This window comes from Sipha flava, unplaced genomic scaffold (genome assembly GCF_003268045.1).
Source record: "Sipha flava isolate LNK unplaced genomic scaffold, YSA_version1 39_pilon_pilon, whole genome shotgun sequence".
Taxonomy (NCBI): Eukaryota; Metazoa; Arthropoda; class Insecta; order Hemiptera; family Aphididae; genus Sipha; species Sipha flava.
In genome coordinates this window covers 1745137-2006242 of record NW_020273107.1, presented here as the reverse complement: position 1 = coordinate 2006242, position 261106 = coordinate 1745137, and the positions used below count along the sequence as shown (strand labels likewise).

The 261106-nt window shown below is 27.1% G+C and overlaps 12 protein-coding genes across 27 annotated transcripts; 6 read left to right on the top strand and 6 right to left on the bottom strand.

Annotated features, from left to right (window-relative positions):
* Positions 1-755: 755 nt before the first annotated feature.
* On the top strand, positions 756-45598 carry LOC112688573. 3 transcript variants are annotated; one of them, XM_025561834.1, is made up of 3 exons: positions 756-784; positions 32599-33136; positions 45365-45598. In XM_025561834.1, exons 2-3 carry the CDS (start codon positions 32800-32802, stop codon positions 45397-45399), a joined length of 372 nt encoding a protein of 123 aa, XP_025417619.1. In that variant the 5' UTR covers positions 756-784; positions 32599-32799; the 3' UTR covers positions 45400-45598. The 3 variants fall into 3 exon arrangements, 1 of the variants encoding a protein (XP_025417619.1); XR_003149069.1 differs by lacking the exons at positions 756-784; positions 32599-33136 and adding exons at positions 36968-37043; positions 39949-40205; XR_003149070.1 differs by lacking the exons at positions 756-784; positions 32599-33136 and adding an exon at positions 36957-37043.
* Positions 4629-15925, bottom strand: LOC112688572 (peptide transporter family 2-like). Of its 3 annotated transcripts, XM_025561832.1 has the most exons (16): positions 15562-15923; positions 13370-13442; positions 13155-13296; positions 12546-12641; positions 11733-12010; positions 11570-11652; positions 11339-11506; positions 8482-8733; positions 8169-8417; positions 7774-7880; positions 7582-7701; positions 7395-7494; positions 7161-7289; positions 5542-5646; positions 5335-5478; positions 4629-5239 (listed from the first exon to the last, which is right to left on the bottom strand). In XM_025561832.1, exons 1-15 carry the CDS (start codon positions 15778-15780, stop codon positions 5377-5379), a joined length of 2223 nt encoding a protein of 740 aa, XP_025417617.1. In that variant the 5' UTR covers positions 15781-15923; the 3' UTR covers positions 4629-5239; positions 5335-5376. The 3 variants fall into 3 exon arrangements, with proteins under 3 accessions (XP_025417617.1, XP_025417616.1, XP_025417618.1); XM_025561831.1 differs by lacking the exon at positions 4629-5239 and having other exon boundaries at positions 5287-5478; XM_025561833.1 differs by lacking the exons at positions 4629-5239; positions 5335-5478; positions 5542-5646 and having other exon boundaries at positions 7220-7289; positions 7354-7494; positions 15562-15925.
* A 9736-nt stretch (positions 45599-55334) lies between the features above and the next one.
* On the bottom strand, positions 55335-147910 carry LOC112688523 (calcium-dependent protein kinase C). Of its 6 annotated transcripts, XM_025561771.1 has the most exons (17): positions 147641-147910; positions 147531-147557; positions 141524-141719; positions 128587-128618; positions 108860-108942; positions 100698-100809; positions 99971-100099; positions 76899-77052; positions 67265-67493; positions 66818-66844; positions 62032-62160; positions 61799-61972; positions 57930-58021; positions 57670-57871; positions 55953-56141; positions 55740-55880; positions 55524-55676 (listed from the first exon to the last, which is right to left on the bottom strand). In XM_025561771.1, exons 3-17 carry the CDS (start codon positions 141709-141711, stop codon positions 55524-55526), a joined length of 2034 nt encoding a protein of 677 aa, XP_025417556.1. In that variant the 5' UTR covers positions 141712-141719; positions 147531-147557; positions 147641-147910. The 6 variants fall into 6 exon arrangements, with proteins under 6 accessions (XP_025417557.1, XP_025417556.1, XP_025417560.1 ...); XM_025561775.1 differs by lacking the exon at positions 141524-141719; XM_025561772.1 differs by lacking the exons at positions 147531-147557; positions 147641-147910 and having other exon boundaries at positions 55335-55676; positions 141524-141711.
* On the top strand, positions 142108-144947 carry LOC112688526 (mediator of RNA polymerase II transcription subunit 29-like). Its single transcript, XM_025561778.1, has 2 exons — positions 142108-142703; positions 144691-144947. The coding sequence occupies exons 1-2, from the start codon at positions 142346-142348 to the stop codon at positions 144873-144875; spliced, it is 543 nt and encodes a 180-aa protein (XP_025417563.1). The 5' UTR covers positions 142108-142345; the 3' UTR covers positions 144876-144947.
* Positions 144959-147274, bottom strand: LOC112688525 (coatomer subunit delta). The gene is made up of 3 exons (XM_025561777.1): positions 146675-147274; positions 146269-146584; positions 144959-146198 (listed from the first exon to the last, which is right to left on the bottom strand). The coding sequence occupies exons 2-3, from the start codon at positions 146559-146561 to the stop codon at positions 144992-144994; spliced, it is 1500 nt and encodes a 499-aa protein (XP_025417562.1). The 5' UTR covers positions 146562-146584; positions 146675-147274; the 3' UTR covers positions 144959-144991.
* Positions 147911-148179: 269 nt separating the features above from the next.
* Positions 148180-165580, top strand: LOC112688522 (glutamyl aminopeptidase-like). 3 transcript variants are annotated; one of them, XM_025561768.1, is made up of 17 exons: positions 148180-148197; positions 149225-149281; positions 157145-157358; positions 161728-162255; positions 162326-162587; positions 162647-162817; positions 162981-163078; positions 163145-163279; positions 163359-163520; positions 163632-163854; positions 163915-164039; positions 164102-164305; positions 164368-164587; positions 164785-164914; positions 164973-165086; positions 165174-165282; positions 165397-165580. In XM_025561768.1, exons 3-17 carry the CDS (start codon positions 157206-157208, stop codon positions 165541-165543), a joined length of 2781 nt encoding a protein of 926 aa, XP_025417553.1. In that variant the 5' UTR covers positions 148180-148197; positions 149225-149281; positions 157145-157205; the 3' UTR covers positions 165544-165580. The 3 variants fall into 3 exon arrangements, with proteins under 3 accessions (XP_025417553.1, XP_025417552.1, XP_025417554.1); XM_025561767.1 differs by lacking the exons at positions 148180-148197; positions 149225-149281 and adding an exon at positions 156285-156430; XM_025561769.1 differs by lacking the exons at positions 148180-148197; positions 149225-149281; positions 157145-157358 and adding an exon at positions 161583-161615.
* A 1543-nt stretch (positions 165581-167123) lies between these two features.
* LOC112688498 (acyl-CoA dehydrogenase family member 9, mitochondrial-like) lies at positions 167124-168857 on the bottom strand. Its single transcript, XM_025561730.1, has one exon. The coding sequence runs from the start codon at positions 168809-168811 to the stop codon at positions 167150-167152; it is 1662 nt and encodes a 553-aa protein (XP_025417515.1). The 5' UTR covers positions 168812-168857; the 3' UTR covers positions 167124-167149.
* Positions 168858-169236: 379 nt separating this feature from the next.
* On the top strand, positions 169237-179096 carry LOC112688496 (general transcription factor 3C polypeptide 1). Of its 3 annotated transcripts, none has more exons than XM_025561725.1 (32): positions 169237-169642; positions 169701-169897; positions 169961-170097; positions 170157-170403; positions 170470-170709; positions 170782-170941; positions 171115-171331; positions 171401-171695; positions 171863-171951; positions 172033-172132; positions 172207-172387; positions 172680-172822; positions 172885-173122; positions 173376-173577; positions 173659-173749; positions 173826-174000; positions 174067-174244; positions 174574-174738; positions 174804-174939; positions 175896-176030; positions 176107-176457; positions 176545-176756; positions 176877-177069; positions 177129-177196; positions 177423-177522; positions 177593-177666; positions 177746-177863; positions 177933-178141; positions 178229-178294; positions 178372-178573; positions 178634-178736; positions 178948-179096. In XM_025561725.1, the coding sequence occupies exons 1-32, from the start codon at positions 169561-169563 to the stop codon at positions 179055-179057; spliced, it is 5214 nt and encodes a 1737-aa protein (XP_025417510.1). In that variant the 5' UTR covers positions 169237-169560; the 3' UTR covers positions 179058-179096. The 3 variants fall into 3 exon arrangements, with proteins under 3 accessions (XP_025417510.1, XP_025417509.1, XP_025417511.1); XM_025561726.1 differs by having other exon boundaries at positions 169238-169642; positions 172701-172822; XM_025561724.1 differs by having other exon boundaries at positions 172701-172822; positions 178372-178736.
* Positions 179097-179502: 406 nt separating this feature from the next.
* On the bottom strand, positions 179503-192589 carry LOC112688497 (pre-mRNA-processing factor 39-like). 3 transcript variants are annotated; one of them, XM_025561728.1, is made up of 18 exons: positions 192564-192589; positions 192105-192347; positions 190927-191004; positions 190615-190812; positions 190182-190308; positions 188264-188385; positions 188077-188196; positions 187876-188001; positions 184087-184235; positions 183904-184029; positions 183662-183836; positions 183485-183592; positions 183261-183425; positions 183052-183196; positions 182783-182991; positions 182658-182717; positions 182351-182544; positions 179617-179719 (listed from the first exon to the last, which is right to left on the bottom strand). In XM_025561728.1, the coding sequence occupies exons 2-18, from the start codon at positions 192213-192215 to the stop codon at positions 179617-179619; spliced, it is 2316 nt and encodes a 771-aa protein (XP_025417513.1). In that variant the 5' UTR covers positions 192216-192347; positions 192564-192589. The 3 variants fall into 3 exon arrangements, with proteins under 3 accessions (XP_025417514.1, XP_025417513.1, XP_025417512.1); XM_025561727.1 differs by having other exon boundaries at positions 192435-192579; XM_025561729.1 differs by having other exon boundaries at positions 179503-179719; positions 192105-192579.
* LOC112688499 (fumarylacetoacetase) lies at positions 180002-181905 on the bottom strand. Its single transcript, XM_025561731.1, has one exon. The coding sequence runs from the start codon at positions 181797-181799 to the stop codon at positions 180576-180578; it is 1224 nt and encodes a 407-aa protein (XP_025417516.1). The 5' UTR covers positions 181800-181905; the 3' UTR covers positions 180002-180575.
* Positions 192590-197897: 5308 nt separating the features above from the next.
* LOC112688517 (E3 ubiquitin-protein ligase TRIM23-like) lies at positions 197898-200816 on the top strand. The gene is made up of 8 exons (XM_025561760.1): positions 197898-198097; positions 198525-198821; positions 198885-199169; positions 199252-199360; positions 199461-199876; positions 199933-200172; positions 200256-200381; positions 200453-200816. Exons 1-8 carry the CDS (start codon positions 198026-198028, stop codon positions 200630-200632), a joined length of 1725 nt encoding a protein of 574 aa, XP_025417545.1. The 5' UTR covers positions 197898-198025; the 3' UTR covers positions 200633-200816.
* Positions 200817-203237: 2421 nt separating this feature from the next.
* LOC112688559 (UPF0193 protein EVG1-like) lies at positions 203238-228340 on the top strand. The gene is made up of 4 exons (XM_025561813.1): positions 203238-203467; positions 209978-210208; positions 212072-212215; positions 227716-228340. The coding sequence occupies exons 1-4, from the start codon at positions 203374-203376 to the stop codon at positions 227952-227954; spliced, it is 708 nt and encodes a 235-aa protein (XP_025417598.1). The 5' UTR covers positions 203238-203373; the 3' UTR covers positions 227955-228340.
* The last annotated feature ends 32766 nt before the right edge of the window (positions 228341-261106 follow it).

Genomic DNA, 261106 nt, shown 5'->3' with positions numbered 1-261106 from the left:
GAAAAATAAAATCCGCACATTTTGATAAAATCAATAAATACTTCACTTAGATTAAAAAGTAAATGTATTTTTACAAAATAGCATTTCAATTAAATACCTTTGCTGAAGTCTCAATGTAACTTCTCATCACTATTGTGTATTATATTCACTTATAACATTTCGATAACTATGAATACAACTTAATCCACATACACTGACGATACATCTATCCTAGCTTTCAGTGAAGCTCTCCTTATTGCAACCTATTGTATTAATTAATATATTAACCAATATTTGAACAATAATTTAATTTCGTTGTGTAATATAAAATCGAAAATTAAATTAAATTAATTAAAGTAAACTTAACGCTAAATAAAAAAGAACACCCTCGACTGGTTTTCAATCATAACTTCAAACCAAATTTAAATTAATTTAGTACTTTGGCGTAACTGTTGTAATTAAAAGACTGACAAAGAATGATTGAACCAAGAGAATAATGAAACTCGTGATTTCACATCTCATTCGACTTATTTTAAAATTCAAACTTAATCTAAAAAACAAACTGTTGATATACAAAATGATTGTGAACATTGTTTGGTCGTATAGCATCCAAGGATGGATAACTTGGAGTTGTATCACAAATTTCAAAAATAGTATGGATTGGATCCAGAAATAATTTATCGCGTACATGTGTTGGATCTTAATATTTTTTTTTCGAGTACATGCATATTGCTACTGATGAGTTGGGTTTAGTCTATTAGCGTTACTCTGAAAACCACAAATGAAGGTTGGCCGTTATATAAAGGTAACGATTTGAATATTATTAAAATATTTAAACTACTATTTGATTAGAATTTTTTTATTTATATGTATAAAATTATTATTAAATTAGCTTGATTTTAGCTTCAAATGTTTTCTTTTTTCTTTTATCGTCAATAATTTATTTATAATACAGTTTAAATTAAGGATGAAATTTAAAACACAAATATTTCACAAGAGTTAACAGAATCAGTTCTCCACTGATAAAGCAAACGATATTTTCTCTTAAAGTTGTTTTTTGCTTGGCTGTATTGTAAATGTATATTAATAATGTGAATTTCACTCTGAATTTTAAGTTAATTTTTTAATAACACAAAAATGTTGGAGTGAGCTGTACCAAAACTGGCATTTAATTATGCATGAAAACTTTCATAACTATTTGTGGTTGCTGTAAACTCAGTCCAAATATTAGAAGGAAATACTCTATCTTGCTCAATATATGTTTATAAAAAATAATCGTATTTATCGACAGTTTAATTTACTTTTTTAATGATTATTAAATCATCAATAAAATAATCAAATATTTCCTCTGGTTTTAAAAACGGTAAACTAAAAACACACTTAAAAATAGTCACTTATATCATTAACGGAACATTTATTACATTTATACACCTTTAATAACCCAAGCTAAAAATTTTTTTTGGATCCAACGAATTTTGTAGGTTGTGTAGAAAAATGAAGTGTAAAAAAATTTTCTTGTTCTTTTTTCTTAGCCGAGTTACACAATTTTCGTCAATCGAAATCTTGCGATCACATTTTTTGTAATAATGCTCATATTTACATTCCTCTATTATGTATAAAGTGGAAAATAGTGTAAAAAAATACTTACACATATTTAAAAAACACTTCCAACATTATATATAATCGACCAACATTTTGTGGAAATGAAATTTAAATTCGTTCTCAATGATAATTTTTTTCTCTTTTTCGCTTGACATGAAATCCATACTTTATGTTTTATACAATATTAACACTAAAAATAACACTAAAAGGCCACTATAATTATTTTATTTTATATTTTATTCAACGGACACTTCTAGTTTTGACATGTACCGTTCTACTGAGTAATAGCAAGTTATAATATGTTATCCGGTGACAACTGTCCGGATTCGTCGTTATGGGAAAACTTGAGTTGGGTAATTAAGAGAACATTAAGATAAAATATCACCGAGGACCCAAATCAAGCATTATTGAATAATAACATGGACCCAACTCGTGTTTATTTTAATCAATCAAATATCTCGGATTCAACTCAAGTTTACCCCTAGGGACGTCAAAACAATTTCTGGACCGCGAGGGCGGATCAAACCATGACAAAATAATAATTATTTTATATTATTTCGTTGGGGACATGTCGTCATTTTATCTAAGGGAAAGGGAAGGTAAATAAAGTTTATACGCTTTATATATAGGTATATATATATATAATTTATATTTTTATTTATATGTATGTGATAGAAAAACAACTTTTCTTAATTTTTTTTTAATTATTTGTTTCTATATGTTTTATAAATGTTCACTGTTTTTAATATTTTCATTTTTAAGATAATATTTATAAATAATAATAATTGTAAGTTCATAAGAAATTAAACTTCTCAAAATACATTTTATTTCTGTAGTACGACACACGAGTTCTTTTAAAATTTCATCTAAAGAGACTTCATACATATCTGTATCATAATGTGTATATGTTAGTTACAGTTAAATTCCAAAATTCTTCAAAACTAGTTTTAACTAGCCAATACTAATTTTCACAAATGATTTCATCAAAACTGATTTTGACTAGTTAAAACTATAATTAACCAGGACTTCAATGTTGATAATAATTTTAAAATACAATTTTGTAACAAAAGTCAATCAGAGACAAACATTTTTTTTATTATTTGAGTTATATGGCATTTATCGTGGCATAATTTATGAAAATAAATTAAGATAATTTCGACCGGCCGGCGTCAAATATCGACTATTATATAATATACCTAACAATGGTTAAAATAATAACAATGAAATTTTATCTCAGTAGACCTATAACAGTACCCTTTAGCATAGACGCAGTTAGATGGGAACAAAGAGAGCTTAGTTTTCCAAAATATTTTTCTAGTCCACAAATATTTATTGATCTTCCACGTAATAGGTACAGATATAAATTAAAAAATGATTCTCATTTACCAAAATTATAAAAAAAATTAGCCACCCAAATTAAAACCGTAGTTGCATATATAATCTTTAATACTTCTGTTTATTTTTGCTGCACTAATTTTAGTGATCTAGAGTTAATTATTTATACAATATATTATTATGAATTATATATGTTTATTGTTTATTCAATCTGTGGCAGCCTGGGCCATTAGATATTCCCTGTTTTTTGGTGCGGTAATTAAGTGTTGGTTTACTCGTATTATGTAAAACACGTTGGAGGTTTTTTCGGCCGATCTTCCTGTTCAGATTATGAAATTGGCGGTGATCGGTTTCGAGTCAGTGACTTGCGTTCAAACTCAACCGTCTCATTTCGTTTGACTACGACGCTCGTTATATTATGTTATATTCAAAAGTAAATCATTGTCTCGAATCAGGGGCGGCCTAGAAATATTTTACGAGGGAGGGGATTCAATATTTTTTACCTACATGTATTTCGAATTTATTTATTTCACAAGATAATAATTTTGGTGATAATTAATTTTATAGTACTCGATAGATCGACAATAGATTGTATAAATAACCCTGGCAAATATTTATAATATTAAACTTAAATTATATAAAAATATTAAGCAATAAGTTTTTTTTAAATTTGTTAACATTTCTGGGGGAAGGAGTTAAATACCCAAAATCCCACTAAGCACGCCTCTGATCTCGAGTAAGTCTAGTATTGCTGTAACATGATTCCCCAGTGCGTTGTTGGTTTTCAAAACTAAAAATGGTCATCGCTCAAAGAATAAAATACAAATATTGGTATATAAAAGCATGATAAAACAACATTATTTTTGTTACTATAATTAATTATAATTAAATTATTATAACATTATTTGTTTAAATTATTATACTACAAGTTATCAAACAGTATCACTATATGTATACAATGATATGGTCCAAAAATTTTACCTTTTGGAAAATATTCATCATATATAATTATAATATATTATATAATAATAGTATTATGTACTATAATTATAATATTAAAAAATATATAGACCAAAAAGATTTTATCAAACCTTTTATTTATTTTGATTTTTGATGTGAAAACATTTTATACGGCATTCTAATATTTCCGCTTGGACCGTGAAAATGGTCAAACGTTACCTTTTTCACGTAAAGCGCAGCGCCCACCAAAGTAACATGACGCGTGATCTGACGAGTGATATGACAAGTAACGTGTTAGTGACGTGTCATTCGTAAAATTTTATTTATAGTTATAACGGAAAATCACTTAATCGCGCTCACTAATTTGACATGTCAGATCATGTGTAATATTGTTGTTACTTGTCGCGCAAAATAATAGAGCTTGTACTACTTTTTGTTATTTGTCACGTGGAGAATTTCATAGACGTCGATAGGTTGACAACGTGTGCTACAAAGTAAAAAAGTCTTTTTTCTAAATTTCTGGTCCAACTAATCTAACCAACTCTTCAAATGTCGATTTTTCTATTCTATAAAGACTTTTAAAACGATCAGGATCGTCTAACTCTTTGAATACGGAGAATACACCACAGGAATAGCAATTTTTACGCCAAAATGGATAGACCCAGTATTTGCGCACAATAAAACTTTGATTGTAATTTAAATAATTTACTAAATTTATTGCAGTAAGAACGTCTTCATCTTCAGACGACATTATGGCAACTGAAAAAAAACATAGAAATGACTTGTCATTAGAAAATCATGTGATTTTGGTGCGAGTCACACAAATCATTTGTTATTTATTGGTCATATCATTCGTCAGATCACGCGTCATGTTACTTTGGTGGGTGCAGCACCTTATGCATACCTATTCATTAATTATTAATTATTACGTAACTCAATACCTATTATATTAAGAGAATATTATAGAAAGAGAGACGATTTTGATGACAGTTATATTTGAATATTCTACTGATTTTTTTTTTTAAAGTGAGTACTTTGTGTGCATATAAGTCATCTAATGAGAAAACTTCAATAATTTAATTAATTAAATAGTTATTGGAAGTATTCAATTTTCCACGTATACGTTTTGGTTCGGTATCAAGACTGCAGTGTGGCACAGCGGTACGAAACAGTGACTAGGATGGGGATGTTTTTACGGCCACAAATTACCGTCTGGCCACCACCGACCACTGCTGTATCCCGAATCTTACCAATCGTATGATAGCCGCTCTTCACATAACTCGACTAGACTAAGATAGAACGGTGGCATAGAATGCGTTCTTTCTTTGAACAAATATAATTTTTAAAAATGTTCAATCCTATCCTACAAATAATATAAAAAAACGTGTTTTAAATTAAAAATATTTACTTCGAATTCTACATAATAAATCTATATATTTAAGCCATATATGCTTTTACATCTTCTGACTGTCACATGTGACACTTTCCGGTTTTTTTTTTTTAATAATGTGTTTTATTGCCGCTTCGGTAAACAATACTGAAATAAGCGATTAACATCGTGTCGGCGCACATGAGACCAGAGTACAACAAATACTCGTAAGCCTACACGATACACAATTACGATATCATTAAAATGTTTAAATAGTATATCCGAAAAAATATTACTTGGTTTTCAATTGATAAAGCTGATATGATAACGACCAACAAGTTTCCGAATGCTGCGGTCAACAAATTGAATGCTGATATTAACGATTTAAAATTTAACGGGGCCTATGGAAAATAAACAAAAACAATAAATCATTGATGGATTCATGCGACCAGTTAGTTTTCCAAAGATAGTTATGATCAAAGGTGGACAAGTTAATGAAAATGATTAACTCGAGTTAAATTAAGTTGAGAGAACAAAAAATGATTAAGAAGTTAAAAGTTAACAGCTAACAATTCATAAATTTAACTTGATAAGTTAAAAGATAATAAAGAAAAAAATATTAACTTAACTCAGTTTAAAAAAAGTAAATCTATTTTTTCAAATAGTATTTAGATAACATAAAAAGTGACTGCGTTCTTTAGAAAGATCTAATTTCCTAAATTATAATAAACAATTTCATTGAATTTTTATCATAATGTACAGCAGTGGCGTCGAAGTGTTTGAAAAATACTATGATATTGTACATCAAGGGACCACTTACTGGGTGGTACTCCTTTCACCCAAAAATTACCTTTCTCTTTTTGCCCACGTCCTCTTTTCGACCAAAAATGAAAAAACAGTTTCCTCTTTTCGCCTAAAAATAATTGTATTCTTTTCGCCCATGGTTTCACGTTTTACATTTTGGAAACCACTGTCTCAAAATTAATAATTTTTAAAAAAATCATATAATAATCAAATAAAAAAATAAAAAAATATATAATTATTAATAATAATTAATAATAATTTAATAAGTGTTAAAAATAAGTATTTAAAATAGTGTTATCGAAGTAAAATAACTAATAAGTTATTTGATCAGGTTACTACTTAAATAGTTTGTTTTGTTGTTGTAAAATAATACAAATATTCATATTAATCATGACTTTTAAATAATTATAACGTTTATTAAAGTGTTTTTAACTATATATTTTAATAGAATAGTCGGCACCTTTATACGCTTTTCTCGACTGAATATATTAATAACAATCAAATACGTGATTTTATCGAATATCAAATATGATTTTTTAAAAATTATTAATTTTGAGAAAGTGGTTTCCAAAATGTAAAACGTGAAACCATGGACGAAAAGAATACAATTATTTTTGGGCGAAAAGAGTTCCGCCCCACTCACTACATCGTATTTATTTATCTTAATAGTTAAAATTCTTTATACATAATATTCTGGATCCACGGCCAGCACCCAATACCAAAAGATGTGTCCCCAATCAACAAAATCTAATGTGACACCTGATGTACAGTGTATACGACCATTTTATTTTACATGATTATTTGATTTTTATATTAATATTTACGCATAAACGAAAAATTTCAAAATCTTTTAACTTGATAGATCATTTTTAAATCAATTGTGAAAAGCTAAGTAATTTAAACTACCATTTAATCTAGTTAAGTTAAAAATAAAAAAAAATAAACTTTTTAACTTAACTAGGGTTAACTTTTTAATTAGTTAATGCCCACTTTTGATTATGTTGTCATAGTATGTATGACAAATAAAATCAATTACCTAGATATTAATGTTGGCCTTCAGAAACTCTGTTAAAGTTTAAATTATATTTCTTATTAAAAATTAAATAATTACCTCAGTCATTGAAAATTCCAAACAGCTAACCATAAAAATGACACCAGCTACGGTCATGCAAAAATACTGCGGGAGCTGCCAAAGTAAATGAACACGGTTGCTTTCATATTTTGCAAATAGTTTAGTGTCCTGTAAATATAATATTGTATAGTCAACTTGTTGTACTTATATTGAATTTCTTTATTGTACAAACAATATAAACTACCAAATATCAGTTACTTAATATAAATTTACTATTTTTTGGTCATTTTTCTGTAAAATGAGCGTATAAAATGTAGCTGGAAATAACTCAATATACATGGGAAACACTATTCCATTCCAACACAAACTATACCTACAGAATAAACGTAACACACAAATAGAATATAAAAATAATGTTATTTGTGATTATTGTAATCACGCAGAAGCAAACAGTACTCACTTGCCAATTTTCATTGGGATGAAATCCATTCCACGAAATGATGGAAATCGATGTACGTTTTTGTCTCCATTTTCCAATGAAATATTGTCTTCAAAGTCTAAAGAATAGTCCATCAAAACTCTAAAAAAAAGGAATATTCTCTGAATTTAATTTATACTGTAGTATAAACAATAGTTATTGTATTTTATACACCTCAAAATCGGGTTTCCATGTTTGTTTTTCGTTAAATTGTCATAAATACCAATGCGGGTTAGTTCAATCGTGGTTAAGTTTGAACGTGTCAAGTAATAAGAAATCTCCTGGGGAAAAAATAGTAAGTTGTGAGAAGCTGTTAAAGAATAATGTTTCAAAGAGTCGTTTAAATATAATATGATTGATATTCATTTAAAATGCTGTTAAATAATGTAGGTATTCGGAATTACAATACCATATACTTTATTATCGATATTGTCTAATTATTCAAGTCAAATTGAGTAGATAGACCAATATAATTTAGTTTATTTTTACAAGATTTACTTTTAAGTGGCTGAACACAATATTCAAGATGAATTTTCTTTATGTAAATGTATTTTGACGAAAATATTTACTTTTCCCTCGGCGACAGTCACAGTAGTGTTAAGTGTAACATTTTCAGGAACGAAAGTGCACGCAGCATCGAACTGTAATTTGATTTCAACGATTTCTTCTTGTGAAATTGGCATGTAGTTAACATTAATCATTTCAAGAGCGCCTAATTTATCCACGTGTAACGTAGGTGAATGCAATATGACGTTACAATCGAACCCATTGTAAATATTAAGACGACCCTCTTTTGGTGGTATTACCGGATCGTCTCCCTGTAATGAAGCGTATGAGCGCTTGTTATTTATCAAGCACGAATGATGTAACGGACAGTCTTACGTTGATTTCGAATTGGAGAAGAGCCGCAAAAATAAAACCTATAACGGCTAGACAACTGCTCAACGTAATATTTTGTAATGGTTTTCGAACACCGAGCTTTTTTAACAATGGGTATAACGTATAGTTGAATAGGAAAAGAAATACCAATCCAAAAATTGATGTTATCATTTGCATTTGATCCGCTTTGATTGACCAGTCCAAATATTCCAAACGGCCGTCCATCAGCGTGGCCTGTAACGTCCACCGAGAACTCTGCGGAATAAAATGAACACTTGTTTAACTGTCGTGGAGATCCGTTTCAATTAAATTCACTATTATACTTGGTGGACAGTGGGGAATTTAAGAAAAAATTCTCTGAGGATATAAGTTACAAAAAATTCAAAAATTATTATTTTGTTACGAACGGATTAGTGGGGAAATTCGTTCTCACACCTCCTACTAGTAACCACATAATGTATTAGTTGTACTCGTATATAAACATACAACTAGATAATTTGGAAATATTACGAGAGAAATAAAGATACAATTAAATGCATTATACGCTATTACGTTTATAATTACTTACGGAGCAGAAACATGTAGTAACCGGAAGAAAATAAACTTGGAGAAAAAAAATCCTTAGAATAATCCAGTAAAAGTCAAGGAATACTGCTGAATTGAGGATAAGAAAAAAATAGAGAATTAGAGGTAATCTTCCAGAAATGAAACATGTAAAATTAATCCAGAACAAAAGATTACAGTGGTCAGTATGGTGATTACACATGGCAATGACAAAGAACCCAAAGGGAATAAACTTTTTGGTATGAGATTAGAAGAGGCGAAAAGAGACGTATAGTCATTAAATGGAGGTCAAAGTTAGAATTTAAGAGCGGTCGACTGGGAGAATTTAAGGGTTAGTTGTATGACGGGATGGACATAGAACTAAGACTTAGTACCGTAAATACCCAAAAATAAAGAAAAAATAAAATATTATAGTAAAAATAAAATAATAATCATAAGTTTTTGCAAACATAAATCTGATTTAATCAAATGTATTTATCGAGAGGTTTTACGTTATTTTTCATATTTCACGATATATACATTTCTAAAAAAAAAAAATTGAAAAATTATAAGGGTCAAAAAAAAAAAAATTATAACATTGAATTTAATAATAAAAAGATCAAATAAAATGTCAATGAAAATCAACAACGTTAATAAAATAATTTTTAGCCTGCTCTTACTCTATAAAATTTTAAAAATTCATATAATCATTGTTTTATTGTTATATTTTGTCTTAAATAATCTTCTTTTTTATATACCATCATCCGTCTGTTTTTAATTACATGAATACTTCATTGTTTAATACAAGTTTCTTTTTGTATGTTTTTTAAAACATTTATAAATTGGATTATATTTGGGTGTGCTGAGTAAAACATACTGTTAAACTTGAGTGAAAGGCTTCACAACTATTCGTAGTTCGAATTATAGAGACTGAATTCATTGCCCACGCAGAAAACAGAAAGTTACGAACAGGTTTTATGTATGTATTTAATATATAATCAGAAAATTGCTGTACTTTTTCATCTTCGGGTTAAATTGATACAATATCTCCGTAAAACAATCCTCCACTTGGTTTTAAAAATGGAAGACCAAAAAAATATTTTAAGAAAATACTGATATCTGAATTTTTTTTGTATTCTTGACTTAAATCAACCGTTTGAATTTTCCTCCACCAACTTTGACCTAAATGAAACCTGCATCCTTTCATTTGAATTAGCGGCCAAACTAAAATTATTATATGCTTTAAAGCATGTTTATCGTACATATATTCGTTTAAACAAACCCGGACGCAATTCATGTAGTAGATTAGATAAGGCCGGACACAATTCGTGTACTCGCTTATCAAATATTTTGTCGGAATGCAATTCGTGTGTAGCCATTAATTATTAGTTTCAAATTGTTCATGTTTGTAGTATTGATTTCCTATTATTATTTCAGCATTTTATTTTATTCATTTTGTAAATGATAATTTTAATTATGTATTCCATTTAATTTTATTTTAATTTTATTTCATTAATTTTGTTAAAAAGAGTTATAAATGTACAATGAAAATTAAAACTGTGCACTAAAGTTCTGATTTTTGTTTTTAATTGATTGAATTGTGAAATTTTGTTTTGACGTAATTTCCCAACTTCCCCCCCCCTCAAAAAAATCCAAACACTCCCTTGCAAGGGTGTCAGTTTTTTTACGAACACGTTGCGGTAATATTATGCAACGAAAAATATGAGATTTCCTAGTTTACGGAAGTAAATAATAATAAAAGTAATTAAAGAAGTATAAAATTCAACAATTTTTTTTTAAATTTTAGTACTTCTATTTTAAAACTAACTAGTTATTTTCAATGTAAGTAAATTTCTTTGTATCAAACAGTTGAGTATTTAAGTGAACTTTTTAAAGAAAAGTTATTGAGGATGTTTTTTTTTTAGTTTGGTGTCTCGATCCATCGTTCTTACATCTTCCCCCTCCCCCTCACACTTGAAGCCCTCTCAATCACCGTTTCTTCCTCGTTAAATCCATTACTTGCATTACTGCTGTCAGATCCATGTGGGTCCATGCGATCTTTAACCCTTCCTTGCACCATGATTTTTCAGCGCCATTCCATAAATTATAATCGTTTTTGATGAAAACGTAAATGACATATTCTTCATTTTAAAAGCAATTAATAATAAAAAGTATTTTATCGTAAACGGATGGAAACTGAATCAAAAATGATTTATTATTGTGAAATGTTCTAATTTAGGGTGGAGAAAATCAAATTTTTTTGTATTCTATAAATGAAATTCTGTCTACGTGCCTTACTGCTAGTTTGTGTACTTACTTGTTCGTACAGCGCCCAATACATTGGATATGCCGTGAACACAGTGATCACGTTTAGAAATGTCTTCATTTCCGAAATTTCGGTTTCAGTGTACTCGTCCTTAGCGTTGTCAAGCCAGTGATTATTGCGCGGGGAACGCGAGGAGATGCACTTTGCGCGCAGCCCGTACTTGAAACAACAAATAACGAAATAAATTTTTGTCGCAAACGGTACGAACGAAACACAACTTACAAACATACAACCAATCGTTCTGAAAACGGCGTGATTGTCTGGCTTCATCTTCGTGCATACGTTTCTGCCGGAAGCTAATACGACTAAGTGTAACAATTTCATTAGATTCTAGTTTGGTGTTTTCGTCGGTTATTACTTAAGGCTTGTCACAATTGCGCTTTACCTGTGGCGATCAACATCAACGCAGCCGGCACTCCAAACGCCAGAGGATAAATATTATTTTTTCTAAAACGATGTAGTACGCTCTCTCGTAATTCGAGCGTCGCGAACGACGTCGCCAACGCACCGATACTTACCGCGATCATGAATTTTACAATAAAACGCTGGAACTGTTTCACGTGTTGGGGTAACTGGAATTGATCGCTCCCAAAGGCAAAAACGCACGGTTTTATTCCACCCGCTCCAACCGAAATGACCAACAACCCGAGAAGAGCAATAACTCTAAAAAGTAAAAAAAAAAAAAAAACACAAGATGTAATCACGACTTCCAACGTGATAAATATTTACCATAGGCGTAACTTCGAATTAAGTGTAGGTCTTGGATTCCGGACCCTTCCTGCATTAACTCTTGTTTGTATGCTCAGAGAGTGACTATACACATCGAGAGTTTTTGACAATTTTATGTCTTTTTATTTAACCGATAACTATAAAATATAATATCCTTATAGTCCAACTACTATTATGTAGGGATGGGGAAGATAACTACTATTAGCTGGTTGATAAAAATATTAAGATACCGTAAAACTTGTTTAACTTCCTAGTCCCTAGTTTTAGGTCCTTACTATTAATGATCCCATTAATGTTAATTTACTGTTCCGTTTTCATACTAAAACTCTAATTTAAATACGGAGCTGTTACCCATCAGCTCAACTAAATATCAAATCCAAGCGATTCTACATGATCCCTTATAATTTACAGTTGCGCCACTGATATTTATTTATAACGAAATATTTTTAGCATAACATTGTCTATTCACTTTTGAATGTTGAGACTGAACACGTTTGTTGACATCGATGCGCTGGTGAGTATCATACTTCCCAAAACATTCACTGCTGATAGTCTTATTATTGTTCTAAAAAAACACGTCGACTTAAAATATAAGACAATACGTCAATACCTAATGATATTTCTTTGGATATTTTATGTGGGATATTTTTTTTTGCTCATTCTAACTCTAGAGTATGTCTAGATAATCAATCGAAACCTATTTCAAACAATAAACTTCTGGGAACACTCTAAAAATGTAGTCATGGAAACGAATTATTCAACAAAATCTGAAGTTGTAGGTAGGTGCTCATTAGCGTTTACAGCTTTGTGTGTTTTATACAATTTTTCGGGTTGTTTCTTTACTTACTAAAAAATATAATAATTTATTTTCATTGGTATTGGGGTTAAAACAAATAATTTATGATATTTTAGGAATATTATTAATTTTATGATGATATACAGCCTTATACATTTCGGCAATATTTATATATATTCAATATTTTCGATTGTATTATCTCCTTTGAAAAAAAATATAGCAAAACCAATTATATTACAAATTATCACAAAATTATATTTGAAAAAAAAAAATATTATGTACTTGAATTTTCCCCAATACGTATCGGCCAAAATTGCACCAACAAATGACATAAAGTAAGATAGAAATACACAACTGTGATGTATTATTGTCGATATGTCTTCATTAAAATATAATACTCTCGTTAGATACAAGACTAAGACAGCTGAAAATCGGTTATTCGGAAAATTAGAACAATAAATTGAATTAATGTTAAATAATTTAGATCATTAACTTACTTCTGAATACGTAATAACTAAATTGTTCGCATAACTCAACGAGTAAAATTATCCATACAGACTTTGGGGTTTTCTATAACACAAAATAATGTTATGATTTCTAGAGTTATTAAAAACACAAATAATTATTGCAGCTGCGCTCTTAAAATTTCCCGCGTATATTTATAATAATATAGTATAGTATAGCATAAATATACTTTCTAAACTGTACCCCTTGGACCATAATCCTGTAATATAACGTGTAATAAAATTAAAATAAAATAAAAGTGTTCTTATGTATGCTGATAACGACCAATTAGCTGTCAAAAATTGTGCATACAGAGCATAAAAAGACATTCGCAACCAAAACCAATAAAGTATGTTTAACTTTAATCATTACAATTATATTTGATATAACATGTTTCGAGCAATAATATTATAAACGGTTTGCAATAAAGGAGTAAAAAATTATCAATTACTAATAAAGTACCGTACTTTAAGTGGGTGTAATATATCATTTTTTTCTTTTCTGGATTAGTGTTTACGGTATAACTAACTTTTTTAATTTATCAGTATACGACGTATCAAAAGTAAAACGTATTCCACTTTCCTTAGAATATTTACTGTGCACTATGTTATAATATCGAATAAATACGCTTTGTACAATATATATCAAATAGTATCAATCCTATAAGCACATCAGTACTGACAATACTAGAAATGAATCGGTAAAAACACAATGAACTACATTTAAATAAATACACAACTTGTTATATTTTCTTCTTTTAAACTAATGATTTGTGTATAATTTTACCGTAAAAATGTATCAGGAACGTCATGATGGTTGTTAAACGTGATATACGATTTTGTAATGAAATTATTGTATTACATTAGTGTAATGATTTTAATAAATGTCTATCGATAACGTAGTGTATTTGTGTGGATTTAAAATTATTCTACCAAAAAAAAAAAATAATAGATTGACAGTTGATCATTTTTCAACTCAGGTATAGAATGTAATAGTCGTAACTTTAGTTTGTTTAATACTTATAGAACAATAATAATTCAACTATAACAAAACCTTAATAACATTTTTGTATAACTTTATCTGACACTTTCTAATCACTTAAACGTGAAGACTATGATTATTGCAGACTTTTCTTCGATTACCGATGGATAAATGCTCCAGAAATCTCGGGATACGAAATGCAGTCGGTTGTATTCACCAACGAAAGATAAACATAATTATGTTATTGTTAAATATTTGTATCTTATTAAATTATCTTGTACATTATAATCTTGTAATAACTCAGTCGTTTTTAAACCACCGTTAAACATACCACTATGAAATTTAACGTAAAATATGAATGTGATTGAACATATTATAATTGTATATGACGAAAATTCATTTCTTGCAATCCCATTTGAAATTTTTGTAAGTTGTATTTATTATTGTAAATACAGCAGAACTCCAATTATCCAAACGCCAATTTATCGGACGTCCAATTATCCGGATAAGAAAAAAAAGGTTTATTTATTTTAATAACTCGTTAATCGTAATCGTATTTCGATAATGTGTAGGCTAAGTCCACGTATTAGGGAATTGCGACGTAGATAATTGTAGGATATTGTTGATACGAACACAAATTGGTAGTTGTTTATGGACAAAAATATTGATATAGGATACAACATACTTTCAGATGATGAAATAGTTCATAGCTTAGCTGGAAAAAGTGATAATGAAGGAGAGAAAAATAAACTGCGGTTTATTTTCCTTTCCTTCATTGTAATGATGACAGTTTGATTGAAAGTAAATATAGGCAATCTTATTCTGAGGCTTATTATCCGGAAATTTATTTATCCGGACCACCCTTAACAATAATTAGTCCGGATAATCAGTCTTCTAATTTAGTACTTATTAATTTATAAAATTTTAAAAACATAAAGTCAGGTCTCTTTCATTATTTATAACAGTTATATTTATAACACGTGAATCATAAAGAATCCTATATTAATAAAGGGAAAGCGACGAAAGAAAAAAAAAATGAATTTATAAAATTAAATAACGTTTGCGACATAAAAGTTAAATAATACAACGCATCATGTGAAATTGAAATTATTCGTTAATTATTAAAAATAACAGTTTATAACACGATATATAGTTATGGATTTTGGAATCTTATGTGAAAATTTATTGTGCACGTTCTACTTACCAATGTCTTATTTTGATCGTAGCACATCAAACCCATAGTAAAATAATTTACTTGGAAAAATATCGATTTATTTTTAAAACACTTTACAATAATATGGTTCTGAACAGAAATGTTTGTTACCGATTGAAATAAACGTGTCTGAATTCTTATACATATGAATCCAATTAAACACGAACAACCACCACGAATGTGATAACTGCGGTTCTCAAACATTTCCATGGACCCCGCGAAACCCCGCCCAATTCACGCATAATTTCGTATACAAGCAGTGGGTAAATATCAAGTTGACAAATTACAATTTTAAAACAATGGCGTTGATGTTAATCGCAGTGTAGATACGATATTAAATTGATTTTAAGATAAAAAAAAAAAAAAAATGAATATTATAATAACTAATTAGGTATTTGCTGCTATTGTCGGTGCTGCACATAAATTTCCTGGCGCCGGGCGTAATTCACACAACCGCTTTGGTTGAGAACCATTGAATACTGATTAAACATATTTCACAACGCGGTTAGTGTTCATAATTTTTTAATATTTTTTTTTTTTTTACACAACTATTATATTTCGTTTAGTCGCGCGTGTTGTCGCGATTAATTTTAGGCGGTCAAGCGCGTAATGTTTCAGATAAGTGTTGACAACGGAGAACGCATTCCAAGTGTACTATTACCGCCGCATCGGCGGGTGATACCTCATCGGTGCAGCGCTGCGTAATCGTAACCAATTCGAAACCATCCGATTGTCCGGAACAAACGAGCTCGCTCCGAGCGAACCGTAATGCCTTGTTTACACGTGACGAGTACTCGGCCGAGAGAGTCAACTCGACCGAGCACTGTCCTGCGTGAACTTAAGGAACTAGTACTCGGCCTAGTACTCGGCCCAGTAAAATGATCGAGCGAGTGAATAGAAACCGTTTCTATTCACTCGGCCGAGCGGCTACAGCTACTACCAAAATTAACTGTACTCGGTGTGCATAAACCGCCAACCGAGTAGATCTTGTAGTGAACTTATGTGTCACTCGGCCAAGCAAATAAAATATGTGTAAATGCTGACTCGGTCAATTTCGGTATTGGACCGAGCAACATAACGAGTGACACGGCCGAGTACTCGTCACGTGTAAACAAGGCATAACCCTGCAATGTATTTTCGATACGTCGACAACAACAGCCGCTGCTGCCGAAGCCACTCGGTGCGGTGCGCGCATCGCAATCGAAACCTTCGAACGAAACGTTCTGTTGCGGCCAGGGGAAAGGTGCCGAGATAAAGTATACTGGCCTACCGTGTACCGCGTGCAAACAACGGCGGAAAACCGTCCCGTACACGGATTACCCGGTCCCTCTGCACGACGTTTTGTGCGGTCGTCTTTACGGTTGAAAGTCCTCGGACTGCGTTCGCATCATTCGACGGGCCTTTCGCCCGTCTACAAACGCACTGCGCAAGCTGAACCGAATCCATATCGTGTGCTATGGAAATAAATATTAACGACGATTTCGTGTGTTATAAAACGCGACGGTTGAATTGAAACCGAATCATTAACCAACGGAATTCGTACACTGATATTTGTTTAAAAAATAAAATTGATAATAAATAATAAATGAATAAATAGAAATGTTCTATTTATTTTGAAAACTAATTATTGACCGTTTATGATCCTGCCGTTGAAGCGCCAGCCTGGAAAATGTATTTTCTACAATATATTTACTATTAGATCTCGACATTACGTGTTTTGGCCACAACAAGTGTATTGTTTTAGATTAATATAATTAGTAGTAAGACCCTAATGTACTGCAAAGTGTATTTGAATATAGAGCTCTTAAAAAATAAAATAAATATTTAAACCATCACACGTGGTTTTTTTTTTTTCAGTCGACAAAAATTCCTGTGTCTGACGTTGAATACACATGTACTTATAGTTTGTAAATATAATTCAAGTATCAACATACAAATAACAAAGTATTATAAGAAATAGTTTATAATACTTTATTATTTGTATAATGATACTTGAATTATATTTATAAACTATAAATACTCGTGTATTCAACATAGAATCCGAGAATCTTAATTGACTGAGAAAAAAAAATTACTGTTCATGAGTATTCTTAAACTATTTGAACTTAAAGAATTTAATTTAATGACATAACCAAATTGTTGATGATCCAATGATAACATAAACTTTGATACATTAATATTATTACATTTTATGCATATCTAAAGATTCATATTTTACAATACTTAACAACATGTTTAACGTCGAAATGTAGATTTACAATATTTTAGATTCTGATACACCGAAATGTCCATTATTACGCAACTGTTTGCATTTTAAAGTATTCCCTTTTCAAATGACTTGGCGTCAAAAATCGAGTCCTCTAAGTATAGTAAAAATAGTGTAAATACCAAACCTTGTCTAAACAAGTATAAAATTACTTTCAGATTTTAAGGAGTTTAATGTAGTTAACAGTTCATACATTCATGTATGAAATTCGGGTATGGGCGGTTTTCACCAAAAGTACGTATATACCTTTTCTTTTACGCCGAATGGTAAATTGGATGATTCTTTTTTCTCCGGAATGAAAAGAGCTAGTTTAGTATTTGGACAAAATATTGAACTATTGTATCTACATTTCGAATTAACTCAAAAAATACACCTATATAGGTAAATAAAAATTAAACAATTCAAGATTTCAATAATATTTTTTTATTTTACATAGGTTAATGTCAGTTTATTATTCATAAATCAAATTAAAACGGTGAAAATTAAGATACATTAGATATATCTCATAAAGGAAAAATAATTAACATTTGACGAATTTCGTGTAAGTTTGAACTTATATAGTAATAAGAAAAGTGATTGTATATTTTATTATGTGTATGAGATTGAAGTAAAAATAAATATTATAACTTTTAAGTATTAACAACTATTTTTTTTGTTACTACCATAATTGCCACCATCTCGTTCGTTTTTTCACTTTGGGCTACTTTTATAATCATATATAACATATTCACATAATTTTCGAAATTAATTGTATACAGTGGAGCGTCGATTATTCGCACGTCAATTATCCGGACCCGTCAATTATTTGCACTACAAAATTTTTGAGTACAAATTTATTTTTAGTTTTATCATTCGTTATGTTATATCGTGTACTATAATGTTATATTATATATAAATATAATATATATATATATATATATATATATATATATATATATATGTTTTTTTTTATATTATGTATGAATATTATATTTAGTATTATATCTAGTAAATTAGTTTTTAACTTTATATTACAATTTTCAATGGTTGTTTCATTATCCGCACAAATCGATTATTCGCATCCCCTTCGGTCCCAATTAGTACGGATAATCGACGCTCCACTGTACTTAGAAAATTTCAATAAAAAAAAAAATATTACCTTGTATTGAATTTACGGTATTTTTTACTCATGAATAAAATCGTACAAAAATAGAATAAAACAATTTTTTGATTTTTAATTAGTTTATTTATCTAATTAATAATTGTAATAAATAAAAGCATCCCATAATATTTAGATACTAGAATAACTTTTTTCATTTGGCAGTAAAGTGAATTGACAGAAAAGGGAATTGACCAGTTTACGAATTGGCGGAAAAGGAAATGGTATTGTTTTGACAAAAACGGGTATCCCCAATAAAATTCTTTTTGTGTCATTCTAATTTTAAAAACTGAGTTAAATTCGTTGTTGCTTTAATGATAAATATATTGCATGAAATCGAATTGAATCGCTTATTTCAGAAACCCCTTAAGTACAGAAATTTAAACTTTCGAGAAATTAATAAAAACTTCGCATTTTTCTAAAAAATTTTTTTTTTCATTTCTGGAAGTAGAGGAAGGTTCTATAGATAACATCGAACATACTCATATAATCATATGCTCACCAAAATTAAAGAGAAGGGGTAAATTTAAACCCTTTCCCTTTGCAATTATGGTGTTTCTGCAATAAAATACATTTTCAACAATAATTTTCGAGTTTTAAGGTAATAATAAGTTTAATTTGAGGAAAAATTAACAAAGTAGACTTTTGACAAACTATTAAAAATTAAATTATTACAAATAGATGTTAAAAGTATCAAAAAAATATATTTTATGCAAATTAAAATGTTTTAATTTATTATTACTGTTCTTCATATTCTGATTCGTCCATTTCTTCCTCCTGAGCTAATGTTGGCCAGCTCAAAATAATGTTATAGAAATCTGAATAGTCTGTAGTATATTCCGAGAGCTTTTCAAGTCTTCAATTTTTTTTTTTGTTTATTGGAACTTTTCCAGTAGGGTAGGCTTTGGTAGTTGATAAATCAGGAGATTGATTGGTTTTTTAAAAGTAAACGTAGATGAAGAGATACCATTAATGAAGGTCTTGACTTCTACTTTTCCAGGTAAGCGATGTCTAAAAATAAATTGTTTGTATGAAGATACTTTGAATATAATTCGGTCGTCCTTATGAATTCCTCTTCTTGAAGTTTCGTCTGATTTTACTGTTTTCTTGTATGAAGATGGCCACCAGATTTAAAACTCAAAATTTCGTTTGTTTGCACTTCGTGAACGAAAAAACGACTGCACCTGCTAGCCTCTATGATAAGTTGAGCGTATTGCTGTGGTATATAGATACGATCTGTTTTTCTTAAGTCTTTTTATGGAACCAAAATCCCTATCACATGGCAAAAACGAGTGGCCGCGAACTGGAAAAAAATAAGTGATGGCCTGAAACTTTCCTCAATCGCACAAATTCATAAGAAATCTCACCACTGTATGGTTTTTGTTCTGCCCAGCTGCACCATCACTAAATAGAATAATATTCTATGTGTTGTTGGGGATACAGTTTTCAAAATAATGTAGTAGAAAAGAACAAACCTCATTCGGAGACTTACTAGCTTCTCCTTCATGGTACATATACATTTTTGCCTGATTTGTTTTTACGTCATGTATACAAAAAATATTTACCCATAACTGACGCATATAAAACACCTCTTGAACAGGTTTGTTCGGTAAGGGTAAGTTTGACATATAGTTAAAACATTAAACGACTGTGTTATCATCTTTATTTTCTTTGGCAGTATTTAACTCGGTATAAAATTTTTTGGCTCTTCTTTTGTGTAATATAAGCTCACCAGCTGCACCCTGTTTAGCACTCTCACTTAAAGCTGGATCTCTTATTTTCGTGTTTAAACTTTCGCACTGTCTACACACATCTACTTGTGGTCGACCAAAGGTAAAATCAAAATTTTCTTTGAAATATTTATAATATAAATTGTATTTCACTTTGACTGCTAAATCTGGGTAATCTTTCACAAACATTTGATGCATTTTTACGATGTTCAATCGTGCATCTAAATACTTTTTAGGTTTTCCTCCATAATGGGTATTTTTAACACTGAACCGATTGATGTGTTGATGAATTTTAACACAAATGTCACCGGGTATAGCGTTTCCACTAATATTTTTTTCACGTTTGTCTTCTGGCATTTTATTATTTGAAAGAAGAAAAATAAGTCTACGAACTCGATCTGCTGTGATACCATGTGTAGCGATAAAAACATTCTTACAAACCGTGAAAAACTCACCATTGACTCGAAGTTTATAAACATAAGAGTTCTGTCGTTTAAAATTATTTTTCTGAAAGTTCTGATCACCACACTCCAACTCCTCGTCGTCTATCTCATCTACGATTATATTGTTTGTGTCATTACGATTTTCTGTAGTTGGTATTAACATTTTACATTTTGTACGACGTTTAATTTTCTTTTTTTCTATCAACGATTGTAAATAAGTGTCCTGACTATTTTTATTTTCCATTGAGTAAAATTTTATCCAAATATCACTCAACACTTCCTTTGTGATAAACTTAAAACATTTAGCAGGGCATTTGCATTTTATTTCATGAGGAGTTTTTTGACAAATTTTCTTACCTTTATAATTTATATATTCCTTTCCGTGATTTCGGGATTCCTTAATGATGTTTCGTTTGTAAGTTTGTGGACGGACAACACCTTTACTTCTTTTATTCGGAATATCTTCATTAGATTCAGATTCACTCGACATTTTAAGACACAGCAAATGAAAAAAAAAGAATAACCGAAAATCAACAAACTAAACAGCTAAATTAATATATGTCATTCAAATATTGTGTGCGTATCGTCTAAATATTACTACAGTAATGCATAACAGGAAGGGCGCAATATTGTGTTGCCTCTATCGTAAATGAAAATAACTGAGTATTATAAGTGCACGTGCTTAAAAACCTGTTTACAACTACAAATGCATTAAATTTATAAATAAATTGTATTTGAAGAAAAACAATAATATGATTATTTTAGTGCAGAATGTCATGCGATGTCACTTGTAGGGTTTCTGCTCTAAACATATTATTCCAAAGACGCGATTAGGCGCATAAATAAGACGCACATATGAGATTTCTGCACAAATCGATACGTCTACTAATAGAATACAAGAAAATAAAAAATTAAGTTGTTTTAAAATTTTTGTCATTTATGGGGTTTCTGTAATAAGCGATTCAATTATTAATGTGTGTTGTTTTATTTTTTTTAGTACTTTTGTAATTAACTATCAGCATATTTCGAAGTACAGATGGTACAATGGTGGTCAAATCTATCTAAACATTACTTTATGATTGACATTAAAGGATTTTATATTTTATATTATTGTACGAACAGTTTTTACTTTCGCAGACTGTTCGTTGTTTAGACATAATATTTGGTCTATTTAAAGTATTATAAAATTGAAACGTGTTTATCTTTTGCTAGCATAATGTTTTTATGCTTTTAAGTGATTATTTTATAAAGTGTAGTTAAATTGTATTAAATATTTTTTATTAGGTATTGTTTAGATATTGCACATAATGCAATTTAAATTATTATTAGTTCACTTTTCTTTTTATTACAATTTAATTTTATGTATTTTAATTAATAAATGCTACGCATGCCTAATTATTTCGGAAATGCTACATCGAGAGGTCTAAAACGCATAAATCTATACAGGTAAAAACCTCAACGGAGTTAGAAATTCATAAAGACTTTTCAAATGCATTTAATATTTTTGATTTATGGAGTGAATCAAGGGAGCTATTAGTTTTACCATTGATTTTATATTATAAAATCAATGGTTTTACATAAACATACGTGTTTTGTAATACAAATAATGTATTACAATACAAACATACGGTATGTAAACGCGTTTATTTATGTTTTTTTTTTTTTTACGAAAAAAATATGTATTTTATTTTTAAATCTAAACTTTTCATATGGCATATAATATCGATTGGCAGTTAAACTGATATCGTAGTTTAGACGGGTAGTTTTTTTTTTCAAAATTCCTAGTAGTTTGAGAAAACGGTGGAAATACGCAGAAAGAAATGTAAACACGCTTGTTTTCATAACAAACTTCGTGGTTCGTATGTGAACCGAGTTCCATTCATGATAGGTGATTGGTTTTACGATCGATCAGTATTTTCGATTTCAGGACGAATCCCATCAACGGTTTTGGTCGAGACAAGTGAAGTGTTTAGAGTGTCGTGGTGTTTGTTTCCGTGCGAACACACCCGTGGGTATATTTAAATGTACATACATATATCTATTTAATATTGCTCGAAACAGAACAAATCTCGTATTAATCGTTTTCGATTAGAAATCGCTCTGCACAACTGGAATGCGAACGAATGCGTCGTAAACTTATACGAATCACGACGTAGTAGCTAGAATCAACGGATCTCGAGTTTCGTAATTCAAAACTGTTCAGCGTTCATTCGAAACGAGCTACATATAGCAACAGCCTACACGGTTTACCTTGCTGTAACGTCAACCCGTGCGGGCCCGAAACCGTTAACGGGTGCGTGCCTGGCCACCGCAAGAAACATGTTGATTCCAAACGCAACCGGATGACAGGGTTTATCACTCACCGAGGAATGGGCTAATGGAAGTTCAAGAATTTAGTTAGTTATTTTTTAAATCTATATAAAATTTTAAAATAACGGAATATGTTTTTGAGTCCCTTATAAGTAGGTAAGTTAATTTTTTCACGATAGTGACAAATTTTATATAGTAACATTATTGGTATCGATTTTAATCTGAAAGTATTTTAAAAATATAGGTATACACATATACCATGGTAATTAACAACAAAAATGAGCTATTTACCATATTTATAAAGAAATATATAAAATAGGTACCATATTCATCAATGACGATTGACGATATTTTATAAAAATTATTAGTATATCAATATATCATAATACTTGGCTTTGTAAAATTATTAGCTTAGTTCCATGGAAAGGGCTAATGTTCCTTTGTCACTCCCTTAAAGCCGCCCCTGCCAAATGATCCCGCGGTTTTTGTGGACTCGCGCCTGGTCTTCGCGACCCCGGAGACGACGACACCGATCTGGTGAACCCCAAATTATCTCGTACGCCGGTCACAGGGACCGGCCGGAACCGGTGATAACGTATATTATAATTTAAGTACATGCGTACATAACGTTATGTATATGTAAATTGATTCCAACCGGCACCGACAAAGCATTCTTTGCTCGAATGTTTTGCCGTTTCGTTTTACGGAGCTTGCCGGATTAGTGTGATTTATGGTAGAATGTTTCGTCGTGTGAGCGTGAATCGGGCTTCACGCGTCGGTACGGTTTGAGGAACGTATATTATGCGCACGTTTACCGTTTTCACGATTCGTCTGAGCGCAAATCAACTGATTGAATTTGTTTGCAAATGTTTCGCGATACGTAAGCAGCATGCCGTATCTGCTAACGATTCATGGCGCGCAGAGAAGGGCTAGAGCCCTGGCGGGGCTCTGAAAGCGCCCGTCGTCTCAGTTTTTTACATACGAACAAATCTTATTCGCCGTAGTATAAGATTCCAATTTGAATATTTTTACCGTACTGAAGTGTGCACACAAGTAGTATGTATGTTTCGGCCCGAACAGTTGAAGTAAAGGGAGCTTGGAACCGATCGGCCCTGGGGCCCTCAAAAGTTCTCGCCGGTGCTGGTGGCGCGAATTCGAACGCGCCGCATTACGAACCGCCCCCCCCCAACATAATACATAACCAACATTTATATCATACCGTTGCTATGTTCACGATGCCGAAAAAAAAAAAAAAATGTAACGGTTTTCGTTTATATTTTTGCACCGTTGTACTCGATCGAATCGAAACGTAAAGCGTCAAGCGTTTGTTCGCCCGTGGATATTAGCGAACGCGTTCAACGCGGAACGATGTCATTAGCTGCGGGCACTTTTGATCGGAAACGACGTGTGACGCGGGGGCGCTTTGGAATTCAGCTCGACCACTCCGCAGCACACCCCCGTAACCGGGCCGCCGGCGATCGTTGCGTACGATCGCGCACCGGTTGCCCCCGCGGCGTCGTCGGAATTGCGAAACGGACCCCCGTGCGCTGTGTGCGCACCGCGTCGACGTACGAGCCGCTGAGCACGAAAACGTTGTTTTTGGACGTTTTACCGTAACGTTTTTATTTTTGTTCGTTTTTGTTTTTTTTTAGTTTTTTTTTTTAAACGTCCGGCCGAACGGCCCCCTCGTTTCGGGTCGCGCGCGACAACCAATGATAACGCAACGGCATACGCACGCGCGTCCGTGCGCGTATTATTATAATATCGATCGGCGGTCGTTGTTCGATGGCAGCCCGAAAACAACGTCGTCGTCCGCGCGGTGCCGTCTTGCCGCGCAGGACGTTCCGCCGAACACGTCGCTCGCAACGCGCGCCTGTCATTATTGCGCCACCTGTTCGTAAACGCTCGGCCGCCCGGCCGCCCATCCCGTCCAACGGAAATCCGACCGACCGTCGCGAATTCAATCCGGCTTCCGGGAATCCGGGTCCCGAGTTCTTACCATCACGACGAGCGTCACGGTCGATTTTCGTGTTCGGGATGATTTTACGCGACACGCGCGCCTAATAATTATTACACCGTTACATTGTTAATTCGAACCGCATGATAGCCAGCGAAAAGGACAACATTTGGTCGTTTATCAGTAACGAGTAATTAATGATAGACCTCGCGGTTCAGCCTTTCCCCGCCAACGTTTTAAAAGTTACATTAGCGCCCCCCCCATGCGTTTTCCTACGCGATTCCGTGTCCGGCATCCGAGGAAAACACCGGGTCGATAGTCATACGCACATACGTAATGCGCTACACGTTTTCAAGTAAACGTAAGCGTTCGAAAAACTGTTTGTTTTTTGTCAAGTCCATCGCTTGATGGATATTTTTCTCCGCGTTACCCACAAATCGACCCTAATAAATGTTTTTTTTTTCGCGCAGTTACGCGGAGGGGGACAGGGAAAAAAGAAAAAAATTAAACATTGACTGATGGTTTCGACTATCTATAAATAACAAAGCGTAATGACGATCAGGCGACAGGTGACCGTGGTTATGGAAATAAATTTATCAAACGCACGCCGAGTTGATGGAGAGAATCAATGATAAACGATTTAGTGAACGGCACGACCATTATCCATATTTCCCCCCGCGTGCGCTACCGTAATATATCTACGGAGTCGTAATAATCGTAATGCAACGGTGTTATGGTGATAATTCGTGTACGGATTTTGAAGGCATTTGCTTTTTTTTTCTTTCTATTGTTCTAAAACAAAGCCATGTCAGCTACAAATTCAATTTATACTACTCGCACGACATTTTATTTTGCTTTCTTCTGCTTTTAAATTACATTTTTTCAAAATATGTTCCAAATAAACGTATTTGAAATTTTTATATTAAATAGTATTCCAAATCTTGTTCAATCATTTCTTGACAACCTTTCCCCGTGTGTTCAGTTAGTCACGCACCGTATGGTATATAGCAGATTAATTTATCTTGAACGACAACAAAGACAAAAATATACTCTTGCTCTGGAAATTATATACTTAGAATTACAGTTTAGTTTTTGTTATAACACGTTGTATAGTCATTTACAAAATACAGAAGTTTATTAATTTTTTTTTTTTTTTTTTTTAAAACCCACTTTTAATGCTTTTTTAGGCTTTTTTGAAAGATTTATATAGCTTGATTATATATATATATATATATTTAGTTATTTTCTTTAGTATTTTATTCCTTTAAATTCTGTACTGTAGTAAAAATACACGCATATTGTCGCGGCATGTGTGAACCGTGTAGCTGCTGCGGTGAATTTAAATAATACAATTTGTCAATCGAAGTGTATGTACGCCTTTGGAAATCGGTCCGTCTTATTGAAACACAATATAATATTGTAATAATAGACCGTGAGCCTGCTCGAGTAGTGTCACCAAACGCAGGACCAGATTTAGGCGAGGGCTATTTGGGTTGCAGCCCAGGGGCCCTTGCAAATTCGGGGTCTCCACAATTTTGTGATATTTAAATAACGATACAGAAAAAATATTTTATTTTTATTTGCACATATTTAATTAGATAGTATTGAACAGTTGGACATTTAAAATTTAATTTTTATCGAATTAATAATATATGTATTTGCGTTTAATGATATTGATTGGTGTTTTAGAATCTAGATAAAATTTCCATTCAATTAATTTTAATTACTTGACATTATTATTTTTATACTTTATTATTTAATTACTTTTACTATACAATTTAAACGATTCGTATTTTTATAATGCAATTATAATATTATGATGATATTATTCAAATTCGATTTAATTGTTTTTATGATTATTTATTTTTAAGTAAGTGATTAATTGTTAGGTACTACGGCTAAATATGATAATAAATATTATTTAATAAATAAAAAAATATATTTTTTTGTTTATGTATAAAATATATTGTAGGGGCCAATACATTTCACTCAGGGGCACCGCATACCTAAATCTGTTTAGTAAATTGTTATGTGGTCTAAGAATTGTAGAGATGGCAGAACACAGCGATATCGGCGGCGGAAAATGAGCATTGTTTTTTTTTGTTTTTATTAATTTTTTAATTGTTGTAATCCTATAAATGCGGATCAGTTTCTTTTCATATTTAACTGTGTACAATATAACCCTGTCAAAACTGATGACGGTAAAATGGATCGGTTTACGTCAGGTATACTTATTATTTAATAATACGAGTATATACTTAATTAGCCGATCGTTGTGCGATAAACTTGAAAATATTATCGAACACACTCGTACGTGACAATGTTTAAATTTTATTGTGGTGATAGGGAAAATTGAGTTGAATTTCTAAACACACATGTTACAACCGTCAATTTTTATAACTTGTTATTCGTTAATTGACAAAATATTATCGCATTAAATAATTTAACAGATTTGTTGATAGTTTTCAGAATATATAACTGAACACCTGTTTACGTATAAGCTCTCTAGGTAGTTTGTTAAAACAGCAGCTGAGAATAGATGGAAGAACCAAAAACATTACCAACAAATGATATAGACATAAATATTGTTAAAAACAAAGTCGGGGAAAAGTATATTTTTTATTTTTTTGTTTGTGTTTTTTTTTTCATATTATTACTACAATTTATACCTTAAGCTTTACAAACAATTTCTTCTTCTCCTTCTTCATTGACATCACAACTTTTCAATAGCTTTTGCCACCACTGACACCTCCTTCTACTTTTCTCAATTTTATACTTTTTTTTCCCAATCCGGTATACCTAGTTTTTCTAAGTCCTGCTTTATTCCATATATCCATCGCTTCTTTGGACGTCTTTACAAACAATTGCTAAGATATAAATATAATAACGTGAGATAGTAATTCGTTAAAAACTATGTTTCGGCCAAGATCATTCCGTGCGACGTCGGGTATATTCAGATAGTATGTGTCTACATTTAAATCAACGATTGAGTATTAGTGAAAATGTAAATAACTCACTAGGTATAATAATGTCAAACCTCTTTTCTATCATGTCCTTCATGTTTAATTAAACGTGTAATCTTGTTTGCTGAATATACTTATAGTATTATTTTATATTCATCTGAATGGTAGTTTTAAGAATCATAATATTTTACCTGTACATCTAGCTAACATCTTATGGGAATAAGAATTCCGACAGAATATATTTATATAGTTTTTGCAATTCTTTGTGTTGATCGTTTTTCGTGCGATATATTTCACTTTCTGATCGCAATGTCGGTTGTCACTCACTTCAATTGTCAATGTACCAGATAAATATATACGGGTCATACGCTTACTCGACTATTTCCCCTATGATGACTGTAAGAATTTATCATACCCAGTACGCCCAGTGTCTCCTTGAACTTTGTGGTGCTTATTGAGTTGACTCGGTTTTTTATAATTTTAACAGATAGTTAATGTAGAATTCAATCCGAATGTGATCGTTATAATTTTTTATTAACAGAAACATTAACTGAAAATGAATGTGACTTGATAAATCGTATAACTTTTTTCTTGGTTTGCCGTTTAAAATAAAAATATTACTCGTAGCTACGGGCTTTATCTAAAACATTCTAATTTTCAAGCTCAAAACGAAATAGAAATACAATTTCTCACATATTATAGAAATATTTATTTGATATTTAAAAAAATTATAATATTTGACAAATGTTCAATATCCATTCGCTATACATTTTCAAACAATGAATTAAGTATTAGATATTTAAAGCATTTTAAATGTTCATTATTTTTGAATATTTGTTATCGAAGTTAATAAATTCTTATTGCATGTTTCAGGTTCAACATAAAAAATACAAAATATATTGTAAAAAGTTTTTATTTTAAATATTTAAATTCCAATTAAATATAAATATTGTTTCAATCGTCATGATTAACAAATGCTGTGTGGGTTATTTATTATACATCTGTGTAATGGTTACACTTCCGTCTTACTCCTTTAAATATTATCATTGAGTTCTATATGCTCTTAATACTACCGAATCAATATGTGGTGAAGTAAATTTAATTTTATTATTGTCTTTATTTATTTTTATAGATCACTTTGCATTAAAAAAGAAAAAAAATTGATTATAAAATGTTCTCAAATTCACAGGCTTTTAGTTTTTTTTTTTCAACTAAATGTCCGATTATCATTTCTTTCATAATTTTTTTCATCAGATTGGTCAAAAGACCATTTTTTATTTAGGCTTGATTGATTTATATATTGTTCATTATTAAACTTAAGCATTGCTATGTTAGTAAGAAATTGTATTATTCTGTCATAATTAAGTTGAAATTTAAGTTTGAAAATTTCGAACTTTTTTTTTAAAAAAAAGAAATATCTATAATTTAGAAAAATCAAAAATTTCAAGTACCTAAAACAGCTCAAAAGGTATTAAAATATTTCGAAACCATGAAATACTTGAAATTTTTGAATTTTTCTAAATTGTAGATGTTTCTTTTTTTTTTTTTAAAAAAAGTTCGAAATTTTCAAACTTAAATTTCAACTTAATTATGACATAGAATTATACAATTATTTACTAACGTAATATTATTATCTCTATTTTATTTCCTACATCATTAAGGACTTGAATACTTAAAATAATACTTAGATTAAAATTATCGTTGTTTTATAAAACACCTATTTATTTTATACATACGGCATTAATAGTTACATGCAAACACTCGTACAAGTATTTATTTAATTTTCAGATTTGAATGTTCAACATGTACACGCGGTTACGGTTGTATTTATGGTTACTATGGATCCAAATATTTAATTTTAATTTTCGTATAGGTTTAGATCATTCACATATTGTTTAATTAATAAATATTTATATTTTGTTTATATTAAATTAACCACTTATATAAATTAAACTGACTATTGTTAATTTAGTCAATTCTAAATCATACATTTATAATAATGTGAAAAATCTAGTAAAATAAAAATAATATTCATTCGTATCTGTAGTCGAGGTGTGAAAAAAAAACTTTATGGGGTCGTGTTGGACTACGATTGTTGGGGAAGGGGTGGTTAGTTGATGTGTATTCGAGAGACGAGTGTTATTATTCGCGATAACAAATCGGTATTCGCTAGTACAGATCGTGTGTGGCGAAAATGATCGACGAATATGGACCCGAAGAGAGAATGCGTATATTTATATATATATAAGGTGTAGCCATCGCGGTGAACAATGAACATTATACTATTATTGTATACTGACAATGTCGTAAGAAAAATCGTTAACAATCACGTTTTTTCCTCTGTTATATGTTATACTGTACGTTGATAAATCTATACCGTTTGCGGGTAGAAACAATCGCCTCACAGCACCAATCAACGGTGGAACGTGACTTATATACATGCCCGTGTAAGTTTGACAATGGTAAATTATTATTATTATTATTATTATGATATTAAACGGTTATTAATATTTTCCGACCGTTCCTCATGCTCTGCGGTTCTGTTCACGTCATTACACAACGGATGTGGATCGTGGTATTTATCGGTTATGATTTTCTAGGACTCAGAAGGTTTCAGCAGTGGAAAATCGTAATCAATTCTTATACATGAGAAGTGTTTACTTTTCTTTAATCGTAATTCCTTAATGCTACGAGCATGTTTCGTTTTTTGGTACTTATACTTTGTGCAAACAATAATTACTATGCGTACTCGTACTTAAACTGATAAAGCGTTTGGCTGATTTGAGATTTATGGTTTACAAACAAAAGGACAAGAATAATCTCTTCGAGGGCTTAAAATAATTATAGATTATTGCCGGTTGAACGTAAAAAGTTAGGTAAAAGTTTTACTACGAGAAACGTGGAGAAATATTTTAATTGCGAAAAAAATAAAACAGTACCTATTTGGTGAACGATTACAAAATATAACATAAACGAAACAGAAACAATGAGTTAAATTACAAAAAGTATACGTATTTTCACCGATATCATCCTTCACGTGCATAACACTACGACTAACGAGTTGGAGTCCAACGAGACGTTCTCGATATCGTTATGAATTTATAATTGATTTAGTTTCTCGGGTCGAACGCGCGTGGAATATAGATTAGTCGATTATCATTTAAAAGCATGAATTCGACGTGTGTCCGATGATTATGATGGAAGGATCGTATTAGTGATATAATAAGCTAAGTATGATGCATAGTTTTATGGTACGCATACACTCCTCTGCCGCTTTTTCGTCGGTTGTACATTATATTATTGTGATGAGCAAAGACTCTGATTAATCGTCAAATTATTGTCAGACTTGACTACATGAACATATAAACAATTAATTATTTCATATTGTAAATTGTAAAAAATTCACTATTTTTCAAAATAATAATATTTATTAAAGATTAATAATATGAATAATTAGGATTAACGCTAATTTGATGGGTGAATATTCGTACCGAAAAAAATTAAAAAAAAAAATCAAGATGTTCGGTTACAGGCAAAAAAGTTTGAAGTCACGATAATAGGTGAACCAATGAAAAGTGGCTTAAGATCAGCGCCATATTTATGTGACATAAGAATAAGACACGACTGTTGTCATAGTACCTTGTTTATTATATCATACGGTGTTCGTAACGTATTGAGTACGACCGCAGATGTTTGACAAACAGGGCCATCGTATTTAAGATTTTTTCGACCAGGGGCGTCAACATTTTGTTTCTCCTCCTCGCTAAAGTGTAAAACCGAAAATAATTGTCCTTAAATATTCATTAAAAAGCCGCTCGAAATTCATTTCCCCTTTCTCAGTACACTTTTATACAATATTTGTGTATAATTTATAATTAATATCAGATCCAAAATAGTAACCGAATAATTATAATTACAAATACATAAATTTATAGAACATTGTATTTTATAAAACTGATGACCCTTAAATAGTTTACTACCTTTCGGTCTGAATGTCCCATCCCCATACAAACCAACATTAAACCAATACCTATATTTTAATAAAATACTCTAAAATAGATATAAGCTAAATATTAGAAATGATTTTATAACGTAACGTTCATTTTTTATATAATTTTATTTATTCTTAAATAATTTCCACTGATAAAGCGAAAAAATCGATTTAGTTTTATTTTGAAGAACCACCGTAAAAATTTAATTGCCTCCTCTTAAATATTTCAGGTGGACTATAGGTTCCCAGAAGCACTCTTTAAATACGGCACTGTTGACGGATGACTCGCAGACGGTCGTGGGCGGTGCGTAGTGGTTAGTTAGCTGTAGTGGACTTGAGACGGCCATAAATAACGATGTACGCGTTCGACAGAAACGATCGGAACGAGTTCACGAGAGGAGTAGGAGGAGGACGAGGATGGATCGGCTAAAATGATCGCTGTCATAATCGTAGGATTGTCGACGATGGTAAACGCCGTTAGGAAGACTAATGAGGAACAACGTACACGTAGCAAATGCCGTTGTCGTGATTCATCGGCTTACCCAGTAATAATCCACCCCCTGTACGTGTCCTGTCGCATTTCAGTCGCACGGCGGCTAATACACATCCTGTTCCGGCCGGGCCGTGGCTCGACGATATTATTCGCGAAACGCGACCGAACTCGAGAGCTAACGTCGTCGCACGCGAAAACTCGAAGGTCGAAACCTCAGAACACCTCGGAACACCGGACGCCGTCAGGGTCGCTGAAATCTTTTCCGCGGTTCAGAGGTAGAGATAGTATTTTTATTGAATTGAAATATAAATTACAACGATTTTATTTTTACATCTATTGAACGAATACATCTTAAAAATTAACATTTATGAAAAGAATACGTTCGAATTGGCACCGTAACACAACTAAAAATAATGATGCGACAACGCATTAGATGTCGACGCGCGATAATATTTCAACGAATGGATGGATTGGATAAGATGTATTGTGCTGCATAACAATTTATGTAATCAAATGTAATTCAATAATGTAGACTTATTTCCGCAATTATTCTTAATTTACGGTAAAAATGATCAATTTCAAAAATCGAAATGTCATAAAAACGTGCGTTGTTTATAGTGCTCCATATTTAGAGGTTATAGATTTATAATAACCCTAAGTTATAGGTTATAAATGTTCCTCTAGGAAAATAGTGAAAATGTCCCATTCCCGAAAAACGTCCGTTATTCAGAGGGGTCCATTAAGAGAAGTTTCACTGTACTATACTAATAGGGACGATGAGAGTAATATAGTGCGAATGTTATGTCGGTAATCGTAAGATAACCATCAGGTGCTGGTCCGATCGAGACGTTATTTCGATTCGTGGATCTATCGGTTTCCCGCATCTTGGGCGGAGTGATTAAAATAACGGATGGCTGAAATGTTGTTATGGTCCACGCAGACTACCAATACTCAAGGCCGTAACTGGAAAAAAATTTCAGGGGGGGTCTAACATTATTATTTAATACAATTTATAGTTAATAAACTATATTCACCGCTAAAATATTTCTACTTTTGAAAATTTCGGGGGGAGGGGTCCGGACCCCTGGACCCCCCCCTCCAATTATGACCTTGCCGATATTGATTAGATCGCGATCGCAGAAATATTTCGCATATCGTTTTATAAGTTTACGGATGTTCCAGATTAAGTTCTATGAGTAATAAATATAGTACAGCAAAAATAGTTTATAATGTGACCTTAAATCGGAGGAATTTATAATATAATACAATATAATATTGTATCGGTTCTAATGACGTTTATGAATTATTATACGGATATCTTATGGCGGTTGTATTTCATGTCCTAGAAGAATTTGGTATCTTTAACGACGACTCGTTTCGAGTAATATCCGATGTTTCGTATCATTCGCGAAAATGTACAAATCGACTACATCATTTATGCGATGTCGAACCGGCGTACCGTGTTCGCAAATCGTCTGGGAGATGGATCGATATGGTTCGGGGTTGTTAATAAAAATAAAAACCCTAAAATGGCCGTATACACTCTCGTTATATAAGACTCGAGAAATTACCTGATCGAGTCGAATATTTTTTTAACAACTTTTACCATTTTTAATTGATTTTTTTCGTCATAACGGCTAAACATATTCGGATATGCTGTGCGTGTGTACGTTAATAGTCATGTACATACGCTATTGAGTATCCGAGTAATAATGAGAAAAAAAAATACGTGATACGCGTTCGAGGAGGGTACGGCGCGCGCATTTGATCTGCCGCCGTCGCCCGAAATCGCGGACGAAAGACAAAAGAGAAAAAATTGAACATTCTAAGTAATAAGATCGTGTCTGAAAAGCTTAGTGCGTATTGCAATCAATATAAAATAATTTCTTCTCCCAGGAAATTTGTTCATCTTTGATCTAACAAAATATTGTTTTCACATTGACATCCGTTTAGAACGAACGTTTTTTGGAGTACCCTCGTTTACACGATTTCGACTGAAACTGACGGGATTTTGTGGAAATCATGAAAATGAAATGCATAAAAAAAAAAAAAAATTAAAAATTAAACCATAATAATCGAGCGTTTTATTTGCGACGCGATTCCTTGATTATTATTTTTTAAAAACTTACATTGATACGGTTTACGGAACATCTACGATGATATTTTTGTATCAGTCAACTGAATATTATATCGTTGAATATATTCAGTCGTCATTGCAGTACGATATAGTCACCGAAAGATGAAGGGAAGAAGGGTAGAGGCAGCGAAATATCTGCAATGCGATATTCAACATCAAACAATACTCGCTTTTCACTTGTTTTCGACAACAACTTGTAGACGGCCCGCTATCACTTGAACACCAAACATTTCGGTTGTTACGAACCGAACGTATTACGTTCAAAAGGTGTTTTGTCGGATTTAATAGAATTTATAGTTGAATGGACTAAATTATTTTGTTTTTCGATACGTTTATTAATTTCAGACAGAAAGTGCTACCAAAGCGTTACTAACACGATTATCTTTTTGGGATAATTCATAAACAAACAGCCGTTGTGTTTTGTACATACGATAAATCAAATATTTGTGTAACGTTCTACGTAGAGATTGTGTGTCTGAAATGTCTGAGAGCCACGTAACGTATTTATCGTTCTCCGATCAACAGTGCAACGCGTGTACTAGTTTGATATTTTCAATATTTCCTGGTTCACGTGTTAGAGTTTTTTTTGTCAACCACACGTGAGAAACAAAAAAAAAAAATTCTGTAGCGGTTCTGTCAGCGTTTATCGCGATATTCCCTTACGTTCAAACGATTCGTAATCAACAAATATAATACAATACAGCACATTTATCGCCAAGCACCTGTGAAATCTAAGTTTTCTCAATCACAAGTTGTTTAGGTTATTTTTAAAATTATTTAATAACCGTTTTTTACTATTGGGGGTCCGCCCTGTAAATTATATTATTTGAGTAGGCACAACGTCATACGTTTATCATACCGCCCGAGTGACATATTTAAAATTATAAGCGATTTGAGATAGTACATGTGTGTGTGTGCGTGTGGGAAATTTAACATCGTTATGTCGTTTAAAATAAAAATGAAAACTGTTTCATGCATCGATTTTCGTTTTTACGATTCTATATTGCATTCGCATGAACATATAATAAACGTATTTTTAAATTTTGTATAGTATAACAAACTATAGTATTATATACATAATCGGTTGGACGCATATTTATGTATACACATGGTATTATATTTCGAACGTAAACATTGATATATACATATATATTGTACTGCAGTAAACGTCGTACACACGACACTCCGCTTTAATATTATTAACAATAACCGGGGTAAACTTTTTTCGCGTGACGTTTTTATTCCACATCGATACGTTTTAATGGTATTAATTTTGAATCCAAAAAATTAAGTTATGATCCGCATACATGCGCACGCGCGCGCGCGCGCGCACATACACACACACACTCACACACATACACACACACACACACATCGAAAAATCTTGAATACCTTTATTTTTTCAAATAAGTCAATCAATATCATGGTCGGAGTGTGTAAGTGTGTGTGTGTGTGCGTGACTGTTTCGATTGTATGATGCAGAAGACCTCTATTTGGCGTGTTTTTTTCGCCATCTCTAACTTATACTATTTGAAAATTGTACGAAAATTCAAAACCTACCAGGTCGATATCAGTGAATACTATTTAAAGGTTTTCCAATAACATATAATATTACTTGACAATACTACGCCAACTGAAAAGCGAAATCCGGGTCGAAATCAAAATATTTACGTTCGCCCGTTAAGGATGATACTTTACGCAATCCGTGTGCCGCAATTATATTTTTATACATTAGATATACGCACAGTGGGCGAAATATCGATTATAGGTGGACAAAAATAAAATTTTCATTTATCGTATAATTGCTTAATAAATTTATATTTTGTTTATAAGGTTACTATAGACAAGATGTTATAAAAATTATCAGTAATATTCAAGAGATAATGCTATTTAACGAGCTTCAAGTTGTAAACAATTTTTGCAATAAGTAAATAATTGGCCTGTTGTACAATATTTTACGTTATTTGCGTTTGACTTTTCGAGTGGTAAGAGTCATTAGATTGAAATATTGTGTATTTTATTTACTATGGAGGATACTAAAGAAGGTATGTTTAAGTCAATTTCTTGTACTAATAAATTTAACTACCCATTTGATAGTATTATAAATGACCAATACAACATTTTACGTTTAATTTTAAAAATTTTAATTTTAATGGTAGTTTAAAAAAAATGGTCAATTCTGACCTCTGCAAATACTATGCTAGATCATTCTTAAGTTCATAAAATTTAACTGTACATATATTTTATTTGCTTTTATCTGCGTCTATTAAAATAATAATTATTTTTGTTAGGTGTTATGCGTAGAGAATTATTTAAATTTTTAAGAAAAAATGAAAATATTAGACCACTGAAAGTCCAATCTCGAAAAATCATTATTGAATATATAGAAAATAAGCTAAATATACACAATAATGAAACTAACATTTCTTTGGTTATTTTTACCTTTTTATCAAGCCTTCAAAAAAAATGGAAAGAGTGTGGTCGTAATGCAAATAAATTGTATTCAAAATATTCTCCTTGGCTTGATACTAAATTAATATTTTCTTTTAATAAAAACGTGACAAATAATACTATAACTAAAAGCCATGGTCGTCCAAAAAAAAATTTTGAAGAAAGCTGTGATAAAACTAAAAAAAAAAGGGTTCAACATTTGTTAGATTCACATAGTTCTCAAGAACTAGCATTTGCTTCTCGTCTAAGCTTACGGTCTTCTGGTAAAAGGCACGCATCAATAGTTATCGGAGAAGTGACCGAAACAACTCCAACTCGAGCTTATAAATTTAAAAAAGCATATAAAATATTTACACAAAATTTTAGTATTAATAAAATGTTTACCCCTGAAGAAGCTCTGGCTATTCTTGTAGATTTAAACTTGACCAAGCAACAATACATGACATTGCGCCAACGACTAAAAGAGAAAGAAGTTAATGTTTTTCCATCTTACGATGTTATAAAAAATATAAAAAAAAAAATGTTATCCGCCTGACCACAGTATTCTCATTACCGAGTCATCAGCGGAAATTAAAATGCAGGCCATATTAGATACTACAACTTCCCGAATCGTCAAATTACAAGAAACAGTTCTTCAGCAAAGCATAAATGATATACAACTAGATTCGGTAGAATGTATTTATAAATGGGGTTTTGACGGTAGCTCTGGTCAAAAAGAATACAAACAGAAATTTACTGATGATAATGTTTGTGATTCAAATCTTTTAATGACATCTCTTGTACCAATTCAGTTATATGGAATTCAAAAAAACAATGATGAAAAAATAATAATATGGAAAAATCCATGTCCGTCATCTACTGGGTTCTGTAGACCAGTTCGATTTTTGTTTGAAAAAGAAACACAAGATACTATTAAGAATAAAATTTGTACATAGAAAATCAAATAAACAACCTCGAACCTACAGAAGTGGTTATTGACTCAATAAATTTAAAAATCAACAACAAATTGTTACTTACCATGGTTGATGGAAAAGTTTGCAACGCGATTACCGAAACAAGTTCCCAGGTTTGCTATATTTGTGGAGTGTCTCCAAAAAATATTAATAACATAGATTTCATTAAAAATAGAACTAATAATATATCGACATATTCGTTTGGTTTGTCTACACTTCATGCACGTATACGTTTTTTTTGAGTGTCTAATGCATATTTCGTACAGATTAGAAGTGAAGAAATGGCAAATGAGGAGTAAAGAAGAAAAACAATCATTTCAAGCTAGAAAAACGTATATTATTAATCTTTTTCGAAAAGAAGTTGGTATAATTATCTCTCAACCTAAGCAAGGTAGCGGGTCCAGCAATGATGGTAATACCGCTCGGTGGTTTTTTGAAAATCCTATGTTATCAGCAGAAATTACCGGATTAAATATAGAATTAATATCTAGATTTGGAGTAATACTCACAACAATTTCATGTGGTTTTCATACAAATATTTTGGCATTTGAAAAGTATGCTATGGACACGGCAAAACTTTACATAGAACATTATAACTGGTACTATATGCCGGCTAGTGTTCATAAAATCTTATTTCATGGTGCTGATGTAATAAAACATTGCTTACTATCAATTGGACAATTATCTGAGGAAGCTTCGGCTATTTGTTAAAGCTATTTGTATTGATACAAATATTGATCTTCTTCATCGTTTAATTGTTATATCTGACCTGGTCATATCATCAATACGGCCATATCCTTCTAAAAAAATGGTACCATTATCCTCGGAAGTATTAACTTTATTAACTTGTTCGGATCCAATTACACCCGAAAAAAACGTTGTTATTACCGACCTAGATTCTGAATAAAATAATGTATTTGATGTTAAATTTGTTTAATATATAGCTAATAAGTTATAAAAAAATGTTAAATTTGATTCAAGTCTAGTACTTTAACGTTATGTAAACATTAAAACTTGTAAAATAGGTATATTACATATTTGTTATTTTTTTCAAAATTCCGCCCACTGTGATACGTAGCGAAAATTAAACCAATATGGACTTACGGAATACAACTGCGGGATTGTGCTAGTAAGTTCAATATTGAGATTATTCAACGCTGCCGAAACATTGCTCTACGTACTATTGTCACAACAGCTTACTGGTACGACTGAAACGACATTATCCACCGAGATTTAATGATGACCTCCGTCCAGAATGAACTTACTAAGTTTGTCCGCAAACATGAGATAAATTTGAACTAATACACTGATCCAGCAGCAAATCAACTATTCAAAAACACTCAAGACACAAGATGTCTCAAACACCAAAGAACATATAACTTAGTATAAGATATTAAATTAAGACCGATGCCTCTACATTGGGATAGACAACCTAAACATGCAATGCACATATTTATCAAAATATTATCATTAATATTTGTGTACACTTTTTAAATGTATTGCTAAATATCATCGATAGTCATAATAAGCTTTTTATTCGTTATAGCCTCCACCATTTGGTTTAAGGCCTGAAGCTGACGCTCCGCCGTGTCCAACAGCCTCATTACTGCGTCCGTGCCAGTTAGCAATTGTACCTCATCAGGTCCCAGCAATATGTTCTCCCAATGTATTGTTTTAAATTAACCTCTGCAGTACTTCCAGTGGGTCAGTCCATTGAAGGCAGAAAAACACTATATGTTCCGTAGTGTCATTAATCCAACCCACTGTGTGAACATCCGGGATGATGGTTTTCCTCTTAAACAGGTAGCTCTGAAAACACCCGTAATCTGTGAGCGCTTATGACGTGTGGAATTTCACCTCCTTCTGCATGAAGGACATAATTTGTTGTCAGGTTAATCTAACTAACTAACCTTTTCCATCCACTGGACCTTGTTTGTTTCAATCCACAACTCCTGTGCCATTTGTCCAGTGTAACTTTGCGTTCTTGTCTCTTGATAATGATTTTTTTGCCATCATTTTTGCTCTCACTGACTCGTACTTGTTCCACGACCAGTAGATGAGTCCGAGGTATTATCGTCACGACTGAGGCTGCCATATCAGAGAGACCGTTCTATAACAACTAAACACACGCAAGGCTGCACGCCACTGCATCTGAGTGTAGGTGTTGCGGCTTATTCCCCATCACCGTTGTCCTCACTGGCGCTTTATGCAGCAGTTTGCTGTTGACGACTGACATTAAAAGTTGACTTTTGGCATACGACAGACCACCAATGTTGGCCATCAATCTGCCACCACCACCGCATCTTTTGAATGCTCACTGATGACTTCTTCAAATGCTTCCGGAACGAACTTACTTATTCAGGTTTTTATGAATAACAAATATTTGTTTTGAAGAGACAGAAAGAAAACGCATGTTATGGGCTCTTCACAATCTGCAGTAGACGAACGTCACCCGACTTTCCTCATATGCTACTTTACGACAGCCCCCATGGGTCATTGTCGACAGCCTCGCACAGCTTAAGTTATTCATTTTTTATTCATTTTATTTATTTATATTTTTAATCTAGGCTGTCTTAGTTTGGTCGTGGTAGCTCGATGGATTGGCGGTTAAGAAGCAGGATAGCTTTGGTAGGGTTTAATTTTTTAACTGCCAAGCCTTGAAAATAAGATCTATTGTATGATTAAGGAGATTGAGGAAAGAGGAGTTGATATCTATTTTCTAAGTATAACAAGGCTAAGCCTTTAGACAAAAAGAAGAAGTATATTTCCTAAGCTGTATTTATTTATGTGAATAAATTATTATTATTAAAAACTATCATACCATTTTTAGTATACTTATAATGGTAAGTATTCACTTTCAATTTTTTTTCTACCTCTTATAAATAAAGATCAGTGAAGAGTGAATTTTGGAGAGACTTGAGCACAACAAGCGCTCTAAGCGGATTTGCGTTTACAAGCGGGAAGTGATTTCGTTCGTTTTTTCGATTCTTACAAAGCAACAACAGTCGCAGTGTACTTGTCTTGTTAGTGTAGAAATATACATGGAATACGATAATATTGTTTTCCTCTTGGGACGGTTTCGCAAAATCGCACACCGCGCACTGATCTGTTATGTACCCAGTCTGCCGGTACTAGATCCCTCGTTTCAATCTGAATATAAATAATAATACTATGTTAATACAGGTGCGTTGCGATGTGTATATTTATTATGTATTGTATGTACCTTATCCATTTAAGATTCTGAGTGAAATGAGGTATGTATAGATTTTACCGTGATGCATGTGTGTTATTTTTATTTTATTTTGTATCTGTGTATACAATTTAAGCTGTCTTTCAATAATGTCGATAAAATAATTTTGGTTTAGCAAAAAGTCTAAAAATAAAAATTTAGCTTATTAAAAAAAAATATATATATATATATACGAGCATTTGAGTATAAAATGTTGACAAAAGAATTAAAAATATTTTTAAAGATATTACAAGCAGTCTGGAATTAAGAATGAATGATATAGTAGCAAATATGGTAGTGCTTGATTAAGAAAAAAGTATGTTTTCAATATTAAAAGGATGTATTATAGAATCAAAAAGGGCAAAGAACTGTAATCGCCCCGAAGATAAAATTATGCAGTTAAAAATATTGTTAATGTCCCGTATAGTAAGAGTATGAGTGCAAAGAACAGGGTCGTTGAGAGATAATTTGAATGGTTGTGAAGGAAAAAAGAGTGCCCGAAACGGTACCATTTGTTGGAACCCCATTTATTTTATAAAAGTTATTGAATAATTACAATGCTGACTTTTCTTTCAAATATATCATCATAAATAAAATTTATAAAAAAAATTCATAGTTTTTAATCAACTAGGTTTTTTTTTTTTTTTATTCTAATTAGATTTTATATTGATTTAAGATTTTTTTTTCAAATTATATATTTATTTGAAATAATGAAATAGAACTTGGCTTTTGATTCTAATTAGATTTTTTAAACATGGCTTTTTATTCATATTAGACTTTTTTATTGATATAACAGTTTTTATTTAGTATTTTTAAAAATAAAAAATATTTCAGAACCCGTCTTTGAGGACTCCGAATACCTATATCATTAATATGCACGCTTAACGTTAATTAATTAGCATTTTAAACCAACCTATTAATATAGTTTTTCAGCAATGATTCTTTCGCGATGTTTTGAATAAAATGTTTGTTTATTACGGTTTACAGTAACTTTATAATAATTATAATTATAATTATTATTATAACTGAAAATCGTTAGTTAATTTTTTTTTTTTTAATTACTTTGTTTTTTATTTAATTTAATATTTATTAGATAATTCTAAAATAGAACATGTACAGTAGTTAGTTAGTATAACATATTATTATGTGGTAGGTACATGTTACATATCTATTTATTTATTCTAGCCAATAGTGTCACCAACGCAGTGTCACCGAACACATACTTTTATGGGGCAGTTCGCCTTTTCATTTAACTATGGTGGTGGGTTGTATGGATAAATTTACACTCTAGTTAGTAAATCTTAGGAATGTACAAATTAAGTGACAGTCGATCTATAGATGGTAGGATACTATAATGCGATAGAGCAATTTACCTATCAATGCATATCTTTATATTATATTAAGTATAAAGACGTACATTGACATTTATATCTATTTCGTACACATGATGAAGCTAAACGCCTCTCGATAGTCAGTGTTTAAAAGTGATTATACAGCATGCAAATACATCTTTTAAACATTTTACGATAGTTACTTAAATTCCAATAACCCCGTGAAACATTGGCGTATACAAGGGGGGTGTTTGGTAGATATGAAACCCCCCTTGAGCCGTATCATATATTACATTATTATAGGAAAATAGGTAAATCGATAATACAATATGAAATATAAAATAATGCACAATACTAATTACATATATACAGGTTAACATTATCGCGATTGCGACAATACGTGATGAAAATTATTCGTTTACGTTTTCGTGCAACACAAAACGTTTAATAATAATAGGTATTATAGCATCGAATACTGACATTCGAATAATTTATGGTAAAGCTATCCGAATTCGAATATACATTACATCTATATTACAGACATTGTGTATACATATTAATTAATTAAAATAAAAGTTTTAGTTTGTGCGTATTATATATAATATTTAATAATTATAATTAACACCCCCCTTTAGAAAATCCTAGCTACGCCACTGCCGTGAAACATTTTTAAAATATCTTTTTTTTTAATTACAATAGTTTAAAAATTAAATAAACAGTTTTTTGTTTTACATTTCTTTAATTTTAATAACGCATTTAATATTTAAATAATTAAACCTATATTTATATACGTTTCAAATTGATATTAAGTGTTTTTTTTCTAAAACCAATATGAAATAGATAAGCAATAAGTAAGGTAAATAGGTAATAATTAATAACTAATTTATAATTATAATTTTCAGTCTGTACGATTATTGATTTATGATAAAATATGTGGCATTTTACTCGATCATAATTTATATTATTATTTTTAAGTGCTGTTTTAAGCGGCACATTTAACAATAAATACAATCGTATTCTAAAATAGACTTAATAGTGCGGGCTGTCGGTTATAACCCCCTATCCCCCCTGGATACGCCACTTCTGAATATTTCCTATCTAATAGATGAAATTGGAGTGATAAATTGCGTGCGAAGCGAGTGACTTTATGATGGTTAAATTTACAATATAATCGTTCAATCATGTAACCTGTCATTATTTGTTCTAACTTTTTGGGTGATGGTATTAACAAATGTTTATACTTTGCCACACCAAATAAAATACAAGTCGGCACTACTGCACCAACGTTAAATTGGTATCTAATCAATATGTTTTATAAAAAAGTTGCATTTGATACGAAAACTTTTTTTAAATAAATACAAAAAAAAAGTAGATCACTCAGTTTTTTATTTTTAACTTGGTGTCTTATAATGTTTGCCTTATATGCCCTTTAACCCAAACGCTAAAATATATACTTTGTCGTACTGCACACTTAAGGATTTTGTCATACTCACCTTTCAAACGTTAACAGTTATGAGTAACACAGTTATAATAGTCGGTATTTTAGATTTTGCATATGATACATCTAGGAATTTAAAAAATATATAAAATTATAAACAAATGCCATAGTATAGGGAATAGAACTACAATACACTTTTAAATTTCGTACTACACACTTAAAATTTTGTATTACACAAAGTGTGTCGTACTGCACGCAATTTTAGTCTCTGTCTCAACCCTCCATGTAGAGTACAGGGCAATGCAATATCTACTAAAACATTTGTATACAAAATTAACCCTGTGTCTAAATTAGAATATTATTATTATTATAACATTACAACTTAAATCTACCAATAGTAATTTTATTTTTATCGATTGTTCTTAGTTCTAAATATAGAATACAGAATCCATTGCGTAGTTTTTGAAATAGAAAAATTTATATTTTATATTTTAATAATAATAATTTATAATTTGCTGTTTCGCATTTGCTCGTAAACGTTCATTATTGTGTTCTGTATAAAACACATTGTTTTTCAACAAACAGAAAAATGTATTAATATAATATTGTACGGTTTATATATTATGATAAAACTCATTTATTTAAATGATGGGTCGAAAGTCAAATGTAAACCCTACAGAATGTGTCGCCGTTGTAATGACTTTTAAAGAACGAGTTATGACCGAAAATGAAATGAAAAAAAGTGAATACTCGTAATTTTTTTTATGATTTATTATATTGTTACAAGGGGTCAGATTTATGTAATTTTACCATAAATTTCGTATGTATTATTTTGATGTTAATAGAATGATAATATAAAATATATTTATAAATGTTTAATGTATAGGTATTTTAATAGTTAGTATATAAGATTATAGATTTTTTTTATAATTATGATTATACCATAGTTTTTTGATTTTTGCAGAGGTGGAAGTTGAGCAGAAATTCCGGAAGTGGTGACAGGAATCGGCAGGAAAAGAGCATTAAATAGGAAAAAGTTTTAAAATGAAAATGGGTGGGGGTGGGGACATGTACGTGAGGTATTGGTGTTACTACTATAGTATCCTTTATTGCCGTGCAATAGGTTTTATCATTATTATTAAGATACGAGCATTATTGTTTTACATTATAAATAAGACATATTATTATTTGCATATGTTGTGTTCGTCAAAAAAAATTTATTTTTAAATTAAAAATGTGTTATTCCTTTTAACGTAATTTATAATTATTGGATTTTTTTTTTTTTATCGAAGAATTGTTAATTTCGAGATGTTCAACTGTTCATTCCGTTTTTCAGTATTATATATTTACAAAACTGATAGCATGTCGTGGGTTTTACAGTCGCGTCTAATCGGAAACAAAAATTGTACGTTTTTGTAAATTAAATTTTTTCACATAAATATGTAGATCCAGCACATGCTCGCTCGTATAAAAATATATATAAATGAAGGGTTTGAATTTTTGTAAAATAGGTACGTGTCAGAAACATTATTTCGTTACGAGTATCTATATTTTAATATCCGGAGCTGTACTACTCACGGCCATATTTATAATTATATAAAACACAACAGTAATTATTATTATTATTATTATTTAGTGTTTACCTGATAACGCTATTAGCGTTTGTTTTTATTTTTATTTCCCCAGCGAGTACAACATAATATTATATACGGTTTTCTGTTGTACGTTTCGACCGTTCGTACATAATTGAATACACAAATAATTATGAAACTCGATTTACTAAATACATCTATATTCAGTGGAACGGTTAAAATACTTTTAAAATGTTTAGATAATTTTTTACAATCGCGTCCACTACACACCTTTCCACTACACAGAGGCCATTAGTTATAGTGTAACATTACAATATTAGGTTACACTTGAATTAATTGGATTTCGTTCCGTTGTTTAAATTTAATTACAACGGCCAAATCGCATTGTATACATTGTTTATAAACATGTACATAATTTTTCGGCGCGTACTACACGCCCATATAATATATACCGCGTCTGTGTTTATTCGGTCATGCCAAAGTTTGATCGTTAATGAATTTACGGCATTCTTCAAGTGGAGGACACGTTGTATCGTACGATATTCTATCACCCCCCGCGTAGGTTTCAGTGACGATGGTGGTGGTTTATTCTTAGCTTTCGGCATATTCTGTGGCTGCGTACTCGTGAGCAGATTGTTGACGAAGAAATTCCGAATTATTCCTATGCTTGTCAATAGCAACGGATGATCCATTGTACTATGTATTACAATAATGTAATTATTATTTCATTTTTATCGTATCCGGCGCACCTAACTTTTAGAGTAAATGCGGTTTTAAAAATCCAGATTTTAAAATTAGAATCGATATCAACGCCGTAAAACGAATAATTGTATCCAAATGAAATTTGCACTCGTGAACATGATCTTCGAATAACTTATCGGTCGCAAGAAATCTTCATTTGATAACGGGTCAAAAAATAGAGCACACGTGATATCACGAAATGGTTTAAAACAAATAGTATGCATGGATATCACGGAATAACGTAATGTCTATGCATTAGCAAACTGTTTATCAATTGGACGATTTATAACGAATTCGTTTAGTGACGATGAGATAAGTAAACAACAAACTTTGAACTCAGTCAATAGGAGTTGTTTGAAGTCATTTAACCGCAATAATATATACAATATGGCCCTGCATTCCGTGGTATGCAATATTATTACACAGACAATTGAAATGTAGTTGTCTGAAACCTTGCCGTACGTGTACGTTGAATCGAAAATTGTCAATTTATCAATCGTAATCGCAAACAATTAAGTATAATATTGTACCGTGAACGGTTTACGGTTCAACAGGTGGAGATTCGTGAGCAAAAAGTTTGGAAAAATAATTCATAGTTTCCAAATGCGATAATCTAAAAATACAGCGCGGTTGAAGGGAACCCTTGCGGAAACCTATCAGCAGACGTTTTACATTTCAATACAAACGGCGGGCGAAACATAAAAATAATTGGATCACGCACGTTAAAATCGAGTGCATATAAAATAGAAGGGGGAGGTTGGAGGGGAGGAAGTTAAGTGTAGGACGTGTGCACGCAAATGTTTTCCGGCGAACAAATTGGATATATTCAAAAGTGCCGTTGGACCATCGGAGAACGATCACGTCGTAGTAATAACGGTCGACGTCAATGATTTGGACTCGCCCAACGAGCACACGTTTTTATGGGTTACGTGTTTACAGATGCCCATGCACGTGTTATAATCTAATACACGTTTATAGCAGTGGAGTACTGCAGCGGTGGTCGCAGAAGTAAGGTAATATAGTTCCTTCTACGTATTACACAGATATAACCAGGGTCGAATTAAGGTCCAATGTCACCACGGATCAAACATTTTTTGCCGCTCCTCCGCCCTTCAAGATGAGCTCTAGAAATATTAACGCTAATTTTAACTTATAACATTTAAAAATAATATTAACTTATCGAACTATTTTTAGTTTTATGACACTATTGACGATACAATGGTTTTGATTATCTTATGGCAGGGGAGGAAGCGGTGTACCTAGGATTGTCTAAGACAATTTACATTTTTGGTTAGGGTGCCCTATATTATATATAACTTTAGGGCCTGCAGGTGTCTAGTTTCACCTTTGTGTCAAATTTTCATGATAGCAGGTAATTTTCGTCCGAACATTTTAGTTGCCTATCGTATATTTGAGGACGGCCATGTAAGCCTTTGCATCCTGATCGATAATTTAATAACTCCGTATCCAAACGACCGTATCAATGTGATCTGACAACTTGATATATAAAGGCGCGTAAACTTAGGGTAACAAAGCGCAAAACTGTTCAACTAAATATTCGATGAAATGTTTGACGAACTGTTCGCGTGTTTTCCGTAAAATGATAAATAATCAACTTCATAGTTGTTCTGTCAGTCGCTGGGTGTAGTATCTATGTCACTACAAATAGAGATTTGAGTTAAAATGCATTGGTATAGTTTGGTTGTATTATTGTACCTTGCATTATTTTTCAAGATTTATTAAAATAGTTTTTATTTTTTGGATCTCATATTATTTCATTATTTTTATAGCATTCAATAAACTTGAGGGTATTTTTTTTCATTCAATTCTGTCATAATTAAAAATATGAGAAAGATAATTATTAAAGTTAAATATTCTGACGAGAAAATGTATGACTAATATTCAAGGGCTGTGGGCAGTCGACTAATTTATTGAAGTATATATTATAAGCTAGTAACTACAAAAATAAAAATAATCAATAATATTTAAGTTTTGTGTATTTATGTGTTTTGTGTTCGCGCGATATCTATTAATGTTACGTCGAAATACCGACAGTTTACGGATTGCCGATTTGTTATGCACGAACACATGTTCACCGTTTTATTACGCTAGTGTGCATAGGCGTGGGCACCGGCCTCCCTAGCGACGTTCTTGGCCTCTTGGCTTATAATGGAGAAACCACGAATATATAATATCTATATCCGTGGCTGAAACAGTAACAGTAGGTGATTTTAAGTAGAAGATGAATTTAAATTTTAAATTTATTGAATTTTATTATTTGTAATATTTTAATAAATTACTTGTTTAACCAAACTGATAAATAACTGTTTATTATGTAATAACTGTAATAAGATGGGTATAGAAGGTTGATGTATAGTTGATAAAATATTTACAAAAAATAAATAAGTAGCGCATTAGTTAATAGGCCTTATTTATTAGTTCATAGTTGTAATAGCATAGGAAACCAATTTTCAGATCAAGAAAATCTTTAATTTGACGGGGTGAAAAAATTCCAGGTGCTATATAATTTCCATACAACAAAAATAAGTCGCAAATATAGATACAAATTATAGATCATTGTAGTAAGTAAGATTTAAATTTTATAATTGGCGTCCCCAGCCATGGAGGTCTGGACACGCATATGCTAGTGTGTAAGCGCTCTAAGAAAAAAAAATATATATTGGTAGGATTCATTGCCTTATTTATAAAAAGAATAGTTTTGTGTAATACAGTCGATACAGCTTATGCCGTATATAACGATAATCTAGCTAAAACGATTTCCAACAATATAGGATATTATTGGATTATCATCTTTATATATGATCGTATATGACGATAATCCGGATACAAGGAAGTAATTTGAAATTTAATTTGGTTTTATATTCGCTTGTATAACAATAATATCAGCCAAATACCAAAACTCAAATAAAAAACTTGATTTTGTATAATATTAATATAATATTAAGCTATTCATTTCTTGATTAAGAATTGTATGGTATTTTAACTTATTAGATTCTAGATATCAAATTATAATATCTGACACAGTAATCGTGATACTTAACCGTCATTAGAGATCAGTGTTGAACTTATTTTTGGTGAAGAGCAAAAAATGTATCCAAGGCACCCACCGACCCAACATCTTCATCCTAAAGGCATTCAATGGTTACAATTAAATATACCCTTTGTGGTTGCTAGGGGAGGTGATAAGGGCATCCGCTTTCTCCGTTGACCCGTATTATATTAAATATAGTGGTAATATGTTACATTTTTTTCTTATTTTTTTTTCTTGTTCTTATTGTTGGGTCTTGATGTCATTTTTTATATTTGTTGTAACGTTTTTTAATTTGTATAAAATATCGTTGGTAGTGGGAACACCAAGGATTCTGTATTATATTATTCTGCGATTATAAGCAATAGTGGTAGTTGAACGAATTTCTAGAACCAACCAACTTATCTATGTTTTCCTTATAAAAGCATTTAAACTGACCAACAATGGCCGTTTGCATCGATAGACTGGTGTTTTCAACGCACAACTAAATTGTTGAACTATAATTAATATCATAGGTTTTATGATTTAGTGTGTAGAACATAGGTCACATTAGTAAGATACTCGTACATATATTTTTTACGTACCTAGTATATTTATATTTTCTATGATATCCTTAGGTGGCTGGATCGAGGTAGGGGGACCATCTATCCACCAACGATTTTGGAGGAGCAATTGCTTCAAAATAATACTTTCGTCACGCCACAGATAGATATGCAAATTATCTATCGTTATATTAGAAATTATAATTATAATTTTTTTTGACATTCAAACAATATTATCATAATGCCGACGTTTGTTATTACCACGAATTTAACTAATTCATCTGAGATAGCGAATGAGTGACTTCATGTTTATGTTTGCCATTGAAACGCATTCCATTATACATTTATAATTCCTATGAATAATTTCTGCACAAACGAGATTTTCTGCGAGTTCACTTTAGGTTTTAACGTAACCCGGAGCAATTGAAAATATTACTATTATTATTGTTAATCCGGAGATGAAAACGATAGGGAATTAAAGCACTTGTTTTTAAACTAAAATCGGACGACCATAAGTAGATTATATTATTTTAGATTATTAGTCTGAATGTGTAAAATTGTAGTTCATTTCCCTTAATTAATTGTTTAATTTAAATGCCATGCCCCATTGCGAACACTCAAACGCACGCATAAAATTAAAACTTTCGGTCAAAACACATTTTATTTCTACCCGTTAGGGGGGGAGGGAAGGATTTGATTTAGTCACAATAAATAAAACCATTGCTACTATCATACGTTACGTTTTTTTTAAATGGAAAAAAACGAGTTTATTTCTTGAATTTTATTTTTTCCCGCAGTTAATTTTAAGTAAAAAATCATGCTGCAAAAAATGCAGTAATTTTCTTTACTTTTTATTAGCACAGTGCATCGTTTATACTGTAGTACACGACTGTGGCGTTGTTTCGAAGACGAAAAAAAACCATGCAAAACAAAACGAGTGTATAGTGATAGTGATCATTATCTTTCAGTATGTTTAAAATGGTTGTTTAAATCTTGCTTTTAATTTAAAAAAAAGTCGCTCCCTTTTATTATTCAAGATGGTATGAAACGTAAACATAGAAAATATAACGTCGAAACAGACGCTGCTGCAAAAAAAACAGTGTCAACTAAAAGAATATGTGTGTATAAATATGATTCATACACTAATGAAACCTATTTAAAACGAAACAAAAAACTAAGAAATTAATTAAATAAATTAATTACCCGATTTTAGTTTGGAAATTTTCGACGACAAAGTGTACTGAACGTAATTTTTTGACTCTAAATTTGAATGGTTTAAAATGTTTATTGAGATTTTAGTTTTTTTTTTTTTTTTAATACTACTATTTTCGAACAAATCAAGTTATTCCAAGTTTTAAAACGGGACGTATCCTAACTCAATAAATATTAATGGTGGGCCTTAATCACCTATGTACCGTCCGCATGTTTTTTTTTTTTTTATCGCCTCGTTGATGTATGTTATCGTTTAATTTAATTGTTGAGAAGATCGAAAATCTGAGAAAAAGATTATAGAATATATATATGTACCTAAATAGACAAATCTTAAAAGGGGAGGATATGTGAACTTGTCGTAGAAAAGTTCACGAGTCGGAAGGCTAAGACGATGACGATGACAGTATCTAATCGTTTTATTTACGGAAAGCGTTTATCGAAAAGATTCATCGCGTGACAGGAAACACTTAATCACGATGCCGTCGATGGAAAAAAGAAACGTAATTGACGTAATTATATGGAAACGGGTGACTTTAGATGTTCCGAAGTTAAATAATGGACTACCGTTGCCACGTAACGAAGGGTAAGAGAAGGAATAAACCCTCCTCGCGAAAATCCCTCGGTATATATATATATATTCGGCCCTCATAAGTACTTTGAATCGGGCATCAAAAATCTGAAGTCATAAAAACTTCGTGTTGTATACAATGTATACAACAACCTTGGTAAGCAGAGGAGCAATTTCAAGAAGAAAAAAATTGAACGTCGAATCTGATGAATAATTGTTTGTTGAATAAAGTGTGTATACACACACCTGGACGTATATATAGGGTTAGGTATTAAGGTTAAGTATTTAGGTGCACTCTGACCACATCATCTGATACGATTATAATATGTAAATGTAAAAACATCGTGAGAGAGAGAGAAAGAAAGAGAGGGAAATATATTTGATACCTATAACAATGCGCACAGTTATTTACAAAGGCGATGTGTGTATGCGTGTCCGTTTGGTTAAACAGACAAAAGGATAATATAAGAACTTGCGGTAAAATTGTTAGTCTGTTGTCTCATAATATAATAATAAATCGTCGGCTAAGCTCGAATTCACCTCTCTAATACGTGTGTGTGTGGGTATGTTTATTGATATTATATACTGAGAAATATCCAAACCATCAGAAACTGTTGGCTAGAACATTAATAAAATTAAGTAATTGTTAATGGGAGATTGTTATGAGGGATTATCGGTAATGAGCTAGCATAAACAATTCTATGTACATACGCTGCGATTGCCGAATAAAGGGTCGGGGATCTATTTATCAATTTTCTGCATTAGTGATCATATTAACTTGGGATTAGCTCGATACCCATTGTGCACAATAATACGAACGCGTACATCCGTGAGAAATAACCTGCAAGCGCGATTTCCCATGACTGAAAAATCGTTCCTTCAACGTATTCGAATAACAAATGATTATCATAATATCATTGTTACAGTTTTGTACGTTAAGTACGATTATTGGATGAGGACAGAGAAGATTATACGTCGTCGTAGGAAAAACTACTAGATTTTTTTATAAAGATAAAGAATAAAACAACCAGGAAATTTAATATGAGTATAATAAACTTTAATTGAAAAAAAAAACAAATAAAATATATTTTATTACATTGGAAAACTATTAATCATAATATGTATATATATATATATATATATATATTGTAAAACAAATTAAATTCTATTCCATACGATTTTTAAAATCCTAATATTGGGTGTATAATTTTAATTAATTACCAATATAATTAAAAATTCAACAACACCGAGAGAAATGTTGGCACATTCATAAAAATGTATGAAAGAAGAAGGTATTACAATACATTATTGTGACAAAATTTACTATAGAGTGATATTTGATTGTCAGTATGATAAACAATTATTATTCATTATTATTTTCAAATGATGTGTTGATATAGTTATTATGTTCAACACGATTTTAATATGTTAATACTAACTCGGGTTTAAAATTATTTCAAATCTATTAAAGTGTAATAAAATATCAATTATGTATAGAAAACTCGGTCACATTAAAATACCTAGAAACTATGTTCTAAATATTCAAAAAATAAACAAAAAACCGTAGTCGGTATGACTACTAATCAATTATAATAGGAAAGAAGTACATGAACATAAATTCTCTATAGCTGTATCATAATAATTATGATTTCATGACTGACTAATAGTAACATTTTTAATGCGAAAAAAAATGAAATAAAATACGAACGAAAGTAATCAAACAATAATAATATAGTAAAGTGCGCAATAGTAAGTTACAATATTAAAATATTTGAAAATTATCAATAATAAATGCGAATAAAATTCACCTTAACTTTCATTAATAGATACATATGTAATTATTTTTTAACAAAATTGAAGTATAATATAAGACTTTTTTTCAACAAAAGGCTATTACATAAATATAATGATAAACGCATAGTTAGGTACATAATTTATGTACAAACTATATAATTTTATGAATAGGTACTAACCGCATGTTAATAAACATAATTTTGATCGTTGAATCCTTTTTTCGCAAATTATTCCAGACTCTACCAATAATTTAAATTACATACAAAGTTGTGAGCAAGTTAAAGATTAGCTAGAAGTAAATAAAAAATATCCTACCAATTTTATTTATTATAATATAATTTCATAAAATATCACTTAACGTTTAGTTAATCCAAAATCACCTAATTATAACATATTTAAAAATAAGAAAACACAATCATGTAATATAGATCGTTTGTTTTATACTTATATTGCATTTTCAAAAGAAGAAAAAGTTTAAGTACTTTACTTATTATTATCATGGTGTTTATAAATTATATATTATAATTATTTGAATAATTTTATCTCAAACGATCTAAATAAATGTTATTACGAATAATAAACATTATAACGTTTTATAAGTGAATTTTCAAAATTTTAGATCGAAGTTTGATTAATTCATACTTATTATAACTTATCGAAATAATTATATAAATAATAACGTATTAATTGTAAGCAACGATAATTATATATGAATAAAGGAATTCACTAAAATTAATTTTGAACAAGAATAAAAATATTTAGACACAACCTATCGTTTCTATATAGAAAACACTTTTGTTCATATTTATATCGCCAAGGGAATAAACGGGAATGAGGTAACTATGTTTGTTTAGGATACTCGAACGTCGGATATTATATAAACAAAAGACATATAATTTAAACATAAAAGATATTATGAGTGTATTGCACTTCGTTAGATCACAGATAGAACTTGTATTCATGCTTATAGAATGTTTTATATTTTTATTTACTACTTCACTTTGGTTCAAAAGCTATGGAAAACAATTATAGCCACAAAGCACATATCAATACGCAATATGGTCCCAATAGTATCCTACTTGTGGATTAATGTTCTTACTCCATACGACCTTGATAAAATCGTCGCTAACGGAACGTTCTTAAAGTTTAATAAATTAACGTTAGTCGACTATTCGCTGTCCATCAACACTATACATATATATACGAAATATATATTAAAACTCTAAACTTAAGTAAGAATACTGTTTGGTATGATGAGAAATATTAGACATTTAGACAACATTCCTGAAAAATGTCAAATACTACACTTATGAACTAACCCAAGAATAAAAATGTAAATTAGGAATTAGTTTAAAAGGGTCGTTTGAAAAGGTTATAAAAAATAGTATAATACTGGGCAGTAAACAGAAAAAAAGTGCTTGTTTTTTGTTTGACAATGTAATCAGGGGATAATGGTTAAAAAGTGTATCAGTTAAAAAAACTGAAGAAATTCGATGGGTATAGTGAAATGTCCAATTGACTAGTGAATTCGGAATCGGTAGACAAAGACGGGATAGGATAATAGCGAAGGAGAGTAAAGGAAAACCCTGTAATGAAATTGAAAAAGAATAGTTAAGATAAATAAATTATACATGTTGAATAAACTCTGGATTAAGAAATGAGAAGCCCATAAATTCTGTTTGGTCTAGATTCATCATGAACAGTTTATCAGTAGGAGTCAGGTCAGTTTTTTCACCAGTGAACTGCTTATCGAAATTGCTGACGTCCTTACGATGTTTCTACAACACAAATATATTATCGTATTTACGGATTCCTAACATTGCAATGAAAACATTACTCACGATTTTTGGTTTAAACGGTGGTTGTACTTCACGATTTTCAATTTTCGCCCAGTCAATGCGCCTGAAAAAAACATGACCTCGAATATCTTCTTCACCCCTGGGACCTCCTCCCAATCTTTTCATCGGGTTTTTAGTCAAAAACTGCAGTTTTAAAAATAAAAATATTATATATGTATTTTGTATTTAGTCATATTCAAATTGCAGTTATTTTACCCCTTTGCATATTTCTTTAGCTTCTTTAGACATTCCTTTAGGATAACTAACGCTGTGATCGGTAATGGCCGCAAAAAGTTCTTCCTCGTCTTCTCCGTCAAACGGTGGCTGTCCGACTAACATTTCATACAAAAGAACGCCATAAGCCCACCAATCAACGGACTTGCCGTAAGGTTGATATAAAATGATCTGAAATGTAACTAAGATTGTTGCTTGTTTCTCTGTACTAATAATGCTGTTAGTTTTCTCAAATAAAAAATAAATTTAAATAAAATAAAAATTATACTAAATTCTAAAAACCATTTCTCTGCAATAAAAACTTAATAGGTTCGAAAACAATGTTCTTTTTGAAGTATATGTTATATGTATAAAACATGTATATAATTATTATAAAAATATTATAATATAGGTAGATAATTAGTTATTAACTTTAACTGTCTATTATTTCTGTTATATAAAAGATTATGAAAGATAATAAAAACAAATCAAGTTAGGTGTATGATTATAGATTGATGATTGGTATTATTAATAAAAAATAAAATCTATTTGTGTAATAAATATTATGTATGTAATAATTTAAATAGGTTTCTGTGCAAATATAATAAAAACTAAATAGTTAGTTACTTAGCTGAAGTATGTTATATGTAACACAATTTCTATGATTATTAAATTATTCTTAATATTTACATAGATTCATATTTAACTATAAGAATTTCTTACATAGTTTTATCAATAACTAATTATTAAATGTATGTTTTTAATTTTTAAAGAATAAGAAATAGTTAAATTTCCAATACTATCTAGTTACAAACAACACAATAATTAACGAAATATAAAAAAATTGTTTTAATATTGTAAGTATTTTATGCATATTACGAGTAAGTTTTTAATACTGATATTTTATTCAATTTTCATTTAGATTTTGACACATAATTTCAACAATTTTTAATAACTAAAGTTTGTTCAGATAATAATAGCTGACATTTTTTAAAGATTTCTTAGTTTAAAAATATAAGTATTTTTTGTAATTTATTTCAAATTATATTTATTTTTCGTTACTCTCATATTCTCTCCCATCTATATTAGATCGGCCACCCACATCCCTAATATCTCCTCTATAATTTTTTAAACTACTTAAAATACATATGTATTACATACTTTTCCTCCAATTCACATTAGTCCCTTCAAACATTCACCTAAGAGTTCTCATTTATAAGCTTGTATTCCGTTTTATTATATTATCTATAGTCCAATATTCATTTTTTTACAAAATCAAAGGATTCACTAATGTCATTACAAAACTGACAATTTAATATTATTGGCATCATATCTTAACATACAACTCTATTTACGTTCTTCAGTAGTTTATCCATCAACAATACTAGTTATTGAATAAAAAACATTAAAATGAAAAAATATACAAAAGTTTATTTACTTACTGAAAATTAATATCATAAACTAATATTATTAAGTCATTAATATATTTAATTATATTTAAAGGACTTTAAAGTAAATAACGATTTTGTATTTTAAAAATAGCAGAACGACTTTCAATACGTTACACGTAAGTTTAATAAAGAAATATAGGTAGGTACTCTATTTTTGCGGTGCATAAAAAAAAAAAAAAATCAAAGAAGCAAGCGATCGAAATAAGAAAATCTAATATTAAAATAATAAAGCAATCACATATTGTCGATCAACTAAATAAATTTTTTACCTCTGGAGCAATATAATCCGGTGTCCCACAGAATGTTTTTGTAGTCTTATCACCCATTATACCTTCTTTGCACATACCGAAATCAGCGATTTTTATGTGACCGTCTTGATCCAATAGCACGTTATCCAATTTCAAGTCTCTGTAAATTATACCACTGAGATGCAAATAAAAAAGTCCAATTGCTATTTCTGCAGAATAAAATCTGGAAAAAAAAATTTTATTGAGTCACTTAACATAATTCAAGAAAAAAATCAACGTACACGGCAACTGGTTCCTTAAATTTCCCACATTGTTGAATTTGAAACATTAAATCTCCGCCATTTATATACTCCATCACAAAATATAAACGATCCTAAAAAAAATAATTTCTGTCCATCAATTTGATTGGATAATATTTCAGCGAAATTTTATATCTTTGATATGACATTCTATGTACTTCTATAACATTACTCTATTTTGACGGAAAATTCGATAGAAGTGGAAAGTCAAATACAATATAAAATGTATAGAACCCCATAAAAAGGAAAAACTCCATCAAAGATTTTCATTGGTTGTATAAAGTATAAGGTAATAACACTCTGAAGATTTTAAAAAAAAATCATTAAATTCAACCAAGATTTTTTCTCGATGTCTTAAAAAACCATTAAAAATTATTTATTTTCATTACTATAAACAAAAACATGACATTTCATGCCCGTCAAGACTTGTCCGGATTTAGTCGAGACCTGTCCGAGTTTAGTCTAACCCTTCCCCTCATCAATAAAATCTAACACGAAGACACATCTCAATCTCATTAAACTTTCTACGGAAAATATATTCATTGATGAGAAATATTTTATCATTTATACTCAAAAAACCCACAAAATATAACCGGAATATATTTTTGGAAACCGATTGTACACGAGTCTCCAGTATGGTATATCGAGGGGAGAACGTGTTGGTGATAGAAAAAACAAACCAAGACGGCTGCCATGTATTGCTTAACCGCGTAAACTTTACAATACTTGGAATGGGCTATATTTGAACTAATGGTACGAAAATCATTCTATACAATTTTATGCTTAATGCAATATATTTTGAATTAAATCAAAAAAAAATTAAAACATCTCTGTTTAACAATACACAACCCTCTTGTAGCATGTAAAGGAGTTGAATTAATCTTCATTAAATTTAACTCACATACTTTTTTTATAATAATAAAAAAAAATAGAGAAGTGATGAATTAAGAATATTTAACTTTCCCCTATAGCTAAGACTATCTATATTATATTATTATTGAAACTGTTGAGTATTACATTCTCGTATTAACTTTAAATATATTTAATAACCTTATGTTTACCCGTCTTGCTTAAAACAATTTAATCTAATGCAATTTATATTTAACAACTTTTTTTTAGAAAATTTTATTTCCTATTATTCTTACGAGAGATATTTTTTCGTATCATCAACCGTTATTTCAATATACTTAAAAACCGGAAAAAAGCCAATTTTTAAAATAAATGAAATATTCGATATTTTATAATTTTTCATTTAAAATAATAGATGTATGAAAAATTGTATATATATATATATATATATATATATGTTTTTCATTAAAAATATAAATATCTATAATTTAAGTTATGTATATTTTTACGGAAGTTCAATAGTTTATTGATTACATTCAAAAAACGGTAAACCAATCATATTTTGTAATTTTTCAACCCCCAGGTGGCACGTGAAAGGGATTAGTAACCATGACCAAATTTAACTAAAATTTCTTTTTTATAATAATGAATAAAACGAAAGGGTGAGATATCAAAAATATTAATTTTTTTCATCAGCTATAACTAAGGATTACCCTATTAATAATAGGCTATTATATATTATATATATTATAACTCTATATTAAAAAAAAAAAAAAAAAAAAAAATTAAAAAATAACAATAATGAAATATTAAATTGAACTTTAATGTTACTTTATTCATAGTTTGTTATTTATTATAATTAAAAAATAATAAAACTGTATTTAACGTACACTAACCACGTTTTATTATTGTAGATATTAATTTTTTAAGCATGTATATATTTAATACCTACTGAATTTCATTCAGTAAACATTCAGTAAAATTAATATTGAACCTTAAAATATTAAGTAATACTAAATAAAACCTCTACAAAAAAAAGAAACATTTAACTGTATAAAAATAAAGAGATCTTAATAAAATTAAATTAAACTAAGAAAATAATAAAAATAAATATAAATTTTCGAGTTTTGGAATTTTATAAATCTAGAAATTTAAAAAAAAGTAATATAAAAAAAATATTGAAAGGTATTAATTTAAGACTAGGTTTTTTGTTCTAAAAAAAATTAATTGAGAATTTAATGTTAATTAAATTTAAGATAGTTAGGAATAGTTTTCTATCAGTTTTTCCAGAAAAACAATACATTATATTCTCATACTACATCATTAAGAAAAATTTGAAAAAAAAACGTGAATTAATAATATACTATCTAAGTGTAGTTAAAGACAAAATATTAATTAATAGGTAGATTAAAAAACTGAATCATTTAACTGAGAATACTAAATATTACAAAAAAAAAAAAACTAAAAATTTGTATTTCTGTAATATTTTTCCACGAGAACTTACATGATTCCATATACATATTATATTGTTACGTGAAAAGAGAAAAATACCTAACATTACAATGATAAGTAGCTCCCAGATTCCTTAAAGGAAAAAGTGTATTTTTTAGTATAGTTTCAAAACATACATAGAGATATGTTGATCTCAGGAAAAATAAAATGAATCCTCTTAAATTCTTGGTATTCAAATTATTCATAGTGCAAGTGTAGTTTTATTTAATTTAAATGTAGATGTATAAGTTTAGTGTTGACATTTTTATATTTTTTTTCGAAATAAATATAAATGGGAAGGAGATATCGAATGAGATACAGGGTCGGGTGACTGATTTGTGAATTGTTCTAATACATTCGAAATCAATGTATTATTGATTTCGAAAAACAATATGTATATAATATTATATAGGTTAACCTTATAGTTTCGAAATCCGGTTGGTTAAACCAACTTTTACAACAAAATAAATATATAGTATAACTTTAGATTTTTGTTTAATTTTATAACAGTCAAAAATATTATTATAGTATGTATATAATGTAAATATAAATAAGTATATATCTAGTTTAATTTTTAATTTTTTAAGACAAAAATATTACTAATACTGTTTAATTTATTTTCGTATTTGGATAATTCAATAAAATTCGTCAAAATTACATTTTCTACCATTTATACAATTTTTTGACAGTTAAAGAATCACATATTGGTAAAATCAATACATTCCTCCGTCGTTCTGAATCTAAAATAAGACTTTTACGCCAGTATAGAAGACGAAAGTGATTTATTAAAATGTTTGTAATACAATACATTTTGTTTAATTCTAATACAAATAATATGATATACTATTTTTGTTTATTTAGATTCTATTTATTATAATTTCAATGATTTTCTGAATATCGTGGATTATAAATACTAAACAAAATATGAAATGATATTGGAGTAATTGATATCTCTTTTAAGAGAAAATAATTCTTTAAAAATTGATATACATACTTCATCATCATATTTTATTTATTAAATATACGCATAAGATATATCATCAAAATAATAACTTTAAATCTCAGACAGAAGAAAAATTAAGATGATATTATATTGTTATAATGTCTTATACACCGGAAATTTTAATTACTATCAGTTTTTAATTTTTCGTCAGTAATTTTCAAACAAATCAACTAAACAAAATAATGATATTACTCGTTTATGTTTTTATATCAATGAAATTCGTTTACAATTTTTTTATTTTCGTTTACAATTTGTATTTTTTTTATGAAAATTGAAAATTTAAAGAAGATAATATTAGGTTAAACATTATTTTTACTTCTTGGACTATTTACTACCTATTTAAAACCGTTATATTAATTATATCTTAAGCGGAAGAATCAGAAAACTATTATAAATATATTACTGTACAATAACTTGAATATTATAAAATTGTAGTATATAAACATTATTATTAAGAGTATTTATTTTAATATTTTCAAAAATATATATAAACCAAATATGCACTTACCATAGTTTGGAAACAAGAATGAAGTTGAACTAAAAACGGTGGTTTACTAGATAAGGCTAGTACTCGTTTTTCCACCATCGTACATTCGACATCATCATCTTGAATAATTATATCTTTTTTCAAAATTTTGATAGCGTACAACTCGTCAGTACCTTTACGTTCAGCCAACATTACCTTACAAGTTTATAAATACATAAATAATCAATATAAATAACAATAAAATGAGTTCTTACTTTTCCGAAACTTCCTTTGCCGAGTACTTGTAAAAAGTTGAAATCAGACGCACGAATAACATCTTTTTTCCCCATATTGTGAGGTACATCTTTGTCAGGTACCATTGGTCGTCTAGTTATTGAAGTTTTCTGAATTTTTAATATTAATCAATTATGTCAGTTAATACTTCCAAACAATTTTATGTATCATATTAATAAACTTCTAAAACACTAACTAATAGAATAAAACAAGCACATGCAACTAAGTTATTATAGTTTTTTAAATACTTAAGCTAAAGTCATGCTTCATTAAAATTAACTTAATATCGGTTGAAATTAACTATTTTAACACTCTATAATAATAAATGCATTTGAATCTTTAAGTAATGAACAATATTTATTCAAAATTTGTCATTAATGTATATATTTATTGACTAAAAATTATACAGATTCAGATAAATACAGATCTAGTTGTATATTATAAAAAATTGTAACCGTAAGAACTTTTAAATGCAATTAGTTCATTTTCTAGCAAATTTTTTTAAAAATTAATGAACTAACAAATTGTGCATTGACACTCCACGAATATACTGTGAATATTTTCATAAATATATAACTTAATAAATACAATAAACTAATTTAACAGCAATATTTTAAATTATCACAAAATTGAATTTGTATATAAAATATTGTATCGTAAATAAATTATACATCGATTTGTTTTAGATAATTTTGCACGATATGTTTTCACTGCAGTTAACATTTCAGCATGCATACAATGTTGAAAACTACATAAAAAGCAGTATACATGGTTGACATCGAAAAATCGTTCGAAAAAAAAATAAACCCGGGATTTATTTGAAATTAAAATAATTTTCTCTTCTATTTATAAATTCAAATTATACTTACATAGTAATTTAAAAATTGAAATATTTGTGTTATGTATGGAAAATACGTAAAGAATATCGAGTACAAACATTTTTTTTTTAGAATTTTTAGACACATTTTTATAAAAATATTATTATAAAGAGTTATATAAATGAATGCATTTCATTATATATATATACATTAAATAATCGTATAAGCTTTTCATGGAAAGGGTTTTGTTACTTTCAAGATTTATACACGTCAAGTAACGAAACATAAGTTCATTAAGTTCATTATAAAAGATTAGAAAGCATTCCAAACTTAATTTAGTTATGAAACAGTAAAATAAAAATATCCTCAAATTACAGTAATTTAAAACTGAATTTATATTTTTAACACTAATTTTAATTCAAAGCACACAATTAAAATGAGAAAATATTTTAGAAATTTAGAATATTATAAAAAATACTTTGTATTGTTTAGAAAAATAAGATTTAGAAAATATAATTTTAACAGAAATCTAAGCAATGAAAATTCTTGATTAACAGAATTATAAATAGTGAGATTTTGTTATAGAATCACATATAAAACAAATAATAATAAATTATATCTTTTTTATAATTTAATTATTGATATTGCTCATAGTATATTTTTTATTTTGTTGAAAAAGTAAAATAGCATAGCTAAAATTTAGTGTATATTTTACTTGAATATGTATTTGTACATAATACGGTCAGATATCAAAAACGTAAATAATAAACGGGGCTTATAAGAACTACAAACATTTCATTAATTAGTGAGTAAATCACAAGTATTAAAATCTTAAAATAAAACAATAAAATTTTAAAATCTTTTGTGATGATTCAAAAAACTATAAGTATTTATACATATTAGTCAAGATTGAATATACGAGAGTTTATACAAGATTAAATAAGTTGCAATGAAAAAAAAAACAAAACCTACTGGAACATACAAATTGAAAAGAAAAAAATTGATAACATATGAAATAAACAGTGTAATGAAAATAATTACACTAAATATCCAAGAAAATAATTAATAAATTAAACCAAAAATTCTTGACTTTTTTTTATTGATTTTAATGTACGTAAAATGGTTTAATATTTTTTTTAATAACTAAATATTAAGTAGATTATTAACTTTTAAAATAAGTTTAGATTAAAAATGTTTGAAGAGTTAAAAACTACATTTAAAATTAAATGAAAAAAAAACACAAGTGGTTTTGATTGACGGTTAAGTGAGTTGATGAATAATTTATAATAGAGTTTGCTTCGAAGTGTACTTTTTTCATTTCAATGAAGATTTTAAAACTATAACCAAAAACCAATTTAACATATGTTAGTGGCCTACTTTTATTTATTTCGACTGATAAATAATAATAAAATAAATAATACAAATATTTGAATAGCATAATTGTACAGGGTAAAATGTCCATCCTCCTACATTTTCATATTTTAATTATAAATTATGTAAGGTTATTTACATATGTATAATAGTACTGTATATGGAACATAATTTAAATTTAAAAGTGTTATGCAAGTTCGGCGTTGTACTAAAAGTGATAATTAAATGTTCAAAGTGTAATAATTTCATTTCTATACATATGTAATTCCATAGCAAATGAAATATTAATGTAACAGTATCAACAGTTTTTAAAATACTTTTTTAGTACTATATTATATTAGTTATTTTGTAGGCCATGTAAATAAAAGGTTAAAAAGTTGGTATTTTAATGTAATATTGAAAAGTATAAAAATAAATATATTTTATGTACCTAATATTAATTTATTAGTTATATATAGTCCCCATAGCCTATTTGTATAATGTTATTTTGTAAACTTATATTACATTGCTTAGTATATTATAATACTTATTTGAAAATGAGAAAAGTTTTATATCTATGTTGATATGTTTATTATAAATATAATTTTTATTTTAGTTATCGTTGTGCGAAAGTAGAACTTAATTGACTATGAAACAAAATGTATGAAAAAAAAGAATATGTCTAAAACATTCGATTAATATTGTAGTTCTGTTTATTTTTTAATAATCCAAATTATGTTTTGATTAAATTAATAAGAATTATGGTAAAATAATTTATAATATTATTATTTATTACAATTTAACAAACCTGTCACCTTGTTAATCTTACATAAGCCTTGTAATCCTACTTTGACTTAAAATAAACCATCTAACATTTAAGATACCATACAATAGAAGCACCAATAATAAAATAACATCAAAATCAGAAAATAAGCAAGATCCATAAATCCTGAAGTAACTTAAATGTTTGAAGCAATTATAAACTGATAAAGATTAAGAGTGGCATAAGAGAAAAGGAGAAACGGCTGTTCCTAATGCATATAATCATTTAAATAAATGCAATAATATAATAACTATAAGTAACTGTACTGAACTATAGTCATTAAGGCAGGCTTAGAAATGGCAGTTTTGTTTAGAACTATATTATAAAAAGTAATTCCTCCAAGATTTCTCTTATACATCGAAGTATGGGTTTTGAGAGATATATAACATAAAATCTTCAGAGTTATGGATTACTTATCTTCTAAGGTATATGGTTACGTATATTGATATAGAAATATATAAAGATGTATTACAATTATAACAAAAAATATTATTTCATTACAAATTATAATTAGTAGGGAATTATAAAGCTAATAATAATAAGTGAAAGAGGTGGTCGAAACAACGATCATATTATAATTATGAGTAGATATAGGATGTTAATGACTTTTGCATTTTTTTCCTTTGATTCTATACAATGCTATCATAGCTAAAAATTTGTGTCACGCTCTCTTGTTGCAGAATATTCTAATTTTATTTTTCATTTTTTTTTTTTTTTGCATATTTGACATTTTTAGCTATAAAAACATTTTTTTTTTGTTTTTTAACGTAATTTTTCAATATTTTTACGTAATTTTTTTTATATTTTAGGCCATTTTTGTAGTGCTTGTATAATGTGGGTTTTTTCTCAGATTTTAGATTTAAAAGAAAATTTGTGTAATATTCATATAAAAATCATTTTAATATTATTATTGTAGGATTTTTGTTGTGATTAAATTTTGTACCGATATTAAAATTCATATTTTAAATTACTTTAACACCTATTATCACACACAAATCTCTAATAAAAATTATTATTAATAATATATTTTTTCACTTATTTAATTAGATTTTTTAGATAAATTTTAAATTCATTTTTTAAAGTTTTTAGGGTATTTTTGCATTTTTCAGAACATTATTTGTGTGATTTTTTGGGTTATCAATATTATAACTCTACTCATGAGTATGTAAATTCAATAACCAAAACGTTAAGTAAATATCCAATACACAATGCTACCAGAGATTATGAAATTACTCTATGGTAATATCCTTCACCTCCTATTTAAGACTTTGTTTACGTTCTAACTATTGAATTCAACAATTAACTATTTTGGATTATAATCTAGAGTCAGCAATTATACACCACAATAATAACACTAAACGTGCTAAATTCATACATTTTAAGATTAAACTATTTTTTTTAATATAATACGTCAAATGTAAAGAACCATTCAATTTATGTATGACATTTAAATATAACTGTGAATTAATTATTTTAAGATAATAAGCGGTAAAATCGAATTCATTGTGACATTATTTGTTATTTTGAATCAAGATATTAATATATTTAATTTTTTTTTTTTTTTTGTGTAGGACACTAAAAATACAGAGAAGTATAAGAATGTTTTACTAATATAATAATGTACCATACGTATACGGATGAAGTTTGATAAAAATTAAGTGTAGCTCACTAACTCGAATGAAATTACATTGTAAAAATATTAAATACACTAAAATATGCACATGCTAAATAAATACAAATAAAACTACATAATATTTTACTGAAGTTGAAACGAACCGAATTTCGACTTTGAGTTTTTGAGCCCTGCGTTAAGAGATAGAAATGTTAAAATTAATTAATGTGCAATGCTTACATAAACGTGAATACAATTTGTTAATTGACAAACACACGAAAATTAAAGTGATTAAAATTGAAATTTTTATTTTGCAAAAGTAGGAAGATAAGAGAAGAAAATAAAAGTAAAACCATTTCACCATGCTGTTTGAATTAGAACATTTTTTATTTCAAATTATTTTTGATATTGTACTATAAGTTCAATTGAATTTGAACAAACAGTTTTATATAAATATACTTATAAAAATTCCCAAAAATGTTCTCAATATTAAATTACAAACATACAAATACAGACACAAACGAAGACGCGTTACACGCGCAGATATAATGAAATAAAGAAGGTTAAATTATATTATAACAGAGCATAAAAATATTACTTGTGATGCTTACCCGCATTTGATTTTTCAATGCAGCCAAATCGGCACCTTCTTCGGGCACAGGCACATTATAAAATTCACCTTCTTCTTGAGTCAATAGCTTAAACCATCCTTCAACTGGTGACTTGATCAATTCCGATATTCCAAATGACAAAGATCCCATAAAATCATTTCTAGATGTCCTATCCCAATCCCATACCTCAATCAATAGTCTGCGATCTTTATCTTCAGGCTTCAGCTCACTGCACAAATCAATACCATAGTTTTATCATCTGGGTGACGTTTTCGTCACACAATGCAAATTAAGTAATTGAGATTGAATTTCAAGTTCTAAAGTTTCGCCATGTCAACCATGATGTAGAGTCGAAATAGGGAAAAATTATAAATCGATTTTTTTTAGCAATCTTTTTGAACTTATTCAAATAATTCAAGTAATTCTACCTCAATATATTGTCTTTCTTAAAACTACTGATTTCTCTATTTAAAAAAAAAAAACAATCAATTAAATCAATTAAATAAAAAAGTGAATGTTTAAAAAATTATTCCTAGAAATGTTGCCAATATTAAGAAGGTATAACTGAATAGAATCATTATTACAAAAAAAAAAAAAATTACAAATAAAATATTTGTCAAAATTAACGAAAATCAAAAAAATTCGCTTACTATTATCAAACAAACTTATTTTTATTACCAATGATTTAATGAGAAAATCGTTGTTGATAACTTTATTTTATCTAGAAAATAATAAAATAGGAAATTGTTTGGAAATATAATGTAAGAAGACCTTAGAAAAAACAAATTTAAAAAATTTTATTTGTATTTAAAAATATAAAACAAGTGATTTTAGAACAGCAAAAATGTAATATTCAGTTATAAAGCAAATTTAGTTATAAATATTATAGTTAAAATATATTTCTCTTGTAAAAAATAATTGATTAAATTAAAAATAAACATTAAATTAAATACTAAAAAAAATTATTTTCCCTTTTATTATTATTGAGAATTCTGAAACTCTGAGTAAATAAACAGCATAGTGCAAATCAATACAATTTCAAGAGATAATTTATAAAAAAAAACAGAAATTAAAATTATTACGAAATATTTTGTCAATTGTTTTAACAAATAATTTGATTTAACATTATATATATATATATATTGTAATTTTACAATACCACAATAAAATTATAGTTATTTTTTATGTTTTGAAGTTTTTACTAAACTCTTCGTATACAAATAACACAATAATAATTAAGTAAAAATCATGTACCGAGAATATTTTCACAGATAATTTTTAAGCCGGAATACATTTTAGAATTATAATAAATTTTGTTACTATTTTCAAAAACAAAAATGTTATATTATAATTGTTCAAAAAATGTTTGAGTTCATCCCTCATTTAATAAACTATAAATTAGATAGCTCACGATGTATTCCTAATACAATTGCCATAACAATATTTTTTAATTACGTTAAAGTAAATAAATTACGTTAAGTTAAAGTAAGAAAAAATAAATATAATTTGTTTTGAGTATATATGAACAAACTGAGAGCTTTTGAGGGTATCATTAAATATACTGTAACAAATTAATATAGCACAACATTTTAATACGTTGTGGTAAATAATGTTCTTTAACAATAGAAACATAGTTGACAGAAGCTCAATTAAATGTTAATTGGATTAGATATTTTAAACTATAGAAAAATGGTACCTTAGATTTTGTATGAAAAAATAATTGATATGATGTGATACATGTGAGATATTTGTAACAATGATTTGGATAAAAAGTGCAACACATGTTAAATATAAAATGAGTTGCAACATAATTGTGGAGATATTTGAGTTTCTGTACATCTAATTTAGTGTTAATATTATGTATGATCGATATGAAAGACTATAGGAGTAGTTTTTCGAAGAATTCGTTTTGATAATTTGTTTGTTATGTGTTACAATTATTGAGATCTTCCATAGGATTAAATATTCAACATAGGTAATAAAACAAATATTACAGTAACTTAATTAAAATGTTGTGAATAGCAGTAGGGTTTAACTACTTTTAAATTTTCCGGTATAAAATAAAACTAAACGATTGACTGTCGAATCAGTAAATAATTATTTTAAAATTAGTCAGTAGAACAGAGGTTCTTTATAACTGATATAACACAATTAAGAGTAAATTAAATAAAATGATAAAAAGTCAAACGATGTTTTATCCATGTTTTTTTTTTCTGGGAGATAGATTATTAAGGAAAACTTGGTTGAATATCATAATTGATCACTTGGCAAGAGAAAAGCGTTTGGCAGAAAAGTGTTATCACATTATGAATTTACTTTAAAAAATGGAGGCGTGCAGTACGGATTAATATTTGAAGGTTCGAGTAAAACCATAACCCTAAATTATTAATAAATATTGATGTTTAAGTATAACCAGTTGGTTATTTAAAATAAATTATTCCTATTTTGTTATAAATTGAACAACATTTAGCAACAATAAATAGTGTAGTCTAAAATCGATGGAACTGATCAATAAGCCTTGTCTTGAAATATTTATATATATAATATGAACAAATGTTTTTTGTACTTTCATAAATGAAAAATAATCTTTTAAAATTAGATGTTTAATTTAATAGAAATTTAAGATCTCGTTACAAAAAAAAGGAATTGATTTTAACGGTTTATATTTTTTCGGGAAATATACATAAATATAATATTGATGGGTATCACTGAACGCACGTACAATTTAATAAATTTGTTGATGACTGATTAAAGACTGTAACGATGTGTTTTTAATATTAATAGGTTCTCTGAAATAATGCATTTAAGTTTAAAAGAAAAATAAATTTGGAGCGCACCTACATTTGTAATACAAGCTTTAATTATATTAAACATTTACAAAATTATGTTTATGGAGTTTTAGAACTTACAACGAAGGATATATTGCATTACTTTGTACGTTTTATTACATTTAATAAAAATTACCTTTTTTTTCAAACCATAAAATATGAATGTTTCTATTGAAAAATGTATTGTAGTGTAACATAAATTCTTAAAAATGATAAGTGTATTTTGGATTTTAACAGGATGTTAAATTTAATATATTCTTTAATATTCTACCAAAAAAATCTAGAACAGCATTATTTCTATATCTGTAAAAAGTTGATATAAGTACATAGTTTTATAATTTTAAAGAAAAATATATATTATAAAATATATTTTAGTATTAATTTAACCTTAAATAATTAATATAATAAAAATTAAAAACAGTAAATTCTATAAACATTTTTTAATTACTAACGTACAGTTTAGTTAACAATATATAGTATCTAATATAAATATATGTCCAGTTAAACAAAATATTTGATTATAATTAGTGATAATAATTATTATTGATACTAAATAATATCACCAAGTATTCAAATTTTACTATAGTAATGTGGTAAAACATTTAATGAAGGTTAGTCTAAGTTATATTGTTTACATCAAATGTTTAGACCAAACTTCAAAATTCATATTGACATTTCATAAGAAATTATGAAAATACACACAAAACTAACATAAGAAATAACAGTAAAGACAAGTGTGGTAAAATTCGAAACCAATAATGACTGCAAAACAACTTAAAATAGTTGAGCTCAGTGTAATCCAATTTTACATTATTGATTTAATGTTAATTTTGTTCAAATGACCAAAGATTATATATACCTACTATGGGAAATAAGGAATACAATTTGGTCTTGCCAGGGAAATTTAAACCGCGAATAGAAATAAATAATTGTTATAGTTATATTAACAACTGTACAATATTTTATAAATAATGTATTATAATTTTATTATGATACAGAATAAAGTATTAAATATCAGTATAATATTTTTTTCTTACTATTTATATTCTTCTATCTTATAACAATTTTTTTCCCACATAGCCATATCAGATTGTTAAAAGTAATAGCTATGTCGATAAAATCAGGCAATATATGAACAATAATTTATATTTACAATTAACCAGTAGAGTTTTTGTGATATTATGACGTGATGACAGTACAAGGAGATAAAAAATTAAGTTTGTCAATAACTGTAAAAGGTAATTGTGTAAAATATTATTCTTATAATTTATTATAATTTTATTATTAATTACTTCATATTTTATATTTTATTCTATATTATAATAAAAATATAATAAATTATGGATAAAATATTTTATTATTATTATTATTATTATTATTATTATAAGTAAATCAATTATTTATTTCTATTCGAGATTTAAATTGTCCGAGTCATGTGTACATTACCCGTCTATAGAATAATATATAATAGTATTATTTATCATTTTAATATATACTGTATCCTGTAACATATTCATAAAAAAATCAGAAATATTTTTAATTTAACTAAAAAATAGAGTAAATAAATAGTTAAACATTATTTTTAAATGTTTTTTTTTTATATATATATATAGTTTTTATTAGATTCTACACTATTTTGTGAAGATAATTCAAAAATTTAAAAAAAATATAACTTATTTAGCTTTAAATCGTTGTGGACCAACCTTATACTCTAACTTAAATCATCAAAGTCGAAGAGTGATTTGTGGGACTCCACCTATGTCTAACCCTTGCTACGACATATTATGCTGCTTATTAAATACTAAATTTTATAGATTGAATGAACAAAATAAAAAGTAAAATAAATTCGTTATATGTGCTTAAATTGTAATTTTCTAGTAAATAATAGTATAACAAATAATAATGTATGTAAAACTAGATAAATTTTTATTGTGCTCACAATATGAAAAAAATAATAGGAATGAATATAAAAAAACAAACTATTAAATTTTTATTTTTCAAATTCCTTTTTATTTTTTCGTTTAAGAAACAGATAAAATATTCACAACTTATATAAGTTTCAGGAAAATTGTTAAATTTTTATATGCTTAAGGGAGTAGGTATATATATAAAAAAAATAATAATAAAAAAAAATATAATGAAAACATTCAATATTTGTTAAAATATTTTATATTATTATAATCTTATTAAAGACTTTTTAAAAATATTAAAAATTAATTTTTAGTTTTACTAAATTTACCAAACATTACATATAAGCATAAGAAGTATTTTATAACTAATACTTGGAGAAACATGTCTTACGTTTATTATGAATAAAAATAAATGTCTGTTATTTTTTTTTGTTTCTTATATACAAAGAATGTAAATTTAACGTAAAATGTACACATAGATATTATATTAAAATAAGGCTATCATCAGAATAATAATAGAATAACATAGAAGATAAACTCCTATAGCGTTGAAATAAATATATAATTATTATTATTATTTTATAATTTAAGTATTTATAAAACAAACAATCATAAATAGTTATAGCAATAAGTGATTATTAAATTTAAAATATTGTGAATTGTAGCACTGTGATACTAAATATAGGATGAGAAATGGGAATTGATAGATAAAAAAAAAAAAAAGATTCCAAAGAAATATCTTGTTTACTTACAAGCTATAGTTGTGATCAAATATCAAAAATATCATCTTTATTTCTTTTAAGAAAACCATTTATATACCTACACTAGCTAAATTATCTGGTCTCATTCCGAAGATATTTTACTATTTTAAATAGGAACAATTACTATTTGAGTAAAAAAAAAAAAAAAACAAAAAATGTAGGTTGAAAAAAGCGTACAATCCTCGTATATTCTAATGATATTTAATTTTATTTATTTATACTATATTAATTTACAAATAACTTACTTAATTGTTAATTATTTATTATCAACGTATAAAATAAAATAAAATAATTCCTAGGTAACCAAAAACTGAAAACGCTTATTTAACCAGTCCATTCCCAAAAAATGTTAGACATTAAAATTTAATTTTCAAAACTTCCTTTTTCAGCGCGTTTATACATACTAAGTATATCGTCGATTAAAAGGCTATTTGCTGTAAGCGACACATGCTATCTAGTGTTATAAACGACGCTTCACTGGATCCATAGATAGTTTTCACTATAGTGAATCATAATTTTATAATGTGTAATCGATGATCAATTTTTATGCTGTAAACGACAGGTATAAAAAAAATGTTTTGTAAAGGTCAACATTTGATTTAGGTGACATTCTTATTAACTAAGTAAGTGATGTAATAATTTTGTGATATACGCCCAATTATTTTTTTTTTAATAATGACGTATACGCCATAATGTCGTTTATAACAAATTAATTCGTCGTTTACAGCAAATTTTTATGTTAAGAAATTAGTGGTATCTAATAAATAAGAAAAAAAATGCGGTAAGTGATAACGATTATAAGATTAGTTCAATTGAATTTTAATGATTGTGACAGCTTGAAAGTTAAGGGCTGATTTATAAAGATTTAAACCTCCAAATAATTAATGATAACAATATTTATTTTTTATATTGATGATGATAATACAATAACTACCAAATTTAATTAAGAAATAGTCGATCACATGAGATAACAATATTTAAGAATTATTGTTTTTTAATATAAATTGTTATTAAAATTAAAAATAATTTTTTTATATACAATACTCATATATATACCTGTATTTTATTTTTGGTTAATAATAGGCATTTTGGTAACATAGGCACATTTGATGTAACTTAATATAATAACGAAATATTTGCTTTTGGTCAAAAATGAAATTTTAACAATTTGTTATTTTAAGTAGGTAAGAGTTGAAAATTAAATGCAAAAACAAAAATAGATATCTTATCTCAATAAAAGTACTTCGATAAGAGTTAATAGTTGGATTATCAAATAGAGGTATACAGTTAATTTTGACTTTTATTAATGTTAAACAATTATTTTATTTTAATATCTAAGTTAGTAGAAAATTAATTATACGAGTAATAACGCATTTAAGGATTTAATTGCTATTACATTTTTAATACATGTACTATAATTGTTTATATGTTTGACTATGAATGATTTGCTTACACAATCATTTTAGTGGTAGGTATGACATAAACTAACAATTTTATGAACATCATATTGATTTTTTTAACAATATATTTTACTGTGTGATCAGTATTTTGTAAGTCTAACGAAATATTGTTTAATTTTAGATTGAGTATGTTTGAATGACTGAATTCATAAACTTCAAAATCCATTGAATTAAGATGTATAACAAGCCAAAAAATGTACATCTATAATATAAAAATGAATCGCAAAATGTGTTGGTAAGCGCATAACTCAACAACGCCTGGACCAATTTGGCCAAATCTTTTTTTCAAATGTTCGTTGAAGTTCAAGGATGGTTTTTACGGCGAGAAAAATTAGAATTATTGCTGGAAAACCCCTAAAAATAGCCCTTTTTGACCCGGTCGATAACTGCACAATTGAAAATGAATTATTAAATAAAACTATTAAAAAACTATTAAAAAACTATAAAAAAAAACTATTAATTTTATTTTTGGTAGTAAATGACGGTTATTGCATAAATATTAAACAAAAAAAGATCCCGCAACATGTGTCAAAACAAATAAGAATGTTAGTTCGAAAAATTATTATGCATATCGGTTGATGATTAAACGAGATCAAGACAAAATTATTCTACGATATCATGAGCTTCGTCAACAATTCATGGTCGAAATGTATGTAAAGACAGAGAGCGAACGATTTTGATACTTGCGATTTAATCAAAAAAAAGCTGCGTGCAGAAGATTCTCAAAACAATTGTTAGATATTGGAGATGGGAAAGTTACTACAGATAAAACGGAATGTATAAAATTACCGACCGATTTCTGCACAATCATTTATTCGCAAGATGCTCTTATTGACTAGATATTTTCCAATGTACACAAACAATACATAAATCATGAGTGGCTGGCAGAAAGGGCAATTTTAGTAGTAAAAAATGTGGACGTCAACGAATTGAATCTCAAGATAAACATTTATTACCAGGAGACATGGTGTCATACAAATCTATAGATATAGTTTGCTATGCTACTGAAGCTGTAAATTATCTAACAGAGTTTTTAAACTCATTGGACTTACCAGGCATGCCACCGCATAATTTACAATTGAAGGTTTGTTCTTCGGTTATTTTGCTTCATAATTTGACCTACCACGGTTGTACAACGACACGCGATAAGTTGTTAAAAAATTAATGAAAAATGTTATCGAAGCCATAATTTTAAATGGCAAATTCCGAGGTGAAAATATATTATTACCGCGAATCTCTATTATACCCACAGATGTGCCAATACAATTTAAACGCTTTAAATTTCCAATTAGATTGGCATTTGCAATGACTATCAATAAGTTTCAAAGCCAAACAATGTCTGTAGCTTAGATTTGAGCACATCATATTTTTCACACGGATAATTATACGTGGTGTGCTCTCGAGCCATCCAGTTTGTGTTTGCGAAAGATGGGATTACAAAAAATATTGTACACTCTGTTGCATTAAGGGATAGATATTGTTTTTTACTTATATTGTCATAATTAGCGATATATATTATTTTAATGGATCAATTTTAATAAATTATTAAAAAAATAAATGTTTGATGTTTTTTCATTTTTATATTTCGTTACCATTCATAGCACGCCATATATCTTCCTTACATCCTTATCCTTACCCACATTCTTACATGCCTATATTTAATTAGTTATTTTTTTCTAGCAAAATATTCTCTAGAAATAATTTATATGACAAAACAACGTTTGTCGGGTCAGCTAGTATTTAATAAATATCACTATAATTATGATTTGTTAAAATATTAATTGTTTTGTTTAAATACATATAAGTATCAAATTTATAATAATGATAAATAGAATAGTTCGACGTTTAAATAAATGAGCACATATACCAATAGATATGTAAAAAAAAAAAAATAGATTTAAGTACAATAAATAATATATGAGCATGAAAATAATATAAATCTAGGCTTTAATGGCACAAAAGAGGACATCACCCAATTTTTTTCTATATGCTCTGTTTACCTTATTAATATTTCAAACATCAACCACCAAATAATCAAAAACTTTAAAATATTTAGCAACCGTCTAAACATTAATTTTTATTATAAAGTTCGTACACTTCAACTATATAGTCCTTTATTGTTTATTATTTTAATAGGATTATAATATACTCATGTATTCGCAGATCAGAATCCCGTGAGACTATACCTAACGCAAAGGTACCTGACTACTATTGTATTTTACTTTGTGATATAAAATATATTTGTTTCAGCAACTTTCATTTATTTCACTGAACAAACAATATAAAAGCTAATAGAATTCTACTAGAATAAATGAAATAAAAATCTTTAGGTTGTCACGGCTTTTTTGGGATAAGATAGATCTAAAATGAAACCGTACACACGGATATCAAAAAAAGTGTAAAACTCGCTGGGCCATATTATACTTCAAATACAAAGACCAGTGTGACATCAATCAACATTGAAGCAGGTATTTTTTCCTTAATATCACGTAGATGGAGGTGTTATTGGAACTTTGAAATAAAGTAGTTCCACTATGAAGAAAAATTGTTATTTCTCCTTCAGTTTATATATCCAAAATATCGTCATTACGAGCGTAAAGTATTAGTATAGTTTAGAACAATTATAAATTTAAAATAACTAGATTTAGTTATAAGAAAATTAAAGTCATACTCACAACGTAATAGTCTCATTCCACACAGGATTCAACGATGATTTGATTGTCTTTGTTTTCTTCTTAATATTATCCGTATCTGGTATAAGTTTCAACTTAACATAAGGGTCCGAAGACCCATTGGGATCCATAGGAATGAGATTTTTTCCTTGACGAACTAGAAGCATAAAAACAAAAGTTGAATAAATACGTAAAATCAAATACTTGACGTGCAGTAGATAATATATTTACAAAAATTAATACGTTGAATGACAATGATTAAGGATCGGCGTACTAATGCAATGGAATATGATTAATATGATTACATATCTGTGAATAGTATTGCTTTTTTCACGGATTTCATAATAAATTCTTATCGCTTAGGATAAGAATCCTTTATGAGTCAAGAATCGTAATCGCAAATTCATCGATCAGTAAGAGGCTGTTATTTTATTTTTAATTTATCGCACATCCCCAAGTCTATTATAAATGTGTTACAAAAACAATTCTATACATATGATATATATATAGGCTAAATAAATATGACGATCATCTACCGAATATGGAAATAAAATACATATGATATCAGAATATGTGAATAAAATTAGAACTATAATTTATCAAAGTATACATAGGTTAGGTTTATGTTTAACTCAGCAATAGATATTATGTTCATCAGTAATTTAGCACATATTAAAAGGGCTATGGAAGTGCGTTGTACCGTAGAGTGTTTATTTATTCCACCAGGCGGTAACCCGATCCCGAGCTAAGAGTTAAATGAAATATTCGCCCAATACCGGACGTGATATCCGAACGATCTCAACATATTATGTAGACAACATACTATTATTTTTTATTGGTGTTATTTAAAATTATAACGAACAATTAATTTAAAATGCTATTACTGATAAAACGCAGTTTATGGTATAATTAAAATATTAATATTAGGGGTGCACTGCACAGTTATAATTTTATCAATCAATAATTTCAAAATAAATTTTAATTGATTGGTCTTTAAACACGTAACGATTGCAAATTTATTGAAAAATCTAATATGATGATTTTTAAGTCAAAAAGTAAGTATAACTGGTTAAAGAACCTTGAAATTAGTAATAATTTATTATGCTCATTTACAAAAAAAAAAAAAAAATCACGTTTCGAAATACTTGCTACGATTAAATGGTCATTGCTCAATTTCAAATGAAAAGCTCATACTATAAAATAAGACAAAATATAAAATACGAAGTATTTCAGAGCAAGGGAATTCATTTTTACCAACGTGGCTAGTTATAATGATCGATCAATAGCTTTTTCAGATCATAGCAATTACGGTTAGATCATAAACAATTATATATAACCAAATTACTTACTGCAAAGATACTTACAAAAATATATTTTTAAATAAGGTGACATTTTAAAGAACTTGGTAAGATTCAAATTAATGAATAAGAATAAGTATACCTCAAGAATAATAAATATGAAAAATAATTACAGTAATAATTTAGTATGAGTAAAGTATTAAGTAAAAATAGACATTGAGTAAGTCCTTTCAACTTAGAAATACTTTAGATATATTCAAGAATCTTTGCTGAATAGAGACAAGGAAACATGATATATTTCATTTTATTTAAATTATTTTAAAAATCACATCACTTAAATGACGGTTCTCATTTTCAATATATCGATTAAGCATTTTTCGGTAGTTTTTAGTAGACGAGATGACAGCAACTTCCCAGGTTATTACCTCCTTTGGGACTTTCACAATTTGGAAACGATATTGGTATACACATAGCATTTGAGATAACCACAGAGGAAAAATTTATATAGGCTAAAATCTAGTGAAAGCGGTGGCCACCCAATGCCGCCAAGTCAAGATGTGTCTTGATATATACCCATGAAACTTTTTCTCGCAGAATTCTGAGTGACTGATGCGCTGTGTGTGTGGTTATACCATCTTGTTGAAACCACACATTATCTTGTCAATATTTATTTCAATGCTTGTTTCATTCTTGTTCCAACAAGATGGTGCAATCACACGAATAGCGGATATGTTATATGCGAGAAATATTTCATGAGCATATTATCTCATTACTTGATGACAATGAGTACCTACCACGTTCACCAGATTTGAGCCCATATAATTTTTTCCTCGGAGTAATTTCAAAAGCCAAGTGCACCGACATCATCCTCAAACTGTGGATGCCCTAAAGGAGGTAATAAACTAGAGAATTGCTACCATCCCGCTTGAAATGACCCGTATTGAAAATAAGAGCCACCACCTAAATTATGTAATTTTTAAATAAAGTTAAAATAAAATAGCATTATGTGTATAATTTATAAATAAAAAAAATTATTTTTATATTTGATTTGGTTTAGTTTTTATATGTTTCACAAATCAAGAAGATTTTTCAGCCGCATCCTGTATATTCTGCCTTAAAGCGAAAATCGTATTGTCAATCTTTATTAAAGATATTGCACATTCGATGTCACAGCGAGTTAGTGGAGATAATACGATATTATTAAAGACACATAATAGTAATTATTGTAGACCATTGTTCATATTTATCTAATATTGCCGCTTCAATTTTTTTTTAAATCGTATGCCGCCCTAAATCAACGCATGACTTTCTTGTACTCTAGCGACGAGTCTTCTAACTAGCTATAATATAGTATGACAATGTAGATTTTAATTGTTATTCCTTATAATTCGTTTAATTTGTTTAAATATATGTACTGTTTACAGTAGGTAGGTATACACAGTGTACAAATGTTATATAAAGCTTTATAATTATTTATAGATATAATGAGCTTGTTATATTGTTCAGATATTCTACATTACTAATTAGCATGAAATACAAATATATATTATACGCTAAATAATGAATTATATAAAACTGTTATAAAATATTGCAATTTAATTTTTGGCTATCATTAATAATATAATAATTAAAAACTTATTTATTAATTTGTATTATAAAATACCTCTAAAATTTTTATTTGTAGTTTATATTTGTCAGCATTAAAATCTTTAAATCAAATCAATTATCAAAAAATCAATCGTAATGAATTTATCTTAAAAATAAATACCCAAAATAAGAATTTGGCATAGATATAATTAAAATAAACAATTATATAGACATCATATAGACATATATGGAATAATATGTATTTGAATTTTGTTTAGTTTCAACTTTTCTATTATCATTGTTTATGTACCATTGTTATCACACACACTGGTATAACAAAAGTAAACAATAACTGTCACTCTAACTATCAAATGCCTTATTCACGTTTTGGCAAATACAACAAAGGGTCTCTTATTCTGGAGATGGAATGCTAACAAAAAAGGATTCGGTGGATTCTTATAATTGTTTACTGGAAACAGCCGTTGGCGAACACCATGACAGTAAGTGATGGTGTGCCAACAATTTTTTGTTTGAAAGTCTGATGATTCTCATCCATAAAATCTACTAGGGTCAAGATTTACAAAATTTAAAAAAAATTAATATAATAATCAAATTTTCAATAAATAAATATATAATTATATTTTATATCAATAGGTACAGTATACCTTTATGATTAGGATAAGTATGTATTGTATTCTAATAATAATAATAGTAGTAGTAACATGAATATAGTAATTAATAATGCATATCAAACATAAATAATAAATAATAAAATATAAATAAATATAAAATCTAATAAACCAGCCATTCTTTACTAATTTAATAATACTTCAGGTTAAGAATTAATTAATTAATTTCTATATATAAATTATTTGTTTAATCATTAATAAATAATAATTTATTCGGTAAAATACAGGTATATTAAATAATTGATAAGTTGAATACTAAAAAATAATATGCGTAAAAGTAATAAAAGATTTAACTCATTTAAAATAAAAATAAAATGTATATTTAATGGTCATTATAGTATCGTTTGTAAAAATAACTTATAATAAATGTTTAACATATTTATAGAATTTAACTTCAAAATAAAATTATCCATATGTAAATTTGACAAACTAACATTTTCTTTGAGAATCAAAAATAAATAAATAACTAAATAAATAGGGTACAATCATAAATATTCATTTTAATTTTCAGGGATCCATAAATTCTATAAATATAATTAAAGCAAACCATATTTTCATATTAATTTTATTATACAATTAGAGGTTTATTTTTACTGAAAACTGTAAACAAATATTTTAGTTTTAAATATGATTTAATGATTTAAAACTAACTTTCAATCAATGAATGTAACACAAAATAATTAAAATAATTATTCAATTCAAAAAGTGTTATCTAACAAACAAAAAAAACTTAATATTTGAACAATAATTTATTGCCCATTCCTGTTGTTTTTTATATCATTATACTGATTTTGTTAGAATTATAAACGAGTGCATTTTAAATCACCTGTTTTATTATTTGTACAAAAATTGGAACATTTTGAATAACAAATAGTATTTTCAATAAGAATAAAAATTATTTACAACCCAATTTAAAATTGTCGTAATATAAATTGTAAATGAAGAAATACATTTAAACTGTTGTAGACATTTTGTGATTTATTTAAAATTTGTATAATTCAATAAGTAAAATTGGTTTTGGTTTAATACTCGAGTATTTGACTTAAATTTCAAACTTTTAAATCTCGTTATAAATCCCTCCCTAAAACAATATATTATTTTTATTAATGTAAAAGTATTATTTAATTATTACGTTTAAAAAAAAATCAAGTACCTATATAATTTACTACATAATCAGCAATTAAAAAGGGTTTTATTTGTATCACGTACATAAAAATACAAATTATAAATTCAAAAAATGCTAATACAGCTTGTAGAAAAAAAGTAATTTAGTTAAAGTTTCTAAACAACGTGTAAAATAATAATTTATAATATGCTTGTTTGTTGCAGATTCGGGATTCCATTGCCATGGTTACTGATACCATTATTATTTTTATGAATTATCTAACTATAATTTTAGGCTATACAGCTTCATTCGAGTTGTACTATTGTCTTAAATGTTTTGTTTTATCTAGATAAAATTAATCAAATTATCAATTAAAATTTAGTGCATATTTAATCACGTGATGTTTAGTAGTGTTTACCGTCTAAACTAAATTTATTTAAACGGAATTGACATTTATTCGACAATATTACCTATATAAATAAAAAAATTATTAAACTTATTTACAGACCCATAAATTAAAATAAGAAGTAATGAGGTCAAACAATCATGATTTAATTTTCTTATTAACATGTAAAATACATACAAATCACTTTCGTTTCTTGTTATTTTTTTTTATTTTTGGGATATAAAAAAAAAAAAAAAAATGAAAAATATACGGTATCCAGGCTTATTCTATTGGAAAGTTTTGGCTTCTTATCCACCTAGGAAGTTTATAAGTATACAGCAATTTTGGCTGTCGTACAATTTTATAGACGTAAGACCCCCGCGAACAGACATAATTCCTTTGGAATTTCATCCAATTTTGACGATACCCTATTCGGAAAATGTAAAAATTAACAACATAGTTGGCATACTGAAGATCAACTTGAAATGTAGGGATATTTTATTATCTAGGATATTGTCAATTTTTTCAATCGTAAGATAGTTTACCATAGTTCATCCAATGTTTTTATGTTTTTAAAAAAATATTCATTATCGAAGAAAAAGTCTTCAAAAATATTTTCAGATGTCATTAATTTTGATTTTTTTAAATAAAAAAATTAATATGCTCTCAATTTATTCTAATTATGCGAAAGAATGATTTAGTATTACACAAAACTTTTTTTTTTAATATCTTAAAATAATAACATAAATCTAAATTCAAAACCTAGTATTTTCAATTATTTGTACCATCATTATAATTTAAAAACTAAATGATAAAATATTATAATTTCTCAAGCTATTTTGAAGGATATTAATTATGAAAATAATCAAATCCAAATATAATCCAACGAACTCATTCATAAAATAATTCTGCATGAATTTCAAAGTCTGAAACGGATACAAAAAAGAATAAAATAAAATTATGTACAAAAAACAAAAAGCCCTTTGAAGGAATCTCACGTTAATTTAGTATTAATTCAATTATGAAAGCGAAATTAAATACTTAACGAGCGTGTCGAATAAATTATTAATTTATATGAAAAAGTATAACTTATTATTAATTTTGTTTTAAAAAAAAATTATTTAATAATAAAATATAAATATAAAGTTTAGAAATATTACAGAAAACAAATATAAAGTAAAAGTAAAATCTATAAAACAGTGGATAAGTGATGTTTATTTAATAAAAGATAAACCAAAGAAGAACAATGAACACAAACAAATACATTAAAGAATTTTTAAAATGGAGAAAAAAATAAAATATACTCGTATTTTCATTTTAGGGAATTTCGAAGAACTAAATTTATAAATCTGGCTTTTTCGAACAAGAAATACAACTTACAGATAAAGATAATAATTTAATATTTACTTTAATTAATATGTTGATGCATAGAAGTTAACTGCAGCAAGAACATTTTAAATTATTAAAAAGTTTTAAAAATATTCAAATAAACAATATTGCACTATATTCTAAACTTAAATCACGTAGGCAAATTTGATTATAGATGTGTATTAATGTATTACACCTAACCAAAGTAATTGCAATAACTATGAAAATATTTCTAATAAATTTGTTAGTGCATATTATTTTTTAATGGAGACAATAGTCATCACGAATTTTGACAATGACGTCAACGATAACATTCAATACTAGAAGAACCGAAAACTTTATTGACTTCACTAAACCAATATTAAAAGACAAAATATACAAAATATGTATATATATATAACAGTAGTATAACACTGCTAAGTAGTTTTACAAAATTATTGTGAATCTTATCAATCTCATTCTTATTTTAAAAACCCACAGCAATAATAAATATGTAAGTGTTCTTTATTTATGTTTTATTAAATTATATAAATTGTATTAAGTTTAAATAATAAGTTATAAAATTTCGATTTTCTTATGATAATACTTATTATTCGTTTAAGAAATTGTATATTATGTATTTATTAATAAAAGTTTCTTGTTATAGTGAAAATCGATCACCTTGCTATTTAATTAAGAAGAAATATAACCACATATATTTTGTAGCTCCAACACATCTGTGCAGTATTGAATTGTAACTAGTAACTGCATTTTATAACAATGGACCAGAAGAAGATATGTGCAATGGTAACTAATGAAGATAAATCATAGAACCAATTTAAAATGTTTACTTGAAATTGGTCTCAGATTTATTAACATCAATTAATTAAATAATTAATCATTTAAATGGGATGCGAGTGTACTCAACTTTCACTTTAAACCCTAAGTAAATATTTAAATAGCACAATTTTAACTTAAAATATATTATACATACACGTTTCTATCTGTATTTTACAATATTTCGAGAACGAAACACAAGTTATTGTTATTGTCATGAATAAAATAATTATTAAGTATTCACTTTGATCTTATTTTAGTTGTCAAGAAATTTGTTTTCGAAAGAAGTACCGAAAGAAAAAATAAATAGTTTCTGAAATATATCTCGTAAAATGTACTTTTAAATAAAACACAGAAGTACACAAGGTATAATTATTGTGCATTCGTTGTGCTAAATTGAATGCATAATAGCAGAAGACATACATAGTGCGTATTATCCTATAGTGTATAGGTACTAAATTAAATTAACATTATTAACGAGAGACATTATTTGTTTATATGTATATTCATAATATAATTGAATATAACAAAATGCGATACATGATGATAACTTAACAAAAATATTGGATATTTATTTGAATATTTTCAAAACATATCAATACATAAAAAGTTTTTATTAAAAACTTAACAAAAAACTTACATTTAATCTTCATTACCATGGTATAGCTTAATTCTTTATTTTACAAATAAATAAATCAAATATCTAATATGATTTACCTACTATAAAAATACTAAACTCACATTTAATTATAAATAATAACGTTTGTATGTAATTTAATATGATAAAAATCACATTTTTACTGTATTATATGAATTAATGTTCATATAATCCATTAAATACACATATACAAAGACCACTATTTGAAACTTAACACTTTATATAGCATCTAATAATCATGCTGTAAAAACTTATAAATGTTTTCACTTATTTTCATAAATTTAACATTAATATACTTTTTATTTATTTGTATTTGTATTTATTAGTTTCGCCTTATTTTCGTCATTAATCAAGGTTCACTTCTGTTAAGTATATTAAATGAATGTATTAATCTTTTGAAGAAATAATCTATTGGGATATTCATAAATCGAAAAGGATAAATGCTGCGTTAAATTAATAGCTAATCAAATAAATAAAAAAAAACCAACCTATGACCTAAAAATATTTTCATTTCGAAAATATTAGCTCTGATTTGAAATTAGTAACTTTCAATTAAATAGAATTTAATTCATGTGCATATCGAATAAATAGAAACTACTGAAATCTAATAAATATAAGTTCAAGTTTTGCTTCCATTAATTAATCCTAAAACTATTACAATAATCATTTGTTACTAAACAAACATAAACGTTTAAATTCATATAAAATGGTTGTAAATGTACGTGTTTTATGAGGAACTACAAACTTATAAGTAATTAAACTCAAAACAACGAATAAGGTTTAAATAAACGAACAACGACGTAATGATAACTATCTAATTTCTTAACACTGAAAATCCATTTCCGTGTTATGTTCACACAAATTAAAATTGATATATTTCTATCGTGTGTAATTTATATTTTAAGAGAAAATTATTTAACGCATTATTATTTTTGTGAAACAATCGAGTTAAATAGACTATAAATTACAATGAGGATAATAACCATTATATTATGATTAATAATAATTTAATAGATGTCTATATTTTTATATAAAATTAATCGGAATTTAACAAAAATATGAATGTTAATATCAACGTGAAACTACACCGTAGAGCACATCGTGGAAAAAAAATATTATCTATAAGCAATTAAAATTGGAGATGTCTGTTTAACCGTTCTTTGCAAAATAAATAAAGCATCTCAGTATTCTTATGCTGTAGACTTTAAAAGCTATCCGCAAACAGGTTTTACTAGAGTAACGACATAATTTACAAATAATAACAACTAGTAAATACAGATTTTATAAAATTGTATAATCGTAATCGGTGCTGTATCAATGGATTTTTGGTTTTTTTTTATGACGAATGAACTGATAGATTGTAATTCCTCGACATTTGCATAAAAACTGAATAATTCCCAATATACAAATAACTATCGAACATTTACAGTATTTCAGTATTTTTTTAAACCAAAATAAATTAAAAAATAAATATTTATGCGCATTACTAAGAGAGATTTTTACAAAAAAAAAAATTATGTATAAAAAATTCTTGTTATAAGATTCAATAAGTAATGTTCTTATTATAATTAATTAAAATTAAAAAATTAAAACCATAAATATTGAAGGCATAATTATTCAGTATAACTAACTACACTATTTTAATTAATAACTAAATACAACTTTTAAATCCCACGAATTTTAATAAATTTGAAAATGAGGAAATATAATATTATGAACAAAATATCTGATATATTTTATTATTTTAGTCATGTTTCATGTATAATTGTACACAATTATAAAAAAATATACAATTATTATCATTTCCATTTAGAATAAATACTTAATACAACATATAAATCATATTTTTAAAAATATTTATTTTTGAATTGTTGGTCTTACATTATAACATAAAATTCTTTTAACATGTTAAATTTTTTAAATTTATTTTTCCAATATTACATAATATTCGATATATGATTATAAATATAGTTTATACATAAACATGAACAAATATATATTGTAACATACGTATAGCCACATAGTTTTAAAATAAATAACTTTATTTTTTATTTCAATCATATGCATTAATAAATCATAATCAATAATGGTATATATTTTGCATACAAGTGATTGAAGTAGTAGTAGATACAAGTATTGAACAGTAGTACGAATTAAAAATGTAAATTACTACTTGGTTCATCGGATGAGTGACTGACGTGGTATTTGGGGTAGCATATGAATTTTTACAATAGACGGTAGAGTATCGACAAATACGATAATAAAATTGATGGCCATTCTAAATTTGGCTTTTTATGTTATATTTTCGTCTTAGAGGGAGTTTTCAGATAGTTTAAATACGGAAACGTGTCAGTTTCCGGCTTAGTGAGATTTCCGTCTTGGCAAGATGAATTCATTATGTATTTAAAATTGGACCAAAGAAATTTTCGTCGTTTCCCCGAAGGGTTTCCATTTTACCAAAGTTCCATTTTATCGAGCTTTTGCCGTAATGTTTTCTTAACTTATATTATAAAACATAAAACTATAAAATTATGAACTTAACGTTACTAATAAGAAAAAATAATTTAAATTACGAAAAAAAACTAAGCATACAAGGTCATATTGTTTATTTTATAAATTGTCTTTTTTGTAACAATATAAACGAATTAATATGAATCAAACAAATACATATATAGGTTTACGTTATTTATTACGCGGAAGAAATAAAACTAGATATGCTACTTCAAAAATAGTGATTAACGATAATATATAAATAGTAACTATAATAAAGATATATTTAAACTTTATGATAGTTTTGAGTTATGAACATTAAGTATTAGTAAATAATCAGGTTCACCATAGGAAGCAAGTATTATTAATTATATGTTTAAAGTTAAAAGAAAAAAAAATGTTGTTATATATCAGTATTTTATAATAAACAAAAACTCGCTAATGAAGTCTTCACACTATATCATTCTCCATATTTAATTCATAAGAAAAAGCACGAAAAAAAAGTCTTCGAAACTGAACTTAATTATTTATTGGTCATTCAAGTTTCACGATTAATATAAATGTAAAATAAAAATAATTTACTTTAAGCAACAGATATTGAATTTGAACAATATTAAAACGCATAGAAAATCTTAGTAAATTAATATTTACATGAAAAGTCGATAAATAAAAGACATCGTGGGACAACAGTTAATGGGAGTTTTTATCGTTTGATAATTACACTACTGATCTATGCTGGGATATTTTATTAGTAATAATTTTTCACGCCTAAAGTTCCTCGATTACTATGGTAATCAGGGCCTGCGTTACCTTTTGCGAGGCCCTGGGCTAAACTTATTTTACCCACAACAATGGTCACCTATAGTGGATAACATGTAATATACGCGATATCGGGTAATGATTGATTAAATTTAAGAAATGCGATAAAATAAATGTCCTATGTATCCCTGAGCAGCGTGCCGTACGGGTGTCGTCGTTGGTATACATGACTTATGAAATATAATAATGTTGTTCTGTTTGTTAATTGGTTTTTTTTACACGCCAACGGATTTCTCTAGAAAGGCGATCTGCACATTTCACGTTTTATTTTATGAGATTTCCGTACAAAATATTTTTCATTTAAAATTTTAAGTGCGAGGCCCTGGACAAATGCCCCGTTTCGCCTCCCCCTAACGCCGGACCTGGGTAGCATGCGCATGTGCATACAATCGTATAGCAATAACTTTAGTAAATATTTTAGAAGCAAACTATGGCTTGACGGAGGAAGTAGCAGAGGTTAAATTGGTTACATTTTTACATACAGTTAGCACATTGACGATGACGAAGAAAAAATAATGTTTTATTCTCTTTGAGTTGACATTTATTAAGATCAATTTCAAAAACCACTCCCCTCACGAGTATTATTACGGGCTCTTTTACAGCAGAAAACATTTAAATCACATTATTTATTTAGTTCAATTATTTAAAAATGTATTAACTATGAAATATAACAAAATGTGAAATATACAGCAATATAAAAACCAAATTTATTAGTATAGTCAAAAAGACTATAATGTTTCAATAATTATACTACCAATAAAAAAGTCACCAATTTTATATAGCAACAATTTTTTCGTGTATGGTGCTACTATTTTCATAGACGATGTTTGAAATTTAATTTCCTTGTCATTATCCAAATATAAGCTTTATATTTTTCTAGTGAGCTCGGAGAAACAGTATTAACAATTTCAATATTTTCAGAAACTTTACAATTCTGATATATATATATATATATCTATATATCTATATATCATGTATCTATATAATAGAAAACCTTAGTAAAAATAAAATACCAAGTCAAACAACACATAACTTTACAAAGAGTAGTTTCAATTACTCGGGGCAATGTAATGTAGACATTAAGGTATTCAATTGAAAAGCCCCAAGGGTCAAACGAGAGAAAAACACAGAAAAATATACAAGGGTTGTAAGCAAAAATTATATAGAACGGTTTTTTCACGTTTATAACGGTAAAATTATCCCTGGTCAGAATGTTTTACATTGTGAAGTTTTTTTTTTTTATGTGACAATAAATTATGCAAACGCTCTTCGACGGTTTTAGTGAAAAAATGCCTTTTGCACTAGAAAAAAATCCACAAATTCGTTCACCATCTACGATAGGTTCACTATAAGGCATCAAGTGTATACCGGTATTATGATTTCTAACCTACAGAATTCTACAAGAAAAATTCTATATTACATAAAGAGTTAAGCGTAGAGGATGTTGTGCGATTAAAAATGCTCCCAAAAAAATATAAGTACAAAATAACATTATGTAGTACAATATACTATACAAAAAAATATATAATGACATTTGAATAATTATATTCTTTCAGTAGTTAAAATGAAAATATTTTTATTTTTTTTTAAATTGAATAAGTTATAATAAACATCATTTTATATAATATTTGAAAAGCATAAACCAAGATATTCATTCAAATGCCATAGAAACTACGGCTTGAATCATTTGAACGAACCTAATCCATTTATAAATATAATAAATACCTACATTTTTTATGTATCTGATAACCTCAGAACATGTATATAGTGATACAAATACATATACACGCACACATAAATATATATGGTATTAGATTCAAGGATAACACAAATAATATTTATACATTAAAAGGCAAATGGTATATTAATATTTCATACAATATACGCTAACTATTTTATAATCGGGCAACTTACTATATAGATAATAAAATACTAAAATAATTAGATAATTACCTTCTATTAAAAATATATCAGTTCTATCTAATTGATTATTAAATAATATACAGCAAAAAAATATTGGCATAATGCATTATTGTAACACTAATACACAGATCGTTACACGCAAAATCGAAAAAGGTAAAAATAAATGTTAGGTAAAAAATATCCTGAATATACAAGCCTGACTGAATTTTTCTGTCCGAGACATTAAATCAAAATCACTTCTGATCGAAGTTAATATCTATTCGTATAATGGATATTTGGTCTTGGAATGATTGTAACTTGAATATTTCACGTTTTATACATATACGTATAATCGTATCACATTACTTACCACAGTATATAAAGTTCTACGATCAATAAACAAAGAAATATAATACAAAAATAATAATTTTATTACTGAATTGAAACAAAAAATAAATGGTATTGAATTGCTTCAAATAGCTTGTTAGTTATAAAATTTATTTTAAATAGCATGATAAGAATAATTTAACTAAAATTTACTTAATATAAAAAAGCACCTTTTTCATTAAGAAGTGTTTTAGTTTAAAATAAAAAATTGACGACCGTTAATTTTTTATCATAATATAATATTTAAAAATATATAACAACTTTTAAGATTATGTAGAAATTATCTCTTAAAGTAAATATAGAAAAGGATATAAAGAAAAAATGGATTAAAAATATAGTTCAAATTATTCAAAAAAAAATATGGAAATGTGTATAATATTAAATAAATATTTGTCATGAATAACAATTTTAAATTAAGACAACTAATCCCATAAAAACGGAATAACTCTGGAAGGTAAACAAAGAAATAATTTTTAAATTATTACTTAAGAGACGTACCGCTAACGAACGATTTTCTTCATAAGGCTGTTAAACAATGTAATTGTGTGTATGTAATTTTTTGTTATAAAATTTAATAAATAAAATGAAAATATTTACATATTTTGCACTAACATATGAATGAATAATTTTCTAATACTATGGTATTATAATACAAATACAAATATTATAACATGAAAAGAAAGGCTATAAATCACTTCTTTAGAACACATATAAGCAACTAATCTTGTCATTATCAGTGTTTATCTGAAGCATATAATGATGACCGATAAAATGGTATATTTTTTTTTTATTTAACGATCATCCACGGTTGATGTAGTTTTAACGTTTTAACCTTGTAAGGGAGGGGGCGATGACTAAAATATCCATACAGGGATAAAATATCATAATTTATAAACATATTACTTTATAATGAATGTTTTGAAGTACTAATTGATTCTAATTGAAGTAGGATTATTGAACTATTGAGTCAAACTTCAATGAGTGTAGAGCATTGGGTGTATGAGTGTATGGGTTTTTTTATATTTTTAATTTAATTTCACGCTTAATCAATAATTAAATAGATATACATTTAAGTATCACGTATTAAATCTTTTTTAGATTCAATCAAATCATAATACTTTAACACCGATAGTGATGATTATGTTTTATTAGTTTTCACGAGTAAATATTTATAATTATATCCAAAAACTTGTTATATTTGTTTATTAAAATTATATATCCTCTACAAGTTTTATTGTCAATAAAAAATATTTTATTCGATTACAATTTCAATCCAATTCAAATTTAAAACGAAATCTGTAGTTTTTCTCGATGTTTATAACAGATAAAATTAAATCCATACTACTTATTTCGGCAATCCACATTCTGTCGTTTTTTTCTTTAATTATAGCTTCCAGTATATACTATGATAACTCAAAAATAATTATATATTATATTATAATTGTTGAGGTATCATAGTTTATACTGGAAGCGAATTATATTACTCACTTATACAGGGTGTTTCAAAAATAACGCAGGATTTAAATCTGCTATATATTTAATTTATTTCTTTTTAAAAAATATAAAAAAATAAATCATTATCATCAAGAGAAGTTAAGGTTTAACAGTGAAAAACAATATCGGGCATATGACCCGCCTTACAGGATTATTCTTTTCATACAATTTACCATAACTGGATAACACATTGTTCCATTAAGTTCGTTGAGGACACGACAAATTTCTTGCTTAAGTTCCAAGACATTTCAAACTTTGTTTTGGTAAACTCGTGACTTAGTGCATCCCCATAAGAAAAAAATCATACAGCTTCAAGTCGCAAGATCAAGGTGGGTAGCTTTGGCCTCCTCATAACGAGATTAGTCTGTCCAGGAATTTCTCACGCAGCAAAGTGATTTACTTATTACACTTCAAGAGAAACAATCCCACTGCTGCGTGAAAAGTTCCTAGACAGACTAATCTCGTTGCGTTGATAAAGCTACCCACCTCGATCTTGCAACTTGATACCGTGTGATTTTTTTCTTTTAGAGATACACTAAGTCACGAGTTTACCAAAATAAAGTTCGAAATGTCTTGGAACTCAAGCAAGAAATTCATTGTGTCCTCAACAAACTTGATGGGACAATGTGTTATCCAGTGATGGTAAATTGTATGGAAAGAAAAATTGCCTGTAGGGCTAGTAGGGAACGTCATATGCCCGATATTGTTTTTCGCTATTAAACCTTAACTTCTCCTGATAGAGAATGAAATATTTGTTATGTTTTTTTAAAGAAATAATCTTAATTTATAGCAGATTTAAATCCTGTGTTCTTTTGAAACACCCTATAATATAATATACGAGATAATAACACAATACACAAAATAAAATATATAGAAAGATATAAGTAATAACGAGTGAAGGTCATAAAAGCAAAATACTATATGTGATGCCGTAGCATTAATTAAAAACCCGATTATAATACATAATAACGTAAATGATATACGTTATTTATAAGTATAATATAAACAATTGATAAGACATTTGAAGTACAAAGTAGTTAGTATTTTTGACGATGAGTGTATTTAGAACAGAAAAAATGAGTGTAATTAGTGAGTTTATTAAGGCATTAAGATTAGAGATAAATTAAGGAAAGATATCAGAAATATATTTCATGGTTGTATTTTGATTTATTGTAGCTTCCGCATTAGTTTTGGTCATGGGTTGAGTATGGTAGTTAGTAGACTGATAGAATTTTTGTAGAGGTTTTTTTTTAAAAATATTTTTGAATGCACCCTCTGAAATTGGCTGTAAAGTATATTGAATAAAAAGATGATAGCGGTGCAGTAGCGGTAGCGGAGGCGATAAAATTGTATTCACGTATTGTAATGAGCCCGCACACTGCAGCAGTAATTCGGGTCGCGATATTTATAAAAACCACTATATGCTTGAATTTACCACCACCGCGGAACGGTATTTTCTATTGACATTCTTAATTTTTTCCCAAAATCAATGTTAGTACTTAAAGTAAACATGTATTATTAATTATTATTTTAAATTAATGAATATTATACTATAAGATTATGAAAATATGTATAATTATAGGAAATTAAAAATTACTGTTTCATTCATTATTAACTAATTTGTTTTGTATGCTTGTAAGAGGATATCATGTATTTAAAATGAAGTTACTACAGGTACATAAAATAATCTTTAAAAAAGTACAATGAAATTTTTAAAATATCCATGGGTTTTTTTATTATAACACTTCTTAAGTTTTGAAAAAGCACATCACGCATATCTAGATCCAATCTGTGTTCGAATGAAATCGAATTTTGTTATGTTTATTTTAAGTCAAAATTATTTGAACAAAACGATTATGTTTAGTTTAGTCATAACTGATTTAAAATTAGTGTTGTAAATAACGTATACAGTGTATAATAAGTATAATATATTATTTAACTTAGTTGATTAGTAGAAAATAATTCATATAAAAACAATCAATATAATATACGAATATCGTAATAATATAAATAATATAATAATATCTTAATAAGAATATGTATAGTAATAAAAGTTTATAATTTAGTACTAACATATTATATAGTTAAATCGTCAATTTATTAAATAATATATTATATTACATAAGAATATACAATTATTGTAAGTAATATATAAATATATTATGTTCATACTGGATAAAAATAGCCAAAGACACCGCCGTAATGTGCTCAGGTAAGCGATTTTAATATCGCCAATTCGGACCTTTAGTAGGAATATTTTGATCTTTAGTACACTTATAGGTCTTACCTACATTTGACACAACACGAAGTGTTGTAGCTAAAATGTGGGTGGTCATATAACTGGCATTTGTGGCATCGCAAAAGGCCCCAATTCTTTGTATATGGGTTTTCGGTATTAACTATAGTGTTAAGTAAAGACGTGATCCAAATTAGTTAAGTCCAAAGAAACCTCCGTAAAAAATAATTGGAGGAGCCGTTTGCTATTTTCCAAGACATTTTAGACTCATACAACTAATATCCCCATTTAGATAAAGCAGAAACAATATCTGCTTTTGTGGTAGAGGAATGTAAATTTCTGTTTACAATCTTCTATGAGCGATATTAACGAAGTTCACGTTCAAATGTATGGAAGCTGGTATACATTTCGATAAAATGACTTACTCGTACAATTGCATTGAAGTTTATTCGACTCAAAGACTGAACAATAAAGTAAAAAAAAGCGACGACTTGTAAGGCCATTTGGGCGTGTGAGTTTTGTTATAAGGTTGTTAAATGAAGCATTATTTGAAATTTTTTTGATATATATCGATGAGATCGCTTGTAGAGCTATTAAGCGAGTTATACACTATCAGTTATGATAATTTTAATCGGACGTATTTACCAGTACAATTTTCATTAAATTAGGATGGTATCCATAAACTATAATTTTTAAAATACTATACAACTAGTTCGTATTTGCATAGATGCACGCAAAAACAATCGTGTTATCAATTCGAGTATAATTTAAAACACAAACCGGACAAAAATGAATATTTCAATTTTAATTTTCAATTCCCATTTTATTTTATCGGTTTTAATTATACATAATCCATTTTACTTGAACGAGTAAACACGTACGGTTAAAATTGTTATTAAAATTGATAGTGTATGACTGTAGGTGGCATGGTAGTTATGTTTGTGTAAAAATCATCAGTATTAAATATCTGTTCGGTGATTTAAATATTTTATATTTTACACAATTATAATAAGTGACATAAATTAATTAAACAAATTTCGTAAGAAATTGGTGGTAATAAGTGGTGAGTTCAAAACAACATTCTTCTTTTTTCTAACTTTAGTTGATTATAGTAATATTATTTAAAAATTACTGACCGATAATATTGACAGTCATAACAATAATATTTAACAGTGCACTTGGACGGTAACGGAGTGAATACGGCACGATATGCGTGCATTTATGTTAGAGCTTTTCGGTCGAACTAGTCTCCCGTCGTTAATGACAGCCAATGGTAAAGTTTTATAATCTACCACCCAGCAGCTATAAATCTTCTGTGATTTTCAATACCTCTGATTTTTTAATTCTTAAAAATAATCGACAAGTTAATTGCATCTCCACTGGATCTTACCTTAATAAAAAAAAAAAAAAACGCCGGCAGAATTGTATCATTGGTTCAAATAATTACTTAATAAGTACTCATACAATTTACTTATTTAGCAGTTTTTCAAAGCCATTACAATATTTTCTTAGAAGATCTCTTTACTTATACAAACCGAATATGAAATTAGCTTATACGAGTAGTGCAAATACATTTACATACATATATATATATATATATTTAATTTACATATTAATTTCATTACGAAATTTCCATTAGAAATATTTTCACCAATATGTTATCGATCGATTACATTAAAATGTGAAAATCGCAGTAGAACCTTAACCGTCATGCTAAATCAAAGTTCAACTAGGTAAGAGTAAGTTGCTTCATAGTACTCAACTGCCAGACATAGTGCCATGTTCGGAACTTTAGTGACAACACCCTGCGATGTGTAAAATCATTCCAAATGCGATTTTTCAAGTTTTGTTTAGTGGCCTAACTTGTGAATACATAAGACCTTCAACTACTATTTTAATATGTGCATTATGCTCATGAAACTAATCTGATTTTCTACAAATAATGTCTTGTTTATTATCGAATAATATCTCTGCAGACATTTAAAAGAGGTAATACTAACTTAAGGACTCAAACTTTTTTTAATAAATTTCATAAATTTATGTACAATCTCGATAAAACTTCGTTTATTAAGTAATCATAAATTGTCAGTTTGTATGTTTCAAACAAACTATTAATGTTCCTAAAAAAACGTTATCAATTAATTTAAATTAATTATAACTATACAATATTATAATACAATGTATAATCTTCAATAAGCATATAAAATTCAGTTTGGTGTTAGTAGTTTTTAAATAGTTATATATAGGTTAGGTTATAAATAACTATTTAAAAACTACTAACACCAAACTGAATTTGATATGCTTATTGAATATTATACATAGTATTATAATATTGTATAGTTATAATTAATTATACAAAAATATATAAATCTATAGTATTTTGTAGTTAAAAATATATATGATCTACTATTATTCTCTTTGATACTTCATTCTAAAAATTTAAGGTTAAACTAATATTTAATTAAACTAAATATTTTAATAAAAATGTATCATGTCAAAAGGTAACCTAGAAACTAGACGGTTCGACAAATTAATGGTTACTTTTATATTTCCAAAATACAGTGCATTTTTTAATAAATACATATTAGTTTTATGCTTGATAAGTCAAAATGAAATTTTCTTTAACATTTTTGTAGTACAATCTTTTTTTACCAATCACAATTGTCATCATTTTTGTTTTATTTTTTCAGTTCCTTATTGAATACAAATATTTTTTAGTTAAAATGACATCACCCCTATACTATAAGGTATTTAAAAAAATATAATTTTTTTTCTATATTTAAAACAGAAAATTAAGATTTTTATTTTAAATAATCACAATTATTATTATTTTTAAATAATATTTAATAATATTTCAAAAATAATTATTATATTACATATATTTAATCGATAAAAATGTAATATATAATTTATTTATTTAAGTATTTTCAATGAAATTTATGATAGTTACAATTCACAAATATTTCCCTGATGAAAGACTTTAGTAATGATCTGTAATTACTTTTACGAGACTTTTCTAAGATCACATTACTAACTTTATGTAACTTAACAAAATTATTGTTTTTATGAATCAAAATAGTAAACGATTTTAATCTTATATTTAATCTTAATAAAATAAACGTTAATTATCAACAAGTTCAACAAATACAGTAATTATGAATATAGATTCATAAATATTTTTATAATGATATTATGATATAAGTTATATCATATTACACACTTGTTATCGATGCATATTTGAAATAATTTAAAAAAATTGGTGTTATACCTAAATTAACATTTTGATTTCCTGTCATAACCTCAGAGAAAGTTTCAATAGTGTTATATCCTTCATTTTTTTCTAAGACATATTTTAATTTATCTTTAACTATTTTCCTATTGAGACTGGAAATATTTATCGAAATAATTTCAATTTCACTAAATACGTTTAGTTGGTCTTTAGATATAACTTATTAAATTAAAATTTGAGTGACATTTTAATATATTTCTAAATTGTTTTTTTCAACAGTATCTCATTGATGGTTATCAATGTAAGACCGTTCATTTACTACTTAATAGTGTTACTTAAGAAAGTAGTTTTTAATAGTATTGCATTAATATGATTCCAGTTGTTAATTGCTTTATCGAATAATTGAGGTAATATAATTAAAAAATATTGATTCATACGACCATAATTTAAATTACATTCAAATATCTTACATCTTATACTTATCCAACTGTCAAATATATTATATTTGTAGAACTTAACAGAATAAAATATTCTTGTAGTTAATGGGCATATTTTTAGTTTAAAAAATAAAAAAAATGTAAATAAATTTGAGACTAAGTGAGATGATTTTCACATCTAAATTAATCATACTAAAAGTTTTCCTAATGAAATCGGACTAATTTAGATAAATTCCTCATATTTTCATTAATCAATAGACAACAAATAATAAAAGTTAAATATAAGGAGTCAGTTTTGGGAGGAAAATTAAAAAAAGGCAAATAAATTTTGAAAAGTTTAGAAATCCTTTAATTATAAATTTTAATATAAATGATTACGACTTATAAGTACTTATTTTTCTTCAGAGCTTAAAATATAACTTCATTATGTAATTTCATACAATACTAAAACAACATATAATTAAATTCGCTGTTATACTGCAATATAAACTTTTTAGAATTTAAAAGTGTTATAGGTAGTTGTATAAATTAACAATGCTCTGCTTCAAAAGTAAAAATAAAATCATGATAAGTACTTGAAATAATAAATAAATAAAATTTTCATAAATTTCGTAATACCTAATAATTAATGATGTCAATTTTTTTTCTCCAAATCTACACAAAAAAAGAATTTCATTCAAATTAGTCTCTCGAGACTGAATGTCATATGAGTTGAGCTAAATTTCTATCCAGTATACATATATTTTATTTCATTCCCTCAGGAATAAATGGAAATCCGTATTGAAATATTTTCATCTGCCCCCCCCCCCCCACAAAATAGACTAGAAATAAACAATTTTTGTACTACGAATTTGAAAACGCGTCGACCTTTTGTTATGATTTGTAAAAAAAAAAGGTTTTTGTCCAGTAATATCTTATATATTTATTAAATAATATTATGCCATACCGATTATTAACTAGATAATAAAGCCATTATTATTATTATTAATATTGTATAACTGTTAAAAATATTTTTAAATTTCCTATAATTTTTGTTAATCTCTAATTATATGCAAGATAATATATTTTCTGTATATTTATATGTTAATACACTTTATATACTTTCTACACTACATTAGACTTTGAGAGGGTAATAAAATAAAAAATGTGATAATAGGTATAATATAAAAATGTGTAGTAATCAGTTTCTTGATATATATATATATGTATAGACAAGACTATCTTGAGTGACTGATTCATAATCAACGCAGAGCCAAACCTATTGGAACTATTGATTTTAAATTTTGAGGGTGGCTTTTTTTTGCTAGATTATGGTCACAAATTTATGCGTGTAAAATTATAAAATATTCAACTCTATAAATTTAAATACACTAAAAACGTTTATTAGTGGTATTTAAATTATTAATGAAGATATTTTTTTAAATTGTTTTTTTGTACTTCTTTATATTTGTAATACCATTTTATTTTATTAAATATTAATGTGCATACAATTTCAAATCACCATTAAAATCTGACATTTATACGATTGAATGCTAAGTCATTATACAACTTCTTTTGTAATCCATAATACATATATTGTCAGAATTTTTAATGTGAACATTTAATTAGGTGATTTTTCTTAGAAAATTATAAGGAGTATTGAAACGAAATTTTTTCGTACAACAAGTAAACATATATAATTTATTTTAAATAATATTTTATTTAGTACAACTAATAAGTTGTTTTTTTTTAATAAGATACTAAGAAAAACTTTTTATTTTCACAAAATTTGAATACTTGACAGATTATAAATATGGAGACAAAAAACAAAGAAACAAGTGGTACGCAGTTTAAATATATAGTTATTTAAGAAGGTAAATACATGGAGAAACATAATAATATATAATTATAACCCATAGTCTTAAAAAACATTTAAAAAATATTAAAACATGTTTACTCCTCAGCTCTAGTTTAATATATTTTACTGAAGGTCTAATAGAACAACTTCAACTACATAATTGAAATAAGTAAATATTTTAAGTAATTTACACATAAACATTTTCAATTTCTTATATCATGACGATATTCAGTTTCTAACTATAAATAGTATTCATATACCTAATTGTGTATAACACACAGCATATACTCTAGTAATTAATAAACAACATTTGAAATATTCTGATATACATATCTTACTTTCTACGATGAGTTTCGTTCCATGGCACGTAACTTTTACTTCTATTCGTCCTCGTCGTTCTGTGTGATCACAACCGCATAAATTTGGAACGCTCACTTGACATCTCTTGTGAACATTCATGTCACATGCTACATTTTTATGTACAACAAAAAAAGGTTTAATTAACACTTATAAAATCATTATAAATTAAATGTATTCTACTTAAAATAAAAAGTTTTGAAAAAATCAGTAAGAACACTAATAATAAATTTTAAAAAAAATTACATATAAAACAACATGCATTAACGATTCGAAAATATGAATTTCCATGCAAAGATACAAATAAATGTAAAGGCAAAATACAAGTCTCGATGGGTTATAAATGAAATAAATAATACCTAAAGCTAAGAATTAGTATAGGTAAATCGAAAAGCTTTATCAGCAGAGCTGTACGCCATTTTAAAAAATATATCTAAAATAAAAAAATAGATTAGATGGTAAATAATTTCAAACTATTGAAGGACAAGAGTTAATAAGTTATTCATGTTAAGTAATTATATATAATTAATTTATTGTGCGATATGTTTCATTTGAACACTAAAATAAAGCAAAAATAATAAAAATTATTAAAAACAAAATAAACTATAACTATACCTTTGGTACAAAAATTAAACTTATTAGACAAATCTAGTTATGTTTAAAGTTGATAAAATATTATATTTTTCTTATTGGTTTAGTTTTTCTAACCTGTACACTTGAGACCCTGATGGGTAATGCCGTGCAACATAGATCCACAATGGTCGCAAAAAGAAGGTGTGATATACGTATGAAGATCCCATTGATGTTTCGCCGTTTCGGCCTAAATATATTCGTTCATCAGAAATGGAAAGTTTTAAAGACGTATCGAGTTCAATAAATTTTTTTTTTCGTTTCATTAATTTGTTTTTCTTTATGATAAAGTTGTTTGAAAATTGATCATTAACCGAAAGGTTCGTACAAAAAATAGCAAAACAGAATAACGTGCCATACGTCAGGATGACCACTTACAAAAATAATAATAATAAAAGTAAAATAAAAAAAAAAAACGAAAAAAAAATTAATTTAACTACTGTAATAATTATATTCTACTAAAATAATACAAATCTTATAAAAGGAAGTGTACTTTAAAATGTATGAGTTACCAAGTAAAAGCTTTCTTTTGAAACTTAAACACACAAATATTTTTTTTGAAGAGTTCAATATTTGATTGCAAAACCACTAATTTTTAAATTTTTTAAATAATAACAACAAATTTTACCTGAATGATATAACTTACTAAGTTTTTAAATGTAAATAATTATTCCTGAACATTTTCTTGAGCATATTTGATTACAATTATCAAATTTAATTAATAGTAATATTTTATTTTTAAAAATTAATTGTGTTTTGTGAAAAATCCTTATACATAAATACAAAGAATTAAATCTTAGAGCTTATAACTTTTTTAGATGCGAGAACTCAGAAATGTCAATATCACAAAGCTCATATTAATTTTAATATTATTGGTTATAACCCATATGACAATAATCTTATTAATTATAACTTGAATACTTTAACTTAAAACCAGTAATGACATAATATTATATATTATAAATATATGTATATATATTACTATTATTTTTATAAAAATATTAAGTTAAATAGTAAAATTATAAACTATACGAAAGTTCAATAAATATTGAATGGCTATAAAAAATACATTAGTAGGTATAGTATTATTACTGTGCATGGTATAAACATACAATCAATCCACAGTAAACGATATAGGCACAAAAAATGTAAAAGAATTTAAACTTAGGGTAACGTAATTTTCAGTTTTAAATATAAAAAGGAAATAACATAAAAAAAGTTCGTAATATATATTTTAGATGAAAAAATATATGCTAAATTAAGGGAGCCAAGATAATAACCGTAATAATAATGCAATTCATATGTTAATAGTTAAAAGAATTGAAATTTTTAAATCATTTATTTTCATGCATTATTTTTAAACAGCAATCAACCCTTTTTTTTAAATCTACTCTACGTATAAAAATTCTAATTAAATGTATTTATTGAATTCTTGATTAATACATAATTTTATACTGAGAGTACACTTCCTTAGTTAAAAACAAAAATAACAGTAAAAATACCAATTACAAAAATAAAAAACATTTAAATGAGGTCATACACTATAATGAACTAATATTATTACACTATTTAAGTTTTATTTTAAAGATTGGATTCATGTATGGAGTATTGATATAAAACTCCGAAATTAATAATATTAAAAATTCAATTATGTTCAAAATGAATAACACTAATTATTTATATGGAAAGAACAGATCTTATTAACGAGTATTAAAAGATAATTAGACGTATATATATAGTATTAAATATAAATATAATATTTAATTTTACCGACAAATATTTATTTTTTTTAAATTTTAATACATTTTGTAATGTACATTTCGAATGTCAACTAAAATAAAAAGCTACTCAGACGCTAAAATAGATTAATATACATTTAGTATAATACACCCATTTAATCAATTAGCATAATTACATCAATATATACAACGAAAAATATATCACTATCAGAAAAATGTTTGTTTATATATATATAATAATGGTATAGATATTTAAATGAACAAAATGTATACTAATAGAAGTAAAGAGGCCCGTTTTAATTTAAAATATGACATACACTATTCGTATAAATACTTTATTGAGTTTTAATAAATAACGGGGAAATAGCATCGAAAAATAAAATAAAATGATAAAATATATAATGAATTAAATGAGTAAGAACATGAAATAAGAAGTAATGTTTTACAAATAATACAAAAAAATTAATTTAAAAAAAAACTGTTATACTTTTTAGGTTTAAATTCTTGCTTTTTTTTTTTTTAATAAACCATATTTACTTTTATTCTACTAACATATTTTCTAGTACACAGTGATTCTGGGTCACCATAAGTTATAATATATGTATTATTATATACTTCTAAACTTGCTTCCCCGCGGCTAACCAACGTCGTAACGTCCTCGATGATGATTCAAACACGGCGAAGTGAATATACCCCGAAACTCTATTTATGTGTAAATATACACATTGTGAGTATGTATACAACACGAATACAAAGTATATTAATAGTTAATTAGGGCTGTTGCTGTTGGTTGCGCAGAAATAGTGGTTATACCGGTATCGTTCTACAGCTCTCACCACCGTTTGTGTTAATGTAATGTGATTATTATTTTAGAAAACTCTCGTGCAAGCTTAAGAAGAATATATAGTGATTTTGAATGGCGCAGTCTATTTTTAAATGCTCATTGTTGTTAAAAATAAAAATTAAAAAAATGTTATAAAAAGTAATGTAGAGAACACAGGCAGGCATTCAGGTAGAATTCAGAACAAACAAAATAATAAAAATACAAACACACATGAATATTGTTTTTAAAAATGAAGAAATTAAAAATAATATAAATTATAAAAATATATATGTATATATATATTATATATATATAATATATATAGTATATATATTATGTCTCGGATTTGCTGACCTTCGCATTTCATTCCCTGATGTATGACACCGTACAATAATGAGCCACAATGGTCACAAAATGCCGGGCTAGCGTAGGAATGCACTTTGAACCTGTGCTCGGTCCTGGAAGACTAGCCAGAGAAAATATTTTGTTATAAAGTGTAAACAATAAATCGAAGAAGAAAGAAAATACACCAGAACGATTTTAAAACTTCAAACACTGCTCCACTTTAATCGTGCTTACTGAAAAGACATAATTTGGCTAAATGAATTAAATTATTTTTTTATCATTAACTTTAATCAGTCAATAAGTGTCTTTTATTCATCTTAATATTCTAGTGCACCAACTTTTTTTTGACTAAACGTTAAAATTTATAAATCTTAATTTAATAACGTAAACAATATATAAATTAACATCTAAATGAGCACTTATAGAGTAAAAACTCTAGTCTTAATAACTAATTTTAGAAGGAATAATGTAAAACAAATATTTAATACCTACAATATAAAAAAAAAAAATTATTAAAATAATATGGATTAATAACATAAACCATCTTCAATAAACATAAATTAAATTAATTTTTAAGAAAATACTGAAACTATATATTTAAATATTCCAAATAATTTACAATAATACACATTTTTTTTAAGTATTTTAAGAGTTATATAAATATATATTTTTATATTAATTAATCACTTAAAAAAAATAATCAATCTAAGGCCGGTATCAATTCAAAACATAAATATTTTGAAACAATAAGTTTTTTAAAATAAATCCGGCTTAAAAAAAAGTATAAAATGGATAAGTATATTCTTTCATTTAAAATAAAATAAAATGTTCCTTATGACTTAGTAATTATCCAACAAAACGTATTTATTCACAAATGTATTATAACAAATATTTTACTTCAATATTAAAATTAATAATTAATTTTTTCATTTGATAACAAAATAATTTCAATATAATTACTAAATAAAAACCAGAAAATAGATCACTATAATTTGCTATAAAAAATATTTTCACGATAAACAAGAAATAAAAATCGTCAATAAATTTAATTATAAATACTTAATATATTCTGTTAACTTAATAAGACAACATATGAAATAAAAATAATTAAGTAAAACAAATTTCCTGCTTTAAAATGATTCACTAATATTTTTGCATTTTGAAAGCATTCTTGTATCTCAACTGGATATAAGAAAGGCAACCGGAAAATATAGTTAAAAAATTGACTTGATTTGAAATTGTATTGTTTTAAAACTTAAAAGAACGATTAGCAGGGACTCAACTCACCTACTTGAAAAAAATATCGGGGGCACAAATCACCTACTTGAAAAAAATATCCGGGCCGCAATTCTCCTAGCTGAACATTAACATTTTATTTATGGGACGTAATTCACTGAACCTGGGAAACTCATTTCACTATGTTCACTTGAACAAGTGTAGATTTATCATCATAAATTTCAAACTAATGATTTTTGCATTTAAAACAAATAATTTTTAGCAAATATAGTTTATAATCAAGAACTAGAGGGAAATTATTTTAATTAAAATTTAATTAAAGAATATATTTTAGTAAAAGTAATTTGAGTAACCTGGAACAAAACAACAAATCAAATACTTTATTCCATTAAAATGTAGGTATATAAGATTATGTAGTTTAACCATTATTAAAAATAATAATAAACCATTATAACATCGTCATAAACTAATTCAAAATTTAATGTACCTTAATGTTTGTTTAACATTTATTGCTTATAATTTTGTTTTTTTCAGTATTACAAATTTTAAGTTAGTCATATAACTATCAAAAGACGGTTAAAAACAGATAATGATGAAATCTTTGAAATATTATCGGTGTTAAAAAGTTGTATTTTTCTCTAGTTACAATAGGAAAATACCAAAAGTTGAAAGACGGTTCTTATCAATAGATGAAAAACTGATCAAATATTAGAATTCTAGTACAACAAATTTGACATATTTCCAACAGAATTGTGAAAATTAGAAATTAATTAATATAAGCAATAAATAAAATTGTGTAGTTTTTATAATTCTTGATAATTTTGAATTAGGTACGCTCCACTAGGAATGATTTTTTTTTAAACACGATTGTTTATTATTGCTTTCAAAATTAAAATAATAATATAACACAAGATAAAATTATCTAAAAAAACAATGAAGTTCTAAAACAAGTTCTAAGGTACAATACTGTCACAGTAACGAACTTAATTGAAAATTTAGTAAATGAAAATGAATACTATAACAAAAAGTTACAAAGTAAAAACAAATCAACATAAACTATGAAAAGTAAAAATTAAGTTTCTAAGGAAATATTTAAAAAAGTGGGGTATCATATATGAATACCATTAAAGTTTATACATTATCATATACTTAAAAAAGAATTTATATTTTAAGATTATTAACTTTTTATTTTACCTTAATTTTTAGCTATAACGCTATCATTACTTCACTTAAAATTTATTAAAATTAAATATTATGAAAGTACAAGTATTTCTCAAATTGTAATCAACATAATTTTCGAGATATACACTTATTTTGATACAAAATAAAGAATAGGGTAAAATTGTAAATAACGACTTCTTATACATCGAATCATAGTATAAAAGCTAATAAATCGAAATCTTTACTATATTAAAAAACAATATCTTACTACCAAGTATTTAAATAAGAATATTAAAAAATTGATGAAATCTAAAAAAATGTATTAAATATTGAAAAAAAAATTGTGAAAATATTAGGTATTAAAAATATATTTACATGGTTACATGATTATACATAGAGTATTCAATAATTTTATCATCACTGTTGTGATTCATCAACAACTTTATAATTTGAAATTTAAAACAAAAGACGATTTAATTTTGGAAGTATAATAACTATAATTGAATTAACATTATAAACAATGCAATTAAACTAAAGATATCAAATTTTCAGAATTAAAATATAAACTCAATCAATTAACAAATTTATTTTACTGCTCGATTTTACTAACCGATTAATCGACTTTTTTTTTATTGACTGATTAATCGATCAATCGACTTTTTTACAAAAGTTAAATTGATTCCTTAACTTCTACACGATTTTCAACAAGATTTGCAGAATGAAATTTTGATGTAGATATCCACTTTTATAATATTATCCTTAATACATTTCGAATCATTGAACTCAGAACATCATATTAGCATTTAGCACAGATTTAAAATTTAAGTATGTAATCAGGTAATCTAATATTATATATTATTAATGTATATATATATATATATATATTGATTGATCAGAAATTCGATTATTTTGATAATTTGATTAATCAGAAATTCGATTACTTCCATTATTTGATTAATAAAAATTCGATTATTTCGCGATTAATCGAATTTTATAAAAACTGTATAATAATCGATGGGGAAAAAATAATCGTAATAATCGATTAATTCGAAATAATCGAACAGCCCTATTTAAGCATAGAAATTACAAGTTTTAAAAAATGTGTTATACATGAAACTCTTTTTAATGGAATAATTACATAACTTGCTTTTTGAAAAAAAATTATTGCATAAAATCAGCATTTCAAAATAAAATATATGTTATAAAAATCACAAACAGCAAGAATATAAACAAATATTGTAATATTGTAGGTCAGATATTTTGTACGCTGTTGCCATCTGTTGAGCTCGGTCATCGATCGCTGTTATACAACAACGCGTGACTGTATGTGGTCGCTAGTGAGCTTACACCTTTTAATGTGCGTGCTTTCACCGCCAAAGATATGACCCAATTCCAATCCTTACGATCTGGAGAAGCTGTACCACACATATATATATAATAAAGACATCAACTACTTCAGAAAACTAAACTCCAGAGATTAAGACTAGAAATTCCATCAATTACATTTTCATAATTTCGAGATTTCCAGTAAAACATAAAACATTTATATCCCTATAAATTGTAATAATGCATTTAACTACAAATTGATCAATTAATTTGAAATGTATATTAATCATTTAAAATAAAGCCATTTACTTTTAATAGAATACATAAAAATCAGAAAAATGTATATTTAATATATTTTTTTTATATGAAATCTAATTTTTGTAGAAATATATTAGCAAAACTAAATTAATTATCATTTTAAATAAATTGCAGTACTTAAAACCAGTCTTATATCAACAAATTTTTAAATTAACTATACCAATTCAAAGACTAAACTGTTAATATATAGAAATGATCATATAATACACATTTAAATTTTAACCTTATTTTCACCAATAATATAAAAATAAAAATTAAATACCCAAAATTTTATCAGAGTATAGGACAATAAATATTAAATTTCTTCAAATAGTAATGCTATTTTCGAAATGTTTTAGATTAAATGATAAAAATTAATAACTATTTTAATAAATTTTACTTAACCTATCAAAATATAACATAATAAGTTTTATCAAAACAGACTATAGTTATAATAGAAAACTTGTTAAGTAAATAATAATATATAATGCCATCTGATTACAATAATTATTATTATTATTCATCTTATATTACAACTATTAAAATAAAAAGAAAATTTAACCAAATCAAAGTATGTGATTTGTCTTATACAGTTAACTCAGCGAATTAATATTCATTTATATATTTGCAAAAATATAGAAATATAAAGATAATACACATCTTGTGCTATTTTGAATAAATAATTTTATATAAGTTTTTTTTTTTTTTTTTATACAGATGTATCAAATAATCAAGTGAAAAAAAAAACAGATAATTATTAAAATAATCTTCAAGTTTAAAAATGTGAAACCGTTTATAATGTTAATTATTAAATATTTGTTAGTACTATTATTAGAATTAGTTACATAAACTCAGTACATAAATATATAGTTGAACGATTATTTTAGTATTTATTTTATTGTAGAAATACTTAAGCCTGGATCCCTAGAAGCATATAACATCAAAATAGTATTTATTTCATTAATTAATTGGGCTTAACAAATATTTTTTTAACAAATAAATACGTTTTGTTGAATTGACGACGGAAATGTATCAAAATTGCCTATACAAGTCGCCGTTTAACAATATATAAATTAAAAATACTGAATGCAACAAATATTCACTAAATACTAAAGTAACATAAAATCGTCAAGTATGTATTTCTTTTAACTATAATTTATTCATTATTATAAACCTAATAATTAACAGATCAATTAAATCAGATCCAAACGTATGGTGGCCGTCCTGCTTATTATGTTTGTAAAAATATTGTCGATACAGAAAAAAAACTATTACTACGTTAATATAAAATTAATAATAATAAGATTACTTACATCAGAATCAGGTCCTTTGTCAGCTCCGGGACATGTAAAGGAAACAAATTCATGACAACGTTTGTGTACCACAAAACTGCATACTGAAAAAAGAATATACCAAATAAGTAAAATTTTTAAAAAATATATTTTTCATATATAAGCTCTCGAATTTCTTCTCCGAATAAATGTTAAGCTTAAAATTAGTATGAATAAGATATATTTGAGGTGAACAAGAAATTATTATGAAAAACAAGTATAATCGAATTTTTTCTTTAAAAATAGTTGGCTACTTTAAATTAAGTTCACAAAAACTCCTATTGCTAATTAATTAAACATATTTTTTTTTATTTATTTTTTTTTTTTTTTTATACAAATTTCAACCATATTTTTTTATTTAATAAAGAAATAAAGAAATCAAGTTTTCAAACATTGTTATCCATATAAAAAAATAATGATTCATTGGTTTGTGAATTTATAACAAATAATTTATAAAAACAACATAAACTTTATTAAAATTTTATGACAAAACAACCAAATAAATAAATAAAGTTTGATTAAATAAGCCAAATTTCGAATAATCATAAATATTATGCTCATCTCATTTTAAAAGTTAATATATTTTAGTATAAAATACGACTAACTGTAAATATAAATAGCTTATACTAGAAGTATTAAACTTAAGATAAATAAATAAACAATGTTAAAATACGAGTTTGTAAGGCACTTCACACAATATCTATAGATTTCAAATAAATACCTAACTAATAAAAATATACAAATAATATTTTCCATGTTTAAATATTTTATTAGAATCAATATAATTACTCGTATTTAAATTTAATATTTTTAATTAAATTTAGTAGAAAATAATTCGCAACAAAATATCTAAATTATCATTAAATATACACACCTGTATACAATATGAATAAGGGAGAACATGCAATGAGCTTAGCTATTTTTTATAACTATAACTATTTGTTATAGATGTTATTCATACAAAACTATATTATTTGCTTATATAAATCGATATTTACGTCAGTCAAAAAAATCAATTTCAAATTAAATAAAGTATTTTATGTATTGAAATTATTATTTTTTTTTTTTTTTTAATTTATCAAATCGTATTAAGATAGAAACTAAAATAATTAACACGATTTAATAATAATATTGATATTCTTAAGACATAGACAACATTAAATAAGAATGATAGTGAATTATATTATATAAAAGACTATATACGTAGATTGAACACAATGACATATTATTTCAGCAACCATTGTATTTGCAAATACATACGCCAAATTTAATTTAATATTCATTGTATGTAAGTAGGTAGATCAAGGTCTATACTATTATACACATAATAAATAATTATCCACGCAGACGCTATTAATGCGGGGAAAAAGTTAAGAAAGGTTTCTTTAGAAAAAAGAACAATCGGCTTAACGAGTGGTACTCTAAATAATGATTGACATGCCTTGTTGTGAATAAATGATAAAAGAATATAATAGCCAGGTTGTTCTCGATGTTCTAGTGTCTTAGACAAAAAAGACCGCAGGATGAAACATTACTAAGCCCATCGTATGCCAGACGATGACAATATCAGATAAGTGAAAAATTAAGGAATGGGGATTTATTATTCTCCTAATCACAATTCCATTTTATTATGCAATAGTTAATACGTAGTTTTACCTTACAGTATCAGTAATTTCACGTTAAACATACAATATCACATTTAACGTATATTCAATAACAAATAAAATGAATTGTTTGATGATATTTAAATAAAAAGGAATATTCCAAGAAATTTAATTTATTAAAATTCAAATTGATAAAAATGATTTTGAGAAAATGTTGAATTGAAAAACGAGGACATAAAGTTTAAATATAAATCATGTTATTATATTATATGTAGAACATTTCAACACCAAAAATACTTATTTAACACAAAGCATTCTAATGTATGTGCAACTAGCAACGAAAAACTCTTCTTAATATTCGCTTAGTGATTCTCAAACGAAATTCTATTAAATTGGCACGTATTGGACATAACATTTTTTTTTTAAATTAATGATAAAATGTGCAACATTCAAGTGATTGGCCTACATTAGATTTTACACAAATTACACAAATTTATACATTTAATAGTTAATAAATAAACATTGTAATTTATAAATATATTTATATTTTTTTTTACTGTAACTAATGTAAATTAATGAACAAATAAATAAATATTAATAAATGTATAAAGTATCTTGTATCTTGTATTTAAATACTTTTTTTAAATATCTTGGCCAATACAATAACATGCATGTATGCGAAACTAGTAAAGCTAATATGGGTCGTAGTTCCTAGTAAATAATAATTTATTGTTGGTAAATTTATGGTGATGAAATAGTTATATTTCAATTTTAAAATAATAACTAAATATAAATAACATAAATATATTAAAAAAAAAAAAAAATGGAACCAATACAAATTATTAGATATTTTCAATTTGTACTCGTTATCCAATAAATACAATAATAGTTACAATCGCAACTACTGAGAAACACTAATAATGAACAAATACATTGAAAACGTTTACTTCTAAAGTAAATTACATATTGAACCCAAAAAATATTAGTATAAAATTGTACTATGATCAATAAGTTATGTGCTAAACGTCTCAAATTAAATGAAATAACTATACGATTCGGTAAACTCTATAAAATATTAAGTTTTACTAAGTTGTAAATCAAACCAATTTATTTTTTAGTCCTTTATTGTTTTTATTCAACTAGTTTTGAGTATTAAAAGAAGAACTTCTAATCCATTAAGATATTTGATAGTCTATGAAATAAATCAACTTTCTAAAATTCCATGAACGCAATGACGTTCATGGATTAATAATATTAATAAGAAATAAGATTATTACTCTTGTCACGTTTGTATTAATTATTAGATGCATTAAATACGTATATTAAACATCAGCAATAAAATTTTAAACGACTTCATAAATGCAAAACATGACACAGAAATAATAATATGATATTCATTATTGCAATCAAAAATCATGATACAAATCTATAAATATGTATTAAATAATAAATAATAATCATATTAATATTTTATTCTAAAATATATACTAATTAATTATTGGTATATTATAAAGTTTTTATTGAAGATGATAAATAGGAATAGAATAATATTTCAGAGAACCACAGTAATAAGATTTTAAAAATATAAATTATTTTATCTAAACATACTGAAAGTAAAAATTAAGACAGTCAACCAAATAGATAACTGCTAAGAATATTTTAGAAAACAATGTTTAAATTGGTTATGAAAATTGTATAAGTGAAAATAATGACAAGATGTAACGAAAATGTTTCCCAATAAAATACCAAAGTTCAATATTTTAATTTACGAACATTGATAATGCTATAAACCAATAAAAACTATAATACATAGATTAAGTTAAAATAATACAAATAATAAAATAATTAGAATTTACTATCTCATTTTTCATAAATATAATTTGCTACTTTTTCGATTGTATAATCTCTAAATGCCAGGACTTTCTTAATTATATGAATATTAATTTGAGTTTCAGATATTAATATTACACCATCGTTAGAATATTTAAGGAGAAAAAAGGGCGTAAAATATGAAAGACATGATAAACATTTTAGCAATAAAAAATGTTGCAATTGTGCATCAATGTTGTAAAAATCTTGCAAAGTTTAATGTTGGTCATCGTAGATGAAAATCGAGTTAAATGTAGGACTATATTCTTATAGACCTATAATTATAAGATTCACGCTTCTGAAGTGCTAATTTAAGTCTTAAGAATAAAATTTGTTTCTCACCAAATTTTAAAATATTACTATAAGCTATAAAATTACTTCCACTAAATATAAAACAAATTATATTTTATTATAATTCGTAAATAAATAATCCTAAATATTCGGTATTAAGTCATTTTTTTTTTCAAATGTATGATTTTTTATTCTTTTTATAGTATAAGTGGAGATATTGCTTGTTGAATCATTATGCAAGAAAATATATCACTTAATGGTAGAACCAAAAAATATTTAAAACCTATTGTAACTTTCTCTAAAAAAAAAAAAAAAATTAAAATAATTTCAATAGCATCTATAGTTTTTAGGTATTAATATTCTCAATAAAATTTTCTGTATAAAAATATAAATTAATGAATATAATCATTTTTATTTCATTATTTCTATTATCAATAAATGTGATAAAAAAATAAATACAATAACATGTGATATATTAATATTTAAATCAAAAATAATTAATATACAAAACATAAGAATGATTTATATAATGAAGTATATATTTTAAAAGTCATATTTTTATTTATATTTTTGACATGTCAATTAATAAGTATTCTTCTAATTTTTATAGTAGGTAGATATTACATATAGAATAAAAAATTGTTTATAGAATCTCCAAGAATGTTAATCTATAATATCCTACATGGGACAAACTGAAAATTGAAAAAAGTACAAACATTAAAAATATAACATATAAGTTTATGTAACGTAATAATAGAAAATTTATCAAATAAAATATAAACTAGAACAAATCTTATCATTACTTTCTAAATAATATTTTCCACGTAAAAATAAATTGAAATAATTCGGAAAAATCATATAAAAAATGGATATAAGATTTAAACTTTATATAATGTAATATTATAGTACCTATACATAACATAACCAATATCAACGTTTTTATAGTAAAATTAACATATAAATTATCTTCAACTAAAACTATTCTAGTATTTATATTTTGTAAATTAAATAAAAAATAATATGACATATTATATAGGATTATATAATATGTAAAGTTTAAGAAACAAGTTTCGAGACTGCCATTGATCGTGACAAGTGGAGAGGTTTAGTAGAAGCTGCGAAAGGCCTTAAGAGCCCATAAAGCAAAAAAAAAAATTATTTAGGATTAGAAAAATAAAAGTAAAAAGTAAAAGTGAGTAAGTATAAAAATAATTAACTTAAGTCGATAAACTGTATGTTTTGTAGACTATCATTTTTTTTTTATTTATGAAGTTAAACATTTGCAATACGATTGAATAATATCAAGTATATTGCACATGCATATACAACATTCTAGTAACATTATTAACAATTCTATAAGTTAACAGATTTTAATTTTAAAATATATTGAAAAATAAAGTACACAGCTACATAACATAATAATAAAATATCACTGAGCAGAAAAAATATAAGGGCTCATTTACATCAATAAAAAATATTTCTTGAATCCAAAAAAATAATAATTTTTGCAATAACTACATAAAAAAATACGGAGGAACAAATTCTACTTAAGGGAATTGAAAACTGGCAAAAATAGTATTCAACCTGCAATTTATCTTATATGTTGTCTAGCAAGATGTCAACGTAAGGAAGTAAATGAACATTAGTGTATAAAAGCCGTTATCTCAATCCTCACAAGGGACATTGTCTTACATATATACACAAATCAAAATTGATAGTGTTAGAAAAACTTTTTATACGTATTTATAGAGTGATAAAATTTGATTTTTAGTTCATCTTTTAGTGATTAATTCCATCGATAATGTCAAACGATAAAAGTCCTCATTCGCATGGATAATTCTATAAGTAAAATAATTTAGAAAACTTTTAGTATACATTTAGTGGAAATATTTATTTATTTTAAATATGTAAAAATTTAAAAAATATTATCATTAAAGATTAAAAATTCAATTTTAATAAAACACACTGAATTAATTATTTTCGGAATTCATATTTGAACTGATAACAGGAATATAGGAAAACATTTAATAACGTAAAATAAGTTATTTAGACAGTAACAGTAATAATAGAATGAATATGTATAAGAAAGATATTACTGTACCTGATAAAAAGTAGTATAAATAATTGACGATCATATTAGACTAATTTGCCACACATACAATGACTTAATGTAATACACATAAGTTATTGAGAATTTTCGATAAGCATGAAAAATCCAGTATCCAAGGATCCAATATTCTTATTTATAGTATAAGACTAAAATAATTCTTGAAAAATACCAACATTATAAATAATTAATCATTTATACTTCAACAATTTAATAGATAAATAAATAATTTCAAAACTAAAATGAATAATTTAACTATTTTAATGAACGAAATTTTAATTTTAAAAGAGGTCGATGAAAGTATTAATTATTTCCAAAAATACGTTTATCTTATGTTTTAACACGAACTACATTATTAAATCATTTTACATCGAAAATTTTGAATGCTAAAAAAATATTTCAAATATAGTATTCTAATAACAACTTAAGTCTAAAAAAGGATATGCGACATTGCTATAAAATAATAATTTAAACGAATTATTTTTTACACAATATAATGTATAATATATATATAAATATATTGAACAAATTTCAGCATTTGCTAATTTTGGGATTTACGCTTACTTCCCACATAATTTTTAAACTTAGATATTGTATCAAACAAAAATCAAAACGAAACTATAGAAATTATTAGTAATTAACTTATTAGTTAGTTCAATGATACATTATTTTATAATTAAGTGTTTCCTAATAATTAATACTACTTCTTATATTAATTAACAATAATTTAGAATGGAAGAATGTATTCAATACATAATTCTATAAATTTAGGATAAAAAATACATATAAATATCGTTATGTATAAAATAATCAAATTAGTGTTTTCTGGACGCATATTAAAAAACTAAGATATAGTACAATATAGAGTGTCATGTATTTTCAATAACCCAAAAAGGATAATCTTACAACAAGAACACTGCCATACTCAAAACACATTGCAAAAATAAATCTTCATATAATTATTATATGCTTCACTTATGTAGACATTTCATTTACAAACATTTTTTTTTCAATACAATTTAGTAAGAAGTTCATAAAGTTTATTATTAAATTCAACAGTATGATTCTTTGTAATATTAACTTTATATAATTGAATAGTTTTATAATTTTCAACATATACGATCAAGAAAAAATCATTATAGGCATAAATATTCGAAAATAAAATCTATATAATATTTTGAACAAAATTTGAATTTACATTAATTGTCGAAAATATTTAAATTAAATTATGCATTATTTTTCATATAATTTACTCAATAGGTACTACTTTCTATTACTCTATTTTTGTTCTATAAATAAAGTAGAAATACAATATCATTAGATTCACTAACATAATTAGACAAATATTAAAACTTAACGTTCTGCAAATAAATTATGAATTAAAAATATAACATAAATAAATGATTGGCAGTTCAATTTAAATGTTAAATTAACACAATTAATATTATTTAACTGCAATTTTAAAATAGTAGTTAAATATTTATCAGGTAATAGGTGTCATTTATTATGGATATTAATAAAAATGATAAACAAAGTCATACACAAGTTGACAAGTCAACAGTTTCAACAATAGTTAAATATAAACAAAATCTGAAAAGTTAAAGCTTTAAAATATTTTATTTAACAAAAAAAGCTAACAGATAAAAGAAAAAAAAATAATATTACTATTTTAATCATGGTTAAATTAGAAAAAAAGATACTAATCACACTTTATTTGATCGATATTTTAAAAATTCAATAAAATATAATATCGCATTATAAACCAATACTAATCTTAAATATACGTCATGACGAAGGAGTATTATAGAAAATCCATATTTTCTTGGATCATTGTTATATAATAATATTTAAGAATGTGTGATATTTATAATATGTTCTAAATTAATAAGGCATTCTTCTAGATCCAAAATATTTCCATATATCATAACAAGAAAATAATAAAATGGGAATTTTTAAACATCCCTTAACTTTTCAGGTAGATCATTATTTTTAAATACAAAGAATATTCTGTGAAAATAAAAAAATATTCTAAAACAGTATAATTTTATAAACAAAAATATTATTAAAATACAATAGTTGGAAAATGGCACTCTTCTCACTTCGCTTAACTCAGCAAAATACGAGAAAATATCATTTTTTTAATTTGTAACAAGTATAGCATTTGGAAACAATTTTGAATAAAAACATTCATAACAATCAGTATTTAGATAAAAACGGTTGTTCACTTATTCCGAATATATATATATATTCATTATTACCATCGTTGTTTATACGATTTCCTCGAAAATTACAAAATAATTTAAAATATGATGTGAAAGTATACTTTGTGTATAGTTTTAAAATTAGAAAGGTAGTGCATGTTTTTTTTAAGAATTTTTTATATTACATTTAAAAATGTTTTTAGAAGAAAACCATATGAAAACCCACAATTAAAAAATTATTAGTTAGATGAAAAAAACAATTAAAAATACATTGTATAAAACCGTTTAGATAAAAATGCATTTGAATACATTCTAAACATGAGCACTAAACTAAACGAGAAACATAATTATTCTAAGGAAAATTGTAATTAAATATAACACACAAAAAAACACTGAAAAACCCAAGTTGACGAAAAAAATTCTATGGAATCCAACACAATAAGTTGTAAGTGAAAGCAATCAAAAGTTAATATCTGTAAACAAATATATGATTTATAAAATAATACTTATTCATATTGAGGTGTCATAATATTATGACTTGTGCTTCATATATTTACAGTTTATGTCAAGTATTATTTAAACTCCTGAACACCACATAATTAACCATACACATCATAAAACGAATTTATAATTAAATTTAAATAATTAAATATTATAATTAGTAACTATTAATAACAGGACAAATACAATTTATTAGTTAAATTAGTTATTCACTGACAATGAGTTTTTTTTTTTTTTTTTTAATATTATAAAGTATTATGGACGAAAATAATAGGAATACTATTTATTTTGAGATTAAAATGAAGTATAAAATAAAATATTCAATCATAAATACATGCATATTGCTATAAGTTTCAAGAAACTATATATATAGTATATATCTTTGAATTTGAGATGAGAATTTTCAAATTTTATAAGTGATGAATAGTCGACATAGTTACTTATACCACATAATCAAAATACACTTCATAATTCACAATACACCAATATTTTAATATCGTATAGTATATGATCACAAATTTGATTACTCGGGAATGTGTGAAATAATCAAAGTTTTTCTCATATTTAACTTATAAAAAATTATACTATATTAAAATCGAATTCAAGATAAATTAAATCATTTATTAATTCTATACCAGTAGTATATTTTTGTTTCCACGTGTCTTTAACGTAAAGGAACTGTATATTAGATGGAAAATTAATATATGATAAACTAATTTCAAGAATTTTTCAATCTTTTTAAACAAGCTGTGAATAGCTACCAAAAATCACAGAGATAAGGTAAGTCCACTGAGATTTTCTGCTTAGATTCCCATCGCAGGAGAAAAACTATAAACAATATTTTATAACCTTTTAATAATCTTAAAAACTTGAAATATTTTAAATTATTTATTTTATAATTCAATAAATGTATTTTCATTTTAATTAAATTATCTCCAATAAATTATATTTATGCTATTATTATTTTATTATAAACAAAATCTGTATTTTAAAACGTCAAATTTGATAACAAAAAATAAAAATTGAATTTATAATTCATTTTTGTGTGCTCAATCATGATGTATTTATTAAATTACGATACATTTACAGTACAATATGAAAAATAATGTAGGTATCACTTTGTATTTACAGTTCATATTTTTAACGCACAATATCTATAGGTTAGGTTAGGTTATATTTATTAATCAAGTATAATGCAAAAGAAGTATAAAGAAATTATTTCAGGCAAAATGGAATAAATCAAGTATGTATTATTTATTTTATAAAAATAAAAAATTTATGAGAACAATCTCGTGACATAAACAGTTTCAAAAAAACTCATTTTTTTTATTTATAACCAATTATAATGTATCAATAAAAAAAAAACCAAATAAAATGTATCATGACAGTAATTGAAATAATTATAAATAGTAATGATAAAATAGTCTTAATAAAAAAATCTTCTTTATTATCATAATCAACCAAATTAATTATGAAAAATTATTTGAATTTACACATACGTATTTATTGATTCAATTGTCTAGTAAAATAGGGTAATTTAAAAATGGAAATTTGTTTAGTAAGTCCATTTTCTAAAATATCACGTCATTATTCGTATTAATTAAAAATTAAAAATTAAGAACAAAATAAAGTAAATAGTGGACAGTGAAACCTCTATATAGAAGAAAACCATAAGAAATTATAAAATACCTACTATAGGGAGGCACTATCATAAAACATTTACAACGTACAAAAAAATGTATTATTATTTACTGTACTGTACTGTAATATATTTATTATTTATTATAATATAGTAATATATATGGTATATTAATTTTTATTTCAATTTATTACGCTATAATAATAATAACTATAATAGGTAATAACAACTTTTTTCGCAAATAGCATCACCATTTTTCTTAAAACAAATAATTTTACAATTAATTTTTCTGGCAGTTTTTAATATAACATGATCAAATTTTGGAAGATTACTTTAAATTCAAGCATATACAATTTAAAATATAAATTCTATTATTCGAAAATAAATATTAAAATTAAAACAAAAAATTGGTTGTCAAAAACCAATATGCTGTAAATGTTGTCATATGTTTAATAGCTTTTTCTTAATTCTTTGCAGTGTTTCAGAAAAATATAGAGAAATCGAAAATAAAACCTTCTGAATGTACTAACTAGAACCCATTTTCTTTTATTTTTTATTTGATGATGATAATAGTACTTCTCCTAGTCGAAATCGTACCAACAGACAAAAAGAAAAAGAAATCCCCATTTTAGTAAAAGTAATAAAATTTTAACACAAAAAAAAACACAGTTTAATTAAACTCAATATCTAAAATAGAACTGTTAAAAAATACAAATATTATTCCTTTTTTTTTTTTACTTTTGTCAAATAAATATTAATTTGTTAAATTGAAATATTTTTATATATATTTTTATCAATCAGATATTTTAACAACCTATCACATTAGAATCAACAATTATAATAAATATTTGACTTCACATCAATAAAATATCCATTAAAAAGCTAGAATATTCTGAAAAAACATGTATAAAGTAAATTAATTTTAAATAACAGTGCATGAAGAAATTTATTTTTATTTTTCAAATGTCACCTAATTTCTCAGTTTAAGATTTTTTTGCTTTGAGTAAAATCGTCCGACAAAGCAGAATACATTATATACTTTACTAATGCATAAATATATCTGTTAGGATATAACAAGCGTCATTACGTTTTCCTCTAACATAATGAACCGTGGTAGTAGTGGTAGATTAATGTCAAAATCAATTTTTAGGGTCACCTAAATTGAAATGACAATTTAAAAAAAATAAATACTATAGAGAAAAAACATTTTTCACACAAAATAAATCATGATATAATAAGTCAATAACATACAAGTTAACATTCATTTAATGTATTCAATGTATGTTAAAAATAAATTAAAAACTTAACTATTAATTATTGACTATTAAGATCAATTATTAGATGTGTAAAACAAATGGGTACCTATTTGAAGACACAATTAAATAAAAGAAAACACAGGCTTACTAGCAGCTTCGGTAATTAAATATAGTAGAAATAGTAAATTTTTATCAAAATAGTGACTTAAAGTGAGTTACATCTCATTAATATGGATATAATAACAAATTATGTTGGCACAAGTTGTTAGGTACTAGCAAAACTAAATTACGTACATAATAACATGATTATTATGATAATATAACAAACAAATGAAAATAATTAATATATTGAAAATTAAAAATGTAATATAATTTGTTGTCTTTTTAATATAAAACAGCTTATGATGATCAGTAATTTTTAATCTTTGCGTTGTTTTTTTTCAATTACATATATCTATATATACATTATACATACATTACTTATACATAGTACACACATTATGTAAACAAATATCGATGTAACACATCTTATAAACGAAACTTAATAATAACTAATGGACAGTTAAAATAAAAATATTAATATTAATAATAACGTGAAAGCGAAGGATTGCTGCAACTAGAACACTGATAACGTTATGCGGGTCCCCCTCGCCAGCAGTCTATGTTAAAACGAGTACATAGTATTATAAAAATATTTATTTTCGTATTCAATAAAATATTCAAAATGAGTTTGGCAATGAATGTAGGTAATATTTTTTTCAGTATTTCAACAATTTTAAATAATCGTAGGGGATTATAACTTTTTTCTATATTATACTGAATAATAGTAGGAAAAGTGAGGAACTCTAAGATATAATGAAAAAAGTGAGTCACTAGAAAGCCTGGGGTTATACTTAAAAATATATATATATATATATTTGTTTTGGAAAATGTAATATTTTATCAGATGCCTTTAAATGTAGTCCTAAGCTTTAGTGTAATTAGTCAAATATTTTTTTCACATTTTTGTGTTTCATATTGACAACATTCTGTTAAAATATATTTTATAGTAAGTATCACAGGTTAAACATGATGGAGATTTCTCCTTAGACATCAAGTATCCATGGGTTAATTTTTTGTGATTCATAGATTATACCCAAAATGTACAAAGATGTAAAAGTAAAATTATAACCGTCCTATGAACATAATGAAGTTACACATTTATAGCTATTTTTATATTATTTTTTTTTTTTTTGTGAAACCTTTTAACAAAAATATAAAATATATAACAGAATAAACATTCTAGCTATACAATGCTCTGTAAAGCGCTACTCGAGTCTCGTATTTAATATAAACCATATAAAGGTATCCAATATCGTTAATTTTTAGCTTTACAATATTACAATATTATATATTAATCAAGTTATTTTTTTTTATTTTTTTTATTTGTAAAGGAGAGTTAAGATAATAAATTATAAAATGAAAAGAAGATAATAATTATAATATAAAAATAGTTAAAATGCTTTTATATTTTTCATTTTAATTTAACCTAACCTAAAAAAGTAATACATTTAAAATCAATAAATTTGTTTATTTTAGCTATAATTTTAGAATAAACATTACAATTCATACTATATCATACTGAAAACATAAAATGATTGTGAAATTCCTTTAATTCAGTCAAAAGTACTATAATTTGCAAACTAAGACATATTTAATTATGTAAAAAAGGAATTATTTTTAGAGTTAATTTTAATACATAGGTATTATATTAAAATATGTACACTGTATCTATAAAAAAAAATGTCTTATATATTATGTGTAATTTTATATATCTACATAAAATTTTGAAAATATTTTTTAAATAATAAAGGTTTTTTATCATTATTATTATTTTTGCATATTTATAAATAGGGCTCAGAAGTTGTTGAATTTGTATGTTTTTTTTGTTCCATTGGATTTATTGCTAAGTGAGTTAGAAATTCATTCCAAGACATTACGAAAAACATAACTCAATGATTATTGAACATTCTACAAGTGCATTTTTTTTATTCAAGAAAAATTTTTAATGCTATTTTATTATTATTATTATTTTAAATTATGATTAAAATTAAAAATCAGAATTATTTTTAATACTTTGCTTTTTCTATATTTATAATTTTATAAAATATTTGTGCAAATGAAAATGTTGTGTACAAAAATAAAATATAAGTGCATATTTCTAGAGCATATTTGTACTTTTTTAAGGGCATAAGTGCATGCACATTTATTACTTATTAAGTGCATTAAGTTTCGAGGCCTACTTATGACCAAATCGTTGGTCCTCTATTAATTTTTGGCCTGGCAAAAAAAATTCCCGGCCTGAAATATTAACCCAGTCCGCCCCTGTGCCTAACTGATTTTATATTTTTTTCAAAATTAAACATAACAGTTTCAACAAACAACAGCTCGCAATAAATAACACCTAGATTGGTTTTAATCATTTATTAAAGAATAAAAACAATAGTATTACAAATTTAATAAGCAACAGTATAGTAGTACCATATTGAATAGTTATATTTCGTTACTATATGTAAAATGTTTCCTATTTCATAAAATGAATTCTTTATTTTTATGTAACTACATAAATCCATTTAAACCCTCATTGAATTATTCATAAAAAAAAATTTATAAACGATTAATATAACCACGTACAATAATAGCAATTGTAAATTTTTTTACATTATTAAACACAAATTATAATAATCTAAAATATTTAAAAACAATAAGACATACTTCATTATTATAAAAATGTCCAAAACTATGTGATAAAAAATCGCATAAAGTAATTTAATTCTAAACCGTCTGTAATTAGACATACAAATTATAGTAGATATAAATAAATTCTAAATTGACGCATAAATGAATACTTAAAACACTTAAAAATTTGTCATAATCACTAATGAGATTCTTAACCAAAATGCAAAAATAAATGAGATGTACACCTAATATGCTTAAATGTGTATATAATAAACAGTAACAAATGATTTCTTCGATTTCTTTTTGTCCTTTATTTGATTTTAAAATTAATACAAGATTTGTTAGAAGAAGTACAAGAGGATTTGACAATTTTTTCCCGTCCTCAAGTCACTAGAATATATGTTTTTCATTCGTAATATTTATTTACATATGAAACAATGATAAGCCATGACCTTCAAAAAACGATTTTAAACACCACCTTGGACACTACTATACATAACTGTTTTCAAAGAATAAAAGGACATAAAAATTTTTTAGTGGTGAACTCACAACCTTTAATATTTTATCTAAAATTTAAATATAATCAGTTTACATTAATTTTCAAGAATTTTTTTCTTTCTTTTAATGTCATGTGATAAAAACCAGCCTAGCTATTTTTATTTTTTGAGATATATTTTATTCACAATTAATCAAAAAATAACCTCATACGGTATCACCTAAATAAAATACTTGAATTTATTTCAAATTAAATGATGAAAGTTGAATTGTTATTAATTGATTATATAATAAAAAAAAATATTATATTAAATACAATATTGAAAAGCGGCCGCAATAAAATATCAAAAATTACATTTTTTAAATGAATTAAATTGTAGATTGTAAAGTTATTTTCTTCTTCTTCTTCTACTTCCTCTCCACCTTTTTTCAAACTATTTAAAGTCGGCCATCTTTATCCTAACCTCCACTCATCTCGATTTTCTACACATCCTATATACACACTAACAGCCTTCATATAATTTTCAATCGTATTTGTAGATTGTAATGTTGTACATTTACTAAAATAATAGATTGAATACTATACGATCAAGTGTTAAAATTATTTTTCGAATACAATTCACGTTCCATACTATTGATGCCATAAACAATGAGAAGCACCATATGATTGTTATAATATAATATCCAATTATTCTAGTCATATGGTATACAATTGAAAGTATTTTGACACTAATGAGATATATTCAACACATTTTAAACAGTAACAACATTTAACCTATTTCTAAAACGAGAATAATAAAATAAGAATACTTTTATATAGATATTAAAAATAAATAGTGTACACAATAATGATAATTTAACATTTATAATCTTAATATACCAAAGATAATCCAATAAACAATAGTAAATAAATCTTAAAACAAATAGCTGAAGTTATTAGAAATAGAGTACGTAATATTTTATATTTTAATAAAATATCCAAAGGATATATAAGAGTTTTGAACTTTCAATCGTCATTTTCATTAACAATATGTTAACATAATAAATTAAATATATGTTGACATGAGTTCTAAAATATATAAGACAAAATACAACTGAGAAAAGCGCATCTTAAAATTTAATAGCAATAATAAAAATTCACAGATGAAAAATAAATTTTAGTAATTTGTCTACGTATTGTGTAGGTCATAAAATTAAAAAATGTATGAAATATTTTTTTATCAAGGCTAAGAATTAAATTATTTGAGTATAGAAAAATAACCAGTATTTAAATTTAACATTTTAAAAATTTAAGCTTAAAAATATATCCGATGAAAAACTGTAAGAATATAAACATCTAAAACCAGTGTTTATTCTTCATCGATTCGCTTTTACAAGCAAATTTCAAGTAAGAGATATACAAATTACAATAATATAAACGTTACAAGATGTTTAAATTCAAAATGTTTATTTAAAAAAAATTTAAAAGCCATTGGTTAACAGTAAGTTACAATTTTTAATACTTAGAAATAAATAAAAATAATTTTATATTCTTTTATAAAAATTAAACAAATAATCAACACTATTAGTGAAAATATCCAGTTAATTAACCATAATTCAAACTTTTGAGTTTATAAAAAAAAACCAAGTTTAACACTTTTGTCATATTTTTTATCAATCAAAATATCGATTAAGTCAATATACATAAATTAGGTAAGATAAGTACTTTATAATTCAAAAATATGACGTAGTAAATAATTATATATTTTTTATATTATACAATAATAATTTTATATTAATAAAGCTTTATATATATAAGCTTTATAATATTAATTAATAAATTCCAAATACGATAATCTTCTCTCATATACTGTAATGTTATTACTTTAAGGTTTCATAGCTTTTACATTTATACTTAAATGTAATTATAATTTAATTACTGACCAACTGATTCATTAAGAACAAAACTAAACAATAATAAATCGTCCATAAAAATAAAATGTCAATAAGAATAATATATTTATAATCATAAAAAAGTTAATTTATAATGTATATTTATATTTTAAATTTTGATTTAAAAATATTACAGGTGTAATTTGTACATATAAATATAATGTATCATAATAATTGCATTATCTAAGATATTTATTTATTTATTTTTTGTGTGAAATCCAAGTACAATATCCGTATATAGAGAAATTAAATTCTGGTAATATCTCATATATTTTGAATAAGGCTACTTAATTTTTTATTTTGTACAAACAAATTTATTTTAATATTTACAATATGTGTAGATCATGGTACAAATATCTAAAATCTTATATATGTTACCGGCAGTATGGATAATTCAGGTATTTTGCAAAATGCCTAGGCATTATGCAAAGTGCCGATCCATTTTAGGCAATGTAAATAAAAAATGTGAATTACAATATTATTTTACATATAACCTAGGTATTTTATAAAATTAATTAATTAAAATGTAGTTAAAATGAATTGATACAGTGAAATTTCCAATTAACGGTCACCGAAGACACTATAAATAATGACCACTATTTAGAGGTAACTGATCTAAAGAAGTGACAGTTCATAACATAACACTTGATGGGACCAAAGAAAACTATCGTTACATAGAAATTACTGTGTTTAAGAGATGACCATTAACATAAATTTCACTGTATACAAATGTTATTGAAAATATTTTTTTTATATAATCTTAGAATGTTCAATAATATTTGAATACAAAAAATGAAAAAAATGTCTCTGGGCATATATCATTAAAAGAAATATTTTTATTAATTTAAAATTGATTAAAAATTATTGTTTATTAGTCTGTAAGTATTTCAGACCATTTATAATAGTATTGTTTAAATAATACGATATAAATAATATTTATATTTTTAAAAAAGTATGTTTAAGCATAATTATATATATATATATATATATATATATATTTATAATTACACCCAATATTATCTTTTGATATAAGGAAGAAGCATAGCATATTACCTATAGTTAAAGTATCGTATTATAACTAAAGTAAAAAGTATTCATAGTATTTGGTCATCATTAAAGAAATACGAAAAACGAAAAACCAATAACCAAAAAAAGAGATAAAATGAGTTTATAGAATCTTTAAATTACATTTTTGACATTTTTCATACTAACGCTTTAGATCTTACGACGATTTTAGAAGATGAAGAATTTTTAATGGTTCAAAGACAGAAAGGTAGACGAGTTAAGTTATATGGTTTCAGTTGACAAAAAATTGAGTATGATAAAAAAACTTAAAGAACATAGAAGAGAAAAGGAAGAAGATAGAAAAATAAAAGAAGTCGAAAGGTTGTCTAAATTAAATTGTGTGAAAGAACCAAATTTCAGTTAAATTGAAATAAGTTATACATCTGACGGAGAATAAATAGAAAATGAGCACAATAAAAAAAAAAATCCAACCTAAAAATATTGCAACCGCTAAACTAGTTTGTGAATTAAATAGAGCTAAATTCAGAGATAGGAATGTTATGTTTTAGGAATCATAATTTTTGGCTTCGACAGGATTATCATAAGGAATATATCCTCGACAACATACTATAAATAAAGAGTCCATTCAAAAACAACGTCTCCTACCACGTGAAAAATATTTAAAAAAAATCCCAGTTTAATGTTCTCCATTTATTCCACTAACAGAACATTGAGATGATAAAATACTCCCCTCATAATCATTTTTGGTACCTCGATGAAATGTTGATTGATTTGGCATTTTTCAATAATCAAATAACTATAGGAGAAAATGAATCAATGGTTTTATTTTTACTAAAATAAGGAGAAGAACCTCTAAAGCGTATCAAGCTAGATAAACAAAATATACCAAAAATGCAATTAACAAATTTTGTAACAAATCATTCCAAATAACTTTTTGAAGCATTTAGTTTATAATTTTTTTAAAAATCATCCTCCAAGTACATGAAAAAAAGATGAAGAATATATAGAATTAAGAAGAAGTCATGGAGTTTAAAGTGGTCAATGATATCATAGAGCATGAAATAACACTTATACAAAGTTTTAATTCTGTATTGGCTAAATATGAAAAAACAGAAGCAATACCTTTAACAAATAGTCGAGAACCATCGCTAAAAATTCCCAAATTCAAATAAAACACCTTTAATTCATAGTTTAATTTAATAAATTGATAAATAGTTATGTAAATGAAACAATTTGAAAATATGAATTATGTACATTTCTTTTTTAAACATTTTAAATTTTACCATGCAAACTAACATTATAAATAATTATTTATGAACATTATAAGATTCATTTAAGTACAAAAATTGACTTAATTGATACATTTCCAATAAATTCGAATATTTTATGAAAGTATTTTTACATAAATAAAAATAAATAATACAAGCCTAGTCTAAATATTTAAATTTCAAAAATTAATTGAACATATTTATTGCGTATTTATTAATATGCATTTATAAACATTTGATTTTTATAAGACAAGTATAATATTTTGGTTGACCTAAATGAATTAATCATATATATATATATATATATATAAATTTAAAAAAATCAATGAAAAATTATAAATATATATTATTTAAAATGAAATAATATCAATATTTCGATGAAAATGTAATTTCAATTTGTGAGTCAATTTTAATACAATTTGATAGTAAAAATAAAATCTGTAACATAATAAAAAGTAACGATCAAATATAAAACCAAAAGCCTCATTTAAAATATAAAAATGTAAGGACCATTATTATTTTCATATACGAACTATGAACTATTGAATAATTAATATTAAATCATTTTTAGATATATAATATATAATATTCTTAGTCACAGAAAAAAAACATTTACAAAAAAAATTTGAAAACTTAAATTTAACAATAGTATAACATTTTTAAATAATATGTTACTAATAAGTAAAGCCTAATTTTCAATAAAATAAATCACCATGTACTTGTTTAAGTATTTATTATTTAACACTAATTTAATTTAAGTTCATCAGCCTAGATATGTAAAGTATAAATAAAAATTTCTTACCTTGACATTGAAATCCTTGTTTTCCAAAACCCCTAAAACAAAATATATGAAATTAATAACACCGAATTAAAACTAATAATACATAATTATTGTTGTACATTTGTCACAATATTTATTACTTAATTTTATATTATTATAAAATCATACTTATAAATTATTTTATTTTATAACTTATGATAATATTATTAAAGTAGTTGCATTTTATTTTATTTGTACAAATTTTAAAAATAATATACAAGCAATAAAGGAAAACATATTGGTATCGACTGAATGATATTTTACCAAAATATAAAAATATATTTTGACTAAAAACCAATGTGGAACTCAAAACTTCAATAAGTAGAGTAAATTCATACTATCGATAATCAGTTTTAAACTGTGGGAAGAACAACAACAAAGGCAAATTATCAAATAAATCAATGACACAATACAAAATACAAAATATTATTTTATGATCTATAAATATCCAATGCCTATTCAAAACTGTAATTAAATCAACATAATTTTAAAAATATTTAAATTAACGGTATTTACCAACTATTAATTTTATTAAATTGTTTACCCTACAAAAAAAAAACTTTGTCGATTATTTTTATATTATTATTATAATTATATTAAAAATTTATAAATTAAAGCTCATTTAATTAAAAGAAAAATTCAAAAATCTATTTTTAACTCATCAACATAAAATTTTATATATAAAACCGAATACCATAAATCATTTAGGTCGAAGGAATATTATGTTATTACAATATTAATAGGAATGAAATATTAAATATTTCAAACGAATTACTAATAGACTTTAGAATTTTATTTAAGAAACAACTAACAATATTTTGAACTCCATTTGTCTATTCAAAATTATTATCTTAAATTTTGATTTTAAATTAATTTTTAATTTTTATTTTTACAGTTATAATCTACAATGAAATATTAATACTAATCAATATTTTAATATTATCATTACTAGATCGCGGATTTATATGCACTTAAAAGTATCGAAATATGCCATATAATATGCAGTAAAAATCATGAAAATATGCAAATAATATGCAGTCAAAATCATGAAAATATATAAAAAAATATGCAGTCAAAATTATGAAAATATGCAAGAATTTTTTATTTATTTAAAATTTATAATTCAACTCATAAAAATTAATTACTTAAATATTTAATACAAAAAAATTTAGGGAATTTTCTGAACTTAATTTATTTTTAAAATTTTATTTATTATTAAAATAAATAATCATATGCATTTCAAGTTTATTTTCTGTGAAGCTATGTCATTTATCGGTTAACATATTTTTAAAGACTGAAAACGAACCCTCGATGTCAACCGAAGTTATTGGGGCATATTTGAAGCAAGTGGTATGTCGATAATCGATTGACACAGCAAGAGCGATTAAGTTTACGTCGTTATCAATTATTTATTTTATAACTAAATATATATATATATATATATATATATATATATATATATAAATTATTATTTAGTAACTATGAAATTTATTTTTAATTTTTTTACTAGACAAAATATTATTTTATACATTTTTTTTTAAATTTTCACTTCAATATGCAATAAATTTTGAATTTTGCCAAAATATGCAAAAATATGCAATAACCTCTAAATATGCAGAAATATGCAAAAAAAATTTCACCATTAGCTTCAAATTATGATGATTCGTGGAGATAACTGACAAAAATCCAAAAATATTGAAAGAAAAAAAATATGCGATAGCATAGAAATCCGCGCTCTAATCATTACTAACATTGTCATCAACCATTGAAATCTATTATTTATACTAAGTTATTTTATCATAACTATAGGATTTGGAAATTATTACAACTACGATAAAATACATTATTGTATTTACAGTAAATATGCAGATATAACTAACAACTCATCCTTTATTAGGTTAGAAAATTGATGTTTAAAAAAATTATGGAATGAAGGATTTAAAATATAAGAAAATAATATTATTACTTATCAATTGTTAATTATGGTACATTTTAAGCTAAAAATAATACATCTTAGAACAGACAAATAAGTTTAACCAGTAACAAATAGGTTAGAGTTTGTTTTTAATCTCGTAATAATATAAAGAAAAAAAATCAATACACTTCGTATAAATTAATAATAGTGGACACCTTTTATATGAGGCCACAACATTCAACATTGTACAGCATTCAACGAACAAGAACCGATTACTTATTGACGCTACGGCCTTTAATTGTAACATTCTAAAAGTCCAATGAGTCTAGTCGTCAAGTAACTACCGTTTTTGCTATAATTTGTAACTGAGACACTGAGACTATTATTTTTAGTGAAGCATTTACGAGCTTTACGCCCACTAGTTTATATACTTACATAAATAAATAATATAATAATTATATTTTATATAAACTTATAAATCAGTTTGGTTTTCGCTAATGTATGTAATTACAGGACTGTTTTATGAACTAAATATCGCAAATTATAACAACTATATGCGAGATCACAACTTAATAAATGTGCAGAAATGTTTATTACACTCAGTGATGTCCCAGATGAAGGTAATTGTCTAGGAAAGGAATTTGATACCTAATTACAATATAATGATTAAGATTTTTTCAAATGCACATGCTAAAAAAAGTGCACTACAGAATGGTGCATATGTTAAAAAAAAGATATTTCATAACCCAAAATATCACCCGAAAAGTTCGTGTACTAGTAAATAAAAATTATAGTATAATAATGTAGTGCGTGTTTAAATTTACTTAGTATTTTTAAGTATATATTTTTTTATTCATTAAATACATTAACTCGAAGTGCTTGTAAATATATAGCCACAAACATATACATTTAAACATATAACATATATTAATATGTATTATTATATACACATAATAATAATAATATAAAAAAAATAAATAATAACTAATAATAGTTAAGATCTTTTTTTTGTAAGTATATCAAATACCATAACTCCAATGATAAATAAAAGTTCAGTACATAATTATTAATTTTTTTTTATGAGTTATCATACAAATATCAATTATCGTATACATCTTTAGAAAGTTTACTCGTAAAATCCTGAATCAGTAGTAATAATTATAACATGCAACAATAAACGATTTATTTTATGAATCTATATTATTAACTATATTAGTCATAGTTATGTTTAATAATTGGATATTATTAAATTATACCATGTAGTTCCAAATTTTTACTAATTTAATAAAAAAAAAAAACGCTAAATATGAATATTATATAAAGTAAAATTATTGATTTTAAAACAATCGAGGTACATTTATCATAAAATAAATAAAACTATTTACTAATGAAAAATGATCTAAAACTTACAAACAGCTTTTAATAACCGAACACCATATTTTCTTGCAAAACAGTCTGAATAAACATTATAATAGTAAACACTTAACATTAGCAAGCATAATGGATCATGAAAAAAAATGTAACAAAAGTTAATATTTTGTACTTTATAGTTTAATTATACACTCAACAATATTTTATGAAAAGTACGTAATGTACAAAGAATTATACAAAAAAATATATAAAAAAATTTTTATTTCATAATAACACAAGTAAAATAAATTTAAAAATATAATTTTATAATAAGTATATTGCATAAATTGTCAAAATGACAAATATTAATATAAAAACTTGAAACATTTAAATTAATTTAAAAAATATAAGCTATTCGTACTTATCCCAAAATATTTCATTGAAATGGTATTGAGTGAGTAATGACCTCTTACTAACTAAATTTTCATTATTATAAACATTACAGCCAAATACATGTCAGTGATATAATACACTGTCTGTATACAACTCATGTTCCTTTTTTCATGTAAAGAAATAAAGTAGATAATAAACGCAACATTATATAAACCTATATCCAACATAAATTAATTTTATCGATCAGTAAGTTTAAACATAAAATACACAAAATATCAACAAAGATTTGTTTTCCCAAATATTACCATGACCCATTTACTAAATAACCTACTTATCCCTATACTATCTCTAAGAAGGGTGATTAAAAAAACATAAGACTCAAGGTATTTGAAATTAATATTCAATTATATTACAAATTTAAATTTTGATAAAAATATAACACAAAATAATAAACTGTTTTTAACTATCCCTTATGTGAAATCTGTATTTTGATTTGGAAAACTATTTTACAATTTTATATGATTGTACAAAATGATTTAATATAATAATTTTTTTTAAAAAAATTGCTTCTTCTGTAATAATATATTACGTTTATGAAAATTTTATTTTTTAATTAAGTATCAACTTTAATCGTACTACCTTAAGTATGAATAGAAACCAATAAACTGTATCCATTGACAAAAAATAAAAACTTTCATTAGAATAATATTTTTATATATAATTTAGTTTTTATAATGATATATTTTCTTTTCGGATACATCCAAGCATTCGGTAATGTGTATTGGCTATTACAGAATCTATATTAAAATTATTATAATTTGTTCGAAAAATACGGTGTAGACATTTCTAAGGAAAATTTTTTTAAGAAACCAACGAATAGTAAACACAAGTTTTTAACTCATTTATGCCATACGTTGCCATAAAACAACGTAAAAAAAAAAAAAACATATTTTTAGAAACACATTTTGCATTGAGATTTTTCCTAACTGTTGAGATTAAACAACTCCAGTAAAAATTTTAAAAATAATGATACATAAAAATACTAAAAATGTAAAAGAATTTAATAAAATAAAATTTACACAAAAAAAAAAATTCAATTATTTTATTAAATCAATCTAAGGAATTCCTTCTAAAACAATTCATCCTCTATATCTAAAGATATTTTATACTAATTGATTAGTGCAATTACCTACTAAGTTTGTAATGAGGTTGATGGAACAACATTTTAAAAATACATAAATAACAATTTTAAAATTGCATTTAATTATTTATCAATTATAATTAGTGCTCGAGTTTCAAAGCATTTGCATTTTATTTTTTTTTTATTTTTAACACGATGCTTTCCAAGCCACAAATGTGTTTTAAGTACTCCATGTTATAACTATCCATTTTTTTTGGGCATTTTTAACATTTAAATGAATTTTGTAATTTTTTTAAGACATTTTTAGCCTATTTCTTGTATTATGATTAAAAAAATTGACTTCATTAATATATAAACATATTATTAATATTAATTAAATAATGAATAAGCATTAAAAGAATGTATAAATATTGTAGTTACAATTTGTCAAATTTAACAAATTTAAATTTTTACAATTTTTTTTTTTATATTTTACCTATAATGTTATACACATTTATATAATTTCACATGTTAAACATTATTTTTTTTCTGAATTTTGAAAATCATAAATACAAAAATAAAATTATGTAATATAAATTTAAGTTTAAATTAATTTTTTGAAAGGGTATTTTTTAGACTTTTTTATGCCAAAATGCATTTTTAATAGGATATTTTTATATTTTTTTAAGCTATTTAAATCCAAGCCCGAATTATAATGATTATTATAATATATATATATATATATATATATATATATATATATATATATATATAATGTTATTTATATAGTAGGTCTCTATAAATATCCAGTTAATTATTCAATTTCTTATGGTTAATGTTTCTAGACAGTAAAAAAAAGTATGATGTTCATCAAAATTCATATAAAAATAAAGATTATTTAACGAATTCCGTTAAAATATCTGGTTTCATAAAAATAAAATTTAATATTATAATATCAACATAAGCGTGTTTATGGGAAGGGCCGGGTAGACACTACCCCCCCCCCCCCCCCCCGTAGAATGTGTCTCCAACAAAATCATTCCAGGATAAAAAGAGTCATGCGATTTGTACTCATTACCTACCGATAGTTTCAGTAGAGAACAGTAGTACAATTTACGTGTTTTTATTTGAGTTTTAAATGTATTTTTATTATTCACGTCTAAAAAAAAAAAAAAAGTCTCATGATTAAAAATGTATTGCCCTCTCGGCCACCAAAGTCTGAACACGCCTATGAATATCAATAAAACATTTTAGCAAATTTTCGGTGAGCTATTTTGTTGAATATAAAAAAGAAATTGTTAAGAATCTTATGTTCAAGTCATTTCTGAGTATTAAAATTTAAAATTTAAAGTTTCATGAATGTTGAACTACAAAAGTTTTCAGATTTTCTTAATTTCAGTGAATTTACATCGAAATTTTAACACAAAAATTCTTATAGAAAAAAGTTAAACATTTATGTTTTCGATTTTTATGTAAGAACAATTTATTAAAAATCTTGTACAGTAATTTATAATATTAAAATCAAAATTAAAAGCGTTATAAAATTCAAATTAAAACCTCTTCTAAAACCAAATAAAGTTTTAAAGAAGAAGCTTATAAAGTGCTTATAAATTAAATAAAAAAAATAAAAATCTTTTGACTATTATACTATCTTTACAAGTCTAGAGAACAATAATAATAGTGTTCATTGAACATTCTATATCTCTATAATTATTATTTTCTGAGATAAGATGAGAAAAAAATGTTTTTTTGTCAAAAACAAGAATTTTTAACTTGTTTAGACCATAAACTTAATTTAAAACATTGGTCGTAGTAAAATCTAAAAATTATATAATTTCAAATCAAATAAAGTATTAATACATAGAAATAAGAAAGAACCACCAAATTAAATTATTTTAAGGTATTTTGAAATTATTTGTGTGCGAAATACTATTAATAATATAAATATGTTATTATAATCAGAGCCATCTTAAAGATTTTTAGAACCTGAGGTAAATTAATATGGGGGTCCCTCAATCATCACAATAATATACGAGTAAGATATAAAATTTACACCAAGTTTGCAAAACGTTGATAAATATAGTTTTCTAAACTTCAACCAAACAAGGTCATTCGTTGTATCAATACAATGAATTACATTTTTAATAACTTCGATATTGTCGCGTCAATACTTACGATAAAGAATTTTTACATAAATTTAGATACAATTTCGTTATTCTTCACATTCCGGAAATAATCATAATAAATTACAGTAAAAATTATTTAGAAATTAGAATAACTGAAAATATAGCCTGTATAATAGCATTTAAATAGAAATTTGAGTTAAATCCTTAAACATAAGAATACAACTCCTAAGGTTTTAAGTGTTCTCAATTCTTTTGTATGGCGCAGAAACATGGAACCAATGGAAACAAACCTGTTGTTCATTAAATACATTAATTTTGCTGGTATACAGATACAAGCTTTGTTAATACAACAGCCTCGTCAAAACAACAGTCCACCAAAACGATGGCCTCATCAACCACCAATAAGAAAATATTAAACAATTTTCATCAACCAATAAAGATAAAAAATAAATACAGTTTTGTTTGTAAACATATAACTGCATCGAATTTCGAACGAACGTAGAATGTATAAATAACCATTTTTAACATGCAAATAAGACAAAAACTACCTAGTTACTAAGATTTGTCAGTGCCATAATATTCTTGTATTAATATTTACTGTTTGTAAATCGATTTTTTTCAATACTTTTCGTTAGTTTAATAAAGTTTAAAAAAAAAATAATAAATAATGAAATATTCAAAATTAATTAAACAAGCTCAGTAAAATTTAAGAATTAAATATTAAATAAGTCGGTACCAAGCAATCAACATATTTATTATTGACCATGAATTAATTTATATTTTTAACAATCAACAAAAATATTTTAAATCAAATAAAGAAATTTATCATTGATAAACATAAAATACATGATCTACGAATAAAAAAATTATATATACTAAATAAAAAAAATATGTTATAACGTAAGTATTTATTATAAGTAACTACATTTTTCATTGTTTAAAGTCTACATAAATATTTTAAATCCAGCAAAAAATTGATCATTTATTAGTTATAAATGTTAAGTACATATAATGGTTAATTTCCCTAGAGAGAAGATTGTTATATAATACTCTCAAAAGTTTATGTTTCTTTATAGAACCCTTAAAAGTTCCACGATTTGTATTTGGGTCACCTCAGTAAAAGCCACATAAGTGTACATTTTTGCTATAAGTATTTTCTATATAAAAAATATTTAGATCGGTAATTCACTACAGTATGATTAAATATTTTCATAGTATAATTTAGTTTAAATGAGTATAAATATTTTATTCATAGTGAATTTACAATCATGGATCCTTGAAATTTAATAAATATTGGCAAAAAATAACTTAAACAACATAAATTATTTTTTAATTCATTTAAAATGTATATTAATTTCAAAATTATATTGTTTGGATATTATTTGGATACACTAAGTCACGAGTTTACCAGAACAAAGTTCGAAATGTCTTGAAACTTAAAAACAGAAATTCGTCGTGTCCTCGACGAACTTGATGGAGAAATGTGTTATCCAGTGATGGTAAATTTTATGGAAAGAATAATCGCCTGACAGGCTAGTAAGGAGGGTCATATGTCAGATATTGTTTATCACTATTAAACCATATCTTCTCCTGAAGAGAATGATATATTTTTTATGTTTTTTTAAAAAAAATAAATGTAAATTATAGCAGATTTAAATCCTGTTATTTTTGAAACATCCTATATGTATTAATTGTACAAATGTTTCTTAGAACCCAATTACGAAAATAATTGAATGCCTCTAAGGAATGATAAAAAAAAGTGAAAGTCTTGAATACGTAATTAGTTACCATACCATTATTATATGAAAGCTAATAAAAATATGTTATTGCTAACAGTTAAAAACCCTACATTATAATTAATTCAAGTGTGTTAAATAAAATACACAAATAAACCATGAACTAAAGACTATCAATAACTAAATTAAGTATGAATATATAAAAATTAAATTTGTATTTAATCATTCATTATTATAAAACTAAATATATGGCACTTATAGAAGGAGTCAAGGTGGCAATCAAACAACCCGATTCAATTACTTACAATTGTTCTGATTCGCTTAGTGTACTGGACAACATCAAGTATGATTTCCATTCCAGTACTTAAGCTATCAAAATAGGCAATTTATTATCCAAATCCAACAAGAAAATACGATTTATATGGAATCCAGGCTATTGTGTTATTATGGGAAATAAAAAAGCTGATTTAATAGTTAGACAAACAGCTAATAATTCCACGACTAAAATACGTTCTTCTTTCTCTATAATAGATATTCATAAAATTGTGAACACTTATTTTCTAACTTATGGGAATCCAAATTGCAATATACACCTAATAATAAGCCTAGAAAAATTAAAAAATATAACAATTACTGACCTAAACCCCAAACATTCAATCGAAAAGACGAAGTTATGGTCATTAAACTAAGAATAGGTCATTCAAAATCAACCCATAGAAATCTGATGAGAAAGAAAGAACCTACATGGTGTAAATCTTGTGACGAACTTCTTTCGGTCAAAGACCTTGTTTTCACTGCTGAATTCATACAGAAACGAAAATTAACCTAGGTATTCCAGACAACCACTACGAAGCTCTTGGCCCAAACGGCAACAACATCAAGAAAATCATCTTATTTCTTAAACTGACCAATAAGTATAATTCTATTGAAAAATTATGATTCCTTGTAAGCTAATAACTTTAGTTTTTGATGCTATACCAAGAAAAAAAAATAAAAAAATAAATTAAATAAATCAAAAGAAATATTTAATTCATACTTCTTTATAATTTTATTAAATATCAACTACCTAATGATTCCTTAAAATTATAATTTACCTATGAATATATTAGTCGAATACTTATGGAAATACCCTGTATTTATATCCAGACAATTTTAAAATATAACATTTACAATAAAAATATGAATAATCCTAGTAAGTCGTAAATAAAACAGAAAAAAAATGTATGTAAATTAGTATAATGAATTTAACTATATACATAAACAAACAATTTATGCTTATAATTTGGTCAACATTATTATATTCAAAACAATTAAGTAATAACATTTAATTCGAATCAATAATAATATAAACTAATAACCGAATAAGGTTAATAAAACCTAATTATATCAGTTAATCTCGACATTTTCTTCAATTTTTTTGCATTTCAAACACTTTTAAGGTGGAACACTAATATATAAAAATAGTTCTATTTGATTGGAATATTGAGAAAAATATTTAAAAATTAATAAATAAATAAAATACTCACTGGAACAAAAAGAATATTAAAAAGAAAAAAGAAAATATCAATAAGTGCAACAAAACAATTTTATTGAATTTCATCGAAATATTAAATAAAATATATAAACATAAACAATCTTTTAAATTATTTCTAAACGTAAACACACATACAACTATACATAGTATAATGTAGACCATATTTTATTGAAAAATAAAAAAGACACATACAACTTACTGTACTTATAGAAATATTTGTAACAATAACAATACACTTAAAAATGTATCATTTAACTTTTACTTTCTAGAAATCTTATTAATAAAAATGTTCAAACTAATATTTTTAAATACAAATTTAACAGCCTTTGTATAAGTGTTGGAAACAAAGAACTTTTAAAACATTTAAAGACACTTACCAACTAACAAATTAATAAAATAAATAATCGACTTAAGTTTGAAGCTTTTATGGGCATCACTATTTAAATATATCAAAATTAATTCACGTTATGAATTTAAAATATTGAACTTTAATCTATACATTTTTTAGTTTCATATTCAAAAAATGCTTTAAAATTAATAGTAAATTTAATTTCCACAAGCAAGATGTAAAATTTTAAACACAAAAATAATAATTCATTCTAATTTTCTCATAATTTTTTTTTTTTTTTTGTATAACTTAAAAATAAAACGGGCCACTAAAACTATTACAGCATAAAAAAAAAACTAGATATTACAGCTATCTAAAATAACACCAGGAAATCCCTACCATATTTTAATGATAAAAAAATTAATAATCTTAAAATTTGCGGGCATCCAAATGGTTAATTGAATATTAAAAAAATAACATCCTGAATGAGAGTTATATATTCTGTTTTATTAAAAAATTTTTTTTTAATAATAATTATAAGTTATATCTCCATGAAAATTAAATCTCCGATCAAATTATAATAAATTAATAACAAGTTTAAATCGCCACTCATAATATAAATATTTTTATATTGATCGTAAAGTCCACTATTTCAGAACAAACACTTTTTATACAATTAATGTACTCCAATATCTAAAAATATGCAACTCAGTGAAAACAATTGTACAAATGTTACATGACAATTGATATTTTTGATACGCGAGTAAAATGCACGTAGTGCTTTTTTTGAATATGTAACCCGTTTTAATCAGTTTTTAAAAAATAATAAATGTCGACATATTTCTTTTCTGCAATTAACAATTTAATTGTTGGTTACATATTTCAGATTCCGATCAGAACAAAATTCGGTGAAACAACCTTTTTTATAGTTAATCAGGTTCTTATACTTTTTTCATTTCAGTCTTGTTCTTAATCTAGATTTTAGTGATTCTGTTTTCAACTTTTTATTTTTTATGAATAATTTATAAGTGATACATTATTAGAACCAAGGAAGTTCACTAATGAGGTTTATTTTTTTTTCGGCTAATATTTTTTAAAATAGTAAAAGTTTGATGATGTGTCAATATTGAAAATTTCTTCAAGAAATCCGCATATAATAAAAAATACGAGAAACATTTGCTTTTACAAAATTTTTAGATAAAGTGGGTTCTACTCATAATTATTTTTCGAATACGAAAATGTTTGTATTTCTACATTATAAATAATTATAATTCCATCAACATTCGTAATTGACGAACGCATAATTCTAAATTTTTTATTTTATTTTATTAATCAAATAAATAAATCAGTAAAATAATAAAATAAAATAAATCAAATATGTTTACATAACTATAAAAAGAAGGTATATTGAGTATATAAATAATACAAATTATATATACTCATATATATATCCATATGTATATTTTTTTGTACATTATTATTATCTATATTTACAATCATTCAAGATTTACAAAAAATCATACTCCCAATTCTGTTCAAGACCCCTCCCTACATTAACCCAATATTTTAATATATTTTTAATTCATATATTATAAGATGAAATTAGCATTATTAAATAATATTGTATTCAAAATAAAGATTATATTTGAATTAATTAATAAAATAACATATTCTTAATTATATCATCTACTTCCTCCTTACCATTTTCAACTATTTGGGATCAAGTCCGTTTTCAAAATAATAGAATACCTATTTGTATTTTATTCATTCAAGATAAATACAACACTAAAGTAATATTCATTAAACAAATTAAAAAAAAAAAATGTATTATGACTAAAACGTGATTTTAATCATAATCTGTATCCCTCCCTTACTATGGAAATATTGGATACGCCACATTTACATATCTCTACCATCTCTACCCTTATTTCGTACACAATAAACACTGCTATAACTTACAAACCCGAATAAGTAGATATGTGTCATGTAAATAGTACAAAAAAAATAATTAAATACGAGTTAATAAAAATAAATAAATAAAGTTCGTCTTGGTTGTAATATTCTTATACAATACACTATTTTTCAGCAATCTATGATAACGATGAAAATAAATGACAAAAATTGCAAAAATACCTTTAAATCTATATACAATTCAAATTCGTACATACACATAAATTAAAAATAATTAAAATTTAAGACCAAATCTGGCGATGATTTAACTGCCAAAACTCAACTCAACAGAACTACAAATTTAATTCTACATTTTAATGATGTAAGTAATATTCAAGACCACTTAGGCAAGCGATACGTTATTTTGAAACAAAAACTGGCGGGTTTTACTAGGAAATTTTAGGTACATCACTCGGAATGCAAATTTATTTAAACTAATCTGTAATATTATTCTAGTAAATAATTACCAAATGAAGTCCTTGCAGTGACTACAGAAAGTCGGTTGCTTGAAGAACCTCGGTATAAATTTGTGATCTTTGACGTTATAGACGTTCTTCTTTTTCAACGCTCCTTTACGCCCACGCAATCGCAGCCCAAATTTGGTATTCATGTCACCGGCGTTATTCTCTTCCATGTTTCCATCGTCTTCGGCCATTTTCACCTCTACCCGTGCAATCAGTAACAAACGACGGTGTTCGTTAAAATATAAATCAAATAGAATATTATGTACTTAATGTAATGATGTCAAGTAATAAGTGCGCTGGACTGATAAGAAAATCAACCGAAAGAGAACGTCCAGCACCAACTGCCATCAGTGCATAGTAGTGACTGGTGACTGCCCGCGGCACGGAGCCAGCTTTGAGAACTCGTATTTTGATGAACGCGCTATCATCCAGATTCGACCGAGGCTACCAACTTAGTCGACCAGTGTGGCCCGCAGAATATTTCGTTTAATAAAATTGTGTCATTTTGTTAACAACATGCATTTTATCATCCGACATCTTATGTATTATCCAATTATTAGTATAATAAAAAAAGTTTTACTAATTGCCGATTACTATTTTCTTATTATTTATTTCATTTTTGTGACATAGAAACTTAATTAGCAAATCATTTATTAGTCACTTTATCCAACACTTTAGTTACATCATCTATATATAGATTCAATATTTTTATTTTTTGTATAATATAATAATTGAAATACATTATTTACATAATCGGATAATTACTAATAAAATACTTAAAAAAATATAGTTTAGGTTACTCAATTTATTTTATATTTTTGAACAATGTCTATGCCCGTTTTTCCTGCTAATGCACCTCAAGTTCCTCAAGCCATGCAACAAGTACAGCAACAACAACAACAGCAACAGCAACAACAACAGCAACAACAACAGCAACAGCAACAAGAAAAATTAGACAATATATCAAAAGTCAAAACTCAAGTGGTTCAACTCAAAGAATCATTAAGCTGTGTATTACGAGCAGCTTCATATACTCTACAACAAAATCATTACATAGATACAGGATTACTGAAAACTGTTGATATGCCTAGTCCACGGTTTGAAAAAGCTATTGAAGAATTTTTCTCAATTTGTGATCAAATTGAATACAACCTTAAAACTGCCATTGAATGTCAACAACAAGGTATAATATCTATGTGTATTTATTTGAAAATAATGTTTGGCAGTATAAACTTATACCTAAATTGTATGTTTGTAAATTACTATAATTTAAAATTACAAGTGTTACGGATATAAATGTAAGTCCTTACAAACATCATTATACTGGGGGCCACACAATGAATATTAAACTATTACCAATTGTTAGAATAGTTTTTATTACAAATTTATGATGTACAAATTCAAGTCTTAAAATAACAACATATAAAGGTTTAGATATGCGATTCGCATATATCTCGAGGCTAACTACTCAAACATAATGATAAATATCAAATATTTAAAATATAATGTATTTTAGCGGACCGGGATACTGAACATAAAAGGTATAGGGCAACTATAAGATACTAATCTGGACATAAATCAGATTGTATACAAGTTAGTACGTGTTAATCCTTGAAAAAACCACAATACCATACAAGAACGGTATATAAGGGGGTATGAAACTGACCAATAGTCCAATTGTAACAAACACCTTCACGCCAGTTAACTTTTCTTAATAAAATACATTTTTTGGACTTAGAATATTGACAATAAATATAGTTTAACTTAATTTGAGTAATTATTTGAAATATCCTAATATACTTCTTAACCTCAGGACCGTTTAACTGACGGCATGAAACACAAGAATCGAAATTGAATTAACAAAAAGATAATTATCTGAATTTAATTTAACTTTTCTTAGAAATGTTTACTATTCATTATGATTTCTTTTAAATTATAAAACGATGCATTTAAACAATTACAATTAATATTCCTAATTTACTACATGTACCATATATTATCTTCTTAAATCTAAAATTCTCAACTAATAACTATATAGTATATAATAACTATAAATTATCTTATTCTGATCAAAGTCTGAATAGGTACTCATCAATTTTAAATTTAAAGTAGATATAGTACAATATTACATTTTTCATCTTCAATTTACTGTCAAATGTATCATTTTTTATTATCACATTAAATTGTGTTCATTATTTTGTAATAAAATGTTTTTTTAATATAATTCTTAATTACTATGACTAATAAATTACTCATTGATTATATGCTTTTTATTGAAATAAAGGATATATATATATATATATATATAAGGATAATACAATTAAAAGATTTTGATAAAAAATATTAAATATAACCTTTTTTTCTATTAACTATATTATTATTTTAAGTTAGATTATAATTAATTTATAACGATTATCTTGTTTTTAATATTGAGTAATAAAGGGACTTTACAATATAATATATTCAGTAAAACAAAAAATAAATATATAAAATCCATGATTAATAATAGCATTTATTACTAAATAGAATATTATAGACATATAGATACTATAATCAGAATATTAAAGTAAGTACCTGTTAAATTATCTACACTGAGAAGTTACATTTGTCTTATTTCTATTAAAAATCAAATGCTTCCTATTACATTTATATATATATTATTTTCTATTGTTAGTATTAGTTTTTTTAATTGCATATATTTATTTATATTCTTAAATTAACCCTAGATTTTATGTAGAACGTATTCTGTACTATCTAATTTTATCTGTGAATTATAGATACAGGTTTTTTGGTAATTTATGAAACATAATATAAAACAGAATTAATACTCACATACATATATATTGTTATTTATATTATTATAAATATTATTATACAAACATTTGATAATTCAATAAGTAATAACAATAATTATAAAAATGTTTGTACAACAATTCTAATTTGATTATCATGAATATTTACTTTTTTTCACTTCAAACTTTTTTCCTTATTTTCTAACCCTTAGTTAACAATTAGATAATAATCAATACATATTTTTAAATAATACATATTTTATTTAATAATTATTACTTTACTTTTTAAAAATATTTGTGAACATAGAAAGAGAATAACTTAAACAATATAATGTGTTGCCCGAATCATCATTAAAGAAATTTATTTTTTATGTTAAGGTCTAAGCAGTCAACGTTATATACCATTGATGGTATATCCAACAAGAACAGAACCATTACCAGCTCAGGAATTAAGTTCACTTACTTATCCTCAATATTTAAGCACAGTTCGGTCACAAATTTCTTATCTAAAAGAAGTTCAAGAGTTACTTTTATCTGCATCTCAAAATAATTCTAGTGAATAATAAAGAAAAACTGTATATTTTAATAGCATAAATGTATAATGTATAATCTATAATATAAGAATTTGTAATAATATAATTATAAAATAAAAATGTTCACAACAATAAATAATTAATGTTCAAACAATTTCATAATTTCCTGAATATAAAGAAGTCTCAGAAGTAAACTTAACAGGAGTATTATCATCAACAAGCCTAATTTCTACCGGCTTAATCTTATTGTAAGCAGATTTTGAGATAAAGTCTACTTTTATGGGGAAAAAATCTGAAGCAACAGACTTAGGTGCTTCAAATTCAATAGACCCTGTAGGATTAGATGAATCAACCACAGCAACTGACCATATTAAAACATTTTTTTTGGGCTCATAACTATAAACTCCACTGCACTCTTGAATAACTGGAGCATTTCCAAATGGCAATGGAACAGTTACAGTAACATTATTTAGTTCCAGGTCAACGTGTTCCAAATTGTATTCAATATTTACATCACAACCACCATAACCATTTTCACTAGGCCAGCAGTTGATTGAAAGTGGAATGGCAGACTCTTCTTGTGACTGTAAGGTCCATTTTAGTAATCCTACTTCAGAATCAATTGGAAAAGGCTTTGCTGGATTTTTCAAGCCTATTAAACGATTAGTTTTGAAGAGTTCCTTATCAATATTAGGATGCGTTTGCAATGGAATGTTTCCTGATTCGGTATTAAATTGTAAAACAATTTTTTGATAGTTCTCATTTGAAATTCTTAATGAAATCAATCCGTGCAATTCAAAGTTGCGAACACCTCCATCACGACCAACGATTGCGATTAAACGTTCTTCTTTTTTAATATGAATATCACTTTGAACTGTTGATGAAGTAATAGAAGCTGCTTTTTTATTGATGGGTACCACTTTCTCACCTTCCGATTTTAATTGATCAACAAACAAATCAACATCTTTAGATTTAGCTCCTAATTTTAAAGCTTTATTGCTTGCTGTATATTTTGGTGTTTCTGCCTTAGGCATTTTAATTTCATAAATTGAATCAGCAACTGGAGACATTGACATATAAGAGCTTGATGATGTCGGCATACGAACACCTTTTTTTACGGCATCAATTCTTTGACGTTGTAACTCTTTTGCTTTTTCACGCATTTTAACTTTGGCATCACGTTCTTGTGATTGGCGTACTGCTTGATACATTTTTTCCTCGTGGGAATCCATTTCAACAAATGTTCTTACTTGCGCTAAATTAACACTCTCTCTATATCCCAGGGCAACAATTTCATCAAAAGCAAATATTAAATCGAAAGATTTTTTTGACACTTCACTTTCATCAACTAACCTAAAACAAAATTAAAATAAATGTGAACTATATATTAACAGCTTTTCACACACATTTTTTAAACTATTACTTGCAACAGTCAAGAACTACTTTTGAAAACAATCTTAATGTTTCCAAATCCTCTAATATGTTACTGGTCTTTGTAGTAATCAATAACATATATAGTTTGTCCAATGGTTGATATACATAACGTACAGAATCTGTTTCCACAAATGTGTGTTGAATTTGACGTTTTTCTGTTGACATAAGCTTCGGAAATGCTGCCAAAAGACCTTCAATTCGCGCTTTGGTCATTTCAACAAATTGTCGCGAAACAATTGTTTTTCCAGTTTTAGTGCATACGGCTGAAGCTAACAGCACCATTTTGGCAGTATAATTTCAAAAACCTATGAATATATATATATATACAACACAATAAATAATTGAGTTGTCAGTGAGATCAAATTGATTTACAAATTTAATAACTAGTTACTTACCTTGGTAAATTTGGAATTTCAATCAATACGAAATCATGAGTTCTATCAGCAAAGATGAATTAAGAATATTGTAAATTGTTAAAAAAAAAATTGCATTCAGTAATGTCCACACGAAAATTTTTACACTGTACACACTACACAATCATGGTATACTAGACAAGGTATAATGGCTCGATGGAGAGGTTTACTAAAAAAAAACCGGCACGTCATGGAAAGAAATAACAAAACGTAGATCACGGTAAATTAAATAAACTGATTAGTTAGTTTATATTAATTAGTTATTAGGTCAATAGAGACAATATCATAATCGTACACATCACAAAATCACTATACATCTACGGTGCACAAGACGACACAACCTGATAAAAAGTTGGACTTGTCACCGATCACAATATGACGTCACTAACATTATCCGATCTAATACACCACGTTCTACCACTATCTTGCTGTCATTAATCTCCTTTTCTATAATTCATATTTTTCCTCTTATCTCAACTTGTGTTATCAATTTGACATGTGGCATTGCACCCGGTGTTTGGTTGTCGGTACATACGTAACTACCATAGGAATACCACCACAGTTATTTAGTTTCTAATGAAACTTTACGGATGTACGTGCTACGATCATATCAATTTTACATACAAAATTTACTTAAATCATTTAAATTATATTAAAATGAATATTTTATAATAATGTGTTATACAATGTACACGTCATCTAAGCAAAAAATGCATTAAAAATATTTCAACGTTAGTCTGCTGTGTTGCTACATTGAGCAAAATCGAAACTGATAAATTACCGAATAATTTAAATTGATAAATGTTAATATATTTTTGTTTAACGATAGTCAACTTGCCTCCTTGTCATTAGTAAAATGTTCATTCTAAAAACAATATACAACAAACCAAAATTGTAGTCTGATTGCAAATTAGGTACGCATTTATCTCCCGTCAATTTCATATTTACCTTATCGTTCAGAACAAACCGCAATTATTTAGAGGACATTTGAAGCCCATGATGTAAATTTTCTCCATCCGATATTCGACACGCACAGAATATGATAAATATACATTTGCCAAAGAATAAAACCAATCGGAATTCATCAATATTACTGAAAACTCGATTCATATTATATAATTACAAGTTACAAGTTGTAGGAAATATGAATCAGCCATCCGATTGTTTCAGAACATTAAAATAATAACCACTCGATCGAAAGCTCAACTGTGTTATCATGAATAATATTATATAATTGTGATTTAAAAAACAGTATACGTGTATGCAGTTTTTATTTTATATTATAATTATTGTTTAAAAATAATTGATAAACACTTATCTAATTGGCTTATCGATATTATAAAACAATAATATCACGCATCGTCATCACAGATAAGCTTTTTTCTACGTTATGTTCATGAGAAAAAATACAGTTCATATTCTTACAATAATAACGGCAAACAGCGAAAAAATAGATGTACGGCGAGTGAATAGTTGTTAATGATTAAGACAAAATGAGTACCTAAGTAAGGAAAATAAAGCAACATTATTAACATTATTTATAACATATTTTATTAACATTATTATAACATTATTTTATACCCATTTAAATCGGTAGGTACTTTTAACCTTTCACTGTAATTAATTTTCGGTGTTTTACATTTAAACTTAATAAATAGGTTAGATAATATGTTGTATAAATTATTAAAAAAAATAATAAAATATTTATATAAATACGAAAAACTTTTAGATAGTAAATCAAAGTTTCAACCAGAAACAAATTAACACAAAAGTTCCAAATATACAACCGATCGGTCATTTTTCAATTTTCTCAATAGCTTACTTAAGTACGACAAAAAACCTTGAGAAATAATAATGAATATCGTTCTGCATCTCCAATCATGTATAGACATTATATATTATATATTTATTTTTTATACAGCAAATCGTATAAATGACTCAATATATAATAAAGGCCATATGTCATTTTATCTGAATATAAAAATCTAAAGGTTTGGCTCAATTATCATTTTTATAAAGGGTAAAGTACGAAACAACCCTTATAAGACGCAACTAAAGTCAGAATAATAATAGACTGCCTCCTACAAAAGGGTAAATTACTTAGTCAATTTAGTAATTATTGTAAATATATTAAAAATTACCTACCTTTTCTTCATCGATCAAAAATCAAAATCGTATATGAATATTAACTATGAATGTACGTAAACTGTCACTATTGTATGAATTAATCACTAAATAACAATATAATTTCATGTTAATTAAAGTGGATTTAATTAGCAAATATAATGTGTACAAACAACATGACGTGATTGGGTTGAATATAAATAATAAATATTAATCAATGTATTAAAATGAAACAATTTAGATAAATATTTCAGTTAATTTCATTCTTATGAAAAATGAACTTTAAATAATCATGTAACTTTATGGTGTCAAAAAAACCAATACTATTACATTATACTAAGCTATAAAAAAAAATATTTGTAACATCTATTTATTTTTTATATTTTTAAATATGTATGTATAATTTAGAATTAAATGAATTCGTGGATGGATCAAGAATTATTGAGACCTACATTTTTTGAATAGGTAAGCATAAGTTGAAAATTAATCAAAATTCAAATGATTAGCTATAATATTTGTTTTATAAATTGCACAACAGCTATAATATTTATTAGTTTAGTTCAAAATTAAATACTATGTTATTTTGACTTTAATATTTTAACTGTGTCATAATTATGCAACTGCAAACGCTCTAGCACAGCGGTTCTCAAACTGTGCATCGCGACCACTTTTTAAGGGCACCGCGGTCTACGGTTCATAACAAATAGTTTAAAATTTATAAAATTGTTTTTCTTCATTATTTTCGTAAAAGCTTTATAGCAAATAATGTAATATTTTCTATTGTATATTCGGAAATTCTCATTTTAACCTTGTAATATTTTTATATAATAATTATAATCATAATAATAATAATTTTTATTTATTTATTTCTTAAGTTTAAAAATGCATTAATTTATAATCAAGTTAAATTTAAATAAAATTAATAAAATTAGTAATCAATAAGTATTTTTTTTTCTGTCTTAAATGTTATTCACAGCAGGGCACCGTGGCTAAATTTGGTACCAAAAAAGGCACCGTGGAAAAAAAGTTTGGGAACAGCTGTTCTAGTACAAGGATGAGTGCCCCCTTTTACATCATACAAATAGAAAACATCTTTTTATATCACGTTAAAATATCCATCGTCCGGACAGAACATAAACATATTCACTTTTCAAAGTTGTAAACAAATGTTAAATCACCAGTTACAATTCTTCAGTATTAGATTTAAGTAGCGTGTCTGTGGACTAGTTTCCAATAACAGTAACAGTCGTACTTGTACCTGCAGTACGAGTATCGAACTTTGATGTTATGGATTAATTAGACATTTGGTGGCTTACCCTTAATATGTAGGCTTCGAAGTTCTGAATGACAATTCGTAACACCGAACCGTTTCGAAAACGATTTAACTTGATAATTTTTATCAACTCTTTATAATCAAAGATTATTATTATTATTATTATTATTATTCGTTCTTTTGGCGTTTCCGTTGAGCTGTTTTTATTTGGATACCGTCTTCAATCCCTTTATCTACAAAGCACATCATTAGAGTAATATTTTTAATAAATCGTGTTTCTTTGACATGAAGATTTTATATGTTTCAATAGTCCCTCCAAATTCAAAATCATAGTTTATATGGTTTATAGCATATGTTTAAATCAATTAAATGGGCGATTTTTATCCCACAATTCTATAATTTAAAATGTTTAAAAACTTTATTTTACCATCATTAAATTGTATAATTGACAAAAAAAAAATTAGGTAGTGAGTTGAAATTTATCAAGATGGTTTAGATTGCAGTGTGTTAACAGATGTGAGTGAAATAAAAATGTAAAAATATTTGCAGGAACTCAAAATTTTTTAAAAAATACATTAACACTTGATTAACACAAAAATGTAGCACGTCCATTTCCACTTCTAAATTCAAACTTCTACAGTTTTATTAACTCTCCCAGTTACAACTACTAGTTATGCACGATATTTCTTATCAATAAAAACAATAAAAACATAGTTTGCCGAAACACCACGTGTGAGAATAAACTGGAAGGTTTGGCAATGATGAATATACACAGTGATATAATATTACACCCATATGATATCCTATATAAATTAGCTATCATAACAAGAAAACTACCTATGATTATGTAAAGTATGTAAAGCAATTAAGTAATTAAAATATTTTTTGACTTATTAAATGTTTTAAATAAAGTACCAATAGCAAAATTATAAATATCTTTATGTTTACCTATTGTATAAATCTAAACCCTAACCCCTCCACCATTGAAAAGTTCTGGGTACGTCAATTCACAAAAAAAAAAAAGAATGGGACCTACCCTTTAGTGGTGCCGATCCTTACGTGTATGTATTGCGTATGTTATTGTTGATGGCTACATGGTGGACAGATATACTGGTAGTAGCAAAGGAGTAACTAAAAATTTCATCTGGGGGACAACCAATTATCAAAACATGTTTAGTGTTATTTATTAAGTGTAGGTATTTTATAATGTTTACATATGTCAATTTTTTTTATTTTATGATTTTTAATTACCTATAACTTACAAGGTTAATACAAAAAAAAAAAAATTACATTAAAACTATTCATGTAAAATTATACTGTTAAAAAATTATATGAAAAAATAAAAATGTTATAAGTTATAAACCGTTTAAATATTGGGTGATATATGGGTCAGTTTAAAATTTCGTTAAAAATTAATATATCTGTTAGACAGGAAGTAATTGCCCCCTGACAACCTCTTGGCTATGTTCTTGGGTACTAGGATATAAAAGTCATAAGCCGCACTTGGCTCTTATTTTCGGAGGACAAAAATTAATCACAATCTGCTGATCAATTTAAAAATTTCTCAAATTCAACTTCTCTATATATTATAAATTTTTACACCTAAATTTTACTTACTTACTATGTGTAAATGTTTTAATAATATTAAACTTAGGAGGGGGGCAAAATTATAAGTTTGCCCTCTCAATTTTTTTTTCTAGCGAGGTAACTTCCCCTTTGTGCCCCCCTAATGCCACCCATGGTAAAAGTTGTAATTCGGATTTTAGATTTAAAACTGATTCAAAATTGCAATTATAACTCAATGTACTGAACATTTATTGCAATTATACTCGGATTTTATTTTTATGCAATACTATAAAAAACAGACATCGCCAATGCTTACTTCATACAATATAAGTTGTATAATTATATTACTGTACTTACTTGTACAGAGACAAGTATAAGTACGTATCTTCTAATTTACCTTCAAAATAAGATACAACAATTATATAAATACAATTTTAAACAATATTCATTGTTGGGAATAGATAATGCAAAATTTATCTAGATAAAAAAAAGATATTTTCAAAAAATTTTATTTTTTGGTCAATATTTCATATTTGTAATAATATCTATGAAGACTTAATTATAATCATCATTATCAATAGGTACCTAGGTGCTTAATGTTTACTGTAGTAATGTTGTGTACCATTAAGCAATATTTATACATAATGTATAATATTTAATGATGGTTAATCACTAAAATGTTACACAAAAAAAAAAACAATGAAAATTGCTCTGTACGTATCAGGATGAATACAGAATACATAAGAAATTATTTTAAGTTGTTTTCCATATAATCTTAATTTGATGATTTTCATTATTCTATAAGTAGTTACGACTTTACAGGTTCCAAGAATGAAGTAATATCTACTCAACGTATGAGTTACATGTGTTTCCTAAAATCAAATACCTACTATATTTGGAACTTCCATGGAAAAATAAGAAATTAAGTTTAAAAATACCAGAAATATTTTGCCAACATGAAAATACAAACAAAATGTCATACCAAGAAATAATAATTACTTATTAATAATACACGATTATAAATACAAAATCCTTATATATAAAAGAAAGTAGGGTTAGTTACAGAATTTATAATTCAAGAACGACTGGACCGATTTTTATGATCTCTGATTTATTGGATTCGTTTCCGTACAAGAATAAAAATAACCCTAATCTTGGCAAGAATACAGACAATTATCTAAGTAAAAATTTTATCTTAGATATGTAATTAAATAACTTAGCGTTATTTATCTAGATAAGTTAAAAGATGACAACAAATCTATTTAGATAATTTATCTAGATAAGTCCCAACGCTGACAATATTAAATTTCAAATTATAAAATTTAAGCCATGCTAATTTATACCTAGATAATATGAAATGATCAACAATTTTATTTATGAAAATTTCACATTACGACATTACACTTATCATAGTATAAGCTTTATGGCTACCCTTAAAGTGAAATACACACCAAGATAACGAGCTATAAGGAGTTATTACCTTTTGCAGTGTTACATGAAGTATTAATAAGTGATAACTCAAGCTCAGATTTATATGCAAATGGATATTCTTCTACAATTCACCTTAAATAATTTTGTTTACAAATGTCGGTGTCTCAAACTGTATAGATTTCAATGGATAATTTTTGTTTTTGCTTATTTTGCATATTTGAGTAAAAATGACAATTAACTGCATATTTCAAAATAATTGCATAAAAATGCATATTTTAAAAATTATAAATAAAAAAATAAGATCCACAATTCGTTTTTCCATAATTCGAGTAGCTTCCTTCTTACTCGTTCTCTGAGGGTTGTTAAGAATTATAAATATTAATGTTTATTTGTAGTTTATCCTTATAGTACCCATTCAATCATAATACCCCCCTAACATCATCAAATACAATCAACATAGCTTTTAATTTTAACTTGCTCATTCGAGCTTTTTTCATATTTGATGATAAGTAAGTTTTCCAATATGTGTACTGCCACTTAGTTTCGGGATCATATTGGAAAATCCAAGTTTCATCGGAATTTATCGCCCTTCTCAACAAATTCACTTTCCATCCGTTCGAGAATGTCTGTGAAAATGTATTGCCTACTGTCTTTTTGTTCCTGAGAGATATTTTTAGGAAGCATTCTAGTGTAGACTTTTGTCATGATCAATTGATCACGCAAAATTTGTTAAATGATTTCCTTGTCAATATTAACTATTTTAACTATCATTCTAATACCCAGTCACCGATCTTTTCGTATGGTATCTTTGGTTTCTAAAATGTTATCGTCAGTTTTTGACGAGCATGGATGAAACCCACGTTGTTCGTCTTCAATTTCATTAGGATCTTCAAAAAATCGTTGTACCTATCAAAAACACGTGATCGTGACATAACAGCATTTCCATACACATTAGTCAAGAAACGTACATTTTCTGTAACATCTTGAACAATGTCATTACCCAAATATATTTATTATCTAAAACTACATGGAACATGGAGGTGCTTAAGCAAAATGTGAAACGTTCAAAATACAAGGAAGAATGGCACAGGCGAAACTACGGGTCAGGCCAGTCAGGCCATGGCCTGACCTAATACTAACAAAATATATATATATTATATTTTAATTATTATTTAGGCATTATAAATAATATATTTATACATGTAAAGGTATACATTTGTATGTTTCATATAATACTATAATATAATATAGTATATAGGTACAATTAGTCAGTAGCGCACGCGGGGGGGGGGGGTTGTAAACCTCCCTCCACCCGGAATTTCTTCCGATGTCTAGGTTAAAATTTACAAATTTTACAAGTTTGAAATATGAAGATATAGTATTGAATACCTATTATCATTGATTATAGAATAGTCTATTCTATTATCAATGCTATTATTTAAGTCAAAGTATATTACGGATTTGCATAATTTTGTTAATTGTAAAATGTGTTTACCATGACCTCCCCCGAAAAAAATCCTGTGTGCGCCACTGCAATTGGTACAAATAAGGATTAAAATAGAACATAATAAATCTATTCTATGTATTTGAATAATCTATTTTATCAGTTATTGTTTTATTATATTAGTTTTATTTGTTATTTAGACATTTGATATTTATTTTTATAATCATACTATAGGAAATAATAGTTAATTTTACGTAATAATACTATTTATATTTTTCATTTGGCTTGACCTAATAAAAGTTTCTAGTTTCGCCTACGAAGAATGGTATTGTTGAATTACTCTTTTAAACTTGAAACAAATATATCATTGATCTCTAAAGAACAATTCTAAGTGAGAGGATAATGTAACCAAATTTCTAAACAATGAAGGTTAAACTTTTAGTGTTCTAACTTTTATACAAAAAAATAATATAAAATTAAGGAAAATCGATAATATCAAGTGTCTATAAGTATTATACATTTCGTTAAAATATTTCGAAACTATTAAATGTGTTTAAAATGATAATATAAGTACTCAGTAAAGATTTCGAGTTTCTACGAATGATTCGTTTAAGATAAAAACTAAATAATTAATGTCGTTTTACTTTTATTGAAATTTGTTGATATGTGTGTTTTCGTCAAAATTAAATCTTGTTACATATATATAACTTTTTTGTGATTTTTTTTTTTTTATTACAAAGAAAATCGTATAAAAAATCTTGTATCCAATTTTCAAACCTTAACAAAAGTATAAAATTGACTTAAAGGTTTAAATAAAAAAAATGTAATAGTTTCGGTTATAGTGTTCTTGCAGTTTTTTTTTTTATTTTCTCAATTATTTGAAAAATTGTTAAATAAATTTAAAAAAAATAACCTACCTTTTCAATAAACCAACTAGAACCCATTTCCTATTTTTAACTTTTTATTTTGTGATCAGAGCAACTCTTTTATTTGAAATAGTGTACTCAGATACAAAAATAAAAAATTATAGTAAAGCAAACTTAATAAATAAATACACTCGTAGTTTCACTGAAAATCTAAAAATAAAAATAATTAGTTACTAGTACAATTAAACTATTCTTATATTATTTGTTTCAGTGTGTATATCTTTCTTCATCAGCTATTCATTTTTTCTTATCATATCAATCTGCATCATCTCATCGCCCGTCCAAAGTCCATGTCAAACAATTTTAAGTAGTAATAAGTACAGAAATACTTGATACTACTATAATATATTAAATAAATTTGTAAAGGTAATAGACTAATAATACAATTGAACTAGTAGAACAATTATACAACTGTATAGGTATTACATAAACACAACTATAATATTATAATATATTAAAAAAAATAAGAATATTTTCCACTAGTTTCCGATATAAATCAAAAAATAGTATTTTGATTGACAAGTATTATAATAAATATAAACCAATCAAAATTAATACCGGAGAAATTATAATTGTTAAAACTAGATATTAGATATAAAAATATAGTTTTCCAAAATGATCAATAAATATTTTTTGTTCATATTTTTAAAACGTATAAGTTGTTAAAGTATCACTTTTGTACACAGCACGATAGGCATTTTTAATTTAACTATGACAGAAGGTCAGATTACAAATTGATAGCAAATTAGTTTCACTTTCTTGAGTTACACTAATAATAGCTAACCTGTTGGTATATAGTAGTATATGTACACAGTGTCTCAGTATACGTTCTTGGTAAGTCATTAATCGTGTACTTATAAAACGACTTAAAGAGAAATGTGAAAATATAATTTGATCATTCAAGTTTTTTATTGATTACATTTATTTATATGATTCATTAATAATACTACAACCGAGCTCTGGTAATCAAAAAAGTATGTTAATTAATTTTTATCTATAGAAATAAATATATATATAAACTTTTTATACTTTATTAGTGTTTTGATATAAACTTTTTATATAAATTCAAAACTATTTGCTATGATATTAAATAATATAATTTTTTTTGTGAACTCTAAAATATTAAAAATCATGATGTTAGTGAAAATAAAAAATGTAATGCTATCATTTTTAAAATCAAATATATAAACAAAACAATGTTATTAAAGAATAAATATTAGTAATTTTATCTTTGTGAGGTTTATAAAAGAAACATAATTTATTTATATTCATTATCTCAGGAGAAATTGTTGCAATGGGTACGTTTTTGTAGGACAATGCATATTTATTTAATATATGCATTAACATATATTAAATTATATGTAATATATACATTGCTCAATTTAATTATGTAAATAAAACTAGTTTAACAAACAGAAAAGTATTTCTGCTTGCCATCATATTAACATACACAAACAAAAATGCCATGAATAAATTTAATATGTATACCCACGTTGTTTTTGTGTATTCAAATACATATAGGTAATGTGTTTTATGTATTATAACAATATGATCATCATTCGACTACACTTGGTGGATGTGATTATATGGAAACAATTCAGAACATATAGTACACATTTTATACCTACAGAGTTATAAATATTACAAAAACTACATGCATTAATATACTTTGAAATTAATGTTAACAGGTAGTTGCAGAGGTCATAAAAGTTATCTAGAAAATCAAAAATTAATTTCATTGTATCAAAAATGAATCTGTTGGTGAAATTGGTGACTGTTTTTGTCTTGACAGCGATCTTAATCATAGCAATTGTCATACATTTTAAAATGGAAGATAGTTTAGAAGACGAAAAATTTACAGGAATAGTACCCGGTAATCTACTGATTCCCTATAGTTTAGACGTGAGTATACTTAATTTAAATTATAAAAAAAAAAATGAATGTACCTAAATACATTATATCGAAACAATGATAATTTCACAATATAATTGATTATAAGCGTTATGCTACAAAATTTGATAAAAATGAGATAAACACAGATGCAAATATAGTAGGATACTCTAAGGATATAAAACATTTTATATGTAAATATAATATAATCATGATGATGACGAATTACCAAATGAAATTTGTATTAGAGCAAATTTCAGGGGAAAATGTATTTTTTAATAAAATTAGCCAAAAACGTTGTTTTCCCAAATCTCAATGACTATTTGCATCAACGGAAAAATCTATAATATTTGAAAGATATTTATTCGGGTACGGGAGTGAAAAGTCTATATGATCGATACCATGTACCTAGGGAGTCTAACTATTAAAACTAAGGGTGGTTGTAGAAAATTGAAGTGATATAATTTTTAAGTATATCCTTCGCTATTACATTTAGGTAAGTGAAGTGGGATGACATCTGAGTATAGAATATTTAACAGAAATAGTCGCAGACAATTTTCTTTTGTGTTACGCGTGGTACACAAATTAGGCCAGGAAAGATTGAAACCTAGATGAAGTTAATTTATTTTCAAATCATTGAGTTAGAAGGGTTGAGAGACTTATGAAAAATATTAGTTGTAAATTACGGTTATTTAGAAGTTTGAATAAAATGTAGAAAAATAATTATTTGCAGACGTATTATAAAGATTGATTTTTAAATTCTGTACCCCGGAGGTAAAGGAAACCATGTCCATTTTTGAAGAAATTTAGTAAGCTTCAGGTCTTTGTACATTTTTCACTCTATATAAAGGTATAAGGCACTACGGCAAGTTATCAAAAGTAACGGAAATAAGGAGCAATAAAGTAATTCAAATTGGACACAAAAAAAAAAAATATTTTTAGATGAAAATAAACGAAAATTTAACTCCCTGTAAAATTACTATTTTGTGACATGGTTTATTTTACCTCCGGGGTACAGAATTTATGACCTCGACCGATATAATTCATATATAAACATATTTTATCGTTAATTAATTTCTTCCAATGATCCATTGGTTTTAGCTGGTTGAACTGAAATAAACAAATGCACATCGATTAATACGAATTTTTATTAAATATTAACATTTGGAATAATTTACAGTGGATATAATTACAGCCATGTTACAATAGCTTAAAAATGAACGGAGGAAAATAATTGATCAACATTTTATCTAGATAATTATTCTAATAATTATTATTTGAATACATTTGTATTATAATGATTGTGAAAAATGAATTCTAATAATAATTTATTCTAATATAATTGTATTTAATTAGTGACCAGAAGTGTATTTCATAACCTTTTTAGGTTAAATACTTAAATCTTGACTATTTTTATTTATAGATGGTTTTATCGTTTGAATATACTTGATAAATTACAGCATGGATTTATTACATTATTATAATATTATATTATTTAATTTATGTATGATTATAGTAAATGCCTTCGATATCTATGAATGACTCACTACGTAACGTGTGAATAAAACAAATTTTCTATATAAGTGTTCATGGGCGCAACTAGAGATGTCCCATTGAAAAAGTTCGCGGTTAATGTTCCTGGGAAAAGTTATTTTCCCGGGAATTTTCTTTTAAACTACTTTTTCAACTTTCTCCCAATATAAAGATTATTATTTTTACATATTATGTATCAAATTATTTTGTATAGAAAGACTGGTGTCTTGGTGTATCGTTAATATATCATTACTAATATAACTTGATTTGTACTTAAAAATAGTTTAAAAATACAGTATTAAAATATTTGGTATTAATTGTATTATGTTTTAATTTAAGTTTGAGAAATTATTCAGAAGTTAAAATAATATTATGTGGTTTATTGTTATTAATATTTTTCTTGTTATTTAATTTGTATAGTTACAAACAACAAAAAAAAATAAAATATTTTTGAACTTCATATTAGTATAGAATTTTAGTTTTATTATTTTAAAACGTCATGTGTAATCAATAAGAAAAATAATTTCATTAAAACAAATATTTCCTGCTTTTTTTCTGACATGAGGAGTAATTTCCGGAAACTTTTCCCGGACATGTAAAATATATAAGTAAAATCAAGAGATTTTACTTTCTCGGAAAAGTACCCATTCCTAGACACAACTATAAATATGAATAAAAAAAAACTGGAGCATGAAATTTGAATTCAGGGGTGCTAAAAACCCTCTTGCGCCCGCCCCCCTAGTTGCGCCTATGGAAGTGTTTAGTCATGATAAGATTTAAATCCATAGAGCAGCTAAAACACCCTCTAAATATGCTATGTATAAACCTAACGAGTACAATTAACTTCGAGTAGAGAGCACATACAAGATTTATAACCACTGTTATTTTCTATATAAGAACTCTTTACGTAGTATTTTAATAATTTATATTAAACTTTCAATCAAAATTAAGAACTTACGCTCTGCAGTATTTAAGACAAACAAAATAATAACAACCAACAAACAAATTTAATGACGTGTCCAGGAAGGGAGTTTGATTGGTTATAACTAGGGGTGGGCATGAAATCCGAATATCTGGATTAACCGAATATCCGGATATCCAAAGCCGGATTTGAATCAAATTCTTATCTAGATTTCTCGAATTATCCGGATTTATGGATTTACTTTTTATGTGACTTCAGACTTACAAATATTTTTAATGTATGGTAAAATAAATTATTTTATTATAATGAAAATTTAACAAAATGTTATATTATTAAAATATTATTAATATATAAAAATGATTCATTGAACAGCAAAATCGAATTGAATAATCCGGATAATCCGTGAAATCCGGATTTACTAAATCCGGATTTGACAAATCCGAATAATTCGGATTTTTTAAATCCGGATATGCCCACTACTAGTTATAATCCCCGTCCCCAAATGTCTTTTATTTTGTTAGATATACAATAATTTTAAAATCTAGGTATAATATCATATCATGTCATCATCTAATAATTTTCACAGCTTCAACAAACTAAATGATAACAATGACCTAAAAAGTCTAAAAAATGCTTTATCAAAATATTAATTTAAATATTAATTTACATTAAATCATTTTATTTTTGTATTAATCATTTAAAAAAAAAAAAAATGTTTGTTTAACATGTAAAATTATAAAAATGTACATAACATTGTATATCAAATATAAAAAATTTGTAAACATTTTAATTTGACAAATCGTATCAACAAAATTTATAGACTCTGTTAATGGTAATTCATTCATTAATGTTAATACTATGTTTATATTTGAATGAAGTTAATTTTTTTAGACATAATTCCAGAAATAGGTCACGAATAAGAATACCTATTAGAATAATAATGATTAATAATAATTAGAAAGCATCTTGTACAGTGCCGCATTAAACATTTATGGGCCCTTATGCAATGAAAATGTTGAGCCCTACAATATTATTTTTTACATACATCTTCTACATCGCTATCCAGTAATTGAAATAAACAGATTTAATAATAACCAACTATTATTAATAAATAAAATCGTGTTTATTACATTTTTTTTATTTGCTGGATAAATGAATTAACTATTATATTGTTTCTATTTTTTTCAAAACAATTTTATTATTGTTACCTAATTGTTGTAATACCTACAACTTAATATATTATTATTTTTTGTTTATATTTTTTATTTTTTTTTTTTTATTATATTTCATAATGGCTTTTGTCCTGTAAATTCGTAAATAAAATACACGTATTATCGAAAAAAAAAATATATAGTTTTCCGTTTTCACAGGGCCCCTTAAATGAGTGAGACCCTAAGGCGGGTGTCTACTCCGTCTAATGGGTAATCCGGCATTGATCTTGTAAGACATTCCAAAAAAAAGATGTAAATACATTGAAATCCATCCCTTATTATCTCTGTAATTGATATGATATCAATTCTTCATGATATCACAGAATAAAGAAATTTATTATTATTTTGTTATTTTTTTTTTAAATTTACTCTAGTGATATTCTCTATTTCAATGATAGTGAAATAGTTATGGATTATTACTATTTTCAATTTTGTTTAAAATGTTCTTATTCGAGCAATTGCTGACCTACTTAGTGGGTACTTGTTGCCAATAATTAACTATATTTTCATTCAAGATTTTCTTAACATTAATTTAATATTATAAATTATTATAATATATACTTTAACATACATTTTTTTTCAACTAATCGTAAAATTATGGATGTAAGTTTTGATTTGATTATTATTATAATGTTGTGCTTGGTTGGTTTTCTATAGTCAAGTTTCATTTGTTTTTGAGTATAGTTTCTAATAATTTGTTATTTTAATATTATAGTCTATAATTGCAGCCAAACCTTGGAAGTCTACTCATCGCTTATCTCCTTACATTCACCCTAAGCAGTACTTCATTAAATTGCACCCAAATCTTGAACAAGGTACATTTGTTGGTTCTGTCGATATTACATTGGTATTGGACACTCCCCAAAGTTACATTAAACTACACTCAAAAGGACTGAACATCAAAGAATCCAAGTTAAATTCAAGTATTGTAACAGCATTTTCATATCCTGAACATGAATTTTGGGTTGTGGTGCCTAATTCAGAATTGAATGCTGGAGAACATAAATTACAATTAAAATTTGAGGGCAGTTTATTAAATAAAATAATTGGATTTTATCGTAGTAGTTATACTGATATAAAAAGTAATGAAAAGCATTTTATTGCTACTTCAAAGTTTGAACCAACATATGCACGATTGGCATTTCCGTGTTTTGATGAACCGCAGTTGAAATCTAAATTTAAAATCAGTCTTGTGCGGCCATCTGGTAACAACTACATTGCATTGTCGAATATGAACCAAGAAGTTAGTTATAAAAACTTAAATTTAAATTATGTTTATAATTAACTAAGGTTAATTATAATTTATGTTTTAGTCTGAAGAGCTCAACATTCCTTCTAAGGGATTGACTACTGTTCATTTTGAAAATACTGTTCCTATGTCTACATACTTAGCATGCTTCATTGTATGTGATTTTCAATCACTTGAACCACTGAAATCAGATCAAGGATTTTTATTAACAGTTTATGCCAGACGTGGTCAATCTGAAAATATGAAGTATGCTCAATTTGTAGGTCTTAAGTCAATTAACTTTTACGTAAATTATTTTGGTATTCAATATCCATTACCAAAATTAGGTATGTCTCTTTTATTTTTATGGACTCTTATTACTGAATTTAAAATATATTTAATTTAGATCTCATAGCGATCCCAGATTTTGTTTCTGGTGCTATGGAACACTGGGGTTTAGTGACTTTTCGTGAAACAAGAGTTTTGTATAAAGAAGGAATAAGTTCTATTAATGATAAAGAAAGCGTTGCTTTGACTGTTGCTCATGAATTGGCTCACATGTGGTTTGGAAATCTTGGTATTTAAATTAAATTTACATTTTTAATAAATTATAACCAATACTCAATAATTATTACTATATTAAGATTGAATGTGTTTTTTTTTTTTTTTTATTAACTTATTTAATTCTAACCCACAAAATGTAACAATTCATATAAAAAGTTATAACTATGTTTTTTCAGCTACTATGAAATGGTGGAATGATTTATGGCTTAATGAAGGATTTGCTTCTTACATGCAATTCAAAGCTTTAAATGTTGTTCATCCTGAGTGGGATATTGTAAATTTACTTTTTTATAATTTACAAGTTTTAGTAATCTCTTATTTTAAATAATATTATTTTTAGGATACTTTATTCCTAATTAAAAGTCTTCAACTAGTACAAAAAATAGATAAGCAACTTAGTTCACATGCTATTGTGGAAAATGTTTCTCATCCAGATCAAATAACTGAAATTTTTGATTCCATATCATACAACAAAGCAAGTTTAATAATATTATGAAACATATAATTATATTTCTTTTGTTTTATATTAGCCATTTGTTCACTTTAATTTCTAGGGTTCTTCTATAATACGAATGTTAGAAGGAATGTTGGGTGAAGAGATTTTCAAAAGTGGTGTAAGTACGTACTTAAAACGGTTTGAATTTAGCAATGCTGAGACTGATGATTTGTGGGCTGAATTACAAAAAGCAACTCAGAATACAATTAATGTTAAAAAGGTATACATATATTTATGTAAAAAAAAAAAAGTTAAAAATGTTATTCTTACTTAAAGTTAGAATTTTATTAACATAACAATCTAAAACAATATTTATTTTAAAATAAATTAGGTAATGGACACATGGACTTGTCAAGCAGGTTTTCCTGTAGTAACTCTTACACGAAATGGAAGTGAACTGACAATGAAACAGCAAAGATTTTTAGCAAATCCAAATGCTGAATATTTGTCCGAATCATCTCCATACAATTACAAATGGGAAATACCAATCACTTACATTACTTCAAACAACAAAACTGTAAATAAACTTTGGTTTTCTAAAGATCAGAATAAAAGTAAGCATCATATCTTGTTGAATACTGAAATTTAAATTAATAAATATGTTTATTTAAAAGTTACGGTAGATATTCCTAATGCAGAATGGATAAAATTAAATTATAGGCAGACTGGATATTACATAGTCAATTATTCAGAAAGTGACTGGTCTCTACTTAGCAGTTTATTAAAAAATGATATTGATGTAAGAATTGCATTTTAGTTTTTTAATACTATTTACAATAAAAACAATTAAACAATTTAAAGGCATTGAGCGCTGCAGATCGTTCAAATCTTATACATGATGCTTTTAATTTGGCAGAAGCTAATCTTTTATCATATAGCACAGCTTTGAACATGACAAAATATTTAGTTTCTGAATATCATTATGTTCCTTGGTATGTAACTTCTTCAAAATTAATTGAATTAAGAAATAAGTTGTATCATCGAGAAGTACGATACAATATAGAGGTAAGATATCAAATCAGATTATTAATAATAATAATTACTACATATAATTTATGAAATTTAAGAAATATATGCAAAAATTAATGGGAAGTATCAATGAAGATTTTTGGATTGAATCAATCGAGAGAAACTTTTTGCAACGTAGACTTCGAAGTATAATACTTAAATTTGGATGTATTAGTGATTTAGCAAGCGTTCGAACAAAAGTTTATGAATTGTTCAAAACATTTTTGGATAATAAAATCAAACCAAATTCTGATATTAGATCTTCAGTTTATTATTATGGTACATTAAATTTTAAATTTGTTTTAATGTTTATAGTAGTTGTAACACAGAATATATTGATTTATTTAATATAATCTGTAGTTCTATTTATATCAAAAATACTATAATAATTTCATTAAAAATAAATCAATTTTAATGCTCATATTTATGCTATATTAAATAATATTAAAAAAATATAATTGCAATATATTTTCTAGGAATACTTAATAGTAATGTTAGCGAATGGGAAAAAGTATGGAATTTATATTTAAACGAACAAGAACCTCAAGAAAAAGTATTGCTCATAAAAGCATTGACTGCTTCAAAAGATCCACAAATATTAACTAGGTGAATTTAGTGCTTAATTTTAAATAAATGCAATAAAATAACTTTTATTGACTTTTAGATTATTAGAATATTCAAAAAACGAAAGCTATGTACGTTCACAAGATTACATCAGTGTTTTAATGTATATTGGCAACAATCACATAGGATCTTCATTGGTCTGGGACTTTGTGAGGTATTTATTCATATTTTTAGTTAATACCCAATATATATATAAGAATGATATTAATTAATTTTGATAAATTAACAATTAAAATTCTAGAAATGAATGGCAGTACTTAGTAGATCGTTTTAGTCTTAATGACCGTACATTGGGAAAACTCATTCCCATAATTTGTTCAAGTTTTAATACACAAGAACGTCTCAAAGAAGTAAATTTAATTTTTTTATAACCAATTATAATTTTCAATGAATATGTTGTGTTTTAACTTTTATTAGTGTCATATTATTTCTGTATTTATTTAAGTTTATGCATAACATTTTAGATGGAAGAATTCTTCAGTAAGTATTCAGAAGCCGGTGCTGGAAAAGCCGGTCGAAAAACTGCACTTGAAACTGTATCTAATAATATCAAATGGTTAGAACTTCATGAAACTTTAATTAATAATTGGTTAATAGCTAATTCTAATTAATTTTTTAAAGAAGATTGATTGATTTATTTATGTTTGAAATTCCATTAATTATTTTACAGGCCACAGGGTAATAATTATTATATATTAACATTGTTCACTTGAATCAATTTATACAAATTATTATTTAAACAGATTTATAAAATATATACATTTTTTTTACATTTATATTTGTTTGTTAATTATAGTACACAAATTAAATGTTAAGTACGCAAGAATTTGATATTTCCATTATCAACATAAGAAAATTAAATCACGTTTTATGAAAAGATAAAATGGCTAAATGTTCTTAATTTAAAAAAATTATAAAATTTGTGGGGCTCTAGCTTATAATTTCTATCTAATAATCAAAAATGTAACTTTTAAAAAATAATAGTACATACTTACCTAACTCTAGTAATAATATATTATTTTTATTTTAATACTTTTTAGCATAAAAATTATTGAAATGTAACCATATGAATAGTAAATAAATACTTAAAACCTCAAGGTGACTCAATAACAATGAAAAAGTGCTTAGATCTGTTATTCATTTTTCTTTTACACACTTATTATTTGGTTATATTTGTAGATACTTGTACTTAACAGTTAATGATATAAAGATTTTTTGTAATGTAAGTTTGGATTGAAAAAGTCAAGATAACTGGTACATTTGTCACTTACAATAGTATTCACAGAATAAATCAATATTTTATCAACATTATAAATAGTCAGTGGACTTATATATTAAAAAAAAATAATGTATTTAAATTGAATTATTATAATTAAGATACAATGTTTTACAAACTTCTGAAAGATCAAGATCGGAAACTGTTGGTATACCTCCAGGTAGAACTTCATTAACTAACGGTCGAGCAAATGAATCTGTTAATATACGAGGATCATTCATTGGAGGAACAAGCAGCATATTAATGGCTGGGTATAAAAGTGTAATGACTATGATGAGACAACATACCCACACAGGTATGGCTATGGCCCAATACTTCTGAGGAAGGTATGTTAGACCAATAACTGTCAACCAATGACTTGGTATGAATGCCCATAATAAATAAACAACAAATGCTGTTTTAGAAGCTAAATACAAGGCAAATCCATAATTAGCTCGACTTTCAGTTGGTGATGGTGTGTTTTGACGAGGAGTTTCAAAAGTGATCATAGTCAACTGATGGATTTTTCAGTTCAAATTTTTTTACTACTTCAGATAAAAGTATAAAAATATCCAATAAGCCGTTTGAACTTGCACGCAAAGATTGAAGTTGCGTAGATTGAAGTTTTCTAAAAAAAAAAAATGTTTCAAAATATAAATAGGATTTTATGAATAAAAAATCACTGTAAAACTAAATTATTATACTTAGATAAACTTACACAATTACAAACTGACCATCAACTTCACATATTTTTTTAACAATACTACTAGGCTCTTTTTCTACTCTAATAGCGTGATAAATAGCTTTGGCTTGATGATGAGTAATACCATCAAATTTAAGAGTACTGAGATATAACTATTTAGGAAAAAATTAATATTTAACACTAACAAATATAAACATATATAATACAATTATTGCTATATATTAAAAATATATCTACATTGAGTTAAATAACAAATTAATCAAACAATATTTCTTTTTAAAGCATGTTCAAAGAAATAATTTTTTTCGACAAAACACTTTTTACCAAGGGTCTTTAAATGTGGATCAATAACATTGTGTGGAGCATTAATTATTTCATTTACTTTTTGACTGCACCGTTCACGGATAATATTACTAAATAAATTGCTAAAAATTAATTCCGTAGGATATTGTCGGGTATTAGAATGAGACAAATTTTGTGAAACTCTATGTAACACAGCAATCAAAGCAAATAAATCCATAGCAGTACTATTAGCTCTTTCAAGTATCATTTGATAGTAAAAAGTGTCAGGGCCAAGATTGATAAACATACTTTGAACACCAAATTGCATTCTGCTCAAGCAATATTCTACATCCAAGGCTTGTTTTTTTAATGTTGGATGCATGTAGTTTTCAACATAATGATTTAATTTTGGTTTATCTTTTAACGATCGTTGAATTCTTAAAATATGACTTAGTGTATATTTGGGAAACATTAATGGATTTCTTAATTGTCTTACATCTTCTGCCATAAATTGACCAGCATATTGAATACCAAGTAGAGCACCAACAATCGATAGTAAATTTGATCTACCTTCAAACAACAATGAGTCTTCAATATATTTATATGATTTTTTAGAAAATCCCAATTCGTTTAACAAATTTAAACAGTTACGAGTAGTGTCATTTATAAATAAACGTGCAAGAATTGGTTCATAATCACATTGCGAGTCATAGGAGTCAAAAATCAAACTAGTGAACTTCAAAACACAATCCATTGTATATATATGGCTATTTAATTTACCTAATTTGTTAAGATTAGATTGATCATGGGTATTGACATTTTGAGAAGCGTTATAGATGATATTCTTTAATTCTCCCAATGTAGCAGAAGATGATTCTAATAAATCTGCACAGAACAATAATTGATAAACCATTAAACCTTCATTTTCTTGTCCTATATAACAATCAGCTTGAACATTGTTAAATGAAACACTTGAGTTATCACCATCATCAATAATCTTAATGCCATTGTTTGGAGAATTTTTAACCAAAAATACTGTGAAAAAATTGGAACCACTTTCTGGTCGGTTACATTCATCCATAGTTTTAGCAAATACTAAGAAAATATTGGCCTGTTTTCCATTAACTACCCATTGCTTTGAACCATTTATTACCCATTTTCCATTTTTATAGGAAGCAGTAGTTGTGGTGTTTTGAACATCATATCCATGTTCACTTTCATAAACACAAGGTGATGCAATTAACTCACCAGATGCTAATTGTGGTAAATAGGTTTTCTTTTGATCATCTGTTCCAAAAGTATTAATAGACTTCACAACATTACCATGGGCTAGGTAGGCTTTACTGTTTGTAAGTCCAATACTTTTATAAGCTTCTGAAATGGATGCAGCAGATAGTTCTAAACCTCCAAATACTTTAGGCACACTGACACCAAGAAGTTTATCGATTTTCGGTACACTGATATCGTTGATACTTTTGGTAAATGCATCTTTTACAAAATTTCCTACAAAAAAGCTTTTCGCAAACGAGGGTTTTTTTTTCTTGTTTGTAAACGAAGAAGGATGACTGGTAGCAGCAGCAGCAACAGCTTGCGAGTAATTGCGACAAACAAAGCCAAACTTAAATCTATAAGACAACATGATTGTAATTAAAATTAACTTATGTCACTAAATTAAGGATACACGGTATGAAGGGTTTCTTGAACAGGACTTTCGGTGGACATAATTATAAAACGAACGATTTTGTATAATTGCTTTCGGCCGTTGCATAGCCGTACGGTAATACGGCACTACAGACGGTAATTCTTTCGAAGATAATTTCATTAGAATTTTGTTAGGTTAAATTGTTAACCATTATCTTTCCATTTTGTTTTGTTCACATTGCGATTATAGTACATTGCTCTGTGGTTTAATCTATTCTCTGGTATAACATTCTAAAACTGTGATATTATGTAGTAACAGCACAAATAACATGATAACGTTTCATTTCATGTTATCAGTAATACAAAGATACCATAGATGTTATGTATACATAAAGGTACGTTTATAAAGTGTACCACAGCATAATCTATTGACAGTTGTTCTTTAAAATGTCATAATATTTTAGATCATATTTAACAAATTGACAGTTGACATTGCCATTAGGTTCTCTGTAATTTTAAATTAAGTTATTCATCAGTATTTATAAAATAATAATAATAACTAATAATCAATTTATATCATAAATGTGTGCGTAAATCAAGGCGATAACATACAACTTTATTTTAAAACTTATTTTTATTATTATATTTAGATTGAATAATAGGATATGTAATAACTAATGTACACAGTTAACGCAAATTTCAAAATCATAATTATGCTTATTAAATAGATTTACTGTTCACATAAAAATGCAACAATTTCAAAAAGATTTTAGTTCTATTATTTTAGATGAAATAGCACTTGAAGGATTAGATGGAATTACTATTGAAGGTAAAACTAGTACTTAAACATTTCATTCAATCACTATATTATACATTTTGTTTTCTAGCTTTATGCAAGAGGTTGTTGAACAATTTTGATTGGCCACTGAAACCTATAGACGATTCAGTTAAAAAAATTATTTGGTCATTTGTAGTTTGTCTGAAAGATGTGGAATTTTATAGACTTAAAACGCCTAGAGATCCTTTAATAATATTTAATCGATATGATTATATTCACAGCGAATTTGGTTCACTATATGAGCCGGTATGTTATATTTTTTATTTTTACTTTTATTTTAAACATTTTATAATTTGAGTTGGTTTTCAGAAAAATATACCTAAAGATATTTATCCAAACCATCCTGTTGAAGATGGCCTTATTATGGGATCATGTAAAGATTATTTCACAAGGTTCAATTTGGGATCATTTCCTAGAAAGATATCGGTGGAAGAAGCAGAAAAACGGTTTTAAATTATTTATGTTTTATTTAGAAACATTTATTTAAGGCTGTTTTATTTTTAAGGTGGGGCAGATGCTTAGTTATAGTAGCCAAACAGGAAGTACGCACTAAAATTTTAATACCAGAAGATAAACGTACCAATACATATATATCAATACGTTATTATTTAATATTGGAAAGAATCGGCCGTTCACGATATTTGGGAGAAGGTTCTTTTGGTACAAATTCATTGAGGACTGTTTTTCCTGATTCCAAAGTATTATCTTATATAAGAAATCGATTATGTGATTATGGTTTGATTAAAAATCAAGTATATTATAATTACTTAAATATTATCAATTAAGTATTACATTTTTATTTTATGATTTTATGAAAGGCTCTTGCTTTTGCCGGAGGCAGTAATCAAGTGGCAAACCGTATTGTTATTTCGAGTTTGGAAAAATTCTTTGTTAAAAGACAAACTACTATTGATGTCATAGTATCAAAAATAGTAGATTATTTAAAAACACAACCAAATTCATTAGCTTCATATGATCAAATAAAAGCTGTATGCAATATCAAATTATCAAAAACATTTAAACAACCTCAGGTCAAAAAATGTTGTGATACTAACGTAGTATGTAAATTAAAACTAATATATACTTATGGTAATAAATGTAAATATATTACAAAATAACTGCTATTTAAGATTCTCAAATATCGTGATTTGTATCCAAATGCAACTGAAAGTGAATATTTATATAAAAAGGAACCTAGAAAAGAAAAACTTATAAGATGTATCAAGTTAAAGGATTTGGTGGATAAAGACAATTCTGAAAAAGAACATGAAAAAAAAATTGTTGTTGAAGGTGGTGTTTTTAATTTTTAATTGTATTTATTGAACAGAGTAGGTTGTAGTATAATATTTAATAACTATTAATGTTAATATTTATTTTATACAAGTAAAAAAACAATAAAACTCAAGATTTTAAAAAATAAACTTTGGAAGTAAAATATTATTTATAAATTTTTTTATTTTTAGGTCCTTCAGGTCGTGAATTTAAACAAGATTGTTCATACGAACGACAAATATTAAGATGGATTGAGAAACATGGTGTTAAAGGCGTAACACTTTCTGAAATATCTCGCGCTTTTAGATTTACTACTGATGGTAGTGCAGAAGGTGTTTTAAAAAAGCTAACAAGCTTAAATTATTTAACTAAAAGTTATTGTGATCGAGGTCGAACAAAAGTTTTTAGGTATTTGAAATAATGATGAAAATTGAAAAAAATAAACAAATTTTCAATTAATACATATACATTTTTCAGTTATATTGCTAATAGCTGTAACAATGTGCACGATAATGATATTGAAATGGAAGATTTGTCAACACTAAAAAAAGAAAATGTAGATATAGAAAAAGATTTTATTGCGGAAAATAATTTATTGACAAATAGTACTTTGAATGCAATAGAAAATATATCTATTGAAAATTCAAATAAGCCAGCTCAATCAAATTTAGACTATGAAAATCATGATTCCAGTCAAATTTTAGAAACTTCTGAAAATGTAGAGTCAATTAATCAAACTTTAAATAAAACATTGATTAACATTCCACCTCAAGTATGTATTTTTTTAATTAACATATTTCTGATGTATTAATTTTCAATATCATATTAAGCATAATTAAAATTTTTTTATATAGTGTAATCTTTTCTACATATTAATTATATTGTATAATAATTATGATAAGCATTATCTCTTTTAAATGTACTTTTATTGTTAAACAGAAAGAAAATAATAAACAATGTGATATCGAACATGCAGTTACACGAGTAATGGAACTGGAGTATTGTAAATCTGTTTATGAAAATGCTAGGTAAAAAAATTATTTTATTTATTTTAAAAACTTATGAAAATAGTACACATTATTATTAATTTTTAATTTTTATAATTACAGACAATCAATTAGTTTGACCGATAGGTTTTACTTTAGACGAAATATCATATTCAAAATGTTTTTAACTGAAAATTTAATTAGCTTACTTAATATAAAAAAAGTAAATCAATATTAAAAAATGATAATTATAATATTTTAAAATTTAAAAATGTTAATTAATAATATTTTTTTCAGACTATTATTGAAACAGAAAAAAAAAATCCAAAGTTCATTGGAACTCTTGATATTAAGACATTAGTTAAGATTATTGGTTATTTTGAAAAAAAGAAAAAACTTAAATCTGTTCAGTATCGAGTTACTTATGAAACCAAAACTGTGAATTATTCATTTGTAGGAACTCCTAGTGTTGATTTCAGTGAGTAAAAAGTGTGAGAAGATATGTGTTTTTTAGAATAATTGTACTTTAAGCAATAGCTATATATTTTAATTATAATATTATTTTTATATAAATAAGACTTCATTATTCAACTTTTTCCAATATCTCAAAGCCTAATAGAAATTATATTTTTTTTTTCAAACACACAGTTTTTGAAGTATTAACAATATGAGAAAAGTTAAAAAAAATAATTTAAATTTAATTATTTCTTGATAAGCAATTGTAATTAAAATATAACTTATTCTTGTAATCGATAATTAATTTTTTTTAGAAATTTTTATATTTTGTTTAGCAAATCCAGACACTATATCATACATGAATAGTTTTTTGAATAGATTTAATAATTCAATGAAAGCAACTAAGGCTAACAAGAAATGGAATTTAGTGGTTCAGAAATCACCAGAACCAAAAATTGTAATTTCTATAGCCTTCAATATTTTAATTAGTTATTAAAATAATGTGTATGTTATTTTTAGAACATATCAGAACTGAAGCTTCCTAGGTTTATGAAAATGAGATCATTGCATGAATACCTGTATTATTTAGTATATGATCATCCTGGTGATAGTTTATTAAATGCTTGCGATGAAACTGAAGCAATGGTTTCTAGATATAGAAGTGATATAAGTAATGGTGAAAATGCTCAATTACCAAAAGTTTACTATCCAAGTGTTAGTTGGAAAATGTTTGTTCCACCATTGCCAAAATATCCAAGTAAACATTTTTTTATGTTGAAATTTTAGTTTTAATCATTTATGGTTTGAAGTATACCAGTTACAATTATTTTATTAATAAGAATATGTATACAATTTGATATTCCTCTATTTTTTTTTCTATCCATATTTAACTCTTTTTATATCAACTTATAACATAAATTATTGTTCATTTTGACTAAATAGAAATTAATATTTTATTGTGCTACTCATAAATTTAATTTGTCTTAAATAAGTTTTACTGGCTATTCCAGAATATCCAGATGGATGGTTTTTTGTAAGTGATATTATTCATCACATGCCGTTAGAACTGATGCTAAAAATTGTTAATTTCAATAAATCTAAAGTCAATCTAGACAAACTTGTCAATTATGCTACTCATCCTGTATTCAAATATTTACCCCTAATGACACTTTCATCTGAAGTTCTTTCTATGCTATCTCAAGGATTAAAAAAGTAACTCATACACATACATATATATATATAATATAAATAAAATAATCAAGAAATAATTAGTTATGTTTTTTAAATTATTAGACACATTCGAAATACTTTGAATGTTTTACGGCTACTCTGTACAATTGGATTAATACAATTTGGTGAGAAAACAAACAAAGACACAGAATTAGTAAATATCATAAAAATATTAAATGAAAAAATATTCATTTTACTATGTACATTTTTTTCTACTGTTTTTTTTTTAGATTTTTGCTTACTTAAATAGACGAGCTAGTCTTTTTAACACTGTGAGAAGCAATCCAGGCTACTATAGAATATCCGATATGGAGTATGAACAACGCTTTTATGAGTTTTTTAGTAACTATGAGTTGGAAACATTTTGGTTGGATACTTGGTATTTTTGCACAAATACACCATTAGGTAAGTTAAGAAACATATATTCAACCATGATTAAGAATTAAATATTAATAATTATAACTTATAAAGGCTATAGAATGTCCAATGTGTCAAATAAGCCTAAACGTCGAGAGATTATTGAAAGAAGTAAAATATCAATTGAAGAAGCATGTGTTTCTAGAGATGTACTTGAAGCAGTGAATCGAGATGATGGGAAAATACCTGGTGATAATAAGGGAGCTGCAGGATTTGATAGTCATTTATTTGCGTAAGTTTTTGAGTAAAATATAACATATAATTTAATATTTTATATAATAATAATCTATTTTACTCAAATCCAAATAATTTTCTACCTGAATCTTTAAATTTTTATTTGTTAGTTTATTTCCACTTACCCAAATGAAAGATAATTTATTTTCAAAGAAACTAGTTAATAATTTTGTATATAAATATTCATAGAAAATCAAATTCAAATTTGTAATATTTTTTGTATAACAAATATTTTAAAATATGTTTTTCTCGGGTTAAATTTCCATTTATTTTAATTAAAAAAAAAAACTAACTTTTTTTTAATATTTTTTAAATTTTTTTTAATAGGCACCTTGCTCGAAATTGGAGTATAAAAAAAAATTCATCTTCTATATCACATGCAAGAAGAAAAACCAAATTAAATCTTTTGCTGATGCAAAGAGTAAAAAAACATAATAGTCGGAAAAAAAATGAAAAGAAAAAAACTGAAGTAACTAAAAATCAGTATAAAATGTAAGTACTCAAATTGTATGTAAAATATTCGTTATGACCTAAAGTTATTAATTCAAAAAATATAGGAGATTTAAATGGACCCCTGTTGAAGATCAACTCCTTTTGTTTTGGAAATTGGGTACAATGGTTATAAAACAAGTTAAATCACAAGCATATCTTTCTTATGGTATAAAAGACATAATCAGATCAATACTCGGAAAAGTTTGTAAACGTTGACTTATTAAAACCTTTAAATTCTTTAGTGTTAAATGTATGTTGGTGTTAATACATAGGTTAAATCATAGAAATATTCTATATTTACATTTTTAACATATTTAGTTAGACATTTCAGTACATATGCCTACGTTATGTAACAGGTGCTCCCTAGTAGATCACTTATTATGGTTCACTTTATAAAGACTTTTATAAGCATTCCAATTTTAAATAAACTTGTGACATTCATCTACAAATAGACCCACGAAAATTATAGTACCTAATCAAATTTTATTATAACTAATCTCTCAAAAAAATATGTTGAGTAATCTAATTAGGTGTGGGTCTTAAAGGAACTAGTGTAGGAACTTGCTCTTTCTTTAAAATAATAAATTATCCACCTTTGGGCTATTGCCAATGAGTAACTTCACCCTCCTACTTTAAATTCTTCTTATAGTTATTTTCATTATAATTATCCAATTTATTTATTGTGTTTCCTGCATTTACAGATTATAAATAAACTTTTGATTTTAATAAAAATAAAAAATACATATTTAGTAACTAAAATCAGATTAATTAATTTACCATTCAATTTGTATTTTAACCTTAATTCCATTATACATTTAAGTATTAGTAGCATAGTTTGATTAAATATACGAATTTAAATAAATATGTATTATCAGAACAGTGAATCAATACTTTTATTCAAATATTATCACTTATAAAGATTTGAAAGCTAATTTATCACCCTCTTTCATATGAAAAAAAAAAATTTCCAAACAAATATTTTTATATAACAAAATTAAAATTGAAGTGACAAATGTATTCATATGTAATGTAACTTAATTTATTAAAAATTTATCATTATTTAGTGATAAATATAACATTAATTTTTATTTGTTAGCACAAAAATAATAACTAATTAATTTTTTAAAATATATAACACTGAACATTTACTATTTTAGTACTATCGATCAAAGAGTATTGATAATTACTTAAGACGAATACGATACTTAATGCGTTTTTCTTCTATTGAATCACATGTAAATACTTTGTATGATGAGTTAAAGGTTGACAATGAAATCGAAAATATTTTCAAAGTATGTAATCATGTATATTATACTAATATGGTTTTAATATATTTTGTGAATTATTCATAATTTGTGTAATTAACAGAGTGACATAGAAAAACAACATGAACTGTATAATGCGAAAAAATATAAGGCAATGAGAGACTTGATTGTTATAAATATTAAACAATTTATGATGATATTGCGTGAACGTGGAATAACAATTGATACACAATGTGTAAAAAATAAAAAAAAGAATACAACAATCTTGCAACCAATAGATATTAAACAAGAATTTGATACTGTCTGTAGCAGTAGCATGTTTATGTCAGATGAGCTAGATGTGGATTTAAATTATACTGACACAATTGGCAACCAACAGGATTATGTTCCAGAGACAAATTATATATTTACTGTGAACGAAATTTTTACTTCAGTTGTCAGTTCACTCATACATGTAAGTAAATTTAATATCTATACTCCTATCAAATAGAAAACAATTTCATTGAATTTATTTTTGAGAAAAATTAAATTTGTGTTATAGAGCTCATTGAGTAATCAGAGTAACGACCCTAGGATTTCATTGAGTTACTTACAAGCTTTTAAACAATATCCAGATGATATTTTAAAACAATCATTCAACGCTATAAAAGATGGCAATATAATAACGTGCAGTCAGTATCACAAAGAATCGTTACAAATTTTATTGTCTACCTCACATATTATACAATCAAAAACTTATGATTATGGTTCTAAGTATGTAACCCTTTTTTAATTATAAACTATGGTTCATTGCATAAATGAACAGTTGTGTGTGTATTTTTTTTAAATATTATGTTATTAAAATGCTAACTTGTAATGATGTTTTAATGACAGATTTTTTTCAACATTGGTCGGTAACACTGACGTTGGGCGCTACAAAGATGCGTATATTGCATATTCAGGTATCAAAGAAGATTTGTTTAGATGTAAAATGTTGTTGTTGTACCCCTCGAGTGGATTGTGTTCGACACTTACCAGTCTATCTTTAATGAATATTGTTGATGTTTCCCTAGAATTTGATCAAAAGGCAAATAAAATATTATTTAATTTAATTTTAAAGTTACATTATTAATTTTTGTTCTTCAGTATTTAGAATACATGCCTAATGAAAATTTAGATGAAGAGTCTAAATGTTTAAAAAATACTCTAAAACGGTAATAAATTAGCACTTTTATACTGCAATTATTTATTTTTATTTAGATTTTAGAGTAGTAAGATTTTTTATCGATTAGTCTATTACTAATAAATAAATAACTAATAAGTATTTCTTAGAAATGGTGTATGATGTAATTTCATATAATTTTCATTTTTTTTTTTTTTATGAATTGCTTAAAATACTAAAAATCTTTTATAGAAGCATAACATATTTTTATTTTTTAGTATGAGGAGTCGTCATTTTGATTTACTGTCAACCAGTAATGATTCAGTTGAATACATTAAAATAATAACTTCTGTTACGAAACAGTTAAAAAATTATCAGGTTGGTTGGCAATTTTTTTATTTTTTCTCGTTGTGAATTGTATTTTCAAACTACTTTATACTCATTTTAGGTTATTTGTAAACTAAAACAACCATTACAGAAAATCGAAGAAGAAATTGATTTTGTATCAAAACGCTTATTTAGGTATATATTTATCAATTTTAATTTTACAGTAAGATACAAACAAATTTGTCAATTTTAATATGGCTTATTTATTTATCAGTCGACCAACATTTGAACCGGTACTCGAGACCATTGATGGATTGAACGTTTTGTGCAAACGAATTCTGGAATTCTGTAGCACCAAAGAACAATTTGGTGCCTCGCAGCGAGATATTAATGTAAAAAAAAAAAAAATGTCTTGAAATACTAATTTAAAAAATTACATTTCAATGTATTTATTTTTTTAGAGACATTTTGAAGATTTATCACTTGGTGTTCTTGCATCATCCTTGAGATATTTGATTGATAAAAACTTAATATTAAGAGCAGGTGTTGAAGTTCCAGCATACGTACATTACCGATATGCTGATTTATGGCTAGTTAAAATTCCTAGTGTTAATTCGTCTAAATGTTATAATTCTGCTATCATCGAAGATGAAAATAAACTCCTATCAGAGTGAGTAATGTGACCATTATATGATTGTCTTATTGTATTATTATAAATGTGTTACCAAACGATTGATTTTTAACCGTTCGTTTTCAGGTTGTCGGAGGATACAGAATCTATGGGTCCACCATTTAAAAGGATGCGTGAAGAACGACCAAAAACGTGAGTATTTAACGGTAACTTTTAATGGCATGTAGACAGTTTTCAATTAGCCATCTAAAATAAATCAATTAATTTAGAAACGTAACGACTGAAACCATGGATCGCATCAAAATCTTCCCATGGACAAGATTGGATTTGAAGATCAACAAAGAATGCCTAGAAAAGTATTTGAACTCAGTTTTGTCAAAAATAATCGTTAAACCAGGCATTTATTTAAAAACTCTGAAGAAAGATTATTATCCTATCATTCACCCAATTCATGTCAGAGAGCTCGTAGAAGTACTCATTTATATTATTTTCAATTTTTTTTCAATAGTAATATCGGTTTTTTTTCACCAGATGCTTGAGGTAATGAAATGTATAAAAATGATTTATATCAAAAATATACGTAAGCCATCTTTTTTTTCTGAGCCATCACCTTTAAGCCATAAACTAATGTTTTGTAAGTATTGATCGTATAAATATAATTAATATATTTAATTTGAATAATTAAAACATTATTATTATTAATACTATAAAATGTTATTGTAAAGAGTGAAATTCATTAATATTATTTTATTTCCTACTTTCAAATGATTGTTTAACAATATAATTGGTGTTGGTGTAACATTGTGGATTAAAAATTATAATAAATTTAATTTACTATTTTACAGCTGATGTAAAAGGATTGGAAGACGAATCATTTATAATGTTAGAGCCAACAATTGACTGTGAAATTAGATTTGGATATTTTTCAAGTAAATTTAGTTGTTATGAAAAGTAGATTTTTATATTTTTAATAAATAACAAAATTTTTTTTTTTTTGTGCGTATAATTATTAATAAACACTAAGAAATAATACACACACGTATATATATATTTGTATAAATGTTTTTATTCATAAATGTGTATACCATATTTAGACTTTACTTTGATTTAGATAAAAGTATTTTCCGAATAGAATATAAATTTTATGTATAATATACAAAAGAATCTACGGCAGAAAATATAGAATAAACTCAATTGTTTATTCAGCAATTGATTCTATCTTCTAGTGTCTTCCTATTTTTACTTCAGAAAGAATAGTTTTTAAAAACAGTTAACAATTCTAACATGTTGTACAATTCAGGAAGTGTATTTAACTTGTTTTTTCTTTTAATGTCAATTTATTTACTATGCATATAAAACATTTTTAAATATTAAAAACAAATAAATGATAGACTTGGAAAAACATCATAAAATTATTGAAGTATTATTTAAAAATTATTTACAAAGATCTTAAAATGTAATATTAATCATTTGAAACAGTTATCAAAATGTAATGGAGGATAAAATCACACAAATTATGTTTTTCCACTGCATGTTGTATCTGTACCTTCAAGTATTTTTTCGCGATCATTGTACATTTTCATATACTTCTTTGACTCAGCTATAGCCTTATTTATCCTAAAATGATTCAATACAATGTTTTAAATACAAAATATGAAGATACAATAACTGAAGAATTATATACAATATAAATAAAATAAACAAAATGTTTTATAACATATTAAAAATTATAATTTTACAGTAAACAATTTAAGTAAGTAATTTTTAATTTTAGTCTAGAATTAATCAACAGACAATAAGACATTAGTTGATTTGAACATTTAATCTAACCATTTTTACACTATTAATAAACTCAATTAGTTTATTGAAAAAGAAAAAAATATACTATAAAGTTAAAAAACATAATTATAAAAACCATTAGTTGCCTTAATTAAAATTCTAAATTTTATATGAAATAAGTCATATTTTAAAAGTGTACATAGTGTTAAATCCATATCAACAAACAGCTTTTTTTTTTTTTTTTATAATTGACAAATTCATATTTAATATAAATCAATTTTTTCGTGCATGTTTGTAGACAAGTTGAATTATTACAGTTTTGATATGAGACAATGTTTTTTCAACTATACTTTATTATAATAGTTTTCAGTAATATAGATACATATTATGAATGCAGTATAGTGTGTGACTAAGACACAATGAATTTGATACTGGTTAACTTTTATACTAGGTCATCACAGAAATGTTACTATTTTTTTTTTCAATGTTTTATTTTCAAACTAATAAAAATATGTTTTGATACAATAAATATTTTTGATACCAACTCGCAAGATATTAGAAGTAACTAAACTAGTGAACTAAAGTTAACAGTAGATATAAATTACATAATATTACCCAAAGACCAAGATAATTAAAAAATGCAACATTTTACATTACTCAAATGATAAACAGCAACCATGGTTACAAATTAAGTTTAAACACGATTAACAATTGTGTTGCTACAACAGCCAAAACCAATTCTGTACCCATCTCCTTGACAAAATCCAGATAATATAACTGTGTCACCATCTTCAAAAAATGTTAACTTTCTATCACCCAATTCTATTGGGTTTTTACCACCGTTTGTTTTTTCATATAAACAACCACATTCTTCATCCTTAGGACCACTGACTGTCCCTGATGATAATAAATCACCAGGCTTCAATGTACAGCCATTGACAGTATGATGGGCTATTTGCTGCAATGGAGTCCAATATAAGTACTTAAAATTGGTTTCACAAATAGTATAGTTTTGCTGCGATCCCGGATAACATATATTAGCACTTAAGTGGATGTCAAAATTAAATTTATTTTCATGCAATAAATATTCCAAAGGAGTATGTTCTTGTTTAAAATTATCTGTTTTGAAATCTTCCAAAGCTTCCATTGTCACTATCCATGGAGATATAGTCGTGGCAAAATTTTTTGAAAGAAATGGTCCAAGGAAATGGGACTCCCACATTTGTATATCTCTGGCACTCCAGTCGTTCAATAGAACCATACCAAATATATATTCTGATGCTTTACTCACTGGTATGGGTTCAGCCGGAGAATTTAATGTACCACCAACAAAAAATGCCACTTCTAATTCATAGTCCAACATTTTTGTAGGCCCAAAAGTAACTTTTTTATCTACTAAATACTGGCCATTAGGTCGTACAACTGGCTTACCTGATACATTAATTGTGGACGACCGACTATGATAACAAACTGGCATATTTTTCCAATTCTCTCCTAGAGGTTTTAGGGGATTTAAGAGCATACCACAGCGTAAAGCATGGTAATATGATGAAAAAAAATCAGTAAAATCACCTATTGTAACAGGTAAATGCATGATGACTTCATTTTGATCCCAGAAAACAGCTTTTTCCAAATTCTCAACATTCTCAATACTTAAATATGACTGAATCAACTTACGAGCTAGCGACCAAGTATCCTTACTTGATGCCATCAAACTATGAAGTGATGATTGTTGAAATATTTCATACAGTGGTTGATCAAAAATATTTTTGGAGTTTTTCAAATCCAGAACTTTTTCACCAATTGCAACTCCTATTCGATGAATTGGATCATTTTTAGTAGAAAATACACCGTACGGCAGATTTTCTAATGGAAAATTTGATTCAGTTGAATATGAAATATAACTTTTCAGAGGCATTTTGACACTTTGTATGGATCACACATTAATACATAACACCAGTAACACACAACCAAATATAAGTTTAATATGAGTGAATAAAAACTGTTTTTTTTTTTTTTTAAAAAAAAAAATAATTCTTATCATTATATGACATTGTGACCTATAATATAATCAAGGTTGGTAACATTACCTGGTAAGAAAAATTCTTACTTATAACTTCATTATATATATATTTATCTATACACACTATACTAATAGGTTAATAAAATATATATATATATGACTTAAATAATCAATAGAATCGATTAAAAAAAAAAATTGGGTTCAGAATGCACTGTAATTGACTTTTTTTGTCTAATGGTCACGTTTTTGTAGCCATAGTCCATATACCGTTTTAACTTTGACAAAAAACTCAATTTTAACTAAATTAAATTTTAACTTTTAATTAAAATAATGTTATATAATCATACATTATAATTTAAAATATTAAGAATTTCATCTTCATTAATATGTTAGTTTTAGTATTAATTCAAGTTAAAAATGTAATATAAATAATTTTAAATACTTACATACGAATATCCTTGCCAAATTCTTCTAAATATTCAACTTTACGTTGAGAAAAAATAACTTGTTGTTCAATATCAATAGATTTCATATTTAAAATATTATCAATCAATTTGACAACAGCTAAAATATTCATAGGATTGTCACTCATTTTGATTTCCATTAATTGTAACAGTAAGCGACTGCTTTTTTGAACATTCTACAAAAAAAAAAAATGTTCAATTAATTATGAAAAATAATAGTTAATATTTAATAAATCATAATTTAAGCACTAGATGAAATAATAAATGAAATGAAAAACATAATACTAACATTAATTTTTTCAACTTCAACCCACAAAATTTCAGAAGCTTTATCGGAGTTGTTTAGTATCTAAAACAGAAATAATTTTATATATTTTTAATTCACTTAACATTATAAGAACTATTAATACATACTTTCCAAACAAACCGAGCATATTTGACTGTTAAGAGGATAGAAGTCAATGATGAATTTGCAGTACTAATGTAATGTTCGTACAATTCACATACTCTGTCATAACAATTTCTTCTCCGTTCTAAATTTATTCTTCTTTGGATTATTAACTTTTTGTGTGGTGCCACACTGTCTAACATATCCAGAATTTGAGCGGCTTTGTCATATTGTCCTGGGCAACAAGATATAATTAAAAATTAACCAAAATGTTGCTTAAAAAATTAATGTTTACCATTATTTTCTAAATGAAGAGCCCATGTTAAGTTAATACCAGGTTTATTCTTATGATGCACAGTGCATGCCCTAATGTAAATATCTTCTATACGATCTTTAATCTCCTGGTCATCAGATTCAAGACTTTCCAAATAACTTATGTACTAAAGAAAAAATGATATAAAAGTATTATGTGACTGAATTAAGTATGTTAAATTATTATAATACTTTAGTCCAAAATTCTTCATAAAGAGCACAAGCTATTAAACATCTTTCAAAAAGCACCACAATACGCTTATAAACTCCTTGACCAATTTCAAATTCCAAATATTCTTTCCAATTTCTAATCTGAGATCTTTCTAAAGGTTTTACGTGAAAATATGGTCGTTTAATCTAAAATAAATAAAAAATAAATTGTTTAAATTATGTCAAATAAATTATCTACTACTAACCATTTCTTCATAGGGTAATCTTAATGCTACCATTTCTGCTGTAGTCTTATGTATTAACAAACGTGAAGCAATCATTTTTTCTTTCATCAAGTTTTCTTCTTTGGTGCGCTATAATTTTATTAAACAAATTTATTTAATTTATTAAATCAATGAGATAGCTCTAAATTTATTGATTACTTGTTCCATAGGATCTGCCATATCATCAGAATCTGAACCAGAATCAATTTTTCTACCTTGATTTTTTTTTGCTTCAGTTTCCTTGATTTCAGCTAATACTTCTTTTCTTAGTTCCAAAAATTTAACAGTCTCCAAAATTTTATTTTTAGGGTACTTTTTAATATAGTCTTTAAAACTGGAAACAATTTTTAAAAAATAAAACAGAAATATATTTTAAATGTTATATATTGAGATAGTATTACCATTCAAAATTATTTAAATATCCATGAGTTGGAGTAGCAATTAAACGTTCATAAATATCTGTAACTCTTGAATATTGTTTGCATTCTAATTCAAACTTGATGTAATGATCCCATAAACGATCCGACCTTCAATTAAGTTTTATTATTGTGCTTTTTTTAGGTTACAATTAATAATATACCTACCTAAACTCAATTCCACAAGCATCTACTGCTCTTTCAAATTGTTCTCTTATCAATTCTTCATCATCTGGATAAGCAGATTTCATATATCCCATATAATGAATCCATAAATCAACACTTAATGGAATTGCTTTTAAGCCACGATCAAATACCTGTACACAATTTTAAAAATGTAAAAACTTTAAAATAGTAAATTAAGTATTGACAGTGTAATTAACTTAAATATATTCATGCCTATTACATTTACAAATAACCTTATGACTAGTTTTATAAATCACCGCTTACCCAAAATAAATCCAAAACAGCTCTTGGCGTGTGTCGCAATGCCGCATTATTATGTTTTCTTATCATTAAAATAAATTTAACAAATATAACTTATATATACTATAAATCAACTTAATTATTAAAAAAAAAATAAAATAAAAAAATAACAATTATGATAATAATAATAATAATAATAATAATAATAATAATCATAATAATAATAATAATACTAAAAATAAAATAATAATAATTATAACTTATTTCTCATAATTACTTAATTTTAATATACAATTCACAAATAAAAGACAATTTTTAATCTTACACCTAATGACCATTTAAAACCATGCCATGATATTTAATTAACAAATACACAATACAAATTAAATCTATTTTTAATTCAAATAAATTTTTTTTTCACGTGTATAAGTGAAATTTGTGATTTATTTGAGCCACAGTTGGTGCGTGCAGTGTTTTGTGCTTTATCCAGCAGCGGCCTGATGAAAAATATCTAGACCAAAATCATGTTAAATAGTTATAAAGAAATCGTTGAAGAATTTTACTAATAGGAAAAGATATATTGGGCAAAGGATAAAATTAATCAAATCACCTGAAAAGTTAAATGTTTTAAAAATTACACAAACATTTGATTATTAATAATAAAAACAATTTATAAATTAATATATCTTCAGTTTCTTTAAATATAAACATTAAACATAAAATTATTACAATATTTTTGTTTGGCAGAATTGGGATAGCACAAGTAATGTAATTTGAAGACTGATCATTTTGAAAATCGAGGAACACATTTTTCTTCATTGTACAACTGCATTTAAAGATGTAGATACATTCCTTTCTACAATTTATTTTGGAAAAAATTGTATCTTGATCTTCATTTAAAGAAATATATATATATATTATATATAAATAAGTACTTAATAAGTATTAATAAATAATTTTTTTTTTTATCATAATGCTTAGATTAAATGTATATAATTGTATTATTAAATTAATAATTTGCACCAGTAGTTTTCAAAATTTTTTGTTTGCGGAACCCTTGTTTCTATAAAAATGTACGGGACCCCAAAAAATCAGAAATTTATAATCGAGACAACAATAGTTATCAATATTTCATATTAAGAAACACAAACAGTCCAAAATTTAGTTTTTTATTTAGAAGATCAGATTTTTTTATTTGCTGTATAAACGATGGACATTTTAAGTTGTATTGATAAGTTAGGTTTACTTTATTTAATTTTGTAAAATACCAACCAAGTAATGAAGTCGGAATAATTAAATTTTACCAGAAATCTGAGTTATAAATTAAATGGGGGTCACTAAAACATAATTCAAAAAAATTCAAGTAATTCAAGTAATCACACTAGTATTTTCCCTCAATATCTAAGATATATAATAATATTTAATTGATTCAGATATGACCACGGATCCCATGGAGCTACTAAATTTCTGTCGCAGAGTCCAAGAGTTCTGCAGAGGAAAGTTTGAGAACTACTGCTTTAGATATACACAGTATATAATAATGTTATATATATAATTAAATTTAAATTACTATTTTTAATTAGATGATATATTATAGATATTAATTAAACTAAATACAAAAAAAAAATGAATACTTAAATTAATAATATAAATAAATTTAAAATTATACTAATAGTAAATAGTTTTTCAATTATAGCATAGTTACTATATAAATAAAAACTATTAAATACTTAATTTTATTCTTAAAAACTAGATTCCATAAATATATATTCAAAATATTTGATTTCAAAAAATAAGTTTCAACTAGTGATACAATGATACATTAAAATTTTAAATATTAACAAAAATACTATGCACTTTACAACTTAATTATTATGTATATAAATTTGATTCGAGATATGTATGAAAGCTTAAAGACTAATGTAAAGAGTTTGTATGGAATAACAAAAGATTTTAACATAGGAATTAAGAGTGCATCAGGGGTCAGCTCTAAGTCCTTATTTGTTTTCTGTGATAATAGATAAAGTTATAAAAAAAACACTGGACAAGATACTATGGTGTATGATTGTTGCTAATGATATCATTTTAGTAAAAAAAAATCTGGAAGTTAATAAGTTAGCCCTTGGAGGAAAATGATTAGAAATTAAACAGAGTATACAAAGTATGACTTTGGAAGAATATACCAAGAAGTTGAGGGGATGATACCAATGACAATAAGCGGTGATATGATAGGTGAATTCAAGAAGTTTAAATATTTAGGATCATTTGTATAAAAGGTTGGGGTATGGATGTATAACATAGGATTAAGAGAGGTTGGATGAAATAGAGAAAAGCGCCAGGTGTTTTTATGATAAGAAACTTCCTATGAGGCTGAAAGATAAATTTTATAGGAGTGTAATGAGAATAACTATGTGGTTTGGAGTATTGAGCGGTTGACAGGAGAATAGAACAGAGTATGAGTGTTAGGTAAATGAGATTGCTTAAATGGATGAGTAGAGTTACAAGAGAAGATAGAATAAGGAACAGCTATGTTAGAGGTAGTATTGGTGTAGCATCAATAATGGACAAGATGAGAGAAAATAGAATGAGATAGTTTGGGCATGTGATGAGATGAGAGAAAACAAAAGCAGTAAGAGTAGTTATAAAAAAAGAAAGAGAAAGATCAAAAAAAAAGATAGTTGGATATAATTGAGAATGATATGAGGGATGTTAGTGTATGAGTAGAGAATGTAGAAAAACTAGACGAGTGGAGGTTTAGGACAAAATTGGCTACTAATCTTAAACAGTTGGGACAAAGGAGAGGGAAAAGAATTTACAACTTAATTATCATATGTGTATTAAATATTAATTATGTTTACTGAACTAAAATTAAGAATTCTTATAAATAACTCTATTGTGAAAACACTATTTAACAAAAATATAAATTTAAAAAACAAATTTCTTCTATTTATTGTTAAACACAACATATGTGAAAAACGTATGAAACATTATTCAAAAAAACAAAATAAATGATTGACAATGGTAAAATATAACAATGGTAAAAATAACTTAAATCTAATAGTTAAGTTTATATACATTATATTATTATGAAATCTTAGTATTAGTTTTGCTTTGTATACAAAAGTTAAATAAAATTATTTTACAATATTTTGAAGCAATTTAATATCATTGTTTAAGAAAATCAGAACCCAAGAGAAATTGAATGTGTGCAAAAATAGATTTCTCAAATGTATAAAAAAAATCTCTTAGTACAACTGTACATTTTCTCACCTATAGCTTAGAGCACTTCAGTTTTTCAAAAACATACAAAAATATTATTTTAAATTTAACTATAAGTTTCCCTTAAACCGAAGTATCAATCACTTTTAATTTTGATTTACTTAATCCAACTAGTCCCAAATAAAATAAGGAATTATATAATTTTTTAACAGTAATCTTACTTATAAAGAAATAAATTGAGGAATGATCTGTTTTTTTGTTAGTTAACACAAGTAATGTAATATTTAGTGTAACATAAAAATTTCAACTTACTTTTTCACAGTTTTCTTTAGTACCATTTTTTCTTTCATAATCTGCATATTTCCTCCAATAACCGTAACAATATGGATATAAATCTAAAAACGCATCATAAGCTTCACGTGCAGCATCAATATTTTTCTAAAGTAAAAAAGAATAAACTAAAATAAAAAATTAACTAGATAAAATAAAATATAGATTATTTTAATAATTTACCGCGCCATCAACATACTGCAGTAAGTATGTCCAACCTATAAAATCAGATGGATCATCACGTACAGTTTGCCAAAACTTATCCAACTCTCTCAGTTTTTTGGATTCTTTTTCTTTATCAATCTAATTCAATAGTAGCATTTTTAATTAAGAAACAATTGAAGCACAAGAATTTAAATTTTACACTTACTATTTTTGTTCTTTTTTTCAATGAACTATCCTTGCTTGATCTATCTTTGCTAGGTGTACGTGAACGTTTTTTGTCACTTCTTTTTGAATCTTCTTTTCTTGAATAATCTTTTGACTTAGAATCTAAAATAAATGTAAATTAATAAAATTTATATAGTTTAATTTAAATATTAAATACTAAAAAAGTAACCAATAATTTAACAATTGCATGGTTAAACTTTTTAACAGTTAATTTATTTAAACATTTTTATGTTTAAGATACTTAAATAGAAAATTAAGTTTATAAAATGTATTACCCTGAAATAAAATAAAATAATAACAAGCTGTAATGCTTATTATTAATTGGCTAAATCTCATTGAATTAATAAATATCAATACTTAAATTTTTTGTTTAATTTAAACATAAATTTACAATCTGTACAGTTTAAAAATAAGTAAATATTATGAAACTCATATAGTTGACGTGAGTAATTTGACTACTAAAGTTTATTGACAATATTCTCATATAATTTGCTAATTATTTAATTTAAAAGATCAATGAAATTTATTACAAAACGTCTGTTTCTTTATAAGTGTTGTTCTGGGTTTTCAGTTAAAGTGCAAAAGAACTATTTTTTATAAGACAATATATGTAAGAATCAAGTTGATTTGTATGAGTTAAATTGTTTAAAATATGCAGGAGCTAATTCTTTAACGAATGCGACATTGAAGTATTTGTAAAAAGAAGTATTGCTACTATACCACAGCTTGCCTGTATTTAGTCATAGAGTAATGTTTTGACGTGATTGTATTGTAAAGTTTGGTTTTTACAAGCTCTAACAATTTTTTAATTCTGTATGAGCAAACGTGTCATATTATTAATTTATAAATATTGTAATATTTATATTTTATACAAATACTTGCACATTTTTTTTTTTGCTTGACAAACAAAATTAAGTTTTACAAATTAATTTATAATACAATTAAACCAATAAGTTTATATAAATTTAATAAAAGAAAAGAAAATTTCACATAAAAATGGAAAAAAATTAATTGGTTGCAAAATCAAATATAAAAACAAAAAAGAAATAATCAATTGCATACATTATATATATATATATATAATTGATCATAAAGAAAAAAAAATTCTACAAAAATATATTTGAAAAACATAATATTTAAATTAACATTTTCTAATTAATCAAACCTAACCTATAATTGAATGTTTATAAAAATAATTTTTTACAAATATATTTATTAACTAATATTATAATAGTACACCATTGATTTTATATATATATATGTTTTTTATAAATTAATTATGAGCATTTAATTATGAAATTTTAAAATGTCACTAGTCAGAATTTATTACATAAAATTCATACTTAAAATGAATGCATTAAATTAACTAGTTTATTTATGTTGGAAACTTAAGGGCCAAACATGTAAAATTTAAAACAAGTCTGGGTATCTAGTCTCCATATGAAAGGTTAATAACAATTAGAAACCTTTATTTATCTATTATGAAAATTATAACACAAAAATATTTAATAATTTAATTATATTTTATAATTAATAATAAAAATGATAGTAATTATTAATTAGCAGCTCATATATAATGATGAATATTAAACACTATATGAAAATATTTTCCATTCAACTATGATGAAAATGTAAATAAAAATTAAGAAAAGGGAATTGCATAGATATATCTCCAAGGTAACAAGAATTAAATGAGTTAATTTCTATAGTTAAATTTTAAAAGTTAAAAATCGGATGTCATTTAATGGTTAAAAGAAAAAATCCAATAAAAAATAACAATATTCTAAAAAATAAAACTAAAATGTATGAACTCTCTATATAAATTGACATACTTTACAAAAATAAACCAGTATACCTATTTTATTATCTAATTCCAAATTTATTAAAAATGTATTTACCTGATTTTTTATCATATTTTTTCTTTATGCTTTCTTTTTCTTTTGATTCTTTTTTTATTTTTTTGCTTTCTCTTTCATACTTATCTTTATCATTTTCTACTGTTGCATCTACTATTTTATTATCATCCTTTAAATAAATACATATCTATTAAATACAACAAACTTAGATCATATACACTGGATAAAGCTAAGGAATATAATTGTGAAGCACAGTTATTAGAATTAATGATCCTAATTTCACTACTTTCCATGTGCATTAATTTGTTTAAAATTGATAGTCACTCTTTGTTCCACGCTATCTATGGCCCATGAAAAATAAACTTAAGGTTAAACTGCTATTTAACGTATTGATTACTCGTGATATAGGTAAAAGAGTTAACCAGTAAACATTAACTAAGTCAACAAACATGCATTTTATTAATAATATACATACTTCATCACTATCTCCAGCCACTTCGTCACAGACAATCATTTCAGATAATTCCAGTTCTTCTTTGCCATCTTCAGAATTATTTTGACTGTCTTTAAAATCATAGTGACTATTGTCTTCTTCACTTTTTTTATCAGCATTCTCGGTTTTTATTTTTATTGACTCATCTTCTAACTCATTTATAGTACTTTTATGTTCAAACTAAAATATTTATAAAATAATATTAGCAAACAATGTATGCTTTTTGTAATAGTTACTGAAATGTTTAATATTTTTAGTTTAACTTTAACAAACATATAATCAGTATTATGTTACCTCTTCGTTTTTTGAAGCAGCTAAACAACCATTTGCTTCTTTTTCTACTCCATTTAAATTTTTTTTTTCCATTCTTTTCTGTAAAATATATTTTTGAATTTGGTTAAATTTTAAATTATATATACATTTATTGGAGTACAGCATTCTTTAACAAAAAAATTTTATAAAAAATAAAGGAGTATAATTTAAATTTTTAAAACTTCGTAGTTATAAAGTGAAATACTTGTGATTTTAAAGTTTTATAATTTTTTAATAATAGATTATCTAATACTGGATATTTTTTTGGCATTAATTGAAATGATAATTACCTATTTAAAAAAAATTAAAGCTTAAAGAAGTAGAGAAGAACTTTATAACTACAGAAAGTTTTTTGCTACATGTTCCACCATTATAAATAAGTTTTGAAAAAATAATAAAATATTTTTATACCTAATTTATAAAAAAATATATATTTAGCCAAATATTTACTATTTAAAAAATAGTATAACTTACTATTAAGTATCTTGAATAAGTTATTTCTAATTTATTATTTATTTTTAATTAATACTGGGTTTTAGGTCTCATAATATAACCTCATGTGGAGACCCAGGGGTGTATTTAACATTTCTTATAAAAGAAATTATATTTTGTTTTTAAAACCATACACTTAAATAATAATAATTTATATTGACTATATCATATAACCTAATTAGAAAAGAAAAATATTGAATATTAGGTAAATTAAGACATTAATCTAAAAACTTATTTATTGTTTATTATTGCTTACACACTTGCAATACTGAATCTCCTAAATTCTATCTAATCTTTTCTATCATTTGTGATCAAATAGCAATATAAATATATAATTGTTCATTTTAATTTAGATGGGTATTATTTTTAATAAACAGAAATAGTTTTTATATTTAACATAAACTAGAAATTATGAACTACCTAGTTAAAGCCTTGTTTAATCCACTATTCTTAAATTAAAATTTTCTACGAGCCCATTATACATTTGTAAATAAACGTATTGTACAAAAATTAATAAAAATTTAAATGTAAATTATACTATATGATGATATGTATTAATTTAATTTTTATTTTCAGTCCATGGACATAAGAAAAATAAATAATTGATATAATTACATAATCAATAATTTAAAAATAATAAATAAAATAAAAATAACATAAAGGCTAACCTTTAATTCTCTTTCTTCGGCATCCACAGAGTCGATAAGTTTCTCTAAATCATCATAAATCTTATCTTCAGTACCAGTATTATGATCATGATTTTCAGTGTCAGAAGACATGATGGTTAGGTTCCTTGGTCTAAATTCAATTTTTAGTCCACATGAAACAATTTACATGAACAAATGACAAAATCAGAGTTGGTTAACCTATCTTGGGATAAGATTTTTAATTCTTAATAATTATGGTAAAATCTGTAAAAATTAAAATTATCAATAAGTAATCGTAAATTCACTAGAAATCGTTAAATGTAAAAAAACTTTAAGATCAACAACTTGTACTTTTAACAATCAAGGTTCATCGTAAATAATTAAGTGAAATCGACTGACCGATCAGAACGTACGGAAAATTCATAAAATTGAAAATAAATAAACCAGTAGGTATCACATAGCGTCCTATATTGTACCTACCAATATAATTTCCCAGTGGGCACGCACAAACACACAAAAAAAAAAAAAAATGATAAGTAAAACACAATAATTGATAACAACGCCATTTTGATTTACGGTGCGTACAGATTATCGTTCTCCATGGAATGCCTTTTTATTGTCCATGATTTGACCGGGTCATATATTTCGTTCAGGTATTTTTTTATCGCCGCCGAGCTCCAAACAGAAATATACTGCCTACGGGGGAAAATGGTAACCGTGCAAAAGCGTTACCTATACGCAAGGTATTGTTGTGCCAACCAGGCAGTGGCGTAGCAAGGGCATGGCGAACTGTTCCTACGCCAAGGGTGCGAATTGCAAAGGGGCGCAAAATTGTACAAAAGTCGTATTTTTATCTTACAATTAAATCGAAAATTTTCCATTATACTTTTTGAAATACGTAGATGTTGTCTATTTGTATATGTTACCGGAAAAGATGACAATCAGTCCATGTTGACAATGACTAGTCAATAACGATAATGCCTGATTTAGTAAGGAATTAATGTCAATACCTAGTCATTGATAACAATTCCTAATAAAAGAAGGCATTAATAATAACATTAAAAATTGATTTAATATATTTTAATACTTATTAGCTATTTAGGATAAATCATAATTTTAATCTTTATTGTTACGTGGTAAATTACTATTGGTATTATATACACTTGGAATTATTTAATCTAGTACAGCGGTACCCAAACTGTGCTCCGCGAAGCCTTTGGTGCTTCGCAATGGTTTGCCTAGGGCTCCGTTCGTAACACCATAAAAAATTTAAAAAAATGCTCGTCATTTTAAATTAATATATATTTCATGAAGACTTGAATGTTCCATAATCAGATCGATCACCGATAAAGCGGTGTTGATATTTGTTTGAATACGGATTTATAACATTGCCTAATATAATACGGAAATGTTGATAAAACTACGAAATATTTAACATTGCCTGACCTTTCCAGTCATTATCAACAATAACTAGGATATACTGTAAATTTCTGAATTTTCATATTTTCCGGTAACATTTATACTACGTGTGAATTTAATGATGAAATTATGAAGATATGGCATTTAAATTAAAAATTCCTTATGAAGAAATTATCAATGAATTTTACATTCATAAAGAGAGGAAAGCAAATTTTCAAAGTTTAAAATTAACATTGTAATAATAACTTTAAACGGACATACAGGGATAAAAGGAAATTAAATTTCAGATGAACAAGCCTCTCTCGCTATAACCAATTCCGATACGCTTTTAATCGAACAAGTATCCCATGATGGCAAAACCCCAACCTTAAACGAAAAGAAGAAACTGTAATACACAGGCTACGAATAGAATAGGTTCACCAGAATCACCCACGGTTTAGTGGGTTTAGTAGTTAAAACTCACCAACATGCTCAACATGCGGAACCAAACTCTTTGTCGAACACATTATTACAGAATGTTTAAAATACAATCAAGATAAATTAGATCATAAGATATCTCATAATCTTGATGCAGCTATTGGTCCCAACTACCAAAACAATATAGACTTAATTAACTATCTATAAATTAACATGTAAAAACAAATTTAAGATCATATAATGTATAAATTAATAACAACAAATGTAATGTAAAAATACAGTTGGAATTATAAAAAAACTAATGGCCATTGCTGCCGATGTTCAATGAGATAAAAAAAAAAATAACTTAAAAGTGTAAGTTGTATACTTAAAAATATTAGTAAAATTAAAGGTTATATTAAAATATCATGACATCAGATTTTAATTGATTAGAAAAATAACTTTTTCTAAGTTTGCCAAGGGCGCTAGCGAGTCTTTTTACGCCACTGCAGCCAGGACCGGCTCAAGGTATAGACGAGCTAGGCACCTGCCTAGAGCGGCACTTTATTAGGGGCGGTATTTTTAAAACTGACTCGTACATTGTTTTTGAGTTCTATCAGTGTTCTATAAGAAAAATATTTTAATTAATTCATTCGTGAAAATCACTTACCTATATAATAAAATAATATTGTCTAAGGTTAATATATTACATTGTGTTATGGCCTACGCTGGGCGTTTTCAATTAAGTATTTTTACTTATAATTTTAAACATAAAATAAAAAATTAAAATTTGATTTTGCCTAGTGCACTATTTGTGTTTCAGCCGGTTCTGACGCCGGCACAGTTATATTTACTAATATTTTATTGAGGTGAATCGCGTTCAGTGCCGCAATAACCGGGTGCGTTGGGTGTATCAAAAATGCCCGGACTCACGACCCCCAGCCTATTACAGGACCCGACGATAATATTTGAAAAATATGTAGAAAACAAGAAATAAAACCGTTTTATAACAAGGGAGATTGAAGGGAGATTGAACAAAAATCGATTGATTTTGTTTCGCGTACATTATCGTACATTAGCGTTTCTTTTGCGGGGTCTGTACGATCGAAATTCAAAATGGTTCGGTGTTACGATTGATTTAATTAAAGGTACGGTTTCCCTGCAGAGTCCGGTCACCGGGAGGGGGGGGAGGGGGAGATTTAATTTTATTTACCCATGAGACCAAAGTCGGTGTGGTCGCGGCACCGATTGCATTATGTGTTATTCGGACAACGTAGGCCAATCAAATATGCTTGTTCGACATTTTTAATAGAAACAGATGGGACTCGCACGGACCGTACGCGTTGAAGTGTCTTGGGACATCAACTAGCTGCCCACTTATAGCATAATGATTTTTTTACTTATTTATTATAATATTCATGTCAAATTTTTGTAACATTATTTTAATCTTAACATAGGTGCATCGGTTTCTGTAATATTTGTTCATTTCATCCGTGTTAAACGGCGTTTAGGTCACACTATAATATTTCGAAATGTCAAACCATGTTTAATGTCTGTGGCTAAAACTTTTAGCAAATGTTGAAAAAGAGGACCAATACAAGAATTTTTCCAGATAAATATGTATTTTCCATTGAAATATTACATTATTATACGTTTAATGGGTTCTGAATTGTAAGTTATAAGTGTAAAAATTAGGACTCTCGGTTTGGTATGTGTATTGATATACACGTGTGTACGTAGTCCGAACATTAAATAATAATATGTAGGAATCAGGGCCGTATTCACTGCAGGGCAAGAGGGCATGGGCCAGGATCGCAGTTCTGAAAGGAGCGCAAATTTCAACACTACTTATGTAATGTTTTTCACGAAATATGAAAAATAGGGAGTTAAAAAAATTTAATTTGATAATATCATAGATAAATTTGCCTCTATAAAATAAAGAAAAGTACCATTATAATATTATTCTAACACAATTGTGAAACAAAAATATTTGAAGAAAATAACATGTTTTTATAATGTATTGATTGTTTATATTTTAAAGTAATACAAATAGTTATTAAAGTTTATTAGTAATTATTACTTTGTATATTATGTTTTTATACATGCTTTATATATCTCAAATGATTTTTTTGTACAAAAATTCATTTTTCCCATTGGGGGGGGGGAATACAGTGATTCGCCAGGGGCGCCACCAGACCTCAATATAGACCTGGTAGGAATACCCGTGTATTTAATTACACGTGTCTTTAAAGTTCGTGAACACGTCTATCATTCACGTGTATTATATTGTAAATATAATGTGTAAATATTCAAAATTTAAAAAACTTATTATAGGTACTTATTAATATTTTTTCATTAATAAAGGGTTATTTCTGATTATGAATTGTATAAATATATATATATTTATAATTTTTAGAAAAATCAAATACGAAATTTATAATTTATATTATTATGTATGAATAAGCATTGAATGTATTTATAAGTTATTTTTATAATGTTTTTACTGTAAAATATATTATAATACAATCGTATTAATAAAACTCAAATTAATAGTTATTAATTTATTATTAAAAAAAAGTTAATTAAAAAGTTAATCCCTCTAGCCCCCCTAGTTACGCCTATGGGGAGGGGCACATGGGGCATGTGCCACTGTTACTCATTCTTGTATCCACCATTGATCATAACGTACGGACTCTTAATACACGAGTACACGGACTCTAATACACGTGTACACGTGTGTTATAATAACACACACTTTAGCACCGTTTTTATAAAAACACGTACGGAACGTGTTCTTAAATACACGAGAAATAGAGACCCCTAGTAAAAATGTGCATTTTACATGCATTTGTTTACGGATTCGAAGAAATCTAACCTCTAAACTCCGCTAAGATTTTTTACAACGGAGAAAGCAAATTAATTTCTACCATAAATTAAATTCACTCGCTTTTTTCAAATAGAACGTGTAATGACGTTTATATTTTTAATGAATTTGAACAATTTTTGGGGCGTTCAAATTTATTCATTGTTTTAAAAATTTTTGTATAAATAATCAATACCTATTAATTATAATATGTTTCAGTACATGTTTTAAACATAAAACAAAATATTTCTAATACATTTATATTATTTATATATTTATATATTTTATATTTCCAATTTATACAGAATTCAGGTTAGTGATTTATAAATAAAAAATAAAAAAATTTAAATTAACGGCCAAATAAACGCATTCATTTTTTTCATAGAACTTGAACGTGAACGTGAACGAGTTCAATTTTTAAGTGAATGTTTCGAACACTATAAATATGTAACAATTAAAATAATTATTAGGTACTTAAATATACCTAAGCCCAACTAAAAATAGTTATTGAGATGTCATAGATTTAATCCTATGATCTTATGGATCTCATTACACTGCAATATTTGTTATTACCGAAAATATCATAAGAAAGTTTTTTTTTTTTTATAGTCATCCATTCCATGGTTATCCTTAAATTTGATAGGATACCAGAGCCGTACCAAGCCATTTTTTATCCTGAGGCAGAACTGAAGCAATGTGTCCCTTAGGTTGTAGGGTTGTCACACTCACAGCTTTTAATATGTATAATACGATTCGGAAAAATCTGAAAAATTGTAATTAGGCTTTTAGCAAAACAAGAAATAGCATTTCTTAAAATAAGTAGTTATTTAATATTTTTATGCCCACCAGCTTCAGGTGCCCAAGGCAAGATACCCAATATTTATCTGATAATTTAAAAACAATTTTAAATAATTTCCAAGAATTTATTATGGCCTTAAATATCTTAGTCCGTGGCACAACTTAAAAAATACTTTCTAAAACCGTAAGCTGTAATAATATTGTTGTGGGCACAAAATAAGATAAAATATCTTGTGAAATGTTTGTAAATAATTTCTGTATTGATTTTAAAAAAACAGCTGATTATTTTTGATAAGACATTGTCAACAGTTAACATAATGCTGATAATGAGACTCGGTGTCAGTGATATTGGTAATTAAATGGTGAATGATCAAAAACAATAATTTATTTTAATTTATGTGAGATTCCTTTGTACTCGGTTCTAAATATTCCAATTTTTCAAATTGCAATAACTAAATGAAATATAATGAGTGGTAGTTCATTCGATTATAATTCTCTGTCATTTGGACGAATATCATCAATACCAGACAAATCAGATGTAAGAAATAATTAATTATTCAATTATTATAAGCTAGTTTATGTATGTTGTTGAATTTATTGATGAATAACTAGTTGTATGTTTGTGTTTAATGTCTATTACTTATAACTAAATCTTATAGGATTATGAATTAATTCCAAATTAAGTAAGCAGATTGTTTACCAAACTAATAAGTTTGCCTTAAGCTGGTATGACACTAGTCTGATAGATATAGATTGATCGTCAACAAGTTGATGAACATTAAACAAAAACATTTATTCATTTATTGATAATGAATCAATGTAGTTCTAGCTTTAGAATATTCTATAGATCTTTTTTTAATTATTTGACAAAAATATAAATATTATTGAATTATATTAATATTTATGTATTTTGTGTTTGGTAAGTATTAGTACATTTTTATTAATTTAAATTTGTTACCTTCTAGGTTTTGGAATGTCGTGTTTGTGAAGATATATTCACTCTTCAAGGAGATAAAGTCCCACGTTTACTGTATTGTGGACATACTATATGTCATTCTTGTTTATTACGCTTATACCAACGATGTTCTACTGTCCAGTGTCCGTTCGACAGGCAAGCAACGCCTATAGGACCATCAGGAGTTTGGGGCTTAAAAAAGAATTTTGCATTATTAGAATTACTGGAACGTTTACAACGGAGCAACAAAGCAGAAATGAATATAAATTCATATTTAAATGCTGAAACAATGGAAAAAGAAGAACAAGTAATCAATTATTAAATTGTGTAACTTTGTGTATTGATAGTTTTTAATTTACATATTTCACAGTTACACATAACTTGCGATGAAAATGATAATCATATTGCTGTTCTTTATTGCACTGTATGCTGTACAAATTTATGTTTCTATTGTTCTGAACAAACTCACAGCACACGAACGTTAGCCAAGCATCGCAGAGTTCCTTTATCAGAAAAACCACAAGAACGACCTCGATGTCCATTACATCCATCTCATGTGGCTGAGTTCACTTGCCTGCAAGATAGTTGCCGCCAGCCATCACCTCCACTCATGTGTTTTGTGTGTAAAGACTATGGAACTCATAAAAATCATAAGGTCTCATGAAATTAAAAAATATACTGATATTTATACTATATTTGATGAAATATAATTATAATATATACTATACTTTTTTCAGCATGCTTTAGTTGAAATAGAAGCAGAAAATATCAGGTCAAAAGTGAAAAATGCTGGACCATTAATGCGTAATTTGATGGAAGAAATAAATGATACTATTCAAAGATTAGGTAAAAAATGTAGACAAATTATTTCATTATTGTAGTTATATATTTATTATATATTTATTATATCTACTCATTACATATGATTATAATCATACTTATTTAGACCAGGTAATGTTACGTTTGGAAGGTGCAGATGCAAATGGATTAGTTGATGATGAAGTATCTAATCCTGGTACAGGCTATCTGGCCCGTGCTAGAGTTCAGTTGTATTTTCAACATCTTCGGGAAACATTACAAGTTCAAGAAGCTGCTGCCTTAACTGCTGTTGATACACATGTAAGAGAAAGATTAGGTTCACTAAGAAGCTTACAAGAAGATTTAGCGTCATCATTATCTCAAGTCGCTGTAATATGTGTACAATGTGAACAAGCTGTTCGACAAGATGATTCTCGTGTTATATCTGCTAGTATTGATATCAATCAAGCTTTAAATGTTATCGAAAAACACAAACAAATGTTTACTGAACTTGGTCCAGAACAATTACAACCAGATGCTAGTATACCCATTACTTTTACAAAAGTAAGCATATCCACTGGCTGTTTTTTTTAGTTTAATTCACTATTTAATTATTTTAGGATAATAGGGTGCACATTGGTCCAAAAATGGAAATTCGTGTTGTTACTTTAGGATTAGATGGAGCAGGGAAAACTAGTGTACTTTTCAAACTAAAACAAAATGAATTTATGACTATGATTCCTACTCTTGGGTTTAATGTTGAAACCGTTGATTATAAAAACATGAAATTTACCATATGGGATGTTGGTGGTCAACCAAAATTGAGACCATTATGGAAACATTACTATCTTAATACACAGGTTCGAAGAATCAAGATAATTATTACTTTATAAAATATACTTATTGATATTAAATTAATTTATTACTCTGATATTTTGTATAGGCAGTTGTATTTGTGATCGATTCCAGTGATCAACAAAGACTATTAGAATCATCAAATGAATTATCTAAACTAATGACAGAAAAAGAATTGAAAGATGCTGCATTATTGATTTTAGCTAATAAACAAGTATGATTAACTTCTGTTAGAAATTAACTTTTTTTTTAACAAGATTTTATTTCAAATTGTTTATTTTCTAGGATATTCATGGATGTGTGACTATTGAAACAATCACCGAATTATTTGGCTTATATAAACTATGTTGTGGGCGCAGTTGGCATATACAAGCTTGTGATGCCCAGAGTGGTGCTGGTCTTCATGATGGACTTGATTGGCTTGCAAGACAACTTGTTGCTTCTGGTGTCCATGATCTCAATTAATATTATGAAATCTTTGATTTTCGAAAATTGATTATATATTTAATACTATTTTTTCTCCATCGATTCAAATATTTAAATTTAAAAATATGGTTTATTAATTGTTGTGTTTGCTTATACTTAAGATTATATTATTGTATTGTGATAACTTTTTTTTTGTTTTTCAATTAATTTAAAAGTATTATGCTGACATATTTTAATTATTTCATTACATTTTATTTAATACTATTATGATGAAATGTATGGAATTTTAAACCAATTAACTACTTATTGTAAATAAAAGAAAAGTGGCATACATAATACAAATCATATAGTGAATAGAAGATTACATTTTGAATCTAGAAAAGTTGTATTGTGATGGAATAAAACAACACATTCAACTTAAAAGTTATTATTTAGCAATAATAAAATTAAAAAAAAATTAGAAATCTAAAAAAATTATTATTGATTTTAAATTACTATAGAATTATCTATTAAACGTAAATGCTTATTTTTCACCTAATTTATTTTGGTAGTTCGCATAGACATCACTATAAATTTATTTTTTAGGATATGTCAATTTAATTTTTTTTTCAATCTAATAATAAAATATTTTATTTATTATTATTATTATTATTTTTTTTTTTTTTTGTATTTATTTGTATTATTTGTCTACAATGGATACAACTATTCTAGTTTATTTTCATTTTAGTCAAGTGGATGATCAACATCACACATTACAAACATAAAAACATGTACAAGAGATGCTACTCTTAATGTGTTCCATGAACTATGTCTTACATCATATTTAATAACATTACATATATTATATTACATAATTTATAGGTATTTAATATTAAATTAGATAATTTCTAAGTTATTTCATTAAAAATAAATTATTAATTTTATTTTATTACTTATAAGATGTAAAGCCATTATTAAAAATCTGCATTATTGTCTTCAGACTTACAACAATAACATTATTATTTATTATTTCATATTAATCAAAAACAATATAATGTATTCTGATATCTATGCTTAATTAAAATTTTATTTGACTGTGGAATTATGTTGATAAACCTTACTTAAAGTTTCATTAAAGAAATACTTTTAAATTCTTCATTCATGTTAGCAAACATATTATTATCTTTAATATTCTGTCCTTAAATGAACTGTGTAAAGCTTATGGGTAAGCTTACCATTTGATTGCATGAATATCTTTTTAAATATTGTTTGTGTATCTCTAGTTGGGTACTGTTTCTCCAACAGTTATTAGTCGATACGACATAAAATGCTACCACCACTAATTCTACAACAGTTATTCATACTAAATATATACTTAAATTTCACTAATAGCAAAAGTAAGTATTAAGTAGGTACTTGGAAAATCAAAGTTAAAAATATTAAATTATTTATTTGTTTTTATTTGATTTGATAATTTTTTAGATATAAATCTAAATGTTTTTATAGTTATTATAAATAATCAATTTATAAGAATATAAAATATAAATAAAACAGGTTAAGTATATTTTATATTGAGATCTTGAAATCTTCCTGGGATGGAAGTATGATGTGAACTAATAGACCTTATACTTGTATAAGGTTTATACGAGAACTTGAAAGGTTGCGAGGATTTGGATGGGGTGATTGTAGATGTCAGAATAGAAACAATTTAAGAGAGTTTTAGCTATGTGTTAAATTGTTGGAATAGAGAGGCATTTGTGAAGGGAGCGATTTAAGATGAAAAAAAAAAAAAAATGGATGCTTTGATAATTTGGCATAGACGTTTAGATTTTGTTGATGTTGCATGGTTTGGCTGTGCTCCATGGTTATTTTTCATTATATACAATGCAACCGTAAGCTCTCTCTAATTCAAAACCGTCCAAGTTCATTTTGATTTATTAGTTTGGATACTTACCGTGAGACACTCAGCTGTTTTTTATTTAATAGCGTGAAATATTATAAAATACATAATTTAAATAATCTAATATCGATTTAATTATTTTTTTAATTCCTCGGACAATTTATATGAACATCAAACTGAACTAAATGAACTAGTGTGACTTCCAACATATTTTTGAAAGTTTTGCAACATTTAAAGCGCTTATTTTATAGAAATACGTATTATATCAAAACTTTTAGTTCTTCTACATTTAAAACTTGTGTTGTTTTCTACTTGAGAAAAACGAAAAACATTAATCAATTGTACTCAAGTATACGAGCAAATAAGAAGATCCCCTCTTTTTATTTGCTCGTATACTTGAGTATATTTCTCCAGCCCTCCCTAGATTGTTTATAGTGCTCCCAAAAACTAATGACTATAACTAAAAACTATATAGTATATTGTACTTTGTAAGTCCTTCCTTCCAAAAAAAACCACTATACCCTGAAGTAAGGTGCAGACATTATATTTACAAATGTATGTACAATACAAAATATAATTGTGTACCACAGTTGTTCAAATTAATTACATCTAAAGTTATCGATAAAACTTATATTAAGCTATTTGTAAAAATTATTCGTGAGTACTATTTTGTATTTTTGTAACTGAACCATACACGTTCGAGTGATGTTTTTCTTTTTCTTTTTGATATAGGAATTGGATACCTAGTATTGTAACCATGGCAAAATGCGCACTACCAAATCGACTGTTTTATTAATATGACAACTGAAATAGTTCGGTTAATTGGTCTTTTAAACGCCATAACATCGTAGTTCGTATCTATTTCAGTATTTTAGAAGTAAACGATACCTACAGTAGAAAAATGGCGTACCGTACAAAAATTGTTGATCAGGGAGGAATTTTCAACGCTTCCAGACCGTTGGCGTACAGTGCGGAGACTCGTGACTTTTTGAATGGTATGAAAATCAATAATGTGTATTACAATACTATGTTAACATACTCTATAGCAGTAGCGCACACAAGATTTTTTTTTCTTTGAGATGGGGGGGTTTGTGTTATTAATAATATATTACAGAGATTAATCTTGTATTACCGGTATGCAAACATACGATAAAACATTAATGAAGGAAGACATTTCGAGAGGTGGGTTATGACCTGTTAATTCCCGCTTCATCCCTGTGTATGCCTCTGCTCTATAGTATAATTTTTGTGCGTGTATTTTTATTTTATTTGAAATGAGTCAGTGTCCTTTCTATTTTTTTTTTTTTTTATTATATTTTTATCTAATAATATTTTACTATCAGTCTTTGTTGGAGAATTTTCACAATATAGGTTCACTTGGACACAAACATGAAATACTGTCAGCATATAAAATATGAAAACATAAGTAATATTTTTGGTACAAAGTTTATTACGTTAAAAAATAACTAATAAATAACAATTGAAATAGGTACCAACACTTTACTTGAGATTAAGTATATTTCACATAATACTAGCAATAACATAATATTTAAAGAGTGTTATGGCACATGATACCATGTGCGTTTTTAATTCGCAATTAAACGATAATATATCAAAAACATTATAATCCTGTGCACATAATTTACTATTTTTATAAATTTGCCGGCAAAAAAAATAAAATAACCAATTTCAATACTATGAGCTATTACAAAAATAGAAATTTACAAATAAATATATCAGTTTTTAAATGAAAGGTATTTAAAACAATAATTTTTACTGTACCTATGCATTATGAAGTGATCACAATAGTTGCTATATGAATAATAACATAAACACAAGTAGATATTATAATTTGTTGTATATTTTACACAGGAATAATAATTAAGTATTAAGTTTGTATAAAATATAGAGAAAAATATAGAGTGCTACCGTTTAACCCTTGTTACGAAGTGGTCAATGTATGAGTTTATATTGTTATAGAACTAGAACTACAACTAATAGTAATACTGATTGGGCTTTCCTTTTTATACTATGTACAAAATGTGTCGTAATGTGTAGAATAACAATATTGTATATGACATATGTAGTAGCGCAATAGATTATGTTAGCATGTAATAGTATCATTAATTGAGCTGATTATTACAATTATTATAATTATGGTACTATGATTAATTACGAGCAAATTTATCATAAAAAATGCATCTACCTTAAAATCTATAATTGATGTTGAAATATCAATATAATAGTTAGCAACACAAAGTGTTGAGAAATCCAATAATATTATTATTTAAATTGCATCCAATTTAAAAAGAAATGTAGAAAATCAACATTTGGCATTAAACTCATAGAGTGAACTAGATTACTGTTTTTCAATTATTAATACGTTTTAATTCGATTTAATCATTTAATGAGTATAAGGAAATAATTTTCAATCACACTAAAAAAATTCTATAGCTTTGTGGTTAATAGGAAATATATTATATTTTAATAATTTTTATTAATTTAATTAATTTAATTTTTAAATTTAAATTTTATATTATAAATAATATATATTCCTTCACATATTATATTTCATTTGGATGACTTACTTATTGATCTTATTGAGTAAATAATACATTTGCCAATTCAAAATAATTAAACGATTGATTTTTTTATTACGTACTATACTGAATTTACTCAAATTATTAAACTCGTATATTTGGCAGAAAGAATGAAGTATATGTATATACAATGTCTAGCATAATTAATTAAAAGTTTTAACCGAAACCCGTCTAACAATCAGATTAAGTTTCTATTGGTAGGATTAACCACGACATTGAGTAAGATCATCCTCATTACGTTGTATCAATCTCTTAGCTCACGTAAATAATAAACATAAAGCAATACATATTATGTATAAGTTCTGGTTACATAGCTTACTATGAATTCTAGTGACAATGACTTAATAAGATTTTAAAATTGTAATATTACTACGATCCATTTAATTTTTAAGTGGCACTTGTTGGTATACATGCATGAAAAATGTCAGGTGCTCGTTAGACATTAATATAATTAATTAATTACTTTAATTAATACATCCATTTTTCACTCATCAACAATAAAACACTGTCTGGGGGTCGAAATAAAGATTCTTGACAAGTTTTCTGGGTTGGGTTGAAAATAATTATTAAGTAGACCTTTCTTTACTCACACTCATATTTTCGAGGCTAGGTACGAAAACGTTTGAAAAACGTCCTCAGTCTGGACTAGATTCTAAAATGATTGATTTTTATTTGATAAAATGTTTAGCATTCGATTTTACATTTTAATACGTTTTTGTTCGAAATAATTTTTTACAAATACATATCATGATAATAATAGTAAAAATAATGAAAAACCCAGAGCTTTTTGCGGATTCGAATCGTTGTAATAAAAGAGTCACCAAATTATAACAATTGTTATCTTTAAGGATAGAGACAATGTGAGTGTATAAATTCAAATAAGAAACAAGTAAAGCTATCAGTGTGTTCATTACAGCGACATTGTGAAAATTACTCTCTACGTTATAGTCTTCTTCAATTTGTCTCAAACATCAGTGCGTTATAGAAGTCATGGAGTTTATTCGAAAAAGACAATATTAGTATTACATTATTTATATATATTTCTAAAATCCATTGTTCAGTATTTATGATTTGCGTGAGAAATAACTGCTATAAATTTACCATTCGAATGGGTTTGCAACACTACTGATTTATCGTTTTGGGTCTTAATATGAAAAGTTAATACGTTACTTTAATTGAAATAGGTATATTATTATACTATTATACGATAGACACATTGTTATGGTTTCATGTTTATTACTTCAAAAAGAATTGCGATTTTTTGGATTTTAAAGACAAAATTGTTAAAATACGTATTAATAAAATAATAACAAATAATTTATTCCCTTTCCGTTAATTTTATTTCATAATTGTAATATACTCATAAAAATAATACATCATCGGCTTACAATTTTTTATATAGTTTTGTTCTTACCATGTTTATGTAATAAATAATATTTAGAAAATTATGCTAAGGAAATTACATACTATCACATGTATTCCTAAAATATATCAAAATATATTTAATAATATCTTTTTGTTTTGTTTTTCACGATCGTTTTAAAACTGTTGTAAAATATAAGAAATCATTCATAATTTTCATAGATCCGTTTACTTCTGACTGACCTATTTGTTCGTATAAATGTATATAAAACATATGTTCACTAGATTCCTATTATCTTGGAAGTATTGGAGTGCTATGTTTGAGCAATAAAGACTAGAAAAAATACACGTTTTCGTAAAACCAACAGATTCTCTCAGAATTCGAAAATCGTTTTCTTTTATCGAAATGATTGTTGTTCTGACCAGGTGATAGCCGTTTTACAAATAATCATTTTTTATACTGACACAAGTCGCTCTCTGAGTCAGGTCTAAATGGTGACTTTAGTTGTACCACACAGGTGCTATGTCTGTTGTGGCGGTAATTATATTCGTTATAACCGACAGTTTTTCTACTCTTAACTGGTTGTAGCAAATATTGTTACAGTATTTTACGGTGAAACATTTTTTTGCCGATTAACATATGACGAGTACCTACTACTGTCCAGTGTTTTTTTTTATTTTACCGACGGGTTTCGTTTATAGCAGCCGTTAAGAAGTTCCAACATAAAAGGCAGTCAATTGCGTCACGAATAGCTTGACAAAAACAATAACCACTGGTCGAACCGATCATCGTTTTAACCTGCGAAAACCGTTTAAAAAGTACCTCTTTATTAAACAGTAGATTTATTTGTGTTAAAATTGATCTGGATAGTTGAATATTATCCGTTTGACGCAAGCACGTACGACGAGAACGCTGGACGATGATGATTGTGCGATAGCGACTTATTTTGTATTTACACCATTAACGTTCCGAAAAAAATTCATCGGGTATGTTGGTTGTTAGGATATCACAGGTCATAATATTTCATTAAATACGATTCAAAAGCTTTCGACAATGGTGTATTGTGTACGTTATAATAAGTCGAACTGGGATTTTGTCACGTAGAAAGATTTAGATTAATTTATCTAACATTTGAGAGCAAGATAATAGAAACGTTATAAAGTTGCACCTCTGTATATAGGCTTGGGGCCGTGCTTATATTTATAATAATAAATGATTATAATCCGTGTGGATAAAACGAGGATAAGCCAATGAACGAAACACTGCGAGTGTTCGAGAAGAGAGCACGTGTCGGAAAATACGAGGTGTGTGTGTGTGTGTACACGCGTGGTAATCAAGCGAAAAGCCATTTTTCCCTTGTCTTGTGCACACTATATGGGCTTTAATGTAATCTTCGAACTATTATAATTAATTCGCAGTATTTATGTTTTGTGTGTCTTACAGTTTTTTCTCGTCTTATAGGCACACTTGTTCTGAATAACTCGAGAGACAACTTTTAAATGTTTCAACTATGTTTAACCAAAGTTAAACACACGGTGTATAACCTAATCTGCACAGTGGTGTTACGTGCGAATTAATAAAGTTATGTGTGTTTATGTTATAAAGTGCTGCACAATAAAGTGTATTAAACTTACTATTGTGGATGGTGAAAACTGCATACGGTGCCCGTAAACTTAACGTGCGTTATTGTTCGAAATATAAAATAAATTGATTTTCTATCGACGGTAGTAGAAAGATATAATATATCCTACCCCATAACCACCACTTAAACGTATCTGTGTGCAAAACAATCTAGTGTATTCAGTAAGAGCGTACGAAATGCGCGCCTATAGTGAACGGGTCTATACAACTTTTATTATTATATTCCTCACTCAGTTTAGCCCAAAGCAGTGGGCTTAATGGACATTTGAAAATGTTCTGATCATTTTCCTTTTGATCTCATTTTTATGGTTATTGTGACGGGATAATCTAAAGACGTATTTCAAATTCAACTATATTTGAGTATCTATTAACAGTACAACTATATATACATATACAGAACAATACTAAATATATAGTAATCAGGGGTCGTTAATTTACGTATTTGTGAGTTGATTTTTTTTTTGTGAGGAAAATTTTGTACAAATTCGTTTTATGACAACAGTATAATCACGATAATTAAGTTTAATGCCTGTATTTGCAAATTTCGAAAGTGTGGGAATAATTGGTATACGTTTTAATTGTTTGAACTATTAATATATATTATTTTTAATGAATTCAGGCAACTGATGTTCCAGTTTAAGTAAAACATTATTAGACAAAATAGTTAAATTTAATAAAATGTTAAAGCTTTGAACTTTAAGTGGTGTGTTAAATTTTTACTTTTTTTTTATTCAAACACGCGTTCTGAGTTAGGGAACATTCAAGTATTACGTTAGTAAACCAGAGGGAGGGGTTAGAGAAATCTAACAGTATCTTACATGGGGGGGGAGGGCTAAATTTATAAACTGATGTCAGCATCATGTCCATCAAAATATGAATTTCGAAAAAATCCCGAAAAAATCAAAAGTCGATGAATTACCAACAGCATCAAAGACTGGAAGATATAAGAGTTCCGCAAGTTCCGTAGATTTTCGCTGAAGCAAGGTCCTCTCATCTACCCACCATTGTGGCTCAATTGTAGTGGTGTGTTGAAGCAATTTTCGAAGAAATTAGAAAACGTATTTGTATTTTATATTACGGAAATAAAATATAAATATTTATTAAGAAATCCAGAAATTTATTTTGGTAATTGAAGAAATTAATTTTATTAATAATATTTAAATTATTTAGGGGGTCTATGAAAAACGTCGACGTAAGATAGAAGGGGGATAGTTACTGTCTAACGTACGCTGAAATAGGGGAGGAGGAGAGGTTCAAACATTTAAAAATATATGCTGACGTAATACTTGAATACTCTTCTTATTTCATCATTAGCGAACAAAATTAACTACCTATAATATTATGTAAACGGGAAACCAGGAACGACACAGAGAAAAGCAAATATTCGGCTTGGTACAAGTTTCCCGAGTGTCGAGTACAACGTCCACGGCGGTATTACATTGCATTGACAAGCCATCAGAACGAACATCTATAAATTCTCGGACGATCATCGTTTTTACACAGAACTCGCGTTTATTCGGTATATTAATTATACGTCCGTGCGTAAACATATCGCAAGGGTCCCCGAAGTAGAATTCTGCTACGGTTATACTATATATTATGTTCCGCGAAATAGTAAACGATTTATCAGAAGTGTATTTATGGATGATTGCTGAGAGGACTATATCCCACATCCGAAATACAGCTATAATCACGCACTTAAGACTAGTAATTATAATTCGGAATTAAAATTAATCACGATGCCGTAAGTATGATTGCACGCGTGTGTGTGTATGATGTTTGTTATATTTAACATATATAACGATTGGGTTTTCGATTTTTCGCGGTAGCATAAGTTATCTCCTTAGACTCACTGTGATTATTTTCCTTTCTCGACTCATCAATGTGTTTGAACCTCGCAGTTTTGATGAAGGAGTCGCGGTTGACGACGTTGCAGAGGAAATCTCTACTGAGTAATCTGAGGTCTGGAGGCAGCAGCTCAACAACGATTTCAGCGGCGTCGATCAACCGGCCAGCACCGAAGACTAACAAAGTTATCAAACAGTTTAGGTCGTTCAGACCGCGGACTTTAAAAGACATTGTGGAGTCCGGTGCTTATCAACCTGAAGCGTACGTTCCAAATCCAAAAAAAAGTAAATATTATTGTTTGATTAAGTGAAACTCGTTCGTGTTCTATAATAAATTTTATTATCGAACATGAACGAAGCCGTTAAAAATCGGAATACTGTCCTGGTGTTTTCAATATATATATTAATACATGATATAAGTAATACACAGCTATTGCATATAGGCGTTTTGGTGTATTTGAATGAATCGCAAATCGTTTACTTGACAAAGAACACAAATTATATGACTCTCGGAATATCGTCTAAATTTTAAAAACTTTGTCGAATAGAAAACAAATATTTGTTTAGTTAATAATTTTTTTCTTTCTTTGATGATTTACGTTGAATAATTAACAATGCAAACATTGGTTTTCCCATGATCTTTGAGTCATATAAATATATAGTAAATAATATTGTTCTAGGATTTGTATAGCATTGTTCATCGCGAAGCGACATTTCTTAATAACATATTCAGCTGAGCTGTTTCCATAGTACCTGAAATTTAAATAAAGGACCATAGATTTTGGGGATATATATATATATATATAATTATGTTACGAGTAATGTTAACATTTGGTTAATGGCGACATTATCCGGCTAAAGTCGATATTAGGCAACTGTTATCATTACCCGCTATGAATATTATTTAATGTTGGCTAATATTAACATTAACCGGATAATATGATATTAGCCAAGAACTTTTGGATAATTTCTTAATACCCTTAAAAATTTAACGTGCATGAGATAAAATCATTGTAAATCATTAACAATATTAAATATATTTGACATACAATAAATTATATGTACATAAGTGCAACTTCTTGAATCAAATTTTTTATTTCTGCCATCATTCGATTTTTACCACCATGACCAATATTAAGGTGTATCTCATTTAGTATGTCATATACTTCTTCATTTTTTACGTAATCTAGTAAATTAGTACTACCTTTTTTAATAGGTGCTATAAGTTTCTCTCATCCTCCAATATTAACAATTTCAAATTTATTCAAACGACGAGATTTATTGCCGCCTTTCAATTCATTAATTATATTCAAATATTTTACATTTGATAAATAAGATGAATTATCTTCTCGTTTTTCAGACAATAATTTCTCAAATAAATTATCAAACTCCAGTTTTGTTTCCATTTTATTAAAAATGCAATCTAAAACACTTAACAGTTTAACACTAATAACATTGTGCTTGCAATTATCACGTGTGAAAACTGAAAGCAGACTAATAACAGATCGACGCACGACGTCATATTTTGTATAGCGTATATAAAATTATAACAAAAAATGTCGTACAACTAAGATAAATATTAAACCCACATATCGATATATTGTTCACTTTATCGGTAAGATAACTGATTAACTCGGTTACAAGTCAAGATATTATACTCTGGAAGTCCAACGTTTTTTTAATATATAGAATGCTAAACTCTATTGTCTATTTAATACACTTTTAACATTATCCAATATTGACTGGTTAAGGTTAACATTATCCGGATAATATTATTAATTACTGCTTATAAACGAAAAATTACACATTAGCCATAACAGATGGCTAATGTCGACTTTAGCCGGATAATGTCGACATTATCCAAATTTTAACATTACCCGTAACATATATGTACACCGTGATCACTTTTGTTTACACTCGTAAAAATAATAACGATAAATTGGTGTTTATTTGTTCAATTCGAATACGATTTCGATCTTATTAATTTACATTATCTTAGAGGTAACCGACAGGGTACCAGTTAATATTTATAATCAGTTTAAGTGCTAAAAAATAACTTAATTGTTAAAACTATGCGTGTGATTTATTTCGATCAATTTTGTTATGATGATAGTATTTTTGTAAATTAATCAAACGTAAAATTATTAGAAAATTATGTCGCGGAAAAAGAAAAGCTACAGAGCATAATGACTAACGGAAAAGAGACGAAAATGCATAATACAGAAAAAAAGAAACAATTGGCCGATCGGAAAAAGCCCCAAGAACATACTATAGAAGAACTCATTGACTTAAGTAAGAATTTTACACTATTATCAATTTTCTTATAACATAAATATCGTGTTTCGAATTTGTTGCAGTAAAAATTAAAAATAAATTTAGATTAAATTTAATTCATTTAAACATAGTAAAAACAAATATTGATTAAATACTCGAAAAAAGATTTATTTTTCATCTTTTACCAAATCAATAGCTCAATAATTATAACTTAGTGAAAAGAGAGAAAAAAATATTAATTTAAGTTTGTAAATTTAACTAATTTTATCTAGTGATTCGTACATAAGACATACAATTTATTTTCACAAAATATGATGTTAATTGATGTTTTGAGATTCTATTAAGTAATCATTTTAGTACATATTTTCTACCTTTTTACGACTATCATTTTTATGAATTACAAAAATATCTGTATTAAATTATAACATATTTTAAAATTTTAAATAAATATAGAAATGTTAATAATTTTCAACTAAACAGACAATGGTACGAAAATTTTTTTTAAAATTATAAATATTTTTTTGCAAAGATTGTAATGTTAAAACCATAAGCGTCGTCAAAGGGTTAACAGAATCATATTTAACTTAACCAAATATGTAGTTTTCTAGAAAAATTAATTATAAACCTTAATAACAATAACTAATAACAATGTATATACTAATAACAATGTGGACTGATTTTTAATCCAGAAAATATTGTATATAGTTTTAAGAACTAATTGGGTTAATGTATTTTTTTAAATTCAAAGTATATAAATAAGTATTTCCATTGATGTTTTATTATTTATTTTGTATTTTTATTTCAGTTAATCATATAATATATTTAATAATATATTTTCAGTTATAAACTTTTTAAAGATTACAATCAATATCGAGAATTACTATATCACAGAAATGTAAAACAAAAACATAGAATTACAAAAATAGGAAATTAGATAAAAGTATTTGATGTGGATGGTTAGGTTTGTGAAATTTTAAATTTTGGAGGCAGTCTGATTGGTAAAGGATATTGTAGAAATAATAACGGAGATTGATTTTGTAGTAAGAATGGATTGGGTATAATAAGGTGTGGTAGAGAGGACACTGAAGGGTTAAAGATGGGTAATAAAAGGGAATATGATAGATATCACAGATTGCTTCTGTGTGGTGTACTGTGAATAGGATTGAGTCATAATATATTAGTGATAATCTATAGGAGTGTTATGGGGCCTATTATGTAATATGAAAACGATACTATTGTGTTCCTGCTTAAATTTAAGTTGTTGAATTATAGATGGGAGGGTATTACTCTGGCTGGGTACACCATAGATGGGTGAAATTTGTTTATAGCAGGTGGCAGAGGGGGGTAAGTTTGTTCATTGATTTTATCCCAAGCTGGTATTTATTTGATCATCGTGGAAATAGAGGAAGAAAGGGACATACAAATATCGGATGAAAGGCCATGCTGGGTGAATAAGGAGTCGGATACAATAAGAAATGTATTGGAGTAAAAAAGTATAAATGGTTCGGAAAGCTTCTAGAATAGTTAAACATTCGGCTGTGTACGAGGAAATGGAAAGCGGGAGATTGTTGGAAAGGTCTGGAATGAAAAAAGCGATTGAGGGGGGACGGTACCATCTGTAAATATTAAGGTAAAGTTTGGAAAAGTATTTATTTAATATTGAGAATATATTCAAGAAAGAGATTATTAACAATAGTTGGTGGGATAGTTTAGTCTTATAGTTAGTTTTAAGAGACTTAAATCAAAAGATCAAAAATGTAATTATTCATCTGCAATTAATATACTGTAATTCATGTTGTCCATATTTTATGTTATTTATAACATTCCTTCTTTGTATATGAAAAATGCATTAAAATAAACATTTCTTTTTATACTTTCCGTATAATTTATTGAAAATATGGTATGTAACCGAAAATATTAATATACTTGAAATGTTAACGCTCTTCGAAAAAATCAAAAATTACGGATGGGTTAATTTTCCCTATTTTTAGCACTCCTTCAATCGTATAGTTTCACTTGCGCATGCGTACGTCGCTTGCTCCAAACAAAAGGCCCACATAGGTTCACAACTTAAACTATAAATTAAATTAATTATTGGACCTGGGTATTTGGCCTGGAATGACGCACAAATTCTTTCACCGGAGTAACATTAACATTGTAAATATAATATATATTATAGGTACACGTATACATTAGAGATGGGCAAAATACATCGATATTTTCGTTCGATATATCGAAACCCTACATAGATGTTTTTATTGCGATGTATTGAAAAAAAAAATCGATTTTTTTTTCTAAGTCCAATGTTTAAATAACGTATTTATTTAAACATTTTACAATTTATACATAGTATACATACATATAAATAGATAAAAATTTTCTTATAACTTATTAAGGTAAACATCGATGTTTTTGTCGAAAATATCGATCACCAACATCGATGTAGATACATCGATACATCGGAACATTGATGTTTCAAAATTTTTGCCCATCTCTAGTGTACATGATACGTCTACCTTGTATATTATCTATTTTTAATTTTTAGTTTAGCGTTTTAAGATGTTTTTTTTTTCTAAAAGATTCGTAGACTATACAGAAAAATTATGACTATGTTTGTGGAACCATTATTGAAAGTTTAATAGCATGATTACTTTGTGAAAACATTTATAACTCCAATAGGGTGAGATTTAAATAATTGTTAAGTAATTTTTCATGTTTTCTTTAAAAATAAAAAACTATTTGTTCAGTTTCGTACTAAAGTTTTTACTTATGATAAAAACTTCTTATTTGTTACGAATAAACTTGGGGGGGTCCGAACCCCATGGACCCCCCCCATTGGCTACGTCCCTGTTGTATGATATATATTGCTTCAATTGTGGAACTGAATGACTTATGGCCGTTTTATTTGTACAATTTTTTTTACAGAGGTATATTTATTTTTGAAGACAGTAAAAAATAAGAATATAACAAATACAAAAAAAAAAAAATAATAATAAAAATAGAATCATACGATTATTATAAGGTAGAAATATTTTATAATCTTTGTTGGTTGAATGACAAAATTTTTTTGCGTATAGTTATAAATTAAAATCGAATTTTCTTTAAACATGATCGGTATCAATTAAAATTATTTAAATTTATAAAAAATTCGTTTAAAAATAAATATATACTTATATAAATATTACGAAATACTCGTTCTTAGAAAAAATTTAAAAAACTAATATATTTCAAATGTGTAAAAATGTATTTTTATTAATTTCTTTTGTGTGTTTTAAATAACCATAATTTATTATTATATATTCATGTACATAAAGTTTTATTTGAATGACATAAATTCACACAATATTTTATAATTTTTCAATATTTTTAAAAATTATAATTGTAATAAACTGACTTAAATCACTTTAATAATTAATTTATATTAATAGATTCTCTCACTTCTATGTGTTTATGTAACAATTAACAGTTCAAATTACTAAATGAGTTAACTTGAATAGTGAGTAAAAAATAGTTTTGTTTCTATGATGAGATATAATTATTTTTTATAATTATATAACTATTACTATACGATTTATCCTTAGGCTTAATTATTTATTTTCTTTGGTACTTTCGCTGTTTCATGAGTAATAACAATTTACGTAGATGTTTTTTATCACACACCAACGGCACACTACATACTCGTAATAATAAAATCCTTTACATTTAAAGATTTTACATAAATAATGAGTTGATAAAGTACGAATCAATAAGATTAATAGGTTAGTAATAGGTTAGTAACAGGTTACCTGTTATAGAAATATCATTTGGATATCGGTTAAAGTAATAAAAAAAAAAAAAAAAACGGAATATCATGCGATACCTTGGGAATAAATATTATTCCAGGCGAAATAGTTTTGACCAGACGAAAACGACATTGGATTGAAACTTGAATGTATTCAAGATCATTATAATTTAATAGAATTCAAACTTCAAACTTCACGTTTTTCCGTTAAAATTATTTTGAGTCTATAAATTAGTACAATTGGAAGAAAAAAATTCACAGTCCATATTTTATCAGATCACAAATCTCTTACTAGTTAATAAATAGAAAATAAAATTAGCATAATTTCAAAAGAAACTTCAATATTTAAAATTGATTTTTGACAAAACGACAGATAGCTCGAAAATCCACTACATTTTGTAATTAAAATTTTTTTAAAATTTACTCTATTAATATTGAAGGTTTAAAGATTAGGTACAAGAATTTTAATATTCTTTTCCTTGTATAAAAAAAAAAAAATTGACACAAAAATCGCAGAAAATTATTTACTAGCGTTACAGAATAAATTGGATATTTCAACATACTTCGGTTAAACGATATTAGTTATTTAGACATTTAAAAATTTCTATCTATAGATACTTGAGATTTTTGATTTTTTTAAAATGTTATAATCCTTTTTTTGTTGTGAAAGTTAATAAATTAAAAGTTTAACCTTTTTTATTTAGAAATTGATTTGGTTCTTCTACTAAATCAATCATCTTTAGAAATATAAACTGATTATCCCGATCTTATTTACTCGAAATCGTTTTCTTTTTTTTTTGAGAGCAATGATACATCGGTTCCAAATTTAAATGACTAATGCAGTCATACCATTTACTCATCCCTGAATATCTGACCTCATTCTACTGGATTTCACCTACCAGTTTATCCCTTTTTTGCTTTTATCGTAGAAAAATTACAATAATGCAGTTAAATTATAGTTACAAATGTACAAGATATAAAGTTAGAAGTATTTACAAAATGTCCAGTATTAGGAAGCTAGCGGAATTGATACATTTCATAATTTAATGAATAATATAAGTGGAGTAGAAATGTTTATCAGAATATTTAGATCAGAAGTGATACAATGAAAAAATACTTACAATATCATTAAAAAAAAAGAGGGCAGTTTAATGTTATATAATTTAAATCGCTGTCTGTATCTCCGTCGGGTACATCGCGTTCAACGTTTAATCCGATTGAAAATACAAAATGTTGCGAACACCATCTTTAACTGTGGTTTCGGAGCTATATTGTCGACGTCGTGTCACACCGATCGATACGAATATCCAACAACAGATTCCGTTCTGTAGAAACGTTTTACAAGCTGAACGTACATGCGTATTGTCAAATAAATCGTAAGTCGCGTTCCGTCAGTGGTTGGGGGGAGGGGGGAATCGGAAAACCGCGAAAAGAAGTAATGGTAACGGACAATTTGATGACGTAACTAGAAACTGTCATTAATATATTTCTTTTTTTTTCGTTTCGTAACAGTCCGGCCTGAAGGACATATATTAATCGATGGCCGTGGTGAGGACGAGCCACTCGGTACGCGATAATAATTCACTGTTTGATTTATGTAGTTACGACGCGCGCAGTGGACCGACGGGGATGACGTGTGATTGTTGCGGGGGAAAAAACGAATTCGGACTCCGTTGCCCCGCCGTGTGGGAGGACTGCGGCGTCCGTGGATTGAAACCACGTCCTTTCAACGCGAACAGTCGAATCGCGTTACCTTTCTTATTTACATTAAAACGCTCGGACTGCACTCGGGTCGGATACAGGTAATGGTCCAACTGTTGCACCTAGGTCAAAAATGTGTGATATTCGTGCTCAAATTAACCGTTATAGTATTCTACGTTACTTGTTGTATTTTATACTTTTAAATCGATTGTTTATTTATCTAGTGAGCAGTTTGACCATTACTTTTTCTCAATCCAAGCGCAACTCCACTGAAATTAGTAGTAAACTATTAATAGATGGGACTCGCCAATGTTATCTGCTCGTGCGTAATTTCTGTTGTAATTCGTTGCAATTTCGGTTCGGCCAAGAATTACGGCAGCTTAGCGAACCGACTTCAGGGACAACGGTGGACTGGAATGAGATCCTAATAGTCAGCGATATAAATTCTTTTGATATTTTTTTTTTTCTCTCTTCACCCGACTTTTCACTCGATTACTTTTACAGCGAGAACTACAGCTCAGTCTAAAAGTGTTATCGCTTTTATTTCATTTCTAACCGATCGTTTGACGCGACTTCCGAGTTCTTTACTCGGTCTTTACGTTAACAAGTATTCTCGGGGTAAACGACATAATACTATACGCCCCAGGGATAGCCTGTAACTTGTGGCTTGGCTAATATCGTGTTCCCGAAAAACGAAAACAACATCTAATCTAATACAAAATTGTTTGATGTAATTCACTTTTTTTTTTTTTTTTATTATTATTAGATTTTTATAAGCTGCGTAAAATACAACAATCTATTATACAGATAGAAAATAGTATTTAAAAAATAAATTTGATTCCGAGGGTAAAATGTTTTAAAATTTTAGTCGTATTTATTTTAATAGATTTGAAGAAACTTTCGAAATATCATTTTAAGCAAAAGTCCTGCGTTTGTTTTCCTCCGGCACATAATAAATGTATCGGTGCTGATCGTAAGGTGCCTTTGGTATTATTGGCTTCTGCGTTTGTATACTAAAAACCTGTCTTGCGAAAACCGTCGATATAAATTTCGTTCCGTCACATTGTATCCGTTGTACCGTCAATATTGAACTAGACAAACCGGTAACCTAAAAGGGTAAAGGACTAAAAAAATATTTCATTTCAGACAAGTCTTCTCCGGGATTTTGAGTGAAACGTTCATTGCAATACTGTTCTAAAACCTAACACGATTTCCATCTAAGACGGTTGATTTAGGTATTATATATTCGACCACGTAGACTGCGGGCTGCATCGATTACGACGGGGTTGTTGTGTTTCGCGTGGATGCTTCGGCGGCGGAATACATCAAAAAGGACATAGTCCCGGGTCGCCGCGACGTACCGTATATTTTCGTCTGTCACTTCCGGGTCGGATTGGCGATTCTCTGATGTCACCAAGTCATCGCTTTCACCCTATTTGTTTCCCGACCCTATCGTCTACGATGCTTTGACCGTTTTCAAACGTTCTGAAGATCATCAGATTTTTCCATTTCATTGTACGCGTTTGGTCCGTGTTTCATACGTCAAACTTTCGCATGGACTGACTTCTCTTTTTTTTATGATGTACAAAAAAAAAAAAAAAATAAAAAAATACCTAATCAAATGGTTTCAACTGATCGATATCTAAATCGTTGTTTATTTTAATCTCAATAGATACCTTATTTATTTGCCGAGCATAACGATTCGGATGAATAGTTTCCAATTCATCTGGATAGAAAAAACACAAACTTTTCTATCTTGATAAAACATAACGCCACTTGTAGTTACACAATAATCATTATAGTCTGTATAGCAAGTCTGTTCATAAAAATCATTTTTAAAATGTGTTGATTTTTTTATCATCATGGAGTACGTATTCGAAACATTAATTTATAATACAATGTACTCGTATATCTGTATCAAGGTGTATGAAACTGGGGCGTTTACCCAAGGGTAATATCAAGTTTCTGAATTATTTCACTAAGTTTGTTTTTTTGATCGGAAAGTTAAAACTTAATAACATATACACAAATACGCACCCAGATACGTATAGTTCACGATAAACCATACCGTATGTACTCGTATACGCTATCATGTTTGGAATGTTTTTAATACAAACACGTTAGTCTGAATGAGAAACTAAACTAAACTCTTTTAATTATAAACAAAAATACGACAAACTCTTTGTTTGGAACGTTAATGTTTTCGTTCGCGTTTTATTTAAAACAAATCTCTGAAACAGTTAAAGAAATTTAACTCAGAAGTAATTTTTCCATTTGGATAGTAAAGATATCTCTATATAGAAACTTTACCGATTCGAGATTTTGAGATAAATAAATATATTTCCGCTTTTCAAGCATTAGATTATTTATGAGCTTACTGTTTCATCAAACGACAAAATGATTGTTTCTGTTTCAAACTTTGAACTGTTTTTAATGGATGAGTAACTTTTTGAATTTCGAGTTATCAAAGTCATTATAATAAACGGTGTAATTTATGAGCAAAAATGTAAAGAATGGAAATTTAGGGGTCAAAAATCGTAGATGATAATATTAAGGATAACTTTGGTGATCCGTATATGTACGTATAGACCTTTTATGTTTACACGATTCGTGTTAATAAATTGCTACAACAAACTATTAACAAAACTCGTTTATTTTAAATATATTTTCAAATATAGCTATTGATTAATTCTGGAGCAATGTATTCTTTTTCCTCAACAATCATCACAGTAGTTTTATTTTTAAACGTATTTGTGTAATTTATATATATTTATTTATAATTATTTATTTATTTTTTTTTTAATATCAGTACATATAATAAAAAGAAATAAAAGTTATACGTGTGTAGTCACGGGCATAAAATATAATTTTATAGATACGTGAGTGTATTATTTCTAAATATTATTTTTACAAATTAATAGAGAAATTTGAAAATAATTGAAATTACGGTGATTTTGGTTTTCAGTAAATTCACTTGCAATTACACACGTGCATGTATATTATGTATAAATGTACTAATAGAACAGTTTTTGAAATGCCTATAATAATGAATTAGATCAAAAACAAAAACTCTGGGAGAAAAAAAATAATGGTTAAATTTATTTTTTAACTAATATCAGTGGCGTATTTTTGGGGTGAGAAGGGGAGTTCTAGAGTCTCAACCCTCTCCCTTAGAAGAAAAAACGGTTTAAAGGTCATAAATGACTTGCTACGAAGGTACAGGAAGAGAGAACATTAATTTATAAATATATTGTTGTAAATAACTCTTCATTTGTTTTTATAATGTTAAAAAATCACTTATTTTTTATAAAAATTTAAAACCCCCACAAAAAATTTGAAAACATGCCACTGATTAATATAATGTATTTTAAGGAATTAATACGTATACAATAAAGAAATGACATCAGTTTTCCGAATTTATAAATGTTCCAAATAGGACTTTCGATTAGGTGTACTTGAGATAAAATAATTAAAATACAGACCGAATAACAATAATACTACACTACTCCTAACCAAATAGATGTAATAATGAATCTGTCTATTTGTAGCTTTTGACTGGACGGGGGGAGTAAACAATTTCATTAGTTCTAGCGTAAGTAATTGATTTCTATGAAACTTTATAACTATTTAGCTTAACACTATAGTATCTATAATACCATATAGACTATGTAGGCGTTGTCCTATGGTATGACGATATAGTATTTCCAACATTAACAAAAAATAAATTAATAAACACTGTAAACCAGAACGTATACAATGCATTTCGTTTAGTTTTTCGATCAGATTTGATACAAATATAAAAAGAGTAAATACTAAAATGTCACTTGTATAATTCACCCGGAAACCTTGTATCGTTATCAGTCTATGATAGATTTATCTATGATGTTAGACAAAAAACGTAAGTTCACAAAAACTCAATAAATAATAATTAAATAATTCAAAACTGGACAAGCTCCGTAAGGTATTATTTGAGCTATTTCAGTTGATTATCTATTACACCTACTTTGTTAAACAGGAGCTGCTCTAAGGGGGGCACTAGGGCTATGCCCCCTAGGCTTTTCAAACATTTAAATTTTTTAATACATTTTTGTCCTTGTGAACAGTAAAATCCCGATTATTTAATTAGATGCCTACCTAATAATTTTATTTTGGCTAAAAAAACCATATTATGACATTAATATGAGGTTTGTATCATAATATAGGAATGTAATCGGACTCTGTGTCTTAGTACTGATTTGGGAAAAAATCTTTTATCAGTTAATACTTAAAATGACTCCCCCTTCTGGCATAGGCGTGCGCAGACTATGTCCGCAGAGGGGCCCCTTAAAAAAAGTGAACCAAAGATTCTTGTACTAAATACTACTAGTATAATTAAATATTTAAAATTATTCAATATGCAAATATAAAAATAAATACTATTTAAACTTACACAATTTATATCTAAGAAATCCTTATTTACTTATTATTATACTATTTACAACTCCATCCTTCTATCTACGGGAGTAAGGTTTTTGAATGTATCAATTACATCTTCAATTTTTATATTACATGCAAGTTCTGATTAGTCTGATTAATAACTAATAACTTTATTACATTTATTCACAGATATCAATTCTATACTATGAGATTAAAACTTGTTTTACTTTATTCATGTAAAATGTAAAAATGTTTGGTACCTTGTATAGTATAGATATACATTTATTAAAGAAAAAGCCAAAGTCCGCAGTCTCCCCCCCCCGTGCGCACATCTATGCCCCTTGTTGAGTCTCTGTAGCCACGCATGCCGTTAAACGTGTGAGCGGAATGAAACTTTAGAGTAGCGAAAACCGTATTAAAAACCCCAACGCATCCGTTAGACGTTGCTCTGTAGCCGTATGCGTTTAATTTGACAAAAATAGGTTTTCAACTACGGTAAACCGTTAAAGGTGAGTTACTACTATTATCTGTCGAGTCAAACGCAAAAGATCACAGCGACTAGTGGCTGCGTCCACGAAGGCACTATATACATTTCAACGATGTGGGACGGTGTGTTTGTGTATTTAAAAATCAACGGATGTGATTTGGTAATAAAACAAGTTTTACCCGTCCACCCAGCGATAAATCTCCGAAGGGGTTATTTACGGAATAATCGCGAAACGTATTGTTTACCGACGTAGTCGTACATCATTTTGAACATCAAATTGTGATTGCTGTTGCAGTAGTGCTGTAGCCACAGTATATGTTCAAATGGTTACTATTATAATACTGTTATTACGTAACAGTTGTGCGTTAAACCATGACGATTAAGATAACAGATTCAATATATTTGACTGACCGTTTCCAGATACTGTTGGCATGAGTTCGTGAAGTCTGTATTGTATAATAATCATTCTTTAGAATCCCAGGGATAGATGGTAACTTTACGGTAACGAGATAACTTTAATGATCCGTAACGTTTCCTGAAAATTAATTACTAATTTAATACACTGTTGTCGAAATCCAAATTTTGAAACAACCGGTAAATTGTTCCGTAAATTGTTTCCTTCATATAATTGTTTAGAGCTAAATCTTGAGTGAAGACACACACAATATCCTGTTTTTACTTCTACAAATGTGTGTTTGTATATAAATATATTATAATATAATATTGAATTAAAATTTTTAATTCGTTTACTACAAAAAATAAATAAAAAATATTTTAATGAATGAAAAAATATTAAAAAACAAACAATATTGTCGCAATATATATAATATATCGCAATATATACAATATTGCATTTTTGAAAGTATTTTAAAAGGTTTCCAATAAGGCAATCATCTTTGAACTATAATCGTTAAATAATCATTTAATGTAGGAACATATGAATAATTTGGTCAATCGCATTGTTTTGTTAAGAAATTTTCAATTTTTACCGAGTGTATTATATGAAAAAACATAGTAATGAAAACAAAAACACATTCCTGGTTTCATCGAAAATCTAGCTTAATGTTATTTACCGTTGATAGTTAAAATAAAATAACATGTTCATACATTACAAGAACGATGCCATGAAAAGATTATGTAAAATAGAAAACGTATTTCTTTGTTCTAGACAAACGTAAGTGAACGAGTAACTGAACGAGCTCCGTAGAGGTATTATTTCAGTTGATCTAGTGTACCTACTCCGTTGAACACGTGAGCGGAATGAAACTTTCGAGTAGCGAAAACCGTAATAGGTGCCCATACACGAAAGGATTTTAAGACGGATTTGGTCTGTGATGGACTAAATCTTCTAAAAAGTCCTACCATGTATAGTTTTCTAAGGTTTGAATCCTTGAAAACTGAAAATCTAGCAGATTTAGTCCGATAGATTAAGTCTCTCGCTTCTCCACTAATTAAAAAGATAGGTCCGGTGGACATCAATAAGAACTTTTTATTTATTGATAATAATTTTTCTTTAAAATTTTTTTTTAAATTTATTAATTTATAAATTAAGTGTTTTTGATTGAATTTTATTTTTTTAAATAATAATTCTTTACATTTCGTTCAACTCTTTTAATAATGACATATAACCAAACAAGTCCCTTCTAGTGAGCCAGTTTTTGATCCAGTTAACCTTCATTTTTCTCTTCGAGGTATAATAATACACGACCATCAATCCTGCAGTAGCTATCAATTTTTTTTCTCGAAGGCAATTTATTATTATTATGTTTATTCATATTATTAAATATCAATTATATATTTAGAATGTATCAGTATAAAATAACATTTACTTAACACAAATTAATCGCATAACAATAATAACTGATAAGGCAACTGTATTCCGTCGTATAAATTCGCAGGTCTTTCAGTACATCTTGAAACACCAGAGGACTAGGTTCTTAGCACAAAAGTCAACGGATTTCCGTCAATAACTAACGGATTTAGTCCGCTGGTGGATTCGATCCGCGAAATATAGCGGATTTTTATTTTCACGTTAGTGGACAGAACTTAGGACCTAGTTCGATGGACCAAATCCATCGAGGACCTAAGGATTTAATCCGTCAGACCAGATCCGTCATAAAATCCGTTCGTGTGTGGCAGCCTATTAAAAACCCGAACGCATCCGCTAGACCAGTGCTTCTCAATGGGGGCGATATCGCCTCCCGGTGGTCGGCGAAGGAGTACCGAGGGGCGGTGAGTTCGTTTAAGGCGATTGGGGGGTGGTGAGCTCGTTTTGGGCGATTAGGAGGTGGTAAATTTTTTTTCCGTTCAAAGCAACGTACCAAGATTTATCTGTAATTGTTTTCCGTCTATCGATTTCTAAAATAAATTTGTGATTATGAAATATAAACCACATATATCAGAGGCAGTGCGTTATTATTTAATAATGAAAAAAGAAATCGACTAAATATCGTCAAAAGAGGAGACTTACGGTTTCATCTCTCAAATTAAAAAATAATTTTGAATCACCTAGCATTTCACTGATCAGTACATTTCAAAAAATTTATATTATATTTAAATATAAATTTTACATTTTATTTTTATTATATTTATATTTATATCTATATTATTTATTATTCAATTATAAAAATTTCATGTATACTATTTTTATTTTAATGAAGTGAAGGGGAGGTCGTTGAAAAACATTTTACTTCTTAGAGGGCGGCAGTTTGAAAAAGGTTGAGAAGCACTGTGCTACACGTTGCTCTGTCCTCGTACGCGTTCAACTTATAGGTTTTCTACAACGGTAAACTGTTAATAGAGAGTTAGGTTAGGTTAGGCGGAACTAGGGCGTGGAAAACGGGGATTCATCCGCGGGCGTAAAATGTTAGAGGGAGTAATTTTTTGAATTATCAACAACTTATTTTATATTTTTAACTTTGTTAAATACTGATATTAGTTTAAAACTCAGTAAGTATGATTATGTATTAATTATCAGAAAACAATTCTCGAGAAGAGTATTTGATTATTGGTCTATGATAGGGCGTAACTTTAACATTTTTTCTCGGGCGTGAAAATTCCTAGTTTCACCTCTGACTACTAGGACCTGTCGAGTGGAACGCAAACGATCACAGCGACAACTAGTGGCTGAGCCCATGTAGGCGCTATATACATTTCAACGGTGTGGGGCGGTGTGTTTGTGCATTTGAAAATCAACGAGACCCCGTGAACGGATGCGATTTGGTAATAAAACAAGTTTTACGCGCCCGCCCAGCGATAAATCTCCGAAGAGGTTTTTTTTCATCGCGTCCCCGATGTTGTTTGCAACGTGCTCTTAGGAAAAACGATCGGAAATCGCGTGATTTCGTTTGGTCGGGCGTTCAACAAACCGCAACGATGGAATAATGATAATTATAAATACGGAACGGACACGTTTACTGTGTGTACACACGAGCTTTTGCGTGCCGATCAACGACCACCGCCCGTGAGTTGGGTCCCGCGCACGAACCGTGGCGATAATGAAATTACTCGGAAACGATATTATTATAGATCATGTTCGACTCGCGACGATGGCTTCGAAGAGGTTCCACGAGGTTATAACGTACGTCGGTGGTTATTTCGACCGAATTTCAAGGGGGAGGCGGGCGATTAAAAATATCAACACTTTCCACCGCACGTATGCCTCGACTTACAGCATGTATTACGCATGTGTTACGTCCTCATACGAAATCCTCCAATGAGCCATTGGAGAGTAACATCGATAGTATGTCAAGTGCACTACTCGGACGAAAATCGTGCAGAAATATGCGTAACTCGTCCGCGCGCGTCCGCATTTTTCACACGTTCTTATATCGGAACTCCTTAACGACGATTGCCTGTAACCGTACGTGCAATTTGGGCAAAGTTTACCCAAAGACTATTACCATAGTTTAACTAAAATCTTACATTATAGTATGGCGATAGAGCGTTACTGCAATTATCCACTCGACATTAGGACGGTATGAAAATGATAAGGACTTGGAAACATCGCCCGAGTGGTGTTAGGCATCATTGTTGCGAACGTCATGACTCGACTGTCTAGTTATTATTGTATGATATCCGTTGTGTTCCGTTTGTTCGCGGTGGTAAACATATTTGTTTCCATCCCGTGGGCGTGCGCTTGGGATAGGTAATCGAACGGCGTCTCTAGGGACGTGCAAGGCAAATATTTATATTGTATATTACACTATGATATATTTATTTTTAGATCGACAGTAATTTGATTTCATTCAAATAACTTTATTTTTATTTTTTTATTTATTTATGGGAGGCGCAATTAAATATTCTTGTTTTGAGAATGCGTGAACAAATTTGGCAATCACTGTACTATATGATGAATATTTCTATTATCATAAACATTTTATAGTACAAATGTATATTTCATTATTCTCATAAGAAAACGGTGTGCCATTGGTTAAACATTGAACAACGTATGTGTATGTATTTACACACACCATGAATATAATGATAAATTATTAAAAATTAAATTGTAATAAATTATTGATATGTATAAAAAATTAAAATTAGAAAAAAAATTAGAAATACTCGAAAAAGTACCTACCAAGTATAAATAAAAAATACATTAATTTTTAACGAAATTTTAAATTGATCCATAATGACACTACATCTCAACTGCTTATAACTTTTCAAATTCTTATAAATCAAAAATATTTTTTTGAAGCAATATTCTAAGTATTTAAATGATAATTTCCTACCTAATGACATAGTTTTTTAATTTTTTTTAAACAATATAATTTGACTTAAAAGTTTTTAATATATTATGATTTTTTTTTATATTTACCTCGTATGTTATAATTAAAAATTAAGAATTTGACATGTATAAACATTTAAAAACACACTTAATAAATAACACTAAATTTGTTTTGACAATTAAATGCTCCCCCTCTCTCATGAAATGTCCAGCTATGCTCTTGCACGTATTATACTACCTATATTATTTATTATACTAGTATTGTAGTATTAATATAAATAAACATTTATGATAAGTATATGAATGTTATTTTAATTAAAACTAAAAAATAAACTAAGGTATAACTTGTTATATTTATAATGTGTTGGAAAAATTTGAATTTTACATATTACATATTTTTGTAGCAATATCAGATATTGAAGATCGCGAACAATTTCTCTTGGATATGGAGCAGTTGGGAAAAGGGTCGATAAGTGGTCCTATAATTCATGAGATTCGCCATCGAATCAAAACACTCGAATCGATCATCAATAGAACTACGAGTAAATATAGGGCAACAGATTTACAGAATATTGCCGAAAAATACCGAAAACCACTAGGAATACCGAAACCCTTACCAGGTTTCGTACCACCACCTAAATAAATAATAAAAATAAAATTAAGACATAATAATTTTATTTATTTGTAATACTATATACTATAATAATTGTTACTTATTTGCTGCTTTTTATTTATTCCTATATTTATTTAAAAAAAAAAATGAAAGCGGAAAAAGCTCGTTCACACAGATACACAGGTTGTCGAAATATAGTCCATCAAGTTTCTAAGTGCAATTTTAGAAAGTTTTGCCGAATATTTAACTAGAATGGTAATAATGATGTAGTTTTAAAAAACGAGTTTAGAGTCACTTGTGGTCCGCAGCCCATAGGTTGGGAAGCGCTGGATTAATTCTTTCCGCCAATTTTTTATCATAATAAATTGTAAATATAAGTTTATAACTTCAATACATGGTCAATATGTTCATGAAAAGATTCTTGGTTATTTTTTATATTATTTATAATCATATATTCATTTTTTAATTGTAACGTAACATTTTCTAAAAATAGGATTTTTACATTGTAAGTACCCAGATATTCCCGTATGATACAGGTGGACAACGCATAATATTCACTCTCAACGGTATTTAAGTAAGAAAATATGTATGCGATTGTGTATGTGTGATGGATAGAAATGTATTGATTTATTATACAATTTAATACATTATTAACAATGCATTTTTACTTAATCTACATACTTAGTTCCAGGGCCGCATTTATGAGGGGGAGGACTGGCTACAACTGCCCCGGGCGCCAGTTTTTTGGGAGCTCCAAAATTTTGTGGTCGGAAATTTGCTTACTTGTGAATTATAGAACTTTTAAAATTATTTTGAAAATATTATTTTTTTTGTATTTAATAACAATATCATAAATTAATGTTAATTTTTTTATAGCAATATAGCTACCAGCAATCCAGCATATTATTAATATACCTACCTAATATTAGTTCCCAAATTTATTGTGATAATGTCAATAAACATATTTATAATAATAAGGCGTATTATGTTATCGCGTGCGGCGTACAGTGGCGTGCCTACTACACAAACATAGCATTGATTTTAGAATATCTAAAAGGTTCATGAGGATCTATCTCCTTGTATATTTTCCGTAGTGTAGGGCCAATAGAGGGGCGCCAATTTTTTTTTTTGCGCCGAGCACAAAAGGTCTAAATATGGCACTGATTAGCTCTATATGTGAAAACAATCCTACTGACATATATAATAGGACCTAGAATCCCCTTTTTCTATCTATTATCATACATTTTGTAATCAGTGTTTACACGTGCATATTACCGATCCCCCTTCCATTCCTAAGATATTCTAACATTTACTATAGTACTTTTTATACATTTGTGTATGATCGTGAATCGCAGGGGGCTGAGGGTGTTTGAAACCCTGAATTTAAATACTAATACCGCTCGAATCTTGTGATTATAATTTATAATTTAACTACCATAATATTTCAATAAAAATTAAATTTATTAAATAAATAAATAATTTGTTTTTATAATATAATATATAATATATTAATAATTAATATGCTTGGTTTATGAGTGGATATATTTAACTGTTATGTTGTGTAATACACATGAAAAAAACGAATACTTTTTACGGAAAATTATGGTATATGTGTGTATTTGTTTGACTGCACCATGAATTAGTACACTACCCCACTGCAAAGCGCAAAAATCCAATTATGCTGTGTCTCTCATTATCGAATACTTCAATTTGCTTTTCACAATCCTCTTGCACGTTATTTATAAGATTTTAACCATTTCTAACATTTCTACGCTATCCTCTACCCCAAAAAATTCAAAAAACCTATTCTGTTAAACAAATTTTTGTTGAAAGAAAACGATTATCTTGGCTAAAGAATCTCCGCAACTAGTATAATAAACAGAAATTTATTTATTTCGAGCATCACTTGATAGGAACAACTTTGCTAACATGATGTCCAACATCCGAAATGGATAGGAACTCATAAAAAAAGAAGTCGAACAAATTCAGGGAATAATTGTTATACAAATCATTCAAATTACATAGAAGACAATTGTGATAAAAAAAAACGAAATTTTCATAGATGGGGAGGGGTTGAATATTTCCGGAGAGAGGATGGTATACAAAGTCCGGAAATGGTTAAATAAATTCATGCACGATACAAATAGCGCATCATATTTTACTATAAAAAAAAAAATGTTTATCAATTTTTTTTACTTGGAAGAGCTGGGAAACAGTATGTTCGAAATAAAGATATTATAAATAAATTAGAATATAAATATAAACATGATAATGAGAGAAGGAAGATTGATTTACTGCTGGAGCAATACGTGGAGGGTTGTATTTAATTATATTGTATATTATTTATTATAAAATAATGTATAATATATACAATAGCTACTTTTGAATAACTCATATAACTTGAACTATCTTCTAACTAAAAAGGAAAAATAATAGATAGTAAGTCAATAAGAACTAATTTTTAATTTTTTATTTTTCTTTACATTATGTGTTCTTTTATTTTTTATTATTGAAGTAAAAAAATATACGTTTTTAACTTCTGTTTTTAATCTCAATAATCTTTAAATTAAATTTTATTTAAATTACGATTGTAATCGTATAGTTTTTTATATTGTTATTCAAATGAATTTGTAACCCATGTAGTTCTGTGAATTGAGATGCAAATGTACACAATATTGTTCATCTATATTTATAACGGTATGTAAATATGCAATGAACTCAAAATGAATTCATATACATTTACTAGATTACAGTGCACATATGTGATTAATGTTTGCGAATGTATCGAATAATTTAGTAATAGAACAAATATTGTTTACGTTTCAAACATATAGAATGGTTCGGATTTAAATATATCTACAACATATTTTTAAAATATGTTGATGAATGAATTATTTTTAATTATCCTTAATAAATTGCATTAGAATTGTAAAATAATATTTCCCACGTGAAATTTGGCTACTGTGCAGCGTGATGAAAATACCGGCTTCTGGATCCTGGAAGAAGATATATGAGATTCGTAATAATATATATTTAATTTATTTATTCTTGTTTTTAACACTTTATTGGATAGTAGAACTTCAATAAAATTATTAATGTAGCGTATCATTCGATTATAAACGGTTACACCAAGCAGGTGATTTTGAAAACGGATTTTTTGTTTCACCAGAATTTTTTTTTGTGCTCAAGAAAAAAACCCAAGGTGGTAAAATACAAAATCAGTGATATTTATTCAGGTAAATGCAGTTTTTGTTTGTATGATATTTATTTTTTACGAAAAAGTATGTTGTATTCAATGACTCGAAATTTACGCCGCAGTAATTTATTGACGGTATTCATAACGGCTTATTATAACATTTCAACCAAAAAATTAGTGATTTTCTGTACATGTTATTTACCGGCAAATGAAACCACTAACTGGTGTAATTATATAGTTATGAATTTTTTTTCAACAGTATCCGTTCACCGTTGTTCGAGTTCGTAGTACAACGTATTATAATCATTTTTGAATTGAGGCTTGTAATCGTATGCCATACGGAATATTTCATAACGTTATACATGTTGAACAGTTTTTAATCGGATTAAAATTTATAGGGAATCATAAAATATCAAGCGGTAGCTATTTCGGCCGTAATTTCAAAACGTTTTGATAAAATAAATAAATAAACGCACATGATGTTGCTCACCGTAATACTGTATATTATGCATTACTTTTCATTATTTTATCATTATAAAAACAGGACCTTTTTTAACTCCTTATTAAGTGCATAGGTAAGGGATTATAATAGAAACACATCGTAGAAGTCTCGCTACTCATACAATTTAAAATTCGGAAGATCCTATACATCATTGTTTAACAATGACTTAGTATTTTATTATTATACCTAACTGCGCCAACTATAGTATTGATCCCACTATCGACTATACATGAATATATATATAGGATAAATGTAACTTTATAACGATAAAAAAATCCCCAAGTGAAAATAAAATCGAATGACTTTTTATGATTTTAAATAATAAAATTGCTTGTTTTTTCAAAGAAAATATTGTTACACAGTTTTGTTAAATTATATTTTATGTTGTGTACGGGTTTTCAATCATTACTATAAAATATAAACTTCGTAATTGTATAAAAATTATTTAATTAAACAGTTGTTTATTTTAATGTTTTGTAGTGTCTACCTTAATTTAAAAAGACATCTCGAGCACCATTAATTCATCGTCTAAATTCAAGGCATTCATTAGGTCAAGGTTTGTATGTATTTTATTTATTTTATTTTAAGAATTTTTAAACGAACAATTCTACAAAATAACAAATGTTACTGTTACCAAGTGTATATTATTTAGAAAAGGTTGTCCACTTAAATGCAGGTGACTAGTGTTAATTTTTTCTTTATGTTCATGCTTTTATGATAAAATGTATTTTTTTAAATATAAAATTGTTAATATTTGAACGAAAAAATAATTGATTATGATCCGTCTCAATCAAAAAACGGCTGTATAACAATTTTATTTAAAAAAGTATCAACGAAGAATAAAAATAAATATATCACTGTACAATGAACATAAATTTACGTACAGAATTAAATTTAATAATTGTGCATTTATTACTTATAATAATCGCGTTTATTTATTACAATTAAAAATATTACATTATTTCCTATTTGGGTTGATAAGGTCTTGTTTTAAAGAAAAAAAACATTTATTTCAAGTCAGTAATTGTTGCAAAGTTTTAGTACAACAATGTTTCCTATGAAAATCATTTCAAAATACAAATCTTTTTGAAAAAATCGTTCAATAAAAAACTTTCAACTTAATTTTATTTTTCGTGATTCTTTCTATATAACTAATAAGCTACGTGTTGATGTCTAAGTATAACTCAGTATTAATATTTCGCATTATTTGAACGTTTTATGGGTACAATTCTTATTAAATGTCGCCGATTTTAATATAAATAAATTTTACTGTATTGTCTTCATAGTATGTTTATAATATTATAATATTAGTTATACCAGAAAAATATTCCATAGATAATAAAATATTACAATATCATAATGTATGCATACATACATATATTTGGACTGCACCCATTAATTATCAAATAAATAAATACATTTAAACAACATATTTTCGTTCTGCTGAAGTTCTATCTATGTATGTGTAATACTATGGTTTTTTTATAAACTCGGTTTTTTAGTTATTATTTCTTCGATCACTTATATATGAAATAAGTTACATAAACTTTCATTTACCAGGTTCAGAAAAGTTTTTTATACTTGAAACCCCAATGCTTACATAAGCTTACATATATAATATTACTTGTTGTATTTTAACGATTTAATGTTCACGGCGTATTGCTTACCTTACATTTAAATTTTATTTTGGAGTCTATCATTGAACACAACATTGTTATAAATTAACATTAATTTGAATCATTATACTCATCAGGTAACCTAGTTAAGTCACGCCAATTGTATTTGTTCTAAGTATGAGAAGCAAAAGATAATTTTGTGCATTACGATTATACCAAACACGTACGGTTGTTAATACGTACTTGGCTCACAAATTGATTATGAGAAGACGAGTGTGCATCCCCATGTTCTAATATGCGCTTTAAAATAGTAGAACCGTTGCCACACAAGTCGAAGAATAATTAAATAAAACAAAACGAACCGAAAGTATTACAATATAATGATAGTTTATACTATGACAATAGTAATTATTAGGAAACGGATTTATATGTAAATGGATATTTTCATTAAAACGAGATATTTAAAATTTGATAAGAAATGTTCATGATTTAAATCATTCCTATTAATATGATGCTATTTTAATTTTACATATTTTTACATATTTTTATATATTTCACTAACTTGTAAATATTTTTAAATATATTTTATTATTTCACGTTTTTTTCGTACGAAAATATAAGAAATTATTTTAAATTTAGATCCAGTAATCTTCTATTGCTATTAGAAAAGCTCAAAATATTATGTAAAATGAAACATTGAAAATTAATTTAATTTTCATCCCATTGAATTTTAGTTTTATTGACCATATATTTACAAAATTAGAAAAAATATATGCCCTTAAATGATAGTATGTAAATTGTCGAATCAACGATTGAAAAATGAAAACTCGTAAGCGGACCAATAGGAGATGTTGTAAAAAAGAAAATTCATGCTGTTATAGAAAAAATTTCAGGCTATATTGATTTTAAATCAATCAATGACATAATGAGTGGCAGACACCCTTCTAAAAATTTATAATTATCGCCTTCTAATATTATGCGCTTCAAATATGCTTCAATCAACCGATGTAGGTTGATGTGGAACGATCATTTAGCCGTTTTAAAAATATTTTCAGATCTAATAGACGACATATAATATTTGATAATTTAAAAGATATTGTAAAAATTCAATGCATCAAATCATTTTGATAATTTAATAACTATAATTTTTTTTTTTTTTAATTAAATTTTTTCCTACATATTTGGATGTTTTTAGCACATATTTTTTAAATTATACTTACATATATATGTACATATTTCTGTATTTTTATTACATATAAATTCGTTCCCTAGTAATTATAATTATTTCGTTCAATTACGTGTAGCGTAGGATGTTTCAAACCTGCGAGTTTCAATTATATATAATCAAATAGTTTTGAAGTGTTAATACAATTTAATGCGTTTTATTTAGTTGAAAGTAGCGCAGCGAAATTAAAATGTTGACTATTCTATTAGATACAAATTTACTTTAAAACAGTTCTGGTAAATTTGTAAGTATTGTGGGAAGTACGTATAGATATGGGTTTATTTTTCTAATGAACGATGTAGTTATTTGTTCCTAAACGTAAACACTTATTATAATACCGTAATGAAAAGTGCAGATGTTCGCGCTTTATTCCCTATCTTTTTCCATCCTTACTTTGAACTCATTCATCTGCTTCACGAGAATAAAAAAAATTTAACCTGCTCATCATAATTTTGTAGACGGACGAGGGAGTGACGAAATTTCTGTTGCTTTTTTTCCATTTCTATTCCGACGTAATTACGATTTCACTTCACGCAAATTATACACATTACCATTGACGTCCGATTAACAATAACTCGTATTTTATCTATACCGCGCGGGAAAAAGCGTTATCGCGACGACCTAACATTGTTTTTTTCCGTTATTATTCCTTTTCACGTACACAATGACTACCGTTGCCCCGGCGGTGGTGCAACGTCCGTCGGACAACAACGCAACAACGGCAACGATACTAGTGTAATAATAATTTTCGTGTACGGATACCGCTGATTAATGCGTGTGAATTATATCTGGCAGCGGGAGGGCATGTTTAGGTAGCAGTGAATGAACAAAAGGGTTCTACGTTCACGCCCAATCCGTTCATTCATAATCGTTGGGTCTTCGGAGTGGCAGGCGGCACGAAGGACGCCAGCGTGTACGGTTGTTGCGGCGATGGTTTGTCAGTGCGTAGTAAACACGTAGTAGCGATAGCGGACGGCGGTGGAGGCGGGACGAAGACCCAAAGAGTTAAATTAAGGAATAAGAGATGATGACGAGCGAATATGAAGGGCGAATGCCAAAATAAGAGAATGCGACGTAATTGCGGTGTTAATAACCATGGGCGAACCGGTGCTCGGGCTGTAATTATACGATTTTACGCGTGAAGCGTATGGTCTAATTGGTCAGCGCACAGGGTCACGTCGTAGATCACGTCGAAGGGACACGCCGCGTGCATGTTTGATATACATATATCGCATTTGACCGCATGGGTCAGCTTACCCCACAGTACGTTAGTGGAACGTATTTGACGAAAAAAGACCCTCCGCCAGTTGCCCCGCGACGATTTAACCGAACGAATTTGACCGAAACCACAACCGCCATCGTGTCTGTCAGAGGGCTTAATAATAATATTATTAGTGTGTTTAATTTATTTTATATTTATTGTTTTTGTAGTATATTTATTAGGATTGGGTATATTATTGATATTATTGTATTCCGCGCACAAATATCGTGACTATTCCAGAGACAAAAAAAAAAAGAAAAAAATTAAAAATATGACGCACAAGAGTACCATTAGAACTTTTTAATAGAGATACCATCATCTAAATAAACCAATTTTTTTTTGTCAAACAATTTTATTATTCAACGTATTAAAATATGTTTCATTCCACAGCACGTGTACTGGTTGAAGTATTATATGTATATTATGAATTTAAATTATTATTGTATACATTTTTGATTATAAAAATTTTTTATGTAAAAAAATTGAGATCCAGTGTATCAATGCCTGCTGTTTTTTGGCTTAGAAAGGTTGAATTCTCTTTTATAACTACGGTAATCGATAATAATAATAATACCGCAAACCACAAAGGCGTGTTGGAACGATGTGTGGGATGATTATTATTGTCCGAGTCGTACAGTCCGCAGTATTATTGATACGTGTGTGGTAAGATATTTAAGATTTTTGAAGAAATCGTATAAACTATATCTTTGAATTTGAAATAATACCAGGTTATTTCCAATTTCTTGGTAGTTTTTCTAAACGAAAATAAAAATGGAAAATAATGTTAAATTAAATCTCGTAACAGCTTATTTTTGATATAAATAGGTAGTTTTGTATTTAATGACTTGACAATTATTTAAAAAGCTTGATTTAAAAGTTTAGTCTTAAGCTGTTCTATATTATTATAGTGAACAATGCATACGATTTGGAAAACTCAATTTTTTCCTAAGAGCTTTAAGTTTGACAAACACCATATAGATAATTATTTTCGCGAAAATATTTTATTGTGTATATTTTCATTGAATCATATGATCAAAATCATTTTTCGAAGAAAATTGTTCAAAAAAAAAAAAAATACACAAACGAATATGACTTTAAAATGATTAATTTGCGCTCATCTATCAGCATTTTAATGTACTTTGCAACAATAATACTTAGATTTTAATTACATTTTTTCCCCAGTGATTATGTAGAAGAAAATTATCGTTAATTTTAATTTGTTAAAACTTTGGTTATAGTTATTTGAGTGAGGAATCATTATTTTAACATATTAGAACCGAGGCGCACTACTTGTTTAGGTATTAGTCGGGTATTAAAATGCACATATTTCATATCGGTAAGCACTTTGTATAATGTAACTTCGTCACTTGGGGAGGGGATGCATTTTCGTCACTGCGGATTTATTTATGGATTGAAAAGGCAAAAATAATACGAGTATATACCTCATAATAATGGTAAAATATTAATTTATATAATGCATAGCATGAAGATTGAAAATAAAGTAAGCTGACAGGGTTTTATAAAATAGATAATATAAAATGAACGATGAAATTGTCTTAGTATCTTATTAAAATGTTGGTTTTAATATACGTACCTAATAAAATTGAAAATGTGTTTAAATAATTGTGTAATGTGATGATATTTTGCATTGAGAGAGCATACATTTAGTTATACTATATTGAAAACACGAATGGGGACGACCGAAAAAGCATTCGTTTGGCAAGTGACTCGAATGGCTAACCACTGTTTTGGAATAAAGAGATTTATTTTTGTTTAACATTGTTTTTTTTTATATATATGCATATAGACTGTTAAAGTTTACAAATTAAATACACCAGAGTGAATAAACAATAAAAACTGTATCCTGTTTTTAATTTGAACGTCAAATACGATTAAACAAATTGAATTACAAAAATCAAGCGATTATATTGCAGTGATGAAAAACGTATTATGACGGGTTTATCAAGAAGATTGTTAATATTAACAACAGAAAAATAAAAATGTCAACATATAGTATAAGTATATATGTATATAGTAGGTAGTTTAATCGTTTTGCGACTTAGTTTAATTTTATAGTCACCGATTTTAATTAAATTGAATGATAATATACCTTATTCAAAGAAATGTTTCTAGGAGATGGCAATATTCCACGTCTATTGTATAATCTATAAAAATAATTATAAATAAATAGGTAGAATCAGTGTTGTCAGATTGGGCGATTTCTCGCCAAATGGGCTACCTCAAAGGTAATATCGTCCAAAATTATTAATTGGCGTATACATGTCAATTGGGCTGGTATTTAAATATAAATGGGTGGTTTTGGGCGCTTTTTTTAACCTAATATCGACGACGGGAGAGTATTTTAAAATAGGCTTCCGAAGCCACTACCACAGAATAACTATATTATATATGTTCTGTGCCAGTCACGAAAATAGATGCTTATTCGGGGGGGGGGGGGGGGGGTTCGGTGCTATAGCCAGGGAGGGTTTATAAGTTAGCTCCCCTATTTTCCTAAAAAAAGGATATCAGGATAATTGATGAAATAAAAAAAAATTTATAAAACGAATGCATCGGGCAGTATAACGTTCGGGTAATGAACATTAAAACGGTTTTTGTCGTAGTTACGGAATTGGTTACTGTATTTTGAGTAGAGTGACCATGTTGTTGTATAATATATCTAGTTTACTTCTTCAATTTATGATCAAGACCTAACAGTAAGTAACTCAAATGGCAACCACAGCAACAATGCTCAAGATTGTACATTAGAAGAAGTGCTTAATTTACAAGTGTTTAATGAACATGAAGATTATACTGATTAGGTATAGTGTGTGTATTAATAATGTGTACTACTTAATATTTTTGTAATATAACAACTTAAATTTTTGTATAAATTAAACATTGATATCGGTTATATTGGGCTACCTAACTTATCCGAGATAATGGCTATTTTGGGCGATCTGAAGGCGCTCTACTGGCTATATGACTCAAACCTTATCTGATAATCCTGGGTAGAATATAAACTATAAAATATATCTGAATATCTTTTTTCGTATGAATAAAACAAAAACTTTGTTTTTGATGAGTACAATTTTTTTTCTAATTTAAAAAAATATGGAAATAATTTTATTTTTTTAAAATATGATAGTTTACTAAAAAAATTTAATATTCCGTTGAAATAAAATAAAATATAAGATTATTTGATAATTGTAAATACTAAATTATATTTATTATTTTTGTTGAAAAAGAAACTGTTAACAACTCGAATCTTCAACAATATCACAATAAAAATTATCACTTATTAATCGGTCTACAATAGCTTTATGTTATTCTTTTCAAGCATAGAGTTTTGTAAGTATCTCGTTGGTTGTAGTCGATCGTAATACTATTATCATCTTCCACTACATACCGAAAGACTATTGAGTTGTAAAAGTTATAGGCGCAAATATGGGTGGTGGGGAGAAAACTCCGAAGGAAAAGCTCCCCAACAATTGACAAATTTAGAACAATTTAGCATTGAAAAATGTGGAATATACTCGTAATATGGCGTAACGTTTTGGAGAGTGTAATTTTTGTAGTTCATAATCCATTATCAGTTTGATATTTTTAAAATTTTCACCGACAACATGTTTAAAAATCAAAAAGGTTTGCCAATTATCACAACAAAATAGTTGTAGGGAAGGGTATTTGGGATCGTTGGTCAACGGTAGGATGTAATTTCATAAAATTTTCCTCGGAACAAAAAAATCACCGGTCCCCCCCCCTCCCGAGTATACCGCACGTTTTTCCATTCCACGCGAATGGCATGTTATCATGATGTACGGTGCGGTTGTTGGCACAAAGTTGTCGGAAGCGGTAGAAGTATGCGTCGCATTGTGAAAGCGCTGATTAGTGTTCCCGTTGGGGGCAGTGCGTGTTTAATTATACTGCAGAATCGAGAACGCTACCGCCGCCGCTGTTATTATCGCGAAATCAAAACTTGTAATACAGTATAATACGTATATTGCAATCACGATATGTGCACCGTAAACGTTTATCATTTATCTTTTCAGTTCATCGCCTTGCACCTGTGTTCACCGAGCTCGGCAATAACTAAGGCGTTGCACGAAGGGGGCGGGTTAGTCAGTCAGATGCATAACTTCTAACGCGAGGAAATTACGTTTCAAAGAAAAGTGATTAAAATATTTATTATTATTATCATTAGGTATTGTACGTGTCTGCGTGTTTGGCTTTGTCTTTTCCTGTGTAAAGTCCTCTCTGCCACCGGAGCCCGAAACTAAGAAAGTTGAAAACCAAAAGTTATAAGTTAATTTTGTTTTTTTATTGTAATATAAATTTTGACTCTATGTTCTAGATCATACGTCTAAAATGATCGATTATGTACATAAATACCCTTATGCGAGCTTTACTTAATATTTTATAATTATCTAAGAACTCTCTTCCAACATGAGCTTGAGCTTGCAGGAGTAGTATATTTATAACTATATATACTACGCATTATGTTTATGTAATTATGTTGGTACGATACATTTTTTAATAAAAAAAAATAAAATAAAATTATAAGATCGATATAATTCGCTACAGCAGTGCACTGCAAAACGATATCTAATGATCTTAGGTTTTGTTTTTTCAAAAACTGATATGCCATGTTATCACATTCATCATTATCTTTCTGGACGAAACAGGATATAAAGAAAAAATTTATATTTACAAAATCAACCGTAACCACCTCTACTCAAGTATGTGATAAAATCGTTACTTCAACATATCCGTCATAGTAGTTAACCCATGTAATTGCTTATTAATGTATAAGACGCGAGTCTACCATCTTATATTTAATCTGTGAAACACAAAGTTCTAGATTTGTATTTTTTTTCCTTTTCGTTATGATTAGAGTGAACTTATTATAGTTTAATATGAATACTAAAATCTAGATTTGTAGGAAAAATAATTATTTATTTATTATTTTTCAAGCGTAAGTACAATGATTTTATTTAGTTTATAATAATATAATAGTAATAATATACTTTTTAACTTTTGAGTACATGCAGTGATATCGTTTTCTAAAGAAATTATTTTCGCCAACGTATACGATCCTTTGTAACGGCACAAAACTCATGAATACAGAAATTTCCTTACTTTAATTGTTTATTGATAAAATCTTGGGATGGCAATGGTTAAATAATGGTTAAATAATGTGACATTACTGACAACAATCTCGACTCTTTTATTAAGGGTTTGCACAAAAAAAAAAAAATTATTTTAACTATTTACTTGGTTAAATTCTACTGTTTATTCGAAATGCGTTAAATATTTATTTTATTTTTTTTTACTTTTAATTCATCTTAGTACTGCAGTTACAAAAACTACAGAAACACGGTGAATATCTATTAATTCATAAGCCTCTAAAAGTAAGCATTTGAAGAAAATATAAATCACAATTCATAGTTTCTTTATATTATCAAACAAAAGGTGAAGTGAAAAATAACTAAATTTTTGAAAAACCACAGAACATTTTTTTTTCACCGAGATTACATTTTATTTTGTGAGTATTCTTTTTTTTTTCAACCCGTAGGCTGGTTTGTAACTGTTCTTCTCCATTCTTTACGATTATTTGCTATTTCTTTTAATGCCCTATAGCTTTCAACTCCTGCTTCTTTCTTGATTTGTCCAATAAATGTATTGCGAGATCACATAGCGGGTGATCATTCCCTCTAGTATTGTGCTTTGCAGTTCTTCTGGCGTCAGTGACGAGATCGCATACTAATTATATGTGCACAACCTTGCTTGCACAACAAATGAAAATGCATATACATACATGCTTTCTGCAACGGTGCATTTTTACACGCATGAGACTTCATCATTATTGGTCCAACATAATCAAAATCCGTATTTTAAAAACAATGCTAATGGCCAGTTTATTCTCGGTTTTGGTAAAATTCCTATAATAAGCTCTATGGTATTAAAGGTTCACTTTTAAAACATGCTACATGTCGATGGACGACTTTTCGTGCGGTTCTGGCGCCCATTTATTAGCCAATATTTTAAGCGCACGTCCAGCGCGTAACGGCATTTCGTGTTCGTTTCTAAAAATTATTATATCAAAATGACACGCGTATGAAGAATTATAATAGGATATCACTGGTTACCTGTTAAATCTGTTGCGTTTTCAAGGCAACCATCAACACGTAATATATTTTCATTATCGAACGGATTTAATGACTGCAATTTTTTATCACCTAATGCTTCACTGAAAAATTGATTATGTAAGAGTTTAATAAATAGTTTTAATGATTTTTGTATCTCGTAATTACTAAGTAGACCAGAGCATAATTACGGACGCGACCTTTTCCTTTGACTTTAATTTAAATGAAATATTATAAACAAACCATAATATACGCAAACACACACTGAAAGCGACTTAGTTTTGAATACTTCTCACTCGTTTGTAAAAAATAATTATTTGTTGTTACCTAAGCGACCATTGCTACTGTTTTCGATTGCTATCGCTCTTTACATAATGTTCATTCGTCTTCGTGTATTTGATAGAGAGCTTCCCGTTCGTTTGCTCGTCCGTTCATCATATGGATCCGTTCCATATCATCGTACGTTTTTGTATACTTTGAACTTCATGCCCCCTGGATAACATTTTAGTAGAATTCTCTTTCGTATTAACATACGATCACAAGCATTGTATCGTTAAACTATGAATTATACTCACACAAGTTGTAACGAACGGTTTCCAACGTATTTGCATCAGCCGCGACCATGTTAATGCCACTTTGAAATCACTTTGACAGTAAATATTTTCAACGTTAATTTGGAATGCCGGAACAATTTTTTTTATTCATTTTGATAAGAGTATTGCAGCTGTATAATTTAACCCCGGTATTATTATTATTATATTTATCGTTGCAATTGTTTATTTTGCGCATACTTAGTGAAAATGGCGACTACTGTCCGTGCGAGTACACACCACGTATAAACAACGGATTTACACGGCGCATCTGAAAATCCGTGTACATATATATTTACTGCGTAGTCACATTGCAACCACCGCGGGATACTGATATTATTACGCTGACCCAAATAGTTTAAATATTTGTTCTGCTTTATTTGAATTTATGTTGATAATTCATCACTCCGATTTATTTTTAATTTTTATAATTGTTACATCAAGAGCTTAGCGATTACGATGACGGGTCCGAGTAATTCGAGCGTGCAATTTTAGATAAAATACCTCCTTTGCTTATCTTATGTTCAAGTATTGGTAATGACACTTTATAGATGAAACAATCCAACTTTGAATCCTATTGTCTAATGGCTTTATTACTTCAGTTTCCATATTTAACGGATATAATGATTTTTCATTAGGAACTGGTATACATCTCAATAGATTTACTGTTCACTTGCTTAATTCGAACCTATTGTTACCTAAACGCATTACTCAATGCATTATGCAGATTTAAAGTCTCCGATAATGTTGATGCGCCCCTTAAACAAAAATCATTTTTTATTACCTGAACAATCTCTGGACGCATTTTATTTATGTCTGTCGATTTATGAAGACATACCTCGGATAGAAAACTCGCAAGTTCCATTACATACGTTACCGTACAAAATCTATGTTTCCTTATTGATTCATTAGGGTCACCGCTCCAAAATAATTACGATCCACCTTATCGACCCATAACTGTCTATACAATTTTTTATGTCAGCCGAAAATGCATATTTGTGTGTACGAAATCTAGCGACTATTAACGTGAGTTTGACTTGTGATATTGGACCTTTCAACAATATATCGTTTAATGATAATCCTGATTCTGATTTGTATGACCTTTCCTAACTTTTCTCCTCAACAACCGTTTTTCCTAGCCCAAAATATACCATACCTCGATATTCCTATAGACCGCCGACACAACTCACAATCACATTTAATTAGCAAAACCCGAACACTAAAGTACCGTTTTCAACTTCTTTGACTAACCTCTAACCCAGCGGTTCCCAAACTGTGCATCGCAGTGCCCTAGAGGCACCACAACCACTTTCTAAGAGCACCGCGGTCTACCGTTCATAACAAATAGTTTAAAATGTATAAGATTGATTTTTCCTTATTGTTTTCGTAAAAACTTTATAGCAAATAATGTAAAATTTTCTATTGTATAATCGGATATTCTCATTTTAACCTTATAATGTTTTTGTATAATATTTATAATCATAATAACAATAATTTTTACTTATCTATTTTTTAAGTTTAAAAGTGCATTAATTTATAACTAAGTTAAATTTTATTAAAATTAATAAAATCGGTTATCAATAGATTTTTTTTTTTTTGTTCTGTCTTTAATGTTATTCACAGCCAGGGCACCGTGGCTTGATTGGGTCCAAAAAAAGGCACGGCAGAAAAAAAAGTTTGGGAACCGCTGCTCTAAACAATCGAGACTCGCTTACAAACTACTGCTCTACAAACTTTTTCCAAAAACTATATGGGCATATACAATTTAGCTTTGGGGCGCTACCAAAATTTCCAACACCAACCGTATGAATATTTAGATAAATATAAATAATTATATATGTACTATAATTTGATTGGTTTTAATAAATTATCGAGGAAGAGGAAATACATTAACACACTTAAGTAACCCTTGGACAGAATACCAGCTGTCTCATCTCCGAGAGAAGTCGCAGACTTGTTTATTGTTGTGTAATTTAAGGATATACGATATTTCATAAGATATTCGACTCAATATGGCTTTTGAGACCATGTGAATATATGGTTATGCTAATTACAGTTACTTGTGTATCACTTCTTAATGCTATACATTTTAAAAACGGCTATTGAATATTTGAATATTTTCATTTTTAACAATCCAATGTTTAGAAAAAAGGTTTTAAATATTACCATTCTAATCTAGAGCGAACTAAAAAGTACTATTTAACATCATGAATTTGGAAACCTAGCAGTTTCGTTTTAAAAATTCTAACATTTATCTTATTTTTCATATCATATTTAAATTATTATTAAATAAAATAATAGTCATGCATAATTTAATAATTAGAATGGGAAATGTATAAAACATCGTAGAAGATTTTTTCGTGTACCGACGTACATTAAATACATTAAATAATGAAATTTTCATAACAGAGTCCAAGAGACGGGTCTGTGTTTTCTGTAATGTAAACAACTACATTGTTCATATTTGTTGGTTATATATATTAAGATGGTCTTCATATTTAAAGTTGAATATTTTTTGTCTCACCTCCTTAAACAGTTTATATACATATAAGAATGAATGACACAAATTATTGGATCTATAAAAGTTAACCCGTGCCTATTTTGATTTAAAATTTGAACTTCAAAAGATTTTTCAACATTTTTGTAATTCTTACACTTATTTCGTAAACCACTGGCCAAAAAGAAAATTGTAATACATAGTAAATTTTACATAACTAAACTTAAAATAACTTTTGTAATATTATTTTTTAAATATCTGAATTTGTTTGTTAGATATATTGACTTGAGTGTATAAAAATCCATCTTAAGAACATTTTTGTTACTAAGAAGTATGAACTATGTATATTCCAGTATTTTTCGTGAATATGTAAAACTGTATCATTAATTTTTTCAATATCTCCAAAAATTATTTTTAGAAACTAATGCAACTTAAAATGGTATTATTTACATAGGTTCACATATCTTGATTGATACTTAACGTTAATTAAACTACTTACCCTAAAAATTGGTTTAAGCGATTAGTCATCACTCCTGTGTATTTATTTGCGTTCTTATATTTTAATTGTTATACATATTTGTGAATATGTTAATAAACCATTATGGGAATAATTCGATATTAAAAACCTACTGTTTAGATTGAGTCGTTGATTTTATAATATACTGTAATACTATAAACTATAAACTATATATACTATATACTATTATTGTATTTCATAAAACCGATGGTTGATTCTATAAATATGTTCGTGGCCATTCGGAACTCACGTTCCAGAACCCTACCCCAGGTCTTATATACTTACTAAGTGCATGCGCGCGCACGATTTAATTGTTTCGCCGCGAAAAGTAGTATTTTATATTTGTGTAACAATTGTGAGGAGAGTAATTATTGTTGAACAAAACACGGTTAATATATTTGGACGTGAAATTAAATGTCATATGTTTCAATAACACGTACGCTGTACGTACGGTAACATATTATAATGGACATGGTGGTGTCTTGCGGCTTTCGCATTACTCCAGTGATTGCTTCACACCACTGCGCGTGTGCCACTTGTGACAACATACACGTATGTAGTGTGCACGCGTGTTTCATGTCTGTTAAAAGGGGAAAAAGCAATTTGTCGTGCGTAGTAATTGAAATATCATATACTTAGGCGCATGCGCATACGTGGATCGCCGAGTTAATAGTGTACTATTATTATCAAATACGTTTGTGATTTATTCGGTTTGAGTAATAGTGGTATGTGTCTATGAGTATTTCGATTTAGATTTCTATAGCACTTACGTATTACGGGTACTGGTGGGGTTAAGCGAACGAAATCCCGACAACCACGTGTCTGCAGGGTGAACGATTATTGCATTTTATCCTTTAATCTGCTGTTGGGTCGAATCCGTTTTGAATATTGTGAGATAAAATTTCCTTTATGTTTTTATCATTGAAACATAGGTTTTGTTGATATTCAACCCGTTTGAACGGATCTGAAACCCCCGAACGCTATAACGAATGTTTGTACAACTTAACTGATTTAATTAATGTAAACTCCGGTAGATTTTAACATTAATTAATAATGTTGTAATCGCGTTAGAAATACAGCATCTTTTTTAGAACTTATAAAACTAATTTCTTTAATATAACTGGTATAAAAGTCAACAGCAGTATAATTAAAATTAATATTGAATAAGAAAAAACCGCGTATGATTTGAAATGGTTTCTGAGTTATTGAAATAAAATACAAGTGAAGTATACGGAATGATAATTGTTTAAAGCTAAAACGAGGTGAACGGTATTTATTTAACCTATAACAGTGTCAGTGGCGTATTTATTTGTCGGCACTATAGGCACGTGCCTACATGTAAATTAGAAAAAATGTATATTATTATTTATTATTTATAAAAATCGTTTAAATCTTAAGAAATTGTGTTTTAGTATTTAAATAAAATTTGTTTTGCATAGTTACCAAATTTACATTTATTGTATAGTGGATAGTTAAATGATAATTTGGTTTGTGCGATATATTATTTTATTTTTATTTTTTTGTTATTTAGAGCGGCAATCTTTCAAGGTCTACACACGGAAAATATGTAAATACGCCCCTGAAAAGTACTTATCCATAACAGGTATATCGTTTAAACGGAATATTTTTTTTCGTTCAATACCAGTGACAAGAACGTAGACAGAGTTTTAATTTTTCCTTGGAGGAAATCCAAAAAAATATGGTTATCTCCGTCCAAAATCAAAATTTTTTATAATTATTAGTAATTTTTAGTACAGTTTTCATACATTTATGGTAAAATAACATTTTATTTGATAACCTATTTTATCTACATTCTAATATGTATGATAACAATTTATGGGCGTTTGCGATAAGATCTCAAAATGGTTTTTAGCCCCCATGGAACCTTTTTCCTCGGACAGGAACATGGTTTTCGAGGCCGTAATGGTACGCAAAAGCTATTGATTTTAACCTTATGTTATGGACAATTTGTAAATAGTAGTAGTAACACAAACTGTTTAAACAGTTTAATTCAGGTTACAATACAATAGTAATTTGTTTAGAACCAAAGGAAGAGGTGGGCAGAGCCGTTCCCGGTCGATTTTGCGGACAAACATTTCCAATCCCTCTTCATCGGAAACCCTCGACAACGCCACCGGTTCAGAATAATTATTAACGATTCCGTTGGAAAAAGATCACAATGAAACGGCAACAATCTCGGATTCTTTTGTGAAGGTAAATATTTCATTGTCATATTTTAGTTTTTATCGCGGCAAGACATCGTTCATTGTTTTACGTTGTCCGCGATTTCGTGTCCAATACTTATGATGCGCCTACCTGTTGCGTAGCTGATGCAACGAGTGGGTGGCCCGCGGCCGACGCGCACTTCAGAACCGACAACCGGTCCGAGAAAGAAACAACAACCGAGATCGATACGCATTTCTCTCCCGTAACGCGACGTGTCAATATTCAGCAGGTCGGGTGTGGGGTTCGTCGCGAATCGAAAAATCCCTTAGCGCTCGGCGAACAAAACAACACGTCGAAATCGTCTTTCCGGCGTTTACGCACTTAAATTGTTTATTGTTGTCTTCTGCCCGTGAAGTGGCTTTTACGCCGGGTTGGAATTAATGGCGTGAAAATGAAGGACGTTTTAAAGCCATACAACGATGATGCGTACGTAGTGCGTATGCGCATACGAATTTAACGCACGAAATGTGTTTTTGAATAGTTCGTATAAAGATATGGGAATACTCTCGCGCGGTAAAAATGAATACACTGACAACATATGTGGTCCGTTCTGTTGGACTGTATTGATTATTCGGAAGGACTTATGACAACTCATTTATACTTATCTATAACAATAGCCAGGTTGTCTACCCATTTCTTACACAAAACTCTAAAATAACCATAAACCTGTATAATAAACCAAATTTACATTTTGATTTAAGTTCTATAAAAATAAATATGTACACAACAATATTAAAGTAATTATTTTTATTCAAGTAATCTCGAATAAATTGTAAATTAAATATTAAAAAAAATTAAAACGTTTTATTTATTATATAATATGAATATGATGTTCTTAAAGCCGGTTAAACCTGAGAGAACTACGGCGCGAATCTGATGCGCGAGGCAAGATTCACGAGACTGCTTCGCCAGACATCTGATTCACCTAAATGTTTACACTATACGTATCTGTGCGCGAAGCAATGTGATTCAGGGGGAGCAAAAGTTTATGCGAGGCAACGATGGCGAAAATACGCTACGTGCGATGCAAGACGCTCAAAGAGGTAGTTCACACGACGCGAAACAAATGTGCGAATCTTCTTTGACACGCATCCAAATACCGTCAGTATAAAACATCTAGATAATGCCCAACACTGGTTATTTATTTTTTCTTATCAAATAGACCATGTTAATTCTCTTTTAACCATTTTATACAGTATATTATATTACGTTTCAAATAAAAATCAATCAAAATCCTTTGTGTTTAATGTTGCCGAAAACTGGAATGTAAATTTTCGCATATGAAAAAGCACTAATAATAAACTTAAAAATCTTACTTTTAATAAAAATTATAATACTCAACATAACTTAGGTATACCAATGACGATGACACAAGATCAATTTATTTGTTTTCGTGAAGATGTGTTATTATGGTGACGGTACATAATTGTTATTTTAAGAAAGAACGGAAATGTTTGACGAGATCGGAAGAATCTTTCAAGACTTTTATTTCAATATACATCATTGTCTTACCGGTTTTGTGTATTATTATAGGCGTTGAAAATGTTTGCAGAGCATTCAATCTTCCACGAAATTCTTGAAAAATTCCAAAACCTGCTCCCTTACTTATAGGATCGTCCACTGTTGAATTACTTTCATCCCAAAAGGGAATTTCATCAGCCATTCAGTTCTCGTTACACTCGTAAATGCTATACAATAAAGAAATCGAAATAATAAACACAAAGTTAAACGGTAATCGAAATTAAAACACGACTCTCTAGGTAGAACATTTTTGTCACACCTGTACCGAAAGTTTGGTTGGAATGTCACATTTATCCGTCCAGTGGGCGATAAGATGGGAATCCCATAGTGGGTGAAGTGGAAATCCCAAAAAGTGCGGGGTGGAGGGAAAGTGGAAATCCCTATAACACCGTTTAGTAAAGTGAAAATTTCTAAGAGCGCTGGCCTCGTATTCACAGCACAACCAGAAACTTAAATGTATACCACGGTCCGTACAAAACATAGACTTTCGGTTAAATCTTATACACATATCACAACCTCCTTGCACAACGCATAAACATTTAAATATATTTCGTTTTCACCGTTCCCACACAAGTGCGTTGGACGTTACGGATACATTTGTTTTGCGCGATTTATATAACGATTCGAATTAGAAAATAAGATCGTTCGCGCAAGTGTTACGTCGCCGTTAAAATTGTCTCATTTCGTGTTAACCTTAGCACCCGGCAACAGTGTTGGCGTGGACGTTCGAGAATTTTCGATCGGTACGTTATCGCGATACGATTATCACTGGTCCATGGACGCCATTACTGCCGGAGCTTTCTTCCACCGACACTTTCTCTGCGAACGTCCGTATCGTCGTTTTTCCCGTGCCATCGGCCGTGTGTTTTTGTGGTTGCACCATAGCACGGTGGAGTCGCCGTCTCCGGGGAAAACTTCGTGTGTGTGACGACTGTTCGAACGGTAGCTGACCCGTGTCCGCGAAATTTTCTTTCGGTTATCGTCGTGCGCGGAGAAGCCAGTTATTGTAAATCGAGACCGACGCCGCTGATCAACCGATTCTTCTGCCGGTTGTGGCGTTCGTCGCACGTGTGAACACGGTCCCGTGGGCATAACCACTCGAACGCCAGACCGTCCAAGGTTAGACTTCCGTTATATTTGTTAAAAATATTATAATTATTTTTATACGATTTGTCTTGTTGTATTATTACAACGCGTTTGGGGCATATGTGATTTTATTGTTATTTTTAGATTTATCATATTATTATTTTTTTTATTAATATTACTGTGGTGCTTCTGGCCCGTTTATCCCGGCATTTGTTATAATTTCATTAATTATCCTTGTTAAGTGTTCTTTTTTATTGTAAACAACGCGAGCACGTCACACCGAACCAGTGATAGTTTGACTGCGAAGCGCGCAGACAAGCATAAATACGAAAGATGACATTCAGTACAGTAGTTGTAGTCAGGACCGTATTAGCGCATAGGCACTATAGGCACTGTGCCCAGGGCCTACGAACATTTTTGGACCTACGAAAATGTGTGTGGCTAAGATTTTTTTGTAGTATGCAAATTGCTATAAAAATTTTTTTTTGTTTGACAATTTATATTATATATGTTTTGGATTAAAATTAATTTTTTTTCAACATTTTTTAAAACTTTTATCGTATAAAAATGTATAATAGTTATCATATAAAAGTTTAGATTTGATTTTTATGTTGTAAATATTATTGTTTTTAAAAGCTTAACACTGCATGAGATTCAACAATTTCTCTCCCAAAGAGAAAGGTTTCTTAATCATTTAAATACTGGATAACGGCCATGTAAGGACTAGGGCCCTAGGGCCTACCATAGTGTTAATTCGGGCCTGGTTGTAGTGAACCATTAACTTCACCATACATGGTTAAAACGGCAAATGCTATTTCACTAATCTATTGCCTGAAAAACCAAAAGATACAATGATATAATGGCTTATGAAAAACTTTTAAAATTGAGAAAAATAAATTAAATCAAATCTTTGTCGGAAAATGTGTTTCTTACAAATTTTAACAAATTATCTACAGAAATTAAACTGTCAACTCTATGGTCTATTTATTTAATGCTTAAAAAGCATGAAAAATACGAAACATAAAATTAATGTTGGTACTTATTTAAAATTACAAGTGTTTTTAAAGAGAAAATCGAGTGGATTAAATGTAAAAATTCTAAAGTTTTGACTTCAACCAAATTCATTGATGAAGCTCCTGATATTTAATATTTAGTAAAAAAAAGGTAGGTGAGATAAAATTGTTTTGTATATATTGGTTATTCATTCTCCGTTCATTTATTACGATATATGTAATATTCATTAGTGAAATACATATTACGCATTAAACTTCTCTACTCAAAAACAAATTGTTCACGATCATTTACTACTAAAGGGGAGTTATATGATATTTTTAAGAAATACATGGATTTATGACCCACAAATGTAACGTCAGATGGACTTTTTTTTTTGTTATAAAAACAGTTAATGCATCAAGCAGGTCATTGGAAAAAACAAAATTGGAAATATGTTTAAAGAAATTGCAATATATTTAAATTAACTGTATTCCCGAGCTGATACATGTTATTTTTTCCGCCGAACTTGAGCAACATTACTTACCGATTCTGCTGATGATATTACAAATAGTGATGGGAATAATTAAATGGAATAATCGAAAGACTCGATTATTTGAAATAATACGCGTCTGCTTATGACAAATTCATTATCACAGTTGACATTAGGAACACTTTAGGCACCTAGTCATTTTTTTGGTCTTTATAGTAGCCATTATTACCGCCTAATTTAATGACGTTTCTCGTCTCATTCTCTGTACCAGTGGTTCACGACGGCGTTCCGTGAATAGAAATTTTCCAAGACTTACATGTGTTCGTCACAGTATCGTAGGTAACTAAAACTTCGATTGTCCGAGACAAAATAACCCTGCGAGTCCTTGGTCTTATAAAGATCCACCACTGCTATTAGGTAATTTAGTTAAAAACACATTTAATAAACAATTATGAATATGGTTACTTTTCATTATACATTATATATTTACATTTTATTTTTTTGGTTTGAATTAAATGAACGAGGCAATCACAACGTTTTAAATATTTTGATTTATATTTAAAGAAATGTTTACAATTTTCTAGACTAGAAGTATTACCGCTCTACATATAGAATGCGTTTCATTGTTATTTCTCTTCTAAAATAATTATAATATTTATACATAGGTACTAATATTGCAGACACCACGTACCGAAGATCAAACGCCGCAAATAAAATAATCTATGAACGTGTATCAGCCGTAAAACGTAAAATCATTTTTATTTCAAGTAATAAAGTAATTCAATATTACTAGAGCATAGTTTTTTCTGAAGATCATGGTATTTTTAAATTTTTTAATAATGGTGATCTGTTTTTTAGACTTAAATATTCCTTGATGGGCTCTCCAGAGTCATGGGCTCGTGGTTCAGTGCCCGTCGTGCCATCCTATCGGTACGCCACTGGTTCTTATCAATAATAATTATTACACTTATCAATTAGTGGCCAAGGTATAATACTATGAACAACTATTCGTTGTAATTACAATATATTTGGGTAAAATTCAGGTTTTTACAATTTTGATGATAAATTTAAACTATTTTTCCTGTAATCTGAAGTCTAATTTTCAAATTTGTTTTTTTTAAATTTAATATTTTAATACGCTTTTTAGTGGACAAATTATTTATATAAGTTAAGCAATAAATAACATTTAATAAAACAATGTTTGTTTTAAATATATTATTTATGGAGTTTAGAAAGTGAGAGTTTCGTTAATAAATTTAAATTATACGAAACTTAATCTATACATTTCAATATGAATAATGCCTACCTATAGGTATAATATTTATAATAAACATATCTACTACATTTTGTTGTCTTATATGATAAAGTTATGCACATGACTTTCGAAAATGTATTAAAACTATTAGAAATTATATTTGTTTTATTACTTTGGTGGTGTCATAAAATATTATAATTTATGAAGTTATCGTGAATATAATACTTTTAACTAGGGACTGAGACCTTAATGGTTTAACGGCTAAGGTAAGGGTTCGGTTTTTTAAAATATTTTTTTAGGGGTTTAGGTTAAACTTCGGGATTTTAAGAGTTTTAAAATTTAGGTTTTGGTTAAACTAGAAATTTTAATACAAGAATATATATTGTATACTATTGTTTAGTATTTGTAGGCGCTGATTAAAGTGTTTATATTAATGTTAATTTTAACTTCGGGTATAGAAAAATAAAAGAGTTTCTCGTGTGCTTTGAAAACAGATGTGTTAGTCTGGGTAATCTTTTTATTTATGTATCTTTAACCAGTATCTCCTCATATATATCCTGGTGGGAACTCCGGTGCCTTTTCAAATTTGTTCCATACTTTCCCTTTTCAAATTATAGGTATATATTTATAAATATTTATATAATATCTGATTACATAGCTATATCAATTAGATTTTCAAAATATAAATATTTAAGGAATACAATATACTAATTAAATTAATTAAAATAAATATTATTTAAAATTTTCATAAGTAATCTGCTACAAATCTACACGTACAGGCGAAAAGTAATTACTGGTAAAATCATAGGTACTATTTTTTAGGGCGACTTCCAAGTGCGTCCCAAAATGTCCCTTATTTAATGTTCCGAATGTATCCGGAATAAGGTCTCGCCCGAGTGCGTCCCAAGAGAAAAAGGTCACTACTTTGACGAAGCCCAAATGCGTCCCAGTTCATTTAGAGTTACCCAGGGTGCACCACGAGGAGGTGAACTGGCTTACACCCCAAAGTTAGTAAATATATATAAATAGTATAGTAAAATTTAATTATTTAGGCTTTTATCCGTTTTTAAAATATTGGGTTAATAATTAAATAGTTATTTTTTTGGTTGACTTTTCAATGCCATGATTTTCACATTATCATACCTAGAAATTTGTTCAGTTTTGTTTTTTTGTATATTTTCTTCAATGAATTTAATATTTTTTTCATTGACTGATCTAATTTTTTTAGGTATATGATTGGAAGTTTGTATTAAAATTGTTGTGTTTATTTGAATTTTTTTTAATATTTACAAGAAGGAATATATGTCGGGATGAGATGTGTAAAAATATGATTTAAATTTTGAATGAAAGCTTTCGCACGCATTTGTTATTCGTTCACTGTTGCTGCTCATTTCTGCCCATGTGTGAGGAGGAAAGTCTGACTGTTGATCAATATAGTTTTCTATAAGATAATCCAAAAACTGATTTAGTTTTTCATCATCAGGCTTGAAAGACATAAAATCCTCAGTAAAACTTATTTCAATATCGTGTTCATTCAGAATGGGTAATCCAAATATATTCTTTAAAATCTGTCTTATTTCTGATACATTATCACAATAATGAATACTTAAACCAAGATTCTGTAATTTTCGCCACCACGCCTGCCCCAGATGAAACCGACAGCCTTTTATAATAATATCTGGCCAAACATTTTTTGCACCCATATGAATAGATTTTTAAAAATCTGCATACATAATTTCGGGGTTAAGACATAAATTTAATTTTGTACATTCATTTTTTAACGCCAAAAAACACGAAGAATACGATTCTGTTTGTTTATTATTCAATAAAAAAAAAAATACTAATGGTATATAATAACCATTATTCAAACCATGAATGGTAAAAAGTTGTAAAAAATATTTTGGACAGTACTTAAATGTACCATATATATATATATTGTTTTTACGGCACATAAAGCAGTTAATTTTTTTTTACATGAAAACATAACCAAGTTTTTATTACTGTCATTCACTAGAAGAAATGTTTCATTATTAAATGTTTTAATTTCTAATGAATTTAATGAATTGTGTACGTCTTGAATATTAGTTGGTTTTTTGGATAGTATTGAACGGCGAGCAGCATAAATCCCTTTTCAAATACAAGATATGTCAGTCATCGTTAAAAAATCCGTTTTTTTATTTTTTAGTTCTAGATGAATTAACTTGAGTGGACGTTCACAAAGTTCTTCTAGAGCTTTTCGTTTTATAGAGTTCCTAATTACTTGTCTCATCATTTTTCCTTCAGATTCTATTTCATGACTGTAGTTTAAATTACTATCAATAATTGTCTTCTCACTCATATCTGTTTTCATGTAAGCTGTACACGTTTTTTTTACACAGCACCATCGCACAGTGGGAGGAATTGCATTTCTAGCTGGCCAAAAATAGAAAATTTAGGTATGGTGATTAACGATTACAACCAGGAATATTTGTTACCACTGATATGACGATGATAAATATATCACATTATGTAATAATTGTTAATTAATGAGCTGATAGGAGTAAGTAAAGTACTTAAAGATTATTGCATCCAGCGCAATCACTTGTTATTCGTGAATAGCATTCATTTTAGTTTGTTCGTTGTCGTTATTTCATGAGTAAAAATTTAATTATTTTTTGCTAAATCAAAAATGGAACAACCATTAGACATAAGTAAGTTACATTTGTTCGAAGTACTGTTTATTAATTAATATATCATAATAAAAATTCATAGGTATCACGAATCTAAAGAAATTGTTTTTTATTTAATTTTCATTGTGTAGACATTTTTTTTAGAGGCTCTTAGAGGTGTGAATTTTTTTTTAGTTTAAGCATATATATGTACACTTTGAATTATTTCATTTATAAGTTGCCCAAATTTGCCCTATATTAAAATAAATATTTTTTTTTAGATGAAAGTAGCATCATAAAAAATCGCTGTTTATTTGAAGTTTTAAAAAATAATGATTTTAATTTAACATCAAGTACTTATGAATCACGAAATGCAATGATTGCTTACATAACTCATTGGCTGGGAGAAAAATGGAATTTAGAAGGTAATGAGGAATTTGATAAATGTATTCAGAAAAAAGTTGAAGGATTTAGTAGTACGTTAAAGAAGAAATGGTTAGAGTCAAATCGGTGTTTGACTAATTTTTTTTAAAAAAAATGATAAGTGGTTGGATTTAGAATTTAAAATTTCATTATTGAAAAAATGTGAAGAATTGTACGAACCCTCCACAAGTTCTGGTACGCCACGTTAATCTTTTTTAGGGTCAAGTGATCGTTCTAAGCGCAGGCAAATAAAAAACCTTAGAGAAGTAACTTCATCAGATGAATTAATCTGTGCAGCAAAATCAACATTGTATGTTGAAGGAAAACGTGCTGCAGCCGATCTTGTTTCCCAGGCAACCGAGTATTCTCCCCAACAAGCTATAAAGATTAGAAAATTGTATAAAAATGAAGCGAAAAATAAATATAGTTCTTACACAGATGATGAGGCTGTAGCATTTATCATAGATACTCGCATGACTAAAAATGCGTATCACAAAACTAGATTAGGTGCTAAAAAACACGGAGCTGACATATACCCTTCGTATGATCGAGTTCGAGTAGCTAAAGATAGATGTTACCCTGAAAATATTATTATAAGCGAAATAAGTGCGTCAGTTCCACTTCAAAATTTGTTGGACCATATAATTAAACGGTTTTGGGAAACATTAGATTTTGATGATACAATTGATTATGCGGAAGAGTATTCCGAGCTAAAATGTACATGTAAGTGGGGATTCGATGGTAGTTCGGGTCATAGCGAATACCACCAAAATTTTCTTGATATTGAAACTGATGATACTACCGAGTGCAGACAAAATGCTATAACTGTCAGTAGCATTGTTTTATTCTGCATTGTGCCATTGCGTCTTACAGGAGTTACTACGGATTCGAACACTCAATTTATTTTATGGGAAAATCCGACACCCTCTTCTACCCGATACTGTAGACCTTTAAAATTTTTATATGCAAAAGAAACTAAAGAAGTTACAAAAACTGAAGTCGGAAAAGTAGAGAAAGAAATTATGGAATTAAAATCCGTCGAGTTGAATATTAACAATAGTGTTTTATGTGTTAACTACACAATGCTTATGACAATGGTTGATGGAAAGGTTATAAATACATTGCCAGAATCTTCGAGTCAACTTTGTTATATATGTAAATGTAACCCAACTAACATGAATGATTTGGATAACATAAAACGTTTTATAGTTAATGAAGATAATGTTAAGAATGGAATGTCAAGTTTACACGCGTGGATAAAATTTTTAGAATTAATATTGCACATTGCGTATAAATTAGAATCGGCTCCTACTACGAAACGAACAATTTCCGAACAAAAGAAAAAAATCGAGGAAAAGAAGAAGGAAATACAATTTCGTCTTTGGAATGAATTAGGTATTAAAGTTGATAAAGTTGTTCAGGGAAGAGGTACGTCTAATACAGGAAATGTCGCTAGACGGTTTTTTAGGAACACAGAAAAAGTTGCAGAAATCACTGGAATCAATTTAAATTTATTAAACCGATTCTCAACTATTTTAACAGTTATTTCTTGTGGTTATGAAATAAATTCTGACAAATTCGAAAACTATGCAATACAGACTGCAGAACTTTATGTCAAACATTATAACTGGTACAGAATGCCACCAAGTGTACACAAAATTTTAATTCATGGCTCATTAATTATAAAAAATGCTCTTGTACCGATTGGGCAGTTGTCGGAGGAGGCCCAAGAGGCAAGTAATAAAAACTATAATCGATTCAGGGAACATCATTCCCGAAAATCATCACGTATTCATACAAATAGAGATGTTTTTAATTTCTTATTAGTGTCATCTGATCCATTAATTACAAGTTTAAGAACACAACCTAACTAATCACATACTAAATTACGTCCAAAAGCCATTAATTTACTTAACATTGAAAGCTCAGAACTGAAAGAAATAGAAACTAGTGATAGTGAAATAAGTAGTAGTTATTCTGAATAATTATTAATGTTTTTTATATTTATTAATTTTTTTGTTATTAAATTAAGTACCAGATAAATTTAATTTTTAAATATCATACATAAATGTTTATTGTAAAAAATAAAACGATTTTGTTTGTAATATTATTATTCAACTTCGTTATTTCAATGTATACTCGCCTCAACTGTTATCTATATCAACATAATTTCTACAAACGTTTAAATAAATAATAAAATATAAGTATTTAACTTTAGTTATAAAATGAACTAATGTTATTGTTATTTGGTGATATTTTGTTTTGTTATTGATAGTTATAGTTGATAAAGTAATAAATTATGTTGTAATAGAATTTATTTTATGTGTAATATTTATTTACCTATCATTTATGTATTGATTTTTGACCTTATTAATTTTGGCCGGCTAGAACTCGTATTCCTCCCACTGTGCATCGTTTTACATCATCATTCAACATTTTATGAAATTTCATTTTATATCCCTTAATAATTTTAAGTTCCTTACTGTGTTGGCTGATCATATTCGACGGCAACGACATCGACATCTTTCAAATATATAGAACTTACGTAATATTAAGTAATAACATTAATTAATATAAAATGTTAATTAAATATATTAAAATGGTAATGTTAGCTGCATACCCATCACTACACATACTGCACGTGGTTGTCGAAGACTAGTTACGAATAGTATGTTTCTACGTTTGGAGTATAGTGTAAATGCAAACAAACACGGTGCAATATTAGTTATCAATTTATTTTATTCATAAAGATAAATATTGTTAGCAATAATATCGCGGACGCAATTGAGCTATTAAAAAGGTACGATATGATTAACGGAACGCATTCGGGTGCGTTTGCACCATTTTTTATTTTGTAAATAATCACATAATATTCACATTGGGTATTTTTAACATAATAGCGAATAGGACCAGAATAAATTATTCAAGACTGCACTATTATAGTTGATAGTATAGATATAAACTATAAAGATGATATCGTCTTGTCTATTTACTTGAATATTACATAGTTACCTACCATTTTATTACCATATTATTTTAATTCTTTCGTCAATGATTTTAAACTCAAATTAAAATTAAATGAAACAAAAATGTGTAACTACTTACTTTTATTTTTCCATTGCAACTTTTATAAACTGACTCGTTGGATTTTTTATCGTAAACAAAATATTTATAAACGCATGGCGCGGTATGACGGCCCATAATTTTAATTTGATACTTTCAAACTAATAAAGGTAGACTGCGTGTTCATACGTCGGGGACTGAATAGCAAATATAGCAAATTCACCACTAAGTACCGTTATTCGGTAATAACTAATAACGATAATACGATATGCCTTTGTACTGTGTTTGACGTGTAGATATGTAATAAAAATAAATACTTCAAAAACCCAGTGTCATTTTTGTAATTTTAAAAATAACTTACTGCTGTGTCCGCATAAATGATCCGTTATCGACATTATCGTGTAACATATACATAATATATATTAATATTCCTTAGACAATAATATTATATTCATTAGTCGACGGCTGAATATAACATTGCGTAAATACTGTATAATATAAATTATTATATGTAATTATTGTTTCTAAATAATATATCTTTAGTTTAAAGAGTAATTTCTTTCGATTTCAATAGGAATTTGAAAACAGCAAAAAACCCTTTAAAAAATCGGTATTTTTTTGGTATTGTTTATAGGTTTCGGTATTGGTTAGGGTATATTAAAAATATAAAATACAGGTAACGGTTATTTTCGGTTTTTTAATTTACACTAGATTTTAGGTTCCGTAACCGGTTCTTTTCGATCAGGTCTCAGTCCCTGCTTTTAACTACTTTTAATAAAATTTAATTTTTAAAATATTGACAAGATATGGGTCTACATCGGATCAATTCATTATTGTTGAGGAATATATCTGTATACAATACAAATAATTATATAAGATAAGTCATAAGCTAGACAAAACTGTGGGACTTAAGTTTTACAGATTTTAATTTTGAAAATAAATTGAAAATCTTTAACAATTTTACTAATATTTGATCAAAAAAATGTATTACGAAATATAACTTAGATATATACGAAACTACAAAAATTGTTATATCTCAAATTGTCAGTATTTTATTGATTGATTAAAATAAAGAAAATTCCTTTGGTCATTCCCTACCTAATACGGTGACTGAATTAAATATTTTAAAAATTTAAGTCTGTCAATCTCAAGTCTTAGCATGGCGTAAATTCCATCAAATATTTTTCTTGATACACATCTGCAGATGCTTAAGTATTACTTAAGTAAGTATTAAGTATTACTTCTCTAAGAGATAATCAAATTATAATTACATTAAATTCAGTTTGAATACGAAAAAATTATACTGTAAATAAAATAATAAAAATTTGAATCTAAAATAATAATATAAGAATAAAATGACAATCGAAAATTAAAACTTTAATTCGAAAAAAAAATAAACGTATTAACCGTTCAACTAAGTGTTAATTTTACAACTAAAAATTGTAATTAAATAATCGGCTTGAAGAAATTGGCGCCGTTTTCATACGTATTTTAAGTACTTCAATGATAATATTTCTGCTGTGTAGAGCTTAGATAAACAGTCGAATATATCATATATTTGTAATCGAACATCGTCGACCAACAGAAGAGATCATTTTGATCTTTATTTCAACTACGAAACAGTATGCTCTTAAATGCCTAGGTGCCATGCCGACCTCACTGAACGTGATTAGCAACGCGAACGATTGTGCGAGCGATATTGTCCAGCGATTTTTACGATTTTATTGCCGATTTTTTTACTCCCGCGTATTTAATATTTTATGATAAATATTTTTAATGCCTAAATAAAGCTATATCCCAATATTTATTCTATTAAAATAAAGTACACTTGGATAATTTATATTTTGTATTTATTTGTGTAATAAAATCATTGTACTTACCATTTATAATCATATTTTTGCTTAAATTAGACCAACATTGTTGAATAATA

What these genes read in the sequence shown, in the direction of transcription:
- LOC112688572 (XM_025561832.1), bottom strand. Translation starts at nt 15,780, where the DNA reads ATGGAAATGTTTGAGAACCGCAGTTATCACATTCGTGGTGGTTGTTCG. An exon ending in ACGATCAAAATAAGACATTG is followed by an intron (nt 13,443 to 15,561) that starts GTAAGTAGAACG and finishes TTTGTGTTATAG; the next exon opens with AAAACCCCAAAGTCTGTATG. An exon ending in CTTTATCAATTGAAAACCAA is followed by an intron (nt 5,479 to 5,541) that starts GTAATATTTTTT and finishes TGTATCGTGTAG; the next exon opens with GCTTACGAGTATTTGTTGTA.
- LOC112688573 (XM_025561834.1), top strand. Translation starts at nt 32,800, where the DNA reads ATGATCGCTGTCATAATCGTAGGATTGTCGACGATGGTAAACGCCGTT. An exon ending in ATCTTTTCCGCGGTTCAGAG is followed by an intron (nt 33,137 to 45,364) that starts GTAGAGATAGTA and finishes TGATTTTTGCAG; the next exon opens with AGGTGGAAGTTGAGCAGAAA.
- LOC112688523 (XM_025561771.1), bottom strand. Translation starts at nt 141,711, where the DNA reads ATGGCCGAAGACGATGGAAACATGGAAGAGAATAACGCCGGTGACATG. An exon ending in TCAGGGTCTCAAGTGTACAG is followed by an intron (nt 100,100 to 100,697) that starts GTTAGAAAAACT and finishes ATAAAAATGTAG; the next exon opens with CATGTGACATGAATGTTCAC. An exon ending in ATTCTTGTTTCCAAACTATG is followed by an intron (nt 58,022 to 61,798) that starts GTAAGTGCATAT and finishes TATTTTTTTTAG; the next exon opens with GATCGTTTATATTTTGTGAT.
- LOC112688526 (XM_025561778.1), top strand. Translation starts at nt 142,346, where the DNA reads ATGTCTATGCCCGTTTTTCCTGCTAATGCACCTCAAGTTCCTCAAGCC. An exon ending in CATTGAATGTCAACAACAAG is followed by an intron (nt 142,704 to 144,690) that starts GTATAATATCTA and finishes TTTTATGTTAAG; the next exon opens with GTCTAAGCAGTCAACGTTAT.
- LOC112688525 (XM_025561777.1), bottom strand. Translation starts at nt 146,561, where the DNA reads ATGGTGCTGTTAGCTTCAGCCGTATGCACTAAAACTGGAAAAACAATT. An exon ending in GTAGTTCTTGACTGTTGCAA is followed by an intron (nt 146,199 to 146,268) that starts GTAATAGTTTAA and finishes ATTTTGTTTTAG; the next exon opens with GTTAGTTGATGAAAGTGAAG.
- LOC112688522 (XM_025561768.1), top strand. Translation starts at nt 157,206, where the DNA reads ATGAATCTGTTGGTGAAATTGGTGACTGTTTTTGTCTTGACAGCGATC. An exon ending in TGATTCCCTATAGTTTAGAC is followed by an intron (nt 157,359 to 161,727) that starts GTGAGTATACTT and finishes TTAATATTATAG; the next exon opens with TCTATAATTGCAGCCAAACC. An exon ending in TTGGTCTGGGACTTTGTGAG is followed by an intron (nt 165,087 to 165,173) that starts GTATTTATTCAT and finishes TTAAAATTCTAG; the next exon opens with AAATGAATGGCAGTACTTAG.
- LOC112688498 (XM_025561730.1), bottom strand. Translation starts at nt 168,811, where the DNA reads ATGTTGTCTTATAGATTTAAGTTTGGCTTTGTTTGTCGCAATTACTCG.
- LOC112688496 (XM_025561724.1), top strand. Translation starts at nt 169,561, where the DNA reads ATGCAACAATTTCAAAAAGATTTTAGTTCTATTATTTTAGATGAAATA. An exon ending in CTATCTCAAGGATTAAAAAA is followed by an intron (nt 173,578 to 173,658) that starts GTAACTCATACA and finishes TTAAATTATTAG; the next exon opens with ACACATTCGAAATACTTTGA. An exon ending in TTTGATAGTCATTTATTTGC is followed by an intron (nt 174,245 to 174,573) that starts GTAAGTTTTTGA and finishes TTTTTTTAATAG; the next exon opens with GCACCTTGCTCGAAATTGGA.
- LOC112688499 (XM_025561731.1), bottom strand. Translation starts at nt 181,799, where the DNA reads ATGCCTCTGAAAAGTTATATTTCATATTCAACTGAATCAAATTTTCCA.
- LOC112688497 (XM_025561728.1), bottom strand. Translation starts at nt 192,215, where the DNA reads ATGTCTTCTGACACTGAAAATCATGATCATAATACTGGTACTGAAGAT. An exon ending in TGGCTGGAGATAGTGATGAA is followed by an intron (nt 190,309 to 190,614) that starts GTATGTATATTA and finishes ATTTATTTAAAG; the next exon opens with GATGATAATAAAATAGTAGA. An exon ending in ATGCTCGGTTTGTTTGGAAA is followed by an intron (nt 182,718 to 182,782) that starts GTATGTATTAAT and finishes TTTCTGTTTTAG; the next exon opens with ATACTAAACAACTCCGATAA.
- LOC112688517 (XM_025561760.1), top strand. Translation starts at nt 198,026, where the DNA reads ATGAGTGGTAGTTCATTCGATTATAATTCTCTGTCATTTGGACGAATA. An exon ending in CAATACCAGACAAATCAGAT is followed by an intron (nt 198,098 to 198,524) that starts GTAAGAAATAAT and finishes GTTACCTTCTAG; the next exon opens with GTTTTGGAATGTCGTGTTTG. An exon ending in ATTACTATCTTAATACACAG is followed by an intron (nt 200,173 to 200,255) that starts GTTCGAAGAATC and finishes TATTTTGTATAG; the next exon opens with GCAGTTGTATTTGTGATCGA.
- LOC112688559 (XM_025561813.1), top strand. Translation starts at nt 203,374, where the DNA reads ATGGCGTACCGTACAAAAATTGTTGATCAGGGAGGAATTTTCAACGCT. An exon ending in CGTTCCAAATCCAAAAAAAA is followed by an intron (nt 210,209 to 212,071) that starts GTAAATATTATT and finishes TAAAATTATTAG; the next exon opens with AAAATTATGTCGCGGAAAAA. An exon ending in AGAAGAACTCATTGACTTAA is followed by an intron (nt 212,216 to 227,715) that starts GTAAGAATTTTA and finishes ATATTTTTGTAG; the next exon opens with CAATATCAGATATTGAAGAT.